This window comes from Callionymus lyra, chromosome 6 (assembly GCF_982586985.1).
Source record: "Callionymus lyra chromosome 6, fCalLyr1.hap1.1, whole genome shotgun sequence".
Classification (NCBI taxonomy): domain Eukaryota; kingdom Metazoa; phylum Chordata; class Actinopteri; order Syngnathiformes; family Callionymidae; genus Callionymus; species Callionymus lyra.
Window position 1 is genome coordinate 14,950,280 of NC_141823.1, and position 230,959 is coordinate 15,181,238.

At 38.9% G+C, this 230,959-nt stretch overlaps 13 protein-coding genes, 1 non-coding gene and 1 pseudogene across 19 annotated transcripts; 8 read left to right on the plus strand and 7 right to left on the minus strand.

The window, feature by feature from the left end:
- The first annotated feature begins 15,373 nt into the window (after positions 1-15,373).
- mapk6 (mitogen-activated protein kinase 6) lies at positions 15,374-27,642 on the plus strand. Of its 2 annotated transcripts, none has more exons than XM_087793830.1 (8): positions 15,374-15,515; positions 19,106-19,953; positions 20,036-20,353; positions 23,860-24,004; positions 24,231-24,395; positions 24,485-24,680; positions 24,852-24,969; positions 25,414-27,642. In XM_087793830.1, exons 2-8 carry the CDS (start codon positions 19,717-19,719, stop codon positions 26,476-26,478), a joined length of 2,244 nt encoding a protein of 747 aa, XP_087649956.1. In that variant the 5' UTR covers positions 15,374-15,515; positions 19,106-19,716; the 3' UTR covers positions 26,479-27,642. The 2 variants fall into 2 exon arrangements, with proteins under 2 accessions (XP_087649956.1, XP_087649955.1); XM_087793829.1 differs by lacking the exon at positions 15,374-15,515 and adding an exon at positions 17,655-17,773.
- A 6,239-nt stretch (positions 27,643-33,881) lies between these two features.
- LOC148076498 (uncharacterized) lies at positions 33,882-35,643 on the minus strand. The gene is made up of 4 exons (XM_087793821.1): positions 35,568-35,643; positions 35,170-35,263; positions 34,953-35,040; positions 33,882-34,814 (listed from the first exon to the last, which is right to left on the minus strand). Exons 1-4 carry the CDS (start codon positions 35,632-35,634, stop codon positions 33,978-33,980), a joined length of 1,086 nt encoding a protein of 361 aa, XP_087649947.1. The 5' UTR covers positions 35,635-35,643; the 3' UTR covers positions 33,882-33,977.
- Positions 35,644-36,968: 1,325 nt separating this feature from the next.
- usp8 (ubiquitin specific peptidase 8) lies at positions 36,969-47,658 on the minus strand. Of its 2 annotated transcripts, none has more exons than XM_087793824.1 (19): positions 47,580-47,658; positions 46,572-46,734; positions 45,696-45,840; positions 45,532-45,617; positions 45,284-45,422; positions 44,866-44,908; positions 44,493-44,664; positions 44,217-44,379; positions 43,950-44,088; positions 43,291-43,568; positions 42,654-43,091; positions 42,411-42,485; positions 42,019-42,317; positions 41,496-41,714; positions 41,217-41,427; positions 39,772-40,008; positions 39,083-39,225; positions 38,114-38,246; positions 36,969-38,031 (listed from the first exon to the last, which is right to left on the minus strand). In XM_087793824.1, exons 2-19 carry the CDS (start codon positions 46,673-46,675, stop codon positions 37,873-37,875), a joined length of 3,183 nt encoding a protein of 1,060 aa, XP_087649950.1. In that variant the 5' UTR covers positions 46,676-46,734; positions 47,580-47,658; the 3' UTR covers positions 36,969-37,872. The 2 variants fall into 2 exon arrangements, with proteins under 2 accessions (XP_087649950.1, XP_087649949.1); XM_087793823.1 differs by having other exon boundaries at positions 42,639-43,091.
- Positions 47,659-53,543: 5,885 nt separating this feature from the next.
- Positions 53,544-53,616, minus strand: trnar-ccu (transfer RNA arginine (anticodon CCU)). The gene has a single exon. It is a non-coding gene; the product is annotated as a tRNA-Arg (tRNA).
- Positions 53,617-54,056: 440 nt separating this feature from the next.
- hdc (histidine decarboxylase) lies at positions 54,057-59,528 on the plus strand. Its single transcript, XM_087793832.1, has 12 exons — positions 54,057-54,084; positions 54,161-54,333; positions 54,407-54,520; positions 55,263-55,385; positions 55,447-55,584; positions 55,657-55,800; positions 56,669-56,735; positions 56,797-56,959; positions 57,043-57,133; positions 57,209-57,307; positions 58,555-58,656; positions 58,864-59,528. Exons 1-12 carry the CDS (start codon positions 54,057-54,059, stop codon positions 59,524-59,526), a joined length of 1,905 nt encoding a protein of 634 aa, XP_087649958.1. The 3' UTR covers positions 59,527-59,528.
- A 106-nt stretch (positions 59,529-59,634) lies between these two features.
- LOC148076502 (long-chain fatty acid transport protein 2-like) lies at positions 59,635-66,989 on the minus strand. Its single transcript, XM_087793831.1, has 10 exons — positions 66,479-66,989; positions 65,169-65,378; positions 63,469-63,627; positions 62,392-62,516; positions 62,126-62,320; positions 61,934-62,024; positions 61,080-61,278; positions 60,399-60,496; positions 59,955-60,085; positions 59,635-59,880 (listed from the first exon to the last, which is right to left on the minus strand). The coding sequence occupies exons 1-10, from the start codon at positions 66,951-66,953 to the stop codon at positions 59,707-59,709; spliced, it is 1,857 nt and encodes a 618-aa protein (XP_087649957.1). The 5' UTR covers positions 66,954-66,989; the 3' UTR covers positions 59,635-59,706.
- Positions 66,990-70,973: 3,984 nt separating this feature from the next.
- Positions 70,974-81,388, minus strand: LOC148076503 (long-chain fatty acid transport protein 2-like). Its single transcript, XM_087793835.1, has 10 exons — positions 80,869-81,388; positions 79,310-79,519; positions 79,081-79,236; positions 77,252-77,376; positions 74,910-75,104; positions 73,529-73,619; positions 73,261-73,459; positions 72,576-72,673; positions 72,381-72,511; positions 70,974-71,598 (listed from the first exon to the last, which is right to left on the minus strand). Exons 1-10 carry the CDS (start codon positions 81,347-81,349, stop codon positions 71,422-71,424), a joined length of 1,863 nt encoding a protein of 620 aa, XP_087649961.1. The 5' UTR covers positions 81,350-81,388; the 3' UTR covers positions 70,974-71,421.
- A 2,897-nt stretch (positions 81,389-84,285) lies between these two features.
- On the plus strand, positions 84,286-87,547 carry gatm (glycine amidinotransferase (L-arginine:glycine amidinotransferase)). The gene is made up of 9 exons (XM_087793131.1): positions 84,286-84,412; positions 85,057-85,275; positions 85,338-85,533; positions 85,600-85,790; positions 85,860-85,997; positions 86,831-86,995; positions 87,061-87,124; positions 87,184-87,300; positions 87,372-87,547. Exons 1-9 carry the CDS (start codon positions 84,344-84,346, stop codon positions 87,482-87,484), a joined length of 1,272 nt encoding a protein of 423 aa, XP_087649257.1. The 5' UTR covers positions 84,286-84,343; the 3' UTR covers positions 87,485-87,547.
- A 5,569-nt stretch (positions 87,548-93,116) lies between these two features.
- Positions 93,117-139,369, plus strand: pde8a (phosphodiesterase 8A). The gene is made up of 22 exons (XM_087793836.1): positions 93,117-93,473; positions 113,901-113,957; positions 117,625-117,815; positions 119,655-119,711; positions 119,923-119,977; positions 120,155-120,243; positions 121,345-121,423; positions 121,497-121,637; positions 124,599-124,687; positions 124,765-124,816; positions 124,876-124,918; positions 125,372-125,449; positions 125,560-125,630; positions 126,500-126,664; positions 129,707-129,755; positions 129,841-129,976; positions 130,067-130,265; positions 133,177-133,394; positions 133,468-133,600; positions 136,396-136,560; positions 136,635-136,764; positions 137,682-139,369. The coding sequence occupies exons 1-22, from the start codon at positions 93,321-93,323 to the stop codon at positions 137,786-137,788; spliced, it is 2,457 nt and encodes an 818-aa protein (XP_087649962.1). The 5' UTR covers positions 93,117-93,320; the 3' UTR covers positions 137,789-139,369.
- Positions 139,370-142,410: 3,041 nt separating this feature from the next.
- LOC148076506 (chloride intracellular channel protein 5 pseudogene) lies at positions 142,411-143,342 on the plus strand (annotated as a pseudogene).
- A 1,132-nt stretch (positions 143,343-144,474) lies between these two features.
- On the plus strand, positions 144,475-150,024 carry LOC148076507 (KH homology domain-containing protein 4-like). The gene is made up of 14 exons (XM_087793839.1): positions 144,475-144,612; positions 145,203-145,443; positions 145,524-145,643; positions 145,714-145,790; positions 145,929-145,981; positions 146,304-146,494; positions 146,787-146,995; positions 147,069-147,129; positions 147,382-147,436; positions 147,608-147,843; positions 148,344-148,442; positions 148,808-148,881; positions 148,948-149,045; positions 149,382-150,024. Exons 1-14 carry the CDS (start codon positions 144,584-144,586, stop codon positions 149,510-149,512), a joined length of 1,674 nt encoding a protein of 557 aa, XP_087649965.1. The 5' UTR covers positions 144,475-144,583; the 3' UTR covers positions 149,513-150,024.
- fsd2 (fibronectin type III and SPRY domain containing 2) lies at positions 149,550-155,227 on the minus strand. Of its 2 annotated transcripts, none has more exons than XM_087793838.1 (13): positions 155,114-155,227; positions 154,910-155,053; positions 154,465-154,551; positions 153,397-153,630; positions 153,300-153,322; positions 153,037-153,158; positions 152,412-152,573; positions 152,222-152,356; positions 152,010-152,160; positions 150,937-151,070; positions 150,646-150,778; positions 150,404-150,580; positions 149,550-150,318 (listed from the first exon to the last, which is right to left on the minus strand). In XM_087793838.1, exons 2-13 carry the CDS (start codon positions 155,024-155,026, stop codon positions 150,069-150,071), a joined length of 1,725 nt encoding a protein of 574 aa, XP_087649964.1. In that variant the 5' UTR covers positions 155,027-155,053; positions 155,114-155,227; the 3' UTR covers positions 149,550-150,068. The 2 variants fall into 2 exon arrangements, with proteins under 2 accessions (XP_087649964.1, XP_087649963.1); XM_087793837.1 differs by having other exon boundaries at positions 155,120-155,224.
- A 484-nt stretch (positions 155,228-155,711) lies between these two features.
- On the plus strand, positions 155,712-168,154 carry whamm (WASP homolog associated with actin, golgi membranes and microtubules). The gene is made up of 11 exons (XM_087793840.1): positions 155,712-156,339; positions 157,552-157,725; positions 158,352-158,502; positions 158,623-158,792; positions 161,905-162,100; positions 162,494-162,675; positions 163,738-163,824; positions 163,910-164,005; positions 165,299-165,722; positions 165,784-165,938; positions 167,375-168,154. Exons 1-11 carry the CDS (start codon positions 155,758-155,760, stop codon positions 167,525-167,527), a joined length of 2,370 nt encoding a protein of 789 aa, XP_087649966.1. The 5' UTR covers positions 155,712-155,757; the 3' UTR covers positions 167,528-168,154.
- A 3,268-nt stretch (positions 168,155-171,422) lies between these two features.
- On the minus strand, positions 171,423-198,452 carry homer2 (homer scaffold protein 2). 3 transcript variants are annotated; one of them, XM_087793843.1, is made up of 10 exons: positions 198,305-198,452; positions 190,324-190,480; positions 184,642-184,773; positions 184,024-184,116; positions 180,091-180,123; positions 179,238-179,377; positions 177,537-177,693; positions 177,140-177,250; positions 175,130-175,210; positions 171,423-172,388 (listed from the first exon to the last, which is right to left on the minus strand). In XM_087793843.1, coding segments are annotated over exons 1-10 (1,095 nt in total). In that variant the 5' UTR covers positions 198,307-198,452; the 3' UTR covers positions 171,423-172,199. The 3 variants fall into 3 exon arrangements, with proteins under 3 accessions (XP_087649969.1, XP_087649968.1, XP_087649970.1); XM_087793842.1 differs by lacking the exon at positions 198,305-198,452 and adding an exon at positions 197,762-198,069; XM_087793844.1 differs by lacking the exons at positions 180,091-180,123; positions 198,305-198,452 and adding an exon at positions 197,762-198,068.
- Positions 198,453-198,507: 55 nt separating this feature from the next.
- Positions 198,508-200,377, plus strand: LOC148076511 (RNA guanine-N7 methyltransferase-activating subunit-like protein). Its single transcript, XM_087793845.1, has 3 exons — positions 198,508-198,590; positions 199,123-199,290; positions 199,950-200,377. Exons 2-3 carry the CDS (start codon positions 199,124-199,126, stop codon positions 200,170-200,172), a joined length of 390 nt encoding a protein of 129 aa, XP_087649971.1. The 5' UTR covers positions 198,508-198,590; position 199,123; the 3' UTR covers positions 200,173-200,377.
- The last annotated feature ends 30,582 nt before the right edge of the window (positions 200,378-230,959 follow it).

The window sequence follows — 230,959 nt, forward strand, 5'->3', positions numbered from 1 at the left end:
TTCAACATTTTAATTTACACTCATTTTAAAGACATTTTAAAAAACACATTACAATGATTTAATATCATATACGTTTGCTTGTAAACATTGCAGATGGGGTTTCTTGAACCAATGCAGGAGCCAAGGTCTCAAGGGGACTCCACATAATTTAAAATTATTTATTTGTTCTTTTTGCTAGGTACATGGATTAAGCTTCACCACTAACCCCGTAACACAAATATGATACAGTCTTAAATGTTAAATGCTAAAAAATCAACTGGAATGTAAAGTTAAGGAAACATCTAAATAAATAGCATACTTGCTATCTTAACTAGTCACCAACAAAGTTAACTTATCTTGTGTCTTTTGCCTTAAGGGGCCATCGTCCAGGGGTCCCAAAACTTTTTTTCCTGTGAGAGCCACGTAAAAATGTATTGTTTTCCAGAAAGTCACACATAACCAAACAACCCTTTCGGAGTTCTCCAAGATATCAAAATGTAAGGCCCTAAAATGTTTGTATCTTCTAAACCGGGGGTAAGGTATATAACCACAAAAACACAAAGTCTTGATTTTTAATTTACTGAATCTAATTCTAAAAAATAAATGACCACCTAAAAATGTGTGGTCCTATACTTTTGTCGCGTACTGTATATGCAAAAAAATCCAATTGCTTCTCTGTTATTGTTCAGGGGGCCGGGCCAATGGGACCAAATGTAAGCCTTGTGGAAAATACTCCATTTAAGGGCTTTTGTAAGACTTGACTCACATAGCAGGACTCGTGCACAAGTAGAATCTTCTGAAGATTTCATTGAAAATTTAACAAAAAACAAACAAACAGTAATTGTTGCATGAGAGCAGTTGGCACACTGGCAATAAACGTTTCTTATTTTGAATCTGATGAAGATAAAAATGTTTTCTAAAAGCCTGACCAGACACAGACAGAGAAGACTCGATGGTGAATCGATGAGGTTATTGAAGTCAGAGTCAGAAACAGGAGCAAACAAGTGTGTCAAAATAAAACAGGAAGTTAAAGATATTCAAGCTAAAACTAGATGTGTTAAAAACGTATTTGAGATGTGTGACTTTGACTTTACTCGGTGACCTGTTAGTCTATTTACTCTGCAATTTTGTCTTCTTTTAATGTGAAAAACTAGTAAAACGTGTGTTTTAACGTTCATCAATGCTTCTAGAACTTCAAATATTCCTGCCGTTAAGAGTGCCATCAATGACATAAGCACTGGTGCTCAAAAATAGTTGCAACCATGTACGAGTTTCGCTCTGGGAAAAGATGTTATGAAATAGATCCCATTTGTTCCATTCCCACCAAGGCTCCCAGTGTAACTATTTATTTCCACTTCATCCCGCTCTCATGATGAAGGACCCGCGCTAGATTGTTGCTATCATTTCGCCTGATGAACATCGTACTTTTCAGAAGAACCATAACCTCATCAGAAACTCTTTATTAGTTGACCTGAGTATATCTGTCTTTTCTGTCACCGTACCATCTTTCTGCCTATCTGTGGTTTTATATCAACCTGTGTTTCTGCTGCTGGAATGCAGACGGAAGGTCTTTGAGTGCAGCCAAGACAGTAAATAGTTGCTGAGGTGGTCAAAACAATAGTGTCGAGGAGGCTCATGCAGTCGTGAGTCAGGGAGTTGCTTGTGTGTCTCTCTAGGGCAGAAGATTCACTGTATTTGATGTTATGTAAACCATCTTTATATAAATATCTAATTTCCTTAACCAGCCAGCTCTATAATTATCAACTCCATCGCTCTAATCTTCCATTTCATGACCGGCCACAGGCTCCTGCAAAAATAAAGATCAAGCATCCTGCAGGAAGAAATGAAATTGGAACCAGAAAATGTGAACACCTAATTTATCCTCTATTCACCGTCATGCTCACAGAAATAGATGGATCATCTGATCTATGAATCTGTTGACTGGCAGAGGGTTGGGTAATTCTAATGCTAATGTTAATGCTAAAGTTCTAAATTTAACAAATTAACACACATCCTTATTCAAAGCAAAACCCTAACCTTTTCATGACCTTATAATCCTAAACCGCCAACCAAGACCTTCCAAAAATGATAAACAATTTGTTTTAATAAAGTTGTTTTTTCATATTATTTGCATGTATAATTGGACGTTTTTATTATTGTTTATTCCCAACATATTTATCGATGTAGATTGAGAACATTAAGAAACTATTCTTACATTGCTTGAAATGTATGATTTAATTTTTAGTCTTTTATAATATTAATTATAATATTCTTATTTGAAAAGTAATTACAATTACAATACAATATTACTGTATGACAAAGAATTGCATTATGTTACAATTACGTGTGTATTGGCAAGAATCTGGATAAACAATACAAAGGCAACAATACAATTTATTGCGATACTGTAGGAACAATGATATATTATTAATATTATCCAAGTACTTGACAATGGTGTTGCAGAATTTACAGACCACATGACTCTTTACGAGGTCGAAACTGCTTTCAAACCAAAATACATCCAGACATCAGCTTTAAAACCTGCTGGAGTCGACTGAATCCTCTCATCCTCAGTCATCGCTGGGATCTCGCCGTATTTCAATGTTTAAATTAAAAATTCCTGTGTTCAAAAAAACAAAACAAAAAAGAGAACATAAAGAAACATTATTATCATTATGTGTCAGTGTGTCACAGCCTCAACTTAAAACAATCCATGAATCTTTACTTCTGCCCGAGGCTTTTCTTCTTCTTCAATTCTCACAATTGTGTTTGGGATTGTTCTAATTCTTTAACAGTCATTTATCTAATTCCCCCTCCTTCTTTCGACCAGTCTTAAAAGCTGAGGGAGACAATAGTAGCAGACACACCCGTGTCACGTGTAATGAATCGGGCCTCGAGGCTTGATGGTGTAGATTGGACCCATTCGTCACATGGCTTTTGGGCTTTAAAGTTAACGCCCCCTTCCAGATTGATGTTACTTTGCCATGTCTTAAGAACTGTTGGAGCGATGCGTGGCTGTTTGATTTATCCACCTCATTACTTTTTTTTCTAGCTAGTTTGCAAACTCAAAGCCCTGACCTGATTTTCAGATCCTGTGGGCAAAAGCATCCCTGTGTGGAGGACTCCATGAAAACAGTGAGAACTTCTTAAACGACCCACCGCTGTGTATATATTTCACTTCTTTCCCAGATACTATTATTCATTAGCTATTATTATTATCAGCTATTGGAACTACACTCAAAGAGAATGTGTGACTATATATGTGGGAGTTCCTATTGTTTTAAGTAAGTAAGTAAGTAAGTTATTAGTATTTATACAGCGCTTTTCAAGACCGCTAAGCGCTAAACAATCAAAATACCCAATAAAATAAATACTTAAAAGGTCAAGATAACACAGAGACAAACACAAGAGTCTCAGAGAATCAAGGAAAAGCCTGCACGAATAAGAATGTCTTGAGATGTTTCTTGAAGGAGTCAGTAGATCATCAAACACAGAGAGAGAGGAAGATGGTTCCAAAGCTTAGGAGCAACAGTCTGGAAGGATTTCTTTCCTCTGGTCCTGAACTGTATGTTTAAGGATTGACTAACCTATTTTAAGTCTGTTAATCTAAACCTCTGGCAAAATGCATGCAAGTATGTCCGGGGAGGATCTTGTGTGTGACACACTCTTTGTGTAAATTTGTCTTTTCTGACGTACTTTGTCACCTCAGAAGATTAAGTGTAAAGATAAATAGTAGTAATTTGAGAATCATTTAATCAAAAACAGTCGAGATATACATTTAAACAACTTGTCCTTCCATGTGAAATGAAAGATGACCTAATCGTTAGCCTCATGAAAGTCTAAATCTCACTTGAATGTATCATTGTGTTACATCACGATATCACTCAAAATAAGGGATGATGTATTTAGTTGAAGATCATTATCTTAGTGAAATCTTCACATGAATTCTCACCACGTCTAAGGAATGCATTGACAGAAACTCAACCAATTAGTTATGGTTGTGTTCATGATTTCCTTTTTTTTTCACTGCTGCTTATATGAACCCCGGGGTCAAGAAGTTGAAGCTTATGTTATTTTAATGAAATTCACATGTGGTCCATTATTCATTGTTTATAACCCAGTAAACTGCACATTCCAGAAAGTCTTGGGTCCGGAGATTCTGCGCCGTCGGTTCTTGTTCGTGTATGTTATATTAATGCCCACTGAAGCATCAAATACAGCTTTATTGAATCAAGTGTGTGTCTCTGTGTAAGTAATATGTTTTTAATGTCAGAACATCAGAGTGTAGGCGGCATGTTCTGCCTGTCAAAGCATCTCATCCACTTATATGATCTGGAAGGCTGGATCGACCCACCGCTGCTTCCTATTAGAAACTAGGTCACTGAATGTGTCATTTAGGATTCAAGGAAATATTAACTATAACCGTTGTAACTACCAAATATTAATTTTTTCCTCATGTGAGACATTATACATGTTGTCAGTAAATCCAAAACTAGCATTGGGCTATGTAAAATAGAGAATTTGCATTTATACTTTATATAAAATTGGAAATTGCAATTCATGTAATCTCATAAAAATTTAAGTAAAATTAGAAATCTTTCTACAGCAAGAATGAGATCAATAAGTTGTCTTCTCTATCTCTTTGCAAATATATTTTAAATATTTTCTATGTGAATGAAAAAAAAATAATACTTTGATCTGTTTGATTTGATTTATATTATCCATGTAATAATTTTATGAAAATGATTCAGCACAGCTGTGTAAATTATAGCAAACGTTCAACATTCACTGAAAAACGACCTAATCTTTGCATCATTTGCTTTTCCATGTGTTTAATTTTCAAGATTATATTTTTTTGTACATATGTATCCTGTTCAACCAACGGTTGTCCAATTTAAATGTGTTTCATATTACTCATATCTACTAAAGATAATGTATATAGATAGATAGATTTACTTTATTAATCCCTCTGGAGATCGCCTTTCAGAAATTAGGTTCCAGTTCACAGCAGACATCATAAAAAAAAGAACAAGAACAAGAAGTTCATACAAAAGAACAAAGCGCATGTATAAAGAACATAGATGAAAACAAACAACATAGATCAAAAAAAGGTCATAGATAAAAAGAAAAATAACACAAAGAAAAGTATACAAATATTAACATAGAATACATCATACTTTCAGTCCACTCCTGCCAAATTCAGAATTAAACAATCTAATAGCACAAGGAATTAATGAATGAGTCCCCGAGTCTATTAGTGTTGCATCTGGGGAGGAGCATCCGTGCTCCATCTGCTTCTCTGCTCATTGATGACAGTGTTGAGAGGATGACTATCATCATCCATGATGGACAGTAGTTTGTCCAGTGATCTCCTCTCTGCAACTGTCACCAGTGAGTCCAGCTCCAACCACAGAGCCAGCCTTTCTGATCAACCTGTCCAACCGGTTGACACTCCTCCTTGGATGCATTCCCACCCCAACACACCACAGCATAAAACGGGATGTATGGAATAACTGTATTATTTCCCCAATTATACAAGTTTCATACATAGTACAAATTTACAAATGATCTTATATCTGGTTTCAATACGTATGGTATAGTAAATTCCTAATAAAGCAAATGATAGACGTATCTACAGTATATATTTTCCATATGGGAGTCTCATACACACTTTTCGTCTCTAAGGGATCAAAAAGTGTGACCAGTTCTAATTCCAGACCCTTTAATTGGAGACCATTCTTGACCATTTGTGAAGCCTTTGCTGTTTACTCATGATATTCTTGATGTAATATAAAGTCAGGTACCAGTACCTAAATAGTAACGGTTCTGACATAAATAGGAGAAACTAGACCCAAATATAACGCCAATTTCTTTATTACATTTTTAGGGTTTTGGCATCATTCTCCCAGATAACATTTGTCTTAAAAACAGTAATTCAACATACAGAAAACCACCAAAGTATTGTCATATCCGTGATACCCTGCCCTCACTCTCAATGCACATTGGAACCCGCCTGCAAAGCCCCTCATGCACGCCCTCTCACTCCCATACAATCAAGGCCAAAATAATACTAACAAAACATAACTCGGAAAATGTTTATTGCTATTGAAACATGTATAATATCAATCGACATTTTTGAAATATAATTTTTATTTAAGCTTTTTGTGCAACAGCGTTCATTCTTCAAACACATTTCTAATGCTTCTAATGTCTCGGTTTAGCATCAATATCAGATAAAACATATATGATACCCATCTCACCAGCAAGCCCTTTGGACATGAGCAGTTTTTTGGTAAAAGAAAAGGCTTTGTCTGAGGACATGTTTTCTCAAAGATGACTGAGAAAAAAAGAATATAGAACCAAGCTTGATAGCGAAAGGAAAGTGTTTGTAAAAAGCCAAAGGCACTTTTCCAGGATGGCTGTTAATGTTTCAACCGGTTATTGTACAATCAGGCTTCTTGTCTAAGTTTCTCATGTATGCATCGATTTAATCAGGCAGAAGTTGATCCAAAAAGTCTCTACATGTTTGCACATTCTAAATCAATGAGTAATATGTGTCAAAAGGTTATCTAGGGATGGAAAAATGTGTTTCTCAGATCCATGATGATTAAGCATTTTTGCAGCTTTGCTCACAAGTGCTCATGTTGTGAATGTTTAGACTCCGAGTTGAAATTTGGTGACTTGTTCGTACAGGTTGAAAAGCAAATGTGCTTTATTTAGAGTTTTGGGTCGGATAGGATGTTTTTTTACATGGAAATATAAAGATATGTAATATAATATATGATCTTTATAACTGATCTAATTATATAGAATTAAAACAATTACATCTTAGAGATCATTTCTTCTTGTTTACAGATTTCTCATGGTATCCATGGTTAAGTACTTTGATGCTTTTCTCCACGATGACTCCACATTTGACTCAGCGACTGGAATGAAGGTTCATCAAGGGAAGGTTTGTGTTGTTATAAAGATGTTTTTCTCAACTGGTCACTATTATTGGAACCAGGAAAGTATTTTTTTCCAGAATTTTATGATTTAATCTTGGATCACAAATAATAAAAATACAGGTTATAGAAACTGGGGAGCAAATGGTCGAGCAAAAGGTTGAGGCTTTTTCTGAGAGAGCAAGTTACTGAAACAGTTTAACTAACACCAGGCCATTTAACCCTTGTGTTATCTCAGGGTCAAGGTGACCTAAAAGCCTGAAAACAAATGTTTTGGGGCTATCCCTTGTGGTGTCTCTGGGTCAAGGTGAACAACCTGGCTCCTGTACCTCCTGGTGGAGGTTTTTTATCTTGACTGAGACGCAACACAAGGGTGAAAAACTCATGTTCAAAAGGTATTTTTGAGTTAGGAACAACAGTATCTGATCAGTGCCAAAACTTGTTTGTTTTTTATTTCTAGTCAAAATATCTCATCACACTTAGAAACACCACCACCTACAGAGTGGGAGAGTCATATCTCTGTCACAAGGGTTTTAAGCTGTTGTGTTATTTGAAACAGATGAATCATCATGTGTCAGGAACTTAAATCTGCTTTATTGAAAAAAAACAACTGACAAATTGCAACATAATGACTCTTACTCCACATAATCATATGACGGTGTATAAGTTCAGTGTGGCTTATTTTTTTTACTACGTTTCATTTACCCAGCAAGTAATATGTTGTATCAGTTATCATAATTCTCCTTCCAATCCTTAGCTACTTGTTGCTTTTATTTATGTGACAATAAACTGAAGTTAAAAAAAAAACCTTGTGAAACAATATGTGTCAATAAAGTGAAACAAAATGTTTCCATCAAACATCACAAAGTGTTCCAATGACACCGTGCACATTGAATTTCATTAATGAATTCTGAGTGGTTCAGATTAAATATTTTGGAAATATTCCGTTTATTTTCCCGCATATTGCATAACATGTTCCCGATCTGTACAATTGTGCTTCCCACACTAACCCTAGATGGCATCTGTTAAGAACAACAACCTACATACAAGTTACGCAATTCAGAGAAACACCCATTTAATTTCACCAACAGAAGGTATTGTTTAAAGCAGAGGCACAATTTTTTGTGCCAAACTGTGGCCGATTTAAAACCCTGGCTTCAAACACACATTCGCTCAACGGTTTGATCACGAGTTACAAGATGGAGGCGTCTTTTCTTGACGTGACACCATGAGTCCTGACGTGTCGCCGCGCTCTCCGGACACCCGTCGGACACATGTGTGTGTTCAGACACTGGGATTATTGATCTGTCGCAGCACTGCAACATTTCCAATGTGACCCGGGAGGTGTGTTGACTTCCAGGAAGAGAAATATTTTGTAGGGAAAGGAGAGTGGAGGGGAGGGGAGAGGAGGGATCGTCCCCCGTTCTTATGTAAGCACTGCAGCATGATACAGCTTCTCTATCTCCAACTCCATTTAAAAGGATTTTAGGTGTTTTCTGTCGCACCATCTAATCCACCATGATAAGAGTTATGCATGACGGGGAGTTTAAATCCGGCTTCTTTTTTTTTCATTTTTCTTATGCAATTCCATTTGAACTGTAGTGACCCATGTACCGAATAACTCCCAGCAGCCCACACTGGCGAACTGGTGAGTTTGTATCACGCAGCTGGGAAAACACGAAGGAAAGACAGGCCTGGGGTTATATCGTGAGCACACACACACACACACCTCCTCGAGGTACAGGGTTTCATGTTCTTGCAAAACAGTTCCTGGGTTCAACGTCCCCCTTGTACGGGCGGTTTGCAGTGCGGCCCACGGCAAGGTGTTTTTCCAGACCCTCGGACAACAGTGACAGTGGTTAATGATTGACACCTCGTACAATCCATAGGGTCGGTCAGGTGATTACCGGGCTTTTCTGAGGCGGCAATACGAGCATCTGTGATGTTAATGATCTGTGTTTGAAGCAGCCAGGAGAACCTGGGTCCACACATTAGCCTGAGGACAGACCTCGGTGACAGCAGGATGCTCTCTCACCCAAACTGGCTCAGACCGGGACTTTGTGTGCTCTTCCCTCTCTTCTGCTGCTCCATTGATCAGCGCTGACATACATGGAGGGCAAATAGAAGGAGACATCGTGACCAACTGACTCCATTCAAGCGAGAGTGTCGTCAAATGTTCTGTATCATCCTAGATGTGGCTCTTCGGGAGTGAATGAAGCTTCCTATTCAGAGCGCAATGAAATGTTTGGGATACGTTGTTTATCTGAAAATGGTTTGCAACTCAATCTTGCATATCTACCCACAGCACCACAGTTGCTGTTTTCATCTTGGCACTCTGGTTACCTCCCACAATCTAAACGCAACAAAAGTTGATAAATGACTTTAAGTTGTCCATTCATACTGTGAGCACATGTACATGTATGTACATCTCCATGTCTCCTGCTTCTTGCCCCGAGTAGCTGGGATATGCTCCACTCCCTGCCACCCTTTTGAGTGAGGGAACTTTTGCAGAGAAGAAAATGAGATGTTGGCTCTTTTTATGGAAGATTTAGAGGGTTTTATATAAAGGTGTAGAAAAAAAGACCACCACGATGCTCATTTATAACCATATTTTGATATAATTTTCCCTGTATTTGTTGTATCTGTATAATCAAGTTAGCATTTTAACTGTTACATTTTTATTTGTTCAGGCTTTTCCCTGATTTTCTGGAACTCCTGTGTTTGTCTCAGTATTATCTTGACCTTTAAAGTATATACAGTATTTTATTGAGCATTGTTTTGATTGTTTAAGCGCTTTGTGACACTGGTCTGGAAAAGCGCTATATAAATACAAATGACTTACTTATTTACTTACTTACTTACTTATTATTGATAGTAAGAAGCTTAATCAGAGAGAAGGTTGCAGTGGCATTATGCAACTCGCTGGAGCAGCATACACTCAAGGCCTGGAGAGTGTTTATCAGATCTGTGCCCTCTTATTGGCAGAGTTATGGAAAATATCTAAATTTGAACTCTAGACTAGTTGTTTTTAAAGTGAGGGCCGTCCATTTAAAAAAAAAAGAAGTATAATATAGTATTATATAAAATAATATATTAGGGGCGTGCATCTCTCCAATATAAGACGATTCGATATGTCATGAATGATCCTAAATCAATCAATGAAAACGAACTTAATATTCAATTTACACTACTGAAACAAATTAGAGTAAAAGAAACAAGTACATTTCAACAAGGATGTGAAAGAAAAAAAACTTTGGAGAGAGTTCTGAGTAGGCTCAGATCTGGGAACAATGAGCTGCTACTGAGGTCAAAAATTATAACAAACAAAATTTTAAAAAGTTCGGTAATTATTGCCACTTTCTCTGCATTTAACGGCTGATGTTTGACTTTAACATAACAATGTTTTTTATATTAACTGCAGTTTGTCCTTATGAACGGACTCATGTTTGTTTTTCTAATTTATTATTTATTTATTATATACATAATAACAATTGTATCATTATTATTGTTATTATTATTATCATTTCAACAATGCAGAAAACTAAATAATAAAATTATAGTTTACCAGGTCTTCATTGTGTTTAGGTCTGCACAAATTCAAATAAAACTTTTGAAGAAGCTAAAGTAATATACTATAAAGCTCGTTCTGGATCATGCAACACGTCCTCACCTCCAGATGTAGGACGGTTGACGACTTGGGTGTGAGGACGTGTTGGGATCGTGTCACTGTCCTTCTGTTTGGAGTTATTTTGCAAACAGAAAGATGAACAGTGACGATCAGATAAACAGATTACCAGAGGAGAGAAAAAGGAAAAACTCCTTGGTTTTCAAGTTCAAGGCCATTTCATAGACATGTAAGTTGAACTGAGAATCTCCGTAGAACCTCCACATGGTCAATTGTATCAGAGAATTTTGCTTTGATTTTCTGATACTTCCTGTTTCTTCATCTGTTGTTACTTGTTAGGAATTGTATTGTTCTGGTCCGATGGAAAATATTTTCATAGTTATTTTTGCTACTAAATTGACAGGGTTATATCTGAATCAGTCCATATCTGGGGAAAATAGATTGTTGTCTAATATGGGAACCATGTCATTACGTCATTCTGAGTGACATATTTATTTATTTATTGTTTATGCTATTGGCTTCAAGAGGTTATTATCCCAACATGGATGAGAGGAGACACCCAGGACAGGTTTTCAGTCCACCCAGTCCAACATTCTACATACAACCCCTCACACCAATCATGTTTCTACTGCCAGACTGCAGCACCAGCCACTACTCCACTGTGCTCGACCCTGACATACTTTTCAGGCAAATGTGACCCGAGGCTGGTCACTGAACTCCTCCATAGCCTTACATCCGACCGACGTCACGTACATAGTAAAACGAGAGGACATAAACACAATCTTTATGAATGCCGGAAAATATATGTCTACAAACTTTTGTTGTGATCCTTTTTTATATCTAAATGGTGTCAGTTTATAGAACAGTCACCACAATTTGATGACCATAAAAAAAAAGTGATCACTCGGAATATAAACCAGAGCGTAACCTTGAGTCTAAAGGGCAGCGTTTGACATTTGACCTAAAAATAAATGATATGCAGACATTAAAATTGCAACAGATGATACAACAAGTTCACAGTACTAAATAGGAATTGTGAAATGAGCTCAAAGAGCTGATTCAATGACCTCTTTCTTGATTATTTTGGGCTTTGTAGGCAGTTATAAACCACAAAGTTTATAGATATCTAACATTGTTTTGACTTCTAACCGAGATTAAGAAAAACAAAAAACATGTCATCTTATATGCAGATATTTAAATTATATGCAGACATTAAAATTGCCAACAAATGATACAACAAGTTCACCTGACTAAATAGGAATTGTGAAATGAGCTCAAAGAGCTGATTCAATGAACTCTTTCTTGATTATTTTGGGGTTTGTAGGCAGTTATAAACCACAAAGTTGATAGATATCTAACATTGTTTTGACTTCTAACCGAGATTAAGAAAAACAAAAAACATGTCATCTTATATGCAGACATTTAAATGATATGCAGACATTAAAATTGCCAACAGATGATACAACAAGTTCACCTGACTAAATAGGAATTGTGAAATGAGCTCAAAGAGCTGATTCAATGACCTCTTTCTTGATTATTTTGGGCTTTGTAGGCAGATATAAACCACAAAGTTTATAGATATTCAACATTGTTTTGACTTCTAGCCGAGATTGAGAAAAACAAAAAACATGTCATCTTTTTATTATCTCCCCTCAATCCTGTGAACATGTTGATCTGCGCTGGTCATCATGATTTTATGGTTATTTTCAAACTTTGAACACTTCACTAGTCACCCAGTTTTCACTGGCAGCAGCTACTTTGACCCTGTTTGCTAATCTTTATGATTGTGACATGGAGTGGAAAAGTTCACGGAGGAGGAAAAGTTCAAATATGTTGCCTGATTAGACGATAGTAAAGTTATTATAAAACAATAAAAAATAAACAATAAACAAGCTTTATTTCCAAGATCTCAAATGGAATTTACTCAGAGAATTGATTTAAAAGTCCGTGTAATGAAGGGAAATAATCAAGAGAGCTACTTAATCTGGATTAACGCTGCCCAAACAAATTGTTTATAACATGTTTACCTCTTGCTAGAACAAGAACAGAATCATGTAAGAGTCTCATTGAGAAGGTGACAGATTCCCAAAATCCCCTGATCCCATTACATCACACAACTTATCTCTGACCCACACAAACACATTCAGTCACAATGAACGCACACAAAACACATGAACTTTAGCACAGCCAGGGCTTTCTAAGATGTTTTCTTTCTGGAATTTTTCCTTGGATTTTCTGCAAACTTAGAAACAAAACTTGTACAAGGTGATACACACATGAGGTTGTGTAAGCTGGTGAGAGAACAACACAACTAAAAGCAGATGGTTGTTTTGCTTGTGCTGCCTCACAATCATTCATAATAAAGAAAATGCCAGTCAGACTCGACAACTTTATTTTTATTCCACAACCAATTTTTTTTTTTTTAAATAATTATCTTGGTGCTCTGGTTTAATCCTATATTTCAAACCCATGAATTTCACAGAAATAGAGAGTTTTTGGTTAATTTTTTACTCGTGACTATCTGTCTTTACTCGTCCTCACTTCTAACCTGTCCACGGTGCCCGAAGATTGCTCTTCATATCTCAACACGCCAGAGCCAGAACTCTTCGTCTTTCTAATCCAAACCAACCAGCGCATAATGTCTTCTAGACGATACACAACTCTTTAAGGGTCAACACAAGAGGGAAATGAATGTATTTAATTTGGTTCATCAGGAAAACAAGAGTGGTGAACACACTGTATTTGTTTTGAGGGCACATATGGACAAGCTCTTTCTCATTCACGCACACGTGCAATCTGTTCTGGACTAGAAAGCAGAGTTTCGTGAAGAAATCAATGAGAGCAGAACATGAAAACTCCGAAGAGACAAATGGTTGCCTGAGGGAACGTTTGCAAGTTAACAACATGAAAGAAAAGAGTTGACGAGTCAACCGCTAAAATATAATTGTTTAACATTAAATCTTAATTAACTCTCATCAATTAATTAAGCAAACTGTTGCCATAGGGATACACAGGCATGTTAGATTGTTACTGTGAGTCTGAGCTGTTGTGTATCAGAATCAGAAACTTTTATTGTCAGTTTTGTAAACACAACACGGGATTTTTTGTGGTGGAAGCACAGAATAAAATATTGAAATAAGATAACACACAAAACGAACAAATCAGAACCAAGCATGGCATTTAAAAAATATAATGCATTATTTAGCTTATTTATGTAATTATACAGTTGTTTATTATTGATAATTAAGTACATTTTGCACAATGACGTCTTTGAATTGTATTTGGCATTTCTTTTTTTGCCATTATAAGTCTTTATTAAGGTGCATTAGAGAAGGGAAATTATTTGGATCTTCAGACAAGCTAATGTTACATTTTAAAGGTAAGGTAAGGTAAATGTTAATGGTAGCGTGAAGAAATTAGGTTTGAAGAAATGTTTTATTTAACATTAACGATGTACATTTAAGCCATTAGTGACCTTGGTTTGTTGACAATTTGTTTGCTTGAGTCGAAAATAAATGCTATTGGGTATTACAATGTGATTACATCTCAAATGATGAACCTTGTGTAAATGTTAATTGTTTAACCTTCAGATAAAATTAGGACCACTTGTCTTTTCATCCATTGCAAATACAACCCTGTACAGTGATGCCCACCCTCTGGATGACATCATTGATTTAACCTCCTTCACTGCAATACTGTAAAAGTGTAACTATGTTCTAGTAATGCATTTGTATCCTGCTCGACAAAAAGGTTTAACATTGTGTACACATTCTGGGCGATGACGCAGGAGATAGAAGTTCATCCCAGAAGGGCAGTGAGATGAAACGGCTAGTTCACCGAGATAATCAACAATAACAAGGAAGTCTATAAAGTTGAGAAGGGGTCAAACCTCACATTGCGTCAGTAGCACAACATTTACGGCTTTCCTTTGTGGTTAGCCGAAACTAGATGAGGTTGTTCAGCAGATACACAATCAGTGGACTCTCAGCATGGGCGGGACTGAGATCTCCGAGTGGTATCTCTTAAGACCCCGGCCCAGGGTTGAAGAAAGACTTGAACACAACCTTTGTTTCAGGGTCCAGAGAGCTAAACTGTTACATAAAGGTCTCTGACTGTGTACAAGCATCACGCATATGTACTTTAGGTTGTTACATAATATCAACATATCTATCTTTCAATCAGTCAATCTATTTATTAGTTTGTTAGGATTAATGGTAGGTTATTTGAACTCATGTTCGTTCTGTCAAGATAAAGCCAAAGACAACACTGCTCTTTTCTTATGTTCTTCTTATTTTTATGTGACCTTATCTGTGCAGCAAAAAATCTGAGAGGCAAAAAACACACGGCCTGCTTTTTCATCATTTGTCCATTCACATATTATGACAGCTGGTCTGGAGCCTGCAGCACTCTAGTTTGAATATCAAACAAACACACACACACACACATTTCCTGATGAGGTTCCAGCAATCTGCCTGATCAGACACATCAAAAGATTCAACCGGTCCTGCAGGAAGACTGAGGGAGAGACAAACGGGAAATTCTAGATTGGTGTTGTAGGTCAACTATATTTGTTGTTTAAAAGCATAAGGAAGAAAATGATCAACCCATGGGGGTTTAAATAGGAAAATATTCCATCATATTTCTCTCAATGTGACTGAACAGCAGGTGTGGAATCACAACATGAACAAACAGAAACTGCTGACCGCAGGTTCTGACACACTGACTTGTCAAGCACACTGTAGTCTCCTCCCATCTTTGGTCTGGACTATAATAACTCTCCGTTGAGCTCCACCTCACAACTAGAGGCACATGGAGTAGAACAACACAGCAGAAAAAGAAAATACTCTGGGAATACACTCAACTCCTGGACTCCGGTGGAAGTGGTGCACCTGCCCGGACTATTGTTGGATTTACTTCACAAGATGACAACATGTTGCTGCGTTTGTTTGAGGAGACCTCCGTTCTCGGTGAGAATTGAACAGATGAAAAGTGTCAGGTTTATATTAACATGTTAATAACACCCACTAGTTTTAATACTAACATCTACATGTGTGTCTAAGAGGGGATGAAAGAGTTTTTTTTTAATGTTTTTCTTAGCAAAGCTTTTTTAAGGAACAAATTGTGACCCACTAGACTTTCATTATATGACCATGAAAGCACTGCAGGTTTAGTATCAAAGCATTTAAATGAAAGTATCAGGCCACTGTGCTAGTTTTCCATTCACTTATCTAATGATTGATAGCTGTTAATGTGAGTTATATCAGCGAGGACAAGATGTTATGGTTGTACTGATCATTAAACAAAGGGTGAGACCCTTTATGATGGACATAATCTTGCAATGAAAGAACAATGGTTTATTGTCTCTACATGGGTTGAAATGGCAAACAAAAGTAAGTAACTTTTCCCCATTATTCTGGTATTGATTTCTAACAGTATAGACATTTTTATCAAATCATTCTGATATTTTATAAATCAATTATACTTACTATATATTCTGCAAATAATTTGGTATTCATTTCTAACATTATAGACATTTGTTAATGTTGCTTGACCTAAAGTTCTTCCCTCACTCATATTATTGTCCTTTCTACATTATTTTATTGTGTGTTTTATAATGTATTTTTTTTTTTTAAATAACTCCAGTGGTGAGCTTTCTTTCTAATAAACTTCAACAACTGATTTTATCCATGTATTATTTTAAACAATTTGGGTCTGTTACAATTTAATATCGATCCCACAGTCTCCCTTAGACATAATCATTCGTATAATAAATATTTGTATATCGTTTAAAGAAAAATATAATAAGAAAATATTCAAAACGATTCTCCAGTCTTAACACCTTATTTACACCTTAGTTACCTTTTTAGTTTCGTCTATTTGTAGCTACACACAGTTATTACATAACGTACATGCCAGGAATGCTTCAGTCTCAACTGACTGACGTTGCTGCTTGGAGAATGTACATTTTTTTTAATTCAGATTATTACGAGACGATGTGCAGCCGCCTCTCTGTCGCAGAGTGCATGCAGTGCACGGCATCAGCATCGCAGAGCCCACCCCGGCCCGTCTCAAGCATCTGCATTCTCGGGCACATGGGTCCCCACATGGTCTGGCTGCGGATGCTGATGCTGCGGCGGTGATGCTGCGTCCATTCACAGCATCCGCGCGCTGAGGAGGAATCATCAACACGGAGGGATACAAAAAACACGCTAGTTTTTTGTTTTGATGAGATTTGAGTGGATTATAAGAATGTCCGACTGTGGAGAAATATTTGGCAGATGGATTCTAAATCCAGAGTGAAGGACTTGTCAGTGGGATTTTCCCATTCGAACCGCTAATACTAAGTGTGTCATAATCTGACAATAACAAACCACTGGAGAGTGAACAACAAGGGAGGACATCTACCGGAAAAAAACAACCGAAGGTAGCAACAGTAGCAATCTGAAGAGTTTATAATTGATAATGATGAATAACTTGAAGCGACAGAAGTAAACAACAAGTAAGGTTCGTGTAAATATTCTTAAATCATTCTTAAATGACATTATTATAGTCATTTTTCGACACTTACGTATTTTATTTTATTACGTATTCGCGTGTGATTTAATTCGATTAAGCTGCTTTAGTTCCCTGTTAAAATTTTTATTAAACACCTTTTATTGGATTTCAAAGGGTATCACCGTCACGTGACCGGCTAGTCGCTCGATGCTTGGTGTGTTCACAGGCAGTCGGAGAATTTGCAATTTGACGAAACGCCCGCTCACTTCTAAATATATGTGAAAAATGTGATTCTTTTAAAAAGCTTGTGTGTGGTTAATAGAGAAAAGGAATGTAGTCCCGGGTTTTTGATGGAATCTAAACGTGTTTTTAAAGCGTAAAGGCTCGCTACTCCATTTAGAAAATAATACAATAGACATTGATCCCATTCGTTTGTTGATTCATATTGATAAATGCTGAATGTTGCGTCGCTATCATAATAACCGATACTGGAGTAAACAAATTGATTTCAATAATGATTTCCACGGAATCCTCTCTAAAACAAAAAAAGTTGTTGAAAGATTTCCTACTGCCGTAAACGCAGCGCCGTGACGTCACGTGATCTCGCCAAGCTCTGCCCTGCCTCAATGGCGATTGCAACAGATCGTCTGAGCGCGAGCAGCGGGAGCAGCGGCGCTATTTATAGGTTTTAACGGCTTTAGAAACGTTTCCCATGACAAGAATACGGACTGTAAGTAGCATGTAATGGTTCTCCGTCGTGCCGTGTCTTCCCGTGTGTATTTTAGGAGCTGGTTTTTGTCAGCCGTGGGACCAAAGAGAAGCTGGTCCACGTAGTCAGTCGTGTCAACGGCGCCTTTGTCTGCGGCGTCGACGAGTCACTGAGGAGAATCTAGTCTCATATTTTTTAACGTGGACAGGTTTAAATTCACAGTAATACGTCTTATTTGTGTTTCGTATATCGATTTTTTTTTTTGTCATTGGGTTTACGAACATCCTCGAGGAGAATAGCTTGTGTTTGTTTCCTCCACCCGGTCACAGAGGCCACAAGGGAAACCGGGTTTCAAGAATATTTAACGAGAGAAAAAATGTGTATATTTTCTTTTCTGCCATTTTGGTTTAATCGTAGTCGTGAAGTGGTAATAAGACGGTTATTCAACGGTCACATCGATACCCAGGAGCAGGTAGTGAGCGCCTAAAGCCAGCGGGGGAGGGTTTGGTTTCTATTAATGACACAACCGTGAAACTGAAGCTGACGAAGAAGTCACTGTCTCGCTTCTTCAAACTGGTCCTGGGAACGGTATTGTTTCGATCTTCTTTTCTAGAGATACATCGTGAAAAAACATATAATGATTAAACATTAAGATCGCAACTATTACTTTCCAATGAGGAAACTAGATGGATTCCCTTTCCATTATTCTACAAACAAAAAAAATGAGTCTGCAACTAAAATATTGCATTTATTTACATTGCACGGGTGTATATATTCAACATAAAGATTTTTGAGAATTACATTTGTCGCGGCTTCCTTTACCAGAATCCTCTTTAATTGGCTGCTATTAAAAGTTTTTGTCACTTTTGAGTTTCGTCAAGAGGAGCGTGAGAAGCAAAACATTCATCAATACTGGTTTGTCTTTTGCTTGCCTAACTTCACTGGAATATGGTCTGGAGTTTTTGTCTGTAAATATACAGGGTTAAGTTCCTTGTGGTTTTGTCGAAGGTGGCTGCGGGGATTTGTTTCCCTTTCATGTAGCCGGTGTTTAGTTTCTGAATGACTTGCAGAGAACTTTTCTCTGATTCGTCATGTGTTGTGAGTTGTGCCCATTTTATACGTAGAATCATAAAAAAAATCTCTTTCATCTCTGCATATCACATGTGTTAATATCAACCGTGTTTTTCCATGTATCTTGCTGCCCTACTTTAAGCCCTATTCGATTACAGAACTCGGCTTTGTATTAACAATCTCTTCTGTTGCTCATACCAGTTATTGCTAAGACTTATTTGATATGCTCAAATATTAACACTCATAAGTGATTTTGTGTGTTTGTTCTCTTTTGTCTTCCAGATTATATTCAAATAAAATGGAGGATAGTTTTGATTGTGACTGCGGTGAGCTGGAGCCACCCGATCATTGAGGGTGTATCAATTCTCTGAAGACTTCACGGCCCAAACATTCCGGATTTTGTTTTGAACCGCAGACGACGAAAAGGAAAATCTAGATTCAAAAAGTGCATTTTGGCACATATGAAGCTGCTCAGGACCAGTAAATACACTGAATGTATCTGCTTTGCGAGGATGCAATTCACCACATGAACTCTAGTTTAAGTGATTTTTAATTGGCCTCATAGTCCATTCCATTAAGTACAATAGACGCAAGGCTGTACAAATTGTGTTTTTTTTCTTCTTCCAAGAATCAAATTCAGCACTATTTAAGGTTTCTTATTTTGAGTTATTTCCACCTTCCTAGCCAAAATGGGGAGCAATTACAACTATACTATATTATTCTGCATTTGACAGTCAGACGTGGGTGGAGGGATACTTGGAAGCTGTCAGCGTTTAGTCGGGTCAGCCTCAGAGGCAGTGAGATCTAAATTTGTCTTTTGGTGTCAACATTTGGCTAATAAAAGGACCAAACATTAGGAACAGGAGCTTGATAGTTCAAGTTAACAAGTAAACATGGCAGAGAAGTTCGAGTCTCTGATGAACATCCATGGTTTCGACCTGGGTTCCCGCTACATGGACTTGAAGCCTTTGGGCTATGGAGGGAACGGTTTGGTGTTCTCTGCGGTTGACACCGACTGTGACAAGCGCGTGGCTGTGAAGAAAATCATCTTGACCGACCCCCAGAGTGTCAAGCACGCCCTCCGGGAGATAAAGATCATCAGGCGACTTGATCATGACAACATTGTAAAGGTACAGTTGAACACTTGTATACATTTCTTACTATATTATAGCAGAGGTTTATCTTATAACCTTCTCTTGGATTCTTTTCCAGGTGTTTGAGACTTTGGGCCCCAATGGCCGTAGCCTTACAGAGGACGTGGTTTCCCTCACTGAGGTCAACTCGGTGTACATCGTGCAAGAGTACATGGAGACAGACCTGTGTCAGCTCCTAGACCGGGGTCTCCTCTCAGAGGGCCACGCTAGACTCTTCATGTACCAGCTCCTCAGGGGTCTCAAGTACATCCACTCTGCCAATGTGCTGCACCGGGACCTCAAGCCTGCTAACCTGTTCGTCAACACAGAAGACCTGGTGCTAAAGATCGGGGACTTTGGTCTTGCCCGCATTATGGATCCTCACTACTCGCACAAGGTAGGATCCTTTTTTCGAATAGAATGCTCACTTTGAGAGGCTCAGAAGATTGCATGTGATGTTTACTGTTATTGCCCACAAGTGCCTTGCTCTCTAGGGCGACGCAGTTTCCTCTCAGGAAGTAAATAATACAGGATGTGGTCCTGTGAGTAACTAACGCCTTGTTGCCTTTCTTGAGGAGGTGACGTTGTGGAAAATTCAAACCATAAGGTTCATCGACACGGGACATGAGGGTTTCAGCCCTAATCGCTACTAACACAGGGCTTAAATGTGCTAATGTAGTTGTAAATTAAGAAAGTGTCTTAACTAGATTATTAAAATGTGTTGCTTTTGAACTAAACAAGTGCTGGCCTGGGGAAACTCCAGGTTTTGGTAATCGGATGGTAAAACACATATGCAACTCTGCTCTGTTGCTGTCTAAACTGTTGTGGCTGTTATAAAGGGGATCTGCTTTTTGCTTTAACAATGAGCAGATGGATTACCTTGTCTAATTGTTGCCAGGTGGACGGACTCAGTTGCCCCTTGTGCTTTCGTGTCGCCTCGTAAAGGGATGAGGAAATTCACTTGAATGCCATATGGTGGCGTTGTGTGAGGGAAATGTAGGTTGAGAGGTTTCATTCCGTAGCTTTGGTTCTTCTTATAGCTCAGACACAGACGTATGTACACGTGTCTAAGATTAGTCAGCCAGATCTGAATATGGGTTCATTTGACGCATCCATTCTGGTGAACATGAAGTCATTCACTACCGTCAATAGTCGGATGTGTCTAACAGGGAGTCTGATTGTTTTCTGTGAATAACGATGAAGCCCTGACTGCTGTATTGTTATGAGTCACGTCTTGTAAAAATATGAGAGCAGGGCTCACTGTTGCTGGGAAGAAGCAAGTCATCTTTAAATTATACTTAGTCCCTTCAGTGGGGAGTTTTTCAACACTAAAGAGCAGCTTTGTCAGAATGCTATTCTTCACTTAATCCCTGTTTTTAACTGCATGGTTTTTTGAGATAAAAGCCTAGCTGACTGTGTAATTGGGGATTACCTAACTTGTTTGAATTACTTTTAGTGCTCGACTTTAACTGTAATGTTTAGTTGGTCTCTCTTTGGATTCACGTCATTGTCCAGTGCTTCTTAACAGCTTTTGAAGTCTGGTTAATTCGATAATATGATCAAACAGGGCTTTTATGTGTTGGACTCTGTGTTATCAAGATCCTGCTGAGCTACAAAGGGCTGTGTTGATACAAAAGAGTAAACACAAAATTTTAATTCACAAATTCACATGTCATTGTTGCTATATAGAACTAATTGACTGCCTTAAAAAAAACTCTATTTTTTAGAAGTTGGACTCTGCTGTTGTTTAGTCTATGTCTCTTTGAAAACAATGGTACTTTTTAAAGGTAAGGGGAAGTTCTCATATCCCTATTAACTGCTTTTTCAAAGCGTGGCTTTCATCACCTGATGGGAGGCGTCTCGTATTTCATACCAAATGAGGTCTTGTTTCAGAGGTGCCCTTGTATAAATGGCATTGTGGTCCGACACTCCGAAACAACTTCATAGAGAAACTTGGCTTCCGCAACTAGCCCTAACGTCATAAGATGTGTACACACGATAGCTTCTGATCACATTTTTATTCATGGTAATACCTCGCCAAGTCACTTGAGAAGAACCAATACAAGCACCACCAGTTTTCCACAACTGTAGCTTGACTTTAGAGAAGTACAATTTGGTTGCTTTAATCCATTTAGACGTCATGTTCTTTCTGTCTTATCTTCTCTTTGTTCTGAGAAAGCTAGCTTTTTTTTTTTTGGTCCGTGTGAACACTGTGGTCAGCCCTCATGGTGGCCCAGAGTCAAGAATGACAAGAATTCACGTGCAGTCATCCAACTTCCACCCCCTCCTCGCCTCTTTTTCCCAGCCAGCTCTTTGTCCTGTCGAGGTAGCTCAGCTCAGGTGCCAACGTTTAGCCTTTATTTTAATTTTATAATTGTCTTTTTAGGATTATTCTGATTTGGCACTATACAAGCACAACTCTATTTATCTGGTCAGCAACTTTTTTTAAAATAACTTATGATGCACTTTCTATGTTACACTCAAATTTTTTTTTCGTGTTTGAATAAGGTTTGTTTGCTCAGGTATGAGCTAACCAGTGATGTGTGTACTGACGCTGTGCTGTAGCCCATCTGATGTTAGCTTTTAGTCTTATTAACCGTTAAGTTGATCCGCCGTTAATAAAAGTAGACTGCAAAAACTTTTCTGAAATATTCATTTTGCTTTTATTTCATTATATAAAGTTAATTTTTATTTACATTTTTAAAATGCAAATACATTTCTTGGCTACGCCTAAATAATTACTCATTACATATACAAGTCAAATCTCCAAGCGTTCACGCACATGTGACCCAGTTCCCCAGAGAAAAAAATGGGATAGATTCCAATTCCGACTATAGGGTCTACTAAAAGTCAGGAGAGGTTCCTATTTCTAAACCTATAGCTCTCGCTCACTCTTACACTCTCTCACCCCCTACCAGTGTGGCTTTATTGTCCTGTTTTAATTCTCCTGGAGAAAACCAGATGATTTAATGTTGGCTTGTTTGTAACTCCACCACTTCACGACTTGTATTACTTCAAATCACTCACTTTTATGTAGTTTCTGCTTTCCACAATGAGTCACAATAGAGCGGTTAATGCAATAGTTTCTTCCTATGTCCTTTTTTCCAGTTGTTTCCAGGAGTTGTTCCCTCCTTATGGACTGTTCTCTATAACATGCAGACCTTATGCAAAAATGTTCTTTCAAAGTTACCACCATAAACTTTGAAGGCAGATTTACCTCCTGTTGTTAGCTGTGCAACGGAGTTTTCTTCTTGACATTGAAAGGGAAAGGAAACAAAAGATGTGAAATGAAATCAATGGCATGCCAGTGCTAAGCCTGAGACAACAAGGCCATTTTGAGCAGCACTGCACCTCTAGGTAGTATGCCATCAATATTGAAGCTAAATTAGGGAAGAAACTTGAGCCCTCTGCACTGGTGACCATTTTGAACTCCCTACTACAGCATGATGGGCCGGACAAGGGCAGTCAGGAGTTGTTTTACCTCCTCTCGCCCTTCTCCCAAGAAGCCCATGTGGGGTGCACATAAACACCCAGTTAGTACGTCCTCTATTTGCCGTGTCCTTCTGTCCCAGTAAGTAGCTGAGACTGCAGGCAGAATGGTGTCACTGATGTGGCGGTGGGAGGATTATACTGGCCCGAGTGCTGACTGCACGTGTCTGATCTCCCCCCTAAAGCCCACATTCTCTCTCAGGTCCTGGCAAGCCAGGCTGACAAGTTGGCTGGGGTCATTTCCTACATGCTGTTTATAACCTACACATGTTGGTTTAAACACCGGTCTGTGACGCACAGTATGGAAAGTGATACAATACAGTTGGTCTTGTAGTAGAATTCAAGAGTATGATCAAATACAGAATCTTTTAAGATGAATAAAACACTTTTGTTTCCTCTGTTCTGTTCCATCAGGGTCACCTCTCTGAAGGTCTTGTGACCAAGTGGTACCGGTCTCCCCGTCTTCTGCTCTCTCCAAACAACTATACCAAAGCTATTGACATGTGGGCAGCGGGCTGCATCTTTGCTGAAATGCTCACCGGAAAAACCCTCTTTGCAGGTAAATGTCGCTCTCTGAAAAGATGATGCTTTTGCATGTCGCAGGTACTCTCTACTTTTAAATTAATAAAGTTTGAAGAGGCAATATTTTTTAATATCCTTCTGTCATTGTTGCATTTTGCTTCTGGCTCTCAGCCAAGCACAAACAAGTTCTCTGTTCTCATTATCGGCACTGCCTCATGGGGACGTTGTGTAATGGCTCACCTGATGTGTGTCTTGTGTTTCAGGGGCCCATGAGTTGGAGCAAATGCAGCTAATCCTTGAGTCCATCCCCGTGCTGAGAGAAGAAGACCGACAGGAGCTCAACAGCGTCATCCCCGTGTTCATCAGGAACGACATGTCTATGCCTCAAACTCCGCTGGCCAAGCTGCTGCCTGACGTCAGCCCTCAAGGTGCTCTTTCACTCCCACGAATCAGACTCTTAGATTTGGGTTTGTTTGTGAAACGGAATCTTATCTTTCTGCCTACTTTCCTCATCCAGCCCTGGATTTCCTGGAGAAGATCTTGACCTTTAACCCCATGGATCGCTTGACCGCAGAAGAGGCCCTTGCTCACCCCTATATGGCAGACTACTCCTTTCCCCTGGACGAGCCCATTTCTCTACATCCCTTCCACATTGAGGATGAAGTCGATGATATCCTGCTCATGGATCAGAGTCACAGTCACACCTGGGACAGGTAATTACAGAAACTCGGGACATGTATCTTCGTTTCACTCTCGTAAATTTAGTCTTTGCATCCTGAAGAGTGAGGTTTATGGTTTGTTTGCGTTGGAAGAACAAGTCCTGCCTGGATCTCCAGTGTTTGTCTTGTTACTGTTTGCTTAAGTTTTTTTTTTTCTTCCATCAGGTTCCATGAGAGCCAGCTGTCAGAGGCTGACTGGCACTTGCACAGTACCCACGACCCAGATGAAGTTCAGGTGGACCCACGTGCCCTTTCTGATGTGACGGACGAGGAGGTTGTCCAGGTGTGTTTCATAAGTTCATAACTAGACTGATCTCTGCGGTCATAATGTTGAGAACATGACGGGTGGCTTTTAATTAAACGAAATAGAAACTTCTGTTTGTTACTTGATAAACTTGTTTCAAACTGAGAAGTGAGCCAAAGTGTGTTGGCAGACTGATGCATACATTTACATATTGTGTAACGATGTGTTATTAAATATTTTCGGTGCTACTCTGTTGCCAAAAAGTCCTTGCATAATCTGGAGACTTAAATAACTTTTGGTCTATTTAACAAAGTTATTAAAAAGTGCTCCAACTCCAATAATCCACTGCAAAAGTTGATTGTTTCTTGGTTTTTGTGTAAAAAAAACCCAAAAACTTATGAAGCCAACATGCCCTCTCTAAGAGTGACACAGAACTTAACCAGTTATTTATTGTAGTTGACAAGTTTTTTTTTCTTCCTGAAGGTCGACCCTCGTAAGTTTGTGGATGGAGATCGGGAGAAGTTCCTGGACGATCCGTCCTACGACTACTCCCTGGAACGCTCCTGGACCGACGACTACCACGAGAACAAGTACTGTGACTCGCAGTGCAGCCACACCTGCAACTACAAAGCCGTGTCCCCGTCGTACTTGGACAACCTGATCTGGAGGGACAGCGAAGTCAACCACTACTACGAGCCCAAGCTCATCATCGACCTCTCCAACTGGAAGGAGCAGCAGAGCAAGGAGAAGGCCGACCGCAAGGCCAAGAGCAAGTGCGAGAAGAACGGGCTGGTGAAGGCCCAGATAGCCCTGCAGGAGGCGGAGAAGACCCAGTGTCCAGCGGAAAAGGACAAGGATCAGGAGAAACACCAAGTGCAGCCTCAAAGCCAGCAAGGCTTCGACTTTGACTCCTTCATCGCGAGCACCATCAAACTGAGCCTGCAGCCGGAGCCCAGCCAGGAGTCGGGCCTGAACCAGGTCGGCCTCCTGAACGAGCTCAACTCCTCTGTGTCTCAGCTGGAGGCAGCGCGTCCTGGCTCAAAGTCCATCAGCCAAGAGAAGGAGGAGAAGTGCTTGGTGAACTTGGCCCAGCTGGGCGGAGGAGGACTGGGAGTCGTCAGTACTGACAGTGCCTGGCCCACACACCCCTGGGAGAGCTTTGGGGAGCAGGTCGGAGGGAACGGCTGTTTGATCGATGAGGCATGTTGGGACATTCGCACAGAGGACAGCCTGCAGAAGGAGAGCACTTACACCAGCTACCTGGACCGCCTGTTCAGTCGGAAGGAGGAGGTGGTCTCCGAGAGCGGGGCCGGCCCTCAGCTGGAGCCCTCGGAGGCCATGGAGAGGGATTTGAGCGAGAGCTTCCTCACCACGAGCACAGAGATCGTTCTTAATGTGCAGCTGGACTCTCTTGCCCTGCCGGGCTTCCGCGGCTCCGATGACTTGCCTCTGAAGTCCATCCAGGCGTCCCTCACACCCTGCGCTGTCAAATGCTCGCCACAGATCGCCCACAAAACCTACAGCAGCATCTTCAAGCATCTTAACTGAAGTCCATCTCCATCAAAGTGCAAATCTTGACCGTTTTTTAAAGGTTTGTTATTGTACTTGAACCATTTCATACTTTTTTTTTTTCTTTTTTTTTTTACTACTTATTTTAAGAATTTCTTTTTTTAAGAGTTGAGAAGGTTGCTTTGTTGTTATTTGGAAAGTTACGGTCGTCACTCTGAGCCTCGGTCACCAAGGCCGTCACAGATTCATGCTACGCCGGTGTCGGTTCACCGTCTGGCTCGTCGCTCACACATTTCAGTACTGTAGACAAAAGAGAGGATGACGCAGTGAGGGATGAGCGGAGAGAGTTTACGAGAGGTTCAGGACGAGGCGGGTCACGAGCCTAAAGCTCATGAAGTGCTTTCAAACAGCCTCGTCTAAAATTGGGAACACATGACCTGGGGTGGGATGTCCTTTTTTTTTAAATGAATTCCTTTGACTTCAAAGAGTTAAAAAAAAAAACCTTTCATACTGTAAATCTGACACATGATGCCAGCAGCCACCATTATCGTAGGCGTTGATGTAAACGTGTTATCTACCTCAAGGTAACAGCGGCGAGAGACACTCGGAGCCACACTAGTGCTTTACTCACATGACCATCCCATGAAGTGGTCACGTAGATGAAATCTGACTCTGTTGAGCGTTTCATCGTGAGGTGTTTGAGTAATCATTATTTATTTCTAGCAGATGTGTGATATTTATTTTAGCAAAACTTGTTATTTCAATGTGATTATTGAAGAGCGACGGATCTGGAACGACTTCCACCCTCATTCAGAACCACACGGGCGTCTAAGTGTTGTATTGTATGCTAGGATTGATCAGATGTAAGTTACCATCTTCCATCATCTTCTTGGATTGTTTTTTTTTTTTTTAACGGGTGCATTTAGTAAAAAGAAACGGCTTTGTTCAAGAAGCACCTAAAGTCTTAATTTTTTTTATCTGATGTAATAATTGCGTGCATGGAGGCAACAGGAAGGTACAAGGAAAGTCAAGTGTAACGTACGTCAGTTTTAATTGTTCCCTTCTGTTCAATTTCTATGTACTTTCTCCCAGGCGAGCATGATGAGTTAGTTGAAGGTGTAGCATGTAGAACATGATTCTTTTTTGTAACATTGGTTCCCTTGTTCTACAGAATTATCTCAAAAATAAAATAACTGGCAAAGAGTCTGGCCTCCGTCTCCTCTTTTCTAGACGGTACTCATTGTTGCATCGCCTCAGATTCTCCGACTTCCAAGCAGACGGACTGAATTACCAAGAGAGTAGAAGGACTTTGGCCCGCCGGCATGCGGCGTTACGTAACCGACACGCGTCTTCGTGGCTGAAGCATTCTGCAATCGTGGCAGTTTCCGTGCGTGTGGAGTAGGAGGCGTCACGACGCCATCATCACGGCTGAGATTGACAGCCTCAAATGTTCAATACAGGGAAACGGTATCTTGATACTTGTCGTCTATAGACTGAGACCAACATTATTTGGAAAATGTTCTGGAGGAAGGTGAAGGTTCAGTGTCCCAACGCTGATCAACCTGGTGACCAAGTAATTGCTACCAATAAAGCCATGTTTAATTGTTTTGCGAGTCAGAAATCGAATTGTTTGGGTTTAAATCCAAACCTGACCCATTTAAAATGAGATGTTTCCTCCATTAAAATCTTCATTTTGCACTAGCTGACTGTTATTAACTAGACTTATTAACTAATAAGCTAATTGCTATTCCAGAGTTTTCAAAAGTGTAGCGACGCAACACATGTTGTTGCCACAGTCATATTAAAAAAAAAAGCTGCTCAAAAAAGGTCCATACAAGTAAAAGCTTCTGTTTCTCATCATAATATCAACATTTCCTGAATAGCTATTTTGCCAACAGACGGATGAACTCGATAATAACATGACCTCTGTGGATGTAACATACAGAGAGCTGTGTGAGCATCACACCTGCTGACAGGTTAACATCCAACCAACATGTTCTCACTGTCATCAACCAATACTCTTCACCGATCACTTGAAAACTCTCGTCACACGTTCTCAGCGTCTCTGGACAGACGGACGAGTGTTGCCAGGTTAAAAATAAAAGCCAGCGGATAAGGCGATGACCGTGACTGACGAGGTGCAAGGTTTAAGACTAATCTTCCTGGAGGACAAGGTTCCCTTCGAAGAATGGACACTTCAGGGAAGACTCATGCCGCTAATTGGTCACAGGCGTATTAACCCGTCCTGCTGGTTAACCGCACAAATGAATGTAACAACTGACCTACTTCTGATTTCATTCATTTATTTGGAACGAGTTTTGTTTTTCTGCAGCGTCACTGTAATGGAAAACCGAGTTTAGGGGTCATTGTGATAAGAACTTAAGTCTTAACCTTATTAGAGATTTCTACAGTCTGTATTGTGCAAATCTAAATATCTAAAGTATTTATAAATGTAGTCCATGAGGGCTGTGTAAAAATTAAAAAGTTAAGATTTTTTTGCATTTTATCATTATTATGGTTTATATAAGAATTATTATTTCTATGTCTTTACCTGTTATTCTGCCATTATTTTAACATATAATTACACACAAAAATGACACTTTTCTTTATCCACATATTCAACAGCATGTGCGTCCCAGAAGAATCTGCTCAGGTTGCTGTAGTTCAGAGTCCATATCTAGTGTCCCAAATTTTAAAATTAGAACACAAAGTGTCCTATAAATAGACCTGGGCTCAGAGGAGGCCTGCATTCGGATGATTGACAGGAGCTCACGAAGAAGCTTGACAAAAGGCTGTGGATTTTCTGCAATATCAGACACCAAAATATCACTTTATTAACCTAAAATGGACCAACAGTCCTCAGGAGATCTCTGTTGCTAAGAAACCCCTGCACACAGGAAATTAAATGTAACGTCGTAAATGCACGTCCTCCAGACATCATGAGTTTGTTTTTGATTCGTCATTAATAAAATCTGAATTATCTATTTATTCAACGAGTGGAAAAAAAAACAAACAAGTCGATGTGTCATCAAGATCAGTCGTTTTTTTTTCCTTTTTCCACAGGTCGGGCTAATTTGTGTGCAAACATTCTCGCCACGACGCCTCTTGTTTTCCAAAACAAAACTGACCTCCGTCTGGAGTTTTCCACCACATTTGCGTGCGCTTCTGTTTTCACGCCGACGGCTCATGGATATCGGGTGTTTGATGTGTGAAGTGTGTCAGACGAAATGTTGCTGCCTGGGCCTCTTCTGCTGTGAGTCAGCGTGAGTGTAGTTCAAGATTATTGTTTGAACATGTATACGTTGGTGTGGTACCTGCTGTCAGAGAGAGTCAAACTGAAGACACGTCGTCATCACGTCCCTGCAGCGTGTTATTAGGGTTGACCGCGTGGCCCTGCGGCGGATGACGAAGAGGAGAAAATTAGAAACTTCGACTTCAAACCTTTATTTAAAAATTGAAGTGAAAGCATATTTGGGTTGAGGTTGATGACAGTTCTGGGTAGATGTCGTGGCACTAGTTAGGAGACAGATTACAACTTCCAGTTCATGTTTTCAGCATCACAAGCAACTTTCAAGAGTTAAAAACACTGAACAACGCTGGTGCTTAATAGTTATGTACAACAACTAAAAATCAATATTAAAAACTTCAATAAGAAAAAAAGAAAAATGTTTTTTGAGCCAATTATGCGGCAACATCTCCACTCAACCACATAAGTAAGTAAGTAAGCAAGTAATTTTTATTTGTATAGCGCTTTTCCAGACCAGGGTCACAAAGCGCTTGAACAATCAAAACAATATTCAATAAAGTATATACTTTAAAGGTCAAGATAAAGCTGATAACACAACAGGAGTTCCAGAAAATCAAGGAAAAGCCTGAACAAATAAAAACGTCTTAAGATGTTTCTTAAAGGAGTCAGTAGATCCATCAAGCGCAAAGAGAGAGGAAGATCGTTCCAAAGCTTAGGAGCAACAGCCTGGAAGGATTTCTCTCCTCTGGTCCTGAAACGTGTTCAGGAACCATCAGTAGATTCTGATCCACAGACCTCAGAGCCCGAGCTGGGGTGTAAGGCTGGATCACATCAGTGATGTAAGGAGGAGTCTGACCATGAATAGATCTGAAAGTAAGAACCAGAATTTTAGAGTTGATCCTGAAAGAAACTGGCAGCCAGTGAAGAGTTTTAAGGATCGGAGAAATGTGAGTTCTTCTACTAGAGCGGGTCAGAATTCTCCCTGCAGAGTTCTGAATCAACTGCAGGCGAGACAGCTCCTTCTTGTTTAGACATGAAAATAAACATAACAACTTAAGTTCACCTCAGTGTGTGAACACGACACTGGTGCAGGTGCACAGGTGAGTTGTGAAGTCTAGGTTAGCAAACTATAAACGTGTTCCGTCATTGAGGGCATAGTAGTTGACGTCAGCTGTTTGGACACACTTTGTGTCCTTTGTACTCATTCTCTTTGTGCGTCAACATTGAATGGAGAGGAAAAAATTAAGGGCTTATGAGATGAAACCGGTTTTGATATTAATGACATTCTTTGTTTGGAAGGCAGATCATACTCTTCCGAGAGGCCCTTGAGCTAATTGTGTCCGGCGCCGTCATGCTGCATCCACAGGAGATGAATGCAAGAAATAAACAACATCCCCCTCCGACCTCATTTTCAGCTCAAAACAAAGGTTCTTAGAAATGCAGATTTATTGATTCGACTGAGGAAACGATTCAATGTTATAACACTTTGAATATATATCAAGTTATTGTTGTCTTTCACTGAATTATTTAACGACATATTTTACTTAAATTGTAATTCTAACTTCTTACCATGACTTGCAACAGGAAAACTCAACACACTCACTCGCTCACCTGAAATTCGAACCATACATTTATTTAGAAGCCATTAAAAAATAAAGTTAAATTTAAAGTTGAAGGTTAATGTAGGCCAAGGTTATCCCATTAATTTTTATATGCCCTCATTTAATTATATCACTTTGACCCCATTTTTCGATTATGTTCCTAAATCGAGAAGTTTCTTCAATGCTACATTCAGGAGCTTCCAGGATAATAGGAATGTAGCATGTAGCCTCGTTATATATAGTTTACATTTATACAACCCGCTGTTGGATAGTTTACAACTTTCCAGTGACATTAAAATGCAAAGCAAATGAATAAATTCGACCACACACGAATGTTTTTTGAATAAAAAAAATACAATTTGTATGGCGCTCACTACGTCAGTATCGGAACTTCATTTAATTCTGATTGCTGCTAAATGCATCATCGCTGATCAGCTTCTCTGATTGGTTGATTTTCTGAACGATTCTCAAGGATGAGGAAATCAAATTAAGAAGTAAAAACTATGTTTTTAAGATCAAATAACTGCGTCTATTCTATTCTTTTTTTAAACTTTTACCTATAAAAAAATATAAATGGGGTCCAGGATTAAGTTACGAATAGTGCTGTGTCTCAAATCGCATACTAATCTTAGTATGCTAGAAGTTAGTATGCATCAGTTTAGTATGCATACTAACTAGTACGCAAATTCTCCGCAGATAGTATGTCTCAAATCAAACCCTGAAGCTACACACTAACCGGAAATCACATGACAGCTTCTTCTTCTACTTCTATTTAACGATGATTGCAATCAGCTGTTCTAACGCTATCGACACCTGCTGGCACCACGGTTCGCAGCTTTGTGAGAAAAAGAAATAAAGAAAAATATGGATAATGAAATATTCGAGAGATATTTACGCCGCTATCAGCAGCGAAGACGTCTTATCCTTCTATTGCTGGCAGAAAATGTACCTGTAAGTATATAAAATATAAATTATATATATATATATACATATAGAGATTATTATTGTTATTATATATACATATATATATATATATATATATATATAGAGAGAGAGAGATAGATATGCATATATATATATATAATTATTTTTTTTACCTGATAAACTGTGTTCTTTGCTAATAAACTTTATGTGAAGGAAGGAAAGATGGGAAAAGGGAGCACAGACTAGAGTAGGGATGAAAAAAAGAAAAAACGTAGGTCTGTGATAAAGGGAAGGACAAAATTATTGTGGATGGAAGAAGGAAACAGATTGGGATAAACATATCAGCATTGTAAAAATTCCAATATTAAAATAAAGTCTCAAAGTGGATACTGAGCAAGACTTATGCATTAATGCACTACTGCATTTTATAGCTTATTTCAGTCATTCAAAGTGCAATACAAAGGAAAACAAGAAGATTTACTTAATATAACTTTATTAAAACATGAACTTTTTTTCCTCCAACAGGCTCCAAACCCCAGGCAGTACTGCCAACTAAATGCCACAGTGCCACTTTTGGCACTGTACTTTGATGGTGGAGACCTCCGTCCCGACTTCCGCCTCTCCAGGGCATCTTTTAATGCCCTGATGGTTGCCCTTGGCGAGGCGAGTGACCATGGCTGGGGACCTGTCATTGAGGCCTTAGTTTTTCTTTTTTGGTTGGCCAGTGGGACCTCTTATCGTGTGGTCGGAAGAGCTTTCGGCATGCACCGAGCCACAGTCCACCGTGCAATACATAACACAAGCACGAAGGTCCTCACCCTCCTCTCCAAGGTCGTCCGTCACCCGACAGAAGAGGAACTGCCACTGGTGGGAGCTGGTTTTGCCCGTTTGGCTGGGACAGCAGCGTTCCACAATGTTGTTGGCAGCATTGATGGCTGCCACGTCCGGGTGAAGCCACCCGCCCAGGACGCAGACTGTTACCTGAATAGAAGATTCTTTTATTCTATTCAATTTCAAGCTGTGTGTGACCACACAGCTAGATTCATTGATATTTGTGTGGGATTCCCAGGCTCTGCACATGATGCAAGGGTGCTGAAGCACAGCCCTCTCTACTATGAACGGAGGTACCCCCCACCAGGGTACTGTATCATAGGAGACGGTGGCTACCCTTGCCTGCGCCAGCCCATCGCCCTGTTGACGCCGTACCACCAGCCTCTCCACAACCATCTTCAGGCCCTCTACAACGCCCGCCTGGCAAAAGCCAGATGTGTTGTGGAGAGAGCCTTTGGGATCCTTAAAACAAGGTGGAGGTCCATCTTCCTGAAGGCCTTGGAGGTGGACGTCCGTTATGTCCCGGAGGTGGTCGCCTGCTGCATCATATTGCACAATATCTGCCTCAGCAACGGCGATCAGCTTGAGCCAGAGGATGCTGATGTGGAGGGAGCAGCAGGCGACCACAACCCAGAACCAGCAGCCCCAGGTGCCATCTGTGGAGCAGACGACAGGCACAGGATGGCAATGTTGTGTGTTGCGCCTGAGCATGATTATATATAACAATAAATAATGTACATAGCAGTCACGACTCCTTATTAAAATGTGTCACAAATATGTCCTTACACTAACTTAAATGAACATATTTTTTTTACAAAAAAGAAATACACAAAATAAAAATAAATTATTTTTTTAAAGATGACGACAGAATTTCAAGGAGACGCTCATCCCTGGCAGCAGTCTCCTTGTCTCTCCTCTCATCCCTTGCCCTCATTTCAATCATAATCCTCTCTTCTCTCTCCCTCATCATTCTCTCCTCTCTCCACGCTCTCCCTGTACCTCCTCTCCTCTTTCTCCGAGTCATCTTTTCTCTTCTTCTCTTCCCTCTCCCTCATCATTCTCTCCTCTCTCTCCATGCTCTCCCTGTACCTCCTCTCCTCTCTCTCCACGCTCTCCCTGTACCTCCTCTCCTCTCTCTCCACGCTCTCCCTGTACCTCCTCTCCTCTTTCTCCGAGTCATCTTTTCTCTTCTTCTCTTCTGACTCCCTCATCATTCTCTCCTCTCTCTCCACGCTCTCCCTGTACCTCCTCTCCTCTCTCTCCACGCTCTCCCTGTACCTCCTCTCCTCTTTCTCCGAGTCATCTTTTCTCTTCTTCTCTTCTCTCTCCCTCATCTCCCTCATCATTCTCTCCTCTCTCTCCACGCTCTCCCTGTACCTCCTCTCCTCTCTCTCCCTCATCTGCCTGTATCTCCTCTCCTCTTTCTCCGAGTCAGCTTTTCTCTTCTCTTCTCTCTCTATAAGCTCTCTTTTGTTGATTTGCTGGAGCTCCAAGAATTGTCCATCTTTTTCTTGGAGCTCATTCAGTGCATCCACAAAATTCACAACATCCACCCGCCGCCTTTTCTGGGTAGATGCTGTGAATGCGCTTTGCTGTGGGGTCTGCACAGAGGGGGGTTCAACCACAACCGCGTCCTGGGAGGATGAGGCGATGAGGCGATGCGGTGTTATCGAAGGCCCAATCGCCTCATCCATCGAGGTGTACCACTTCCAGGATGCGGCAGTGACTTCACCCCCCTCTGTGCTGACCCCAGTTGAGGGGCACTTCAGCTTCTGTGAAGGAAAGAATTAGAGGGAATTATATATTTTACATCTCTATCCTTATTGTCATATGAAGCCGTTCAACTTATAATAATGTTAGTACATGGTGTAATGTGTATGCCAGCAGGACATCTTAGCTTGAAAACCAACCTTGTACGCTTGTTTAAGGTTTTCCCACTTCTTTTTGGCGTAGGCTGGGGTCACCTTCCCCCCCAGCTCCCGGGCATTAATGAACACCCTGATTGAAATACAAGTTGACACAACTATGCAATGACACTCCTTACAGTAACATCAATCTCTACAAACATGCAAGTTATTAAGGTGTCATTCATGTTAGCATGATAAAATATGATGTTTATTCACTTACTCAAAGCCAGTGATGGCTGCATTACGCCTCCCTGTAAAAAGGGAGGCGTTAGCAGATCGCCACTCAATGAGGGACCTTGTGTCTTCATCGCCCCCTGAAAAATAAATACATTTTTAAATGAAAATAAATACAATAATATCTATACTCAGAACAGTAAAAACAATATCGTTTATATACTCTGTGCTGATACGCTAGCTTCAGCAATTCGGCTGTGGACACACATCTTATACCACAATAAACGTAACGTACATGTCATGACGTATGATTAGTGAGTGTTCGCTCGCAAGCTAGCGAAATAACATTAGCATTCACGTTTTCGTCCAATATACACATAAACATACGTTAATGACGTTTCTATACAACAGCACTAGTGCAAACATATGAAATGAAAAACTTACATCGGTATACAGTTGAAATATTGACCGAGGAGGCGTCGCTCCCAACGTGTTCTCTTGCCGCCTCCATTTGACTGGTAGTGACGTAACTTCCGTTTAAAACGTCAACGTCATTAAGATGGCGGCTGTTTAGTATGGTTAGTGTCCATCGAACCATGCTAGTTTTGTGGGCGTGTTAGTATGCCAATTTAGTATGCATGGCGCACTAAATTTCGCATACTAAGAATTGAGACACACTAACGTACTAAATATACTAACTTTTAGTACGCTAGTATGCGATTTGAGACACAGCAGAACAATCGTGGCTTTGAACCGCCATGAAAGATCAACCTGCTGCTCCGTTGAAAGAATAACGTCCTGTGTTTGTGGCTCCGGCTTCCTGAGAGGAGTCTCTGTGAGGCAGGGGGGTCAGAACAAACCTCTGCGGACACACAACAGTAAAAGTAGACACGACTGGAAAAACTTGTTTCAAGAGGTCGTCGTCAATGACACGGTTATGTGGTTCATCATCCTGGACCTGGACTATCCACCTAGTTTTTGGGTCACGCAACCATTTCAGATAAACAAACGTGTTTCATCTTAAATGACAAAAAACATCTTCTCCAATCGAGAAGGAGGCGTGAGAACAACAAAGGACCTCAAATGGCTGATAAACATGTAAAGCAGATACTGTGGTGGCTCGTTATGTTGTACCTTGGCGCCATCTGCTGGTGGGGACGACAGGGCGCAGACAAACTTAAAATCAAAGAAAAAGAAATGGTCACTTTCAAAATTCAGATGTATATAGTAAACATTTGTGCTATATAGATATGCTGATTAAGACACCATATATATTTTACCATATACTATACAAACAATTTCCCGAAGGAGACCTCCTGAGGGATCAATAAAGTTTTTACCTTACTACACTGACTGTGTGTTTCCTCCAGGTACTCCACTGTTCAGGGTTGCTGTGCGTAGGTGTAAGTAAGTAAGTAATTTTTATTTATAAAGCGCTTTTCCAGACCAGGGTCACAAAGCGCTTAAACAATCAAAACAATATTCAATAAAGTATATACTTTAAAGATCAAGATAAAACTGATAACACAACAGGAGTTCCAGAAAATCAAGGAAAAGCCTGAACAAATAAAAACGTCTCAAGATGTTTCTTAAAGGTGTGAGTGAGTTGTTGTGTGATTGATTTAAATTACTAGTTTAGGATTGATGTGTAATTGAGCGCATAATAAACATAAATACTTGGAATCTGGATTGACTGGTTTTGAAGAATGCCTGGGTGTCAGTAGAGCTGTGGAGAAATTGAGCTGCTCCTCTCCCCCACCGTGGGATTAATAAAGTAATCTTATCTTGTTTTAATCAGGCAGGTAGACTTCTAAATCTTCGGGTCATCCAACGAGACACAAAAGATTAATTCAAAGAACTTTAATAATAAATAGATATACAAGTTATTGAATATGAGCTGTTAAGATGATGTAAAGGAATACAAAATTAAATCTACATGAATCTTTAACAGTTTTTGATCTCATGCAAGGCGAAGAAACAGTGTAAAGCCGTGAGTACAACCGTGCCGGTGCTGATTTCGCTCTTTTCTTTTCCCAGGTTAATACTTTAGAACATCGTGTCCTGCCAATGTCAATGTTAACAGTAGCAATTAAGAACAACGATCGCTTCGCCCGTCGGCTTTGTTAGATCAGATTAAAATGATTAGATCCGAAAAATACACAAGTACACAAACATCATGTAAATATTAAGATGCTTAACAGAGATTATCGGGTATCAAATGATGATTCTGAAGCCGTGAGAGTTCGATTCCATTGATCGTAAAGTAATCCATAAAACCAGATGATTTTAAAACAAGAACCCTCAAACCCGGCCCACTAGTTTGGCTGCTATTATCAAGAAGAAAAGTTGGTCACTTAAGAGATTAACACCTTGCTTTGAATATTTACAGGTTTTAAAGTGCAATGTCAGCATTAGTAAGTATGTACATGCCGTCTAAAGCGGAGAATTGCCACGACCCAGACCGCCACACTGAGCGCAACAGATATTAGCCCGTAGCATCTGAGCAGCCCGCCTGCGAATCCATCGTCACAATACCGTCTAGATTAGAGTACATCACTCTTTGAGCAGTTAATGAACAGATGGCAGGGAGTTAAAGCTACCGATTCCACGACCCAAACCACCCTTTCAGTCTCCCAACGATAGTGAAAGAAGTTGCTCCTCGAACACTCAGGCTTGTACCCAACACAAGAGAGCCGAGACGTTTGATTAAAAAAAATACCTCTCAACCGAGGTCGTCACTCATGTCCCATCACAGTGTGGAGTAAAACAAAATGTAGGCCGCGGAGGATTTGACAGTGGAGGTTGAGATTTCGGAGACTTCGTGGTCGTCGAACTTGTACCAACGTTGTTTCTGGGCGTTCTTGCAGTAGCCTGTGTAGTGGCCCCCATCCAAGCCCCCGTAGTGGTTCTGACAAGAAAAGGAAGATAAAACCCAGGCTTGAGGCTCCAAGTCCTACATAATGTCTTCACCAGCAGTGACTTGTACTCACAGAGACGGCGTAGAGGTTGTATCTGTTCAGGTTCTGCTTAGGTCCGATGACATACTGGGCCAGATCGAGACAGTCGAGAGGAAAGTCCACTGTAGTCTGGAGCTTTTGTTTCCACCGACCCTCGTAGGAAAAGCTGCAGGTATCGAAACACCAGAGAATGATTTTAGGTAATACATCGTCTGAAGCCTCACACAACCTAAACAACTATATTGTGCCTGAATCTGTGATGCGGATCATAAAAATCCACTTGAAACCTTCTCCGACTGACATGTTTGGATATAAAACCAGGCACACAAAACTGTTTGTTGCAAGTGATATCAAGCTTTCCTAATCTGGTCACTAACTTTATTGATCATTTATGGTTATACGATTACTTTAACTACTGTGATTGTGATCTGACGTCTCAATCATGACAAATTTAAAATGACAAATTAAAATGACAAATGCATAGATGACCACGTGCAAGAGCTTAATGTCTGTGTTAAGTCAGAAATGGACAATTTAAATTCTTAAGGTCCCGCATTATAAACCCTGATTGTTGTCAGAAGCCATCAAGCAAAAATCAAATAAGTTGATGAGACGGCAATGAACAAATGTTACAGGATTTATGCAAATAATATAAAATGTTATTATGCTATGATATTACATGTTACATCTTATACTATTTTTTATTTAATTGATTATGAGCAAAATATGTATTATTATACAAGAGAAGATAGCAAAATATATATTACACTTCATCTTGAGGGACAATTAATACTGACAGAATAACAAACTGAAAGATGAACGTCCTAATACTCATATTTCTCAGTCACCTATAATCAGAACTGAACAAAATAAATAAGACGTTACCAACATCTATATACGGTATGCTACGTTTTATTGTTTAAGTTTATCATGAAGTTCGCATAGCTACAGTAAAAAAGCTTCACATGACACCACCAAATCACCTCAGGAATCAATACTGACCGTTTCAGGTGCACCAGCAAGATGGGCGGAACTTTCCAGATCTCCAGTTTCTTACTGGAGTCTCTGTGAGCCTTGCAGTGTCGACAAAACACCTTGTTGTTGTCCGTCAACCTTTCCTCCTTGGAAAAGAGCCGCAGACAATCCTGTAGTGAAGAAATAAAACACATGACATACATTCATTTGTTAATGCCTTTCTAGTCCCTTATCGGGGTTGCATAACCCAGAGAGCTTCTGGTTTTAAAAAACAAAAATAAAACATTTTCTCTACTTCAATTCTTTGTTGTAGTCCATTAAGTGGGGCTGAAACCTTTTAAGGATTGCGATTATTTTAGTTATTATATTTTTCATAAGTAATTTGTGCGTTTGGAGTTACAGAGAGAAATGCATGGTCATGCTGTGACGTTGGCTCACTGGTCTTTGTCTAAAAAGACACATCGAAAAGCACCGAAATACCCCCATACTGCCCATCTGTAATGTCCCTCTTGTATTAAAACTCCAACATAACAGATTGTTCTGAAAAAAAGAATTAAAGTCTTTATTTTAAGCTTGTTTGTAGCAGTGGGTTCCCAGTGTTAACTTTAAGAGCTTGAAACAATGTTATTTAAAAAAACAATCTTCATTAAACCTCTTGTCAAAATCATTTTAAGTTCCAGCAGATTCAGGTAGTTTAAAGATAATTTCAGACAGACCTGAAGGGAGCACTTGCTGGTGGAGGCCAGTGGCAGTGACAGATACATGAAGGTCTCAAAAGTCCGTGACTTGCAGTGACAGGTCTGACACTGCACGGTGGACTTGAACTGACCCTGGAAGAGAGTCACAATAATGGACTCATTGAGCATCTTGTGTTTGCTCCAGGCCAGATCAGCTGCCGACTGGTCATCCAAATGGTCGTTTTCTTCCTCTTTGTAGCGCTTCCTGTTGTCGGCCTGACGACAGACAAACACACAGTCAGTTAAAGTTTATCAAGACAAGATCGTGCATATTCAGTTATGAGAGATTTAATGACAAATAGTTTTTTTGTCCATCACTAGAATGACCATGAACATGCAGCTTAGCAGATTCTAGTCATTCACTAGTCTTCTGCAATAATCAATCATTTGAGAGAGGAGGGGTCTCAACATCACGCAGAGAGAACATGATGAGATGAAAAAGGTCAAGAGAAATAAGCTCCTTACACCTGGCATTAGTTTTCATTTATCATAGACGTAGAGGTAAATGTGCTCCTCAGACAAATGTTTCTATCAGAGCCGTCCTTTCATGCATCATCTTTACAAAGACTTACTGTGACCAGAGTCACTAGTTACACTTGAATAAGACAGCTGCTTAGCTGTAGGGGCCAAAATGATGAAACTATACACTATACTATTTTTTTCTTCTCATTTCTCAACATGGAGCAGTTGGTTAGTATTTACGCTGTATTATGACTAATATGGTGTCAGTAAATATTTCTACACCTAAACTAACAAACGTCAGAGCTTGCTTCACAAGCTTGTGAATTCAATTGGCTTGTTTGTTGGACAGAACATCAGTCTCTGGTCCATAGCTTTCACCTGATTTGACAGTGGACTAATTTGTCAAAATCTCCCAAATCAACAATATGTTGATACATTTATGCTTCATATTTCATCCAGATGGCTTGTGAATGCCAACAGAATGTGGATCAGTTCTAACAAAAAGTATTCTAATGGCAGGTGTAAAGAAGGGTAATCTTTCACACTGAAATGCATCCAACAGCATAGAATGGTCAAAGGACATGGTGTGTGTGTGTTTAGGTGGACAGCTGAACGTCATGACACTTTTCAATAGGTATATTTAAGTTTCATATGTTTTTCCAAAACAAGAAAAAGTTTCCCTCTTTTGAGTCAGCCAAAAAGAGCGTTGATCCATTTGGTTCAACATGCAGAGGTTTTGTGGTGGAGTATCAGACCACATGGATGCAGACAAACCACACTCACGCTGCTGCAGAAGGATCAAAGAACACAACTATTTACTTACTCTCTAAATTGCCATCAAATTGAAAACCCAGTGAAAAAAAAAAGAGAAAAGAAAACAGTATAGGTTGAAACTACAATGCATAGCAATGTTTCTTATGCCAGAGTCCAGTACTTCCTATTCTACATAAAGCGAAACATACCTTGTTGAGGTCCTCGTGAAGTCCATCCATGAGGAAGAGCAACATTTCCTGGGAGTCCTGCTGGTCATTACCAGCAAACTGATCATTGATTTTGCCGATGGTGATCTTGAAGTCTCGTGGACTGACAAACTTGTACAAACCAGCCCAGAGAGCTTTCATCACGACACCAAACTCTTCTGCAACCTCTCCTTTATGACCCAGAATGTTGGACCTGTTGATTCCATTACGACGCATGTAAATACATTTATTTTCAGACACAAATAACATACGTTTTCCCACCTGTTAATGTGCTCCATGTAATAATTGTTGTAGAAATATCCAGCCATGACGGGAGTATTGCAAAGACACTGAAGGATGGAATTCATGTAGCAGGTGTTACCAAGGTTACGAAGACCAGTCAGGGTTGCACCTAGACCGCCAAATGCTGGGTTTAGGTTACGGAGTTTAGCAGCTGAGGGTCGCACGATCTCAACTTTAGAATACACCTGGATAGCGGGTCTGGATTCGGAGAGAAAGAGAAGGCGGTCATCTATATTTGTAAATGTTGACTTATTATCACATTCATGCAGCAAGTCTGTAAACAATGTTACTGTTGACATTTTAAAAACACTGAAAAGCATTTTTCTTTATATCAAAACATTGTACAACTTATCCAATCATATGTGACATGATTATTACTCTTAATGATGACACTTGTTGGAATAAAAAAATAAATGTTTTCTTTAAGAACACAAAAAGAGAGATGCACATTCAGTATGTACTTGAACAGCATCTAAATCATTGACTATGACTCTGAACTTACTTGGTCTCTCGGTTAATGGTGGGGGTGACAGTAGTAGGGGGTGGGGTGGGGGTCTTCTTTGTGGCCTCATCTCTGAGGTCTTGGGTGATGTCAGGTGAAGAATAGGAGCGTTTTAGTTTGGACTGCTCCCGTTCCTGCTCCTGGTGCGTCTCCTGCTCTGGGGCTTTGGCTGGTTTTTGTTTTACAGTTGGTGGCGTTGATGGCGGGGTCTGAGGAACTGTGACTTCTGGGGGGTACAGGTGGACACGGTTGGTTGGGGAGTGGTAGTATCGGTAGGTTCCAGTGACTATATCAAGGAACTGAGGAGATACACATTACAAAGAAAATAATTAATTAGTGTTTTTTTTTGTTAAGTTAATGTCTACATTTGAAACAATCAAAAGCCTTCATACCTTCATCCAGCCTACAGGAAGGCCAGGAACACTTCTTCCCATCTCCTCACTCCTAGCCCTGGTCAGTGGCTCCCTCTAAAATACAAACAGGTTTTATTCAATTTGAAAAGGAAAATTAAATGACAAAATCAATGTGACACAGCTGATTTTAAACTTCTTGAGACATATTTGAAGAGTTTAAGAATGATGGAGATATTTGTTCCTGATCTATGACATACACAACCTCACCTTAATTTCACTCACAATATTGTTTGGTGCAGGCGAGTCCAACGACATGCTCTTCAAAGGTGTGTCAGCACCCTGATCCTTTACCCTACTCTCTTTATTTTCCCATGGATGGTTTTCTTTGTCATCTTTATCCTCAGCCTTCTGCCTTTCCAATTTCTTCTTATCCAGACTTCTTTTTTCATCTTCCTCTTTTTTATCAAAATCCTCTCCATCTTGTTTGTCCTCTTGGATGTGTGTCTCCTGCACTTGTCGAGCACTCCCCAACACCGCTGCTCCCTCAGAGTGTATCTGACTTTGGTCCTCTTTTGTCAGAGAGTTGTTGGCGCTCAATGATGGCTTAATCGATCGGTCTGGGATAATCGGACCGTTCTGATTTGTATCTTTGTTTGAGGCACTTTTGTTAGGCTTAGTCTGATCTGACCACTGTACAGTGGGCTTCTTGGTCCGGTCAAACTGAAAAAAAAAAAAAAAATCAGGTTAAAAGGCCAAAAGGAGTCAGAGTTTATACATCATTCTCAAATTATTTTAACGTGAGGTTCTCAACATTAAAAGACAAAATTGACACCATTTTATTGCAGCGATAAACAGTGGAGGTGACAGGAAGATAATTTGGAGGGGGATCTAATCCCTATCCTCTTAGAAAGATAAGTACCTCTGGAAATGCCTTGGAATTAGAAGGCAGCTGTTTGATTGCTCCGCACACTGTTCCTTTTTTACTCGTCACATGCGATAAAGTATTTGACGCAGGGATGCAGACATCAACAGTATCTGGTACATTATTGATAACGGGAGATGATGGCGGTGGTGCAGCTTGGGGTGCTTCAGGTGGAAGTCCGTTCATCAAAGTTGGGGGTTTCTCAGGCTCGGCAGTGACCACAGGCTCAGGTGTTGGAGGCTTTGGCTCCTCCAGAGATGGATAGCTGAAATTCACTAAAGCAAATAATGACAGTCATTTACCTTTTCCATCAACAGACTTATCTTGACTAATTATATGGTATTATTATACCCTTTGACCTTGTCATGGCTACAGCAAACTGTAATCATACAAAGATTTATCTAGGTCATAGCTCATTGGATTACAGTAAAGGGTACTGAACATCGGACTTTGAGACAATAGTTTATCATTGTAATTGCAGATAGTGTAAGATTAATCCAATTGAGCTTTGAGGATTTGATCATAAGGAGAAAATTCTACAGTGAACCATTGACACTTCAAGTAAACTACATGCAAAAGGTTTCAAATTAAGCTAATTTACTTATGTCATGTTCAAAATATGATATGCAACACCAGATATGCATGCCAATACTCACATTGAGGGAGGTTGTTGATAATACTTTCTCTTGGTGGCTTTACTTTTTTAGTGGTGTACATGGGGTAGAACAGTAGCCAGTTCTCATAGCCTCCCTCCAACACCAGTGGTTCACTTTTTAGTATTGTAATGCTATCCCACTGCAGAGACAGAAAGAAAGAAAATAATCACTTGATTTTTAGTAAGTAAGTAAGTAAGTAATATTTATTTATATAGAAGTTTACAGCCGTCAATGCACAAAACAGCACCTTAGCATTAACAGCATTACCTTAAAGAGTGCATCTTTGAGGCTCTGCAATGTGGTGCCAATTTTAAGATCGGTCACAGAACTGAACCAGTCTAGTATAACAATATAGTCTGCAAAACCACGCTTCTTCCACTGCTCTTTGGAATCGTCTGGAAGCTTTACTTCTATTTGATTCACAGTTATTCTGAAAAAGAAAGCAAAAAAAGAGAGTTTAATCTATTGTAAAGGCAGCCTCTAAACTAGAGTTAACCGGACATTGTATGCAAATTATGGGTGTGTGAAAAGTTTGCAAATTACCCTGGACTGATGGCTTCCTCCGGTACACTAAGGCAAACCTGAGTCGGGAACTTGATGTGAGACTCATCAAAGTCTTTCTGGCATCTGGCATCCATGACAATGAGGGATATGGTCTGGTTCTCCATCAACTTACACAGTTTCTCTGCCGTTATCCCACCCGCAGGTACCAGCTCTGTCGCAGAAAATAATTCATGATAAATATGGAAATATATATATATATATATATATATAAAAATAATTTGGTAGATATACAAGTAATTCAAGCAGTTAGAAAGCATTCCAAGTATGTGTGAATGGCTGTCAAAAGCACTACCGAATTTCCCCTCGCGGGACTAATAAGGGATTCTAACTATATATGGTGCGTTTTACTTGCCTTTATGGGTTGCATTCTTCAGCTCAATCTTTTCTCCATTTACCTGATTCAAAGTACAGACATTTACAGTTATTGTAGTGCCACTTACAAGTTATTAGCATGGATGAAAAGCATTAGTTGCAGTATTTAACAATTTACAATTATTGTACAGGACATTTTTAAGTGTTGACTTTATAGAAAGTAAGGAATAAAATCATATAACTAAAGAAGAACTACAGTAACTGTGATTCTCTAATAATGAACCTTTTTTTGTGAGAAGTACAAATTAAAAGTATAAAAGGGACAATTTAGTTCTTAGTTAATTTCTGCTTTGGTGACTTGTGTGTTCAGCCAAATGTGTAACTTGTAACAAGTCAATATTTAAAAAAAACCCTGCACAATTATATAAAATATTCTAGTCCATTTGAATTACAAATACCTTGTTTATATCTTTTTTAGTTGCTGAAGATCCTTCTAATTCTTTATGTGCATTTTTTTCCATCATATCCTCCTTTCTTTTTTTTTCCTCTTGTATCTCCTTCTCCTCAAGTTTCTTTTTCACCTCAATTTCCTCATACCTGTAAGGAAATATCAGTTGTTATAAACACAATCTTTTCAATGAATATGGTAAACAGATTTACGATTCCATCTAACGCATATCAAACATAAAACCATGAATTATTTGACCTGAGTTTAAGGCTCTTTGCTAGATTCTCTGCCTCCTCGAGAGATTTCTTCAAGCTGGTGGGACTGAGCAGGGTCAAGAAATAAGCCTTTTAAACAAGAAAGAGCAAGAACATTCTATTAAGTATTTGCAACCCAGGTAGAAAGTTTCAGTTGTGTCACATTACCGATTGCTGCTTGAAGTCTGGTCTTCCTTTGATGATCTCATAAACTGCCAAATACTTCATGTAAAGCACATAAGCTTTCTCCTCGTCTCTTTCCAGGCGGCATTGTTCTGCCGCCCTGAATATTTTGCAGGCACTCTGTACAAAGCTGACAGGAAGGAATACAACACATTAGAGATGGATTGAAATGGTAACTAGTTTGAGTAGTTACTTTGAATGATCAGGCCAGTGCAGTCAAATTTTAGTAAAATAATGTGCGACTGAATTTTAAAAAGTAAGCTGATGAATATGGGAATGAACTTAACTCTGAGTAACAGGGAAGAAACATGTATTTATTTAGTTGATTATTTTTAATATAAAGAGATGATGTTAGACTTTGTTTCTTTTGTAACATACATTCTAAATTCACTCTTAAAAGGGTTGTTATGGTGTGTCTTTTTCTGTCTGTCTGTTTGGTCACAGCAGTTAGATGAATTATGTCTGGGTTTATTTTAGGAATTTAAATTACACTTTGATCCTGGTGACAGAAGCGCAATGACAATATATTTAGCAAGCAGCAAAACACTTATTCATTATAAATACATGTTTTTGAATAGGAGAGTAGAACGCTAAGCAAGACATCATCAACACCCATGTTTTGTTATCGCCAGAAACATAGCGAAGGCTACCGAGTAAGCTTTGTCTTAAGCATGAGATCATATTTGATAAATACCTTAAAAAAAGAGGTTTGTATTGACAGCAATCTATCTGCACAGCACTATTTTAGTGTGAAACAAAGTTCATACGATTGATCCTGAACCACTTTCAAGTCATTTTTTCCCCTCAAACATTGCAGCAGTAATGAGTGCAGTCAGAAATAAATATTGAAGATAAACATACTTCCTGGTGCTTATCTTGCCCGGACTGACCTCTGCCTTCTTGTTTAGGTCACTCAAAGAGTTGGACAGATAGAGTTCTTTGACTGCTGTTGACACTGCAGGCATCTTTGCAGTTCAGTTCTGTTCCCAAACACTTCAGTGTTCTACATTCAATCTGGACATCTCTGGAAACATTACACAAGGAACATTCTTGGAGAGGTTTGACACTTATTACAAAATCTCATCTATTTAGAGGAAATTTGTGTAACCAAAAGGGTTCCATCCTCATATATTGGAATCCAAGAGACATTGGTACACAGCCAGCTGTTCAATTTCAAAGTTGTTTCTATTTATGTATCAATTTACCTTACAGCAATGATTCTGTATTAAAAAAAAAAAGCTGCGTCACATACTGCCAATACGTATCAAGTGACAGTAGGAGTATTCGTACAGGGTTACCGATTAAAAGACAATTTAAAACAAATACACGTTTGTCTTGTGCACTGATTTCACTTTCTTTACGGTAAGCTCCGAGCTTCATATTAACACTAAGGTTAGGTTAATTGTATTTAATTAGATTTACAACACACTATATCATAAATCCTTAAATATATATTTTTTTATTTGTTGTTGTGAAAGTATGGCGTCGATCGTTCCAGTAAATCTGTCAACAGGAAATAGTTTGCATGCTAACATTAGCCGCTGTTGCTTTCCTTCGCTATAAGCTTTTATTGGCCTGGTAAGAGCGAACGATTACTCATTAAAGAAAGGTAAACATTGTTATTCTGTCGCGTTTGCACGATCGTTGTCTTCTTTTCAAATGTTAGTTCTCAGCCTAAAAGAAACCCCCTGCAGACTCTCGTTATGTTAGCATGCTAAGTCAGCTCACGCAGTTAGGCTAGCTATCGACAGGTCACGCTTTAGCTCGAATAAACAAACATAAAATACATTTCTAAAATCGTCAATCGTTATAACCGAGTCAACGAAATATAAATGTCATGAAATGAATAAATAAACATCAAGAAACTACCTTCGTCTGATGCGCTGAAGCTGTTCTTTTGACAGCTGATTTCTTGTTGCTCTTCTTCGTTCGGCTACAAGCGTTAGCAGTTGAGTCTATGCTAAACACCGCCCCCTAGGTACAGGAATCAGAAGTTCATTGTTGCTACTGTTCTTTACATTAAACACAAATTGATACATTATCAAGATTTGGTTACTATGGGGATTTGTGTTACACTCTTTGATGCCTTTAATGACTCTCACTCATGGGCGTTATTTTGGACAAAACACCTCTTAATTTTACTGGAGTAAATAGTTTTGATCTATTAGCTTTACTTTGATTACATTTTACATTACTTGTATTTGTTCCTCACTATCGTTACTGAAAGAACCACATCATAAAAATAATAGCTCTGTCCTGTATTTGCTTATAAAATAAAATAGTAAAGATGCCAGAATTTTTTTTTCGTCATATTAACAATAGACAAAACCACTTGACTTGTTTCTGATGCAGTATATGACCACACCAAAGGGGGGCGCTAAGGAACCTTGATCTAGCCAAAGTTGCAAGTGTTAAGGAAGTCAATGTTATAATTGTCAATAACATATCAGTTATTGGGCTTGTTTAAGTGAACCTATTTTAACCAATGTGTTGACTCAGTACGTCCGATGCTGCCTCACTCAAATATGAACACATATGAAGTGATGCTGTTTTTGTCTGGACGGATAGAAGTCAAACAATATTTTTCACAGACATCATTGTGAATCACACTGACAGATCAATCACATTTCTTGTCAGTAAACAAGGGAATATTGTCAATTGAGCATGATTTTATCCTGCACTTTGACTTTGATATCTCACTGTGGCACTTGACACAAAATAATGGATGAAGCAGCTTTCATCAGGCTCAGACGCCGAGACAAGAACAGTAGTTACATTGTTGTCAGTGCAGAATTGTCTTTTTGTATTGTAACATTCAGCTTCAACTTCCTGTTGAATCTAATATTTGTACAGAAAACTATATCATAGACATATGTAAACCAGAATGGACTGTAGTTCATCAGAAGCTTAAACGACACAAAAACAATATTAAATGCTGGTAAAATGATGCTTTAATCATTTTATTGTAAAAGATAAATATTAATTAGAATAAATATTATTAACTAAAAAGTTACAGTTTAGGATGCCAACACACAGAACCACATCACAGATTCTTCCAGACATGATATCCAACTCAACACCCACTGAAGAGTTACCATTTTGCATGTGACACATCCCAGAGATAAACATTTTACATGTTCACGTGTTCAAGTTTAATTGTGATCTGGTGGACTGCACACCTATATTTAATTTATTTTAATTAGCAACACTATCATGCTTGCATTTTCAAGTAAACTGTAGCAGATTTAATGACACTGTCAATGAAGCACTTCAATAAACATCCTGGACCTGACTGGACCCAATGTAGTAATTGCCGTCAAAGGATGTCTCTACTGTATCCAATAAAATGACTTGCAGTTTATTTTCACTTTACTGTTAAATACTTTTAAACACGCTGTATAGATAATAATGGTTTTAATCCATTGACCTCTGAGTTACAAACATACCAATATTGCTTATAATATAAGCCTTATATTTTCAATGAGAAAAAAAAACATTGTAGCATTGTGATTGTTTCTTTGAAAACGTATAGGAAACTTAAGAAGAGTAAGCATCCAATAAAAGCATCCTTAAGACTCAAGGTGGTGCTGATGTCTGATGCATGGAAGCCAGAACAACTCTTTAAGGCCAAGACCACAATCGCTGAAGTGAAATGTGACACGAAAATCCCTATCCAGGGTCCAAATAATTTTTATTTGTCAGGTTAGGAATCTGACTTACAATTAAAAGAATATAAATCAGGTCTGGTTTAAAGTAAGTAAGTAAGTAAGTAAATTATATTTATAGAGCACTTTTCCAGACCAGCGTCACAAAGCGCTTAAACAATCAAAACAATACTCAATAAAATATATACTTAAAAGGTCAAGATAACACCGAGAACAACACAGGAGTGCCTGCACAAATACCAATGATTAAGATGTTTCTTAAAGGAGTTAGTAGATCCATCAAGTGCAAAGAGAGAGGAAGATCGTTCCAAAGCTTAGGAGCAACAGCCTGGAAGGATTTCTCTCCTCTGGTCCTGAACCGTGTTCAGGAACCTTCAGTAGATTCTGATCCACAGACCTCAGAGCCCGAGCTGGGGTGTAAGGCTGGATCAGATCACTGATGTAAGGTCTGACCATGAGATGGCTCTGAATGTAAAAACCAGAATTTTAAAGTTGATCCTGAAAGAAACTGGCTGCCAGTGAAGAGTTTTATGGATCGGAGAAATCTAAAGTCACTCATTTTCCTTGTAAAAAGCTGAAAAAGTAGAACAGTTTACATGTCTGATTTGTTTTCTGAAGCACAGAGCTGTAAGATCGCTGTTATATCTTGATTGAAGTTTCACAAGCCGTTAATTATCTTACTCTAAAGGTTTCCACCAAAAATGATCTTGAATAATATAATGCACACTGCGCTCACTACACAGAGACATACACAGAGAAAATATTTTTAATCTAATCACACAAAGATAATTCTTGTTCTTCTAAAATCCCTGAAGTTTCAACAATTTCCAGCACACATGTCAGTGCAGGTTACAAATTTTCACAACATGTATGGTCCTGTATCACAAATTAATTTGAGGGATGTTGGATTACACGTTGATATATTACAATATTTCTGTCAAGTTTGTCAAGTATTTTATTTGTATTACACTTGAGTTTGTCAGAGTGTACAATGAATATTCACTACGTTTTGACCTCAGGCAGAAGAGGAGTTTTTTTCCTGCTGTAATCTGATAATGTCCCAATGAGACTTTTTGTTTAAAAAAAGAACATCCAGAGATTCTCTGAAGGAACGGTGACTTCCTTCAGGCGACACAATTTCAATGAATCCCCTTTTTATTCCACATGTTCAGTTATTAACACTGAGAGTTTCACAAGCGTTATATAAATATAAATGATTTACTTACTTACAAACCAAATTAAACGAAAAGCTACAACCTGTCCCTGTCATTTGTGTGGCTCATATGTGTTTTTTGTAAACAATCCTGCGATCAACAGAACTAACTGTACCGTACTACTTGGTCCAACCGTACTAGCCATCTGTATGATCAGTCCGGACTCTGACGTACGACAGGGACATATGTATCGGTATATCGTTTTATATCCATATATATTTAATCAGATTAAAATATTCCTTATACTGCTGTCTTGCTGTTCACCTAAGATGGGACATGAAACTAATTCTCAGTTTTAAATGTCAAATTACAATCTATCACCTGATGTATGAGAAGTTTTGAATCTGAAAATGTATATATTATGAATTAAACTATTCAAAGCGTTTTGTTGTATCTATATTTTTCCAAACCCCTAGTCAATTGGGAGTAGATCAACACAAGTTAAGAGCTATAAACACAAGATAGAAGCAGAGGATGGTTCTCTGGGTTATGGGCCCAGCACGCTTCCGCTGTGCCACTCTGCTGGTGAGGTTTAGTGGGACTAAAGCCAAACATCCCTGCTCTATTCATCCAGAGGCTAAACCGGTTATGAAAGCTTTGTTGGAAACACATACTGACCAGGCAGGACACGTCCTAACCTCAGGAGGCCAGAATGTTCTTTGAAAGATACACATGTAGTTAAAATACACAATGTCTTTGAAATCGTAAAGTTACAGGATGGTAGGAGTGAAAGAATTTGCAAACAGATGTGAAAAAAAATACATATAAAAGGGAAAAACCTCCATGGGACATATACAGTATATCATTCTCCGTATCTATCTAATCAGTTTAAAACATTCTTTCTAAATGGTGCCTTGCCATTCACCCCAGATGGGACTTGAACCATCAGGCCACTGGGGCATGAAAGTTATGCTCAGTTGTAAATGTCAAATTATTACAATCTATCACTTAATGCATGAGAAGATATAAACAACCATTGAGTAAAGATGAGGGGAAAGCAGATGAATGATTTTGAAAGAATCATAGTGCTCAGGTATAGTGGGATTTAAGCCAAACACCCCTGCTCTGTTCATCCAGATGATTAAACTAAACTGTTGTTTGTACAAAACTCTATTTATTTAAATAATTACATTAGAAAATGAACTTTAGCCCTGGCCACTTAAAAATGTTATTTTTCTGGAGAGGAAATCTTGTTTACTGTAACCACATCTAGTATGCTGTGATTGGTCAAGTATCAAGGTTTGTCACTGCGTGTCATCAATCACATAAGTCTCTGACTCCAAGAGACTCGTATTGTAGTGCACATCTTTTTATTGGCAAATATACTGTACATTTGTCGGTCATGTTAGATGAAAATATAGCTGCCTTGCCATTCACCCCAGATGGGACTCGAACCCGGCTTAGGAGGCCAGTACCTTATCCATTAGGCCACTGGGGCCTGAAAGTCATGCTCAGTTGTAAATCTCAAATGCAATCTATCACCTGATGCATAAGATATAAACAACAATTGAGTAAAGATGTAGGGAATGAATGATTTTTAAAGAATCATAGTGCTCAGGTATAGTGGGCCAAACACACCTGCTCTATTTATCCAGATGATTAAGCTAAACTGTTGTTTGTACATAACTCTCTATTTATTAAAATAACCACATTAGAAAATGAATTTAAGCCCCGCCCACTTAATAACGTTATTTTTCTGGAGATTCAATCTTGTTTACCATAACCACACCCACTGTGCTGTGATTGGTCAAGCATCAAGGTTTGTCACTGCCTGTCATTAATAGAATAAGTGTCCATTGACTTGGTTGGATCACTCTGTTGATCTTGAGGCAGATTTACAAAACTCTTAAAATTGAAAGTATTAATTAAGTCATGTGGTATTCTTATATTACTATTTCCAATTCCATGATTTTTATTTACAAAAAGATATATTATGAGATGGAATTTCAATATTATATCATATATTTCAACTTTTCAAATAGATTTGATGTATCTATATTTTTCCACACTAGTAAATTGGGAGTAGATCCACACAAGTTAGGAGTTATAAAAGTGAGACAATAGCAGAGGATGGTTTCGATCCATCGACCTCTGGGTTATGGGCCCAGCACGCTTCCGCTGCGCCACTCTGCTGATAAGGTATTAATGGCCTAAAGCCAAACATCCCTGCTCTGTTCATCCAGAGGCTAAACTGGTTGTGAAAGCTTTGTTGGAAACACATACAGACCAGGCAGGACACGTCCTAACCTCAGGAGGCCAGAATGTTCTTTGAAAGACACACTTGTAGTTAAAATAGATGTTGTTAGTTAAATAGTAAAGTTACAGGATGGTAAGAGTGAAAGAATTTGTAAACAAATGTGAAAAGAAATACATATAAAAGTAAAAAACCTCCATCGGACATATACAGTATATCATGCTCCATATCTATTGGATCAGCTTAAAATATTCCTTCTAACTGGTGCCTTGCCATTCACCCCAGATGTGACTTGAACCCACAATCCCTGGTTTAGGAGGCCAGTGCCTTATCCATTAGGCCACTGGGCATGAAAGTTATGCTCAGTTGTAAATGTCAAATTACAATCTATCACCTGATGATGGTTTCAACCAAATACATAATCATATAAATATCGAGCATATATAGGAAGATCTTGGACCTCTATTGTACTCATCAGTTTGTGTCTGTACAACACTCTGTTTTTATTGAAATAAATACATTAGAAAATGTACTTAAGCCCCGCCCATTGAAAAACTGTATTTTTCTGGAGATGAAATCTTGTTTACCATAACCACAAGGACTCTGCTGTGATTGGTCAAGCATCAAGGTTTGTCACTGTGTGTCATCAATCACAGCAGTCTCCACATCCAAGAGACATGTATTGTAGTGAAAATCTTTTTGGCACATACAGTATATATTGGTGTGTCATGTTAGATCAAAATATAGCTGCCTTGCCATTCACCCCAGATGGGACTTGAACCCACAATCCCTGGCTTAGGAGGCCAGTGCCTTATCCATTAGGCCACTGGGGCATGAAAGTGAAGTTCAGTTGTAAATGTCAAATTACAATCTAAAAGTATCACCTGATGCATGAGAAGATTTAAATAACCATTGATTAAAGATGAGGGGAAACCAGATGAATGCTTTTTAAAGAATCACAGTTTATGAAATGGAATCTTATCAGCTGTTCTTTCTGTTTCCGGACTGAGCCATCATCTTTTTTTTTTAACTTTTGACCACAAATAATAACAGTTTGTCTGCCTCCACCAGATGATGTGTGTACTGATGAGTAATAACCTAAACACAGATTCAATGCGAGGCAAAACTCTGCATCAAAGAAGGGTGGCTGGAGGGATCAAGTGCGTCACTGGGCTGGGTTTGTGTTTGGCGTGCATATATCTCTGGATCCTGGCATCGACGTCTACTTCACTGGTCACTCCAGTCCTAATCTATCCCTCCACAACTTGAAAACATGCAGGCAGCGGAGTACAATCGCAGAGGTAACAAGCAGCTCTTTCTTTTCAAGCTTTCGCTCAAATTCAATTTCCATTTGATTCATCCTCCTCTTTTGAGCAGGCAAGCAGATGGTGGACTACATCACAAACTACCTGGTGTCCATCAGGGAGAGAAAGGTGATACCAGATGTGAAACCAGGCTACCTGAGGGACCTCATGCCCGACTCTGCACCGGCAGAACCAGAGGACTGGGATCACATCTTCAGCGACATAGAGAAGGTCATCATGCCGGGAGTAAGTTCTTCAAAGACCTTGAGTTCAAGAGTGATATTGTGGATTCTGCTCAAATATCTGACTTTAAATGCAGGTGGTTCACTGGCAGAGCCCGCACATGCATGCGTACTATCCCAGTCTGACATCCTGGCCGTCCATGCTGGGAGACATGTTAGCTGACGCCATCAACTGCGTTGGATTCACATGGGTAGGAAGACACTTTTAATTTATCCATTTAAAAAACAAGTTTAGCCAAATTTAATTAGGCTCAGAAACACGTGTCATCATTTTAAAATACTTGTAATGTAATTTAAAATTCACACACTGTAGAACATAATAATAATTAATTAAATATTATTAAATACTCCTTGTATAGTTTACCTTCCTCAATTGAATTAATTTAAGGATACTTTTACTGCATTATTATTACTTTTATTTTAAAGAATTTGAGTGAAAAACAACCCACTTTAAGTGCTTTTAAATAATTAAATAATAAAATGCTCAACTAACTTTAATAATAAAAATGTATTTAAAAAGTATTTAAATTCGTTTTTTGTTGTGGTACACAAAAATAAATGGACCTTTTTTTCTCAAGCTGGTGTTTAAGAAGATTGTCTGTCAAATTATTGTCCATAATTATGACTTCTTGTCCCTAAAAAATGTCAATAATATTAATAATTGATAAATAACCATGTTTTATAGCTGAACGAAAGTGAGGTTTAGTTCTCTGAACTGTCATGTAACTGTAGTCAAATTCTGTAGTCAAGAGTCCCTGGAGCTATATGATTTTATTCTATATCTATTTTAATGTTTGTAGACATAGTAAAACAGTGTTTTGTGTGCTCTACAGATTAAATGTATAAATGCATCTTTCAGGGCTACTAAACGTTCCACTCAAGTAACATTTTTACATCTTCATCCTGTTATTATGATTTATCCTTTGACTCCAGGCATCCAGTCCGGCCTGCACAGAGCTGGAGATGACTGTGATGGACTGGCTGTGTAAAGCTCTGGGACTCCCCTCGTTCTTCCTGCATCATCATCCCGACAGCAGAGGCGGTGGAATACTGCAGGTTTTTTTTAACAACAATGTCTTCACCGTAGTTCTCCACTCCAACATGTCTGCTGTTGCAGGGCACCGTCAGTGAAAGTACTCTGGTCGCTCTCCTGGCCGCCAGGAAAGACAAAATTCTTCAACTACGTTCTGAGATTGACCCAAACATCGACGACTCGATCCTCAACTCCAAACTTGTGGCCTATGCATCAGATCAGGTTTTTTATTTTTTATTTTTTATGAATAACACCAAGAGGGTTTTAATCTGAATCATCTGTTTTCGATGACAGGCCCATTCCTCGGTGGAGAAGGCAGGACTCATCTCTCTCGTGAAGATCAGATTTCTGCCCACAGATGAAAAGTTGTCTTTAAGAGGAGATGCTCTGAAGCAGGCCATCGAGGAGGACAGGATGAACGGACTTGTGCCCTTTCTGGTGCGTTGTAAATAGCTGTGTGTGCAAGAATCAGGCGATACGATACGATCTCACAATACAGGGGCAAAAATACAATATATTGTGATACTGTAAATACAAGGATATATTTATATATTTGTCGTATTGTCGAGTACTTGACTCTGGTGTTAGAGAATCTACAGACCACATGACTCTTGACGAAGTCATAACTGATTTCATTTGTTTTGAAACCAAAATATGTCCAAACATCAGCTTTAAGAGCTGCTGAAGACTACTGTATCCTCCCGTCCTCAGTCATGGCAGGGATCTTGTGGGATTTCATTATTCCTCTATCTGTGGCCAGAGGTTTAACTGCAACACAAAAACTAACAAAGGTTATATATAAATATATATTCATGTATATATAATAATTGTAATTAAAAATTACAATCATTTTATTTTAAACACGCCTTATTGAACTTAAAAGAAAATAAAAAGATTTGAATAGCTAATCATTTTATTGTACACATACATTATTTAACTGTAAACCATAAAACAACTATGTTAACATCTAAATATAATTTACAAGCCAAAAATATATGTCACACATAGTTCACCTCATAGTAAGAGGATGATGCATTTATGATTGATCTGACCTTGATGATAGTGAACTTTTTCATGCCAGTATACAATTAAAATACAATATTAATTCCTACTTTAATCACAACTTTAAAAAATGCAAATTAAAAAAGTACCACAAGTATGTTTAGAATTCAAGTTCGACTGCATCCTGAAGTAAAGTGTATTGAGCAGTAGCTCGACCTTGTCTTTACAGAAGATGTTTCATGTTTACGGCTCATTTCATCTGGTAAAAGTTTCCTGAAACTTATTCCTTGCCTTTCTTCTCCAGCTCTGTGCAACGTTAGGAACCACCGGAGTGTGTGCCTTCGACAAGCTCTCCGAGCTCGGTCCGGTTTGTGAGTTTTCCGAGGTTGGATTTTTACAAAAGAAACGTATGATTTAAAGAATCTGACTCAGGTGCAGCAGAGGAGCTCTGGCTGCATGTCGACGCCGCCTACGCTGGTTCTGCCTACTTCTGTCCCGAGCTGCGCTGGTCCTGCAGTGGAATTGAGTTTGCCAACTCTTTTGTCTTCAACCCCTCAAAGTGGATGATGGTGCATTTTGACTGCACGGCTTTCTGGTGTGTAGAAAAACAAGTGAAAATGATGGATAATGAAGTTAAACAGTTACTTTTATTACACTTATTCATATGATCTTCAACAGGGTGAAGGACAAATACAAGCTCCAGCAGACCTTCAGCGTCGACCCCGTCTACCTGAGACATGAAAACTCTCAAGCAGCCACTGACTTCATGGTATCTCTGACTGATGTCCTCAACTTTAACATCTTTGATTTGATTCGTTGATAGATTGATGATTCTCTTGCGCAGCATTGGCAGATTCCTCTCAGTCGACGTTTCCGCTCTCTCAAGCTCTGGTTTGTTCTGCGATCGTTCGGACTCACCAAACTCCAGGCCCACATAAGACACGTGCGTAAGACCCTAGGGTCGCTCCCTCCACTGTACACGACTCATGAGCTTCAGCTCCATCAGATTGACGGTGAATTAAATCTCAGACGATGTTTTCAGACGGATTGTAACCACGTTCATCTGCAGTGAAAACCACGTAACCCATCATTTGTTAACATCTTAGAAAAGTCATGAGGTTAGATCATACTAAACTGACGGGATATGTTTCCTAACAACGTCAACAACAGTTTGTAACAGTTTAACAATTGTTGCAGTGCATTATGGGACGTGTATCATTAGAGGAGACATTCAAAATAGGATGTATGACATTATCTTGTAGCTATAATGTAATTTTATCTATATCCAGGCTGGTGCTTGACATGCGTGATGAACTTTACAAAGAAATGTCGACGCCTTACATGATAATAACAATGCTAATATGTTATGCTAAGGAAGCGTCTTGCTAGTGAGTTACAACCAGACTGCAATCAAACTATTCTTTTAAGTCAACCCTGATACATCCTGACGTTAAAATCTCATCTTGGTTTACCTTCCCATTCATTCTAAAAACATGATCAACAATAAGAAAAACAAAATGGTTTCAGACGAGTTGGATTTTATTTTCCTTTTTTGCAGCTACATAGAATGACAACACCATGACAACACCATTTTTCTAAAAGTCACTAAATCATTTATTTCTGAATTCAATTCAGCCTTAATGATGAAGACTAGTTCAATATATTAAAAACATATTCGACATCATCGCATTTTGTGTGAAAAAAGTGGAAGGAATTAACCTGGAAGAATGATCCGATACTTCATAACAACTGAAAGATTTCAAAGTGAAAAAAGAGGAATGTGAGCGACCCTGGAGAACATGTTGACCCCTTTATTCTGGGATTGACCAACAATTAAACCATATTTCCAAGAAATAATATCTGTAATTCAATCTAGCATTTTATCTGAAATTGACAGTTCAATGTTCATTTGAGGCAATACATCACTATAAATAGCTTCTAAAAAAACAGATACGGAGAAGAAGGTGAATGAAGCGTAGGTAAAGGAAAGGAGGAATTTATTTATTATAAATGAAGTTGAAGACATTAAAAACTTCCATATTCTTCTTTTTGTTTCTTGATTTTCTAGGGTTGTTCACATATATATAATACATGAGTATGAAACACGTCAAGAGAGCTCGGGGACTTTTTTGTTTGTGTGTCAACATGGGGTAAAACCGAAATATAGTTCATTCTACTTCGAACCTGCAGGGGATTGCGATGGCGAAGCTGCTGGAGTCTCAGATAAAGAAGGAGAGTCACTTCGAGGTTCCTGCAGAGCGTCACCTCGGCCTGGTCGTCTTCTGTCTGACGGTGAGAGGCTGACCTTGTAACAATCCCTGCTGTTTGCTGGCTAATGATTGTCTAGAGTGGCAGTCGCACCTTGTTCAAAGGTGAATTGATAACCGACCTCATGGAGGGCGGAGAAGAAATGTTGTTAAATGTTTTAAAAACAAATTAACATACGTTCTTGTGGTTAAGATATTTTTATCTTTGACCGTGATTTTGAAATGTGTTCAGGGAGGAAACGCTCTGACGCAGGAGCTTCTGAGGAGGCTGACTCGGGCGGGCACGATGTACCTGATTCCTGCCGATATTTACACCAAACGCATCATCAGATTCACGGTGACGTCTCAGTACACCACCGCCGATGACATCATGAGGGACTGGAAGATCATCGCCGGCGCGGCGTCGGCGCTCCTGGCCGAGAGGAAGTCCCTGGATAAGACGCCTCAGCCGAAAAGGCCGGAAGAAAATGCGATCGAAGAGGAAGAGAACAAGGACGCCAAGTGCGAGGAGGACGCCGCTTCAGACAAGGTGCACGTGGAGCTCTGGATCGACAAGGCCTGGAACCGACCCAGGCGACCCATGCGTTCCCTGAGCTGCAGCAGCGAGCCGCTGCCCTACAACTACTTCCCTCAGGCCCGGGTGGCGGCGCCTGGTGCTCCGGCGCAGAAGACCGAGTCCAATCCGGTCGGTAAAGAAGTGGTGAAAAAACTGACCAAGTTCAACAGCGTGCCGAGCTTCTGCAACCCGTGGGTGCAGTGCGGACGCCACCCGCTGTGCTGCCCTCGCAAACCCTCCCCTGCTGCCCAGAAGCTCTGCAGGCGACTCAACTACAGCAACATCTCCAACAACTCCTCCTCGCCTGCAGAGAACACCCCGGTGCCTGAGCTCCTGTAGACGTCCCAGCAAGAGAACGGATCCTTGACCGAGTCCTCAAATAAAGTGTGTGAACAACGAATGATTACGGTTCTGCCTGTTTTACTCCAGCAAATAGAGTATCGCTGATGTGTTTTGTGTGTGGGGGGCGGGGGGGTGTATTGTAAAATAACTGCTTAAAAAACTTCATTCGAAAATATCTTATAGCTTAATTTTCCCGTGTTTGATGCCGTCAAACGTCTCTTGGGTCATCGGTACATAGCCGGCGCTGTCGTCCAAGTAGAAGAGAGGATCCTTGATGACGGCCGGATTGAAACCCTCCTCCGCCAGCTTCACCTTCACCAGCTTGAACGTGCCGGTGGTGGACAGAGCCTCCTTCAAAGAGACGGAGACGTAGAGTTTCAGATTTTTCTGTGCCGGTCATCGTCATCGGTCAATGTTTCAGTCACCTGGATGCGGATGAATCGAGGCCGGGCGTAGCTCGGGAGGTAGTTTTTCACCTGATGGTACGCGGACGTGCTGTCGAAGGTCATGTCCTTCTTCAGCGTCACCGCCGCCATTCCTATCCTGCCCTCGTGCCCTACAAAATAAAAGCATGAGCATCATGTTGTTCACCTCTAGTGTTGATGTAGACACTGTTATTTATTATTTGACCTTACTGATCGTAGCCCTGCTTGATGTTTGAGACCCTGAGCATTGATTAGCGATAGCAGTGAATGATTCATAGGAGGGTGAACTTTAATAACCCCTATGAAGGACATCAACAGATAACTCAAATGTTTCATCAAGCCCCTTTAACAAATGTGTGTGTTAGTCGCTGAATTAAAGAGGTTTTTAAGATCCAGGTATTGGAAATAAATTAAAAATATAATTCAGTGATAATCCAGTCGTACCTGGAACCTTCACTCCGTAGACGTTCACTTCCTCCATGCAGTCGAGCGTCAACAAGTGATCGGCCACTTCTGTGGTGGCAACGTTCTCTCCCTTCCACCTGGTGTGAGGAGAAGATTCAGTGAGTGACGCCGACGCTAAATACTGAACAGAGGCACTTAACTTATTGAGGTCAAATCAGATGCAGTAGAAAACACCTTTATTTTACTAATTTATTTTCTTCTTAAGAAATTGTTTATTCTCAACTTAAGTGAACTTTTTAAAAAAGCACTTAAAAACAGCAGTTGATACAAAGTGCTGTAAAAAAAACATAACAATTAAAAACACAATACAATACAAGCAAATAAAACAAAAGTACAAGGCACTAAAAATTTAAAGCCCAAGGAATAAAAGTGGGTTTTAAGCCAAGTTTTTAAAATATACCGTGAGTTTTATACATCAATAACATGCATTTATCAATATTTTATCATACTTTTAAATATTAATTTAGACAATTCCTGATATTATTTTTGAAATTACAAAGAATTCATAGTTATTGTATCAATCTTTTTCTCCGACTACTTTTCTTCTAATTAAAATATTCTTATTGGGTCTAAATATTTATTTAATCTCGTAGCTACAACGTTCGAGTACAAAACAAACTCGTTCATGTTTGTTCGAGCAACTATTATTGAGTGACAAACCTGAAAGTGTCTCCGATGCGGTCCTGAAAGTAAACAAAACCGTCTCTGTCGATCTTCAGAAGGTCTCCGGTGTTGAAGAAAAGGTCTCCCTTCTCGAAAACGTCTCGCAGCCGCTTCTTCTCGGTCTGCTGCTTGTTGTTGGCGTATCCCACGAACGGTGACCTCTGGTTGATCTTGGCGATGCACAGACCCGTCTCCTCTGTGGGAAGCATCGAGGGAACAGACGACTTTTTATGAGTTTACAGACACTTGTGAGTCAAAAAGTGTCAAGGATAAACATGAAATCGGCAGCAAGACCTTGTTCTGAGCTGCATGTGACCCCCAATGTGAAGGAACTATAAATTAAAGGTTTGTTTTTTTAGTAGAAATGAATACGAAAGTGGATTTTTACTAGACCTATTTAAAAAAGACAAAACATGTTTCGTTTTTTAAAGGGTCAAAATTGAAGAAATGGACTGTTTTTAGCACAAAGAAGTGCAAAAAAAGGAAAATGGTTTAAGTAAAAATCATGATATAAAAGAACAACAACTTCAGAATGTTTTCTTGGTTTTAATTAAGTATCTTTTCAGCTGTCGTTGCAGTTTTTCATATTTGTGGTCATGAAAACTAACGTAGCAGTTCCATTATCAGTTTGAAAATTGCAGCTCATTCGATTGATATTTTTAATATTTAATGGATTTTACCTCGGTTTGACTTTGAATTTGAGACATTTTAATGCAATTTTATTGCTTAACTTCATAATTCTGTCGCATCTTAGCTACATAATCAAAGATATATAAATGATAATATTTGACGGGGTGAACTTTATTTACCAGATTACATTGAAAGAGTCTAATAGAGGAGTGTGACCTCACCTCGAGGCACCTGGATGCAGAGTCCTCTGGCATCTCTGACCGGCTCTTCCTTCTCCGTGTCGTATCTTATCAGCTTGTACCCTTGAGCTCTCTGTTGAACGATGCACAAGATAGTCCCTCAGTAACAAGACCAAACGTATGGGAATATATAAGATGACAGATCAAGTTTAAATAAATCTCGTTTCCTCTCACCCTGTGAAATAAAGTGTCTCTCCCGATGGCTCCGATCTTGCCGCAGTAGTTGACGAAACCGGTGTTTCCTTCTGTCGCTCCGTAGCATTCCACGATCCTGATGTCGCCGAACCTCTGGATGAAAGTCTCCCAGGTGTCGGCCCTTATGCCGTTCCCGTACGCCAACCTGACCCTGTGGTCCTTGTCGCTGTCTCTCTGGTGGCGGAGGACGGTTGAACGGGTTCAGGACAACGACCGGTGAGTCGTGAGAGTCGTGAGAGTCGTACCTGCGGCGTGTTGCACAGGTAGCGCATGATCTCTCCCACGTACTGGATACACGTGACGTTGTACTTCTTGCAGTCGGTCCAGAACATGGACGCGGAGAATTTACGTTTCAAAGCAACTGTGATGCCTGGTGATGATGGAAAAAAAACAACAACATGAACTTCAGCTTATATACGACGTGTGGGACTTTGAGACTTCTATTGCAGGTCAACCGCTAATACACTCGTATTGATCGGCTTTGTTTGTCTTCTGACAACAAACATGAGTCGTGTGCACTTGTACAGTGATTCACACCAATGGTGGGCAAACCAGGCCAAGAAAAAGGAACAATGTTAAGTCCTAAAATCAAGCTAAATATTCTAATAATTATTGTATTTAAAATAGCTTTAAAGTTTTAAATCTCATATAAAATTCCCTCTTTTTATCTTTTTGAGAAGCAATTGAAAAAAGTCCTAAAACAAAACGACTAAAGTCAAATTAAGAGACTAGTAATGAACAAAAGAGATACAAAATAAAATTGTTAGTTTCTACATGATCTATGAACTCATGAGGGCCACATAATTACAGTTGAAGGGCCTTATGTGGCCCCCGGTCGCACCTTGCCCAGAGTCTGTTTTACACCCGCTGATGACTCTTTAATTCACAGAAAAAATACCCACAAAACACCTCTCATTACTGAGAAGGTTTTGGTTGGAAAAAAAAATAATAATAATGAATAAAAATAAATAAATGATTACCTCGGCCAAGAAGATAATGTGTTTTATGGTCTCTAGGTGTCTGTGGGCAAAATAACTTAAAAAAAGAATGGATAGTTCGACAAATAATTAAAAAAATCGTCACTCTCTGTGGGACAGTAGGAGCTTCTACCATCTTATTAAAATATTTCCATAAATTATATTTGAAACACTTAAAAAAAATAGAAAAATAAAAATTATACATATAGATCTTTTGGTAATGCAAACAAAAATAAAATCACAAGAATATATTTGTGTAGATGAGCTGCTTGGGGGAAGTCTGCGCTAAAAACGTTTCTAGTTATATGTCATTTCATTTTAAAGTTCAGAGTAGGGTGACGGTACCTAGACGTATAGCCCCAGACACTCCCATCTGTAGCCCGGACGAGTGGTAGAGAGGAAGGTATACGAAGAGAACGTCGTCCGAGCGAACGTTGACAATCGTGCCCAGGAAAGACGCCAACCACAGTCGCTCCTGCGTGATCACGGCTGCCTTGGGAAGACCTGCAACACAACGAGAAACAGATAGAATCAACCGACCAATGAGGGCGCCGGGAATGACATGAACTCACGTCTGGTAAGAGTATTTAGTCTAAAAGAACAAACATGGACACTAAATAATAATGACGTGTTACGATGTAATAACGCATGAAAAACATGCAGCGCTCTCCTTCAGTTTACGCTTTATTGAACAAAAACTGACGTAACTACGCCGATATAAGAGCATAAGAACAACATCATGATGGAACAACTGCAGTAAATATACAGTTAAAACATTGTTATGATAATTATCAAGGTTTAAAGTGATAGTTCACCCAATATTCAAATGTCAAACATGTCTACCAATGGTTGGGATTATTTTCACAGTAATCTTCCTTTTTCGAGTCATAGACAAAAGTGTTTGTTCATTTTAATGTAGCTACTGGAGCTCAGTTGTCTTCGTCTTCATCTTCGTCCAAAAAGACAAACTTAAAAACATTCAAATGCTTCCATACTGATGGTCTGTAACGTCCATCTTGTATTGAAGCCTCGACAAGAGAGATTTAGGCTGACGACCTGTATTGTTCACTTTTTGGACGAAGACAACTGAGCTCCAGTCGCTACATTAAAATGAACTACATTTTTTACCTATAACTCTAAAGAGGAACAGAATACTCTGAAAGTAATCCCAACACTATATGGAATGATATTTAATTATAATATTGTTTTCTTTCCTGTAGGAAACGGGTCCGAATGGATCTTTGAGTGGTGAAGGTTGCGACCCTGGATTTGGACGATTACGACTGATGTTCTCACCTTCATGTCTCCAAAAGCATCATAAACCTGTTGTCTTCGAAAATGTCACATGACTAACGTGGTTAAAATATTATTATCAATTATTAGTTTCTCTAACTACCTACATTGAATTCTATATCTTGTGGGTTTAATACTCTACATATTCTAGAAGAGATCTAGGGCAGTCATTGATCGTAACTGATTGATGTATAGCTAAATTATTATGATAAATATAATGATCAATTTCTCTAAAATTCTACATTCAAACATTATCATACTTTCAATTATTATTAAGTTATTATTATTTTGTAATGATCTGAAACCTATTAACTGGGTAAAATGTAATTTGGTTTTAAACCATTGATAGATATTGCACAAAATAATTAATAAAAAAATACAAATAAATAAATAACAAACATGTATTTTAAACAGTAGCTATTTCCTGCTTCTGAATGGCGTTTGAGAAAAGAAGTAATACTAGAATTTAGATGCTTCAAATGTTGTTAAGTCACGTTGACTTGATGTCTTGAGGGGTGGAGACACGCCTTATGTTGCATCTGATTGGTTGATGTTGCGTGGGGTCTTCTCTGATTGGCTAAATTTACACATAACAATTATTATAACACTTATTTTATTTATATTATTTCAAGTGTTGTACGACAATGGCTCAAAATGTCAAACTCAAAGCTCTGTGAACTATCATTCCGGTCCATAAAAAGAGAGGGAACGACGTTGGTAAAGGAAGAAGAGAAACAGTTTTTCAGGGTCACCTGTGGTCCCTGAGGTGTAGATGTAGAGTGCCGGGCTCTTAAAGTGGGTCTTGCTGGTCAGCTGGACCGTCAGCGGCTGGTCTGAGGCCTGCTTGATTTTGTCGGAGAGGCTCTCGATGCCCTCCACGTCACATGACTCCTTCAGGATGAAGACCCGGACCCCTGCCTGCTTCAGGCTGGGCAGCACCTCCTCCACGGCCCCCTGCAGGTCTGGACCAGAAGACGGTGAACAACACAAACAAGAGGAGAACTAGCTTCGTCGCTAACGGCTGCGACGGATTAAAATAATTGCGTTTTAATTCATCTATTTACATTTTATTATCATAAATATGTGATTATTTGTCTTAAGCAAAGACGGTTGGTAACTTATTTAGTCAGTATTAGTGTTTACTTCGACACATAATAATGATTTGAAGAAAAATAAAAATGGTGGTAATATTTCCAACAGTGGATGACTTTTATCTTTCACTTAATAAGACCATGACCTTGTAATGTCAAATATTGAAAAGTTGGATCGTTGTGAAGAATCATATTTATTATTGGTAGAAAATATTTCTGTCTATTATTCTTAGGCGAACAAACCGAGACTCCGGTGTTCTCCTCAGTGTTGTCTTGACCTTTTAAGTATATATTTTATCGAGTATTGTTTTAACCGGTTTGTGACCCTGGTCTTGAAAAGCGCTTTACAAATATAACTGACTTACTTACATACTTACTTACATGTTTTATTTATCTTTTATTTTTTATTTATTTTCCCCAGAAGCTGCTGACTTCTTTAGGTAAATAAAAAAATAACCTCCTGTTGCAAAAATGTTTCTACTGACTCCTTCAAGAAACATATATTTTTATTTGTTGAGGCTTTTCCTTGATTTTATGGAACTCCTGTTGTGTTATCAGTTTTATCTTGACCTTGTGTTGTTCTCGGTGTTGTCTTGATCTTTGAAGTATGTACTGTTTTGAGTATTGTTTTGATTGTTAAAGCGCTTTGTGACCCTGGCCTCGAAAAGCGCTATATAAATAAATATTACTTACTTACTTACTTACTTTAAAGTACATACTTTATTGAATATTGTTTTGATTGTTTAAGCGCTTTGTGACCCTGGTCTGGAAAAGCGCTCTATAAATAAAAATGACTTACTATGTAATAATCATGGTAATAATAATAATAATAATATTCATAATAATAACAGTGTCAATCCACAAAAAGTCACAGTTAAAAGTTTGTAAACGTCTACTTCTTCTCTTTCCCTTCACAGTTGAAGAACATTTATCCTCCAGCACATCTGGACCTGGTCCACATCTGGACTCACCTTCTCCCACCACCAGCAGCTTGGCCCCGCAGCAGGAGAAGCAGTTCAGCAGGGATTTGGACCTGAGGTTGCAGTTGAGCAAGGCAGGGACGCAGCCCAGCTTGGTGAAGGCGAGCCACAGCCACAGGTAGGCGGGCTCGTTCCCCAGGAAGATGGCCACGGGGTCCCCCTCCTCCACGTACGGAGACACGGTTCTGGTCACCCGGTTGACCATCTGACCCGCCTCTCGGTACGTGAAGCTGACGTCCTCGAACACCAAGAACTTCTTGCCGGGCTGGTTGGACACATGCTCCTCGAACCGATGCAGGAGAGTCAAGAAGGGTTTTCGCTTCTTGATCTTCGCCATCTGGAGCCCGATGCCCAGCGAGAGCCAGATGTTGTTGAGGTCCTGGAAGAAGTAGGGGTTCCTCAGGTAGAGCAGGACCGGGAGCAGAGCCGCTCCTGACAGAGCCGTGAAGAGAACGTACGAGATCATGGTGATCCTCCGAGACTCTGAGCTCAGAGAGCTGTGGAAGCTGCTGCTGATCTACAGACCCATGAACGCCTCCCGAACTTTGACCCACCTTGAAAAGTTAGTGGTGGGTGGTAACCTGCAGACGAAACATGGACATCCTGGACCTTAACAAGGTCTAACTGGCCCTAGAGATGAACATACTTTAGAGTTTCAATCGATGTCTCTATAGTAATATGTCATTATTTAATTTAAGAACTGTAGATTATATACATGTTTTATAAATAATAAGTATTTCAAACTACAACAAAAAAAATAGTAATATTATAAAACATTTACAATCTATGGAAAGGAATTGACACATTTTTGCAAAAACATTTACAATCTATTGAAATAAATTGAACAACAGTTACAAACACATTAACAAATTAATATGTCATTATTTAATTTAAGAACTTTAGATTGTATACATGTTTTTATAAACAATAAGTATTTCAAACTACATAAAAAATTGATATAATATTATAAAACATTTACAATCTATGGAAAGAAATTGACAAACTTTTGAAAAACATTTACAATCTATTGAAATAAATTGAACAACAGTTACAAACACATTAACAAATTAATATGTCATTATTTAATTTAAGAACTTTAGATTGTATACATGTTTTTATAAACAATAAGTATTTCAAACTACAAAAAAAATGTATAAACTCTTGAAAAATGTATAAATGTATCAAGTCAAGTTATTTTATTGTCAAATATGCATGTATCGAGACATGCAGCTTAAATTAAATTGTGGTTCTCTCTGACCCACGATGCAAAACATGAATACATTCAAGAAAATAAATAAAAAATAAATAACCAACAAAATCAAATAAATAATCAAAAAAATTAAATAATCAAATAAGTTTTTATTTGTTCAGGCTTTTCCTTGATTTTCTGGAACTCCTGTTGTGTTATCAGTTTTATCTTGACCTTTAAAGTATATACTTTATTGAATATTGTTTTGATTGTCTAAGCGCTTTTTGACCTTGGTCTGGAAAAGCGCTATACAAATAAAAAAAGTACTTACTTACTTACAATATAAACAAAAAAAAAGTATAAAAATAAAAAAATAAAAAACCTCTTGAATCAAAATGATAAATGGTGCAATATATTAAAAAACTGAAGTTCTTTCATGAGTTAACAGACGGATAGATTGACATTTATATTTAATATTACTTTTCAGCATTCCTTAATGTCACATAGTAGATTGTAAGCATGTCGTCTTATCCTCATATCTATATATCAAAATCAGAAAACTATTATTGCCAACAGTTTTTGTTGTCATGGCAACACAAAATAACATATACATATTGAAAATAAATTATAAATGTTAATAAAATACATTCAATTTAATTTAACGATATTATATATAGATATGTATACTGTAAATCAATTTAAAAAAAAAGCACAATAGTGTAAATATAAAACAAATACAGTTGAAATATATTTACCGAATTTTGGTGGTTTAGGGAATAATAATAATAAACTTCTTCATTATGATGATGACATAAGAGGATCATTTACTATTAAAATTAGAAAAGAAAAAGAAAGAAACACGTCGGTCTGTATAAAAATGTATGTATGAGTTTATCGTATGTAGGTTTGTATCTCTTTTCCTTTTTTGAAATCCCTTTTAAAAGGTAAATATGTGTTTTCCCTGCAGTTCAACTGACAAGATTATCGGATTTAGTTACATAATCCAATCAATTAGAGAAACTAGACTATTAGGACCGGTTCAGTTCCAGTTCCTCTGCATCTTAAAACAGCAAATATTTCATTTAGAAATGTAACTTTTTATTTCACCAACAGCTTTATAAGGCACAATCCAGAATGTACTACATGGTGTCACAACACGATCTAGAGCTTGTAATCCATACGTTTGTGTCTTCTCGTTTAGACTATTGTAACAGTTTATTTTCATGTCTAAACAAGAAGGATCTGTCTCGCCTGCAGTTAATACAAAACTCTGCATCTCACATCTCCCCGAACCTTAAAACTCTTCATTAGCTGCCAGTTTCTTTCAGCATCAATATTAATATTCAGCGTTTTACAAATAACTATTACTTACTTACATACTTCTACTTACTTGCACAAATATTATACAATTATCTGGTTTCTATTTATTTTTTATGAATCCATGATTGACGCTCAGATGTTGGTATTCCTGTTTATTCTAAATTAAAAGATTCAATAAAAAAGCTATACTTGAATAATAATAATATTAGATATTTAGGTGGAAAAACAATCTTATTTCATGTAGCATTATAGTAAGAATAACAGTATTATTGTAATAAAAATATTTTCAACACAGCTTTTATCTCATCTATTTTTAGCCAAGAGACTGAAGTGAGTTTCAATCGTGTTGCTAAGCTGTTGCTAAATCTTCTTGCTCTCTCTGGTTAATTATTAAATGTATTTAAACACATACTGTCAAGTCGTTATTGTGAAACTCTACTCTTTTATTATGGACATTAAAGCTAACCGTGTGCTAATGCTAACACAACCCCAAGGTAGTTAACATCCAGAGAAAAATAGGTCAAGGAAGAGAAGCAGCCTTGACCTGTGGGTGAAAGGAGAAAGCAAACTGATAATACTTGGCAAGGATCGTTCATCACACGTATATAAAATCATAAAAACATAATTGCACCTTCCTTTCGTACAAACCAGTCCTTTAGCTCGATCAAAGATTTTTTTTTAATGAGTTTAACTTCCTGGATCCAAACATAGATCAACTAACATCAGCAAATGCTCCGAAGCTTTTATAGCTAAACTCAGAGTGATAGAATAACCTTTATAGTAGAAGCTGAATACAACTCGTGTGTGTTACTTCATTGACTTCAGCCTCAGACCAACATAAATAGAATATAAAAAGTTTGACTTTAAATTGTCAATAGCAGTGTGTGTGCGTAGGTGCGTGCGAGTTGGAAACCAAATAAACTCCCCAATTTTGGATCATTTGTAAAGTAAATTGTAGCTAAAACTGGCTTAACGACTTTATCTTAATGTGTTTATCGCCTGATCCAGCAGAACTCTGTCCTGTTACACTGACACCTGATCAGTTGAGGCTCCGGACTTATATTTAAAAGTGACCATTATTCAGGGAATGATAGGAAACAAGTAGTTTCTTCCTGGTTAAATATATCTCTTATTTCACAAAATAAGCAGTTGTGATGCGGCAAATATTACTTGCACAAACACGAATGATTTGGTTATGAAAATAAAAAGTTAATAAACCGTCGTTCTCGATAGTTGGATTAGACGTTGGACTTGTGTTCTGGCGAGAGAAGAGATTGATGGGCAGATGATTGTTTGTGATCTTCACACTGTGTCACTTTTGTGTAGCTCAAGATTGAACAGTGTTACTATCTAAACAACAGGGTCAGCAGAGGTCGTCACAATCCTTTGTTTACAGGTCAGGAATTTGAGCGCTGGAAGTGCAAAACTACTACTACGACTATTCATACAAATTAAAAAAATTATGAAACAAATTTACAAACTATTGAAAATGTTTTACGAACAATAAAAACTTCTAAAATACATTTTAAAACTATTAATTGTTTAAAAACTACTGAAAAACATTAACAAACTCAAAAATAAAATTAAAAAACGTATTTATAAACGCTGTAGGTCTTTTGTGAGTTTTTAAATTTGTATCAATGTTTGTAAACTTCTATAGTTTTTACATCTGTATTGCACTTCACAGAGCCTGCAACAGACAGACGGACATTTTTTAATTTTATATTTTGCTTTAGCATACCTAACTTATGAATAGGTCAATATATTTACTATAATTTAATATAAACACATTACCTCAGTTTAAGCTCGGTTTAGCTTATTCAAAGTACCTAATTTAGAATAGATTTAAATAAAGTTTTTATATGAAAAGTCATAGACATGGTTCATTTTTACAGTCGCACTCAAGCGCCAAATCTGCCTCTAGTGGTAAGAGGTCGCAGCTGCGCAGATAAGGAACTCAACATGCATTGTGGGAGATGTAGTCTTTGGTCATAGAAACACTTTTAATTGGTTTACAATCGTATTTAAAGCCAACATTCTTGGATGTCAAGCTCTCAGAGGTACAGCGGCTTTATTATAAGACACAAAACATTACACATCATCATTAAACACAACTTAATGATCACTTTTTAAAATTAAAAAACTCATCTTAAATCAACAAAACGCAAGGTAATTTTTTCTGTAAAAAACCCCCCATATCAAATCACATAAAGTCAAAAATAGTATATAAAAATGACATCAGGCTAACCCTCTTCTCCACTCTGTTTTATCAAAAAACAATCATATCTTTTTTATTTTACTATGAATAATGTTGTCAAAACATGGCAAAGGAAAATAGCTTTTAAAAAAGTTTCTCGTCCAGTCCTTCAAAAATCAAACTTTCATCTGAGAACTTTAAACACTTTCTGACTCCTCTCAGTTAGGTTCACAGTTTGGTGTCTCCGGTTGCGATGGAAATGTAGAGGTCGGCTGTCAGCGGAACGAAGCTCTTCTCAGCGCCGTCCAGGATATAAAGAGGGTCTGGGATGAGGTCTGGGTTAAAGCCCTCCTTAACTAACTTGACCTTCAGCTGCTTGAAGGTCGCCGTCACCTCCACGTCTTTCTACAGGAAAGTAGGAGCAAACGTGACATTGAATCATTGCACGCTCAGATGAAGACTTTTTAATGAACTGTAAAATCCTGCCACAATATGTTGGATTGAAACTCAGATCTCAATGACCATCCATCATGTTGAAATAATGTATAATCTGTCAAATAATTCAAAATCATGAACATAATATGTATATTAAATCGAATAATTGTCAACTAATTTAAAGTTTTTTTGTTTAAGAATGCTAAAATCTGATATTTTAAAGGCATCAGTGTATTTTTCTTACGTAAAACAGCAGCAGTATGAATTAAAATGTGCATTTACAATAATGACAAACTTGATTTAAGTGCATAAATTGAATTTACACACATGGTCGGAGCAGATTTTGTTAGTAGCTACGCAAAGAGCTATTAAAATAATAATGAATGCCAAAATACAATAAACTATGAAAATATGAAAGAAAAATAATAATGTTACATAGTGTTGCTTTAATATATGTAGTTTATTTGTTTATTTTGAGCATTTTTTTTTTTTTTTACAATTGTACAAACTAAAAAGAGCTTTACAGTTTAATAGATAAATATTCAATGGGAAATCATAGTCGATATAGTTCTCCCTCTAGCGGTGTTTACGCTACACTACAAGCTTCGTCCAAATGATTGTACTGTACAAAGATATATAATTATTTTACAGCAAGAGTTACTTTCCCTAAACAACTTGCAGTAACTGAGGAGAAAATGTTCGTATCCTCTTATGCTAGGAAATGAAAAAAAGACCTAAAACCGAGAGTCCACCTGTGTTCTGATGAAGCGTGGCCGGGCGTAGGCAGGGAGGTAGTTCACCACGTGTTGGTAAATCTTGGGTCCATCGAACTGAGCTCCTTCTTTGATGGTGACGGCTGCCATCCCGATACGACCCTCGTGTCCTGAACACAAACACCCTCGGGTTAAAACGTCGGCTGCGACACGAGGGAAGGTGGAGTTAAAAACCTGGAACTACGACGCCGTAAACGTTGGCCTCTTTGAGACAATCACACATGGTCAAGATGTCCGACACCTCAGTCGTAGCAACGTTCTCTCCTTTCCACCTGCAGGAAGAAACAAGATCGTTACCAACAGCCATTCTTCTTCATTTAAAAAAAAGACATTTGTCCCAAATTATCATTGTACATTTGTCAAGTTGGTAAATGTGTGTTAGATTCAAAATCAACAATTAAATCATTTGTTAATTATTTACTAATCTTTGAATATTTTCGCCTGCAAAAATAACAAACAATTACAACCAGAATAAACGTTTTTGTTTTTTGGTTCAATAATAGAATTAAAAAGGACGTTCACACTGTTATAAAAAAAAAGTCTTAGATATAGTTTAAGGGGAAGAAAAACATTAAAGCGTGTTAAATGAGTCGAGCTCTCCAAAAAAAATATTTTGCAAGAATGTCAAGCAACCACTAGAGGGCGACAGAACTCTGTTAACTAAACCACAGCCATCCTTCTATATTCAATTCAATCGCAAAAGCGTGGCTTTGTAGGAATACAAATAATAATAATACATTTCATTTGAAAATAAATATTTAGAAGGAAAATAACACCGAAGACAGCCTAAAAACTATCATGACAATTATTTAGCAAACTCTAGTTATTCAAGTTAAACATGAGAACTAAAGTGTGGCACCTGAAAGTGTCTCCGACTCGATCCATGAAGTAAATAAAGTTTTCGTGGTCGATCCTCATCAAGTCTCCGCTGTTGAAGTACAGATCCCCTTTTTTGAAGACGTCACGGAGTCGCTTTCTCTCCGTTTGCTCTTCATTCTGAGCGTATCCGGCGAAGGGTGCGATGTCGGTGATTTTGGACACCAGGAGACCCGTCTCGCCTTCGAAGAAACAACACATCCCTGTTACTGACCAGGAATATTCTGAAATAAAAACCTGTTTTCTCACACCTGTGAGTGTCTTCACACAAAAGCCATTCGAGTCCCGAACTGGCTGCTCTGTGTCCGTGTCGTACTTGAGGAGAGCGAATGGAAACAGCGTCTTCAAAAGAGACAGAAAACAGTTAAAGTTAGCGAAGTTTGGGAAATAAATCTGTGCGTAAGTTTTAACCAAACAGGTCATGCTTTAAACCTTATCTCAGGGTCAAGGTGACCCGGTGGCCCGAAAACAAATGTGTTACAGGTATCCCTTGTGTTATCTCAGGGTCAAGGTGACCCGATGGACCCAAATCAAACATGTTTGAGGTATCCCTTGTGTTGTCTCAGGGTCAAGGTGACCCGATGGACCCAAATCAAACGTGTTTGAGGTATCCCTTGTGTTGTCTCTGGGTGAAGCTGAACGACCATAAATACATAAGCAGTGGTGGAGGTCGTTCACCTTGACCCAGAGACCACACAAGGGTTAAAGCAAACAATTACCGTGAAGAAATTTGAACGTGATAAAAGAAATAATTACATCTACCCACATAGTCACTTAACGGGGTCAAGATGGGCTGATAAGTGGGGACACCCTGGACTGGTGACTATCCTCATGATGAAGGGTCATCATAAGAATAGACACAATGACTACTTCACTTACATGATGTTGTTACAAAGAGACAAAGAGAAAATAATTACAACAATCGAGCCTTGATTGGTCTGCCATCTAGTGGCCGTTAAATAACATTACATTTCCATTAGTACTCGAAAACAATAATATTTATTACACTGTTTTTAGTTTTTTTTATTATTATTATTATCGGAGGATTTTTCAAAGCGTTTGTTTTACTTTTTGGTATAAAAGTCTCACGAGACAAAACCAAAAGAATACGAAGTTACTTTCAGCCAATCATGCCACTCATAGGAGATCACGTGACGACAGAGCAGCAAACAAAGTAGCCCGTTAATCTTTTAGAACTGTCTGACTATTATACCAACATTTTTTATATTGAATATGAATTTGAAATAGAAAATGTTTGAATTTTATCAATTTATTTAAAAAAATCAATTTGATAAGAATTAAAAAGAACAATATATTTTTTATATATTTGAAAAAAGAAAGAAATTAAAACTTAAATTCACGAATTGTTAAACTGAATGATTAATGGATAGACAGTTAAATGTTTACACAATATTTCAATACAATATCTAATCCTTGTCAACAACGTTTCGACAAATTATAGATTCAACCATTCAAGATTCAATATTCAGATGGCGCTGATATACTTCCAGTTTTTATTGACTTGGGTCGTCACGTGGAGATGGTTACAAGCACACACGCACAGGCACACGCACACGCACACGCACACGCACACGCACACGCACACACACACACACACTTGTTTTCACCCACCTGATGGATGAAATTGACTCGTCCAATTGCTCCTATTTTGCCAGCGTAGTTGATGAACCCCACGTTTCCTTCCGTGGACGCATAAAACTCTCTGACCTTTATGTTCCCGAAGCGCTGGAGAAACTCTTTCCAAATCTCTGCTCGTATTCCGTTGCCAATAGCCACTCGCACCTTGTGTTGCTTGTCGTTTTCCCTCTGGAGGAAGAGAGTTCAGACATTAAAAGAGAAGAAGATCAGTTTGTGGCTAAAGATGCTTAATTCAAGTCTTTTATTTTGTAGCATTCATTGATCAGTGAAGTCATATCGAGAATGGGCAGTTTGCAAAGTTACATGATACGGTCGTTCTCAGTAAAAGGCCAGCATCTATTCCTAGAGGTGACCAGATACAGACGGACGAGGGTTGAGGGTCACGAGGTAAATCGACACGGTACTCCATGTGATGCAACTGGATCGTCTGAATGGCCAAACATGCCTCGCTGTCGCTAAATACACATTAGGAGCATAAACAACACCCTCGAGCAACACTTGTGACCCGTATCGAGGGTTTAGGTCAGATCGTCCAGAGGAACCAAGTGATCTTTTGCCTTTTTAATGATTTCTATTTTGGGTAAGCACAACTGTGGGAGTGGGGACCGACCCGTCATCTGACTGGACCCCCGACTGTTCTGCCACTTCAGCAATATTAAATAAAGAAGTAAACTCAGTTTGGATTTCTAGTCGTGTTCTTCGACACTCTGTCGCTTTGATACTCGGACTCTGGCTCGCACTTTCAGCCGACCGTCCAGCAACATCAGAGGATTGACTCACGTCATGACTCATGATCACACATTTTCACGAGGGTTTTCTGTTCAAAACAGATGATTTAACAAAGAGTAACAAAGAGCTGACCTTTTGTCCTCCACAGTCGTCACAAGCTTGGTTGAAGGTCACTCGTTTAAGTGATCTGGAGTTAAGTAGATTAATTCTAATCTTCTTTAAGTGCACCCCTCCTTGTACACTGATCAGACTTGTGGGTCACAAAAGATTAAACATCTAGTCACACAAGACTTTCAGAGAAACTTAAAGCTGAGCTGGTGCACACATTTTAAATGACCACAGGTTTCTGATGAACAGAGACTGTAGTCGGGATCTAGTTCAGCCGAGAGGAAACAATCCAATGGATTCATTTGACATCCAGACGAATGAATGCAGTTAAAAGTGAAGAAAATGATCAATTTTATATTTAATTTTCATCGAACACCAATCATATGATCACAGGGTTGAAGGCAAAATAGCGGTTAAATACTTCACTTAAACCTTTGTTGCTATTGTAGATTTCAAATATACCTGTTTTAGAAAAAGAAACACTTTCCTTCGTCTGATTAATTTTTGCAACAATACAAGTTGTTCTGATGTCTCTCGCCCAGGCTTTCGGCAGCCGCGGCCACTGTTATAATCATTTAAAAAACTAATTTCTGAAACTGTGGAAAAAACAAAGAAAATCCATTTTTTAAATGCCGCGCAAGTTGGTTATTGCAATGTCCCACGAGTCTAATACATATATGACAAAGTTAAAGTATCGAAGTCGGAAGAACTTCTCAGTTTTACCTTGAACTCAAGTTGTAGTTGCTTTTTATTTTATTTCAAAAGTTGCTTTCTTTAGACACCTTTGCTCTGGCAAGTCAAAAGTGCTTGAACAGATTTTAAAAATACATGTTTTAGTTCTTTAAGGTGTTTTTTTTATTGATCCAGGAACTAGGAACTAAACTAAGCAGTTTGGAGAACTTATTTATTTCCTCGTCAAATATTTGTTTTAACAAGAACTTCTGGAGATGGATTTCTGTAATGAAGACCAACAAATGTGCATTCTAGTTGATCCGAATGTTTCATAAACAATATTTGTATTTTTTATAATTACATTTTGTCATGTTTCACATGTCAACGTTAAAAAAATATACAACCGTAAACTTACACAATTCAATTACAGTTAAAATTTGTCTTTTTTTAAATCACAGAAAGTAAGATGTTGAGTTGGTCTTCTTGTGCTTGACTTGTTGTGAGAGTAAACATGTGATCATTGTTTTTTATTGACATTTTTTGCATCCCTTTTATGTTGTTTTATTTTCTAATGTTTGAGACAAACGAACACAGCAATATTCACCCCATAACAATAATAATAATAATAAAAAACAGGTTAAGGGAATTTTATCTGAACTTTTAGAGATGAATAACGATATAAAGATACAATTATTTATAGAGTAAAGAACTGAGTCAGATAAAGTAATGTTTTATATTTCTATACCTTTGACCTGGCAACTTTAAACAAAGCCAGACTTTTGGACGTCACTTGTCTGGTATCGTACCTTCGGGGAGCTGCAGAGGTAACGCATCACTTCCCCGATGTACTGAATCACCGTCACGTCGTGTTTCCTGCAGTCGTCCCAGAACTGAGAGGCGGAAAACTTTCTCTTCAGAACGATGGTCGACCCTGAGGAGAAAGTGTTACAAGCCTGTTTACACATGTCTGCAGAGACATCCAATCAAAAACCTCAATGGCTTATTGGTGTAGTGCATTATGGGACCTGAAGGATGAGATGTCAAATAATAATAGACAATTATTTTCCTAGAATATTATTTTATTATATTATATATATTATTATTATTGGGCCAGTTGTTTTTTTAAGCAGCTGCTTTTTTCCCTGAACCCCCTTCACCGATTACCCTTGATTCGAACCCATGATGTCTAACTCCATAGTGATTCTAGTTAGTAAGTTAGCTAGCCAGCTGCAATAAAACGACAAGTTAACAATTGAAAATCAGTGCTTCAACATAAGTGCAGCCAGTAAAGATTGAACACATGTGGGCTCGTCTGGCAGTTGAACTCTGAACTTTGCTCTATTTAGTGAAGAAAGAAAAAAAGGCCAGCTAAGGTAGAGGCTTGTTCAGATTATGGTCTCGCAACAACAAAAGACTGTTTCATTGGGTTTCCCAGGGACGAGACGGGAAAGGAAAAAGAAGAGAGAAAATGACAAGAAGGAGCGTCAGCGTGAGGATCCAGTTACAAACTTTTCTCTCTCAACTGTGAAACGCAACAGCGGAGTCAGTTCAGTTATTCCAGATTGAAAGTCATTCCAGGCCAACTCTCAACGCTCAACGCAAACTGAGCTTTAAAAGTTTTGCAGTTTTATCTTCTGTCGTTGATTTATGTGTTGGAAAAGAAAGCTCTCTTTTTCCTCCGACAGGAATGTGAGCGGTGATCACAAGGAAAATATCTGTTCATTCCTCATTTCATTCCATTTACTTGAGAGAAACTGCTTTTAAACCTCAGTAACCAAGTCAGTTTGTCAAGTTAGAAAAGTGTAAACCTTGGATTATACTTCTTGTGTTACTTCTTCTTTTTTTTTTTAACATTTGTTAGTTATTCATTTAGCACAACAAAAGATTCAGGCAGAAAACTTGAAACATTAAATCATTTTGTGATGAAATAAAACTGCCTGTTTTAAATCAACAATTTGTAGGTTCTAAGAGGTTGTTTCTGGCTCCCCCGCATGTCAGAACAGTGCAACTGCAATGTGGTAACTCCACCTTTCTTAGTTCTTACAAACCAAATTTGTATTTGTTTACAAAACAAGGTGAATTTTCTTGTTTGTCTTGTTGTGTCAGTTTCTTTTTACATATTCCTGTAAACTTGAAAGTCTCTCAGTACTTCATATGAAGTGTAAAATTCAATCTTAAGTGTTTCAAGATACATTTCAAATACATAAGATACGTTGTTAAAAATTAAAATCTATTATATATATAGATATTAGTAAGCCTTTGTTATCTTATACATATATAATCTTATATATACGTTATGTTATACATATATATATATATATATATATAGTCAGTGATATGTATTGAAAAAAAAAGAACTTCTTTAAAGGGAGAGTCAGATATAACAGAGGAAATGGTCACTTGACAATGATCCATTAGTTGCATTCCAAGCACATGGAGGTGGAGGACCAACCCGAGAACAGATGGACAGATAAGGGGGGGAGGCATTCTTCTGTGGGGATTAGAGGAAGTGACCTCATCAACCCAGCTGTGGAATATCCCCTAAGAAATATTGTGGACGAAGGCCATTGGTAATAATTTTGATTTCAATCTCCTGTTTTTTAAACGACTGCTTTGACAGTTTCAACTTCCTCGCCTGTTTCGATGGATCCGATGAATCCCACCATGAATCCTGCGGTGTGGTACAACGGCAGGTTGACGTACAAAACATCGTTGTGCGTCACGTTGGCCGACAGCAGAGCCTGAGCCTGGAGGAGTCGGTTCTGATTGACCACGGCAGCTTTGGGAAGACCTGCAGGGACCAGAGGAAGCTCAGATGTTAACAACGAAAACTGCTCCAAACATGAGTTCCGCGACTTCATCACCCGTCGTTCCCGAGGTGTAGATGTAAACCGCCGGACTTTTGAGGCCGACGTGAGATCTGAGCGAGCGAGGCGGAGGACTGTCGGAGGCCTGCAGGACTTTGTCCGAGAAGCTCTCGATTCCTGGCGTGTCACAGTGTTGGGTCATGAGGAGAACGGTGATGTTCTGCTCCAGCAGCGTCGGGAGAATCTCCTCCACGGCGGACTTCAGTTCTGAGACACAGAAGAATGTTCTTAGGCAGGAAAGAACATGTTACCATGTTTGGTGATTTTTCATGCAAACGACTTCTGACTGAATCCAAAACACTCCCGAGCCAGAGTGTATGTTAGACTTGGACTGTTGACATTCTTAAGACAATAATCTACACAAGAAAGCAAATAAATCCCATAAAAAAATTGTAGAAACTTGGAAGCTTGAGACCTTGGCTCTTGCAGGGTTTAAGTTATGTCAGCAGGTCATAATTTAACTTGGAAGCTTGAGACCTTGGCTCTTGCAGGGTTTAAGTTATGTCAGCAGGTTATAATTTAACTTAAAGAAACCGTGTCTTTGTAATAGTCATGATATCCGGTAACAGGATGGAACCGGCGTAAATCATGGTCTTTAATGACTATTTTGCATTTTTTTTAAGTTAGTAAGATAGGTGAAAAAAAAGCAAATAAATCCGATAAAAAAATTGTAAAAACTTGGAAGCTTGAGACCTTGGCTCTTGCAGGGTTTAAGTTATTTCATCAGCAGGTTATAATTTCACTTAAATAAACCGTGTCTTTGTAATAGTCATGATATCCAGTAACAGGATGAAAACCGGCGTAAATCATGGTCTTTAATGACTATTTTGCGCTTTTAAGTTAAATAGAAACGTATATAAATAAATGTATATGTAATAAAGTTCTACCTTACCTTACCTTACCTTATATGATTATCTCAAGTACATCATGAAATATTAAATTAATAAAAACGAAATATATATATATACATACTTAAACATTTCTAAAATGATATGTTAAATATGGTTAGCCTATATTGTGAGAAAATTCTCCATAAAAAAAATTGTAGAAACTTGCAAGCTTGAGACCTTGGCTCTTGCAGGTTAAGTTATGTCATCAGCAGGTTAAAATTTCACTTAAAGAAACCGTGTCTTTGTAATAGTCATGATATCCAGTAACAGGATGGAACCGGCATAAATCCTGGTCTTTAATGACTATTTTGCGTAGTAGTACATCATGAAATATTAAATTAATAAATATATATATATATATATATATACTTAAACATTTTTAAAATGATATGTTAAATATGGTTAGTCTATATTGTGAGAAAAATTCTCCATAAAAAAAATGTAGCACACTGCCACACTTTTGAAAGGATGGTTCTAAACGATACAGATGGTGTCAGAAGTAGGATTCGTCTGAACTGGAACTGGAGTTACTGGTGAAGGATGTGTTTTTATGGAGGGAGAAAACCCTTGTTAAATCTTTTGATACTCGTTTCAAAACGACCCAGATTTGTAGAAAACATTGACGTCCTAAAAATAGTATTCTGGGGTCACACGGTAGACTCGAACCTGCGGCTGCCAGGATGAGTTGAGCCTTGCAGCAGTTGAAACAGTGCAGCAAAGACCTGCTGCGGATGTTCTGGTTGAGCAGAGCCACAGGTGAGCCCAGCTTGGCCAGAGCCAGCCAGGTGAAGATGAAGGCGGGCTCGTTGCCCATGAAAAGCGCCACGGGTTCCCCCGCTTGGAACCGCGGGTGACCCAGGAGGGCGTTGGCCGTCTGGTCGCTCCTGCGGTCAGTCTCGGCGTAGGTGAAGGTCTCATCTTCAAACACGATGTAGGTCTTGTTCGGATACGCGCGGCTCTGCTGCAGGAACCGGTCCAGCACCAAGAACGGAGGTCTCCTCCTGCGTCGACTCGAGAACTTCACAACAACGCCCAGAAGATCCCTGTAGTACAGAAGGTCCTGCCACAGATACGGACACAGGGTCTTGAGGACCAGGGGGGCGACGATGAGGGAGCCCAGCACTACAGAGATGGCGTAAAACCACATGATGGTTTCTCTTTTAAAAAGCGCCTCTTCTGCAGAAAAACAAAGTTCTAGGGGTCCGGATTATGGAAAATGGGCGGAGCTTCCCTCAAACAGCGTTCCCACAACTTTTGAAAAACATGCGAGAATGTGACGTGGGTCGTCTGGAAATACATTTGTTTTTCTTACGAAATATATCCAAAAATATTCCTCCATTATTTCACCATCACTCCATGTCAACATGTTGAATAATTATTTATACTTTTAATATCAAATTCTTAAACAACTACATCTTTCTAAAATGTATAAATGCTCGAAAAGCTTTATTTATAGAGCCTTTTTATGTGTCCTTGACTAATGAAAAATTAACTTTATCATTGACAATAAAGAAAAATAAGCAGCTTTTACAGCAACATTAACATGTTTTGTAAATTTGATTACTTGATTACAAGGTAAGTAATCTTACCTGATCTGTCTATCTATCTGAATATCCTACTCTACTCACTCTCATGATTGAAATGTCTTCCTCTCCAAGATGCAGTAAGTCCCTCATCATGACCATGTTTTGAACTTATTACTTTATAAAGTTCTCTCTCTGTCTGAAATCTGGGCGAACGAGAGGATACGAGAGCAGAGTCCATTATGACGTAACAATGGCTTCACTCCTCCTCCAGCCAGCTGTAATCACGCCCACTTTGTTTATACAACGAGCCCTTGGAGATGGGGGCTTCCGGGATTGATGACGTGCAGTGATGAGCGCTGATGCTTGAACAATCACAGCTAAGTGGATGTGGTTATTGTAAACAAGATTTCATCTCTAGAAAAAAAAGTGTTTTCAGTGGGCGGGGCTTAAGATCATTTTCTAATCTAAATATTTAAAAAAAAATAGCGTTTTGTACAAACAGACACATAAAGATGAGTACAATAGAGTCCAACATCTATTCAAGACACGTAAATCAACATGTTAGTTAAACTTTAAGCCACACAACTGGATTCTCCTTGTCAAAGGTAAGCTGAGGTGTTGAGACTTTTTATCTTGGCAACCAGACTCACACACACGTTAAAATAATAAAGCAAGTCTAAATGATCAGTTTTATGATTCCCTTCAGTGAAAAAGATAAAATAGAAAAGATAGTTGAAATGAACCTGAGTTCAACTCAGGCTCATTTCCTGAACTCTTTTCCTGGGAAAGTTCTAGAACAACGGCACCTCTCATAAATTACAAATGAAACATATTAAAATAGTAATCACGGGTTGTTAGTAGTTTGAAGCTTGAGGTGGATTGAAAAAAAGCATATAATAAAGATAAAATAGTCATATACGTTGGTTCCCCTTAAACTGTACTGACAGTAAAAAATCTAATTTTCTACACTATCTCGTGTCGATCTATCTAGTTCGACATTATTGCTTCATGAACACATGAAGCACAGATTTAAATGACACTGAGAGTAATTCCAATAATCAGTGTAAATACATGAATGTACTTTTTGTGATTCATTTAAATGTAAAGAACAAGTGGTCCGTGTTAGTTTCTAATAAGATTGAATGTCGTGAATCATTACAAAAATATACATTTACTTGATTTGACTTGTGTCTGGTCACTTCAAAGTCTCTCAGTACTTCAAATTAAAATGAATGAACTGAAAAGAACAAAGAGATAAACTATAAAGACAGTTTGGAATCGTCAAGTGTCTGGGGTCGACTAAGGTTAATTTCCCAGCATGATTCTAGAACGAGAACCAACAATGATGCCCCTCATCAATAATAATACAAATTAAACATATCGTAAAAATATATAATGTTTTTTTTGTAGTTTATCAAATCACAATACTTTAGATTGTCTTATAAATACTTTAGTTTAAAGTTTGCATTATACTTTCACACTCAAAAACAGAATGTTTTTCAAGAAAAATGTCCTTATAGATGCCCAAAAAGAATACTGTACTATACTATCTTTAAAATGTGATCTTGATCATTTGTACATGAAATCAACATTATTGTTTCACTGTAATATACTGCAAAAGTAAGATACCTAGTTGATGATGATGAGCGCACCGCTACTCATTAAAATGAAGTGCACTTTCGAAATTAATGATGAACTACATAGTTTATGATTATGTCAGATATGACACTAAATATATAATAACATAAGAAGGTGAAACATACGAACAACAAACACGAATCCATCAGTGGACGCCTCACATGGCTGCTTGTTAGATGACGTTGTCGATACAGAGTGTAAAGAGTTGTGTTGTGTACGTGACAAGCATCAAGAGATGATGTGGAAGCATTTGGAAAGTCATCCTCGTGACCCTTGGACCATTGAATGCTGATGTTCGATCGACAATCATAAGAACTTTGGGCAGAGCCAATGATTTTTTTTTTTTTCCCCTGTTCTTTGGAGACTAAGATTAGAGGTCAGTGAGGTCGCCGGGTTGTGAAACCGCCGGTGAGGACACGCAGTGTGGTGCGAGCATGTGGCGACAGCAGCTGGACTCTCACACGCTTTGATTATGTCACCTTTGTATCCTGTGAGACTCTATCAATCCGATGACCCGCTCCAATCAGTTGGACTTTAGCAACACCATGAGATCTACTCATTCCACAGGAATATTTCACATGTCATTCCCAACATGACCTTTTTAGGCTCTTATATTAAAAGTAATAAAAATCATTAAAATGTATTAAAATATATATTTTTGCATTTAAAAAACTGTTTAAATTGAAGAAAAAAAAAAAGTCATTCACAGTCTCTGTGCCCAAAGAAAGCTTTGACATAAGTGGGCCAGCTGATAAGAATTCGCCGAGCTCAGGGGTTTGGTTTCAGGAGCTCTTTCTCCTCAAGTCACGTGGCTCCATAGCATCCTCTCGACCAATCGTCTCGCGGACACGTACACGCGCAGGATATAAAGCGCGACCCCGAGCCCGAGGCAGACTCCGTGGATGAGCAAAAGAGCCAGAGGTGGATCCTTCACAGTCGCGTTGCTTTCACTGACACTTTCAGAATAATTCGGGACGATGCTGCGAGTCAGGTGTCTGAGAGGAGGTAGCAGGGGGGCCGAGGCAGCCCATCTGATCGGAGCCATGGTTGGTATCTGGTGTTTCTTTTTTTTTTTTTATGGTCCTTGAAAAATCATCAAAACACTTTTTAGTAACTGTTTTTTTTTCCCCAAATAAAAGCGGTGTTGCATATAAGAAAAAAAAATGAATCAATGCAACAACATCGACTCTTCATCATTGATTAAATTTGTTGTTTTTGCGATGATTTATTTTTAATTATTTTATAGGAACTGTTGCAATAAAACTTTTTCTTAATTCTTTCATCTCAATTTAAGTAGATCTTAAGGTATTATTTCAAATAAATATAAGCATGTTTTAATTATTCAGTGCAAAGAAAAAAGTGAAATATTAAAAATAACTTTTGTTTTAATCGATGATTCACGTTTTAAAAAAGCGATTCTTGGGCTCCTCTGAGTGACAGTCGGCAGCTGTGAGCGGCAGATTCACTCCCAAACTCAGTGACACTGGATCTGTCCCTGAGCCAGCAAAAAAGGTTACACTATACGGCAGCTATCAGTGCAGATAACCGAAACAACCCGTGTACTCTGGCACCAAACCAAACCGCTTTCATCTTAACTTAATCTTAACTTTTCTTATCTCCACCCAGAGGTTTTTTTTATCGCAGCCGGAGCTCTAAAGGCATGTGACTAACTAGAATCCGTTGGTCTCAGGTCGGCCGGTCGGTGACTGGATGGGTGCAGAGGACCTTCCAGAGCACTTCCAGCGCCGCAGCTGCCCAGACGCAGCGTGCGGCCGAGGAGGAACATGTTACTGAGCTGGCGCCGCAGGAGTGTCCTGTGTGCAGCCACAACGAGTGGGACCCTCTGGAGGAGGTGATCGTGGGTCGTGCCGAGAACGCACGGGTGCCTCCCTTCACCGTGGAAGTCAAGGTAAGCCTCGGTCGTATCTTAAAACATCAATGTTCTGACCCTTTTTTTTGTTTGGTCCACAGGCCAACACGTATGAAAAGTGGTGGTCCTTCTACCAGAAGCATGGAGGCCAGCTCTTTCCCCCGGACCATTTGAAAAAAGCTGTTGCTGAGATCGAAGAAATGTGCAATATTCTGCGTCACGAGGGAGTCACGGTGCAGAGACCGGAACCCCTGGACTGGTCGGTGGAGTACAAGACTCCGGACTTCACATCCCCAGGTGAAGAGAGAAAAAAATGTCTTTGAAAGCGTTAAGCGTTTGTCTAAAGGTTGATGTGTGGAACAGGAATGTACGCCGCCATGCCCAGAGACATCCTCATGGTGGTGGGAAACGAGATCATCGAGGCCCCTATGGCCTGGAGGGCTCGTTTCTTCGAGTACCGCGCCTACAGACCCCTCATCAAGGAGTACTTCAAGAAAGGGGCTAAATGGACCACTGCTCCCAAACCCACCATGGCCGATGAGTTGTACGATCAGGTGAGACTTTAGTCGGAAACCGCCATCCCACAGACCCTCAGACGCTCATGTTCGGAATTCTCTCGGCAGGACTATCCCATCCGCACGGTGGAGGACCGACACAAGCTGGCGGCTCAGGGCAAGTTTGTGACCACTGAGCACGAGCCTTGCTTCGATGCTGCCGACTTCATTCGTGCCGGGAAGGACCTCTTCGCCCAGAGGAGTCAGGTAGAGTCACCGTCGATCGACAAAAGACGCATCATATCGATCGATGAATGAATCCAAGAATTCAGAATTTTTTGGTTATCAGATCCATTTTAATGGGGCTTTGTGGTTTACACTTAAATTATGATTTTCTTTAAAAGTCTTTAAACTGATAAACTGGTTAATTCATGAGTTGAAGGAAAATACAGATACACTTAAATAGAGTGATATATAAGTATCAATATTCAACAGCCATGTATCGTTTTTTATTAACAATTAAAATGCAAATGTTTTAGGTGCTTTTGTTAATTTTTGTGTTGCAATTGGACCTCCAGCCACTAGATGGCAGCAGTCCAGATGACAGAGCTAAAGGGACAAAGTAATCACCAGATCCCAGCTATGACTGAGGACGAGAGGATAGTATACAGATGGCTGATGTCTTGGCATATTTTAGTTCTATTAATTCAACTAAAAGAGAGCAGAACAATCCCAAGATGTCACTATTGTATCATATTGAAATGTATCGCATCGTTGCATCGAACCATATCTTGAGTTTATTTTTTTCCCTACAGCTCTAATCCCACCTCTTTATCTCATTCAGATTTTCTTTACAACCATGTCTGAGTGCATTCATTGATCAAGATGTGTTTTAAGAATTTCACTACTTTTATAGTCTTTTATTGCCAGTCGTCCACGTGGCAGCGAGTCTCGTAAAAATGACCCGACTCTATCTGGAGTCCTCAACCCTCCCTCGACCGGTCTTTATAGCTGCGAATCTAGTCTGACGTGTACCAAGAGATTAGATTAAGTCATAGTTTGCTACCGTTGTGATGATCAAAGCGTGGACGTTGCCACAGGTTACCAACTACATGGGAATCGAGTGGATGCGTCGCCACCTGGCGCCCGATTACAAGATCCACATCATCTCCTTCAAGGACCCCAACCCCATGCACATCGATGCAACCTTCAACATCATCGGACCGGGGCTGGTGCTGTCCAATCCGGATCGCCCGTGTCGTCAGGTGAGAAAAACCTAGCGCTGGTTTTTATTTCCAGAAGTGGGATCTGAAGGCGTGTCTCCTCACAGATCGACATGTTCAAGAAGGCCGGCTGGACTGTGGTGAAGCCTCCCACGCCTCTGATTCCTGATGGTGGGTCGACTATCTTAAAAGAGATAGTTTAAGGGTTAATATATGATTTTGTTCCACAGACCATCCACTGTGGATGTCTTCCAAGTGGCTCTCCATGAACGTGCTGATGCTGGACGAGAAGCGCGTCATGGTGGATGCCAATGAAATCACCATTCAAAAGATGTTCGAGAATCTCGGTTGGTTTCGAGCAAACACGAGATCGATCTCGAGCTTCCGCATTCCTGATGTCGTTTGTTTTATCGTGCAGGTATCAAGACCATTAAGGTGAACATCCGTCACGCCAACTCCCTGGGTGGTGGATTCCACTGCTGGACGACTGACATCCGTCGCCGTGGTACCCTGCAGTCCTATTTCCACTAGCTTTGCCAGAAACAGGCAGTTTTTATTGAGCTTTAAATCTGAATTTCTGAATCCAAATTCTTAATTGGGTCATTATAACCTCAGTCTTTAGAGTAGACGTTTGAGTGTGTGCGAGTGTTGACTGGTTAAATTTTCCTGTCCAAGACGATAACTGGGCAGTTAGTGTTAAAATTCCTTTGCCCTGATTGGATATGTGTGATCTGTTTTGGTTTGACATCGCTGTGTGACACGGTGCCTTTGCAAACAGCTTTTAAACGTGTGGAAATCGACAGACTATCCTGTAGCCACACGTATATATATATGACTGTCTTTCAATCAGTAATCTCAATATTAACTGCATTTCTGGCCTGGCTATTGTGAAACTGATTATGGCTCATATCTTTAAGTCGTAACTCGGAGGACAAGGTACAATTCGGTATGTGAATGTCATCGAAACGAGGGCACAACGGGGGAGAACCGACCTCATCTTGATCTATCAGAAGACACATCTTTTTTTTTTCCAAAGAACTTTTTATATTTAAATTATGTATAATACTTGTTACGTAGGTCATTGTCGGAATGATTTTAATTTCCTATTGCTACTGTTTGTAAAGATTTTTAATCAATTTAAATGGTAAAATATCTATTTATATTTTCGTACTCTTTATTGGATTACCCATCAAGTTGTGTTTTTATACAAATATATACAAAGAAAACGTTTGCGGTTCCATATCAGACATTGTACACCTCTGCCTCTGCTGTTTCTATAGTTGCAACTCTGGGCCAGTTATATGCTTCCTGTCACTTACCTTGAACCGCTTTGCTGCTTTTGTTTGCCCAGCCGAAATGGCATTTAAATAAATAAAGTGTAATAATGTATTGAAATAAAGTTGTTGTTTTTTTTCTGGAGCATTGAATGTATTGAAATAATCATTTATGTAAAAGTCTATTTATACACGTATACTTTTTGCCCAAAAAATTGCTTTAATATGAATATATAAAGATAACATGATGAAGAGCCTAAGAGATTGACAAAATAATCATTATATTCTATTATTATTCAACATTCATTGTGAGTAAATGAACCTGTTAACAGAAAGGATATATATTCTATACTAGCATTTTTCTCTGAGCTAATTAAAGTTGATGTTTTTATATTATATAAAAATATAATATGAGGCAGAAAAACAGTGATATCTATGGTTCACTCTCTGGTCCTGGTTGCTATTAAAATCAACAATGTGATTAAAACTTTAGTGAGAAATGATTCCTGAGAATTTCTACTTGCATTTTAACCAGTGTATTCTGTCTAGTAATAGAAATCAAATGGAATAAATTCAGTGGCATTGTAAACAATTGTGGAAATAAATATGGAATAAAAATGAATATACGTGTAGAACATAAATTAAAACTAATATTTACTTTTTATTTGTATTCATTATTTATGTATATGCCATTTTATGTTAACACCTTTATTATAATGTGTTTTATTTTATGAATCTCTTTCCTTTATTTCATTTGTATATTCTTTAATACCGCAACAAATTCCAGTGACGTGTTTAGAACGCTGGCAATAAACGTTTTCTGTTTCTATTAAACTAAGTTTCTCAATATTTACTTTTATCTACCACTGATATGATATAATTGTCTCTCAAGCACAGCTCTTAATAAATAAAAATGAAAGCTGACCAAATTAATATTTACAATGTCATGTTTACTGTGTTGCTGGTATGAGGGCGCCCTCATGTGGTGAAAACGGTCGAGGCGAGTCAAATCCTTTTTTTTCCAAGCAATGTAAATTATGAGCCTTCTGTCCTGTTTTCCTTCTTTCTTTCTTCTCCCAGTTTAACACATCTGGAGGGAGAAGGAAACTACAGGGATTCGGTCCTGCGACCTTTCCTCGTGAGGACAAGCAGCAGACAATAGTAATAAAAAACAGAAATACTCCATACGCTCTTTTTTTCAAAAAAATCAATTGAGTTTATTTGAATCTATTTTCTTTACCGTATGATTTGTGAGACAAGTGTCTGTTAAATGAATTCCAGAGGCTGTTCTGTGGTGTCATTAGTTTACTGTCTTTGAAGTTTACTCGTACCACTTGTCTGTGTGCGTCAGAGACAAATGATGAACACACACAAAAGAAAAGAAAATGTGACCTTGATCTATAAACATACATCACTATATAGACTTAACAGAAACAATACCAAATGAAAATACTTTAAACCACCACAGAATTATATATACGTATATATATATTTTTTAATCAAACAATAAAATAAAATACATCAAAGAGTTCCAGTCTTATGTAGAGTTTGCAGCAGGTAAAGTGTGTCTGGAGCATGTTTTAAATGATGTATCGTGGCCAGAAAACATGAGAGAAACAGCGATATCAGCAGCACATTGTGTACCCACAGTACATGAGAGAGGACATGTGCTGAAGGTTTAGTTTGTCTTTGTTCTGTCAGCTGCAACTTCCATGCGTTTTAAGTCCAGAGATGATTCTGTCAAATGCTCACAACAACAATGTATGACAATATTTTAATATATTGGTGTTTCTTTTTAATTCCTAGTTATTTTATGATAAATAATGTTTTATGTGTAGTTGTATTCACTGAAAATCACTTAAAATCTCAACTCAAAAATTGGCTATTGCACTTTTTACTTCAATTGTCTACTTTTAATTGCCTCTTAATACGTTTTAATGTACTTTGCCGTTTTATGTGCGCTGACCTTGAATGTCCAGAAAATGCACCTTCAGATCAAATATATTATTATTTACCTTTAATTTAATGTGTTTTGGATTTTTTTTGGATTTCTATTATTTTTTATTTTTTTTTACATTTTATGGTTATGTATCATGTTTTATTTTAATATATCGTACTTTATTAAGCGCTTTTTTTTCATTTATATTTTATCTAAACAACATTTTATCTATCTATCTATCTATCTATCTATCTATCTATCTATCTATCTATCTATCTATCTATCTATCTATCTATCTATCTATCTATCTATCTATCTATCTATCTATCTATCTATCTATCTATCTATCTATCTATCTATCTATCTATCTATCTATCTATCTATCTATCTATCTATCTATCTATCTATCTATCTATCTATCTATCTATCTATCTATCTATCTATCTATCTATCTATCTAATTAAAAATACATTTTTAGGACAATTCCATAAATTATTAAACAAATGTTTATTGTGTACTCAACAATCGCAATGGTATAATATTAACATAATCAAAAACTGTCCTAAAAATGTCACTTATTGTTAGATTTAATTGACTAAGCTAAAAAAAAAACATGAATATACAAAATTGTTCATAAAAAAAACCTTGTGTTTGTTCTTTCCAAATTTAACAGAAAGATGTGTTGCTAACTGTAAGGAATTTAGCGTACATGTTTTGGATTGATGCGTGGATTTAAAGCAACAATAACAGATGTGTGGATGAAGATGGAAGAATAAAAACACGTGATTGATTATCTCATGAGTCGGAAACCAATAAAATGTAAATTGTATTAAAAACAATAAAGGGAATATTTTAATTCATTATTGTATTCTGTACTGCCGCCAAAATAAAAATCCGGTGTTGTGTTTACAATACTGGCAATAAAAGTTTCTGATTCTAATTTAATATGGCTGCTTAATTCAATTAAATCAATACCACTTTCACACGTGTCAATCCTGTCTAAATAAAAGAAAAACAGGACATTGTTATCATTGTTTTAGGTCTGGATATCTATTGAAAAAAAAAAAGAAAACCAATACAAATCTTTTAAGAAACATCTTAAGACGTTTTTATTTGTTCAGGCTTTTCCTTGATTATCTGGAACTCCTGTTGTGCTATCAGTTTTATATTGATCTTTAAAGTATATACTTTATTGAATATTGTTTTTTTTTGTTTAAGCGCTTTGTGACCCTGGTCTTGAAAGGTAAGGTAAGGTAAGGTAAGGTAAAACTGTATTTATCCCTCAGGATGAAAATTGTTTTTTCCAATAGCCAATACATACAGCAATTTTTTATAAAAAATAAATCAATCAAAATAAAATAAGAACAAGAGAAATAAAGAGAAAGAACACAATTACAAAATCTAAGTCTAACGATAAAGACAAAGAACATAGATCAAAGAAAAAATATCGCTATACAAATAAAAATGACTTACTTTCTTACAGGTTCCTGAATATTATGACTGATGATACTATTTTTTTTTACAGGATTGATTCTAACAAAAGAATACAATAGTATTAAAAAAAAATAGCACCAATCTTTAAGTTTATTTTGTTCAGCTTTTGTAAATTTCCACTCCAAGCTTTTTTTCTTTCAGAAGAAAAAAAGTCTTAATTTTATAATATAAATTATTATATTATAATACGTCATTTCAGATAAGAAAAGGTTACTCTAAAGAGAAAGTTCAAGAAAAAAAAGCCAACAAATATCGAGTCAGGAAACCGAGTCTCTGCTTGTGCCGCGTTTCAAAGTTCCCTCGTGAAATCCCGGCTCCGCCCCCTCCGCGGCGAGCGCGACGCTGATTGGCCGGCGACGGCTCATTTGCATTAACGTCAGCAAAGGCTGTAGGTCAATCCTTGCGGGTGCTTTTATTGGATGTGCCGCTGTCAAGCAGCGCCGAAGAAATGGAAGGGCAAACGCCAGAAAGGCAGCGAAGAAACAGGCAACAAACCCGCACCACGTAGCTTCGACTGCCTCTCTTTCGGCGTCCAGACACCTTCGGAACCAGCCTCGGCTCACATTTCTCACCCGAAACTTGTCTTGCACGGAGCGCTCCTGTCATTTTTTTTTCTTCTTCTTCTTCTTCTCCATTTTTTTTCTCCTTCTCTCACTTTCAAAAGCGACGAGGAGTCTTGGAGCTCCACTCCTGGTCCTGGCAACATCTCTTGAATGAACGACTAGCCTTTTTTTTTTTTTTTTTTGTTGGCTATACTAGCAGCCGTCGCCGGGTCCCGGAGCTCGTGGATCAGGCGGATCATCCTGGACCTGGTGTTGGAGGGGGGTGCTGGTGGAGAGAGCGGATGTGTGAATGGAGAGCAGCAGATCCTCCGGCTCTCTCTCTCTCTTCTCTCTCTCGCTGCTGATCCATGGAGGACCGTGGCTATGGATATGTTTGACGTGGGCCGGAGAAGCGAAGATTCCAGCCTGTTGATGATGAAGATGATGATGATGAAGATGATGAAGATGAACCGAGTGGGACAAAGTGTCGTGAGAACCGCGTTCATGGCCCGTGTCTCAAGTGGGTGATCTCGGTCAAAAAGAGAGAGAAAGAGAGAGAAAAGCATCTTTTTTTTTTGCCCCCCCCCCTAGTTTTGGAGGACCCTCATGGGCGGGGAAGGACGAGCACAGATGAGAGACTGGGCAATGGGATAAAAAAAAAAAAAGTGTTGCTGCATGGTGTCTCCTACAGGGGCCTGATCCATCAGTGAAGTTGAGCAACAAACAAAAAAAATGTGGTACGAAAAGGAGGAGGAGAAACATGGCCAAGTGTGCAGGATCATAACGCTTTGATTGAACATCTCCAATTAAGTGAAGAAGAAGAAAAAAAAACAGGGCTGGGGGGGGAGGAAACCTAGCTTCCTGGTCTTAGGGTTGGTGTTGGGGGGGTGGGGAGGGTGGGGCTATAGAAATATAGACTACATTATTCATGCCTTGTTGTAGAGGATATCCAGCTTGGCTGTGGCCTAGATGACACAGATGTATTCATAAAAGTCTCAAAGTGAGGGTGGACCTCTTCTGGAGTTCAACAACAAAAAAAAGTGACGCTCCAACCGGGCCCTCAAAAGTCAAGCACTCGTGCAAAAAAAAAGAGAAGCAGGCTGAAAGTGGGTTGAAGCATGGGCTGTGCTTCGAGTATTCATATCTCTGATAGGGTGGTCTACCACAGTGGAAAAGAGTCCGAGGATTCCCACTCACCCCAGCCGACTAACGCCACTCAGGATCAAGGAAATCCTGTCTCGGGACTGCCCCTGAAACCTCTGAGCTGCAAGGTAAGGGAACTCATGCACTCGTAACAAACCCAACATCTGCCCTGTTTGCACAGCAGAGAGATCTTTCACTGCGTTTACAGAACGGGCCACTAGTGGCGGGTCAAAGGTCTCAGGCCTCCATTCTTCTTCTCGAGGTATCGTTCTGGTTTCAGGACTGAAGATACAGTCAAACCTCCACACCTGCCTGACGCGTAGACTTTCATTGGGTTTAACCACTTTTACACGTGTCAGTCTCGAGAATATTTTCAAGATTTCTGGCTAAATAAAAGAGAAATAGTGCAGTCATTGTTCTATTGATAGAATTAGATACGAGTACTAATACTGATGCCTTTACTTTTATACCAGTTCCTGAACTTTTTAAGATATTGATTCGAACTAAAACACCATTTTTAAACAGAGTACTTGGGTTTTAAATGATGTTATTAATCGAAACTCTGCAGCGAAAGACCAAATGTTTTGATCGGTACTACTAGCATTTTTTGGTCCGTACCACAAAATAACCAAAGATCTGTATCCAGGCCTTCATATCCGATTCCCGGAATAATCGCAGAGATCCATGATTTCCTTCTTTGAAGAGACAGAAACGGCCACGGGTGTGAATGTCATTGTAGTCCTGTGATGAACTGCTGACCTGTTCCAGGGTGTTGCCAACCTTCTCCAAACCGGGCTCCCTTATCATGTGGTCCAGGCTCGCTGGGACTGTAGTGACGATAAGTGTCGATTTGTACGGTCGTTGTCGCGTGTCTGTGGATCAAAGCTCCAGAAATCCATTTTTTTTTTTTTTTTAAAAAGGAAAGAATCTGAACAAGCAGAAGTGCTTGTTCTCTGGCGGACCTTGGGCTATTTGAGGGTCTCTGTCAAGTCGAATTCCGTGGCTAAATGTCAGCGCAGTATGCAGCGAGAAGTCGGCGTGACACATGCCCACACATCATGACACCATGTCTTGCTTTGATTGAATTAATCACCTTATCGAGAGATCAGCTGATGGTACAGCGCTAACCTACAGCTGGAAAATGGTTAATTCTGGTCTGTGTAGCGTCAACTTTACCTGGTGCAGGTGTGGACGGTGTTGGGTCTGTGTAGAAATTGTGATAAAGATGTGGCAAAAAGAACTGACGAGCCCGTTTGTATTATATTTCACCGTCTTTTTTAGTGAGAATCTTAAAGATTATTTATCGACGCGTTCACCATCCTGGCTTTAAAATTATCCTCAAAATGATGTTTGGAATTTCATGATAAAATAAATTCACAAAATGGATATATATAAGTGAGGATTTTTATTTATATTTGGATGATTTTTTGGACATGTCTTTTGTAAGTTTTAGAGTAGATTCTTTTGTTCAAAGCTTCTCATGTGATTGGCCCCTATGACCTTGAACTGTGACCTCAGTGTGATGCATTTGTAAGGGACTGACTTGAAACAAGTTAAATAATGTAAAGTTTCAAGTGATCATATTTAAAAGCCTAAATTTAATGACTCGCAACGACAAAAACTACAATCAGGAAATGAATCATGTGAAATCATCATATTTAGTTTCTAACGTACCAAAGTGTGAATTATTTATTTGTTTCCTTTTTACATCCAATAATGAATAATACTTTATGCTTCGTTGTTATTTTGTTTATTTATTTCTAAAAGACATGAATGTTAATCAATTTAACCATGTTTTTTTTTTTTAAATGAGTGATTTATGAGTGGATTTTTGGTTCAAGGATATAACATGATTTGTGATATAAAGACACGTGACAACAAAGTTCTAAAAATGGCCGACCTGTTCCCTGAGTTAGGGAGACGCTCCCAAACCAACAAGATTTTTTAAAACATAACTATCCATGTCTCTATGAAAGCACTGCAGATGAGTATTTAATCTGATCAGATCAATATGTTCCAGGATTTGAACTCGTTTCTCTCAGATTCAGACTAAAACCTTTGCCTTTTTTTTTTTTGCTCATAATTCTTACCACTCCTTATTTTTATTTTTTAACGTCTACCTTGTGACCAAAAGTTGCCAAAAAGTCCAAAATCACATCCAGTTCAATTCAACAAATATTCAACAAATATTAATGTAATCATTTCACACTAAAGAACACTTAAATGAAACTGAATAGCAAACCTGGTTTTCGACATTTTCGTTCTTAAAGGTTGCTTCGTCTACTTCTACTGCTACAGTTTTGTCAAAGGTAGAAAAAGGTTAAAGTCTCACTTATTGATGATTATTGAAATCGCAAGACCTGCAACTATCGGATATTTGAGTCAATACTTCACAAGAAAATTAAATGCTTAAAATGTACTAGCTAAAGAGAAATAACAAATTCTTAAGGGGGATTATAACATTTAAACGGTTCAACAAAACTAAGAGTTTCGCTATAAAAAGGCTGTTTTTATTTTTAGAAGATTTCATTTTTTTTCTTTAGTATCTGCAAAAAAGTATTAGGCGATTTGAAGCAATATCGTAAACGTCCCCACAGTAATAAACCAGCCATACATTCGACAGCGTAAACTCAAATAACATCAGTATTTAAAACAAGGTGGTGTGGATTAATATTTTCTGAAATTAAACTGATGATGATGATGATAGTAGTTTCTTTCCTCAAAAGTCGATACTTTTAAAGTACAAAGTTGTTTACTTGTTTTTGTTCCGTCTACAACCAAAAACATTGTCGTGCAACTTGTGCGTGAACAAGAGTTGTGGAGTATCTTTGCTTACATTTCGACACCAGAAGGGAGAAGTTGCAGGCGTCTGCTGTGTGAGAACCTCTCAATAGTGGTTTGGGAGTGCTGTGTGAATCTTTGTCAAGGGTATGTTACCATCTGGGCCGCTTTGGCCATGATAAGGCTCAAGTACAAGGTCTTGGACTTTTTCCTTTTTTTTTTTTTTTTTTTTTTCTGTGTGCGCGTCTGTGTGTTTCAGCCAAACGCTGCATCACTTATCTGGCCTTGACATTTTCACTTTGATTGCCTTCACTCACAGAAATTAAGAAGCTTGTATAGCAGCAGGTCCTCTTGTCACTGGTGTTTACGGAATAATGTCGTACTTGTAGCACAACTAAACGCCAACATTCAACCATCCCATTCAAATATGCCGGAACAAACCACATGTTCATATCTGCAAAAGTCTGCTTTATAATGTTTGTTTTGTCATCTAAAGTTTTTTTTTTCCTCGTTTACTATTGACAAATATTAGGAAAACAATCACCGCCACAGTGCCCCCGGTGTGTCGGAGTGGCACCACCATTTATTTGCAAATGCCTCGTAGCATCTTTTCCTATATTAGGTCACATCAATGCTTTTACTGTTGTCTTCCCACCGAGCGGGTGATCGGATCTAGTGATGGACTTTGCTACTCTTGTCATGTGGATGTGCACAATGCTCCTTTCACAAATATATCTATCTATATATATAGATATGTATATAGAGCATCATTATCGTAACCTCTGGCAACCTGTGTCATTATCATATAAGTTGGTGCCGCAGGACTGTTAAATAAACCAATGCTAAAAAAAAAGAAGTTTTTTTTAGAGAATCTCTTCTATTAGAATACAACTGTAGCCCTTAGCTAGACTAGCAATGCTGAAACACATCAGTAATCTTAGCATTGCGCCAATGTGTCGACTAAGTATCGCTACAATAGCATAAAAAAGTTAACACTAACCGTATATTTTCTTTAACCGCATTTAGCAAATCATCAACACACATTCTAGAATCTCTTCTTATTGAGATTAACATTTCACAAAGTGTTTTTTAAAGTCACAAACACGGCTCTAAACTAAATAAGATGAAAACCATAAAAGTATTACACTTTAATGTCGTTGTGAATCAAAACCATGCAGATCGACCTCCAGGTTAACATGAATGGGGGAAAATATTTTCTTTATTATGAATTATTATTAATAATTCTCTCACTGTGTCTGTAGATTACTAATACCTACAACTGCTGCAACATTTTAAACATCATCTTGGATTAAGGAAAATGAAACGACTAGTCGAGACACTTCAGAGCTACAAATGAAACCATTTTCAAAGTTTGTCGAAGAAAACCAACTCGCACTGAAGCACATAGTGGTGGTCGACTCAATACTTGAGAAAAATATCGCCGTCATTGTTAACACAATATAGGATTTTCTCGTGGTGTCAGTACAGAATAAAAGAATGACATAAGATAACACAAGTTTTCTTAGTTTTCTGTCGCACATGTGTTGTCTTTGGTCTGATTTGACTTCCTAAGGTGATGACACTGAGACTCTGTGCGTTAAGCAAATTAAGCTAAGATAATGCATCACTTTGTCACCTTCAGCTCAAAAACACAGACTCCCTTCATCTCCATTATTTTTAATGAGGTGTCACTTATATTCATGTACAGTGAGACAAAACTTCCCTTTGTGTTTGAAATAGTCTTGAGGAATAAGAGCGCATTCAGCGCTTGTTCCGCTTCCCCTCCAGGTTAAGAATTTTTGCATCATAAGGTCATTATGTGATGATTTACGGTGTGATAGAAGATGTGTTCTTCCAACAGAAGAAACTACAAGTGTTTACTTAGCAGCTCTCTGTTCTGTTTAAGAAGCCCTCTGGAATGTAGATGTGAGTGGGCCCTGGTCCACCGCCGGATTTTCAAGCACTGACGCTCACTTGCTTTGAAAGCACCTTACAGGATTGTCTTTTTTCCTTTGAACAATTCTTGTTTTTGCCCTTTAAAAGTCTTTAAAGTCGGTGTCTAACCTTAGTGAGTCGCCCTATGAAATCCTTATGACATTTCAAGCAAAGATAAACGATCAACAGTAGATGTATGTAGTCGATCCACATAGAATCCGGACCACGGTTCCCTCTGGTATTTTAAGTTTGGATTTTAAATAATAATTTGATCTTAATGTCATAATTACTGCTGCCAAGGAGATTATGTTTATGTCAGTGTTTCTTGTTTCTGTTTGTTAGCAAAATAACTCTTAACGACATTTTCAGAAAAGGCTGGTAATGGTTTAAACTAGATTTTGTTTAGTTTTTTTTTCTTCACAGAATCATCATTTATCTGTTTGGTTTCAAAATGCTCAAACTCCCTTGTCCGTCCAGAATTGGTTAATAAAGGTGTCATTTTTTAATCGCAGCATACAATTGAATAACCATTTAATGTAAACGTCAAATGATTATTGTGGTAAATTGTATTATTGTTCTGTCAGATTTGTAAGTAAGTAATTTTTATTTGTATAGCGCTTTTCCAGACCAGGGTCACAAAGCGCTTAAACAATCAAAACAATATTCAATAAAGTATATATTTTAAAGATCAAGATAAAACTGATAACACAACAGGAGTTCCAAAAAATCAAGGAAAAGCCTGAACAAATAGAAACGTCTTGGTGTTTCTTGAAGGAGTCAGTAGATCCATCAAGCGCAAAGAGAGAGGAAGATCGTTCCAAAGCTTAGGAGCAACAGCCTGAAAAGATTTCTCTCCTCTGGTCCTGAACCGTGTTCAGGAACCATCAGTAGATTCTGATCCACAGACCTCAGAGCCCGAGCTGGGGTGTTAGGCTGGATCAGATCAGTGATGTAAGGAGGAGTCTGACCATGAATAGATCTGAAAGTAAGAACCAGAATTTTAAAGTTGATCCTGAAAGAAACTAGAAGCCAGTGAAGAGTTTTATTTACTAGATTTGCAAGTTGACAGAACCTTTTTTTTTGTTTTGCTTTGAGCATAACAACATGAAAGTTGTTTCGTGGATTGGATTTTACGCTTTGAAAAGTACACTTTTTTTCTAGCTTTCCTAAATTGGGCATCATATAGATTTGATCTAGTTTAAAATGAAAATAACCAGTGGTCCATCTTCTTCCTGTGTTCTACAGCAACCTCCTTATCTTTAATCATCTGTCTTCCTTTTATATCTCCATCTACAACATTCTTGTCCAAACCATTTATTAGAATAATTTTGATCACCAGTAATGTAAAAACAAAACCTGAATCATTCTCCTCCTTGTCTCCAAATATCTCTTCTTTCTCTGAAAGACTCATTTATGATCTTTGCCTTTAGTAATCACTAACCCTCCCCCAAAAAAAGAAATTCTTGGCATGTTGAACTCTGACTTTTATAACTTGTTTCTTGTCTTTTTCACCACAAACTTCTGTCTCAGTTTTGGCCAAAACATTTCTTGCACACATTGTCTACACCAGGGGTCGGCAACCTTTGTTATGTAATAAAAAATATAATGAGAAAAATATTAAAACTAACTCGGAGCGGCAAAATCTTTTTGACAGATAAACCGTAGTTTAAAATGTAATAGTCCTATGAATGTATTGAACAAAAATGGTAAAAAAAATACATAACATTGATAGGATTTCTTTAACTCTTTACTCACTAGAAACATTTTAGATTGACAAAAAAAGGCTAAATGTAAAATATGTAAGTAAAAATACTGTTTAATTTAAATGTCAATGAGTTAGTTAACTATGTCCATAAACGATCTACTACTAGTTTAAAAACTAAAATAAAGGGTGGATATTTGTTCACGTCATTAATTTTTCTTCTTTCAAATTGTCGTCTCCAAGTTGTGAAGGAATAGTGGTGAATTCAGAGCAACGCAGAAAAATCCAAGCCCCTTCCCCCAGATGTTACACCCAGGATGAAAGGGGAAAAATATAATTCAAAGTACCTTAAAACCCACTAACTTTCATTTCACATCAATAAACGGTGTTTTATCGTTTGCTTGTTCATCTTTGCTGGAACATTAGAATCCATTTGACGGAACTTCTGCTGTACTATGATGTCAGTAAAACATCTAATGTAAAACATCGTGGCAGTTGGATCGTAATACGTCACATCTTTGTTTGCTCTGCGCTGAGTTTGATCAGACGCTTTTATGACCAAACATGGACTCGAGCGGCGAGTGACGCGTGTAATTAGGCGGAGTGATGAAGCTTCGTTCACGTCATCACTCGGCCTCAGAGAAAGCAGAAGGGCATGTTCGACGAAAACTATGTGTACAGTTTGTCTGAAAAAAATAATGAACGTCCCCGTCGAGTCTCAATGAAAGCCACGTCAGAAGCCAAACAATATATACAAATGGTTTATACATTCTTTCTCCGGTCTGATGACGGCACCTGTGTTTAATATACCTGTTCTTCTCGTACGGTCGGATTCTTTCCAAATCCTCTTTAGCCGACTTTGTTCCTCTTCAAATATTACTCCACTTTGATGGCCTTTAATGCGGCGACTTGTTCATGCTGGAGCTGCCGGGTCGCCGGGGAGAAGTAAACCGGTGTGAATAATACCGGTCACTCATCTTTTAACTCCGGAGACACGAGCGATGGCTTTTCGGCGGGCGGTCCGCTCGCTCTCGTCCTTTTCACCAGATGTCATCGCACGATAAAACCACACTACTCTTAATCAATGGCGACTGTTATTGAACCGTGTGTTATTCAGCCCAAGGAAATCTTATCAGATTTTTTAATATCACTTGCTACTGTCAATAATCTGAGCCTGAGCTATTTTTAACTGCCGGATTAAAACGACATCTCCCTGCACTTTCATCGAGTTCTGCCCTAGCACTCGTGCTTCCTCCAGCATTCCGAAAAAAACCTGCGTTCAGGTGAGATGGTGAGTCCAATTTATCTGTCGGTGAATAATTGTTTGTCTCTGTTCGTCATCGATGGACTGCTGATCTTTCTAAGGTGTCGAACTCGGGAGTATGTGACGTCATTTATTCAGGCTATTTTTGCATTTAGCATCTCTACACTTCACTTCCTGTATTGACTCTTTGATTTATGGAAGTCTCAACATCAATAGTTTCTTATCTCTTCTTGAAAACACTTTTGCCATCGTGACTCCAGATCTCAATATTCTTTACAAGGTAATCTGGTTTGTGATTTAAATCTATGTTGCATTTAATCTTGTGCATAATTACAGTAAGTACTTGTAAACCAGATAAAATGACTTGGATTTCCAGAAGTGTTGTGTCTGAGTGACGAGCAGAAGATGGATGTAATATATATATATTATATATAGTATGTTTACACTGAATATATCATGTTTTACCAGCTTCAGCTTGACCTTTCAAAGGTGATTCATTCTAGAACATGAGACGGGTCATGAGGAGAGCCACAATTAGATGAAGCACCTAATCATTACCAGGATAAACAAGACTAACATAAACCATACAGTACATAAGAACAAATGGTTCTTGCATGATAGAACCACGTCACAACATGTTGCGCAATAACAAAAATTCTCTTTAAAGTCAATGTTCTGTTTTTTTAATTACAGTGCAAAATGAACAATTGTTCGTGTATATAATCTGCTGAACTAAAAGTGAACCAGAGTTTAATGCATTAGTCTCACAGAAATACAGTTGTACATTGTAAACTTTGTGTTCTGCTTGTACTTTTGTACGAGAGTACATTCGTGAATAACCAAATAGCCTATTTATGGGAACATTACCAACATTTTTACCTTTTATTTTGCTTATTATTCATTCCATCAATACATCTTCCATACAAGTATTGCATATGATATTTTATAATAATTGATTAAATATACGTTTAAAACTTTATTGACAAGCCTTTTGTGCTGCCTTAGTTTCACACGTGTGTTTCAATTGACAAGAAGGTTTATGGCATCCAGAGAATTGTAACATCTAAAGGCAGGAATAAAAAGGTTTCCAATTATATAAATCATGAATGATGACGTCAAAGATTTGCTGAACACAAACGGTCAGAGATGGAGATGAATGACAAGAGCGGTGTACGATCCTAAATCGTTGAGCTCAGAGAGAGATTATTGAGTTAGAAAATGAGTTGGAAAAGTGATATTATTTTAGTTCAAAGGTGGGTCAGGCAGTATGCTGCTGTTTTAATATGTACAATTGTTTTCATTTCCATCTATTTTTTTTAGGTTAAACCTTTTTTTTTTCTCAATTAAAAGTTTACAATTTTGATCAACGACTACACAATAAAGAAATATACTTTATATAAGTAAGTTAGTAAGTAAGTAATTTATATTTATAGGGCGCTTTTCCAGACCAGGGTCACAAAGCGCTTAAACAGTCAAAACAATACTCACTAAGAAACAGACGCACTCACTTTCAGCCTAACAAAGTAATTTTCAAAAAATTCAAATCCAATAATTATTGACAACAACATTTATAATATTGGTCAAATATTTTATTCATAGTGAGTTAATTTACTATGTCCTGAGATCAAATGGTTGTACGGAGAAATAAGCAAAAAATTTCCCCGACATCATTGGACATCCATACATTGCCACCTATAGTATTTGGTTAGTCTGCATGTGCTGTTCTATTTGTGTGCCAAGACCGAGACGGGCTCGTGTCACTGGCTGATCCCCGTCACAAACCGTGACATCACTGCTCTAGTTTTGGCTGGTTTGTGGAACTAGCGTGTTACCTAACCGTTCGAAAGAACCGTGGATGCTTGACAGAATAAAGCAGAAGTGCAGCTCCGTCGATGCATCTGCAGTGGGCTTACAGCTAATTCTAATCCCCCCTAAGGCCTCCAGGCCAGTAAAGTAAGTGATATTGTACGGTCGACACCGAGTTGGTTCACGTCTGATGATCTTTTATCGGAGCCCGGTCCTTCTCGCTTGGGTCATGCTGGATTTCAAAGAAGGAGTTAAGCGATGGAAGGATTCCCGGTAAGATTAAAGTAGCGTCGGTAACCAGGTAGCGTCCCACTTAAGACTTCTCCCGCTCCCTTAGCTCGTCGTTTCTCTTATTGGCCTATGACCTTACCTGGAATGAGCCGAGCGAGGAAGGAGAATGTGGATTGCACACGCCTGATCAACAGCTGCCCATGCTTCGCAGTGTAACCGACACTGGCACAGAAGGAGTAGGGCACGTTTATTTATATAGGCGTCTTTTTATAGCTAATAAACTTAGCTGGACACGCTGGAAACAAAGTGGAAACAAAGTGGAAACATGTGATCGAGTCGTTTTTGAGTTGTGAGCGAAGAAGGATGAAACGCTACTTTTAAAGCAGGCAGCTCGGGTCAGAGGGAGAGAGAAGTGAGCGTTTAGTTTAGGTGAGGGGGCTGCTCCAGAGCCCGAGATGGCTTAAGATTGTTCTGGTCTTAGTGGGATTTTGAGGGTAATCTGGATAAGGACAGAAATATCCTGAAGGTGAATGGTGGAGAAAGTGCATGGCTTTCCTTCCGTGTGTCTCATAATGTGTGTGCAAATATGAGTCGCTGTGTATTTATTTGACCAGAATGGATTTTTATTTTCAATATGAAAGGACTCATCATGGGATGTCATCATCAACCTGGGTCGCAGTCATTGGGAGATGATTGTAGCCGACTTGATGAAGAGCTGATGTTTTCTTCCACAGAATCAAGTGGTGACTGTTTGTTTAGAGAACGTCACCGCTAACCTTTTTTTTTACACAAATAATCTGACAGCTGACCAATGCACAACCCGTAACTAGTAGTGTGTATTCGCAAGAATCTGGCGATGCGTATCATGATACAAGGGCAACGATGTATTGCAATACTGTAGAAACAATGTTGGTTGTTGTAGTATTGTCGAGTACTTGACTCTGGTGTTGCATAATTTACAGACAACATGAATCTTGATGAAGTTGTAACTGATTTATTTTGTTTTGAAACCAAAATATGTCTGGGGTCAACTGTATCCTCTCGTCCTCAGTCACCCCCAGGATCTTAGTTAGTATTTTAATGCGTTTGAGTTAAATTGCATCTCAAAAATGTTAATTGTAAATAGAAAAATAAATATAACTAAACGTTTTTGAATGTAAACCATAATGTAAATGATAATGATTAAAAACATTTTTTAATAATGGATATAGTGCTGTTATATAAATGATAAATGATGTTTCTTTTGATGACATCGTATCATTTATATAGAAGTGTATCGATTTATTTTTCATAGGCAATTTCAATGTATATCAATGTTATACACTGAAATTATTGCTTCTGAGAATGAGCAACAAAAATGGATAAAAGCCTTTATATGAATAATGTAATTCTGTTTTATTTCATATGTTTCGATCCGAAGGTTAGTTGATGTAAAGAATTCTCAAAGGGACTCAAGGAAAAAATATATGTTCCCAAAAATGTTTTATCGTTTTAAAACCTGTCATCTTTTTTCATGTTTTATGTTGATATTCATGTACTGAACGTTTTTATATATTTTTGCATTAGATATATATATATATATAGATATATATTCGTTCAGAGTCTCACCCTGGTCACAGGACCTCAGCTACGCCCTTATTTTCTGTGACCCACTCACAGCATTGGAAGGTTATGTGAGCACTATGAGCATCTTCTGCTCTGATGTCACACTTGTACACAATACTCCTTTTGGGTCGATGAAGAAATGTAAGAACACTCAGTCGAGATGGCTTCCGTTCATTCATTCATTAGTGTCTTCAATTGTGCAAGTGTTTTCCCTTCCTTTTGGTCTGTGTGGCAACTTCACTAAAACACGCTTCGCAAACATACCTGTTGGTTTGTTCGCTGAGCAGAAAGAGTGAAGTAACTTTACTGTTTGTTTTTAATCCTCAGAGGTCATTGGACATTCACTGCTGAAGTTAATTCTCATTTTGAGATCCCAAAAAATGTTTTAAAACGGGCTATATTAAATATGATAAAATATAAAAGACGCCTCTTTCTCCCTATGCCTTTTTTTTGTAAATGAAAAAAATAAAATTGTAATTGAAACAATCAGATGTTATTTACAATTGTGTTTTTGCAAAACCCCCCCAAATAAACCCTTGTTCTTTTGGCCTGCAGGACGTTCACATTTTTGCTCAGCGAGGTTCCTATTTAGTGCTTTCAGGCAGAGAAAGAGAGAGAGAGAGAGAGGGAGAGAGAGAGAGAGAGAGAGAGAGAGAGCGAAATCCACCACGAGCGAGGATGTTCTGGGTCTGACTGATCCATGGCCTAGATTCCCTCACTCGAGCAGTGACTCAACTCCAGTCTTCTGCCTGGCTGACTGTGGGCATCAGACATGTGGAAGGAGCCCGAACACACACTGTCAAACTTATTTTTCTAATTGGGTGAAGTGTCGTTAAATCGGAGGCGAGGGTCTGATTCGTGGTCTGCTCTGGGGGGCTGCTTGTTGATTCCACCGTCTGTCTTTCCATTTGTGCTGCGATTCGCATCAATATGTTGCATTTTAAAATCAATTCAAAGCTGAATTTCATGAATATATTTTGATATTTTGTAAGTAAAAACTCCCTGAAGTTGGAGGTACTTTAACTCAAGCTCAACTTGTGTGGCCATTGTTGCTTTATCATTCAGATATTAACTGACAAGTTCTCAATATTAAATATTTTTGTTCTTGGGGGAAACCCAGACTTTCTCTTTTGCCGTGTTCCAGATGTTAGGGAGCGAAATCGTTGGCCAATGTGTATGTTTGGTCTAGTTAGCATCTCTTTCCGACCCAATGGATCTGATGCTTAATTGTTTAATTCATCAATTAAAATGATGGAAAACTGTTTGTTTGAGTATTATTTTTATTAATTATAATGTGTCTTGGATTGTGTTAGTTCCCCATTTTCTGATATTACCAAGTATGTTTTAGAACTTGATTAAACGCATAGTTCCCTGCTATATAATAATACATGTGTTAACATATATTAATAATAAATCCAAAATAAATAAGGCAACAAACAAAAACAGGATTCAATACAACAAAACGTTTGGATGCATATCTTTACTTTCATGATATGTATCTATGTCTATAATCAGTCTGATATAAGTGTGTTTATTATGGCTCTTTTTTTATTTTACATCTATTATCCAAGACAAAAAACTGAAGAGCTACAAATTATAAAGAGGACATTTATTCCTCAACAAATAATGTTAAGTTTAATATATTATTTAGCCAATTGATCTGATTCTATGGATTGTAGAACGACCTTTTTGACCTCATCACAGTGATGTTAACACTTAATGATTATCTCTACTATCAGATGCACTTGACAGCTTCGTGCGATGAGAACTATGGTTTCAGATTTCCAAGTGTTTCATTACCTCCCTGAAACTTACAAGGGTTCCTTATTTTGTAATTACAGTTAATGACAATGTTATTATCTGACTCACAGGTGTGTGAAATATTTGAGGGAAGAAATCATCAACACTTAAGTACTTTGACGTTATCATGTCCATCATTGTCTTGGCAAGTTTGCTTGACGTCAAGAACTTTGTGTCACTTCCTTTCTCGGTGAACGGATAAGAATCATAGCCATGAAGTGAACCACCGAGAAATGATAAACCGAGGGCGTCATCTTTGGAGATCAGATTAAAGATGTGAATCAGAAGATGTAAAACTGAAACATCTTTCTTTGTTGTAAGAGCTTTGTCAGGTTCCTGGTAATGTGCTGTAAATGAGTTTTTCTGGGGAAGAGTCCAACGATCGCCTTCTGCAACTCTTGGCCAAGACAAAAGTGGCATCATACTCAAACCCTTATATGGCTTTGTTCGATGAATCTTTCCATTCTTTCTTTTCTGTCTTGCCTACGGTGTTGTAAAGATGGCTGTCAAGTGTTCAATGAATGAGGTGATGGCATGTCGCTCACATTAACTCCAATTACCGGCTCCAGCATGACGTGTTATTTACGGACGAGAGAAAAACTTTAATTTAATTGTTGACTCATCAAGTCACCTTGACGTTTCTAAGTGTGCTCATTTTCATATTTCAGCTTTTAAACCCCTCAAGAGCACAACAAGAACGTACATGGGTTCATATTGAGGCTTTCTTTTCGGGATGCGTTACGAACCGAAAACCCAGAACAAACACTAGACTATGTCACACTAGCGCGCTAATGCTTACACTTACTTAACATGTCGCATTATGGCCAGCGTGCCAACGCATCCAATAACAAGCTTTTTTCCTGCGGAGCCATTTTAGTTTCCTGTCAAAATTAATAAAAAGAAAATAATGTATAGCGACAAATATGAGACGCTACTTTGTGTGACTTCTAATGAATACTGTGTTCTGAAAAACAATGTTGATAAATGATGACAAAATACTTTAAATTCTTGATAAATCCTGGATCTCGGTTGGTTCTCCACGCTGTTGCTCTATATGAGTGAGTTACTGTAGAGATATACACTTGTAAATTAAGACGATACACATGTTTACAGTGGTGACATGTCCAGTGGGAGTTTGGGTCATTTTCTCATGGACCTTGGTATCATTTGTCCCACAATTACTTGGAATTCCACTGAGAAGTGGTGAGGAAAAATGTTGTGTTGTTTTGTCTCTTTGTTTGTTCACCATTCACATGGTTTCTTTGCTGCCGTGTGTAACCTGTATAACCTCTTTCATGTAGATTTATTATTTAGTGGATAACTGTTTGATTCGTCCAATCAGGTGCCACTTTAAACTTGTGACGGCCACGTGATTGGCTTTAAAACTAACCATTGAACTTCGTCTAACTCGATAAATGATGCGTTAACAGCTTCAGGCTATTGGCAACTCTTCTTACGTTGCTTTGATTTCGAAGTATTTGAGTATTTGTAAGCTTAAGGACACATTTGTTAAGCAGATATAAAGTAGTCCATCAGGCGATTTTATTTTTAAGAGATACCAAAACATGAGATTTTGCTGAGTTTACATCACTTGTTCTACTTATAAGTCAGTGTAATATAGTCCATTATGTACTGATTCTCAAGACTCTCATAAATCATTGCAATGTATACGAAGAAGAGCAAGGTTTCACTTGAACACCCTGTTCAAACAAATGTCCAAGTCTCAACCTACATTTATTTAAAAAAAGATTTTCATTCTTCACAGTCCGGTAGAAGCGAACGTTCCGATGATGAATATATATATATATTGTGTAAAAAGATCACTCTTTCCTGCAAGAGATATCATAGCAAAACTATTTTCTTCTTCGAGCGTTTGACTCATTTTCAGCTATTTGGTGTAACTAAGTGATTAATCCTGCTAATGTGGCCCACTATAAGTGAGCACAGATGACGGTGGATCCGCTCCGACGAACAACAAGTCGCTCACGGACTGGTTTGTGATCTCTGAGTGACTCGTCACTGCGTGAGAGATCCAACCGTCTCTGACGGTGGTTCCACCTGTCTGTTACGCAGCGTGTCTCGCATCTGTCACCGATGATTTATGCGTTTCATTCACTCGTTTGGACTTGGCAAACACACACGAGAAATTGCGTCACCGTTTTAGAAAAAAAGTGCAACCAGAAGTACAGCTGTGTTCTCAGACTATTGTCTTTTGTTAACATTTGTCTTCCCCCTGACTCTGCATTAGAGATTTCAAAATAAAACGCCTTTTCACGATGAACAGCACGTTTGTTCGCTAGTGTCTGTGATTTAAACACTGTAGTTTTATCCCCTTCTTAGGCAGAAATAATATTTATTATAGCCCAAAAAAACGTCATTAAATAGTTGTGGTGAGAATTTAAATAGTCAGGGTTTTATATTTGAAACATATTTTTTATCCCGACGTCCTCGTCACATAAAACACATAAACAGTATTTATAATAAAAACCATAAACCATTCTTTTTTATATATATATATACATCAGTTTAATGTATTGTGAATCCCTTTCATCTAACATTGTTCTTATCCACATATTTTAATTTTCTCTTATTAGTACATTGATTTATTTTTTTAATCAAACAAAAGTCAATAAAATGAAGTATAACAAAGATTATTTTTAAATCTTTAACAAGAGCAAATGAATATATAACTCTTGTTTTGTTCCATTCAATCTATTGGTTATTAATGTAATTTATTTCCATTTAATTTAAATCCAAAAAGAAGCACATTTCTCCAACTTCTGTCTTTAGTAATAAAGTACAACCCTTAAAGGTAATATTTTAGAATAAAAATACTTTTCTTTAGACTATATCTGGCTCATTACAACAGATCTAAAGATCGCTGCTTTCTCCACTCTGGGTCGTAAGAAGCTGTTTACTCATTCTATCTCTCACTGCTGACGTCGGAGCGTTGAACAATGTCATCCAATTTCCTGTTTTTCACTTTAGTGGAAAGCCACTTTCCTCGTGTGTTTGTTGTAGTGTGCATGTGTCCGTCTGAGGGAGTCAAGACGGAATAAGCGGTGGGCTGGAAGAGATGGACAATCTGTATAGGGGGGCCGCGAGCAGAACGCAGGGTCAAAGGTCGATTAAGAATTTAAATAAAGAATACATCGGATAAAATAAGTGAGATTTTTAGGGGGATATTTATCTCTGAAAATAATGCTGGCTCAGCTAAAATGTTTAGTCAGACTTTTATATGAAAGACAGTCGAGAGGTTTTCTTTAGGATTTCCTCAACCTCTCCTTGTGTGCTGAGGTGATGGACAGACATGGAAGATTTTCACTTAAAGTTGTCACTTTTCCCATATGCTTTTTAAAGGGAGTTATTCACCTTTCATCTTTTTTTCATTTCTTCCACTGACCTCATCCAAGTAATAATAATGACAGGAGTTTTGAATTTGTGCTCAGAAGTTTTTATTGATAAATTGTCGTAATTACATTAGAACGCATCAAAAGGAAGGAATAGAAAGATGAACATGTGTTTCTCGAGTTGGACTTGTTGATGTTGGACCACGGGTCGCTCACAGTACTAGCTAAAATGATCAAATTAAAATGAAAAAAAAAAAAAAGAAGTATTTATTTCTAAGTAAATTGAGAATACTTCATATGTACAATGTTTGTTGATGTATCTTGACACACCATGTGAGCCCATGACACACAACACAATGAACTATCTTCATTTTGACGGAGTCATTTGGGTCGATGGAATCAGAACATTTAATCAGTTTAATTCATCCTCAAAATGTCAAATTAGATCTCCATTATTTTTTAACATCGTTTTCCTAGACGGCGTAGTGTCAATGAAGCTATAAATGTTCTCGAACTGACCGAATAAAATACCTTAAATCAACGGAAATGAGGGAAAATAAGGCCAAATTGAACAAGAATAAGGTGAAACATATTTGTGGGTTAAGGGTCGGTGTCGTAAAGAAGCCGATCTTATCCGACTGGCTGCTTCAGATACCAATTTAAGTGATGGGATGGATGATGGGCTGACGTCATGCGATCTATCCGCACTATCAACGTGTTAATGTACGAGCACATGTTCAGTAACGTCCTCTCCACGACAACATCCGCAGCATCTCACCCATCACACAGTCGACTGCATTTGAAACGCAACAAACGGCAGCGAAGAAAATGGAAACGGGCCGGTCGATCTTTCTGTTTCAAGCCACCTTTAGAGTGTCGTTTCTGTGCCCTCTTTCAACCGTCCTGGCAGCAGAGTTGTCCTTTTTTTTTCTAAAGGTTAAAATGACGTCCTTTAAGCCACAAACTTCCTGTAGCGGCAGCCACGAATCCGTCTGAGTTATTGTAGGAAAGTTGAGTTTGAGTCACGTCAATGGTGTGATTCTCGGAGCGGGATCCCTGGATGACTGGTCCAAGCCAAGCGTATTTCCATGGAGTGGCGCTCTCGGTGACGTATGAACACACTCCAATGTCGGCGCTGCCTGACTGCCCTACTTGCTCACTCACTTCCTGTACTTTGTTTGCCTCTGGTCCAGTGCCAGTGTGATGTTTATGGAATGCAAATACTTGGCTGAATGATTCATTGCAGAGCGACGTTCACTGTACGAGAGCAGTATGTCGCCCGGAGAGCAGGGCAGCCCTACATCTGTGTGTGTGTGTGTGTGTGTGCGAGAGGCCATCGGAGTTACACAACCACAATTGCTATGCTTGTGTCAGTGTCAGTTAGAGAGAGACGTCTCTCTGGATGGAGACGGAGCGAGGATCCTCCAGGCCTCACGGAACGGGAGGCCCTGTGGCCAGAGCCCTTACGTCAAGGCCCTGACCTCAGCGACTTCACTGACAAACGCAAGTGCAGTGAAAGCGCAGCAGTGTGTGTTTGTGTCCATCCGTGGCATTTGTCCACAGAAAAGAGGGACTGTTCCGTCTTACCTCTGCAGGAAATGAAACGCCGGGTTGAATCTTTAATCACAGTTTATAAATATGAAGACTGAATGATTTATTCTGACGTGCGTCAGAGGGACTAGGGTCGTATCTAACGGCAGTTAATGAAGAACACTTCATTTTAGTTGATGAGTTGTCTGGTTTTTGGTGCGTTTGGATTGCCAACCTTTCCAGGGTGTCCCTCGCTTGATCGGCAATAAACGCGTTCCGGTTCTTGTCCGGTGTTGTAAAGACAAAACGGGACATTTTTGTGGTGTTGACCTGAAAAATTAGAATAAATTAAAGGAATTTAAATGAAAAATAAATGAATACAATTTTAAAAAAAGAACCTCAAGAGTCCTTTCTAACCATATTTTGTCATGAAAAAGAACGGTTCAGATATTTAATTATTTTAATCAACTATCTTAAGAATCCATTTTTATTTGCTCACTTAACTTGTTTCCTTTTATTCCACTGTATTTTATTTACCCCATTTATTTAGTCATTCTATTCTTCTGTAAACCCTACAAAAAAAGTAATGTGTTGTGATGGAAATACTGGAAATAAATGTGTTCTGGTTCTGGCTTTAATAGTTTAAAAAAAATGTAATCTTTAAACTTTGATGCTCCTTTTTCTTTTACGATCGATGGATGATTTGAAAGACATCAAATCTGATTGTTAAAGTAAAGGTATTTTGATTTGACGTAACATTTTGGGTAGAAAAATGAGTCGAATGTATTAAAATAAATGTGGTCAGATAAAATTGTATAAAATAACTTAATAACATGAATCACAATTAGATGATTACTTCCTTAACTAAACTAAACATCATTCTAACTATCTAAGCAACATCTTTTTTTTTTTTCTTTTTAAACCCATATTTACCCGTGAGGGTCTTATTTTTACTTGTCAATGCCTGAGCACATAAACAAAACCCGGTCTATATATTTGCGAAGCGGCCAAACTCTCAAACAAACATGCATTCTGTCTAGTGTACACATGAGCTTATCATGCGACCGGGTCCTCGTGTCAGCGGAGAATCAGATGATCAGAGCATCAGCTCGCAGCCATGTCTTTCTTGTGGACGCTACAACAAATGGCCCAGTGTCGCGATGACGTCAATTTGGCCGCAACCACGGGCTAATCAGCTTTGCTGTGTCTTTGTTGTTTCACCGCACTCGCGAAAGGCTTACAATTTAGCAAGAGGCTGATTTGCTGCTGCCCGGCACACTCGCACATTCCTTCCTGTATTCCACTTCACATGTGCAGATTGTTTATGGAGAGGAGAAATTCTAAAGGGATGGCGTTCCACCAGGGGCTTGGTTGCTATGGTTATTAACCCCTGAGCTGGGATACATTCAGGAGGAAGGAAGCTAAATTATTTGCAGACAGCACCAGAGTTTACTAGCGAAACAAATATACATTGATTAGATTGTATTGGAATCTTTCCGATGCGTTTAAATAATATTTAACACAATAAAGATGTTTCCGTTACAATAATAAGAGATGTACTTGCCAGTAAACTTTTCCTCTTCCTCCCGCCTTATTTACCAGATCTTATCTCCGATTTCACCAGACGTTGTCCCATTGTTGATGCATATTTAAGTGTCTTACTCAAAACTCTCTTGCCAAGGTTTCCTGGATTGTAGTAGTCTTGCTGTTCAAATTTGCTTCACTTCTAAAACGTCTTAATTATTTATTTATTTTTGCTAGAGGAAGAAAACATTAATATTATCACAACAATACTCACAAAAATTGGCGACAACTAAAAATAATGATGTTATAGTAAATAAAATGAATAAAAACAAGTAATGTAATATAGTAATAAGTGCATTATTTTATTTAGAATATCCAGAAATGTCTTAGAAATGGTCACAATTTGAGGCAAAAGTAGAATGAATGCAATAAATATGATCTGTATTAACAATATGATGAAAGAATCATTGAGGTCAATAGAAACATAAATAGTAAAAGATACAATACAATTCAAAGAAGCTTGAAACAAATTGATCATTACTTCATAATCAATTTCAAAGACTGATGGAGGCTGCAACATTGCATACAAAAGGGCCACGTTTGGCCCCACGCCATTGGCTATGGTTACAGAATAATTTTATCGATATTCATGATTATGTAGTTGCTATTCTGAGCAACTATAGAGATTGAAAAAAATGTTAATGTCTTGAATGTAAATGTGATAATTGAATGTGGAAAATGACTGGAGGCTTGTTCATTGTACCAAATTTATTCCATGGAAGCAAAACAATGACATGGTTTTATGACCTCAATGCATTAATGTCAGTAATACATATTTCAAAGTGGAACTATGAATCCGGTTCTGAGGTCCAGTTATTAGCCTGGTCATGACGTGATATTGAAATTCACTTGTTCTTCAGGCTTTATCATAATAAATGTGCAAAAATAAAGTAGTTCATTCAAATATGTCTTTGATTTATACTTTATTTTCCATATTTGACAGTTTGTTTCATTCTTTTGTTTGCAGACCACGGTGAAGGAGGTGAAATTTGGACCAATGAAGTTATTTAAAGACCCGCTTCAGGTACAGCATCCCATCAACTAAGAATTTAACCTATTGCTTCTTTGCATGTATTCATTGTTGTTGCTGATATTCGTTGTGTAGTGGGTGAACTTGTCGAGGGTAGAATGACTTTGTAGTGCAAACTAAATTTTGGCTATCAACGTTCAAAGGAAACTTCTTGTATGTTTTGCTTAACAATATCAATATTGAGTGTTTAAAAGAGTAAAAGAGTTGCATTGTTTGAATTCAAATGTCACCAAGGATTCGTGTTGGTTACAAGCTCCTAGTATTTGTTTCCCTGGTATAAATGAATGAATAGAGGAGATGAAAGATCATTCGCCATGTGCTATTCCTCAAAGTCAACTTCTCCGTAATCGAATGTTGGCTGTTAAGCGATAAATGCTGTCACCCTTGAAAGGTCCTAATGTCCTGTGGAAAATATATTTTTCTCTCATCACTCCCGTGTTGCACGAAGCAGATATGCGAGCAGGGAAACTACCTTCACTGACGTCAGCGAGCGTTCTGATGCTATCAGAGGACCCATAGAAGTCAGACGGCCTCAACACAATGAAGATCATGGGACCGCAGTTGCATGGGTGAAAAATCCCACTAAGTTAAAAAAAACAAGGTTAAAATCAGTCAAACGGACGACTATCACGCTGACATTCCACACATTGTTGCTGTTCTTAGCTGCGCCATGTAATTGTTATTGTTGTGGGAGAAGAAATCCAAAACGTTTTCTTGCTAAACGCTGAGGTCTGCTCACGTCATGTTCTCTCAGCTAAATCCGATTTACGCCCTTCATTACTTTGCTCGCTCACTACCTTCTTCTATCCGTCACGATACTAGGAATCGGCTCCAACCTGTTTTTAAGCAACAGAACCAAGTTTTTCAAATAAATTGGTAACAAATATACAATTCATTAGGGAGTATTGGCAAGAATCCGTTGCTACAAGTTATATCACGATATATGGACAACCATACAATATATTGTGATACTATAGGAACATATTTGTAGTATTGTCGAGTACTTGACTCTGGTGTTGCAGTATTTACAGACCACATGACTTTTGACGAAGTTGTAACTGCTTTCATTTGTTTCGAAACCGAAAGCAGTCCAAACATCAGGTTTAAAAGCTGCTGGAGTCGACTGTATCCTCTTGTCCTCAGTCATTGCCAGGATCTTGTGGGATTTAATAGCCCGTTGGCTACGGAGGACCGATCTTTAATTGCAACAAAAAACAGCATGAATATTTTCATGTCAAATGTAAATCAAATTAGAAAATGAATTATTTTATTGACACTTTATTCAAACATTAAGCATAAAAGAACTATGATCAAATTTAAAACATGATTTAAAAGATAAAAATTCAAATTAGATCAACGCAGCACTGTTGAATATCGATAGATTATTTAGGAATGTAGGGTATGATAAAGAAAAATCACAATATTTAAGTGTATTGAGATTTTCTTAAACCCCTGCACGTCATTCTTCAGCTGAATGTAAACCGTAAAAGTCATCATAGAAAAGTGTCGGCTTTATTGTCCGATGCCCTTCAGCGCGACCGCGGTAGGAAAGCGCGCCGGAGAGATATCCCCTTCCTGTTTTTGTCACTCGCGGCTGGTCGTGTCGTGCCCTCCTCGCGTCGCAGTGGACCACCACCTCCGAGGCTGACCACAACTTTTATTGCTTTATTTTATCTCCATGAAAGTTTTTTTATCTTAAGCATGCTTGTTACTCCCCTGCTGCAGGAATGTTGTCTTTTAAACCAAAAACCCCAATGTGGAATTCCGGTCTCATTCCTGGAGCGTACCTTGCATAGCTGCAGAGCGTCGGTGCTGATGTATTTATGACCGGGACACTCAACTGCTGCTTGTAAGTCATGTGTTGAATATGGTCTGCATTAGCATCTCACAGGAGAGACGTGTACTATCTGCTTCTGGATTTGGAACTCCAAGTGAAATCTCCGGCAGCTCTATTCCGTCATTGTCGAGGCGAGTAACCCCAGTAAAAGTTGGATCTTCGTGCCGGGACTTACAGGTGTGATGCAAAAAAAAGCCGAGGTGCAGAACAAACTTTCCCTTCTTTATGTCGAATCCCCTGCAGCCAAGAGCCCGGAGATGACGTGGATCTTAGGGTGACTCATGAATCTCGCTGCAGCTCCTGGATGCGGGCCGGCATTTCTGGGTCCAGTATTATTAGTATATAATGGGTTATAAGAAAATACGCTGGCAGAGACGGAGGGTTCTCTCAATGGCTGCTCTGACGAGAGCAACTGCACTTTTTTTTTTTTTTTTGCCACAGGATTGGCAGAGTCGAGGGAGAGGCCTCGGCCAGCGAAGGCCGTCGCCGCGAACTCCGCCATAGATTACAGCGGCGGATAATAAAATCTCTGACGCATCCGAGCGCGGGCCGTGACTGATCAATCTAGAACTTTGCTCGCAGCCTGAGCTCAAGGAAGGAAAAGAGAACACGCCATTTAAATTGTCTTTTCATTTCCTTGTAGTTCAACCGCTAACAATTTAAGACGGAGTTTCAAAAATGATTGAAAAAGTCGGGTTTGATCATCTGATATTAGCATTACTTAGTCACAAAAATCAATACATATATCAATAATAAACTCCTTCTGAGGGGCTGAAGTGAAAGAATCTTCATCCCCCTGTGCGACTCCGTTTACTATATTTCATTTGATTTACATGGCTGACATTTTTTGGTTGGTTAAATGAAAGACTTTTCACGTTTGAAAGTAACAATGGGATTTAATAACATGGGAAATCCATGTTATTAAATTCAAACGACTGCAGCACAGCCAAGTAAACAAAGGTTGATCTGGTGAGAAATGACTGGACCTAAAATGAGACTTTTTGGCTGTAGATAAGTTGAGGAATTGAATCATGATTCATGTGTTTATTATTTTTGTGCAGATTTAATCCAAGTTTCTGAATCAAGTGCATGAACAGAGGTATTAAATATGTTGTATATTATTTTTATCTGTGTTTTTTATATAGAGAAATTCAAATCAGTGTCTCATAAAATAACTATGATACATGAAATCGGATAGAATTCTATGAATGGTCACTGAAACAAATTATTATTTTTTTTAAATCAGTCTTTAACAATGTTTTACAAACAAATGGGAACAGTTCAACTTCTTTTCTTTGCCAATATTGACTTGAAAACCAAAGATGCCCCAGTTTTTCTAACATTTATTTGTTGGTTGTTTATAATCTCAACATCCGTTAAACCAGGAAACGGGAGTCATGGTTTGGTATGTAGTTTTTGTAAATACTTAAATGGTAAAATGTTGTGTCCACATAAAGTGACGCGATTGGCCAGATCTTTCTATCAGAACATTTGTGTTTGAGAAAATGTAAATATAAGAAGTTATTACATCTTTATTAAATGTGCATGATGTTGAAACCTAAACTTTTTTTTTGTTGGAATGAAGCACCTGCCTCTGCTGGCGACATTAGAAAGCAGGTGACCCACCAGGTGAATTAAAAAAAATGTTGATTAAAAACCACATTTTTAGGCAGAAGCATCATATTGAGAAATCCATCGCTTGGTTTAGTCCAACACCTCGACATTAATCCTCTGGTTATTTTCGGACGACTAATTATATTGCAAAATGCTCGGAGGATTATACGTGACTCATTTGACCGAGTTTGTCCTCTCCACTGTCCACAGGTACTTTTAGTTTTTGCCAAAGAGGATAGTCAGAGTAATGGCTTCTGCTGGGCGTGCGAGAAGGCCAACTTCAGGTGCAGCACGGCCCGGACTCCGGAGTCGGCCCTCGAGTCCTTCATGGAGAAGCATCACGACCTCGTCATCATTGACCACAGACATTCCAGACACTTTGACGCTGAAGCACTATGCCGGTAGGCCTTTCATCACCTGTGTCGCACTTTTAACAAAGCATCTGAGTGACAACGAGTCTTTAAGCTCCTGCCATAATATTCCTCTACAAAAGTAAAAATGTATCCCAGTGTTTGTGACCAGCACGTTCCAGCTCATCATCCTCCCATGATTCAGCGTTTGGGCCGAACGTTTCCTTGCTAATCCGGCACAGAGGTCCCTCTGATAGAGAGACTTTATTTCCTTAAACCCTCTTTTCCCTGTAAACTTTGTTTTAAAGCTTGTGATTGATGCTTTGATGTCCGGGCCAAAGACACATTGGCGGTGTACAGAATGTTGAACTGCAACCGCTCCACTACACAGTGTACATTTTGTTTTCATCCATGTGATGATCATTATCTAACAGACTAGACTGTTTGTTCAATAGCAAGAGTGCCTTAATTCAGGAAAGAAAAAATAGATCAAGGAAAACATAGAAGTTTGTTTGTTGTTTTTTTTTACATTTTTGCACTGATTTAAAAAACAATAATTTATTGATTTCCTCCTTTATTACTGACCTGTGTCCATTTTATATCCTACAAATAAACCCTAAAATATGATTAAATGTCCTTTATTCTGTGATGAGAGTAGATTTCAATTATATTCTCCTTAGCCTTCAATTTGCGTTAGTGATGTAGTAGTGTACAAAAATATATTCCGATGGAAATATAAAATTCAGGAGTTTTAATGTACTTTATTTATTTAAATGAAAACCAATAAAAATATTTCAGCGACTAAAAGATAAATATTCATTAAACATATTAACTCGGTGATGATTTTCTTGGATTCAAACTTTTTCTGAATAGTCTTGACGTGTCAAAATCATATAAATATACTGTACGTGTGTGTGTGTGTGTGTATATATATATATATATATATTTATAAATATAATAATTTATAGAATAACCTATATATACATATTTAATAAATGACAGAGTTAAGTTAATTATTTAAATGTTATCTTTCTTGACACTCATTTTTCCTTACTAAAAATGATGTAATATTGTACACAAACAATCATATTAAAATCAAATACATTTGCACATGTTTGAGTTACATGCAAACGTTTAGTAAACCTGTATATTTTGGCCTGAAAGACAAATTAACTGAATATTTGCCTCGTAATATAAACAAACATTATTCTTAACTATAAAAGCTTGTTACTCTTAATAAAATAATCCAATTTGCATTTAATTTAATTAATACAATTCCTCAACAATTGTTAGTTGGATTGTTAGGAAAACCACTGTTTAATGTGTGTTACGTCTTTACAACATTGCAGAGTCTTTCAAATGTTTAAATTTAATTTGTAAGATTCAACGTCTGGACGCTACTGGTGTGAGCACGGCTGAAGTCAAACGGTCTGACTCCCGTCCCAGCGCTTCAGGAGCGTCTATCATCTGCTTCCAAGTGCACTCCAATAAATGAGAAACGAGCGGCGCTCGGCCGTACCACTCTCTATCTTTAGCTTCTGCCCAAACCAAAAACACATTTACAAACATTCATTTTCCCTGCCCGGGCCTGTATGTTAACCCTATTCATTTTGGCCGATCCATATGTTGAGCGTACACGCACGGGTCGGGACCGGGGAACTAAAGGGCCTTTTATGACCGTCGGCTGGGGGAAACCACAGGCGGATGAGTGTCCCCGTACACTGCATTCTTTCAGAGGCCTCGGCCCGCTCGCACTGCTCCACCACTGGGCCCTGCCTGCCTGGGAGAATCGGAGCGTGAAAAAAAAAGTGAAAAATACATTGATTTGATGCCATGGGGTTTTCCACCGGTCTGCTCTCTGGCTAAAAGGCTCCCTCTGTTTACATTCAGGTCAATTAGAGCGGTCAACTCTTCAGAAAACACTGTGATAGTCGCCGTTGTGAAGAGGTAAGTGCAACTCGCTGACCTCTTTTCTCTCGCCATCTCTTTTTTTTTTGTCAATGTTTGAGATCACCTTGCTGCTTCGATCGGCTCTGGTGGAGACGCCTGCAGCCGGTCATATGAAGCAGCTGATCTCCTCCCAGCGAGCATTTGTCACGGTGGTGTGTGTCTGTGTGTGTGTGTGTGTGTGTGTTAACATGTGTTCTATTTTTAAAAGGCCAGACAGAGAAGAAGCCTCTGTGATGCCCCTGATCAATGCCGGCTTTAATAGAGTAAGTGTTGTTTTAAATGTTGGCGCCCCCTCCGGCACTGAACCTATGACTCCCTGCCCCACATCCGTGTCGTTCTCTCTCTCTCGGTCAATTTAAGAACATCCCCTCGTCTCTCGCCGACTCTAATGTTCGACTCACGATATTGACTTGATCGCTGATTGATCTGCTCTACCTCAGAGATATGTGGAGAATGCCAATATGATGGCCTGCTATAATGAGCTGCTGCAGCTGGAGCACGGCGAGGTGCAGGCGCAGTTCAAACTGAGGTGAGGCGGCGTCTTCTCCACGCCAGACACACTTGTCGTTCTTTTACGCTGCCGTGTGTGTTAGTAGACGTCAAATAATCTTGTAGAATCATTATCGAAAGAACCCATACATTAATATATAATCTTAATTAAGTTAAGAGATTTAAATAGGACTCTTCTGTGATTGGTCACATATCAAGGTTTGTCACTTCGCGTCATCAATCTTGGAAGTCTCCACTGTCAAGTGACTTGTTGTATAAACAAATCGGGGAGTGATTACAGCTGGCAGGATGAGAGGTTAAGCCATTATTACGTCATAATGGACTCCGCTCTTGTAACCTCTCATTCGTCAAGGAGAACTTCATAAAGTAATAAAGTTAAAGTTAACTTTAACATTTGAAACATGTGACTAAGTTGGGTTCGCATATAAGTCACTATTTAACTTTTCCATACGTTTTATTTTGAGTACGCTTTCTATAATTATTATGTAATATTTGGTCTAATTAAATAATAAAATAAATTCCATAGTAGTGTGACCTGAAGAAGATTGTTGCTTGTTTATCACACTTACAATTTTCAGGTCATCAAGCAAATTTAGAAATGAGTCAAAGACGACACAAGTCGACACAAAATGCAGTTTTTAGTTTTTTTTATTGTTATGGGAGGAAATCTTCCAAAACCTATAAGTCAAATAGCTACATCCGATTGTTCCGTCAAATCAATAATCAATGAACGCGGTACTATTTCCAACAATTAAACTTGTGTAACTATGACGTTCCATGTAACGGAGCTGATGGCGTCACATGTCACTGTCGGGTCAGCAGATGGAGAAATGCGGACAGAAAATCACTGGTGCGGAAGAAAGTTCCCTCGGCGAGCAGTTGCTCCTCTATTTTAGACACGATGGTAATGAGTGGCGTTCGTGTGATGTTCTTGTGTCAGTTTTCTCAACGCACTCAGATTTCCTCCCACAGTCACAGGGTTAATCGATCACTTCAAATTGTCCGTAATTGTGAGAGTATGTAATAGACTGGAGAGATTTCCAGGGTGTCCCCCAGCAAATTATCCTGAGATTAATTTTAAGTTTAAATAATTGTGTTAATGAACTGTTTCCTGTCGTAGGGCTGGGAATGCTATTTTCACAGCGCTAGAACAAAGCCATGAGGCCATTGAAATCACCTCTGAAGATCAAGTCATCCAGGCAAGTTTATTTTTGGATCATGTCGCTGGTTTTATTCCAATAATATTTCAATTCCCCGTGTCCCCCTCTTCAGTATGTGAACCCTGCCTACGAGTCCATTATGGGCTATCAACAAGGAGAGCTTATAGGGAAAGAAATAATAGAAGTGCCTAAAAGTGAGAAGAATAAACCTGATCTTCTTGAAACGATAAACTCCTGCATACGTAAAGGAAAGGTAAGAAATGTCATTCTTCATGGTTTCATGTGAAATTCTTGGGTAGAATGAGTTTATTTTTGTCAAGTTTTTCAATATTAATTACCTTTTCAATACCTGGTCTGGGTTTTCTGCTGAGTTGTAGTGGAAAAAAAAGAAAAAAGACTTTATAACATAATAAGGAAAAGTCTCCTTGACTATGAATTGGATTATATTTATTTCAGTAGGTGTTGTACACTTAAAAAGTTCTTAAATTGAAACTGATAATTCAGGTAAACAATATCTGCCTGGTTTAAATTTAAATTTAAATTCAGAATATCAAAAATAATGAAATGGTTATTCCAGCATCTATTCTCACACATGTCTCTAGTTCAACACTGCAAAACACTGACCAGAAACTTTTTCCTTTAACTGAGAAAAATCTCTAAATTTAGGAAAATGATGTCACCACACGATCTGGAGTTTATAATCCATGCGTTTGTTTCTTCTCGTCTGGACTATTGTAACAGTTTATTTTCATGTCTAAACAAGAAGGAGCTATTAAGCCTGCAGTTAATACAAAACTCTGCAGCGAGAATTCCGACCTGCTCTAGTAAAATAACTCGCATTTCCCCGATCCTTAAAACTGCCAGTTTCTTTCAGGATCAATTTTAAAATTCTGGAGCTATTCATGGTCAGATTCCTCCTAACATCACTGATCTGATCCAGCCTTACACCCCAGCTCGGGCTCTGAAGTCTGTGGATCAGAATCTACTGATGGTTCCTGAACACGCTTCCAGACCAGAGGAGAGAAATCCTTCCAGACTGTTGCTCTAAGCTTTGGAACGATCTTCCTCTGTGTTTGATGATCTACTGACTCCTTCAAGAAACATTTTAAGATCTTTTTATTTGTTCAGGCTTTTCCTTGATTTTCTGAGACTCCTGTGTTGTTCTCAGTGTTATCTTGACCTTTTAAGTATATATTTTATTGAGTATTGTTTTGATTGTTTAAGCGCTTTGTGACCCTGGTCTGGGAAAGCGCTCTATAAATATAAATTACTTACTTACTTACTTACAATCTTAAAACCAGGACGTTTGATTACGAGGACAACAATAGTCAAGAAGATTTAAGTCCATAAAAATGAATTTACGTACAATACATTTCAAAATGTATGTATAAAAAGTATATATAAGTGAAATGGACATTATGAGTTTGCAACAAAAATTAAATAAATAAATCAAAAATATATTAAAGAACTAAGATTGAAACAAATGTATAAAAAAATGGATACATATTAAATTGCATATACATGGAATTGACGATATGAAATTGAAACAAAAATACAATAATAACGTTAAATAAAATAAATAAAATGTAAAGCCCAAATACATGATTCGGAAAATATGACATTATTACCAAAATACACAAATGGATTACTATTTGAGTCCATATGGACCATATTGAATAGAAATAAAATTACAATAAATAAATATTAATTCTATATACATGAAATAAACAACATTAGATAGAAACTAACGTACAATAAATTAATATTAAATTCAATATACATGAAATAAACGACATTACATGGAAACAAAAGTACAATAAATAAACATTAAATTCAATATACATGAAATAAACAGCATTAGATAGAAACTAATGTACAATAAATACATATTAAACTCAATATTCATGAAATAAACAACATTTGATAGAAACAAAAGTACAATAAATAGATGTTAAAGTCTGTACACATGAACATGAGTCTAGACGACTGGTCCAGAGCTACAGTTCATGTGCCAGAGAACCAGATAATAGCGGCGTGCTAATCTGACTACACAGAGATGGAAGGTCAGTCCTGGACAGAGGAACAGCAGGCCAGGTCTTTTCAAGCTCTGAGGTCTGTAGGTGAGGACATGAAACAAGAGGGCGGGCGACCCTGCGACTCTTTCAAAGCTCCGACTGTTGTATCATCACCTCAGCAGAGCCTCACGTTACTTTGGTCTTTTTTCAATCCAGTCGTTTTCTGCTTTTAAAGTTTATTGTAACAACAGATTACATGAGCGGTGGTTCTACTCTGTGTCTCTCTCCAACTGGTTAAACCAAATATTAGCCTTTTGGCTCAGCTCATTCTTCAGCAAGAAGCATCAGCAGAATCTTATAGTTTGTGGCCACGAGATATGAATTGAACATGAATCTCTGAATAAAAAAAAACACAACAACAGATGGTAAAAAGAATCTCTACTCTGACGTGTCCCTTGATGCCCAAGTTTGGGAGCAATATAAGACATGTTTAACCCTAAACTTTGAAATTTCCTTTTATTTTTCTTCTCACAGTTGCACTGACTCTTTTGTTTCTATTATCTAGATTTTTTTTCAACTGCAAAAAGTATTATAAAAAGTATTTGATTGTTGTTATTATTATTACTGTTATTTTTTCTTTTTTTTTCTTATTTTAATCATTTATAATACATGTTATTGCTCATCAATGAACTCTAAACTGTGCTTATAATACAGAAAGATCTATTGCATTAATAAATAATAATACAACTATCTCAAATATTGAACTGTTTTTCATGTTTGTTTTACTATAGCTTATTAAAGACTCAACTCATCTCAACTAAATCTAATATAAAGTACTTTCAATGTCATGTTATATATTTTAAAACCACAGACATGTGAAATTGAAAAAGACGTTTATGTAAAATGTGATATTTTTATTTTTTTATTTGTTTCATAATGGGACAAAAATGTTCCTTTTTCATAATAGTACAACAAGTACTCACCTAACAAAGAGTCTATTGATCGCCCCTCAAAACTTTGAAACATTTAAAAATATGAATAAATATATACTGAAAAATCATGAAATCATGTGTTATTATGATCATTTGTTGTTAAAGAAGGAGACAAACATGTTTCTGGTACGAGGTTGATGGTTAACATGATGCAGTGAGTTATAATCTTTAATTTTCCATGAATGTCTTCCTCCTCTTGTGTTCCAGGAGTGGCAGGGGATTTATTATGCCAAAAAGAAGAATGGAGATAACATTCTACAAAATGTGAAAATCACACCTGTAATTGGACAGGGAGGGTGAGTGATGATGACGTGACGGTGACGCACCTCGAGAGACGGACGTGACTTGACGACTCTTTTTTTTTCTTTCCCAGAAAAATTAGACACTATGTGTCTATCAACAGGCCTTTAAATGATAATAATAAGGTGAGGTCACAGTGTTTCGACGTAGACTTCACGCTCACAAACTTCTTCTCCTCCTTCAGAGCGATAAGACGAACGAACGTGTGCAGGCTGAGTCTCAAACAGGTGAGCTCCACATCCAGAAGCTATAAGAGAGTTCAAGTTCTGTTCAGCCACTTGCTCAATGTCTGCGGATAAGAAGCAACTGAATGAATAAATATTTAAGATAACTAAGGATATTTGAACAAAGAACATGTCTTGCAATATCCAGTGGTCAAATAATTTCTCAATACGCTTTTCTTTGTGGCTCAGTACACACTTTATCGTCGGAAATGTTTTTGAAAGCCTGTTTGCATCATAAAAAATGATAAGTTACACACAAAAAAAAGTTAAATATTGAATTTACTTTAACTTTTGAACCAAATCTGGGGAGATTTATTTTTTCCGAAGGTGCTTCCTAATCTTAAAGAAGTTTCCGATTGGCCGGTTGTGTTGTTTGGTTGCATAAGCCGCTAAATGACTCCCTCAGTGTGTGTGTGCCTGCGCACCAGTCGGAGTAAGGTGTTTTCCTCTCCCCAGACATCCAATCTAGTAAGCACAAAGACCGGCGGAAAGGCTCTCTGGACGTGAGATCCACGACATCTCGAGGGAGCGACGGTAAGATTGAGACGTGGAAACTTGTGCTGTTTGTTGTGAACGCGACGTGAAGCTTCTTTCGGTCGTCAATCAAATCCTGGTCGTTTGATTTGTGCCTCTCGTGCCATCAGGGAGTTCACAGCGAAGACATTCCTCCATGGCCCGGATCCACTCCATGACGATAGAAGCCCCCATCACCAAAGTACGCTTCCACACTCCCTTCCTCTCAGAGCCAGAAAACCATAGATTGTTAAACTTTTCCACAAACTCTCTTCATCCAGGTCCTGACATTAAACATAGAATCTATAAAAGCACTCAGAGAGCGCAGACATCAGCCAAGCTGCTCATTTATAGAACATTTTTTATCCAATAGCATGTCGCTGCATTTATTTTTACCTTAATAATTCGATAGAGTTTGAGTTAATGTTATAGAAATTAGGTTAATTTGTCTGTATTTTGAATTTTAGGCTAGGAATTTAAATTTAAATTGGACTTTTTAGAAATAACAAACTATTTTGTAAATGTTGTATATACTGTATATTTGTGTATTAACAAGTCTTTAAATGTAGATTCTTATTTAAGTATTTTATTCAATTTTTTGTTGTGTGCTCTTGCTTATTGTATTTTTCCCCTGATGCTGCCGTAACCAATATTTCCTCTTTTGGGTCTAAAGAACAAAAAAAAAATCTATCTCTATGTATTTGTTTAAAAATATCTATATATACTGTCTGTATATATGAAATCCTTCATTTAAAAAATATTCAATTGTTTTATTAAAATAAGTAAGAAAACGAATTAAACCTTTCAATATACAAATTATTATATAAAGAATTCAATAAAAACACATTCCAGCATTTAATACAGACATTGAATTAATCATTTGATGTCAATTTATAAATGGTATTAATAATGCAATTCTAAAAAATAATTTCAATAAAAAATGTAAACATTTAAATGTTTTATTCTTTAAAATATTTTGCATCAATAATTTATGAAGTTATGAAACAAGACAAGTCAATAGTTATGAAGCTGCTAATAATGACTAAATGTTATTTTGTCTTGATCCTGCAGGTGATCAACATCATCAACGCGGCGCAGGAGAGCAGTCCCATGCCTGTAGCCGAGGCCTTGGATCGCGTGCTGGAGATCCTGAGGACCACCGAGCTCTACTCTCCGGCGCTGGGCACCAAGGACGAAGACCCTCACACCAACGACCTTGTCGGTGGACTCATGACGGTGAGCGAGCGTCAGTGAAGTGTTGCTCAGTGGCTTCAATCTTTCTACATTGATATGATGAAACGAATTCGAATTCATATATATTTGCTTCAACTTGACCTAAATATGTATTTATCTTCCTGTCAATCATTAAAAGGTGACTTAGAAATGGAAATGTTGAAAGAGCTGAGCTTGTTGCTGCTTATTTGAGTAGAATAAATGCATTTGTTTGGTGTTTCACTAAAACTGTCAGCAGACATTAATATTTGCTTTTTAATCTTTAAATCACACTATATATATTTCTAATTAAGTTAGGGACATTTCTGAAAGTATTTTTTACTTAAAACCCACCAGAAATGGAAAATATTATTTATAATATTGATCAATAATATAAACATTATTTAAACTTCAGACTACATTTCAGTCTATTCTAGATGGTTGAGTTGAGGTTTTTTTCTAATACAATCTATTAAATTAAAGATAAAAAAGCTGAAATTATGAAACTCATTTTCTTGCATTCTTTCAATTTATTGTAAATTTTGTAATAATAAAATGTCACAAATCATCAAATAAATTCAGAATTATAAAAATATATTTAGGGAACAATTGTGCCTCAACCTTCTCAAATATTCAATAATTTTCTATGAGTTTTAATATAAAACTCGGAAAACATTACAAATAAATGTATTCAATTTAACAATGCCAGTATGGTCATTATAATAATAATATGGTAGTTATATGAAGAGCTGTCTAAATATACACTTCCTTGTGATAAATTAATGACTGTTATAATAAAAAATATATTTTGATTCATGTTTATTCAATATATAATATCAAATTTACAGATTCTGTGAGCAAGTGTAGCCTTTTTGTCAAACTTTTTTTTAATGTTCTTCTTGTGCTTGTCTGGGTGAAAACAATGGTCAGTAACATCTGAAGTGGACATCGATCGGTCTGGTGAATCATTTAATACTTGTTTTTTGATATGTGAACTTACAGCGCTGTATATATATAATTGATGTTTTTATTGAATCTTGTAACGATTTAAAGAAAAGAACAGAGCAATATTCACCCCTGCTGGTGGAAGCTAAAGGTTGCAGGCGACACTTCAAAGCAGAACGTGACACTGATCTGACTTTGTAAACCGTCTCATGCTGACTTTACGCATGATCGTGACGGTCGTTCCATTTGGAATTGTGGTTTTCCGAATTGAATCTGTGAGGATTTTCTGGGTAAAAAGGCAGAGCGGCGAGGAGTGCCAAGTTGGCAGTCTTGGCATCAGACCCAGAGGAAGTGTTAGATTGTCCTTTGTGCTCCTGTAAGTTGGAGAGGAAAAGTGCCGACGCCCTCGGCCCGCTCCCTCCCTATCTCTGCCTCTGTCTCTGCACACATGAACCTTTTCCTCTTGACTCCGCCGACCTGGACGCTTCCTGTTCTCTGGTGGAATGACTTTGCTTCTATATTCCCTCATGACATGCTTCTCAGAACAGACTCCTCCATCACTCTGCAACCGGCCTGGTGTGATGGAGACCTCTGAAGGGAGGTGGAGGTGCGTCGGCACCGACCAGAACCTCCGAGCGTTAATTGAGGAGTTTATCTCGGTTTCTGATGAGATTGTCCCGAAATAGCCGGTGTGCGCCGAGGCAGCGTCACCATGAGACAATGCTGGGGTCAAAGATGAGCTACTCTCCTCTTCCTCTTTAACGGGTGAAGTAAACATTTAGGGACACACGCCCACGTCCTCTCTGACACCAGGAGGATCAGCGGATGGATGAGGAGGTGCTGTCGTCCAATCGCAGAGACACGCACTTTAGTCGACGTCCAAGAACCCACTTTTTTCAGCAGAAACTATCATCAAACAAGATGTCCTTTTATTTTATTGGGACATCTGATTATTGGCCGATGGCTACTGACCGCTGCGGCCTGATGTCAATATAAAGTATCGAATGATTATATTTAGGGAGACGATCTTTAGTTTAACTCTCCAAATCTAAACGCAGGAGAAATGCTGCCTTTATTAGCAGACAATCGTGTTGAAAAGGTTATTGAAATTATCAATAACGGTATATGAAACAAGATTGTTTTTTCTTTCTATATGTGCTCTGTGATTGACTGGCAACCTGTCCAGGGTGTCCCCCAACTCTCTCCCCTCAGAGAGTTTTCGTCTCGCCACGACAAACCATTTTTTAAAATCTAGATTTAAGGATTTAATTTTTTAATGAACCCTGAATATTTTATACAGGTTTTTAATATTGTGTTTATGTTAAATACTTCTAATTACTTCTAATTACTTACTTACTTACTTTAGAAATACTAAGTTGTTTTTTTGTATCATATAAACTGTACATGTATATTTAACCCTTGTGTTATCTCAGGGTCAAGGTGACCAGAAGGCCGAAAAACAAATGTGTTTGTGGTATCCCTTGTTTTGTCTGTGGGTCAAGGTCAACAACCTCCCTTTCTTCCATAAACACATACGCAGTGGTGGAGGTCGTTCATCTTGACCCAGGGACAACACAAAGGATAACACAAACGTATTTGTATTTTGGGCCTTTGAGTCACATTGACCCTGAGATAACACAGGGGTTCAAAAATGGACAAGATCAACATTTTTGTTTTAAAATGCAAGAGAATGTAACATATTTTGCTTATTTATAATTGTTATGTTGTTGTTTTTTATTTTTTATTTGATTCTTTACATTTCACATTTTAGTAGTTTTTTGCGTTAAAGTGAATTCATGCTTGGGGTGAGAGGTGGGGGACACCCTGGACAGGTTGCCAGTTTGTCCATAAAAAACAAAGAACCACAATTTGCAGTCACTGTGTGTGTGTGTGTGTGTGTGTGTGTGTGTGGTGTCAAGGAAAACTGATCACAGTGGGATGAACACGCATATTTACTGAGTCTTGTACGAGTTAAATGAACAACTGAACACACTTGATCCAAAAATTGAAAGTATTACATTTTCGGGGTTTTTTTTGTGTATTTTTTCATTTTCAGGTTCAACTGAGGATTATTTAAAAAAAGTTGTGAGTTTATTTCTGTAACACCTTTCATGTGCGCAGGACGGCTTACGCAGATTGTCAGGGAACGAATACATCTTGTCTACCAAACGTGAGTGTTTTTGAAGCGCGTCCGCATTTAGATGAAGGTTTCGGTTTGACTCGACCGTGACTCGTCTCTCTCTCTCTCACCGCAGAGCCTCATCACGTCGCCGGTCACTTGACGACTCCTCTGTCGCTCAACGACATCCCGCCCCGGATCGCTCAGACCATGGAGAGCGAGGACTCGTGGGACTTTGACATCTTCAACTTAGAGGCTGCAACCATGAAGCGGTGAGGACGGCGACAATGTCTAAAAGAGCCATCGGAGACCACGGTTGAGTTAACGTCACCTTCTCTTCTTCTTCTCCTCCTCCTCCTCAGACCTTTAACCTTCCTGGGCCTGAAGATCTTTTCTCGATTCGGCGTCTGCGAGTTCCTCAACTGTCCGGAGACGACGCTGCGATCGTGGCTGCAGGTGATCGAGGCCAACTATCACTCCAGCAACTCCTACCACAACTCCTCGCACGCCGCCGACGTGCTGCACGCCACTGCGTACTTCCTCTGCAAGGAGCGAGTCAAGGTACCTCGGATCTGAGTCCTCACAGTTTTGCCAAAAAAAAACGTATTTAGAACTGAAGAAGCCTCTTGGATTAGAGTTGAGACTTCATCCCAAAACTCTTCTCCGTCCCGTTGAATCTTCTGGATAACCACGGATTAATGAGATGTTTTTTAATCAGTATTTCATTCTTTAAAATAAATCTAATTTTACACCGTAAACACTGTCTTAGCTCAACATATAATTTAATTAATTATTTTTCATTTCTTTATGTATTACTCTTGATTTTTTTTCTCTTATTAGTAACTTTGTTTTAAAGAAATATATAAGTACAGACATCACGGGGTAGTAAAATAAATCAAGATGAAACAAGGGAACACGCTAGAAAAGAGAAACCTCACCAAAAGATGACAACAATCTCTATAGGTCTTAATTATTTTTGCATATTAGTTCATCTATTTGGTCCCATCTTTTCCTGCGAGGTTCAGCCTGTTCCTGGTTATTGCTCTCTTATCAGCAGCAAGTTAACTTGAAAAACTAAACGTTGAATGTTTTAATGTCCCAATCATAAACTTCTTTTGAGGTGTGAGTATAGAATAAAAGAATGAAATGAGTATAACACACAAAATAAACAATAGAAAATCAGAATCAATACCATTGTCAACGTGAACCTTCATTTTTTAAGCATTTCTACCAGAAGAAAATGAAATCATAGAATCAACATATTCATTCAAAATGTATGTTTTTATTATTAAAATGATGCCTTTGATATTATATGCATCTTATACAAGGTAGGCTGACAAGTGTAGTACACAGACATTACTTTCACTAGATTTAAAAAAATCTTCTTTAAAAATCAAGATTCATGTATTTCCCTCAGTTTTACACACTAACCCGTAATGCTTGCTTTTCCTGGTTATTACAAAGTCACGTTTTTTTTTAAGTGACATCAAAATCAGCAGATCACTCAAACCTATGTAGGAGCCAAGGTCTTAAGTAGTTCTTATTCAGTACATTATTCATTTTTTCTTCTGCTTAGTCCCCAAGAGGTCGCGATCTGCTGGATACTCTCACAATTTAAAATTGTATTTAATTGTTCTATTTTGTTCAGAAGTGATATTCTATCCTCTAACACAAATGCAATGAGAGAAAATTGAGCTAAAATCCACTCAAATTAAATTTTTAGCGCTATACTTGCTAGCTTGGCTTTACAATAAAACGTATTACACTCACTCTGAGGAGAAACGTATCACCCTGTAACACAATTTATCCAAATAAATAAAAATGAAGATCTAAATTTAGAATTTGTAAATCTGCAATGAAATAATAGCTTTATAATTTCCAATGTGAATGCTGGTCAACAAATGAGGCAATTAAGATGTGTGACGCATCATATATGTTCATTTATTTCTGTAACACTGGAATCAATCCCTGTAAAATAGATAAGTCGACAAATTTCTCCAGCACTGGATTCTTGAAGATGAAAAACTCACAACCAAACTTACTACTTCTGTCTTTTCAACTCGTATTTTTGCTTCACGCCAACAACTCGAAGATGTTCTGCTTGCACACACGTCACTCGGCATCAGCTCGCCTACGATAAAAACGCAAACATCATCCATGTCACGTCGGCGTAACATTCTTCTTTGCTTAATGAGAGGAAATGGAGCGCTGGTACGGAAGCGTCCGGCGATGCGTCACACACACTCCTCGACAGTTTGCCCAAGTGTGTCAGTGGCTCACTGGCTGCTGGAGGTCACACTCTGGCCAAGCTGATTATCAAACTGTCTATTTCTGATCCCAGCGATCTGTTTTATTGGCTCAGGCGGGGAACTGCCGTGTTACGCCAAGGTTAATGTATCCCTGGAAGTCCGAACACATGCCTGCTCTTAACATTGAATACATCAGTTAGTTATTAATTAGCGTGACGAGGATCATTTCTGTTCGTTTTACTAGAATGAATGACTTCTTTAAGAACATTTATTTAAATGAGAATGTATGATTGTATGGATGAATCAAATGGTTATCTTGTATTACAGCCCTGCGATTATTTTATCCACATAATTTGTTACGTTTTAAGTATTTTAGTGTGAAAAATCTGAAGATATGAGTTCAATAGGACAGCAGCAGGCAGCAGCAGAGGAGTTCTGGAACTCGCGTGTACAACACAAAGTAGGCGAAGAAGAGTTGTTGACCTACAGCTTTATCTATACTGACGGATATTTACGGAAATGATCGGTGCCAACAGAACACTGAGGAAACTTTAATTTTTTTGGTTTGTTTATTTAAGCATTTAAATATGTTTTAAAATAATTGAATTAAATTGTTTCTATATTAAACTTATTAGTTCGTTCTTTTTATTATATATATATATATATTCTTTTTTTTTTTTATTGAATCATTTATATATTGAAAGGGTTCCAATGTACCCTTTTAATATATGAATTATTCAATAAAAAACCATGTTAATATAGAAATTGAATTAAATTCTTTAAAACACAACATTGCCATACGAAAAATAATAATTTCAAATGTAAAATCCTTGAGTGTAATAAAAATATATTGATACACAAGTAACTCTAAATAAAATGTATCTATCATTTCCTGAAAAATATATATAGTTTTTTTTTTACAACAACAAATGCTGAAAAAGAAAATCACATAATCTCCACGGTAGAGGTAAACAATGGCATCTAATATTGGATGGAAATCTGTTGATCAATACTGAATGTCAAAATAAAATTTGATAGTTTTGAATTGTCATGAGGAATTTTTGGGGGAAATTAAATAAATAAATAACAATGTAAATACGTTTTAAATCATAATTGCGACATTTAAAATGAAGAGATATTCATAAGGATGTGTTTTGTTGAATTTTCTCACATTTGTTAGAATGTTGGTCTCAAGCTCATGGACTTCACTTTTAATGTTTCAGCAAAGTTTGGAACCCATCGACGAGATCGCCGCCTTGATCGCTGCGACGGTGCACGACGTGGACCACCCCGGGCGCACCAACAGCTTCCTGTGCAACGCCGGGTCGGAGCTGGCCATCCTGTACAACGACACGGCCGTGCTGGAGAGTCACCACGCCGCCCTGGCTTTCCAGATCACCACCAGGGACGACAAGTGCAACATCTTCAAGAACATCGAGAGGTGAAGACGATGCTTTGAATCATAAGAATGAGTCGATGCTCACCTTCTCCGTCCGTTTGTCGTCCCTCCCCAGGACTGAATATCGGACGCTGAGACAGGCCGTCATCGACATGGTGCTAGCGACGGAGATGACCAAACACTTTGAACACGTGAACAAATTTGTCAACAGCATTAACAAACCTCTGGCTGCTCTGGAGGAGAACGGGGTGAGATCAGCGCCTCCTTTCATCACTATGTTATTCGTTTCCACTCGCAGCTTCGAACAGTAATGCTCATTTCTAACCTGTCCAGCTGTCGCTCTTTTTGGATGACCGTGTTGTCATGACGATACAACTATATGATTGTCTTTTAGATTCACCTTCATCTTCTCACATTATTATCAGTTCTCAAGTATTCATGATATAATCTGATACAATGTTTGCCTTTATAATGCATGTTGTCACAGCGGTTGACAATTAAACACATTCAATTTATACATACAGTACACATGTTTAAAAGAATAACAAAAACTAAAATAAACAACATGATAATAATAAAAAACAAAAAACATTAATGATAAATAATGATAACAAAATAATAATTATGAAACAATTTACAATAATAAATAAAGTAATAACAAACCCATTAACAACTACAAACATAAGTACATCTTATTGTGTTTTTTTGCAATGAATATTTTTCAATATTTTGTTTTAATGCTACAAACGTGTTTATTATTTGACAATGAAAGGGACAGAAATATATTGGTTAAATAATATGATCAAATATAAATGTAGGATAAAAGGGAATAGATTAAAACAACAATATAATAATGATACATCTGATAAATAGTCAAATAAATTGACTGGAACTCTAGACAAGTCTACTATAGTTAGCCTTGTAGCTAACCACTGTAGCTTTGATGTATTCCTGGGAATGTTTACTTGATACAAGACATATTTAGCAATTGTCATTGTAGAATGAACAGCAACAAAATACTTTATCAACGCAATCACATGATAGATGTTTTATTTTTAAATAAATTCAACTATATGCTTAAGTCGTGATTTGGCTTCTTCTTCTTTTTTTTAGCTAGTTCCAAACGTAGCCGCTCAGGTGAGAAGCTTCAGTCAAAACCTCCATAAATCCAGACCAAACAACTAAAATTGAATCACATGTTCCTTTCATTTTATCAACATTTCCTGCAGGTTTCATTGAAATACATGGAGTTATTTTACTAAACAGACGACAAACTCTGATAAATATTATCTTTAGCAAGAAAGCGAAGCTAACTAGCAGTTCTAGGTGGTGCTTGATATTTTCTTTAAATAAAAAACATGTGCTGGTGATTAATTTTATACAAACGTATGTCCAAGTATTTATACCAGGACCATATAAAAGACGACAGGAATAAAGCATATATATACTAAATGACCACATCTGTAACGACGAAGCTGTAAAACTGACGGCGAAATTTCCGACTTGGCGTCTGCGAGTTAAAACATTTTAACATTAACCATTAACTACCTTCATCTTTGTGTATATTAGAAGGACTTGAGCAGCACAAATATCTTGGTCGGGGGAGAATTTTACAACCTGGTACAATCTTTCTCAGCTCAGTGTGGAATGCCCAACACGGTGTTTAAAAGTGCCCCCCCCCCCCTTACACACACACACACACGCACACACACACACACATGCGCACACACACGCACACACACAACAAGAGTCACTTATATAAAGCGTATTAAGATTCTCAAACCGCTCCTGATGCACAGCTCGTTCTACACCGATGTCAACTGACAAAAAGTCTTTGTATCAACTTAATCTACTTTTTGTGTAGCGTTGTCATCTTCTAGGAAGCGATAACATCTATAACCTATTTATAACGTCCCGGAGAAAAGCAGCTCTCTGTTCTTGTGTCTCATATTAAGTGTTCCGTCAAACCGCCGGCCTGCTGCGGATCATGTGACACGAACTGCTGCTGTGTGTCACAGCCGTGAGTCCAAGGAAATCCTGCAACACACGACCAGAACCTGCTCGTTACGATCGATCGCTTGACTTTTATTCGCTTTTATTGTTTTTGAATCATCCTTTTTTTTTTGTGTCTGTATTTATCTTTTTTATGGAAGTTGCTCTATCATGATCTTAACATTGCATGACATCACTAGTGGGTGAATTATGGAAGGTCATCAGTGCCATCAGAATATGTTCGTTGTTGTTTTTAATGCATTTCATTTTTTTTCAATAATTTAATTCGAAAAATATCTATCTGTAAACTTTTTTTTAATGTAAATAATTGGATACATTTCTTTTTAATATTTTCTAAATGATTTATTTTTTCTAGAAAATGATATTACTAAATTTCTTATTTTTTTTAATTTTTAGCCTTTTAAATTCAATACTAAATTGTAGGTATACAAGTGCCACCAGACACCATTGAATTAAAAATTCTAAATATATTGATTTTAGGAAAAGTATTGTTCTTATTCGAATTACAAAATCAGAAACTTGTGGTAAAAAAAAATCTTTCATTTAAAAATATAGATGTTTTTTGTTTTTTTTCAATTAGAAAAATGTCATCCTTTCAATATGCAAATGATTTAATTCAGTTATTAAATACAAACTGATTAATCCTTTCAATTAACAAATAATTTAATCCAATTATTTTTTTAAAACAAAACAATTTAATAATTAAAAAATCAAATCAACATTTTAAAATGGTAAATTAACCATTCAATATTCTGATGGCACTGATGTACTACTTATACATACATTTAATACATATATACTTTCATAATAAAGCCACATTAATATTATCTTTGTGACAGTTAAAGCAATCGGGGCCAAAGCGAGCTTCGATCACAGCAGTGCATTATGGGAATTGACTAAAACACTTCAACATTAATGAGGTGGAGGAAATATTGTAAGGTTTTTATCTCGTGTCACAAGGTCTTCCAAAAATGTAGTCATTCTCCTTCTTACCAGAAACTCACCTTCTCTCGTCTGCCTCTCACTTCAGGGAAACGGTGACGAGGAATCCGTCAAAGGGGTTTTGACCTCCCCAGAAAACCGCATCCTGGTCAAGCGGATGCTGATCAAGTGCGCCGACATCTCCAACCCCTGCAGGCCGCTGGAGCTCTGCATAGAGTGGGCCGGACGCATCTCGGAGGAGTATTTCGCGCAGGTAAAAACACGTTTGAAATGAAGTTTTATTGAAAAGCTGCTTCCAGGTCATTCATGAAACCTTGTTGTGTCCAGACGGACGAGGAGAAGAGACAAGGCCTGCCGGTGGTCATGCCAGTGTTTGACAGAAACACGTGTAGCATCCCCAAATCCCAGATTTCTTTCATCGACTACTTCATCACAGACATGTTTGATGCATGGGATGGTAAGATCTGACTGCGATACAGATTTAATTCACGGTCATGAATCCAAACTAGAAGGAGCACAAAAAATAAAACACTGCCGCCGTGTGTTACAAAAAGATATTGCAGCGTAAATGTTTACTTTTTTGTTATTTTGAGTTCATGTTCATGTGTATTATGATTTACGTTTTAAGGCAAACCTATGAAAGTATATCAATGTCATCAGAATAGTTTATGGTTTAATTTAATACGTAGAGGTGAAATTTGTATTTATTGAATAATTAATTTAATTATTTGTATATTTAAAGGTTAAATTTGTTTTAGGGTTTTCTCAATTATTTAAAATAAGATGTATATAATATTCCGGTTCCAATAAATAAATAAAAGTTATTTTGAATTTCAAATTGTTTTAAATGTAATTCTTTAAATAACTACAATTTTTAAAAAAAAAGTTATTGAAATAGGAATAACAAACTCTGTGTACAAAAAAATAATTAAATAGAAAATATTTTATATTTTATTAATTTATTGACATGAGAAAAAAAAAATCACAGTTTCAACATTTTCAATGTTAAATTCATTCATTAAATATTATGAAAAACTTCAACAGAAATCACTAAAAATAATAATGAACAGGTAGATAAACGGCTGGATAAGTTATTTAAAATTGTGTTTGTTTTATTAAAGAAAATGAACATCATCTTTATTAAGAATATAAGATGATTACATTCTCAAACATTAAATCAATGAATTGTATTCATAAATAGATAACATCAGACAAATCTTGAAACACTCGAGTAGAGAAATGTATCCGTCTTGTGCTTGGTTTAGTTTTGACTTGTAATAAAAAGAACACAAGTACTTAAGTAAGTTTTCAGGATGTATGCAGCTACATTACTTCACGTAATTGTCAAATCTAATCATCTTAATCTGTCCCCAGCCTTCGCAGACCTCCCGAATCTTATGCAGCACTTAGACAATAACTTCAAATACTGGAAAGGCCTGGACGATAGAAAGCTGCACAGCCTTCGACCTCCTCCCGAGTAGACGCCGTCTCCTCCTCCTGCAGTCCGCCGAGCGCCCGCATGTCCGTCTCTTGTTGGCTTCTCAACGGCAGAGACATTTCCAGGCTCTGATCTCTCCTGCCGCCGGAGAGTCGTGATGAACCGATGCAGACGAGCGGCAGCTCCGGGAACTTGACGCGCCTCACGGGCTGTGCAGTGGTCACATGACTGAGCGAGGGTCTTCACGGTCCCCCCCCCTGCCTGACTAGTCACGTCCGCCTGTGAGGACGACGTTGCTGTTTGAGTGGAAACTGTTTACTGAAGGAGTCGAGCGACGCGGGCCGGGAACCCCAACATCTGGAATATCATGTTCCACCTTCGTCCACAGAGTGCTTGTTTCGTCACTGGAGGCCGGATCTGAAGATGAACACTCCACTCATTTATTTCTATTCATTTTTTTTCCTCTTCTTTCTTCTTCTTCAGAAAACATCTCCTAAATTTTATTCGGAGATGCTTCTCTTTTTTTTTTCTTTCTTTTTTTTGCATCTGGAAGTCGTTCCTAATCACGGGACGCTGCTAAGATACAAGAACACCACAAATTTCAAATTATTATCAAATCTATGTTCCATTGTTTTGCGTCCTTAAATTGTTGATAATGGGGTAAACGCGCAACGAGAAAAAAGCCAAAGCTGATGAATAAAGACCTAATAACTCACGACTATTATTCAGAAGAAGCATTACCATCATTAAGTACATGTTGAATGATCACTTTTGTATTGCACTGTAAACAATATTACAAATGTTGACGTCTCAGTGATCTGTCCAGGGATGGCGTGTTGCATCAGAGAATAAGCTGTACTTGTCAGTCAGTGTGTGTGTGTGTGTGTACGTGTGTGCGCGAGTGTGTGTCTCCATTGTTGCAACTATTTCTTTCTCTTGGTTTAAAGGCTGTAAACCGTTGACAAAAAAAAAAGCAGAAATGTGAGAAGAGAAAAAAAGAACATTTTGGACTTTTTTTCTCCCAGAAATTTTTGTATCTGGTTTATTCTACTGAAAAAGACTGCCTTATTTTATACAATATTTATATAGTACATCCCACTGTGCAACTGCAACATCTGGAGTTTTTACTATAATGTAGTCTGAAGGATATGTTCAAGTAAATCACCATATTTTTATAGAATTTTACACTGGATTTGCAGCAAACTAGATCAACTGTTTAGCTACGGGAGTACCTGTGAATTGGATGGAAACACAGAGTTTATATATCAAACACTAAACTGGTTAAGAAGGTTGTGGATCTCAAAGTTGTCTATCACTGTCCTGTCTCCCTCAGGCTGCCTCGATTGATTAGATATTTCATCACGCAGGAAACGGCTTTGTGTTCAAGGTTGGTTTCGGGATAGAATACTAATATATGTCAAAGATTATGGCGCTTTTTTTTTCGAGAATATTCTCCTCTTCAAACAGCATATAAACACCACAAGTGGTGGTTAATATGGTGACTTTTTCTCTGACGGATTTGTACGCTCAAGCAGGGGACTTTTCCTTCTGATCCCCATCATGGTCTGAAGGCACGGAATAAGAATTAGAAACTATTCAATGAAAATAAAATATTTATATTATACTTTTGCCGCCTCTTTCTTTGGTATTGATGCATGATTGATTTTTACACATTAAAAAGAAGTCACACTTTGTTTATGGTACATCAAGACTTGCAGAGCTGGGTTTTTATTGTTTCATGTTAATATTGTGATTTTGACTCTGGTTTTCCGTGTTACATTGTTTGGAGGAATGCATTTAATTTCTATGGTTATCTATGAACCTCAAATGTTCACTCATCTCCTTCCTCATGATATCGTCAAACCTCTTCGTCTTACTTCCATAACTACTATCATTTCTTCATATACTCTTTCCCTGTGAACTGGTTTCTTATCTTCTCCATCATAGATCACCCATGTCAGTTATATTCACCCATTCCACCCTGTCAGCACTCTACTCCCCGCCTCCCTGGATCTATGTCCGCTCCTCTAGATGATATATGCTAACAGCTAGCTCAACAATATCCATGTTATTTTAGACGGTTCTTTTTTTGTATTACGTTTGAGGTCGTACTTTGGGTGTTGTTGCATTGTTCTCATTAATATTTATGTTGGGAATGAAAACTCAAAACATATTACTAATGTACTCAAAAAAATCAATATCCTAAAGTTTTAACCATTTGATGAATCCTTATTTGCTGAAGAGAAGCAATGTGACATTGCAGTGTCTGACTGGACTGGGGTCCACTGACTGATAAACAACTTTATCTTTGAACCAGTTTCATTGAGCACAGAGCAGAACTAATGTTAAGTCATTTAAATACATTATCTAATAGCTATTCCACTGGAAACCTTGGACACTTTACAGGTGCCTGGATAACTTTTAAATTTGTACCTCAAATTATTCATTTGTACCCCTGTTTGCATAACATACCAGTGTTCAGATGCGCTATATAACTTCAGAGAAAAAAAACATTTTCACATTTAAGTGAAAATACACGGGTTTTAAAATGTTGTTTTTGGCGAACCCACCTGTCAGAAAGGCGTAACTACAATGTCATACAATCAGCAATAGATTTTCTGCCTTTATGGCAGGGACGGAGAACACATTAAAAAAGTTGCCAGAATATAGAAGAAATTTAGGCGAGGTGAGCTTAAGCTAGCTGGTGGATAAGTGCCATTTGTTTACAAAACTCAGTGACTCGCCTGGTGGAATATAGATTGATAGATAGCACCGGAGGAAAAAGCACCTTCCAAAGAAATGTATTAATAAGTTAAATCAATAACAACTAAAGGAAAACGCATCAATGAAAACAAAGCAGAAGAAGTGCCAAATCCCCTGAAGTTCAGGCCATAAAGTCTTACGTCAGATTGAATGCAAAACCCAAAACGAAACCTTTGCAATCGAGAAAAGGAACAAGATGTGCAAACTGGCCCTCGAGGAGAATCACGCTTTAATATTGACCTGTTAAACAGAATAAAACTGCCTGACTGAAGATAATTCTATCGCACGCAGCTGACACTTCAAATCCATCAGCTAGCTTCTTGTAACACGCAATGGTTTCTAGGAACCTGACATCGGTTAACAATTTAATGGAACGTTTACTTTTCAAATTGGATGCGAATTAGGGCCTAAAGACAGTGTTTTATTTAAAAATACTGACAAAGATTCAGTGGATTTTCATCGCCTGACGCCCTTGTCTCAATTATTCATTCTGCTCAATGACGCAAATTCCACGTGGCCAGCCTCAGAAATAGAACAAGTGTGACTCTCGTTGGGTCATTTGGAATGATCAGCAGCAGATCATTGCATTTACTTTATCCATAGAATCCTTGATGCATCTGAACTTAGCCATGAAAAAGGTGTCCACATCATTAGCCACAGGCCTTTCTTACATCAAAAGATGTAAGGTGAGCGTAAAAGACTCAATTGAACAAAGGTGTTATTTGCTTTTCTTGTTAACCATTCATCTGCCGAGACATAAACATGAAGGCTTTGAAACGCTCCTTCTTCTTTATGATTTATCAGAACCACAGACCAAAGCTCTTTGGTAACAGTCGGCCTTGTAAATCTTGGTCAGATTTCCCCACCGCACCAGAGAGTTGTCTATCGAAAGCCAAAAATAATTTTTACACTTCTCTCAGCTGAACTGTGTCCTACCATGACGATCCACCGGGAGTGTGAAGAACCCTCGTGAAGTTTCACCAACTCTTGTCCTCACAACCTCTGAGACCGAATCACACAGAAAGTCAACTAACACTGTTAATACCAAAATAAAATAAAAATGAATATAACCTGTTTCTTTCTGAGTTGTTTCACTTGAATGCTGATTTATTTAGTCAAAGAACAAGAACTTCACCTTTGAATACAAAGTATGAAAATCTCTCAACAATCACAAAAAGAGGAATCTGGTTGTAATGTGTGTCTTTGACACAATAGTTGACCTGATTGTCTTTTAAGAATGAAAACAGTTTCCATCGAGTTCCTGTGCAAACATAATTAGTTAACCAAGACAAAATGGTAATTGTTAATGTATCATTAAGAGTTTTCAATATTCATGTTCAGTGGCCTCACATCTGGGATTTATTACAAGTGGAAATATAAAAAATTAATATGTTTTAAACATATAAATAACAAACATCTTTATTATTAAAAGTGTTTAAGTGACTATATTATAATGTTTACATGGCTTATTGTTACAGATGAATGTAACTGTTCTCACACGCACAATAAAATTCATTAAAAACAATGATTATATATTTAGAATTATTTATTAATTAACATTTAATAGATTCACATTTTTTATTAATTTCGGTTATGACAATTGGAAGGACATAGATAGAGACAAAATATCAATAATACAGTTACAATTATTGTTATCCAATTATCAGGTAAATGACATGATACTGTTGATTTGCCTTTGAGTTTTTTCGTTTTATTTTATGTATTTTTATATGTGAAAGGGGATCATAAAAAAAGGGCTTGACAACTATTCTTTATTACCTTTATTACTTGATAAATAAAGTGTTTTTGCTGAAGGCATTAAAGGTTTAGGTTGTTCAAAGATCAAGGTAAAGATATTTATTTCTAACATTTCACACAAGTGTCAGTGTCCATGGACTTATCACCACACAATTGTCATTGAATCTTCTTCTTCACAGCAAATATGAAGAACAGATGCACAGACCAAACAGAAGACGACGCCCAGAAAGAAAGAACACCGGGACCATCAGATACCAACAAGTCCAAAGACATCCTCTTTGTCGTAACGGCCGGTGGAGGAGAAAAACTTGCCATCTTACAGACCTTCCACATGTTTTTCAGGCTCAAACGCGTGGAGTACAAAGTCGTGGTGGCTGATAGGAAAAACCGGGCTTCAGATCTGCACACGTGTGCTGCGGCTGCTCACCCGTATTTTCTCACTTTTAATGGGGATGTCAAGACGGACATTGACGCCATGGAGGGGGTTCTCGAGGACAAGCTGTCCCCGCTTGACCGTCACCCACTGGCGGTCAAGCACGCAATGTCCAACGTTGTAGGGAAGGATATATTCGCCTTGTTCTCAGCATATGTTAGCAACACCATACCAGAGGCCGATGCCGTCCTAGAGACCGGCCTGACCAGCAGCCTGAGGAAGCTTGACGACTACCTCAACGCTCCTCTGCCTGAGGAGAGAGAAGCGACCAAAGACGATCTTCACATCTCCAAGCGACGCTTCCTGGATGGGAACGAGCTCACCATAGCCGACTGCCACCTGTTACCAAAGTTATACATTGTGCATTATGTGGCCAAGAAGTACCGTGGCTACCACATTCCTCTGGGGCTGACGGGTTTGTGGCGATACCTGAGGAACGCCAGCGCCAGAGAGGAGTTCACCGGCACCTGCCCGACCATCGCAACTATCGAAAGGGCCTACAAATATAAAGCATCTCTTGCCTCATCATGTCAGGCCTGAGATTTATCTCGGTTGGTTGGTGCTTTAACTGAGGATACGTAAGAAGAAACGTTTAACTAAGTCAAAACTATTTTTATTTTAATTTGTCTTAATTTTTCATTAAAAAGCGTAAATGCATCTCCGTCTTTCCTGTTTTCCCTCATAAAACTGTAACGTTTGCAAGATTTCCTCTGCAGTAGAAATGTCATTGGTTGTCGGCGAGTTATATTACACTGCCCCCTGTTGTGGTCCACCTAACATGGTAAGTAAGTAAGTAAGTAAGTCATTTTTAATTGTATAGCGCTTTTCCAGACCAGGGTCACAAAGCGCTTAAACAATCAAAACAATATTCAATAAAGTATATACTTTAAAGGGCAAGATAAAACTGATGACACAACAGGAGTTCCAGAAAATCAAGGAAAAGCCTGAACATGGATGAATATATGGGTGCCCTCTATGTTCATAGGGTAGCAACAAGAAATAGAAAATGCACAAACATCAGATCTCAATTTAATAATAAAAAAAAAATTACTTACAAACATTTTAGAAATATACCAAAATAAAAAATATATATATTAGAAGAAAAAAAACGTGGTTTACAAATAAATGTGTTATTTCGAATAAAATGAAGGAAATATAAATTATGTCAAAGTGTGCAAGTGTTTATTTTATTGACCTAAAACAACAAAATACCGGAAGGATTTAGAAGTTTTAATAAAAAAAAAAGAATGTATATTTCAAATTAAAAGACAAATTGTTGTAATATCACCAATTTTAAATAGTTTTTAAATAAATAGTTTTTAAATAACCCTCAGTAAATATCACATTCACAAATTTAAATTTCAAAAAAAGATGACCAAATGAAAAAGAAAATTGACCGTATTAAACTGATACTATTTTTTTAAAAGGAAAATCGATGTGATTTATTCGCTTTTTGCATTAGTAAAAAATACTGCTGCAATTTACGTCAAATTAATTCTGAAACTGTCTATCACTGGAATAGATTTTATTAGGATTAACATTTTATTATCAAGCTTTCTTATCAAATATTTTAGGTGTATTATGCCGTATCTTCAAACTTCCGTTGATTAATATTGTATTGTTTTTAATTATGTATAATAATACATTTAAAAGGAATCCCAAAACCTAATTTCTATGTTTAATAAAAATAAATAAAATAAAATAAAAACATAAAAATACTTGCGTTGCAAAGGAATGCATAAAAAGGTACACTTCCGCCATGTCATAGTTTGCGACAACGAACAGTCGTAAAGCAGGACGTTTGTTGCAGACGAACTCGATGGCTTCCTTCTCCTACAAATATAACTTTTTATCGTATCATTGATTCACTACTTTGAAAGTGACATGTCTTCGGGAATGACTGGCCAAACACCGTAAGTCTGTTTAACTTTTGTGCTTTGAACCCATCGGTTGAAATGGTAAATCTCAAGTTAGCGCAACTGGCTAATGCTAACTTAGCATCGTTTGTTAGCATCTTATTCACGGCCCACAAGTTACAACGTCTGTTTGGTCAAATGTGAGCCACAGTTATCGGTTTTAATCTGATTTGTATCTTATCAGATCGATATGAAGTTGCCTGAAACCGTTAATGACGAGCCATTTTATATAGTTTATAGTTGGGCTCTTTGATGCAACTTTTCAACTCAAGCTAACTGTGCGTTAGCTACAACCAAGTAGGTTGCTACCAAAACATGCAGTACGTTTACCTAAGACGTAAATTATATTAAATGTTTTATTTTTTAAGCAAACTTTCGTTAATAATGTGGTGTAATTGATGATTTATTCGTCCAATGTGTTATTTGTCCTTACATTTACAGCGGGGAAATGTGGAAACTTTATACTAGAAATGTGACCGTTTGATGTTGGATTTTGATTTAAATTATAAAAATACTTTTGAACTAAAAACGAGCCAAGAACATTTTTGTAATTTTGAATTGGGTATTAACTTTTATGCTTTCGACAGATGCTTCTCCAGCCGGTGGGACGTGACTGCACTTCCACAAAAAAGCAGTGGAGACATCCCCAATCGTGGTTCCTTATCAGGGGACGGGTCGCTCCAGAAGAATGATAAAGGTGCGATGGACGGATCGGAGCAACCAGCATCCCGGGGAGGAGTAGAAATGGCTGCAGCAATGGCTGCTAAAATAAATGCCATGTTGATGGCAAAAGGAAAACTTCTAACTCCTCCACCATTACTAACAAAGGTAACGTTTTTTTTCTTCCCCCAATTTACTCTAACTAGTCTGTAATGCATTGCAGTAATTGACTTATTTTTATTTTTTAGGCTTTGCCACGTGCACCTATATTGCCGGTCGTCGATGAGATAGCAGTCTCTGAAGTAGATATTAATGATGTGCCGCTAAACTGCAGAGATCTTCTAACAAAAGGCAAAACCCAAGAGGAAGTGAGTGTCAAGCAACTAAAATGGAAACGTTTCATAGCAAGTTTTAATGAACATCTGAACTTTGTTTCAGATAAGACTGTTAAGTGGTGCTGTCGTCTCAACCAAAGGGCATTACATGATGGATGTTGAAAAGCAACATACAGCTGGGTATTTATTTAACTTATCAACACATGTGTGTTGTCTGTCGTTTAGTTATCATAAGACTTGCAAATTGTTCTTGTTACAAACTTTTTGCATGTAGTCAATGTATGATCTTGTGTGTTAATTCTTTCTTTTTCTCCTTAGACAAAGACCTTTGTATTTACATGTGCAGGCAAAGACCCAGCAGCAAGTAAATAGTAAGTCATTACTTGGTTTTTAAAAAAAAAAAAATTATATACATACTTTGATATGTTGTCACATTTAATGTAACATTTCCATTGTTCAAAACGTTATAGTTGGACAGTAAAAATTTGTCAACTGGACTTCCTGGTCAATGTTGAACTATTCTTCAAAAGAGTTCTGTCTAGTCTTTTTGATACATTTTTCTAATTTCTTTAAACGCTACCCAAATGTGCTTTATTTTCATTTACTAAAATGCAATGAAGCAGCTAAAAGATGGGAGGAGGAAGTTGTATCAGATCTGCTTGAAAAATCGGATAACTTTGTCTCTTTTATTAGGAGCGGTGGGGAGAATAAAGGAAATTATTGCAGAGGAAGTTACGAAGGCATCAGCTGCTTTGGGCCAACAGATGCCAGTTATACCTCCGATTACAATATACCCCCAGCTGCCTCGGCCTGTTAACGCAGCTGGACCAAACACAGGACAAACGCCAGTTCAGGGACACCGACCTGCTGCACCACATGTAGGGGTAAGAAAAGCATTCGGCATGCCATGTTTGCTAAACATGTTTTAAGAGTTATAAACATTAAAGCTTAACTGCTAGTGACAAAGATTTATTGGTCTAATTTACAGAGGCAAAACTGAATTCAGTGTCTTTGAAAATATTGTTTTACAGGTGGTGGTTGATTTTCACTGTTCATTAAATCTGAATTTTCTAAATTAATTTATCTCAACAAAAGACATTTTGATTCCAGGAAATCCATGATCAGAAATGTGTTAAATGCAAATTGACTCCAATTTCTTTTTCTTTCACTATCCAGAGTTTTGTGCACACAAAGGTTTTTGTAGGTCTGGACCAAGCCTTGCCTACATATAATGTGAAGGAGAAAGTTGAGGGTCCTGGAGGGTCATACCTGGGTCATATTCAGTCAGAGACTGGGGCTCGGGTCTTCCTCCGGGGAAAAGGGTCTGGCTATATTGAGCAGGCATCTAAAAGGGAATCTTTTGAACCTCTTTATGTTTACATTAGGTATGCTTTTCTCTCACTGGAATTTCTCACTTCTTTAGAAAGACACCATTCTAAACTTGTATTTGTGTTGCAGCCACCCAAATGCAGATGGCTTGGAGGTAGCAAAGGAGCTCACAGAGAGTCTACTGGCAACTGTAAGTTTAAATAAACCAAGTTGACTTGGTCATTTAGTAGTTATTTATATGGAGGTTAAAGAAGGTGAAACTAATCAAGAGTATAGTTCTCACTGATACCCACCTCCGAAATTAAAATTGGTTGTGTGAACCATGTGGATTCCAGAGTTGGAGTTCCAGTGCTCTGGGCCGACCTACATTTTAATAATGCTGACAAAATTTGCATCTTGTACAGTATCTTCAACACCTAAAATACTCTGTATAACCTTGTAGGTGAAGTCTGAATATGCCAAGGTCTCAACATATGCTTCACCAGTCTCAACACAACGTAAGTATACATTATTTGAGGTTTGTTCAGCACGTTTGTTGTAAAAATGAGTGCAAGTGACAAATCTGTCCATTATTTTTCTCAACATGGGTCAACAATGGGTTGTAGTTCACACGTTTAGGCGACCATTTAATGTCGGCTGTTGACTAAACATTTATACTTTCATTTCAGCATATGCAGCACATGGATATCCACCTAATAGCAATTACTCTTGCCAGGGGTCCTGGTATAGCTACCCAGCAAACGGTTATCCTGACGGCTATTCAGCGTACCCAGGAGCCAGTGGCTACTGGAGTACTGCTACCCCTCCCCCAAGTCCGTCTAGCGCTTCCACAAACCCTCAATCTTCTCAGGGGATGGTCCAGTACCCGATGTGTCCAAAGAATTCTCGTTCCTATCTAGACCAGGTAATTTCATGAAACTTTTTGCTGGAGCACTAGGTGTGAATAGTCGTTTGCCCAGTTATTCCCAACTACTTTAGAACAGCAGTCGTCAATGAAGACAGATGTGTCTGTGACATGTTAATGTTTAAGATTGGCCTTTAATCAATTGCACAGAATGTATTTAACATGTTTTAGCATGACTAAATTTTGCCGATTTTGTGACTTTTTTTTTCTTTCTTAAAAGCTCACTATAAATTACAATGGCTGCATCAAGAAATTATTTAAAACACTATTTGATAAACATTTCTTTACCATTTGAAGTTCCTTTGTGAAATTGGAAGTCTTATGACCTTACAAATGGTAAGAGTGGCATTTGTTAATGCTGCAAGTTTTAAGTAAACGCTTAAAACAAATGTGAGATTTCAATGTGTAATGCCTGAGTAAAGTATGTGTAAACGGCGTGCATGTCAATCCATTTAATGTTGCCAAGATGAACCTTTCATTTCTCATTTGTTGTGTTAAAGAATCAAGGCAGCAGTGGTGCAGAAGAACTACAAGAACCTCTCAACTGTCCTGCAGAATCGCCAAGTTCAAAGTCGGAGGTGAAGAAGCAGTCAAAGCCGGTGGGTTAATCAGATGTGCCGTTTAAGGTTCTGAGAATGTTTGCAAGTCTCCTTAAGTTAAAATGATCAGGACTGTTTAACGTAATTGCAGATTTATGGTTATGGAGGTAAAGAAAGTGATGCAAGTAAAGACCATATTGCTGTCACTGATACTCACCTCCTAAATTGAGAAGCGAGGAGAACATCCATGGTTTAAAGAAATGTACCATGGATCGCTGCATTTGCTTACAAAACTGATGACCGAGACGATGGGGATTGTTTAATCTGTGACCTTTAGTTTAAGAGGCCACAAACTGTATCAAGCTTTGAAAATCTACACCTTATCAAATGGATTTAAAGTCTCATTTATTGGTTCTCATGTGCAGCCCGCCAGCCTCTCCTCAGAAGACCCTGGTCGCAATCGGTCTGCTGACGCCAGAGCTGAGAAAGTTGTGGAAAGGTCAGTGTAAAAATGAATGGTCTTGTTAAACCCGGTGTATTTTGATAGTAATGTTTTCTGTTTTAGGATTCTGATGCCCCCACCCCCTCCACTGTTTGCTGCTTCTTTGGTGCGAAAAAGGCCGAGAGAAGTGGTGAAGGAGGAGTCGGTCAGTCCCCCAGCGGGTATGTAGTTTTCTTTCAAGATACAAAGGGCTCCATCCTTTATGTAGTTGTATGTCCAAAGAAGGCGTCTTCCCCTTGTGGAGGATTGCAGGAGACCTATATGATCTGCAGCACTGGCACACTCGACTAACATTCTCTTCTTGTATATGTTTTCTTGTCTCTCCCTTGTTCTCTCTCTCAACATGTGCATCCGAACCTGCTCATCGTTGGATCTTTGCTTCCGTCACGCGTCTTCCCTCCCTTACCCTGGACCGACCGGATGCTGAATCGCTTCTCACCACTGGGTTTCTGATGTCTCCAAACCCTCCTTTTTCTTTTCTCTTTCTTCCTTTTTAGGTGCTTCTGAGGCTTTCAAGAAGCCAAAAGGGCCAGAAGACTCATCAGGGCTGGTGCCCTATGGAGGAGACTCCTCAGATGATGATGAAGAGGAGGAGAAAACTTGTAGCAGTAAGACTAATCGCTCTTAACCCCCCTCCATGTCATCTCTTCTCAACTCTGCATCTACACAGCTCAGTCACGGTTTTATTGGCCATTGTGCCGACAACAGTACAATCAGCACACCGTTTTTGTTTTGGGTGATCATATGGAACACTTGTGACAAAGCAGCAAAATGGGTGAGGCTTTGCTTAACACTATTAGACATCGGTTTCTTGCACTATTTTTCCACTGGGAGCAAATGGTTTTGTGCCAAACAGGCACACACGTAGTTCCAACTGCTAATGGTAAACAAAATGTTATCTTTTAGCTCATCTTGCTTTCCCCCGATGCACTTCTGCCCCAAACATTGCAGATAATTTTTTTTAAATTGGTGTGATTTCCATTGTATAAGTTTGTTACAGCAGCTTAAATTCAAATTTTCTGTCAAATCCCAACACACTGTTTTTGATTTATATGATTAAAATCTATAAAACCTTTTTTGGGGAAGAAAAGGTGTTTGTCAGTTCCCATGGAATATGATAATAAAAGACTGGACATATAATCGTTGCCTTCGATGTTCTTTCATCATATCACAGGGGGTTCATTTCAGGAGAATGCATAAGCCGGAGCGTCAATGCTGTTGTGCACCGTCAAAGCCCCAGGGTTGTCCAGTCCAAAGCAGGGGTTCACATAGTCTCGAAAGTTGCAGTAGAAGGTGTGCAGGTGTTGTTGCAGATCCACATTGAAGAAGGACAGAGTCCCCCTCACGTAGTCCAGAGCCACTCCTACACGCACCGGGTTGACTGTGATTCTGAGGTCTGGACTCCAGCCGCTGTGCAGAAACTCATACCGGTGTCTGTAAACAAAGGTTTGGGGGAAAAAAAAAAACAAGCCTTTAAAATCTTAAAGTGCCACTAAGTAAGATTTATTGTTTGAGTTACCTAAAAGGTGTGACGATGTGTCTCATACACCAGGATGAATTGTTGGCTCCCAGATAGGCGGTCCTTTCTGTGTCTTCATAAGCGACACCGATCCTGAACTCTGTCTCGTCGTCGACCTCCACCTCCCAGTAATGTCGGCCTCTCACTGGGATCAGGTCTCCCATGATGGCGACGGACCTACACACACACGCACACAAAATGTTAATAAACTGGTTAAGATGCTGCCACACTGCTTGACTTGCCTGCTGAAGGTGTTGCTGTCCAGAGCCATGGCGCTAATGGGCAGCTCTTCGTCTCCACTGAAGATTGTGAATCCGTCCTCCGAGATGGCCAGACAAGGGTGAGCGGTCTCCTCCAGCAGGTGGAAGAATGTTCCTGATCACAAATGTGCCAGAAACACCGTATTAACGAGGTTGGTTTGGCACCTTAGTTTGTATTTTCTCACATGTAACTTGTGTAGCATGATCATCCTAGGCATGTCTACGCCAGCAACTATGATACTCAAGTCTCTTCAGGGTGAGCTAGTGACTGACCTGTTGTGGACACGGTAATGACTTGACTTCTGTCACTGGGTCCTCCGATGTTCACTGCTCTCACTGAAACAAGGTATCGACGTCCTGCTTGCAACTGGACCAGACACTGACATGATGGGATACCGACGATGGACCTATGCAACAAATTGACTTTATTCAAGGACAAAAGATGGATTCTAGTTCAATGAGTATGATGGCTGCTTACCATCCTTCATGGAAATATAGGTTGAACGATTTTTGAAGAAGATATAAGGTATAAAATGACATGTTCAGCAAAAATAGCCCAAATTCATATTGCTTCTATACAAAAAATAAAAATTTGGAGCTGTTCATTAAACTGCTTAAAGTCTCCCTGGGCCTGCAGCCCAGTCTTCATACGAATTGCCCCAAAGTTTTACACCCCTGTTCTAGATGATCTAATACATTTTAACTTTAATTGGAGAACATTTGTGCTTAAGATTGGATGTCAGTCTGGATCTTTAACATGAAGTAATTAATAGTAGTTTTCAAAATGAGTGTTCCTATTCATTAGGCTAGTGTCAAACTCAATTACACAAGGGCCCAGAATCCTTTACCCACCCAAGTCGCAGTCCAAATACAATGTATATTTACCAAACTGTTCATAACGACGATTGCAATATTGTATTTATCTTTATAATTGCCTCAATATATCTTAAATCAATTTCCTTCAAAAAACTGTCCTTATGTCAAAAACTGGCAAATTTAAAGATCACGCCATTAACATTAATCTTCTTTGACTTGAGACAACCATCCGGCAGGACCACATACAGCGATTTGCTGAACCAAACTGGGCCCCCCTGGGCCATAAGTTTGAAATTGATCTGATATATGCATGTATTCTGGATCAAATAGTTTTCTTTGATCAACACTACACGCAGTAAGAGCAGCGACCAGTGATGAAAACGTCGAAGATCTTCAGATCTTCATCAGTCTTGATTCAGTAGCAGCTGAAGGACGTGAAAAATGACAGACTTTGTCATCCCTTGTTTGACCTCTAAGCTCTGTCTGTGGGAATGGATTCTTTTTCAATCGCTGGCATGTCATGAACTCACTCTGTGGTCGTCTCTGTGCCGTCAGCGCTCGTCTCGCTGAGCTCCACGGTGTAAGAGTCCACTGGGTTGGTGTTTCCAGACTCCCAGCGCACCAGGGCCGCCTCTGGGCAGCTGCAACATTCTCTCTGCTTGATCACAGGAGGCGAGGGGACTGAGGGGGAGAGGCGATGCTCACTCTGTGATCACACGATCCCCCCCGAGTGCCGACTCACCTGTGACGTACAAGGCTTTCTCACTGGCGGGACTGATGCCGGTCGTGTTGGTGGCCGTCACCCAGAGCTCGTACTGACCGTTGGGCTGCAGGTCCAGCACAGTGCAGTGGGTCTCTTTCACTTTCAGCATGCTGACTGATGAGACGTGTGTCAGTTTCTCTCAGGTGTCACGTTGTTGTGTTGCTGTTACCTGCAGTAGAGGAGGACTCCACAGGTGCGTCTTCCAGGACCGGTCTGTAGGAAAGCTCGTAGAACTCCACCGTGTCGTCGGAGAAGAGGCTCCAGCAGACGCGCAGGGACGTCTGCGTGGCAGAGTTGGGCGTCTGAGGGTTGATGACGGGAGCAGATGGAGCTGGAGACGCATCAGTGAGATTAGAAATTCTTCGTTGAGGTTCATGTGATTTTTATTTCTAAATGATACCGATTTAAGGGAACATATTTTGGAAGTATATCTGTATAACTAGGTTTATATGTAAAAAAAACAACTACTAAGAACCTTTTGATATACAAATTATTGAATTAAATGATTTAATTCAATCATTTAAATTGAAAGATAAAGATTTTTTATAAAATATATATTTTTTAGAACTTATTAAACCTTTCAATATAAAAAATATTTAATAAAAAAAGAAAAAAAAAGCTCATTTTATCTTCAAATCTTGAAATTATCGAATTAAATCTTATTTATAAAAACACATTCAACCTTTCAATACAGGAAAAATTATATTATTAAAAAAATTAATGTTAAATTCATCCATTCAATATTCTGACAACTAAATTCTGATGACTAAAATACCTGGTAAGACAGACAGTACCTGGAACCACGTTGATGGAGTCCATCATGGTTTTGACGTCAGACAGGTCAGCCAGTGGCGTGTTGAACTCCAGCTCGGTAGACAGACTCAGGTCAATGTCGTCTTTGGCAAACTCTTCAATCCTTTCCCACCAAAGAAGCACACTGTTATTACCAAAGACCATTGGAGTAGAACTTGAATGCATCTTACACTAAAACACACTAGTGTTAAGATCCATGCTACACAAACCACTCTACTTTCTTTTAAAGTTGTTTTCTGTTTACCTCTTAATGGCAGGAATCACTGCCTGTCGATGGATTTAAATGAGTCAATCATAAATGAAGCTTCTTCATCTTCCCTCTGCCTGATCCCAACTCTCACCTTCAGAAACAGCCTCTTGTCCTGGCTCCGGTACACCTCCTGTGCGGTCTCGATCAGATCCTTGGACTCGTCCATGGCTTGACCACAACTCAGCAGCTGATTGTACAGAGCCTCCAGCTTGTTCTTCTTCTCCTCCTCCAGTGCTGTGGCTCGCTCGTCGTATCGCTGCGACAGTGTCTGCAACACGTCATTATAGTGCTGCTCCAGGTGCTTCTCCTGCCGCCCGAAATTCTCCTGCAAGAAAGTATATGAAAAGAGTTGAACTGAACAAAGATTCTAAATTCATACAAGTATTGTAATCTGGGTGAACATAGGCAAGATTCTGGCAGTACGGTAGTATCGCGATACAGGGAAAGTGATGTATTGTTATACTGTAGTAACAAGGATATATGTGTAGTATTGTCGAGTACTTGACTCTGGTGTTGCAGAATTTACAGACCACATGACTCTTGATGAAGTCATAACTGCTTTCATTTGTTTTAAAACCAAAATATGTCCAAACATCAGCTTCAAAAGCTGCCGGAGTGAACTGTATCCTCTTATTCTCAGTCATCACCAGGATCTTGTGGATATTTACTTGTTCCTATATTGCGGAGGATGTAATGATTGCTGCCATCTAGCGACTGGAAGTTGAATCGCAACACTAAGTAAGTAAGTCATTTTTATTTGTATAGCGCTTTTCCAGACCAGGGTCACAAAGCGCTTAAACAATCAAAACAATATTCAATAAAATATAAATTTTAAAGATCAAGATAAAACTGAGAACACAACAGGAGTTCCAGAAAATCAAGGAAAAGCAAATGGGATAAGATCCAGCGTAAATATTTGCATGTTTATTGTAAATACAAAAGCTTTTTAAAATCTGTTTAAAACACACTTTACTGAATCTGCATCTGAACTGCTATGATAACACTATGATAAACTGTAATATAAAAAATTAATTAAGTTTAAAAAAAAGCTTCATATCGATACAGTACTGTGGAGTATACTGTATCATGAAACAAAAATATTTCGATAGTTAAGTGTATCAGTTGACCCATCAATGCATCACTCAGCAAGTCGATGTACCTCAACAGTGAGGAAGATCTCTTCAAGGTGTCCTGCGAAGTTCTCCATCTCTGCAACTCTGTCTCGAATGCTACATCTGAGAGGATCCTGACATAAAAATTAAAAAAAAATCAGTAAGTATGGATTTTTTTTCATAGAACCATTGTTTCTACTCATCCGGGATCAAGACCGAAACTTCACTCTCATCAGTTACAAAGAAGTCTTCAGGACTTGTTAGGGATACACCATTCTCATTTTTAACCAAATTTTCTTTCATATCATTATTCAATTCATCCTGGGAATACAATAAAAGATACTTTAAAATCAAACACATTTCTAATGTCAAAATATTGTGACAATTAATGTTTTAAAATAACTGTGCATTGTGTCTCAAAGAGTATATCAGCAGGTAAAGTATGAAATATGACGTTGTTTATTGTCATTATGAAAGAAACACGAATCCCACCTCCATTCCTTCGCCGTGTCCATCTTCTGCTCCAGTGGGAGATGGTGGTGCCTCCTCACAGGGCTCGAAACAAAGAGGGGACTCATTTAAGGCGGTCATCTTTCCAAAACGATTCATGTCCTTTGGCTCCTGGTGCTCGGCCTCCTGTGCGACACCCTTCTGTCAGTGTGGTGAACAAACCAGATATTTGGAATAATTCCTTACACTTACACAGCTCCACGACAACAGATGACTCTTTATAACATACGTGAAATACACACAAGTTTTTCCACTAGGCAGCCATCGCAGCTCGGAGTCCAAGAATCCGAATGCAAGAGGTCCAGTCAGGGAGTCAGAAATAGATGACCCCTCACTTCTCAAATGACACACCCCAAAACTTTGTGTTCAGAAGGTCAAGTTACATGTTGTTTACAACTCTTGTTTTAAATGTATCCACGAAATTGTTGCAGTGACTCAATGTGAAATTGATATTGCTTAAAAATTGGTTGATATTTGGTCATTTTTAATAACCTGGAAATCCCCTGACACGTGAATTTAAAGAGCAGAGCATAAGGTGACAGGGGCGGGTTGTTGCGTTCAGGGTATCGCGTAAACCTTTTAATGGAGTTTAACGAAAGCTGTTTTGTGACACGCGGGAATACATTTTGTTCACTATTTATATCACTCCTTTAAATTCAGCACCGAGTTGCTAAATATTTAAATGTTTATTGATGTCTTTAGTTCATGTTGGATCCGATCAGGTGGATTTCCTACAGCGTCATCAGGCCCATGAAGGCATCCTACGTCATACAAATGGCGGACGTTGTAAACAGAGCAGCAGCTAGTTTGGAGGCCGACGAGAAAGCGAGATGAACAGCGTGGAGAGCGAGCGGATAGACAGTCTGGAGGACTGGGTGGCGATCAAAAGCAACATATTCGAAGAAGCGGAGACGTACAGGCTCGGCTTCATCGTGCAGTGGAACGTCATCGAGCGTAAGTTCGCGGTCACCTGCCACAACCGGACCCTCCAGCGGCAGCAGCGGCGGAGGACGGACGTGTCCGCCGGGGAACCGCAGCCCAGCTGGGCCGGACTGTTCTCCGTCGACGACCTCAGACATGTCCATCAGCAGTTGACGTGTGTGGCGGACGTTCTGGCGTCCTGCTTCCCGGAGCTGTCGGAGTTCGAGGAGGGCAACATTTGGGACTTGCTGTTCCTGACCCGCAGGTCGAGTCGGGACCGGGACGACGAGGAGAGGGACCTGGAGACCCCCTGTAGGAGTCTGGAGGCGTACCTGAGCACCGCCGTGGACATCTGCGGAAGGAAGATAGTCCTCGACACCTTGTTCACGCAGAGTGAGGAAGATGTGGAGGAATACTTTGAGAATCTTCAGGAGTTTAAAAGGAAGTCCATGAAGGAGGAGATGACGAGGGCCAAAGATCACCTGAAAGAGGTAGTTACATGGATTTAATGTGAACTATATCGGGGGTTAAAGAGTGAACTATTGTCAGTGTTGAATATTTACAGGACCTCAGTGAGGAGAGTCACATACACAAACGGTTACAATGAGCCAACTCAGAACACGCATATCTAGAGTTAAAGGACATTTTAAATGATCTTACTGGTGTTCTTTAACTTTGCTGCTACTAATGCAACAACTGCCAGGGATGGATCTGGTTCCTTATATTACCAGTGTTGTGGTCATGACTGACTTGATACTTTCTTTACTGGGTTCTGGATCTTGGTTTCTGTTGTTTCAAGCCTTATGGTAGGACCTTCTCAGCCCTTATCAAAATAACTATATTCAAGTTTACTGAATACTGAATTATTGAATACTACAATTGAATTAGTAAGCTTATTCTGACCCGCTCATGTAGAAGAACTCGCATTTCTTGAATCCTTAAAACTCTTCACTGGCTTCCAGTTTCTTTCAGGATCAATTTTAAAATTCTGGTTCTTACTTTTAGAACTATTCATGGTCAGGCTCCTCCTTACATCAGTGATCTGATCCAGTCTTTCACCCCAGCTCGGGCTCTGAAGTCTGTGGATCAGAATCTACTGATGGTTCCTCGCACACGGTTCAGGACCAGAGGAGAGAAATCCTTCTAGGCTGTTCCTCCTAAGCTTTGGAACAATCTTCCTCTCTCTTTGCGCTTGATGGATCTACTAACTCCTTTAAGAAACATCTTAAGATGTTTTTATTTGTCCAGGCTTTTCCTTGATTTTCTGGAACTCCTGTGTTGTTCTCAGTGTTATCTTGACCTTTAAAATATATACTTTAATGAATATTGTTTTGAATGTTTAAGAGCTTTGTGACCCTTGTCTGGAAAAGCGCTGTATAAATACAAATTACTTACTTACTTACTTAAACCTTAGTATAACTACTATACTTGTACATAAGTGTATTTGATAAAATTAACTTCAAGTATGCGATGTTTTGCTAAGGGAGTCCTCTACTGTACATAGATGCCAAACCCTCAGCCGTCCATGTAAACATATCCGTCAGCTGAAGCATAATCAATTGTGGTCAATATCCCAATACGTTGGATGTTGTTTTTCCTGCCGTGATAACAGCTTCTCGTTGTCTAAGTCTCTCTGGATGTCTCAAAAGCCCAACAACGCCAGGGGCTAACTATGTTCTCTGTGTGGTTCTCTCTTCTCGAAGCTGCTTCAAGGTCACGACACTGCCGACCAGATGGTTGCTCTGTTGAGCATCTACCAGGAAGAGGACGATGCCTACCAAGGTATTGTTGCTGTCGCCACCAGCTTCTTTCATTACCTGCTGAAGCCGTTCAGAGACATGAGGGAGCTCGCCTGCCTCTACAAGATGGAGATCCTGGTAAGAAAAATGAAACAGTTGGACCACCTGGACGAAGGAGAAGACAGTCATTTAACTTTCCAAATGTGCCGTTGATTAAATATTGGTATTAACCATTTTGAACTGAGCTGAGAGTTTAGAAAGACATCTCTGTATCCCTGCTGATTCTGACACACTTGCATCTTTCTTATTCTTTGCCAATTCTGTTTTTAGAGTTTGTTATAATCCTAAATAAAGTATAGTTTTTATGTATATAATAAATACATAATTAAATGTTGTGCAGAATCACAACAGCACAGATTTTTATTTTCCATTTAAAAATGAGAGAAAACATACAGTTAAACTTGTGCTAAATTGCTCTTACATTTTCCTCTTCTGTGTCCAGAATCCTCACATCAGAGACAACAGCTGCTGCTTTTATTTGTCACTGTTTATTTGTCTATTCTTCAAACCAGAATCATGTCAACAATTCATACACACTTCCATTTCCATTTTTCTATTACTTTCACTGAGGACTCGGACGAGTGATTAGTCAAGAGTTTTCTGTATTTTTGTTTCAAGTTAATTCCCAAATGAGAGCCACATGAAGGTTAAATCTGTTTTTGTTTTCCCAAAATGTCCTCATTTTTCTCTGCTGTTTGCTGCAGAAAACATTGGAGTTTGAGGACTTGGGTCCCAAAAGAATTGACGCTCTGGAGAAGGAAGCCGATGAGTGGAGAAGGAAGGCGGAAGACGCCGTCGCCTCAATTCAGGATATCACGGTCACCTACTTCAAACAAACCTCAAAGGCTCTGGCTGGTAAAACAATGTTTCTATTAGCAAATCTATTGCACCACCAGAATTTAATTTTTGCCTATTTTGCTGAACTCAAAAGCCGACGTCAGAAGCGACAGATGAAATAGTCCGTCCATTTTACAGGCATGTTAAAGCAGATGGAGAAGGACAAAGGCCGGTTCGGACCTGCTGCGTGGGCGTCTGCAGCTCCCAGACTGGAGAAGCTTCGCTTTCTGATGGCCAAAGAAACTTTGCAGCACATGAGAGCCACAGAGATGTGCCTTAACCGCAAGAAAGACAGCATCACAGCACAGGTAGGCTTCTTTCATTGACCTGTCAGTCAAGGGTTGTGATGCCACTATGGGAGTCCAAAAGAATCACAGACATCAACAAGGTTTTAGTCCATGTGAGACATTTTGAATTAGTATTTTGGACACAGAGGAAGATGCATCCAGTCTACACAATGTTCCCTCTGACTCTGGACATTTTAATATGGGGTTGGATATCGAAGACGGAATCAAAATGATAATGATGTTGATTGATGCACTTTTATTCTTCCCATGTTGAGGAAATTGAAGTCATCACAGCAGTTAAAAAAAGATTAAACTTACATAAAAATTGTGTTAGGACATACAGTACACATAAAAAACAATAATACAATAATAATGAATAAATTAAAAATCATAAAATAAACATAATGCAACAAAATGTTAATGCGTCGTTCCAACATCAAGATGTTATGGTTGACGTTTAGCTCAAGAAATAACCTAAGAAAATAAACTTCAAAACTCCTATAAATAAGTTAAGTTTCATGAGACAATATAAGTTGAAAAATCTAAATTCAGCTCTCAAAGGATAATAAACCTTAAAAAGCGTGAAACAGGTTTTTCAGTTCATCAGTTCATCAGTTCACACATATACATGAAGACAATAGAGGGGTTATCTTCCACTCATACCACTAATGCAGCTGGCTTTAGAAAAGTTAAAGGAAAAACTGAAATCATTTAAAACTTTTCTGCCTTTGTCAGTTAAGGAGGTCACCCTGGTGTCGCGAATTGCTACCACAGTGAAAAAAAAGCCTTTTTGCAAGAAAACAACAATAAAAAAAAAAATAATAATAAAAAAAAAATTAGCACTAAAACGTGAACTAGAAAAGACCCAAGAAGGTGCAGATTTCCACCTTTAACAACAAAAGCGAAGACGAGTATAGGAGTCTAATACGTGACTTTGTGGACTGGAGTGAGAGGAACCACTTGCAGCTGAACACCTCAAAGACCAAGGAGCTGGTCTTGGACTTCGAGAGGTCCAGGACAAAGCCACGTGGCTGGACAGTAAACTGGTCCTGCAACACAGACCATGTGTATAAGAAAGTTCAGAGCAGACTGTACTTTCTGAGGAGGCTTCGATCATTTAACATCTGCAAGAAGCTCCTCTGCATGTTCTACCAGTCTGTGGTGGCCAGTGTCCTGTTCTATGCTGTGGTGTGTTGGGGTGGAAATGTGTCCAAGAGGAGTGTCAACAGGTTGGACAGGTTGATCAGAAAGGCTGGTTCTGTGGTTGGCATGAAGCTGGACTCACTGGTGACAGTTGCTGAGAGGAGATCACTGGACAAACTACTGTCCATCATGGATGATGACAGTCATCCTCTGAGCACTGTCATCAGTGAGCAGAGAAGCAGAATGAGTGCACGAATGCTCCTACCCAGGTGCAAAACAAATAGACTCAGGGACTCATTTATTCCTCGGGCTATTAAATTGTCCAATTCTGAGTTCGGAGGCAGGAGTGGAGTGAAATTATCATGATGTTCTGTTCTATGTTAGTCTTTGTATCCTTTCTTTTTGTTATTTTTCTTTGATCTATGTTCTTTATCTTTAGACTTAGATTGTATCATCTTGTTCTTTCTCTTTACTTCTCTTTGTTCTTGTTCTTATTTTATTTTTATTATTTTTTATGAAAAATTGCTGTATTTGCTGTGGATAATTTGGAGAAAAAAAACAAGGAGACCTCCTGAGGGATCAAAAAAGTTCTACCTAACCTAACTTTATCTATATAATTCAATACCTTTTTTTGCATTTGAAATATTGTTCATGGCACTCACTCAATTGGACAGCAGGTGGCAGTAGCACGCCGGACCTCACTAGGCGAGCAGTAACAGAAGCTCAAGTTGCACAAATAGTCTTCAAATAATTTGTGGACCCAAGATGTAATAAGATGGTTGGATGGATAGAACTTTATTGATTCTTGGTCAAGATTCCTTTGTGATTTTTTTGTTGGGGAGTAATAATCTGCTCCTGATGCTGATATGATTTATTGAAAATATCACTGAAATATTGGTATTTTCCAAATAAGCTCTTTGGCATAAGAAGGAAAAGCCATATTGCTGTACAGGTTTCTCTGTAAAACCATCCATCCCACACATCTCAATGTATAAACCTCATGTTTGCATTAACTAAATCCAGACGCGACAGGTTTGGCAGCGAGTCTGCAGCATAGAACGTATGTTTTTTTTTTTCTCGTCACAATTACAGGATTTAAGGGAGACATGCTGCGAGCGAGCTGCTGCTGGAATGCACCCTGCAGTGTCTGAGTGGTTTGTTTGAGCTGAGAACACCTTTTTTTTCTAGTGGCTTCACCTTCCTGTCGCTGCATTAGCTCTGATTATGCTCCTCATTACTTCAGAGGGTGTCGGCGTCTGCGGAGCTAGATGTTGAGAGGCTTTAAATCCGAATGCTGCACCTACACACCAACTGACAACAGGATGTTTCTGTCTCTGGAATAATCCGCCAATTAGTGCAAATCCACACATTCTCTTCCAGAGCAGCTCTTCGTTTGTGTTCGGTGTACGACGCTGCAGCGTGTCGGTTCCACCACCTCAAAATAAAATGCAGTCTTAAACAAAGTCTGCTCACAGAAGTCAGTATGTCACCTCACGTTTCAACATCTGTTGGGAGCATCTGTCAGGAAACATGATGCTTAAGTGTTGACATCCCGAAACGAGAAGAATACCAGGCTCAGGATTGCTGTCAATTTCATCATGTTGTCAGGAGCAGTCAAAGTACCACAGAAAAGCAGACTTTGTCAAAGAAAATGTTCACTTTTTTTTACCAGCAACATTCACAATAACACAATACAGATAATTTAACACACAGGAATCAGGTTAAGAACATTTTTTTATGCAATAACATAAAACTTGTGTGTCAAACTCAAGGCTAATTGACCAAATCTGACCCTTTAAATATTCTTTATATTTTAAGTTTAGATTTATTTTTTGTTTGCAACAGAGTACTCTATCCAGGTGGTCTCCGCCTCTCATCCTATGTAGCTGTGGTGGCTCCACCCCCCCCATCCATTGAGATAATCCTCTGATTAAAATAATGTTTTGCATTTTAATATTGTTTTTTGTTTTCCCACATGGTGGTTTTACAGCTTGCGAGTTTGTCTGGAGGAGGACAACAGGACGAGGGCTCAGTGATGAGCAAAGAGCAGCACAACACGGTGTACCAGTTGGAGATGCAGTACTACGAAACCCAGCTGGATTTGTACAGCAGCAAGTTTGAGATCCTGAAAAACGAGGATCAACTCCTGATGGCTCAGATCGAGACGCTGAGGCGGCAACTAAAAGGTAAAGTCACTCCAAAATAATCTTCACTCTGCTCATCTATTCTTGGCTTTTTTATTCTCTTATTTTAAATCTGAAGAAGGGAAGACAGTTATCCAGAGATGCATCTTGACATTTCAAAAGTGAGATATTCTGTAAGTTGACAGTCTAAACACTGAACTCGAGTGAGACACTGAACTGAAGCACAAACAATATTGATGGACAAGAGTGACATTTCTGTCTAAAGGTCAGTGTTTTTATTGTTCACATGTAATTTCAAATATGCTCTCACATCTGCCTCACGTGTAGAAATGTGGCGTCTGAAAGGTCAAAACCTGGTCGTACGACTGAACTTTAATCCTCCACAATTTCACTGTAAATATCATGAACCGAGTCGATGCTTGAATCCGTTTCCAGAGCTGAACGAGGAGGTGGTCTACTACGACGTGTGTGAAGACCAGGAGGAGCTGCAGAGTATCATCCACACGGTCGGGCAACACAACTCTCCGCTGGTCAGTCAGCTGAGGAAACAGCTGCAGTCTCTGGAGAGGAAGAGGGAGAACCTGGGATCACGACGAGCGTATCTGCGGAACAAGAAGGTGCTTTTGACCTGCAGGGGTTTTCAAAATACTCTCTGTGACGTCATCGTTCAGTGGCAGGTTTTTAAATATAAATTAATAAACACCTTTTGCGTCTTTGATTTGATCAACACAGTTGCAAAGTTCAGATTGTCAAAGACAATTCTTTATCTGTTCGTCCCATCTTTTTACCATAAACGTAGTTTATTCTAATAGCAGCATGAGATGCCAAACACATTAAAACAACCTCATGGAAAAATAAGTCCGACTTTGACTCCAGTTCAAGGCAACTCTAGGCGTTTCTATGGCGACCCTGAAGTGCAGAACTGTAATGTAAATGTTAACAGTTTGTTAAACACATTTATATTTTTGGATATACACTTGACATTTTCGAAACACTTTTACAATTTGCAATTTTATGATATACTGTTCATTTACAATATTCTGAACACATTTACAACTTGAAATGCACATTTGAATCTTCTGAAAGCATTAACTATAGACATGTGCAATTGTTCAAACGCCTTACAATTTACTATATACATTTACAATTTTCTTAATGCATAACAATTTAATTTACACACAAAACAATTTGAATTAAATGTTTGCATTTTGTTTTGTTACAAATTGAAATTTTGTAAATGCATTAATTATTTACACATTTGCAATTTAATGAACAAATTCACCATATTTACTTTATAATTTACAATGTCCGACACACGTTTGCAATTTTCTGAATGTACTGCAACGGACTGAACACATGAACAAGTTTCGACATCATCCGTCACAAGACTGGTTTTCTTTTCCATGTAATCAATCATTTTTCTGTGTAGGATCTAAATTGCACATGTGTTGGTAAACACTTATAGATTATTTGATATATGTATATCGCTAGTTGTTTGTTAGTTTATTATTTTGTAAATGTGTTTTGCACTTTTTATGTTACACCTGCAACTGCTAGGGCTTCCTATAAGAACTATGGTTTCATCCAGGTGTCCTACAAAAGTGACACTAAATTGTTTAGTGTCTGGTCGAAGAATGATAAACTGTCGGCACGAACTGAAGTCTGGAATCTTCCTCCAGGATCAGTGTGTCGAGGCGCACCAGCAGAAGCAGTTCGCCGCCGAACACAGTTCAATACTCTTCACTCAGCATCACCACATCCACCTGGTAGGTAACCACGGCAACCACAGGACCCCCACAAACCCCGGCCACACGGAAAGCGGCGTCTGATTCTGTGTCTCCTTGTGTCTAGAAACGAGAGCAGAGGAAAGAGGAGGAGATGCGGAGGAAGCAGTGGGTGGATAAGGAGCGGGAGAAGACTCTGAGCAGATTACGATCCTTCAGAGAGGTCAGAACCCTCTCCAGTCTCTGCACCACCTCACTAATGAGACACACAAGCTCCCGATGCTGACGCCACAAGAGCGTGTCAGGATTCAGCCTCTCAGCCCACACAGTGGGAAGTTAACAGAGCAGCAGCTCAGGCTGAAGTTTCATGGTTCGGTGAGGGAATATTAGAGCCAGTTTATAGTTCAGTCTGTATCTTGTTACAACTTGGCGTCAAATATATCAAAGCAAGTGACATTTATAATAACCGGTGATGAGATGTGGAGGATGGATGAGACGTGACGACACGTTGCAGAGACTCCCTCCATCTTTGATCTGATGCTTGTAGAGCACACTGGACATCAGAGCTGATAAAGTTCCTCCAGTAAATGTCATTAGAATTCTCTGGTTTACCTTTTCTGATCTTTGAAGTCATTATTTTCCTAAAGTTTAGAATTTTAAAGCACACTTTCATGACCTTAAAATTCTGAAATTTTATGTGAAACTAAAATGGTAAAGTGTCTCTTAAAGTTGAATTTTAGAGTCAGTCAAAGTGGTCTTTTAAATAAAAGAACTATGTGAGGTAAAGCAAATAAATAACCAGTTTGCCATTAGAGTTTATTTACATTTTTTTTCTCACCAAATATGTTTCGTGGAATTCCTACACTATTTAGGAATTTTGCTTTAAAATAAGATGATTTTCTTGTTTTTGCACTTCTGGCTGCTCTAGTCAAACTTACTTTGTGTACATTACAGTAAATTCCACAGTACAGTTCATTGTATTCTGTGTAATTGAAACACAAAAGCAAATTCAACCTAAAATAAAGAAAAAAGGTACTAAACTACATTAAGTCAATGTTATCAGGGACAAAAGCTCAAGTGTAAAAGTATTTTGGATGATAAGCAGGAAGTCTGAAGTGACAAAGCTGGTGCTGTGTAAACTTGTTGATGCTGTTCAACCAGATCTAGCTTCTGCTTAGAATCCATTTCCTCTCAATTTACTGGCAACTTTCTTAAAATAAAGTTCCTCACTTGTCAAGTAAAATCCTGAACAACAAATTTAATTTTCAGTGTTTTTGAACCAAGTATTTGTACCAGATTCACTTTACTAAAGGACTTAAGGACATGTACTATTGAAACAAGTAACATCAAGAACTTACAGTATGATTCATGTTCTGTTAAAAAGGCAACGCGAACATTGCGTACTGTTTTATTTTACTTCCCTCTCTTCGCTTCCAATCATTTCCCGAGAGTTTTCTTGATGGTCATAATGTTTTGGAAGGCTTATATGTTTTGCTCTTCTTTCTTTTGGACTCAGAAGCGTCAGAGTCAGTACATCATGAAGACTCCTCAGTCCACGTCATCCATCGTCGATCTCTCCCAGCCAAAGTCCATCATCAACCTCGACCCATCAGCCGATGCTCCTGCACGCCCCGTCCCCCGGCGTAGGAAGACCCCCAAGACTGAGCCCAGCAGCGACATCCCCGTCCAGATCTTTGCTCCACCTCCTCCTCCTCCACCACCCCCTCCACCACCACCATGCAGCGGTCCACCTGTAGCTGCACCTCCTCCACCACCATGCAGCGGTCCACCTTTAGCTGCACCTCCACCTCCACCTCCTCCTCCACCGCCACCTCTTCCTCCTCCTGTCCCAGCAGTGTCACCCGAGGACTCGCCAAAGCCTCTGAGTGAAAAAGAAGTTCCTCCTTTTCCCGCCAAAAACACCCTCAAACAAAATATAGGTGAGAATCTATTTTCCACCACAGTTGCAGAATGTTTTCATTCACTCGTCTCCTCGCTCAGGAACCATGGACGAGGTGCTGGCCTCTCTTCAGCGCGGCCAGATCCAGCTCAGGAAGACGCCCAGTTCTAGAACAGCAGCAGCAGCAGCTGCACCCGTCCAAGACGTGAGGAGCAGTTTGATGACGGCCATCAGGCAGGGAATCACTCTGAAGAAGGTAACACCGACTAGACTTTTGCTTTTTTTTTTATTATAGTTTATTTATACATGTTAACATATGAGATTCACATAAGTGTAGAACATGAATCCTATTGAAAGAAATAAAAAAAATTGTAACAAAAAATATACAAGTGAAAAAAGAACAAGACACACACTATTCAACACGTGTTCTGCCAATACTGTATAGTTAGTTAAATATAAAATCAACTTTGCTAATGTTGTTGGTTCTGTTGTGCCATTTCCCACAGTTAAAATAATGTTTTATTCTCAATCTATAAGCGAGTCTCTCAGATGTGTCTATGAGTTCAACAATGTTTAGGTGTCGTAGATATTCTTAGTTATTGATGCACCTTTTATTTTTTCCACATTGGGGCAATTTAAGGACTTTATTTTCTGCATGAATTTAACACATTTTTAATCGTCTTTTTGCACAAATCCCTACGAATGTCCCAAATACACGCTGCTACAAGAATCAGGGATGTGATTTCAGGGCTATATTATTGCACAGTTTCAAAAGACGTGTGTGATTTAATTATTGTTCTTGTTCTTATTAATGATGTCTGGTTGTAGGTTCCATGTAAGTGAAGCCATAAGCTTGACGCTCTCCTCCCTTGTTTTCCTTTGTTCACTTTGAAAATAAACTCTAGACAGAATCCTCAGTTTCTTGGTGTTTGAATGAAAGTTAAAGCAAGACGTTGGAGTCCATCTTGACGGTTGCATAACTTGGGAATAAACTTAAATATAAAAAGAAAGAACGAGAGATTTAAAGAGATCCAAAGAGCTTTTTTAGGCCCGTTCTTTTAGCTGTTTACGTTTGATTTAAGCAGTTATAAAATATGTGTGATTTTTCCCTCCACTCACATGATTTAGTTGTAGGTGTATTTTTACACACTTCATTCAGTGTCTATTGGAATAACTTTCTTTCTCAACTTCTTCTTTCAATACAATTCTGTACTTTATTTATTGGAAAACAAACTGAAACAAACGTTTTGTTTGCTTAAATCATGGTTTTAACTATGGGATGTATTTCATCTGCATTTTTTTTTTTTTTAGTATCGTAACAATGTATAAATCGAAATCAAAATCCTGATTTGTTAAGTTAAATTAATGTTTAATTTCTTCAAATTGTCTAATATTCACATTTCCTTGTCATTATAAATATGTTTTTGATCAGTTTGTTGTCCACTATACTATATGTCATGTCTGACTTGCTAGCAACAAAGTCGCTGTTATATACTATCCACTTTAAAAATCCAACTTATTTACCTAATTTAAGTTTCTCACTTATTCGCTACACTCATAAAGTAATGTTAGAGTTGGGCCGTTTAATTATATTTTTTCAGGTTAGAGAGCTAGAAGCCATTTTTTTAAATCCCTCCCATAAGTCCCATAATGCACTGCAACAGTTTCATATATTTATGTGTGTGGGTCCAGGTGGTTCCTGCTCGTGCCGAGGTGGAGAAGTGGGGCGACAGTGAGCTGGAGCGCAGCATCAGAGCCGCCATGGTGAGGATGAAGAAGGTGTCGGGCGACTCCGACGACGAGGAGGCGGAGGACGGGAGTCAGAGCGGAGACTGGGAGAGCTGAGGAGACGCTGGACGGAGGTAGAACCACAAACATGTGCCTGCAGAAGTATTGTACTCTTAACTAGTGTAGCGAACCTTCTCCACCTTTCTTCTCCTCACACGCCTAACTATGCAATGACTTTTAAACACTTTGATTTTGAACCATTTGTTGATACATGGACACAAATCATACTTTGAGAATCGGTTTTAAAACGAGTTTCCTTCTGAATGATTGTTGCTGCCAAACGTGCGCCAAGCTAGCTCTTACTTTTTATTATTCTGTGATCGTAAATGTTTACTGGTCTTGTCTGGAGACGAATGTTTTGGATACGTTGAGCCGGATGAGATTCAGAACTTTACACAGCACTGACCCGCAGCTTCTCTGGTTCAACAAGCACTGAAACCATTGTTCGAAGATGTCAAACAAGTTGAGGATGAAGTGAAAATGTTTTGCAGCCGCGATCTCGGGCTGATGATGGCACTGCTGTGTTAGTGGAATGTAACGTTCGGTGTGATGTCGTGATTTAGAAGCACTTACTGGTCTGTGTCTGGGATGGTAGAAGCTTCTGGCTTCACTTGGTTTCCTGGAGTTCCTGGACAGCAACCCTCAAACGTGCTGTTGTCCAGAGCCAATAAAAACACTAACAACTGTTGTGTGTGTGATTTTTTTTTGCTAGAACTTCTTCAACTATCTGACAATTGTCAACTGTGTTGAACATACTGTAGCCATTAGCCACAACATCCTGTAGATTCCTTCCTCTATGCCAATTTAGTCAAGCGTTAGAGGTGGGTAGATGCTCCTCAAAACATTGAGAGGAAGTTCTATGTTGAGCTAAAAAGCTCAACAGTGTTTAGGTAGGATGTTCCCTAAAATGTCTCCTCTCAACACAAACGCCATTTCCTTTCCTCAAACAACAAACAAAACAATAATAAAATAATTGGAGTATTTTCCCACAACCATATGGTTAGCTCAGGTTACCAAAATACAATGTACTGTGTCACAGCATTTCAATGATTGGCTGCAATTAAAGTGTGAAGGGGATTTTAGACAAAAATGGGGAAATTCCTTTGGGAAATTCTAGAAAAATCCCCTTTAATGCTAGGAATAAAATAACAAACTCCATAGGAGGAAATCAATGAGTGAGATTTGGAAAAGTACATACTTTTAAACTATTTTTGGTCACTATTAAAAATGCTTTCAGACTGAGATCAGTTTATTCTCTGTAACCCTTCATCTACCCCTTGAACTGGACTTTTAAACGCGTTTACGGCGTATGGATTCATGCATCACCTCTTCTGAACACTAGCGGCCGCTGTTCCTCCTGCAGCCTGATTAAACCCTGACCTCTCTTAACTACTGCCTGTCAAGAACCTTCTGCGTCTCTTCTTAAGGTTCTGTTCGGACTGTAGTGTCTTTTCCGTGTATGTATGTATTTCAGTCCTAAAACTATTTTACTTTGACTCATGGTCAACTTAAATCAGCTCAATCAACTGCTTTTCCTATTTTATACATTTTTACCACCAAAGTATTACAGACCATTACCATGTTTTTTTTAAGTCTGTTTTTTAAAAAATGATTATGTTTGACTTCTTTGTTTGCTTCTATTACTTATGGACTCTGGTTTCCTCCCATGATGCAAAACCATACAGAATCAAGATGAACAGTGCAGCTTAGTATGTCTATTTTTAAACCTCATTTCTTAAAAGCTCCTGCAGGCCACATGGTAGGACTTGATGTGTGCCTAAGTTTGACTTGTGAGTGTGTGTGTGTGTGTGCACAAGTGTGTGTGTGTGGTGATGTACATGTGCCTCCAAGAGTTCTTGTGATCAAATAGAGAAGCTCTTCTCGCTGATGTTCATCACAGACGAACCTCGTTCAGACGGTGAATGACACATCATTGTTTCGCCCTCGGATTCAAAGGATCCTCACTTTGGTATCCACGGTGACGGTGGACTCCGGTGAGTGTTCCCTGATCTGTCGCCCACGGGATGACGGTCATGAGTCATGAAGTGAGACTCGGTTCCCGGTGAGAGCAGGTAGATCCTCGTCTTTGTTCAGTCACGGCGCTCTCTGGGGCGGGTGACGGGGTTTCCTCGGATCACATCCATGTCGGGCTCGATCGGAGGCAGAGGTGCGGTTAAAAAAAGGAATTAAGAAGAATGTATAACATGGAATTCCAGGAGCTGTTACCATGGCAACAGGGAGTTTCAGAGACTCATGGTTCCATCTCCTGTTCTTGCTAAAACAGTGTTCTTATTAATGATGTTTGGACATCGTGCCCACACACACACACACACTCAGGAGTAGTGAAGCCAAGCTCAGAATCACCGACCATTTTAAGAAAATATAAATGTTTTTGTTATGTGCTGAAGGAAAATGTAAAGCCATAGCACTGGTTATTGATAAACAAACAAATCAAAAGTTACAATGCCTATCTTAGCGACTTGGGGTAAGAGGCAGGGGACACCCTGGACAGGTCTTCAGTCAGTCAAAGGGCACAAATAGATGATCAATCCCTAACACACACACACTCAGACACTTGAATAAGCATTTTTACTTCTATGTGTTTCTTCTATTCTGGGATGAAATTCACGTAATAACATTCTGATAAATTAATAAATAGCTTAATCAACAATTTACGGAGAAATACCTAAATAAACATTTTAAGAAGTCTGGACATATAATCATTTAAAAATGATACCTGTAATTTCGGGGGGATTTGTATTGCAATATCAAGATGACCTGCGGGGGGTGCTGTTGCTCATTCACAACTACAACTTCGCGTTGTTAAAAGATAATTTTATTTGAAATTCTAATATTTCCAGGGCCACCATCTGAGATTATTGGTAGAAACCAACATCTATTTTTTAAGGTTAAAAATAGTTTTAAAAAAAATAGTTTTCTATTCTTTTTTCGCAAGTCTCCGTTAAGTTTAGTTTGCATCCTTCTGGACTAAATGGATGGATAGTTGGATGGATGGATGGATGGATATATGGATAGATTAACGCCAGGCTGAGGTAATGGCCGAGATGTTCTGTCGAGGTTGGACTCAGACATTCTTGGCAGGAAAGAATCTTCGCCCGGCGGCGGCGACACAAGGCACCTGCCGTCTCTTCCCGTGGTGCGTTCAGGTGCCGCGATGTTCCACTGGCCGGTCATTCAGGTCTGACCTCCTCCGTGTGGCCTCTGTTGACGCTCTCGGCAGAATACACGTGTGGTCAGCACTGTCCGCCTGAAACAATCCACTCTTTGTTTGTCCTCTTTCTACTCGCTTCTTGATTGTTGTGCTGGAAATACCTTCATGGAGATGCTGAGGACAGTTTGGATTCACCAATGAACCCATTTTTTAAAAATGTATTTTTTATTCTATTCTATTTAACTTTTAATATTGGTTTTGATAGATAAATTAAATTAAATTGTGCATCATCTAAACTATGAGCCTGAGATTGTGTGTGTGTGGCCTGAATGACACATTGGTCGGTGATGTCACAGATTATTATGGGCTACATTAGACGTCCTCCAGGGTAGTTAAAAGACTAATCGGCGCCTCACATTTCTCATGAGAAGGTAACTCACAATATTGAGTGACAATGGGTCGCCATGGCGACGCGGCATCTCTTCCAGCACTGCAGTCATTTCCATAGAAGGGATTTCACATCCTGGAGCTCACGTCGTCTGAGATGAAGTCGCACCTTCTCGTCCTGTGGAAATACCAACATGTCCTCCCGCCTCAGGAACCACACGCTCGCAGCCACGTAATCAAACTACAATTCTTTAACTCTCAGAAGTATCTTACAGTGTCAGACACGCATTTACAGGAGGCGTTAAGCAGTGTGGAGTCGGCAAGAATCTCGGAGGAAAACATCAAAAGGATTCCAAAGCATAAAACATAACAAACACTTTAAACCCGCAAAAGTTTTCTTGGATAGGAAAGCGAAACCATTTGGTATCTTTATTATTGAACGTTTTCAGAGGCATCGAGTCAAAGACGTTCCAACACTCGCTCGGAGGCACAACAAAAAAAAGAAAAAAAAGAAGTTTGTGGTTGTGTTGAAAATATTCACAAAGTCCCTTCACCCACGAACCAAACCAACACAAGAGGAGGCGCCTCCGCAGCTTTGGTGACAGAAGCACAGTTGCGAGCACGACGTCGGGAAGAGGTTTATGCAAAACGTGAGGAAAATTGCAGCGTCATTGAAGCTCCTTCTCTTAATCTGACTTCCTGTTACTATGGCGATGGTCGTCCGCGTCTCCCGGGCCGGGGTCGAATCGGCTGGAGGCACTTCAGTGTGGCGGCCATCGCGTCCCGTCGGTGCACACTTTCACAAACACACACACACACACACACCTGAGATCGACCGGAGGCGGCAGCAGCGAGGACGGTCCTCAGGGGCCACCAGGGTCGACGCCCATGATCACTCCACTGGTTTTTAGCCCTTTTAGAGTCCAGCTGGCTAGGAGCTGCAGCCTCCGGAGTAAAGAGGGACAGAAGAGAAGAACCCGCCACCAGCTCCAGCAGCATCTCCTCAACACACACACACACACACACACTCACTCACTCACACCAGGATGCTGCTGCCAGAGCCAGAGGTCTTCACCGCTCTCTCCCTCACCAGTGTTTTGTGAGAGCTCTCCGTCTGACCTCCGACCCTCACAGCTCCGCATCTCCCCCCTCTCTCTCTCTCTCTCTCGCTCAGTTCTCCACCCCCAGTCTGGAGAGACCCTGTCGGAACTCGTGCAGCTCGTCGATCTTCCCGTCCAGGATGTCCATGAAGCCCTTGAGCTCGCCCTTCATCTGACCCTGCTTCTGTCGACTCTCCTCCACGTCCAGCTGAAGTCCGTCCACGCGACCCTCCAGCTCCTGGTTCCTGGACTCTGCCGCCTGAGGACACAGATGAAGCAGGAGCCCGTCAGTGAGAGACATGTGAAGACGCCGCCGCTGCCGCCCTCCGGCCTCCAGCCGTCTCATCACATCAACACTTTCCACCTCATAATGACAAGGCTAGAGAGAAATACTCTATATAATCTCCTGAAAGACGCCATTAAATAAAATGTATCATTATTATTATTATTATTATTGTACGAATTCACCATGTTGCTACGGCAACCTACATTAAAGCAAGTGTGAGTAAAGTTGCAAACATATATAAAACATGATTAAGTGATGTTTAAAGTTTGGATTCAAAACCACTAAATATCCAGAGGTTGATGGAACATCTGCGTGAATATATATTTTCAACAAAGACCTGCAGTAAGTCTGGAGCCTAAACCAGCTAAATAAAGGTCAAGAGGTCAAGTGTCTGACCCTTAATAATAAAAAAATCGTGTGTGATCAGTTGAAATTTGATTATAGTTATCATGGTTTGAATCCAGTTTTTCCAATTGTAGCCGGAAATTGTACGATACCAAAAATAAAATGTCTATAATTCACAGTGAATGTATAAAAATAAAATTGTTATAAATTAAAGAAATAAGTAAACAATAGTCGGGCCAAATTCAGTTTGCTTACATCCTTTGGTGAGATCTTTAATAAAAAAAATACTACTATAGATATAGAGATGTAGAATAGCAATCCCCTGTCTTCAGACTCTCCCTCTAAGCCCCGCCCCCAGAGCTGCCAGACCAGCCAATGGCACGAAGGCAGAGAGAGCTCAGAAAATGCCAATCATTTCAATGGGTTTAAGTAAAAATGTACTTTACTGTACCTCCTCAAGGTCACTTTCTATGAGCTGAGGACCATGAAACGTCATCAAACGTGATGATGATCAGAGAGACTCGCAGTTGAACCAAAAATAACCCGGAATAGAGGATAATCTGACCAAAACTGAAGTAAAAATGTTGTCCTGTAAACCGGTTTTGTAATAATAATAATAGGTGAGTATTGCGACACAATGAGGAGGTGACGACACAGTCAGAGGTCGTGAGCAGGGTTTCAAACATCTTCACCACCTTTCACTGTTTTGAAAACACGAGGAAGCCAAACTTTCAGACTCGGCGGCGACACAGGTGCTATCTGGGTGCTGCTGACCAGCTGACTGCTGAAACCTGAGCTTCTCCTGGAGCTTCTCGAAATAGAAGACAGATATCAGGCACATGTGGAGGAGGGAGGGGGGGGGCAGTGTTGACGACCACCGACTCTTGCCTGTTCACCAGCGTGGCTCAGGAACCAAATGGTTTGATTCCCTCAGCGAGTCACAGAGACCCGGCTGGTCCGTCTGGTTCTGGTGGCACCAGCTGGAAGAACAGGTGCTTTTTGTTTCCACAGCAGACACTCGTCACTCCTCCGAGTAGAAGACGTGACTCAGGGTGTGACAAACGGATTATAAAACAAATATGTGACGAGGATCCAACGTGTTCTCATGTGGAGGATGATTCATGGAGTCCATCTCAGGAGAAGGGGGGAGGGACACCCTGGACAGGTCGCATGTAAACAGACAACCGGTCACAATGCAGAGTCGTCTTATCGTATTGTTTGAGGAGTGTGGGAGGAAACCAGAGTTCTCGCAGAAACGCCTTCATGACAAGTCATTATTGTCGGACATACATGGTTATTTTGTAGCTGAACAATTATGTTTATAGTCAGTGTTGAGCAATTACTTTACACGAGTAACTTAGTTACAGTTATTAGTAACTTCTTTCAAGAGTAACTAACTCTAGTAACTAGTTACTAAGGAAGTAACTTTTTCGGTAAGTGAGGGAAGAAAGGCAAATTAGCCACTGGTAAGTATTAGGTTGGATTATACGAACAATAAATAAAATAAACAAGTAAAATACATCTTAAACAACGATGGTGTATTACAGATACAATAGTGCATGACTGTAGAAAAAGATGTGTTTTGAGAGAAGGTTTGCGAGACGACCATCGACACGTCAAATAAAATGTAAATAAAATGATCTACATAAAAGAGAATTTATCGATAAATTATAAACGGCAATAACGAGTAATACCAATAGATTGAATCATTGATAACTGACAGGTGTGTATGGTTCGTCTCCACAACTTTATCAATGAGACTTAAACACATGAAGTAACTAGTAATGAGGTAGTAATCAGTTACAGCACGTGTAGCCACAAAAAAGTAAATTATTACTTAATAACACGTTACCACCAACAATGTTTATAGTTAATAATAAACTCCTTATTGTCAAAATTGTGGTGGAAATATACAAATATACTTCAACAATCTAATGTTCAACCATGATGTTTGCTTGGAGCTACAACCCTTTTTTTTTTTTTTTTAAATGCACAAATACTTTATCTTCTAATAAATTGTAAAGACTCAGTCCTGCGTGAACAAACCACCTCGAGGCTGTTATGTAACGCACTTAGCACGACCGACGTCCATGAATCCTGACTCTTCGCCGTCAAACAACTACACTGGCCATTTGAAAGGACTTGCCCGGCAGCGTCGTAAAGAACAATCGTCAAGATGCTCTTAAGTGACACGTGAGGAGGACGTTGTTGTTGTTGATGTTGTTGATGTTGTTGTGTCACCCGGGCCTCGGGCGCAGGAATCAAAGCTTCGACTCCTGCTCAAGAGCACTTCAGCTCCTTTCAGAGCGGCCGCCGTCGCCCCGGCCTCACGCGCGAGGGTGGAGGGAAAAGTGTGAGCGATGACGTACCTGCAGTTTGGCTCCGATGCTCTCGCACTCGGCCATGAGCTGAGGGATCGTCTCCGCCTGCTTCCTCAGGTTCTCCAGCTCCTGAGAAGAACCACATGGTCAGAGGAGAGTGAAGTCGACTGCGTTTGTTTGAATTCACCTGCTCGGGTTTGTTTCTACAACGTAATGATCATCACCATCTGGTACTATGCTGCAACCCCGATCAAGAATACACGTTTGAAAAACACCTTGTTTGTGTTTTCACAGTCCTAAATGAAGTCCTTAAGTGCTCGGATTGATCTCTTCAGTGTTCAATCAGCTCTGATGTCGGCTCAAAACTAAACAAAATATATATAAAATATTACACTAGTGTGCACTATAGTGAGTGAGCTCTCTGATACACTTATATTGTTTTGGCATTGATGGTTTATATTTAAATAAAGTGTGTGTAAAAATGAAATAAATAGATTATTAATTTATAATAACCATAGAAATCCACTGAGCTTTTCATGTTGTGTTGAAATTACGATCGCAGCGGTCGTTTTATCCTCTGCAGCTAAAGCAAGATGTAATCCTGGTGGTGACTGAGGACAAGAGGATACAGTCGACTCCAGCAGCGTTTAAAGCCGATTTTTGTACACATTTTGGTTTCAATCACTCGGACAATACTACAAATACATCCTTGTTCAAACGGTATTGCAATATATTGTAGCGTTACCTCTGTATCGTGATACTTATGGAATCACCAGATTTTTGACACACTCTAATAGTGAAAGACCCCTCAAGAGCTTCAAGGATCCACACGGTAAGTTGGAAGAACAACTAAATCAAATCAGTAAAAATTAACACGGTTTCCGTTGATTTTCTGAAGGACAAATAAACACCAACTAACACGTGACCTTCTGGCAAAGGCAACAACCAATGTGGTGTTTGGAGACGAGAGGAACAAACACTCTTGAAACGTGTGCAACAGTGTGGGCGTGCAGGTCTCATTAAACTGCACAGCTCCATTAGGATCACACAGATCAGTCTGGATTATGATTTAGTCGACATAAAGCTCATCACCGCGTCGGTGCCAAATTTCCTGACAGATCAGATTAAAACGAAAAAAACATCACCGGATAATTTCGACATTTAAAAAAAAAAAAAAAAGCCAGAAAGAACATTCATGGAAGACATGAACCATTAGGAAAAAGACACGCATGAAAAGATAAATGTCAAGATGTACTTGTATAGACTTTCCTTGTGAAAGCATGCGACCAATTTAGCTGGACTAGTATTAATGAGTGAACGGGTCAGTTACTCAAGACCTTTTTAATGGATTATCATAGTTGCTTGATAGGTACTGACCACTGCAGATCTGCAGATTCAATCTTGTTTACCATAACCACACCCTGCTGTGATTGGTCGAGCATCATAGTTTGTCATCCTGGAAGTCTCCACCTCCAAGGGTTTGTTGTATAAACAAAGCGGGCGTGATTACAGCCGGCTGGAGGAGTGGAGCCATTATTACATCATAATGAACTCCACTCTCGTAACCTCTCGTTCGCTGAGATTTCTTTATAAAGTAATAACTTAAAACATGGTCATGATGAGGGACTTACTGCATCATGGAGAGGTACTGACCACTGCAGAGGAGCTAAATGATCAGTTGAACCAGGATTTTTTTTTGCACCATGGACCGGTGTAATGTTGCCATAATATTGACGGATAAAAACAGTAAAAATAAATTATATATAATTTGTGATTCACAAGTTAATTTTTTTATATAAACTTATATAAAAAAGAGCTTCTTGACTTATTTACAGGTCAAAATATTTTTTTCTAAAACAAAACACATAAATTATATAAATTAATTGTTTTCGTCTTTCTGTGCCTCAGAAACTGGTTCCGGCACCTGGACTAGGGGTTGTTAGACCCCCCCGAGTCCTACAGTTTCATCTCTACTCGCAGCAGACGACAGTACACTCGTCCTCAAACATCTGGTGCTTCGATGCTAAAGTAGAGACTTCATGAGGATGAACATCTCACCAGTTCTTTGTCCTGCAGCTCAGCCTCCAGCTCCTGCACTCGTACACCCAGTTGGGCGTTTCGCTGCTTCTCCTGACCCGCCTCATTGCACTGAGCCTCCAGCTCTGCGATCTGCGCTCCGGAAAAAACGAGAAAACCACATCAGCGGGGACAAACATCCCACACACATCAATGCCAGCATGTCTTTTAATGGATCGGTGACATTATTTCTCTTTGTCCCAGTAAGCCAGGGCATGGGGGGGGGGGGGGGGTAAATACACATATTTATTGAAATTCTTTCGTTGTTATATGAGGATCACAAACCTACTCCTGAAGAAACGTAATTATTTGTTCTCTTGACTCTAGTCAAGTAAGGAGTGTTTCTCGCCAGCATCTGCAGAAAACGCTCTGTGCTGACCTTCGACCTGAGCGTGTCACTCTCGTCCTTGCAGGCGGTGAGTTGTTTCTTCCAACTCTCCACGTTCGCCGACGACTCCTGCAGCGCGTCCACCAGCCTGGCGTTGTTGTCCCGCAAAGTCTGCAGCTCGGTTTCCCACTTCTTGGCGTTGGTGTTGCTGGCGGACACGAGAGGAGGGATTTGAGACGTGGAATCAAACTAGCGAAGACGTGAATAATTAGCATTCGACAGAAGTGACGACCTCACTCTGGCGCCGATCGAGAATTATCATTTGATTTTATTGATACTTGCTTTGGTGAGTTTCCTCTGTTCTGATTCTAAACGTGGTCAGACTTGTGGTGCAGCTTTCTTTACCACATAAGTGGAGTTTACACAAAATATCGTCCCACTGTTGTGAGACTTTAGCTGATGACACCAATAACTAAGAACTAAAGTGAAAAACAAAAGACATTGCAGAAGTAGAAAAAAAAAACATTAACACGGACAGATGGAAATCTTAGATCTTTGTAGTGAGATTTGATTTGAATAATTAAATAACCAAGTTAGATTTTAATCACTTTTTGATCAATTTAACCAGAGGAGATATTCTGGGTGACCTTGATCAAGTCATCATCATGTACCCATAACCGTTTTTATTCGGGCAAAGTTGTCTTCTTTCACTGAATGCCCATTAAAAGTGTTGTGATAAAAGAAAAAAGTTAAGGTTCGAAAATATTAGTAATTAAATCAAAACTTTTTTAGATACACTTGTCCTTCCTTGTAAAAGAAAATGTAAACAAGGCCATCATCTAGAAATCTTGTCATGTTTTTTTCTTCTATTTTTTTTAAATTGTGATATTTGTTTGTTCTGTCATCTGTTTGCTCATCATCTCTCAAATTGTCTTTTTCTCTGTTGCCCGGTAAGTTTTTCTTAAAAATGTTCCAGGACCTGCATCGACATCGTTCAAAAGTAGAGTGATTGGCTTGCGGCCGAGAAGTTACAGGTTCAATCTGCCTCTGAGCAACACATTTAACGGACAACTAATGTGTTGATTTAGGATTTAATATTGTTAAACATAACCACACCCTGCTGTGATTGGTCGAGCATCACGGTTTGTCATCCTGGAAGTCTCCACCTCCAAGGGACTCGTTGTATAAACAAAGCGGGGCGTGATTACAGCTGGCTGGAGGAGTGGAGCCATTATTACGTCATAATGAACTCAACTCTCGTAACCTCTCTTTCGCTGAGATTTCTTTATAAAGTGATAACTTAAAACATGGTCATGATGAGAGACTTACTGCATCTTGAAGGAGGAAGAAATCAACATTTGAAACATGTGAATTAGGAGAGTTGGAGTTTGACATTAGTTGCCCTTTTAGCAGTTTTATTGCGTTCGCAGCCTACTCCCATCGGTATGAACCTTGAACTATCATTTTTAGCCTTAATCATTCATCTGTCGAGAGCTTTTCCACTGAACTAAACGTGTGATGATGGAGTCAGATCAGAACACTGTAAGTCTTAATAATGATAATGATGTTTCATCCCATCTGGATGCACATCTGTCATCCAACCAATTACAGATTATCACACACTGGATTACCAAAAGCTTCACTGCATTATAAGGAGCGTGTTTCTGACGGACAATTTGTCTATAGATTCATTTCCCTGCAGTAGGACAGTTGTGTTAAAACTGTAGTATGTGCTACCCTACGAACCCTCACCTCTGCTCGACAGCACTCTTGAGCATGTCGTTCTCACTCTTCAGCTGAGTCGTTTCAGGTCCCACGTGAAAGAACTTCTCGTCATCCGTCCCGTTGATGCTGGACGGCTGGTTGGACGACGGCGTGTCTCGTCCAGTGTCCTGGAGCAGAAGAGTCGAGTCAGTCGTAGGGAGTCGATAAGATGCATGGTTTTTTAAAATCTTGTGAGCTGGAATCTGTGAAAGTCCTGCCGAGTGTGTGAAATTGGCTGTGAAAATGCATGGAGCGATCGTCTTGAAAATCATCTCAGACCGTGTCTCAGGTGGATAGTAAACGGTCCGTGCACAGCTGTGAATCCATCGTGTGCATGTTGTATTGAAACACGTCACTCAGAGAGAGATTGTGAACATTTTGCAGAGGTCATGAAAACGGAGCGTGCAGGAGTGAAATTACATAGTAACAATAACAATCTATTTTTCAGAGCAGCTCTTGAGAAAACTATTTACCTTTGTACTTATGTGGCGACCTAGACTCTGCTGAAATGTAGATGATCAACATTCTACTCAGTTTGGCTGTCAGAGTTAATGATGTCAGCGCTCTCGTTTATGTTACTTTAACAAGTGTGAGTCGTTAACCACACAAATACACGTTGGATTTTAAGTGTGTAGTTGCAGCAGGTGTCAGACATGCATGGGATTATTTTTCATTTTAGTTTCTACCGCTTGTTCACACCCTGGACAAATCCTGAGTGATCTGTCCAGAAAATACGATGCCTGATGAAAATATATGCATTTGGTGCGAGTTTCATTCTCTTAAATATTTGCCTTCAACGTCATGCAAAACAATAGATTTTCACACAAACTTCGGGGCCGACCTTCAGCTGCGGCTCCAATTCCTCGAGTTGTATCTATAATCAGACGATTTGAAGCAGAGAGAAAGTGAAGAGAAAGAGTTATCACTGGACATGAAGGTACATAAAAGAGGGTGGATCCATTTGAATTTAAACACAGTTATACCCAAAATATCCCTGTAATGACAGGCCATGATCCATATAAAACTTTTTTATAAACATTTCAAAATAATAAAATAACAATTATAAATGAAGCTTTAAAATAGAACAATGTTGTAAACAGTGTTTACTCTATTTTAACTGTTGGTAAACAAAGTAACTTTTAGGTTGAAATTTCTTGAGGTAAATAATTTTCTATTTTAGATTTTAAATACAAGCTGATGCTTCTATTGTTGGATGGCAATATTTGTTCTGTTGGTCGACACTGAGAATTGAATATAGTCTTCACAATGAACACCATCCAACGTCCGGTGAACGTGTTTCCGGCTACGCTTCTCATCGACTCGGACTGTGGAATATCGTTTGATCTCTCGGGTACCGGGCGATTTCCACAAGCTACGAGTCGGTCTGGAGTACAGGTCAGGATGAGACGCGCAGTCGCAATCGCTCGGAACCACTCTGACGCCTTCGACGTCATCGATGTTTGATCGACATTCCTCTTGCTGAAGAGCTTGACGATGCATCAGCGCTGCCGTCCGTCCAGACCTCACCAAAAAGTGGTAACATTTTTTTATTTCCTCTCTTTAATTCGGCTTTTACTACCGAGTTGAACGGTTAAGTTGAGCTGGTACCCACGTGACCACTGTTTGCTTCAAAAGATCCCGCTCTGCGCGCCTGTCAGTGACATGTGGGACTTCTTAATGTTCGCTCCATTACTAATAAATCCTTTATTCTTAATGATCTTTTCACAAGAGTTAATTTGGATTTATTATGTCTTTCTGAGACTTGGCAGAGAGAGGAAGAGTTTATTCATCTGAACGAACTCTGTCCAGTAGGGAGCGCTGTCCTGGGGAAGCCTCGCCTCTCTGGTCGTGGGGGTGGTCTTGCTACTGTTTTTAGGGAGAGTTGTTCTTGCAAAGTGATTCAGACACATTCACTTCTTTCAAGCCTCAGATGATCTTGGTTGGTTCTACAAGATTGTGTGTCAATCTACAGCCCCCCTGGTCCTGCGGCGGTGTTCTTGAAAGACTTTAGTGACTTCTTATCTTCGATTATTCAGATGGAATCTGTTCTTATTCTTGGAGACTTTAATCTTCATGTTGATGACGTCACATCTTGTTCTGCTAAAGAACTTTTAACTTTAACAGAAGCATTTAATTTTGAGCAACATGTTTCTGAACCCACTCATCAAAAAGGCCACACTTTAGACTTAGTTTTTACTCTTGGCCTGGACATTTCTAATGTATCTGTACATGATGTCCATCTGAGTGATCATTCTCTTGTCTTGTTTAACCTGGACTTCATCCCTGAACCTAAGCCTTTAAAAGTTAGGTCTCAGAGGCGTGTCATCTCAGCCGATATTGCAGACAGTTTTTCTGCTATGTTTGACCGTCTTTCCTTTGATGACTGCCCAGACGTGGACAGTTTGATTCACTGTTTCACTGGTCATTGTGTTGAAATACTGGATCAAGTGGCACCTGTTAAATCGAACTTGAAAATTCAGAAAAAAGGTGCCCTTGGACAAATGAAGATCTCCTGAGTCTGAAGAGACTTTGTCGAAAGACTGAGCGTCTCTGGAAGTCAACTAAACTTGAGGTGCATAGACTTCACCTCAGGGATCTGATGACTTCTTACAATGAGATGGTAGAAACTGCTAGATCTGATTACATCAGAAAACTGGTAGCAGCAAATAGGAAAAACCCCAAAGTTTTGTTTGACACGATTAATTCTCTCGTGTCTCCTGCTCCTCAAATCACGCCTGTCTTCTGTGAAGCTGACAGCAATGCATTGTTGAGATTTTTCATTGACAAAATTAAATTGATCAAAGAGAAAATCTCTCCCCCTTTGTTTGGAACCCCTACTGTCTCTGAGCCCCTCTCCTCCTCTTGGTCCTCCTTCACTGCTGTATCTTTGGGTGATATTTCGGCACTAGTGAACAAGATGACACCCTCCTCTTGCTCAGATGACGTCCTTCCTTGTAGGCCTTTATCAAAGTATTTGATGTAATTGGCCCCTGGGTTACCAATATGGTGAACCTCTCCCTTTCCACAGGGGTTTTTCCCAATGCATTTAAACATGCCATTGTGGAGCCTCTGCTCAAAAAACCAGGCTTAGACCCAACTGACCTCAGTAATTTCAGGCCTATTTCTAAGCTCCCTTTCTTGTCCAAGATCTTGGAGAAGGTGGTGTCTGAGCAGCTGTCTTTGTTCCTGGATCAGAGCGACATCCATGAGAAGTTTCAGTCTGGCTTCCGTAAACATCACTCTACGGAGACAGCTTTACTAAAGGTGTCCAGTGGCATCATGATGTCGGCTGACTCGGTTAAATTCACTGTTCTGGTTCTCTTGGATCTGTCCTCAGCCTTTGACACAGTTGATCACCAGATCCTGCTCAGAAGACTGAGGGATGAAGTGGGACTGTCTGGGTCTGTGTTAGAATGGTTCTCATCTTACCTTTCTGGGCGCAGTTTTAGTGTATCTGCCAATCAAATGAGGTCTGAATCGGCAGATCTGTTGTGTGGAGTCCCTCAAGGTTCTGTTCTGGGTCCTTTATTGTTTTTGCTGTACTTGATTCCCCTCGGTAAAATCATTCAGAGATTTCCAGATGTTTCTTATCACATTTTTGCTGATGACATCCAGCTCTACTGCTCTTTTGATCCAACTGAGCCCCAAAGGCTGAACAGCTTAGTCAATTGTTTGCTAGAAATCAAACAATGGCTGAGTGAAAACACTCTTCAGCTAAATGTGGACAAAACTGAAACACTGGTGATTGCTCCTGATGATAAGGTTCCAGGGTTGAGTCAGTACTTGGGTGACTTAGGTCAGTCTGTCAAACTGAGCCTGAGAAACCTGGGTGTTGTATTTGATAAAGACATGTCTCTTGTTCAGCACTGCAGGAAACTGACCAGAAACTGTTTCCTTCAACTGAGAAAAATCTCTAAACTTAGGAAAATGTTGTCGGAACATGATCTGGAGCTTGTAATCCATGCGTTTGTTTCTTCTCGTCTGGACTATTGTAACAGTTTGTTTTCATGTCTTAACAAGAAGGAGCTGTCTCGCCTGCAGTTGATTCAGAACTCTGCCGCGAGAATTCTAACCCGCTCAAGTAGAAGAACTCACATTTCTCCGATCCTTAAAACTCTTCACTGGCTTCCAGTTTCTTTCAGGATCAACTTTAAAATTCTGGTTCTTACTTTCAGAGCTATTCATGGTCAGGCTCCTCCTTACATCACTGATCTGATCCAGCCTTACACCCCAGCTCTGGCTCTGAGGTCTGTGGATCAGAATCTACTTATGGTTCCACGCACACGGTTCAGGACCAGAGGAGAGAAATCTTTTCAGGCTGTTGCTCCTAAGCTTTGCAACAATCTTCCTCTCTCTTTGCGCTTGATGGAGTCTACTGACTCCTTTAAGAAACATCTTAAAGTTCAGGCTTTTCCTTGATTTTCTGGAACTCCTGTGTTGTTCTCAGTATTATCTTGTTCTTTAAGTGTATATACTTTTTTGAGTATTGCTTTGTTTGTTTAAGCGCTTTGTGACCCTGGTCTGGAAAAGCGCTATATAAATAAATATTACTAACTTACTTACTTACTATTTAAATGCAGGATTTACGGGGTCTTCAGCATTAGGCAGAAGTCGTAAACGCCACCATCAATTCCTCCACTTTTCTTTATTAACATAAACGATTAAGAGCGACCCAAGAAAGTTTGAGACGCTGCTAAACCAAGACTACTCAATTATCTTGAGACGCGGAGGCGTAATCTGTGTTCTAGTCAGGCAGCCATGAGACTTCATTTACCTGCGAGTCATTGCTCATCGTCTCTCCTTTCTCCTGAGATTTGTCTCTCGCAAGCTTCGCAGCATCCTTCACTTCCTGGAACTTCTCTGCGAACTGGAGATGTTTTGAGAAAGCAGTGATTAGAACATCCTTTTCGGTACCGCTGGAAACAATCGGAAGAGTTCTCATACAAGTTGTTAACGCATGCACACAAAACTCATTTCTGCGCTATCAAAACTTTTATTCCCAAATCAAATTCCTGACTAAGTGGAACACTTCATTGGTTCATTATAACCAGGGGGAAGAGAGCTGAGGCGGCGTTGAATAATGTATTCCGAAATGTGTCCGTGGAGACGTCAGTTGAGACACAAAGACGTTGCAGTTCTGGGAAATTAAGCCGCCTGATCCAGCCAACATGTGATATTCAGCATTTAAAGTATTTACGTCCTCATATTCACAAGATCTTTCAAGAAGTATAATGATGTGGAGCCAAAAAGAAAGTGCTATTATCTAACATGAATTAAGATTAATAGACAGGCCACGTTATTACTTTATTAACCTTCTTTCCCAGAGTTGTATGACTAATGGATGCTAATGGTCAAATATTTTTTCTTCGTTCTTATTCAAATATCGACTGACCTTTGCAAGCTGCTGCTCAGAAGAAAAGCCGAGTCCAAACACCGTGTTGGCTCTGCTGTCGGCCCACTGGCCGAACTTCTGCGACGTCTTGGTGAACATCATGTTTGGTGTGATCGTGCTGTTGATGATCACCTGTCGAGAAATCGAATCTCATCAGAAGAAGGTGTCATACGGTCAACCGGGTTTGACACGACATGCAGATCATTTGAAACTAATTCTCTCCCAGGGAAATAAATAGCTAAAGACTTCCTGATCTCTGAGGTGCCCCGTGGCTTCCTCCCAGCAGGAGGAGTCTAGAAACCTCCACAACAAGCGGTGAGACTCTTAAGAGCTCCGTCAGGTTCAATGTGCAGGAAATTAAGTGCAGGTCAAACATTAAGGCTAGTGTTGTTTATTTCTTTCCATCCATCCTCAATGTTACCAATTCTTTCCCACTTTTTCTTTTTATCTTCCTCTGATTTGCTTCCATTCTTTCTTTTCCCGGTCGACTATTTCATTCATTTTGACAATTTTTTCCTCTTTGGCGTATGAGGTGAACAAGAACATTTGTCAAAGCCACTTGTGTTTTTTTAATGAAATGACATTTCTAACGACATTTCTACAGTTGCAGGAAAAGCTCAAGAGACTGACGGCTGTTTTGTTCTTGATCCATTTTCAGTGAAGCTAATGGACAAGCACAAGACAGAATGTGTTCAAGTCTTGTCACTTGTGGGTTCAGTTTGAGAAGGAGTCGTGGTGCGATAAGTAACAGACATTTACTGAAGCATACAATAAAAAAAATGTCCACCTTCCCATTTCTCTTCCATCGGTTCCATCGACATTTTATCAATTAGAGCGAATCTCTAGTGTAAATAAAGGGAAAAAATAATAACAATCGGATTCTGAAGTATCATAGATAGCATGTTCGTGCCAGGATCTCTGGATGAGTAAAGCCCAACTCCAACCCCAAGGATAAGGCTTGTGAAACTGGAATGACATAAAACAGCGAACTAACAGCCATGTGCTTCGGAAAGAATTCAGACAGACATGTAAACTCCATGTACTTTCTCATTTGTATACAATTAAAATATCTTTATACCCTCAGATTTATATTCATTGTTTAGCGTCAAGTCAGATACTCAACCTGCCAGTTTTCATTTTCCCTCCTTACTCAGCACTCGTCACTTTCTCTTCTTTTTCTAAAAACTGTACTTCATTCTCATCCTTGGGTTTAACTTCTTCTGCTTTCCATGTCATCTTCCCTCCTTCGTTTCCTTCAATTCCCTTCTCCCCGTCTCCCTCTGTTTCCAACCGTTTCCTTCCTCTCTTGCGGCATCTTCCACCTCACCTGCCTAATTTCCAGCGTCTACCTCCTGCTTCCTCTCCGCTGACATATTCCTCCGTGCAGCCGGTCCTGTATCAATTCAGGGAGTCTGTTGCACAGCGATGTTTTTAATAATGTAGACTGATCGTGCTTCATTCCTTCATCAACCGGGACTCAAATTCAGATTTCTTGAGTAAATTGTATTCAAGAGTTCTTCAAAACAAGGCTGACCCACATTCTCCCGCGGAGAGGAACCTGACTGCAGCACTTGCACGTGTCATCTCCGGCACCTGGGTGAATATTTAACAGAGATCATCATGTAGATTAAAGTGAAGTGTCGGATAGGATAAAACTTTAATGATGCTTGAAAAACTAGGTTTGCTGAAGCAGAACTCGCGCTGACACTAATCAAGCGAGCGGGATTAGAAGTCATGTTAAACAATCTTATTGAGTTTCATTTCAAGATTCTGACTTCAGATGTTGTTGAAATAGTCAGTCGTAGCCTCGAACTCGAGCTTCCAGGTGCTTCTGTCTACCATCTGTGGTGTGTAACTCGATAAGGAACCGGAAACTTCACACTGGTGTACTTGGCTTTCACTAGAGATGAGTGAGCGACTAATAAAAAAGTTCTATACCGGGTCAGAAATATCAACACATCAGCCCTCAGCGTTAACCTGGGAATCTGATGCGTCAGCAAGAATTTCTCAGCTGATAACACGACCTGCACTGCCACTGAGAACGACGACTAAAAAACTATAAATGTTAGTGGGTTTTGAAAAGTGAACTGAAAGTCTTTATAAGCTTAAGAAATCAATAAAATGCAATAAAATGATAGTAACACTGATTTGGTCCCTCTCATCTTTTTGAAGAACTGATCTGAGAGCAGCAAATACACTTTTAAAATGCTGTAATCTTTTAGCACTAGATAAAAAGAAACATTAAAAAAACAAACATTGTAGGAGCCAATATTGATTCTTAGCTAATTATTTTCATAAATGTAACTTTTCTGATATACCTGTACATGTGAAAGCACTTTTTGTCATACATTGCTTAATGTTGCCATATAAGCAAATAAGTTGCCATAAAATTATTGTAAATTAACACAAAAAATAAATAAATAAAAACAAGAATTTTGAAGATCTGAAGGAATATAATATAATTTGTATTGTTGTAAAGATTAAAAAAGCTTGTGGGACCAATTTAACAACAATATTTTTGAAAACAAGGAAGTTTTGGAGTGGATTATATTTATTTATTTTTGTGGCAGTGTGGCTGTGTTTCTCCTTAATTTTGACGTTTGTATGTTAAGAAGAAATTCTATAAAACAAAGAAAAGGGAATTACGGTCCATGTTTGTGTAAGTAAACAATAACTTATTGTTTTAGTTGTAAAAATCAATTAAGAAAATATCGCTTCGTCAAAATTTGGATTTTATTGACAAAAACACGTCATATAATTCATCTCTCTAAGCTGTGATAAGAAACCTAGGATACGAGTCACACACTCTTTTAGTCAAATTAAAATCCTGCAGAAGTGGCCTGCCCTCACCATTCGTGGGCACTAACAATGTGAATGTGGCTTGTGAGACTTTGCTACGAGTGGGTGTGTAGGAGGGTGAGACAGACTGGAGGGTGAGTGACGCTAGCAGCTGCGTGGGTTAGGAGGCTGGGCCCGGTATCAAGTGGCACGAGCGAGTGGGGAGCAAAGATCAGCTGTCCTCTGCCTAAGGGTCATTTACAAACTCTAAAGTAGGCCAGGAGGGTCCTGCAGACTCCTCTTTAGCTGTCTGTGGAGAATCTGCAACCCCGGAAAAAGACGGCGGAGGCGAGGGCGGATAGACTTTGAACTCAAGAGCTAATAGTTTGTAGACAGAAAGGGGACAGAGAATGTATTTTAAGGAGAAAGATTCTTTATTTTCACCTTTATTTCATTTTAACTGTAGAAAGTCAACTCGTCGTTTTGGTATAGTTTAGTTTCTAAAGCCGCAGGACACAGACTTAAAATCAAAAGGTAAGAACAGGAATAAAAACGTAAAGATCCTCATCATCATCATAAAGAAATGTTTCAACTCCAGCGCTATGAACAAAAAAAACAAAACATCCCCTCAATAAAGAACACATTTGTGTAAAGATCCTGCTGTAATATCTAGAATCTGAAGATGCTGATTCTCAAAAACTATTGAAATGGAAAAAAGAAGCAGTGACACAATTCTAATTCACTGAGCATCCTACCTAGACTCGCTCCCGGGAATACTGCTGAGGAATGAAAGGAAAGACTGTGTCACTGTAACTCAAAGAGCAAAACTCAATTATATGTCATGAAAACTCATTTATTTGCAGAGCCATGAACCAGGATGAGAGTCAGAAGCGCTGACCTGCTGCATCATCATTCGTTGAGTTTCCCAGCTCAGGCCGTCGGACAAATGTGAGCCGACTGTTTGTCAACGTTAGTGCACCGAGATGGAAAGACTATTCTTCCAGACAGACCTGTCTCGCTCGCAGCTAGCGTACTGGCTAGAAAAGTACAGCGTGTATATGGAGCGTCGTTCAGTAACCTTGATGAGTCAGCGCGCCAGGACTCACTTTGAATGTAAATGTGGAAACGCTCCTTTGAAAAAAATACTATTAATATATTGTTTTCTTATCGTGAAGCTTTGAAGAGAAACCAAGTTTATATCAGATTGGTTAGATTCATCACTGTGCAACAACAATCAGATTTTTATTTTAGGATCACCGTCGGTGACGTCAGTAGTTTATTCACCGAGTGCGTTTGCACACTGTTGTTATGAAAGTATGAAAGTCGGATGAACAGCAACAGTATGATGTCGTGACAGTGCTGAGAAATCCCTGCACCTATAGTCACATTTTATCTGCATGAATGTTGTGGAGGAGGAAACCTGCACAACGTGACTCTTTCACTGCCCACAACCACATAACTAAAAATAAGCGACATTTCGGAATTCTTATTCAAACTAACTCCATGTCTAACATGCACTGCTGATCTGAGACATTGCGCCTTGAGAGAACAGACTTCATACAGTGATACAGTAATATAACAATAATTTACTTTATCTTTGTTTGCAACAGTGTTGAATTTGTCTTGAAGTCAACATTTTATTACAAGTACTATTCATCTGGTTTTAAAAAGAATGGAAGTGACTGTGGATGAGTAAAATAAAATAGACATAAGGGGTTGTCAAATGGTGCAATGAATTGCGATTAATTGATAACAGACACAATAAGCGCTTTCATTTAAAAAATTGAATTTTCGTAATTTTTTTAATCTTAAAGGTTAAAGGTTAAAACAATTGTCAGACACACCCTGAAGTGGACATTGTCATTTGTCTGGTGATTCATATAATAAGTGGGGGTTTTTTACAGCACTTTACATAGACCCGTTGTTTTATTTTTATTTTCTAATGATTTAGACAAAAGAAAAAAGCAGTTCTGGTGATAATTAAATGTTTTCTTAAATACAGCAGAATGTAAATAACTAGAACCGCATATTTAAAAAAAAAAAAAAGAAAAAAGGTTTTATTAAAACACTTTTCTTATACAAATATTTAATAATAATAATACATATTTTTCACATGTCAAAACTTTGACTTTAAATGGCTTTTTTCCTCAGCTATTTTAAGTTATATTAACAATAGAATACTTAAGCACTCTACAAATATTACTTACCTCCTTAATTACAACCATAAATGATAATAATAAAAAAAAAAAAAATGTTCTCTGCCAGTACATGAAAGGTAAACTAATATATTGAGTTAAGTGTGTCTGAAATAGATGTTGGACTCTATTGTATCATCAGTGTCCATTTGTACAAAACTCTCTTTTCATTGAAATATTTACAGTAGAAAATTATCTTAAGCCCCGCCCACTGAAATCATTTAGTTTTTCTGGAGCTAAAATCTTGTTTACAGTAACCACACCCTCTCTGCTGTGATTGGTCAAACATCTAGGTTCAATCCCTGAGGTATCCACCGCCAAGAGACTCGTTGTATAAACAAAGCATAGCGTGGTTACAGCTGGTTGGAGGAGGAGTGAAGCCATTATTACGTCATAATGGACTCATGATGAGGATGCATATCGGAGAGAAAGACGTCAACATTTGAAACTGGAGAGTTAGGTTTTCACATTAGTTTTCTCTTCAAAACATGTTTTATAATAATATCTATCATCTAACATTTTGATCACAGAAATTAAGAATAATAATTCCTAATAATAGATAATTTCATCCCATTGGTGCTTTTCATTTCAGAGACAATTCTGTTTGAAGATGAAATGATTCCACCCCGCTCCCCTCCACTCCACTGACGGACATGTTTCCCTCCACGTCACTCAGATAGTGTTACTCAGAGAATTCACACTTGCATACCTTGGATCCATCCACGCTGATAATGCGGTAGCTGTTGCGTGTGCTGTCGTAAAAATAGGAGACTGTGACCGCCTGCTTGCTCGCAGGAACCCAGTTCTTCTTGGTGTTTGGGTCGATCTGGAAAACATGGGCCCTGGTGGTGTAGATCGGCTGCTCCCTGTAGAAGAAAAGACATAAAACACCAGCTATAAGTGCAGTGCACTTAACATTTCCATCGTTACATTTAAGTCCACGATCGCCTGACACGTTTTGAGTGTGAACAGGCTGATGATGAAGTAACACAAATCCAAAGAGGAACGACGGCACATCAACACCTGCGCTCATCTCTCAGGTGACTCCGGTTCAGACGGCGTTTGCTCCAGACCACACCGGCATGTTATCACATCTGCTAGATTTCCCTCGCGTCTCCGATACCGTCGGCTTAAAAAAGGAGGCCTCGCAAAACTCGACTGTAACACCCTGAAAACATCTTTTCTACATTGTAACAGATATTAAAGTCACTCCCACAGGAACAAACTTCACATCTTTCAATTGAATATTTTGTCTGTTAACTTTAGGAAGTCAGAGGAGGTCAGGGACACTGGTGGGCACACAGTCTGTAAATTAAAATGAAGGATAGCCACAGAGGCATACATCTTTTTAAACGTTTGAATTGTGATCGAAGGGGTTATTTCTTTACTTTTACCTCAGACTGCAGCCAAGAATAACTCATTGCGATACAAATGACATTAGATTATTTGTTTTGAAATCAAAATATGTCCAAACATCGACTTTAAAAGTGGCTCGAGTCGACTGTATCCTCTCATCCTCAGTCATTGCTGGGATTTAATTTGTTCCTTTAGCTGTGGTGGAGGTTATGACTGTGATTTGTAAATGAATATAGTTTTGCACTTTATTGAAATATAAACCAAAAAATAATTATGAAGAAAATAAAATAATATTTAAAATACAAATATTATTGATTCAGTGCTGGTTAAAGAAAACAAAAACATTGTGATGTTTGAGTGCATCGATATTTTCTTACCCCCTTACATTCGGATCAAAATTTTGTTTCACTGACACTTGGAAAAATGCGTTACGGGCTAGTAAGTGTGAGTTCAAGCCCATCTGAGGAACAAAAAGAGCAAATAACTCCAATCAGATGGAGCGCGAGTTTGTTACTTGAGTCTGTGATAATAAACCATATTTTCGTAACGTGTTTCCAGGGTAGTTCTTTAAGCAAGGATGGGGCACAAATCATGAATTTCTATTTTAAGATGAGAAATTATAATTTAAATAATAAGAAAACATATAGGATATAAAATAAAAATTTGATAAAAGTTTATTTGGGACTTTCTGGACCAAAATCGTATATTTACAATGACATTGACACTCGCAATACCTACTCTTACTTTTCACATCCTGATGAATCAATTTTGAAACAATTTTACATACAAACAAGCTTCTACTTTTAGGAAAGAGTTTGTCTTGTGTAGGTTAAACTTATTTGTTGTAATTTTCCTGCAGGTAAAGCAACATGTTAAGGACGTGATACCAAGGTTTTATTAGCCTCACTAAAGTTGGCATCTCTTCTCTAAATAAACATGCTGGAAAATGTTCAAGAGAAATATGGTGCGATACCTCAACACAACCAACATCATTTCCAGTGCATTATTGCTTAATACCAGGAGAAATCAATGACAGCCTCATGAGCAAGGGCAGCAGCAGATTCACGAGCTAATAAAACTATGACTACCAGTGGGATTAGAGGTTGAACAGAAGCCTAATAAATCCACTGTCCCCCTTTAAGCCTCATCTTGCATTTCATCTGCTTTGGGAACAACAAAGCCCATTATACAGATCACTGATGTCACTTTACATCCACACAGTCGTGCACAAAGGCACACTCGCTGACCTTTGCTGTGCTCGTGTCTGGAGCCCACACTGGCAGTTAGAGCAGCTGAACGACTACACTCGTCGCACATCTGTGTGCCCCACAAACCAACCACGACAGATAAAGATAAAAATAACTAACACATTAGGTAATTGATTTTATTAGATGAAATTGAGGATGACGCATCTCCTTCATGTCGTCAGTTTCTACCAGTATCCATCTGGCACATTAAATAATTCACAGGTGTGTGTCGATGTGTGTGTGTGTGTGTGCGATGGTTGAGCTGCTCTGAGCGGGTTGACCTCTGGATTTTATGCAGTGGGGTTGCAGCAACTGCAGTGTTCACTGGGCAAAAGAACATTAATCAGCAGTGATAAAGTGTCTTGACAGCCTCATACTGAGCGACATATTAATCAAAGGACATTTACCAAAGTATGTGTTTTCTTCCGTGTAATAAATCACACTAAAGTTCTGCGAAGATACTTCACCAGTGGAACCATGTGACACTTGTATACACAACACAACTAATCACTAAGTTTCTAACTCAAATCCGGTCCGTCAAGTCATTTTATGAGGACCGCAGGATGGTTGGCTCAAACTCAAAGTAGACTAGTGTTTAAGATAAGGGATAACACAGAGATAATTAAGATAAATTCCTCAAAGAATTAAAAGACAACATAAAAATAAACTAAAAAAAACTTTTGGGTTAATGTACATTTTGCATTATTGAAATTGACACCCCTGGCCTAAGAAAACACAGCCGACGGTTGCTAACATAAAATGAAAAATAAGTATAGTTAACAACCTACTGACTGAGCACAACATAATGCACTTCACCGGTGGAAGCTAATAATACAGATGCTGCTAAACTTTGTATCCCCCATTCGACATGTTCAGCAACAAAGATGATTATTTGTGGCTGGCTTCACTTGATATTGTTGGATTCTTTATTTTTCATTTCCATAAAAACATTTTACTGTGTGCAATAATCAGAAGATCCAGCAGCAGAAACCTCAAGACATTCCTAAACAACTTAAAGATTAAAAATGTTCTAAAGCATTGTGTTTGTCATTGCCAAGTATATGAAAAAAGGTTGTTAGCCAAGTAATGTGTTCAGCAATGATGTCAATCATAGACAAAAAAAATTAATGTAAAAAGGAATGTACTCCACCTTTAATAATACAGTGGAGTCTAACTTCAAGTTATCCTGTTGCAGTTCTAAACATTCAACCACAACACTGGATGAATTCCATCATCAGCGAAGTGTTTTACCAACAACAAGAGTTTGCCGAAGATAATGGAACCGCATTACCCGGAGGAATGTCAGTAATCTGAGAGATCCACAGCTAATGTTTTGGCAATTTTCATTCGAAACCCACTTCCTTGTAAACATCGTATCCAACATTTGAGAGTGTGTTTTTTATTTTAACTTGTAGTTGGATGTTAAGGCTCAGACAAGGGTTAGCCTGACAATGCATCTGTAATCCACCTGCTATATCCAAGGATGCGTCTCCAGATTGAAGACAAAACCGCCCAGTCCAGATTCCTGAGCTTGACATTCCACTTGAAGCTCTTTACTCAAACATGACAAGTCGTCCTTTGTCTAAATGCTACGTTCAACCGGCTTAGTTATTAGGTAACATCTCTGGTCGAACATTAAACAGAAGAATTTAACTTGTTTTCACACCAGATACACAAGTAAATAGAATCCTATTAAGAGGATGTTTTAAACGTGGCAGTCTTCATAAAGAGAGACCAATGGAAATTGTTTTCTTCTACAGAAGACAAGGAATAGAAATAGGGCAACAGAGAAACAACACAATAGCTAGACTAGTAGACAGAGTTGGAGTGTGGAAATGAAATAAACTATTCAATAATGGACGCAGGGCTGCTGATACACTCTCAGAGGAACAATTACATGTGAAGCCAAATAATAGGCTCTCGTCATTAGCCAGACAGCATCACCCTGCCGTCGGGACTTTTAAATGGTCATTGGCCTGTTAGGATCCTCTGATGAGTAAACATACTTTAAAATAAATTACTACCAGACTCGGAAGTGCTCTCATTGCCTCACTGGGGCACATAATGTTGCAACAATGTCAGAAGAATAAGAGGAGCATTAAATGCCTCTTGATAATACAGATGAGACAAAACTAAATATTATGCTTCATGCTTGGATACATACCGAGCTCTTGAGCCGAACAAAAGAAATGCAGATTGACATCGTTTTATCTGAATAAGTTTATCGTCAGCTACTTATTTTTTTTATAGATTTTTCTCATTTTCTTTGGAATTTAAAAAGAAAAATGCTGCACTGCAATGGAAAAGCTGCTTTCGACAAATTGCCTGCATTGTTGACTTCATGTTGTGTATTATGAATGTAAACCTGGTTCAAGGTCTAGAGATAACCCTCAAGATTCCTCTTACATCATGTTGCTCTTACGAAGGAAGACGGTTTTCATTGGCTGGATCTGTTTGAAGAAAAAGCAGCATGTTTTCCAAACACAACTGTAGTTGGCGGTCTTGGGTGTTACATTTTACATGAACAATCAAAAATGTTTATCAAGATAATTACGACTTTTTCACAAAGCTGTGAATGTAAAATACACGGAATGATATATAATGAGCGGCTGTTGCCGTTAAACTTAGAAATACAGATTCTATTCAAATAACATTAGCTTAAAATTTGAACTACAGCTGAACTAATATATTATGCTTTATGTCGATATCATTTGTGTTACTGCAAAACAAGTGGGTCAACAAGAGATGTTAATGATCCTCATCTAAAATAACGCTTTATTTTAGCTTGTTGAACTTCCAAGGAAATTAAGTGGTTCTTCTCAAACTGATTCATATATTGAAAGACATTCGAAATGTTCAAGACTAAATAGAATGTTAAGTGTCAAAAGCTACACAAAGCAACCAACAAAAGGGATGTGATCTCACTGATGTTTATCTGGTACTTTAATCTGATGTGCATTGTGAAACACAAAGATTATTTATTAGGATTCAAATCTAAAACCGTACACAAGAGTGGTTTCTAGAGTCAACTCAGTTGATCACAACTTTCTTTTAATGAAGTAAATTCAACACTAGAATTTACATCACTAATAGGGTTTCAGTACCATCTAGAGTCTTGGAAAATGCCAATGGAACATGTTGTTGCCGGTTCCAAAAGCAACCATAGAACGTTCGCCTCCAACAGTACGAGGCAGCCGTATACGGCTCAGCCTAATCTGGGTGCTCGGCGTAAAAAAGGAAGTCTTTGCAGAAGCACAACATGGCAGCAGATGGCCTCCTCGGCATCAACCATCTGGTGAGATGTCCAATCTCTCATTGGTCCGTCCACTATCACTTCGCCATGTTTCTGTGAGGGCACATCTACTACTTTGATACCCTCCCTAGACCCCGGAAAGAAGGGTTGATTCGCATCGAGACACGATCCTGTCTGGGCAGCCAAGAGACTCACAGCTAGGTCAGATGTAAGAAAACCTAATCAATGAGTTCAAAGACCTCAGTTGTCATTGGCTGGGCAGCCAGGAGATTAATGGTAAGCACTTCCCCTTGTGTGACTTTCTTTGAAATGCAGAAGGCAGACTGTAGGTTTTACTAGTTTGACTTGATGTCACGGAAACAATATAAAAAATATGAATACGTATTAAATTGTATTAAATTTAAATACAAATGTAGACCAACTTGACACCATCATCTACTGACACCAGCGCCTGAATAAACTGGTTTTGTGAGTTTGCTGAGAGAAACTTAAGCATAAATCTCACTGTGTTGTAACGTGATGACATTTTAATCCGCAGAAATAACAAATATAGTCACACTTGCATCTGCCCACATTTAAGTACCTTCATTTAGCCCCAACATACAACTTAAAACTCTTCAAATACAATTCCGCTGATTTTTTATTTTCTCCAAAATTCTAATATATATAAAATACTTCAACAGAAGAATGAATTGTATCTGTTATATTAAAGTAACTATTCAACAAAATAAATAGATTAAACAAGAAAGACAGTTTACTTATGTAAAATAAAATATGCTGTCCTGTAAAGCCTGAAAAATGTAAGAAATAATACAATTTGAATGAAATAAGAAATAAAGCTGTTACTGATATAGTGGTGATTTCTTAAACCCCCACATTTGGGTTGTACAAGCTGAATGTAAAGTTAATGACCAAGTTTCATCATGAATGGCACATTTGCTGCTGGCTGAAATCATTCATCGAATTATTTGGACCTATTGATTTAGTCCAGATGGATTTCATTTCCTACATCCCATAACCACATGTTTCAGATAATGACATTGACTGAGGAAATAGATTTTTGTGTCACAATCTCCGGTGCTGGATGGAACATTTTATTTACTCTCCCATTCAAATTTTAAATGTAGCAAAAACCCATTTTACTATAAAATTGATTGTTGATGACTAAATGAAATGAAAATGCAAAACTACAAAACTCCTGTGCTAGGATATATGGTGTAAATGAATGTTGTTGTTTTTTTTAATTAAATGCCCTCCTGGAAGTTTCACTATCAAACCATAAGTACACTTTTTTATGATTAACACAAGACCATTTAATAAGACTTTATGGTCACCCATACTGCACCAACTCATTTCCATCCATAGTACCCGATATGAATGTCCTACATCTAATTCATCTATAAACTTGCATATAGTTATAGCAATTAAAATATCATATGCAATAAAGTATTTTCTTTTTAAACCCCAATTGGACAGCAGGTTGCGGTAGGGTTACTGAACTTGCTTGCACAACCCAGTAGAAACTGGGCAAAAAAGTCATCCAAGTGTATTGTGTAGGAATGATGGCGGAAGTTTAATTGTCTGTTCCTGGTCCCATTAAAAACATAGACCATGCATCGAATTAAAAGTAGCACTCTGGGTCTTGAAGCTTTATTTTTTCAAAGGATAACATCGGAAAAGTTAACTCAAAATCCGGCTAAATCAAAAATAAGGGATAAGGGATGACTAAATTCAGTCATTACTTTTTACAAAGCATTCCATTTGTAGATCGTGTCAATGGTCATCGTCAGAGCGATGACTGAGCATTGTTTTCATCCAGTTTCACAGCAACATAAACATGACTAGAAACCTGCTGGGTTACTATGACAGTCTCTCCATTAAAAAAAAACAGGAACAGGCATTACTCAACTACCAACTGTGGGAGACATGCATATTAGAAGTGTTAAATATATATATATATATATATATATATATATATATATAATTATATTATTTTATACAGAAAAGGAGCCAAAATAAATCTGACCAAGCCTCTTATATGATAATCACAGCAAATTGTAGCTGTTCTGTCAACAGCTGTGGGAGTAAATCACCACCTCCAGATCTGTGTTCAACACACTGAAGAACAAGCTCTTTACACCTCCACATATACAATTATTTTGTCCAGATATATCACTGAGCTCGACTTCACTCTTAGGGGTAAATGGAATTAATATAAAACAGAGAATAAAAAAAATATATAAATATTAATTGATAATTGATACTGGGGAAGATCTCAGGAGTCCACTCACCCCATTGCCACGGACTTGTCAAACAATTGCCTTGTCAAAGAATTTTTAGGATCCGATGGTTACAAAGAAAAATAGTCCAGCGAATGACAGCCACGAACAAGTCCAGTCGCCGCTCGGACTCCAGTGAAACGTGAGAGCACTTGTTCGGGGAAAAACTCGAATCAAACCAGGTTGACAAGATTCACAGAACCTCGTCCAGAAAAACCCAACTTCCCTCGGTCTCTCTGCTGGTGCTCGCGGTGTGTGTGTGTGTGTGTGTGTGTGTGTGTTCCTTGTCACAATCCGCGGAGATTAGATGAAGGTAATATTCGCGGTTCGCTTTGAGGACTTTCGTTCCTTTCCAGATTATATGTGTCGAGAGCAGCAGCGACACGGAGCGGTCACACCTGCGCACGCCTCTCCTGCCACCCACACTCGTTCACATGGTCACTTTTGTTGTCGTTGAAACGGCGTTTTTTAAAAAACTCATTTATCATGTTTACATCACAACAACAACAACAAACAAAAAAAAACACGTACTTTTCACCAAGAAACAGTACTTACATTATGTGGAAGAGGGACTACTTGTGTTCCTCCAGACTATAACTCCGTATATATGTCGAGGAATTGGTTGATTTTCTCTTTTCTCTGTTTTTTTCTCTCCCGTATTTATAATATTCTTAAACTCACTTGTCAACCTGAACTCGTCACACACAGGTGCGCCGCACTACTGAGCGGAACCATTGACGAACGTTCCCGGGGAAGTATTTCACAGACGCACTTAAGTTTTGAATGGGTTCTCGGTAAACACACACACGCAGCCGTGAAAGTCTCAGTTCAGGCGATAAAGGTTGGTTTAAATGCTTGTATTGCAATTTTATTCTCCACTTTTAGGCGATCCCACCCTTTACAGTGTTTATTTGTGTCTATAAAACTCCGAATTGTGTCCTAGAAGAGCTGAATGTAAATGCTAAATCTTGTTTGTGCTAAAAATGGATTTTATTAAATTCGATTAACTTTACAAATAAACTACATCCGTCTAGTAACTAGACCAAATGGATCTTTCGTTCTCTATGCAGTCGGTTTCGATTTAAGCATTAGGATTAAACCTATTTTTTTCCTAGTCAATTTATGTGGCCTAATGTTTATGTTGTTTCCCTTAAAATCAAATTCAATTCAAATTGAAACTAAAACTGTGACTAATAATCCGTTTAGAATTGTTTCTGTATATTTGAGAAATATCATGTGTTGTGCTAATGGCACAGTTGATCACATTTTTATTGATTTAAAATTCGTTTTTAACTTTTTTTTTTAGCTTGGTGGATGATCACAGAATTGCTTTCTTATTTGATGTAACGTATTTTTCTTTGCCTTTGTTACAGAATGGCAGAGACAAATGAAAAACAGCAGAGTTACGAGGAGATGTTCGCCCACAGGTTTACTTCGGAGGACCATGAATACCAGGAATATGTAAATAGGCCTGCAGACCCCCCACCTATAGTGGAGGACTGGCGAAGAGGCGGCGGTGGCCAAAGAGGCAGAGACAACAGGTAGAATGATTGAGGTTAAAACAAAAAAATAAAAAAGCTTAATGGTTGGGAATGTGTGGGTTGATTATTCACATTCAATGTGTTCCATGCTTCTCTTCAGCATGAATGCTTTTAATATTGTAAAGCCGTGGTCCACAACCCATCCAGGGGCCTTTACTCACCCATGAGGCATGTGTTACTTGGCAACAGAGAAAGAAAACATTACTTTTATAAATGCTATATCATGGATCATTACTGTCTGAAAGGTGTTTTGTTTTGAAATGTGACAGTATTTTCTCAGAAGAAATGTGAGATTAAAAATATAAATCTGTAAATAAGAGAAACTAAAACTTAAGTTTATTTTTACTGTTTTCATCTGAAGGTCTATACGTGAATTCAAAGGCTGACAATTAACTAGTCCACAGTGCAAAAAAGCTTCTAAACATCTTTGTCCAGGGTTCTTTACTAACACACCAGATTAAATCTTGAGTTTATTTACCTACTTCTGAAATAAGATCATACAATATACAAGTTATAAAGGCATATATGCTTCATTACTTTACATTTTAATCAAATAAAGACACATTATAAAAACACCCACTACAAAGACATCATGCTGGGGTTAAGATTTGCAAAAGTGTGCTTTTTCCCCCCCATCATTCTTTATTGTTTCCCTCCAGGTACCAGGATCGTCGTGGACACAGAGATGGCGGATGGGGAAGAGACAGAGGTTGGGGTGGAGACAGAGGTCGGGGTGGTGACAGAGGGTGGGGAGGAGGCCATAGATCGCAACACATGCAAGATGGAAGGGAGGGAGACAGGAACTGGACACACAGGAGCGGACATCAATCAAGCTCCAGTCAAGGCTCCTACCATGAGAGGCCACATTATCACCAACTGTAATGCTCTACAATCAAGAATTAGCCTCTTCACACCAGTTCAATGTCTAATGTTGTAAATATCTTGTTGGGTAATGGAGTGGAAGTTGAATTACTCGTGATATAAATGTTATTTACAATGTTATTCATATTTTTGAATCAGTGTTTCTCAGAAGCTTTCTTCACCATCTGATGTGTAACAACATTTATTAAAAACTGTTAGAAAAGGTTGTTCTTTTTATAACATTCAAGTTATTACACTCAACCAATCAACGCTTATGATTTCTGTGAAAATGCAGCTTTTGAAACAAACCAAGAATACAAGGCACAAAAAAGAAAGAGAAGAACCTGAATGCTAAATAATGAAAGAAATACAAATCAACATTTATATTTTACATCCAACATTTACAAAAAGAACCCCCACTTTTATAAGCATTAAAATGGGTAAAAATATAAAGATCTAAAGCCTCAAAGCAAGATACTAATGAACATTGGTTGTTGTTCTCTTCGTTCTTACTTTAAACTTCCGCTTAATTCCGCAGGGATTTTAAAAAATCATGTAGTTTTTTGAAGAACTGACAGATTCACAAAACAATCCACTTAATAAAGTCCAAAATTAGTCATTGGTAAGGACCCCAAAACATTCATATGTTTTTTTTAACCAATGAAATGTATAAGAATTCCCTGCTCCTTGTTTCTCATTTGACAGTGTCACAATGGGATGCCACTGAAATCATGGGTGTATGAAGAGGAATGGCAGCCATCTTGGAACGAACAATCCATTAGTTGCTGAGAGACCTCAGGCCGGACAATGTTTGCTGAATTACACTGAAGGTTCAAAGTCAGTACTGGCTTAACTCACCCTCCAGGGATGATTTCCTGTACAGGATCACTTCAAGTGGAGCACTTCCTCTGCGTATCTGCATTCATATCGGCCTGGTTATACTGATGTCAACTAATTAACTAACCTCATTATTAACTAAGATGTCCTGGTCGCTTTAACCAGGGCGAGAATCCTTCCAGCAGCAGCAGCGGCATGTGACAATGTGGAGAGCAGCTGAATTATTTACATGCATCATTATTATCATCATTACCACGTGCATCATTGGTCACATGTAGCATATTGTCCAGATGATGTTACCGATCTCTCTTGACTCATTCACAGTCACTGTGACCGGTCGTAGCTGGACTGTGATTCCTCTGCTTGTACGTATGGTTCTATTGAATAAACGTTGCTTTGGGACTTCAGGAGTGCAATCCTCTGTGTGAGTCTGATTAGACTGGAACTGGCACACAGCATGGAAAGCTGCCATACTCCCTCTGATCAGTCTAGATCAGACCCACTTAACTTGTGACTGAGATGAACTTTGACATGAATGCGGAAATGTCTTAAAATGTTTTTATCTATACATGGTTGCATATGGGCACCTTTACAGGGTAATCTTTTGGGGACGCCTTCACCAGGCATCTCCGGTTCAGTCACATTCCAGGTGATATACCAGTTTGACGTACATATAAAGGTAAACACCTCAGTGATCACTGACTTTTGTGTGAAGCTATGATGGATACTCCATGGCTGCTGCTTCTCGTGCTGGTCTCTGAGGCCACTCTGAACACTGGAGAGTGGGATGGAGTTTTTCCCATCCCAGAGATAACAGGTGAGTATTTTTGCTTTAAATGTATTATATGTACAGTACATGAAGTTTGGACAAACTTCTGGGCTCATAGATAGATAGATAGATTTGTTTTTTTATTTTTGTTTATTTATATTACCTGTAAATTCCTTGAGAAATGTTAGTATTTTTTTTAATTAAATGCAACTAAATTTTAGTGTCAAAATAAAAAGTTTATCTTAAGACACTTTACTGATTAAATATCACTTAAAAAAATTCCTTGATGGCTTTGTTGGCCTCACAGACCAGACCCGGCTGCAGAAAAACACTTAAGGGGGGGCATTACATTTTTTTAGGGCGGCAAACTTTTCAACCTAAAACGTATTGGCTTTAGGCTGCACAATGGCTCTGCTACTACTCACACAGTACAGAGAAATAATTCTCCCATTACTAAAAAGTGACGGTTGATCACAAAATCTAAAAAACACAACCGACAACAAAATTTAGTGCTGTGTTCATTTATTAAACTAAACCACCATACAGCTTCACTTCTACTTAAAACATAAGCACTGAAGTCAACCTGAACACTGGATTGAACAATCAAATACGTTTTCATCTCATTGATGATCACCATGTTAGGTGTGATGTGTGATCTGTTTGACTACTTGATTAAGCCCAGTTGCTGAAAAATATGTTTTTTTTAAAGGGCACCAAATGACCAAAATGACAATATAGGCTATTTAGTCATTCTACAGGAGCCTTGTTTTTAAAAGGTACAATAAAAACAATACTGAACTGAGCCCAAGCCCAAGGCAGGTGTCTTGGTGGGTTCAAGTAAAGGCTTTAGTTGCAGCTGGCTTTCTCAGTTTAAATGTTCACTCCACTGTTCAGGTTGACTTTAGTGCTTGTGTTTTCAGTAGACATGGATGGCGCTGCTTCCTGCTCGCTCTCCTTGTTACTTTTTCTTGTCAGGGTGTTACAGATGTCCATACTGAACACTAAAACCAATTACTGACTCTATAAGCAACTGTAACCATTAACGTCAAATGATAACAATAACTGTAGTGGAACCTAATGACCACTTGGGTGTGCTGTTCTTGACATTGATGGATGTGTGTTGAGAGATCGAAGACGATAATAAACGAACATATTTTGAATCCCGGATTGCTGTTAGTGTTGTTGTGTGTTCTCACATGAAAATAACTAAAGAGTTGAGCTACAACATTGTACATTTACATCACCTGTAATAAGCCAGCGCTTTGGCTTCGTTCGACAGGGCAAGGGTTGACCCCTCTTATGTAAAAAAAACGACCTTCCTGCCAGGGTGGGCACAGCTGACCCTTGGGGCGGGCATGCCGTCGGGTCTGTCACAGACGTCATGCAGAAAACAGAAAACATATGTGACTCAATTGCTAATGTGAGCTGTGAACCAAGTTACTCAAACTTGTTCTTTCTCTTTATGTTCTTGTTATTTTATTATTATTTATTTTCTATTTTTTATAAAAAAAATTGCTGTATGTATTGGCTATTGGAAAAAAACAATTTATCAATAAAGTTTTACCTTACCTTACCTTACCTTAACTTTTCTCTTTCTCTCCTACAGCTGAAGAAGACATAAAGGTCACGTCTGGGGCCAGAATCGTCCTGCCATGTCGGGTGTTCTTGAATAAGAATGTTGAGTCTATAATGTGGACACGAGCTGACCTGGACTCTGAAGTGATCGTTTTCTACATTAATGGCCAAGAACCAACAGGGGACATTGTGAACTCGTCTTATGAGGACAAAGTGGAGCTGGTCGACAGATGGATGGAAGAAGGTGACGCGTCTCTAACCTTCAAACATGTCAACTACACAGATGAAGGTTCTTATCAGTGTCAAGTCTACGGCAGTTCTCCACACACATATTACGTCAGCACCATCAACCTACAGGTAGAAGAACTAGGTGTCAGCCCTGTGTTCCCAAAAAACGTTATATATTGCCTCCCAATATATTTGCTTTTGTGTAGTGTCTTTACTTTGGTCTTGTGTTTTTCTGCAATTGATACACTCAGGAAAACGTATGCAACTCCTTGCGACCCAAAGTATCTGCCAAAGGCTTGATCAGAAGATTGTATTGAACGTGTTCCAAACCTTGTTTGTCAATTGTTTAAGATGCTACAGTTTGTACAAAAAAAAAAAGAAGTTTATATTAGGGATGTCAAACTCAATCACAGAAGGGGTTATAGTCTTTCAGCAGGTGAGGTATCAGGCTGAACAAAATGTATATTTACAGAACAGGAAGTATGTGTCCTATTGCCGTGTTTTTTTCTAATTTTTGAAGGTTTGTTCTATCTTAACGTGCGTTTGTCCTCTTTCCCATGAAATATCTTTGACAGTTTGAGTCGGAAACCAATGTCCATAATCTCTGGTCCTTATCTTACCTTAAACCTCTTTGTAGCTCATCAATATAAACTGGAATCTACTCTGATTTTGAACCATATAAAATGGCTTGGGAGATCGGATTTGGCCCCCTGGACTTGAGTTTGACATGTTGGTCTAGATCAGAAGTTTTCGAAGTGGGCACCACCAGGGGGTGCTGGACTCAGATGACTGGAGGAAAGAGAGAATGGAATTAAATACAATATGATGTTATATTAAACTTTTTATTAACCATCTGACCTGGACATTTAAACTTCCTACATCATCAGACCCTTACGTTTCCGATTGCACCTAAACACACCAACTGTGATGACATCTTATTCTGTGTGAGCCTGACCAAGTAGCTTGTAGCTATAGATACACATTTATAGAAGATTCTGCTGCTAAAAAAAGCCAAGATCAAGAAAATCTACAATTAAAAGAATATGAGGTAACATACAGTACATCAAATATGAGTTAACAGGCAAAAAAGGAAAATGGCCTGAAATGCTTAACAAATAATAAATATTGAAAAGTGAATCAAGGTAAGGAAGTACACTCTGTTATATATTACTGCAGAAGTACCCAGTGTTGGCCTGGCATTTCTACACAAAACACATTTATTTTTTAAATGAAATATACATTTTATTGTACCTTCAACATGCTTGCATTGACTTTTTTCGACTGATCGCAACAGATTCCAAAAAAGCAGACTTGGAGCACTTGTGACTTTTAAAAATATATTTATTTTTATATATTGGAAGTTAGATCACAGTGTGCAATACATAATAATCTTTGATTCCTTTTCCTTTTTTCAACGTTACAAATACATATCAAAAGAAACTAATCAAAATGTATAATGAAAACAAAGGGAACAATACAACAATACATGGAACTTTCAACTTTTAAAGGCTGTTACTTGATTAACATTTGAGTTAGTTTAAAACCTTCCTGGGATTTAGACAAATAACATTAATAACATGGGAGCTGTGAGCACATGGCTGTCTTTTGCGTAAGAATAAAGTCAAAAACTAAAAAGGTCATTTTGACACTCTTTAGTGCCCTTTAGTGCCCTAGATGTTTTGCAAATGTTGTCCCCAGTTATAGGCAAATTCAATATTGGGGGGCCTTGGCATGGTTGGAGAACCCCAGGTTATATCGCAACAGTCCTGGTAGCAACCGTGAACTTCCCTCACTCTCTCGTTGAATTGTGTGAATAACACACAGCCTTGTTTAGAGAGCACAAGTGAGGGGCTCGGTGTGAGACCGCTGATGTCCTCTTGCTCTGGTCTGGCTGTCGGACCTCATGTGGTCTGCTTGTCATGATTCAACATGACAGCAATGGAGACAGTGTGCTCGGGGCCATGTCCTTGATGATGGGTACGATCATCACTCGATTTCAACCCGGCCTGTAACCCCGCAGCACACACACACACACACACACACATGTGCACACAATATATCATCGCACACACACACTGCCCTGTGCCCCCGCAGCACTGAGCGACCTACATCTGGTGTTTTGCGGAGTGCCGGGGCTAAGGTTAGCCCAGGCCGGCCTCCAGCAGACAGTCTGACGTAGGAACAAACAAAGCATCTCTGATGATGGAACTGTTTCTTCTTGAAGCGTCTCCCTCACGCGGACTCACACGTGCAGACACTTCAGGCTTCAATGATGGAAGCAGGCGATCCCATTTGATGGCATCTCCTCTTCTGCTCACCCGAGCGCTCCGTGGGTAAATCATGTAGGTCATCCATGTAAAGACAGTGCTTACTTTTGCTTATTAGTCTGATTATATCTGGAGGGATCTCAGAAGTGACGCGGGGAAGAGTCAGTGCAGAGTCGTACCGAGATGTCTCGAGATCACACCATTGTGACACCTTTAAAGGAGAAATGTTTGATTCTTCAGACCAGGAGTGCAACACAATGAAGAGTAGCCGGATTAAAACAACTATTGAGTCTTTCTTTAGAAGTTTTTTTTTTTTTGTAATGGACCTCATTATTAACTAAGTTAGTATAATTAATTATAAACTTAACTCTAACCTTCAAACATTAACTCATTATTAACTTGGTTAATAATTAAGTCAAACAAACCTTTACAATACATGGTTACATAAGGGCACACCTTCAGCATTCAGGCATCCCCGGTTCAGTCACATACCAGTTTATAAAGGTAAACACCTCAGTGATCACTGACTTTTGTGTGAAGCTATGATAGCTACTCCATGGCTGCTGCTTCTCATGCTGGTCTCTGAGGCCACTCTGAACACTGGAGAGTGGGATGGAGTTTTTCCCATCCCAGAGATAACAGTTGAGTATTTTTAAGAAACTAATAGATACTTTAAATATTTTATAAGTACAGTACATGAAGTTTGGACAAACGTCTGGGCTCATAGACTGACAGACAGATTTGTTTTTTATTTTGTTTATTAATATTACCTTAGCCACGTTGGGTAACAAGGTTCAAATAAAAATAAATAGTTAAGCATGTTGGTGTTATTTTGTGTGTGTATTGTGTGAATAAACAAATACTTTTACCCTATTTTAGGTGACAACCCCAGCAGCCTGGTATTCCAGAAATAAGCAAAAAAACATATATAAATACTTGGAACATAAATAAATGCTCAAAGATCAAATATAGAACAGAACATAAAATCTCTCCACTAGAAACTTCCTCAGGTTCCTCAGGGGCCACATTTTATACAGTGACTTTTGTGAGGGGCCGTCAAGCAAAAATGAAGGAGGGGAAAGTATAGTAAAAGTATTATTGTAGTTTACTTTAGTTAACCTTCCACCTTAAATCTTTTTGAGTGGCAATAAATACTCAACAAAAGTAAAAAATGGTCATAAATAGTAAGTAATTTAGTAAGTAAATAATATTTGAAGAGCACTTTTCTAGACTAGAGTCAGAGACTAGTATTACAGTTTGCCCAGGTCTGCTCAAGCTGGAACCTCCGGTTGGGCAACTCTGTATCCCCAGGTGACACCTGCTAAAGATCATAACACACCAATTAAGTCCAACGGAATGAAATTCTTCAGACCAGGAGTGCAACAAAATGAAGAGTAGCCGGATCAAAAAAAAAAAAACTATCCCATATTAATCATTGTTTTTTTTCTTTAGAAGTATTTTTTTTGATTATTATTTTTATTTTATTTTATTTCTGTTTATATTTATATTCTATCCTGTCTGCACAACATTCTAAAATCCTAGAGTCAACAACAGACAAAGATAAATTCTGTGTATATTGTCAAAATAAAATGTTTTGTTAAAGACGTTTCTTATTCTGATCTTTTGATGTTTATTTCTATTTTTTTTTTAAAGTGACATTATAGTGTCGCCTGTTTCAACAGAGCTGTTCAATACTGTTGGCAGCAATATTTTCTGAAGTTTTACTGAAACAAAAAGCTGAGCCCTCGCCTTCACACACACACACACACACACACATACACACTCATGCAGCAAACAGATGGTGAGATTTTAGTCATGACTAAACTATAAATGTCTAAAACATTCTGTAGCTTTTAATAACATTCCTGCTGCACCACAAGAACACACACACATTCTTAAGTTATTTAAGAAATTATTTTATAGTTAAGATTATTATTATTCACTCATTCTCTCTCTTTATTCTCTCTTCTTCCTCCTCTATTTCTTCTCTCTCTTCACTTCCTCTTCTCTTTCTTTTTCTACATTCCCTTCTCTTTCTCTTCACTTCCTCTTCTCTTTCTTTTTTCTACATTATCTTTTCTTTTTCTTCACTTCCTCTTCTCTTTCTTTTTTCTACATTATCTTTTCTTTCTCTTCACTTCCTTTTCTCTTTTCTACATTCTCTTCTCTTTCTCTTCACTTACACTTCTCTTTCTTTTTCTACATTCTCTTCTCTTTCTTTAAAAAAATAAAATAATAATAATAATAAAAAAAAACAGTTTAAAACTGAGATGACACTTCAAATGCGTCTAAATGGATACAAAACAATATATTCATAGATCAAAAATGAATGTCATAAAAACGTTTGACAAAATAGTATAAACATTTTAATAAATGTAAACAATAAATATATCATTTGATATTTTTTCGTCGAATAGATCTGAGTTATTTATTGTAAATGTCGACATAAAAGGTGAATTTCTCACGTTATTTATTTCATAAATTCAATACATAAAGGGTGAATTTTTCAAATAAACTGTTTGTTAATTAGTTAAAAGTAGTTTGAATGGTATTAGTTGTTTTATTTTCTCTTAAAAAACATGTATTCATAACTCTAGTTATTCTGCATTTTTGGTCTCGGGAAGAGGTTTAGTTTTTCTCTTCTCGGGTTTTGTCTTGGTCACGTCATTGTCTGAGTCAGAGTTTCCGGTCTTAGCAGTATTAACGGGGATCAGGATGGCGCCTCCTGCAGCCCCTTGGTCTTGGTGTTGTTGGTTTTGTCCGGTAAGACGTCTTCGTCAAGTCACAGTCTCATTGTCTTCAGGCCTCACGTAACACACTTCTACGTTATCACTGTTTTTGTTTTTCAATTATTTTTTTTTCTTATCTGTCTTTTAATATAAGCATGTTCATGCCAGATTCATGCAACCTTGATTTGTTTCCTGGGACTTTCTTTAGTCCGTTTTTTTGCTCTGTCATGAAGCGACAGCTGTCTGAGCAATTCTCCTGTTTTATTTGTATCTTCGGATGGTTGTAAGTTATATCTTTCTTTCCATTTTTTCAAGTACTTGGTGCAACCGGTATATCGTTGTACCATTATCTGGGAAAGTTTATCAAACTCCCCTGTTATCTCACCACGTTTAATTTTTCGTGTCATTTGTTTTTTGTTTTTTTATCAGTCTAGAACGGTCTATTTGTCAAACTTCTACCTTTCCCAACTGTTGGTGAGGCGGAAAAATACTGGGTGTTTAAGATTCACTCCCGTAACTAGACTTTTATTTCACAATCAACAAAATGACAGGTCTTTAGGCAGCTCTTTTAATTTCTGGGACGGAATCACCAGAACAGGCCCCAACGGATGGCTGTAAACGCACCACCGTGCAACACCTCAGTTTCGTTCTTCGTCAAGAATCTATCGTTTCACGTCTGAACGATCCTACTGACCTCAGTTGGCGTCACTGCGTCCGGCAGCTGGGTTCGGATCGCGTTTGTCTGCTCCGGTGATGCGAAGAACGAGGAAGGAACCACCGTTGACGTGTGGGCTTTCTCCCGGAGAATAGATCCTCCGACTGTGCACAGTTTTTCGTCGTCCTCGCACCTCCAGAACAGTCGTAGTGTTTGGCTGAATCTCAGTTGGTGAAAGAACCGCATTTCCCAGAGTGCACCAGCAGCAGCAAACCAGCTGCTTAAGTCATTGGCACTAATGAGCAGCACCTGGGAACTGTGAAATCATGGAGGTTGTCAGTCAGTCTCAGTCAGAGAGAGAAGACGCTCCAAGTTCGCAACAATGGGTTCAGTCCAAAGACGCCAATGGTTGGGGAAATGTTTGATTTACTTTGAAGTAGTGCTTGTTAATTCATTTAAAATATTTGATTAAGTTGTTTAAATTAATTTAAAGTATTTGAATGTTTAAGTATTTGAATGAATTCAAAATGTTTAAGTTTATTGAATGTTTAATTGAAATGGATAATTAAAATGGTTTATCTGTTTTTATAGGTTTACAACCTAATTAACGACAATCCGAAAGAAAATAAAAGTGATTGACTGGAAAATTTGAGTTGTCCCTGTGTCCTTTGGAACCTGAACAAGAGTTTGGACCTGACAGTTGTGAACCAACCAACTTGACAGTTCTAAACCAAGCGGTGGACTTGACACGTAGCGATCCGGCTCGAAGGACCAAGTTGTTGGGAGAATGAGTGAAGTTCTCGATGCCTAAGACATGGTGAAGAACAACCAGAGTCAAAACTTGTTACTCGCGAAGGGAGACACTCAGACCCTAGAGACCACGCTCAAACAATCTCCGTGACTACCAAGGATCTGTGTCGCTTTTTATTTAGTTTCACAGCTCCGTCAGCCACAACCAGGCTGGAACAGGTTTACAGATACGATGAACATTGAAAGGGCACACACGCTGGCGGGGGTTGATCTTCGGTTGGCAGGAATAAGACAAGAACCATCGACAGTTTGTTGATTAAACATCATGGTATGTAGTTTTATCGGTAATGATGCACACGTTTTGTCAGTCACAAGACACCGACTTGTGAGGGACAAACATTTTGATCACTTAAATTCTTATAACAAATACTTTGTTAAATCATTAACTGGACTGATTTATCATGATCTTCCGCAGGAGGAATGAGAATTCAAGAAGAAGTTGACAAAAGGAACGTCAGATAATTCAATTCTTTCTCATAAAGTAAAATAAATAAATCTACATTTTAGTTTTCAATGAACTGCAAATTGCTAAAATACAAGCGACAATCAAAAACTTAAATAAGATTGATTATATTACTTTTTGATTCTTTATCTTATTTTTTGGGAGTTGTTTTTTACTTATTATAATCTCAAATCAAGGGCAGATCATTCACTTTAATACGATCACTTGTCTAGATAGAAGTTAATATCTTGACTTACGATCCATTCCAGTGGTTTGGTGTGTTTCCCTCCAACACTTCTGAGGTGTTCCAGGTCAGCAAAGAGATGATCTTTCAATCATGTCTTTGGTGGTCACGACAAACACCCTCCTGTGGCTTCTACGATGCAGAGGTTCAGCGTTTTCACTCGGTCTCGCCGATCGTTCTTCCAAGACGGACGAGCTCCTCACCCAAGAAGAGGGAAGAAACGACTATCGACCCATCAATTAAGGGATGTGTCTTCTGGCTCAGCTCTTTCTTCCTCAAGATTCACCATTCTCAACCTGGAAAAGGATCTTTCTGTTTCTCCAAGTTGAGTTTGGGGAAACCTAATATTGACCTGGTGAGGTTTTCAGCCGAGAGGGAAGACTCATGCTGCTAGAAGAAGATGGATGTTTTTTTAAGCTACACGCTTATTTAAACACCAGTAAATTAATTAAAATCTGTTGTCTCGAAGAGCAATGGCAGCCATCTTGGAACGAACAATCCATTAGTTGCTGAGAGACCTCAGGCCGGACAATGTTTGCTGAATTAGACTCGAGGTTCAAAGTAGGACTGGCTTGGTCACATGTAGCATATTGTCCAGATGATGTTACCGATCTCTCTTGGCTCATTGACAGTCACTGTGACCGGTCGTAGCTGGACTGTGATTCCTCTGCTTGTACGTATGGTTCTGGTGAATAAACGTTGCTTCGCGACTTCAGGAGTGCAATCCTCTGTGTGAGTCTGATTGGACTGGAACTGGCACACAGCATGGAAAGCTGCTATACTATGCAAGGGCATACAAGGCACACCTTCCCCAGGCATCTCCGGTTCAGTCACATACCAGTTTGACGTACCAGTTTACATATAAAGGTAAACACCTCAGTGATCACTGACTTTTGTGTGAAGCTATGATGGATACTCCATGGCTGCTGCTTCTCATGCTGGTCTCTGAGGCCACTCTGAACACTGGAGAGTGGGATGGAGTTTTGCCCATCCCAGAGATAACGGGTAAGTATTTTTAAGAAACTAATTGATGCTTTAAATGTTTTATATGTACAGTACATGAATTTTGGACAAACTTCTGGGCTCATAGATAGATAGATTTGTTTTTTATTTTGTTTATTAATATTACCTGTAAATTCCTTGAGAAATTTTGCTCTGTTTTTTTAATTCAATGCAACTAAATTTTAGTGTCAAAATAAAAAAGGTTATCTTAAGACACTTTAAGAAAACATGTGACTCAATTGCTAATGTGAGCTGTGAACCAAGTTACTCAAACTTGATGAATCTCCAGCCACGTTGGGTAACTTTTCTCTTTCTCTCCTACAGCTGAAGAAGATATAAAGGTCTTGGCTGGTGACAGAATCGTCCTGCCGTGTCGGGTGTTCTTGAATAAGAATGTTGAGTCTATAATGTGGACACGAGCTGACCTGGACTCTGAAGCGATCGTTTTCTACATTAATGACCGAGAACCAACAGGGGACATTGTGAACTCGTCTTATGAGGACAAAGTGGAGCTGGTCGACAGATGGATGGAAGAAGGTGACGCGTCTCTAACCTTCAAACATGTCAACTACACAGATGAAGGTTCTTATCAGTGTCAAGTCTACGGCAGTTCTCCACACACATATTATGTCAGCACCATCAACCTACAGGTAGAAGAACTAGGTGTCAGCCCTGTGTTCCCAAAAAACGTTATATATTGCCTCCCAATATATTTGCTTTTGTGTAGTGTCTTTACTTTGTTCTTGTGTTTTTATGCAATTGATACACTCAGGAAAACGTATGCAACTCCTTGCGACCCAAAGTATCTGCCAAAGGCTTGATCAGAAGATTGTATTGAACGTGTTCCAAACCTTGTTTGTCAATTGTTTAAGATGCTACAGTTTGTACAAAAATATTAAATATTATAAAACACATTTTTGTCTGACCTCATGAGGGATGCAAAGATACAGTCAAAGGGCCGCCGCGGTCTGTTTGATATAATGTCAGTAAGGTTCAAATAAAAATAAATAGTTAAGCATGTTGGTGTTATTTTGTGTATGTATTGTGTGAGTAAACAAATACTTTTACCCTATTTTAGGTGACAACTCTGCCAGCCTAGTATTCAAGAAATAAGCAAGAAAACATATATAAATACTTGGAACATAAATAAATGCTCAAATATAGAACAGAACATAAAATCTCTCCATTAGAAACTTCCTCAGGTTCCTCAGGGGCCACATTTTATACAGTGACTTTTGTGAGGGGCCGGCAAGCAAAGATGAAGGAGGGGAAAGTATAGTAAAAGTATTATTGTAGTTTACTTTAGTTAACCTTCCACCTTAAATCTTTTTGTCTGTCAGGTAATGTCACATCACATCAAAAAGATACTCTATTTTTTGGGAGTTGTTTTTTACTTATTATAATCTCAACTCAAGGGCAGATCATTCACTTTAATACGATCACTTGTCTAGATAGAAGTTAATATCTTGAATTACGATCCTTTACATTCCAGTGGTTTGGTGTTTTTCCCTCCAACACTTCTGAGGTGTTCCAGGTCAGCAAAGAGATGATCTTTCAATCATGTCTTTGGTGGTCACGACAAACACCCTCCTGTGGCTTCTACGATGCAGAGGTTCAGCGTTTTCACTCGGTCTCGCCGATCGTTCTTCCAAGACGGACGAGCTCCTCACCCAAGAAGAGGGAAGAAACGACTATCGACCCATCAATTAAGGGATGTGTCTTCTGGCTCAGCTCTTTCTTCCTCAAGATTCACCATTCTCAACCTGGAAAAGGATCTTTCTGTTTCTCCAAGTTGAGTTTGGGGAAACCTAATATTGACCTGGTGAGGTTTTCAGCCGAGAGGGAAGACTCATGCTGCTAGAAGAAGATGGATGTTTTTTTAAGCTACACGCTTATTTAAACACCAGTAAAGGTGTGGATTAATTCTAATTGTCTGTGCAACCTCAGTCCAGTCCAGAGAAATGTTCAGAATGTAGTTCAATTAATTTGCCAAACACTTTTTTTCTTTGGAATCAAAGCACGAATTGTAACGCAAGGGTGTGACTCGTGAAGGTTTATTACATTTTGAAAAAACGGTTTGTTTTTAACCTTTAATAATGAGGTCAAACAAACATTTACAGGGTGGTTTTGGGCACACCATCACCAGGCATCACCGGTTCAGTCACATACCAGTTTGACATACCAGTTTACCTATAAAGGTTAACACCTCAGTGATCACTGACTTTTGTGTGAAGCTATGATGGATACTCCATGGCTGCTGCTTCTCATGCTGGTCTCTGAGGCCACTCTGAACACTGGAGAGTGGGATGGAGTTTTGCCCATCCCAGAGATAACGGGTAAGTATTTTTAAGAAACTAATTGATGCTTTAAATGTTTTATATGTACAGTACATGAATTTAGGCCAAACTTCTGGGCTCATAGATGGATAGATTTGTTTTTTATTTTGTTTATTAATATTACCTGTAAATTCCTTGAGAAATTTTGCTCTGTTTTTTTTTAATTCAATGCAACTAAATTTTAGTGTCAAAATAAAAAAGTTTATCTTAAGACACTTTAAGAAAACATGTGACTCAATTGCTAATGTGAGCTGTGAACCAAGTTACTCAAACTTGATGAATCTCCAGCCACGTTGGGTAACTTTTCTCTTTCTCTCCTACAGCAGAAGAAGATATAAAGGTCTTGGCTGGTGACAGAATCGTCCTGCCGTGTCGGGTGTTCTTGAATAAGAATGTTGAGTCTATAATGTGGACACGAGCTGACCTGGACTCTGAAGTGATCGTTTTCTACATTAATGACCGAGAACCAACAGGGGACATTGTGAACTCGTCTTATGAGGACAAAGTGGAGCTGGTCGACAGATGGATGGAAGAAGGTGACGCGTCTCTAACCTTCAAACATGTCAACTACACAGATGAAGGTTCTTATCAGTGTCAAGTCTACGGCAGTTCTCCACACACATATTACGTCAGCACCATCAACCTACAGGTAGAAGAACTAGGTGTCAGCCCTGTGTTCCCAAAAAACGTTATATATTGCCTCCCAATATATTTGCTTTTGTGTAGTGTCTTTACTTTGGTCTTGTGTTTTTCTGCAATTGATACACTCAGGAAAACGTATGCAACTCCTTGCGACCCAAAGTATCTGCCAAAGGCTTGATCAGAAGATTGTATTGAACGTGTTCCAAACCTTGTTTGTCAATTGTTTAAGATGCTACAGTTTGTACAAAAATATTAAATATTATAAAACACATTTTTGTCTGACCTCATGAGGGATGCAAAGATACAGTCAAAGGGCCGCCGCGGTCTGTTTGATATAATGTCAGTAAGGTTCAAATAAAAATAAATAGTTAAGCATGTTGGTGTTATTTTGTGTATGTATTGTGTGAGTAAACAAATACTTTTACCCTATTTTAGGTGACAACTCTGCCAGCCTAGTATTCAAGAAATAAGCAAGAAAACATATATAAATACTTGGAACATAAATAAATGCTCAAATATAGAACAGAACATAAAATCTCTCCATTAGAAACTTCCTCAGGTTCCTCAGGGGCCACATTTTATACAGTGACTTTTGTGAGGGGCCGGCAAGCAAAGATGAAGGAGGGGAAAGTATAGTAAAAGTATTATTGTAGTTTACTTTAGTTAACCTTCCACCTTAAATCTTTTTGTCTGTCAGGTAATGTCACATCACATCAAAAAGATACTCTATTTTTTGGGAGTTGTTTTTTACTTATTATAATCTCAACTCAAGGGCAGATCATTCACTTTAATACAATCACTTGTCTAGATAGAAGTTATTATCTTGAATTACGATCCTTTACATTCCAGTGGTTTGGTGTTTTTCCCTCCAACACTTCTGAGATGTTCCAGGTCAGCAAAGAGATGATCTTTCAATCATGTCTTTGGTGGTCACGACAAACACCCTCCTGTGGCTTCTACGATGCAGAGGTTCAGCGTTTTCACTCGGTCTCGCCGATCGTTCTTCCAAGACGGACGAGCTCCTCACCCAAGAAGAGAGAAGAAACGACTATCGACCCATCAATTAAGGGATGTGTCTTCTGGCTCAGCTCTTTCTTCCTCAAGATTCACCATTCTCAACCTGGAAAATGATCTTTCTGTTTCTCCAAGTTGAGTTTGGGGAAACCTAATATTGACCTGGTGAGGTTTTCAGCCGAGAGGGAAGACTCATGCTGCTAGAAGAAGATGGATGTTTTTTTAAGCTACACGCTTATTTAAACACCAGTAAAGGTGTGGATTAATTCTAATTGTCTGTGCAACCTCAGTCCAGTCCAGAGAAATGTTCAGAATGTAGTTCAATTAATTTGCCAAACCCTTTTTTTCTTTGGAATCAAAGCACGAATTGTAACGCAAGGGTGTGACTCGTGAAGGTTTATTACATTTTGAAAAAACGGTTTGTTTTTAACCTTTAATAATGAGGTCAAACAAACATTTACAGGGTGGTTTTGGGCACACCATCACCAGGCAACACCGGTTCAGTCACATACCAGATGACATACCAGTTTACCTATAAAGGTAAACACCTCAGTGATCACTGACTTTTGTGTGAAGCTATGATGGATACTCCATGGCTGCTGCTTCTCATGCTGGTCTCTGAGGCCACTCTGAACACTGGAGAGTGGGATGGAGTTTTGCCCATCCCAGAGATAACAGGTAAGTATTTTATTTTTTTATTGATTTTCATATATTAAGACATACATTTTGACACACACACAAAAACAAATAAGAAAAAAACAAAAGGTAGAATACAAAAACAAAGAAAGATCCCACCTTGTAGAAAACCTCCCCTTGGTCTCAGAAATCCAGACCCCCACCCACCTCTTCACAATCAGGGCTTGACAAAGACAGAAAAATAAAATATAACAATGGTGAAACATTCTTATACCTATATATATACATACACATAAAACGAATCAACTATAAACGTTCAATGATACATAATAATAGACATTGATACGAACAGACAAAAAAACAACAACAAACAAACAAACTAAAGAAAAAACAATACTCCATACATATGAAGGTAAAAACAAAAATAGAACCCAAACTGTTAATGTCTTATGTAAGGTTAAGTTATTTAACATGATGCATGAAAGGGGACCAGGTTTCATGAAACTTCTCCAAACAATTTGACCGACTGTATTTTAATTTCTCTAACTGCAACATAACTTCTAAGTGATGGACAATGCCAGAACATATGACCCAAAGTAGCAGGGCTGTGAGAACATCTTACACAATGTGGACTGACGTCCGGGTAGATTTTAGCAAGACTCTCATTTGAATAGTGAAAACGATGTAAGACTTTAAATTGTATGAGACGTTGCTTTATGCAGTAAGATGACGAATGGATACATTCTAAGCTACGCTGCCAGAAACTTGCAGATAATTTAATGTTTAAATTTGTTCCCAGGCTAGCTTAGTTTTATCGCATGACAGAGGTTTGACATTTTGCATTACCCTATATATTTTGGAAATATTACTTTTTATGTATGGATTTAGGGAAAGAATCTCATTGCATGTGTTTTTGGATTGCACAAGTGGAAATTTAAGATATTTATAGGCAAAACTCCCGACTTGGAGATATCTGAAGAAATTACTTTTATGAAGATTGTGTTTTTCTTGTAGATACTCAAATGTTGGAAAATGACTATTTTGAATCAAGTCTTTTAGAAATACCAGTCCACTACTGTGCCAGACCTGGAAACCAGTGTCCATCTCGGATGGGGGGAAAAGATGATTAATCATTAAGGGAGAGATTGTAATTAGATCGTTTGAATTAAAATGTTTTCGAAATTGATTCCAAATCTTTATAGAATTTTTCACAACAGGGTTGGAGATCTGGTGCTGGCCTATTGGTTGTGTAGCACTTAGCAGAGAAATTGCATTATTATTATTTATTTCCAAATTAGCCCAAAGTGGACCTCATTTTTCCCGCCATGCAACAACCCAAAATGCAAATTTGCACACATTTGCTGCCCAGTAATAGAACATAAAGTTAGGAAGACCAAGTCCTCCCTCCAACCTTGGAATTTCCAGAAAACATTTTTTCATTCTTGGCACAGATCGGTTCCATACAAATGCAGAAATTAAACTGTCAAGTTCCTTAAAGACAGATTTGGGTAAATAATAAGGAATCATTTGAAAGAAATATAGGAAACGGGGAAGAACTGTCATTTTTATAGTGTTCACCCTTCCTGCTAATGAGATTGGTAAGTGACTCCACCTTAAAAGGTCATTTTTGGTCTGTTCAAACAGAGTTTTGAAGTGATTGTGGAAGAAATCTTGGTATACATGTGTAATCTTTAAACCCAAGTAGGTACATTTGTTTGTTAACTGAAAGGGGAAGATATTATAGTCGATTAATTTTGCCAGATCATTGATTGGAAATACAGCACTTTTTGAAAGATTTAATTTGTAACCTGAAATGTGACCAAATATTTTCAATTTTTCAATAACTCCAGGTATTGAAACTACTGGATTAGACAAATAGAGCAAAAGGTCATCAGCATATAGTGAACATTTATGAATTTCGTTGTTCCTCAACACTCCAAATATTTCCTCCTCTTTCCTGAGGGCCAGAGCCAGAGGCTCAATAGGCAAATCAAAAAGAAAAGGTAAGAGACAACAACCTTGTTAGTTTCTCTGTAAAGTTTAAAATATGTTGATGTTATTGAGTTAGTGTGTTCTGCGGCCACTGGTGTGGAATATATTATTTTGATCCAAGATATAAAGTTTGAACCAAAACCAAATTTTCCCAACACTGTAAATAAGTATTTCCACTCCACCCGACCAAATTCTTTTTCAGCGTCAAGTGAGATAACAACTTCTGGCATTTCAGTGGAATGGGAATTATATAAAATATTGAGTAAACGTCGCATGTTAAAGAAAGATTGTCTACCTGGCACAAAACCAGTCTGGTCAGGGTGTATTATTTTGGTCATCACTGTTTCCAGACAACGAGACAGAACTTTAGTGAGAATTTTCAGAGAAGGCTTATGGGCCGGTACGAGCCACATTCTCGCAGGTCTTTTCCTTTTTTAGGTATAACTGTAATAGTTGCCTGATTCATTGTTGGTGGTAGTTTTAAAGTTATAAGTGTTTCTTCAAATAATTTACTTAAAATAGGTGAAAGTTTATTTGAAAACATTTTATAAAATTCAGTGGGGAATCCATCTGGACCAGGTGCTTTTCCGCTTTGCATTGAGTTTATAGCTAGAGTTATTTCCTCTGTTGTTATTCTGGAGTCTATAACATATTGTTCCTATTTATTAATTTGGGGAATTTGCATATTTTCTAAAAAGTCCTCAATTTCCAATGTTGTTGCAGAAGTCTCAGAGGTATAAAGGTTACTATAAAATTTCTAAACTGGTCATTAATGGTTTGTGGATGTACAGATGTCAAACCCTCAGCTGTATTAATTTCAGAAATGACACGATTTGCTGCCGATTGTTTGATTTGGTGTGATAGTAGTCGACCCACTTTGTCACTGTGTTCATAGTAGGTTTGTTTTGTTTTCAGGAGGAGTCTCTCAATTTGGACAGTGGTTCAATTATTGTATTCGGCTTGTAATAATTGCATTTAATTGAAAAAGGATGGATTAGGCTGAGATGCACATTTTTTTTATCTTATTGTAATAATTTCTGTTGTATCTCATTGAGGCGTTTCGTTCTTTCTCTTTTCACATTTGCTGAAATTGAAATAATTTGTCCACTTAGATAAGCTTTGAGTGCCTCCCAGATTGAAGTGTAGGACATTCCGGGAGTGATATTGATGTCAAGGAAGAAATCAATTTGATCCGAGGGGACATTTTTAAAGTTTTTGCTTGACAATAAGAGCGGGTCAAGACGCCATGTGCGATGAGCTGGTACACTGTCTGGAAATGCTATGTCCAGTTGGACTGGTGCATGATCGGAAATCACAATACTGTGGTATTGGCATTTTGTTACACATGGCAAAATTCTGTTGTCTATCAGAAAAAAGTCTATCCTCCAAAACGATTGGTGGACGGGTGAAAAAAAAAAATATTGTTTGGTAGTGGGGTTTAATTTCCTCCAGGTGTCAGTAAGTGCATAAGATTGTTTAATTACATTTACTGCATTTGCTGATTTTAGTTAGTCTAGAGAAGAACTGTGGATCGTCCCAGTTAGGGCCATAAACATTAACTAGATAGATAGATAGATGGATGAATGGATGGATGGATGGATGGATGGATGGATGGATGGATGGATGGATGGATGGATGGATGGATGGATGGATGGATGGATGGATGGATGGATGGATGGATGGATGGATGGATGGATGGATGGATGGATGGATGGATGGATGGATGGATGGATGGATGGATGGATGGATAGATGGATAGATGGATAGATGGATAGATGGATAGATAGATGGATGGATGGATGGATGGATGGATGGATGGATGGATGGATGGATGGATGGATGGATGGATAGATGGATAGATGGATAGATAGATAGATAGATAGACTCAAACTTGATGAATCTCCAGCCACGTTGGGTAACTTTTCTCTTTCTCTCCTACAGCTGAAGAAGAAGGTCACGTCTGGTGACAGAATCGTCCTGCCATGTCGGGTGTTCTTGAATAAGAATGTTGAGTCTATAATGTGGACACGAGCTGACCTGGACTCTGAAGTGATCACTTTCTACATTAATGGCCGAGAACCAACAGGGGACATTGTGAACTCGTCTTATAGAATAGAAAAATAGAATAGAAAATCTTTATTCATCCCCAGAGGGGAAACACACTTTTACAACAGCACAGTTGAAAAAAATAAAGTGCAAGGAAAAAAATAAAAATAAAAGAGATAATACAAAATAAAATAAAAACGATCTTAAAAATATACAAATTATTTACAAAATTAGAAATTTAACACTATTAACAAAATACAACAGAATGAAATAAAATAAAAATAAAAATAAAAATAAAAACAAAAAAATAAAAAATAAAATAAAACACACAAGAGGAAAAACACACTACGGATTAGCATCAGGATATTTAAAGTAGAGAGTTAAATATCCTGACACCAGTTGGGATGAAGGACCTTCTATAACGCTCCGTCCTACACTGGGGGTGTCTGAGCCTGCCACTGAAGGAGCTGGCCAGCTCCTCCACGGTCAGGTGCAGTGGGTGGAGAGTGTTGTCCCTGATGGAGGATAGTCTGGAAAGTGTCCTCCTCTCTCCCGCCTCCTCCACCGAGTCCAGCGAGCGGCCCAGGACAGAGCCGGCCCTCGTGACCAGCCTGTTCAGTCTCTTCCTGTCCCGGTCCGTGCTGCCTGCTCCCCAGCAGACCACAGCGTAGTGGATAGCAGAGGCTACCACGGAGTCATAAAAGGTCCTTAAAAGTGGTCTGCACACTCCGAAGGACCTCAGTCTCCCCAGGAGGTGGAGGCGACTTCGGCCCTTCTTATACACGGCGTTGATGTGTGTGGACCAGTTCAGTTTATTGTTGAGGTGAACACCCAGATATTTGAAGCTGTCCACCAGCTCAATGTCCGAGCCCTGGATGCTCACCGGTTGATGTGGTGGGGACTTTTTCTTGAAGTCAATCACCATCTCCCTCGTCTTACCGGCGTTTAAGCAAAGGTAGTTGCTCTCACACCAGTCAACAAAGTCCTTGATGACTGACCTGTACTCCAGCTCGCCCCCCCCCAGACACGCAGCCCACAATGGCCGAGTCGTCAGAAAACTTCTGGAGGTGACAGCTGCTGGAGTCATAGGTAAAGTCCGCCGTGTAGAGGGAAAAAAGGAAAGGTGACAGCACTGTCCCTTGAGGCACCCCGGTGCTGCAGATGGTCACCTCAGACCTGAAGTCCTGCAGCCTCACATACTGCGGCCTGTTGGTGAGGTAGTCCATCGTCCATGCTCCTTAGTTACCTGAGTCCTCTGGTGCGCTCCTCCATGGATCCGTTGCAGTTTGCCTACCAACCTGACATCGGCGTGGAGGACGCCATCATCTTCCTTCTCCACCGAGCACTTTCTCACCTGGAGTCGCCTGGAAGCACTGTGAGGATCCTTTTCCTGGATCTAAGCAGTGCTTTTCAATACCATCAGGTCAAACATCCTGAGGGACAAGCTGGAGCTGTCTGGAGCGGACACTCACCTCACGGAGTTCGTGAGAACCCAGGATGGTGTTTCGAGGACTGTACTGTGCAGTGTAGGGGTCCCCCAGGGAACAGTGTTAGCACCGTTCCTCTTTTCACTGTACACTGCAGACTTCCAACACCTGTCTCCCACCAGTCACCTGCAGAAGTTCTCGGACGACTCCGCCATCGTCGGCCTCATTAGGGACGGGGATGACGGGCCGTACCGGGGACTTGTCCAGGACTTTGTTGACTGGTGCCTGGAAAACCACCTTCAGATCAACTCCAGCAAAACTAAGGAGTTGATTGTGGATTTCCGGCGGTGTCCCTCCATCTCCCCCTCACCACTGAACATCCAGGGACAGGACATTGAGATTGTCACGACTTACAAGTTCCTGGGTGTTCACCTCAACAACCGCCTGGACTGGGTGGATAACACTGCTGCTCTTTATAAAAAAGGGCGGAGTAGAATCTACCTGCTCCGGAGGTTGAGGTCGTTTGGTGTCCGGGGGCCACTCCTGAAGTCATTCTATGACTCAGTAGTGGCCTCTGCCATCTTCAACGGTGTGGTCTGCTGGGGGAGCAGCATGACAGCAAAGGATAGGGCTAAACTGGAAACCCTTATTAAGAAGGCCGGTTACGTCCTAGGGCGCCCCCTGGATCCTGTGGAGGAAGTGACTGGAGGGAGGATGTGGAGCAAGCTGGGCTCCATGAGCAGGAACTTGTCTCACCCTCTCCAGCACACACTGAGGGCATTGAGGAGCTCCATCAGTGATAGGATGCTCCATCCCCGGTGTGTGAGGGAGAGGTACCGCAGGTCTTTCCTCCCTGCTGCCATCAGACTCCACAACAAGAACACACCAAGATAACTATTTAACTGCACCTCTTGTTATTTATGTAAATATGATTGTGTATATATTATATAGCGCAGATTTATCTTTTATTCTATTTAGATTTTCTTTCTCGTTTTTATTTCTGGGTGTTTTTATTTCTCTTGCTGTTGTTAAACCGAATTTCCCCTCGTGGGACTAATAAAGGTTTTCTGATTCTGATTCTGAGTGTCCCAACTCCTGCGTCCTCCATCTTCTTCCTTAGCAGCGCCGGCTGGATGGTGTTGAAAGCACTTGAGAAGTCAAAAAACATGACTCTCACAGTGCTACCGGCGCCTTCCAGATGAGTCAGTGCCCGGTGCTGCAGGTAGATGACGGCGTCATCCACCCCCATCTTTGGCCTGTAGGCGAACGGCAGCGGATCCAACGCAGTACCAGCCTCTCCAAGGTCTTCATCAGATGGGAGGTCAGGGCGACTGGTCTGAAGTGGCTTGGTTCCTTCGCGTGCACCACCTTGGGAACCGGAACCACACAGGAGGTCTTCCACTGGACCGGGACCTTCTCCAGTTTGAGGCTCAGGTTGAAGATGTGTGTGACCAACTCACAAAGTTGATCAGCACAGTCCCTGAGCATTCTGGGGCTGAGTCCATCTGGTCCAGCAGCTTTCCTGATCTTCAGTCGCCTTAATTCTCTCCTCACCTGTTCAGATGTAACAGAGAGAGGTGGCTGTGGGGGGTTGGGCAGCTGAGACAGTAGGGCTTGTTGGGGGGGGAGAAAGGTGGCTTGGAGGTGAGAACAGTTGGGGGGAGGGGGCTGAAGCAGGGGAAAAACAGCTTTGTGAAGAGTGGGGGGCAGAGATGGAGGGGGGAGGGGGGCCCTGATCAAACCGGTTGAAATACTGGTTAAGTTCAGTGGCCCATCTTTGGTCTCCCCCTGCTGTGGCTCTGGCTCCACTCTGGCCATGACCTGAGATGTTCTTCAGGCCTTTCCACACATCCCTTGTGTTGCCCTGCGCCAGTTGCTCCTCCAGTTTCCTCTTGTATTCCTCCTTGGCCATCCTGATCGCCTTCTTGAGCTCTCGCTGGACCTCTTTAAGCTCCTCTCTGCTCCCTGAAGCAAACACCCTCTTCTTCTTGTTCAGCAGAACTTGAAGTTGAGGGGTCACCCATGGCTTGGTGTTGGCAAAGCACCGCACCTTGCGGGTCGGTGTGACGTTGCCCTCACAGAACTTTATGTAATCCGTGGAATGGTCATTGAAGGTGTCGATGTCATCACCATGAGAGAACACGCTCCAGTCTGTAGACTCAAAGCAGTCTCTCAGCCTCTCCTTGGCTTCATCATTCCACATCTTAACAGTTCTTTTATGTGCAGGCTGTCTCCTCACCATCGGAGTGTATTCAGGTCGCAGACGTATCAGGTTGTGATCAGAGCGGCCGAGGGGGGGCAGGGCGGTGGAGGTATAGGCACCTTTTACATTTGCATACAAAAGGTCCAGAGACTTGTCCTCCCGGGTGTGGCACTTCACGTATTGTGTGAAGGTGGGAAGAATGGAGGAGATTGAGGACAAAGTGGAGCTGGTCGACAGATGGATGGAAGAAGGTGACGCGTCTCTAACCTTCAAACATGTCAACTACACAGATGAAGGTTCTTATCAGTGTCAAGTCTACGGCAGTTCTCCACACACATATTACGTCAGCACCATCAACCTACAGGTAGAAGAACTAGGTGTCAGCCCTGTGTTCCCAAAAAACGTTATATATTGCCTCCCAATATATTTGCTTTTGGGTAGTGTCTTTACTTTGTTCTTGTGTTTTTCTGCAATTGATACACTCAGGAAAACGTATGCAACTCCTTGCGACCCAAGTTTATATTAGGGATGTCAAACTCAATCACAGAAGGGGTTATAGTCTTTCAGCAGGTGAGGTCGCAGGCTGAACAAAATGTATATTTACAGAACAGGAAGTATGTGTCCTATTGCCGTGTTTTTTTCTCATTTTTGAAGGTTTGTTCTATCTTAACGTGCATGTTTTTCCTCTTTCCCATGAAATATCTTTGACAGTTTGAGTCGGAAACCAATGTCCATAATCTCTGGTCCTTATCTTACCTTAAACCTCTTTGTAGCTCATCAATATAAACTGGAATCTACTCTGATTTTGAACCATATAAAATGGCTTGGGAGATCGGATTTGGCCCCCAGGACTTGAGTTTGACATGTTGGTCTAGATCAGTAGTTTTCGAAGTGGGCACCACCAGGGGGTGCTGGACTCAGATGATTGGAGGAAAGACAGAATGGGACCGAAAATGATATGATGTTATATTAAACATTTTTAACCATCTGACCTGGACATTTAAACTTCCTACATCATCAGACCCAGAAGATTGTATTGAACGTGTTCCAAACCTTGTTTGTCAATTGCTTAAGATGCTACAGTTTGTACAAAAATATTAAATATTATAAAACACATTTTTGTCTGACCTCATGAGGGATGCAAAAATACAGTCAAAGGGCCACCGCGGTCTGTTTGATATAATGTCAGTAAGGTTCAAATAAAAATAAATAGTTAAGCATGTTGGTGTTATTTTGTGTATGTATTGTGTGAGTAAACAAATACTTTTACCCTAGGTGACAACTCTGCCAGCCTAGTATTCAAGAAATAAGCAAGAAAACATTTATAAATACTTGGAACATAAATAAATGCTCAAATATAGAACAGAACATAAAATCTCTCCATTAGAAACTTCCTCAGGTTCCTCAGGGGCCACATTTTATACAGTGACTTTTGTGAGGGGCCGTCAAGCAAAGATGAAGGAGGGGAAAGTATAGTAAAAGTATTATTGTAGTTTACTTTAGTTAACCTTCCACCTTAAATCTTTTTTTTTAGTGGCAATAAATACTCAAAAGTCAAAAAAGTCCAACAGAAAAGAAAAGCCATTCTGATGCAGATCTGTTTTCATTTCATTCTCCTTCAGTGACAAGACCACAAAGAAAAGTGATTTGCAGCTCGTCTACTTGTCATGAAAGAAGCATTGCAGTGATTCAAAGATCTGAGAGGGTGGACAGCTTCTGTACGTTCATGATAATTAACAGTTGTGCATCATTTGCATACACAGCCGATCATTCCAACCAGCTGGACAAACAGTAATACACACACGGAAGTGCATGAACTACTAAGCTGAATGTATTTTTGAATGCTTCATATGAGAGTATTTCTGTCAGGTAATGTCACATCATATCAAAAAGATACTCTATTTTTTGGGAGTTGTTTTTTACTTATTATAATCTCAACTCAAGGGCAGATCATTCACTTTAATACGATCACTTGTCTAGATAGAAGTTAATATCTTGACTTACGATCCATTCCAGTGGTTTGGTGTGTTTCCCTCCAACACTTCTGAGGTGTTCCAGGTCAGCAAAGAGATGATCTTTCAATCATGTCTTTGGTGGTCACGACAAACACCCGCCTGTGGCTTCTACGATGCAGAGGTTCAGCGTTTTCACTCGGTCTCGCCGATCGTTCTTCCAAGACGGACGAGCTCCTCACCCAAGAAGAGGGAAGAAACGACTATCGACCCATCAATTAAGGGATGTGTCTTCTGGCTCAGCTCTTTCTTCCTCAAGATTCACCATTCTCAACCTGGAAAAGGATCTTTCTGTTTCTCCAAGTTGAGTTTGGGGAAACCTAATATTGACCTGGTGAGGTTTTCAGCCGAGAGGGAAGACTCATGCTGCTAGAAGAAGATGGATGTTTTTTTAAGCTACACGCTTATTTAAACACCAGTAAATTAATTAAAATCTGTTGTCTCGAAGAGCAATGGCAGCCATCTTGGAACGAACAATCCATTAGTTGCTGAGAGACCTCAGGCCGGACAATGTTTGCTGAATTAGACTCGAGGTTCGGAGTCAGTGCTGGCTTAACTCACCCTCCAGGGTTGATTTCCTGTACAGGATCACTTCAAGTGGAGCACTTCCTCTGCGTATCTGCATTCATATCGGCCTGGTTAAACGCTTTAACCAGGGCGAGAATCCTTCCAGCAGCAGCAGCAGCATGTGACAATGTGGAGAGCAGCTGAATTATTTACATGCATCATTATTATCATCATTACCATGTGCATCATTGGTCACATGTAGCATATTGTCCAGATGATGTTACCGATCTCTCTTGACTCATTGACAGTCACTGTGACCGGTCGTAGCTGGACTGTGATTCCTCTGCTTGTACGTATGGTTCTGGTGAATAAACGTTGCTTCGCGACTTCAGGAGTGCAATCCTCTGTGTGAGTCTGATTGGACTGGAACTGGCACACAGCATGGAAAGCTGCTATACTATGCAAGGGCATACAAGGCACACCTTCACCAGGCATCTCCGGTTCAGTCACATACCAGTTTGACGTACCAGTTTACATATAAAGGTAAACACCTCAGTGATCACTGACTTTTGTGTGAAGCTATGATGGATACTCCATGGCTGCTGCTTCTCATGCTGGTCTCTGAGGCCACTCGAACACTGGAGAGTGGGATGGAGTTTTGCCCATCCCAGAGATAACGGGTAAGTATTTTTAAGAAACTAATTGATGCTTTAAATGTTTTATATGTACAGTACATGAATTTTGGACAAACTTCTGGGCTCATAGATAGATAGATTTGTTTTTTATTTTGTTTATTAATATTACCTGTAAATTCCTTGAGAAATTTTGCTCTGTTTTTTTAATTCAATGCAACTAAATTTTAGTGTCAAAATAAAAAAGGTTATCTTAAGACACTTTAAGAAAACATGTGACTCAATTGCTAATGTGAGCTGTGAACCAAGTTACTCAAACTTGATGAATCTCCAGCCACGTTGGGTAACTTTTCTCTTTCTCTCCTACAGCTGAAGAAGACGTAAAGGTCTTGGCTGGTGCCAGAATCGTCCTGCCGTGTCGGGTGTTCTTGAATAAGAATGTTGAGTCTATAATGTGGACACGAGCTGACCTGGACTCTGAAGCGATCGTTTTCTACATTAATGACCGAGAACCAACAGGGGACATTGTGAACTCGTCTTATGAGGACAAAGTGGAGCTGGTCGACAGATGGATGGAAGAAGGTGACGCGTCTCTAACCTTCAAACATGTCAACTACACAGATGAAGGTTCTTATCAGTGTCAAGTCTACGGCAGTTCTCCACACACATATTACGTCAGCACCATCAACCTACAGGTAGAAGAACTAGGTGTCAGCCCTGTGTTCCCAAAAAACGTTATATATTGCCTCCCAATATATTTGCTTTTGTGTAGTGTCTTTACTTTGTTCTTGTGTTTTTCTGCAATTGATACACTCAGGAAAACGTATGCAACTCCTTGCGACCCAAGTTTATATTAGGGATGTCAAACTCAATCACAGAAGGGGTTATAGTCTTTCAGCAGGTGAGGTCGCAGGCTGAACAAAATGTATATTTACAGAACAGGAAGTATGTGTCCTATTGCCGTGTTTTTTTTCTCATTTTTGAAGGTTTGTTCTATCTTAACGTGCATGTTTTTCCTCTTTCCCATGAAATATCTTTGACAGTTTGAGTCGGAAACCAATGTCCATAATCTCTGGTCCTTATCTTACCTTAAACCTCTTTGTAGCTCATCAATATAAACTGGAATCTACTCTGATTTTGAACCATATAAAATGGCTTGGGAGATCGGATTTGGCCCCCAGGACTTGAGTTTGACATGTTGGTCTAGATCAGTAGTTTTCGAAGTGGGCACCACCAGGGGGTGCTGGACTCAGATGATTGGAGGAAAGAGAGAATGGGACCGAAAATGATATGATGTAATATTAAACATTTTTAACCATCTGACCTGGACATTTAAACTTCCTACATCATCAGACCCAGAAGATTGTATTGAACGTGTTCCAAACCTTGTTTGTCAATTGCTTAAGATGCTACAGTTTGTACAAAAATATTAAATATTATAAAACACATTTTTGTCTGACCTCATGAGGGATGCAAAAATACAGTCAAAGGGCCGCCGCGGTCTGTTTGATATAATGTCAGTAAGGTTCAAATAAAAATAAATAGTTAAGCATGTTGGTGTTATTTTGTGTATGTATTGTGTGAGTAAACAAATACTTTTACCCTATTTTAGGTGACAACTCTGCCAGCCTAGTATTCAAGAAATAAGCAAAAAAACATATATAAATACTTGGAACATAAATAAATGCTCATAGATCAAATATAGAACAGAACATAAAATCTCTCCATTAGAAACTTCCTCAGGTTCCTCAGGGGCCACATTTTATACAGTGACTTTTGTGAGGGGCCGTCAAGCAAAGATGAAGGAGGGGAAAGTATAGTAAAAGTATTATTGTAGTTTACTTTAGTTAACCTTCCACCTTAAATCTTTTTGAGTGGCAACAAATACTCAACAAAAGTCAAAAATGGTCATAAATAGTAAGTAATTTAGTAAGTAAATAATATTTGAAGAGCACTTTTCTAGACTAGAGTCAGAGAATAGTAATACAGTTTGCCCAGGTCTGCTCAAGCTGGAACCTCCGGTTGGGCAACTCTGTATCCCCAGGTGACACCTGCTAAAGATCATAACACACCAATTAAGTCCAACGGATTGAAATTCTTCAGACCAGGAGTGCAACAAAATGAAGAGTAGCCGGATCAAAAAAAACAAACTATCCCATATTAATCATTGTTTTTTTTCTTTAGAAGTATTTTTTTTAATTATTATTATATTTTATTTTATTTCTGTTTATATTTATTACAGAACGGAAATTATTTGGAGACAGATTATAAAAAAAAAAAAGAAAAGCCATTCTGACGCAGATCTGTTTTAATTTCATTCTCCTCCAGTGACAAGACTATAATGAAAAGTGATTTGCAGCTCATCAACTTGTCATAAACGAAGCATTGCAGTGATTCAAAGATCTGAGAGGGTGGACAGCTTCTGTACGTTCATGATAATTAACAATTGTGCATCATTTGCATACACAGCCGATCATTCCAACCAGCTGGACAAAGTAACAAACACATGGCCCGACAGCACTTTGATTATTACTGTCAGAAAACTGAAGTGCATGAACCACTAAGCTAAATGTATTTTTGAATGCCTCATATGAGAGTATTTCTGTCAGGTTAAGTCACATCACATCAAAAATATATTCGTGGATTATCCTTGTTTATCCTTTGAGCACAATACTGTTCCTTTGTGCTGGTTTTGAGCAAAACAAATAAAGAAATAGCGAAGAAACACATTAGGTAGGGGGTCATAATGTAATGGCTAATTGAAATGGTTTAATTGATTGCACTGGTTTCTTGTAAGAACTCCGGTTTCCTCCCACTGTCCAAAAACATACAGTAATTGATTCATCTGTCATTCATTTTCTATTTGTTCAGGCTTTTCCTTGAATTTCTCGAACTCCTGTGTTGTTCTCAGTATTATCTTGATCTTTAAAGTATGTACTTTTTTGAGTATTGTTTTGATTGTTTAAGCGCTTCGTGACCCTGGTCTCGAAAAGCGCTATATAAATAAATATTACTTACTTACTTACTTACTTATTGCGGTTGCGGGGGGCTAGAGCTAATCCCAGTTTCTTTGGGCGAGAGGCTGGGGACACCCTGGACAGGACGGAAGTCTGTCTCAGGACACACAAAGACAGACAACCATTCACACACAGACTCATACCTAAGGACATTTCCCCAAATTCCCAATGAACCTCTGTATGTATGTTTTTGGACTGTGGGAGGAAACCGGAGTGCCCGGAGTAAACCCACGCAACACGGGGGGGGAACATACTAACTCCACAGAACGGTCACAAGTGGCCTCCCTACCAACCTGGAAGCAAACCTGCAACCTTCTTGCTGTGCGCCATGTACATGATGACGTCCAGGATAATCCAGCAGTCTGCAAACCTGTGGTGGGAATAATCTGTAGAAACTCAACATATTTCTAAAGCACTGAAACTAACACCATGACGTTTGTGTTTTTCCTGTAGTCATGAGATTCCTGGACAATATTTACCACAGAAGTGATCGACCGTCAAATGGACGTACATTTCTTCCTTAAAATCACAGTCACTCAATTAATCCCAATGCTTAGTCGACATTAGGGTGAGTAGAAACATAGGAAAGTTAGGGTGAACTATCACTTTAAATCAGGAATCCCTTGGATTGAAAGTATAGTTTCTGGCTCCCCCCAGTGTCAGGACAGTGTAACTTAAATAATGTGGAACCGCCATCACATTATAATACTCCATTTGATTACAACAATATTTCCAAAACACTCTTTTAAATATTGTAAAAACAACGTCGAAATGTTTCATAGTGAT

Excerpts from the sequence above, each read along its gene's own strand:
- mapk6 (XM_087793830.1), top strand. The coding sequence starts at position 19,717 with ATGGCAGAGAAGTTCGAGTCTCTGATGAACATCCATGGTTTCGACCTG. Across the intron at positions 19,954-20,035 it reads ATCATGACAACATTGTAAAG|GTGTTTGAGACTTTGGGCCC; the intron begins GTACAGTTGAAC and ends ATTCTTTTCCAG. Across the intron at positions 24,681-24,851 it reads CACAGTCACACCTGGGACAG|GTTCCATGAGAGCCAGCTGT; the intron begins GTAATTACAGAA and ends TTCTTCCATCAG.
- LOC148076507 (XM_087793839.1), top strand. The coding sequence starts at position 144,584 with ATGTCTTCGGGAATGACTGGCCAAACACC. Across the intron at positions 145,444-145,523 it reads CTCCACCATTACTAACAAAG|GCTTTGCCACGTGCACCTAT; the intron begins GTAACGTTTTTT and ends TTTATTTTTTAG. Across the intron at positions 147,844-148,343 it reads CTCGTTCCTATCTAGACCAG|AATCAAGGCAGCAGTGGTGC; the intron begins GTAATTTCATGA and ends GTTGTGTTAAAG.
- gatm (XM_087793131.1), top strand. The coding sequence starts at position 84,344 with ATGCTGCGAGTCAGGTGTCTGAGAGGAGGTAGCAGGGGGGCCGAGGCA. Across the intron at positions 84,413-85,056 it reads CCCATCTGATCGGAGCCATG|GTCGGCCGGTCGGTGACTGG; the intron begins GTTGGTATCTGG and ends CGTTGGTCTCAG. Across the intron at positions 86,996-87,060 it reads CGGATCGCCCGTGTCGTCAG|ATCGACATGTTCAAGAAGGC; the intron begins GTGAGAAAAACC and ends GTCTCCTCACAG.
- homer2 (XM_087793842.1), bottom strand. Across the intron at positions 180,124-184,023 it reads CGATGAGCAATGACTCGCAG|ATACAACTCGAGGAATTGGA; the intron begins GTAAATGAAGTC and ends GTCTGATTATAG. Across the intron at positions 175,211-177,139 it reads AGCTGCAGGACAAAGAACTG|GAGCTGGAGAACCTGAGGAA; the intron begins GTGAGATGTTCA and ends GGTTCTTCTCAG.
- LOC148076498 (XM_087793821.1), bottom strand. The coding sequence starts at position 35,634 with ATGGAGGCGGCAAGAGAACACGTTGGGAGCGACGCCTCCTCGGTCAAT. Across the intron at positions 35,264-35,567 it reads TATTTCAACTGTATACCGAT|GGGGCGATGAAGACACAAGG; the intron begins GTAAGTTTTTCA and ends TTTATTTTTCAG. Across the intron at positions 34,815-34,952 it reads ACCTTAAACAAGCGTACAAG|AAGCTGAAGTGCCCCTCAAC; the intron begins GTTGGTTTTCAA and ends TTTCCTTCACAG.
- hdc (XM_087793832.1), top strand. The coding sequence starts at position 54,057 with ATGCAGGCAGCGGAGTACAATCGCAGAG. Across the intron at positions 57,308-58,554 it reads TCCAGGCCCACATAAGACAC|GGGATTGCGATGGCGAAGCT; the intron begins GTGCGTAAGACC and ends TCGAACCTGCAG. Across the intron at positions 58,657-58,863 it reads TGGTCGTCTTCTGTCTGACG|GGAGGAAACGCTCTGACGCA; the intron begins GTGAGAGGCTGA and ends AAATGTGTTCAG.
- whamm (XM_087793840.1), top strand. The coding sequence starts at position 155,758 with ATGAACAGCGTGGAGAGCGAGCGGATAGACAGTCTGGAGGACTGGGTG. Across the intron at positions 158,793-161,904 it reads AAGACAGCATCACAGCACAG|CTTGCGAGTTTGTCTGGAGG; the intron begins GTAGGCTTCTTT and ends GTGGTTTTACAG. Across the intron at positions 165,939-167,374 it reads AGGGAATCACTCTGAAGAAG|GTGGTTCCTGCTCGTGCCGA; the intron begins GTAACACCGACT and ends GTGTGGGTCCAG.
- fsd2 (XM_087793838.1), bottom strand. The coding sequence starts at position 155,026 with ATGAATCGTTTTGGAAAGATGACCGCCTTAAATGAGTCCCCTCTTTGT. Across the intron at positions 150,581-150,645 it reads GACAGCAACACCTTCAGCAG|GTCCGTCGCCATCATGGGAG; the intron begins GCAAGTCAAGCA and ends GTGTGTGTGTAG. Across the intron at positions 150,319-150,403 it reads CACATCGTCACACCTTTTAG|ACACCGGTATGAGTTTCTGC; the intron begins GTAACTCAAACA and ends CTTTGTTTACAG.
- pde8a (XM_087793836.1), top strand. The coding sequence starts at position 93,321 with ATGGGCTGTGCTTCGAGTATTCATATCTCTGATAGGGTGGTCTACCAC. Across the intron at positions 124,817-124,875 it reads CTTTAAATGATAATAATAAG|AGCGATAAGACGAACGAACG; the intron begins GTGAGGTCACAG and ends CTCCTCCTTCAG. Across the intron at positions 136,561-136,634 it reads CGGAGGAGTATTTCGCGCAG|ACGGACGAGGAGAAGAGACA; the intron begins GTAAAAACACGT and ends TGTTGTGTCCAG.
- LOC148076502 (XM_087793831.1), bottom strand. The coding sequence starts at position 66,953 with ATGATCTCGTACGTTCTCTTCACGGCTCTGTCAGGAGCGGCTCTGCTC. Across the intron at positions 62,517-63,468 it reads GTCTGGGGCTATACGTCTAG|GCATCACAGTTGCTTTGAAA; the intron begins GTACCGTCACCC and ends CATCATCACCAG. Across the intron at positions 62,025-62,125 it reads GAGACACTTTATTTCACAGG|AGAGCTCAAGGGTACAAGCT; the intron begins GTGAGAGGAAAC and ends ATCGTTCAACAG.
- LOC148076503 (XM_087793835.1), bottom strand. The coding sequence starts at position 81,349 with ATGTGGTTTTACGCCATCTCTGTAGTGCTGGGCTCCCTCATCGTCGCC. Across the intron at positions 77,377-79,080 it reads CATCGGATCCATCGAAACAG|GGTCGACCATCGTTCTGAAG; the intron begins GCGAGGAAGTTG and ends CTTTCTCCTCAG. Across the intron at positions 73,460-73,528 it reads TTGTGTGAAGACACTCACAG|GCGAGACGGGTCTCCTGGTG; the intron begins GTGTGAGAAAAC and ends GTTTCTTCGAAG.
- LOC148076511 (XM_087793845.1), top strand. The coding sequence starts at position 199,124 with ATGGCAGAGACAAATGAAAAACAGCAGAGTTACGAGGAGATGTTCGCC. Across the intron at positions 199,291-199,949 it reads CAAAGAGGCAGAGACAACAG|GTACCAGGATCGTCGTGGAC; the intron begins GTAGAATGATTG and ends GTTTCCCTCCAG.
- usp8 (XM_087793823.1), bottom strand. The coding sequence starts at position 46,675 with ATGCCTGCAGTGTCAACAGCAGTCAAAGAACTCTATCTGTCCAACTCT. Across the intron at positions 45,618-45,695 it reads CAGACTTCAAGCAGCAATCG|GCTTATTTCTTGACCCTGCT; the intron begins GTAATGTGACAC and ends CTTGTTTAAAAG. Across the intron at positions 44,665-44,865 it reads GAAGAATGCAACCCATAAAG|AGCTGGTACCTGCGGGTGGG; the intron begins GCAAGTAAAACG and ends TTTCTGCGACAG.